The 241654-nt window shown below is 40.6% G+C and overlaps 1 protein-coding gene and 1 long non-coding RNA gene across 6 annotated transcripts; one reads left to right on the top strand and one right to left on the bottom strand.

The window, feature by feature from the left end:
• Positions 1–55218: 55218 nt before the first annotated feature.
• LOC115894001 lies at positions 55219–57906 on the bottom strand. 2 transcript variants are annotated; one of them, XR_004054048.1, is made up of 3 exons: positions 57771–57906; positions 56319–56375; positions 55219–55649 (listed from the first exon to the last, which is right to left on the bottom strand). It is a non-coding gene; the product is annotated as an uncharacterized LOC115894001 (long non-coding RNA). The 2 variants fall into 2 exon arrangements; XR_004054047.1 differs by lacking the exon at positions 56319–56375 and having other exon boundaries at positions 55243–55649; positions 57651–57906.
• On the top strand, positions 56385–236879 carry PGM5 (phosphoglucomutase 5). Of its 4 annotated transcripts, none has more exons than XM_030920218.1 (12): positions 56385–56399; positions 57128–57442; positions 78603–78765; positions 84800–84946; positions 87848–87973; positions 91948–92138; positions 92735–92889; positions 165012–165127; positions 182975–183110; positions 187123–187306; positions 204031–204165; positions 236679–236879. In XM_030920218.1, exons 2-12 carry the CDS (start codon positions 57182–57184, stop codon positions 236766–236768), a joined length of 1704 nt encoding a protein of 567 aa, XP_030776078.1. In that variant the 5' UTR covers positions 56385–56399; positions 57128–57181; the 3' UTR covers positions 236769–236879. The 4 variants fall into 4 exon arrangements, with proteins under 4 accessions (XP_030776078.1, XP_030776077.1, XP_030776079.1 ...); XM_030920217.1 differs by lacking the exon at positions 56385–56399 and adding an exon at positions 56536–56649; XM_030920219.1 differs by lacking the exon at positions 56385–56399 and adding an exon at positions 56584–56598.
• Positions 236880–241654: the final 4775 nt, after the last annotated feature.

Here is a 241654-nt window from a genome sequence, read left to right as displayed (position 1 = left end):
GTAACGTCATCCTCTCCACCCTGGATATTAGAAACGATATCACAGGGGAGGTGTACACCCCCTGCTATATTGGGAGTAATATCATCCTCTCTCTTTCTGGAAATTAGGAACAATATTACAAGGGAGTGTACACCCCTTGTGATATTGGGCACAATAACATCCTCTCCCCCTGTGGATATTAGAAACATTATCACGGGGGTGTGTACACCTCCTGTGATATTGAGAATAATATCGTCGTCTCCTCCCCTGGATATCAGGAACAATATCACAAGGTGTGTACAGCCCCTGCGCTATTGGTCGTAATATCATTCTCTCTTCCTCTGGATATTAGAAATAATATCACAGGCGGAGTGTACACCCAACCCCCTGCGATATTGGGGGTAATATCATCTTCTTTTAACCGGGATATTAGGAACAATATCACAGGGGGCATGTACACTTCTTTTGATACTGGGAGTAATACCATCCTCTCCACAAGTAAATTGTAGGAAAAATATCAAAGAAGGTGCATACACCACTTGTGATATTAGGAGTAATATCATCCTACCTCACCTGGATATTAGAAAAAATTTCGGGGGGCGTTTACACCACCTGCGATATTGGGAGTATTATAATTTTCTACCCCAGTGGATATTTAGAACAATATCGCAGGGGCGGTGTACACCCTCTGCGATATTGAGAGTAGTATCATCCTCACCCTACCCTAGATATTAGGAACAATATAACAGGCGGATTATACACCTGCTGCAACATTGAAAGTAATATCATCCTTTTCCCCCTGGATATTAGGAATGATATCTTATGGGAGTTTACAGCCCATTCCATTTTGGGAGTAATATCAACTTCTTCATTGCTGGAAATAAGAAACAATATAACAGTGCTGGTGTACACATCCTGTGATACGACCAGTAATATCATAAACTCTCCCCCGGGATATTAGGAACAATATCAAAAAGGGGTGTATACCCACAGCGATTTTGGGATTAATATCATACTCTCCCCCATGGATATTAGGAGCAATATCAAAGAAGGAGTCTTTGATATTGTTTGTAATTTCTAGAGGGAGAGATGTCCACCCCTTGCAATGCTGACAGTAATGTCATCCTCTCCCTCCCTGGATATTAAGAGCAATACCACAGAGTTACTGTATAGCCACTATGATATTGGGAGTAATGTCATCCTCTACCCACTGGATATTAAAAACAATATCACAGAGGGAGTGTACAACCCCTGCGATATGGCTGGTAATATCATCATCTCCTCCACTGGATATTAGGAACAATATCACAGGGGTGTGTACACCTCCTGCACTATTGGGAGTAATGTCATTCTCTCTTCCTCTGAATATTAGGAATAATATCACAGTGCCGTGTACAACTCCTGCGATATTGGCAGTAATATTATCCTCTCCCAACCTGCATATTAGGAACAAAATAATGGGGAGTGTACACCCCCTGCGATACTGGGAGTAATATCATTCTCTCCCCTACTTAATATTAGAAACAGTATCCCAGGAAGAGTGTACACCCTCTGAGATATTGACAGTAATATCATCCTCTCCCCACTTAAATATTAAAAACAATGTCATGGGAGGGGTGTGCACCCCTACAGTATTGGGAGTAATATCATCCTCTCCCTCCCTAGAAATTAGAAACAATATCAAAGGGGTCGTGTACACCCCCTGTGATAATGAGAGTAATATCATTCTAATCCCCCCTGGATATTAGGAAAAATACTATAGAGGAGCTGTACACCCCTTGTCATATTGTGAGTCATATCATTTCTCTTCCCTTGGATATTAGGAACAACATCACAGGGGGTGTCTCCAATGTTATCTTGAAATTATTGTCATCCTCTCCCAAGCTGAATATTAAAAACATTATCACGGGGGTGATGTGAACCCTGCAATATGGACAGTAATATCGTTGTCTCCCTCCCTAAATATTAAGAACAGTATTACAAGAGGGGTGTATACCCCTGAGATATTGGGAGTAATATCATCCTCTCTATATTTGGATATTAAAAACAATATTACAGGAGAGGGTGTATATTAGGAAAAATATCCCAGGGCGGGAGTACAACCTCTTTGATATTGGGAGTAATAACATTATTTTCCCTTCCTGGACTTTAAGAACAATATCACTGGGTGGGTGTACACCCCCTGCGATGCTGGGTATAATATCATCCTCTCTACCCTAGGATATTAGGAACAATATCACAGAAGGGGTGTACAGCCCCTGTGATATTGGGAGTAATATTATCCTCTCCTCTTGGCGGTATAAGGAACAATATCCCATGGTGGGTGTACATCCCCTGCGATATTGGGCGTAATATCATTGTCTTTCAACGTGGATATTGGGAATAATGTCACGGGGGGGTGTGCACCCATAATAATGTCACAGTAGGGATGTACACCTTTTTCGATATCATCCTCTCCCCACGGGATTGTAGGCAAAATATCAAAGGGGTTTTATAACTCGTGCAATATTGGGAGTAATATCATCCTCTCCCTCTGGATATCAGGAACAACAACATCAGTTATTAATACTAATAAATATAATAATAATTAATAGTGTCATCGATATTAATACTTATAATAACGATAGTGAAAATTAATATTATTCATAAATATTAAAGATTACTATTAATAATTAATAGTAGTATCGTTATTGTTAATAAAAATAATATCAGTAGGTAATGTTACTTAATTAAATCAATAGTAAATAAATAATGATGATATTAAAATAATATTAAGATTAATAATTAATGTTATTGACAAATAACATCAATATTAATAATTTTAATCGCACATAATCATATAATTAAAATCATTAGCTATTAATAATTAATAATATATTTTAATTAATATTAAGATGGATAATAACTATTAACATTAATAATTAACAATATTATTACTCCCAATACCCCCAGGGGTGTACACCTACCTGTGATATTGTTCCTAATATCCAGTGATGGAGAGTATATTAGTTTTAATATCGCAGTAGGTGTACACTCACCCTGTGACATTGATCCTAATATCCAGGGGGTAGAGTATGACATGAGTCCCAATATGGCAGTGAATGGACACCCACCCGGTGATATTGCTCCTAATATTCAAGGAAGAAGAGTATGATATTACTCCCAATATTGGAGGGAGTGTACACCTCGTCTATGATATTGTCCTTGGTATCCAGAGGGGGAGAGGATGATAATAATTCCAGTATCACAGGCTGAGTTCACCCACCCTGATATTGCTGTTAATATCCATGGAAGGGAGAGGATGATACTACTCCCCATATAGCAGGAGGTGTACACCCACCCTGGGATATTGTTCCTGATATTTATGGAGGGGAGAGGCTGATGTTATTCCCAATATCTCAGGGGGTGTACATCCACCCTGTGATATGGTTCTTAATATTCAAAGGCCGAGAGGTTGATATTACTCCCAATATCGCAGAAAGTGTACACCCCCGTGTGATACTGTTCCTGATATCCAACAGGGAAGAAGATGGTATTGCTCCCCATATCGCAGGAGGAGTACTCCCACTCTGTGATATCTTTCCTAATATGAGGGGGGCAGAGGATAATATTATTCCCAATATTGCAGAAGGTGTACACCCCCCCGTGATATTGTCCTTAATATTCCAAGGTGGAGAGGACGATATTACTCCCAATATCGCAGAAAGTGTACACTCCCCAGTGTTATTGTTCCCATGATCCAGGAAGAAAGAGGATGACATTACTTTCAATATCGTAGGGGTGTACACGCCCCCAGTGATACTGTTCCTAATTTCAACGTGGGAGAGGATGATATTACTCCCAATATCGCAGGGGTTATAAACACTCCTTTGATATTGTTCCTAATATCCGGGGGACGGGAAGAGGATGATATTATTCCCTATATTGTAGAGGGTGTACATCCCGTCTTTGATATTGTTTGTAATTTCTAGAGGGGAAGATGATATTACTCACAATATCGTAAACACACTGTGTGTACACCGTGGATCGTAATATCCAGGGAGGGATATGACTCCCCATATTGCGGTGGGGGGGATGCCACCCCGCCTGTCATATTGTTTCTTATATCCAGGTGGGAGAGGATATTACTACCAATATTGAAGAAGTGTACACGCCGCCTGTGTTATTGTTCCTAATATCCACGTTGGGAGAGGATGATATTATTCTCAATATCACAGGGGTTGTACACCCTGCCTGTGATATTATTCCTATTATCCAGAATACAAGAGAATATTACTCCCAATAGAGCAGGGGCTGTACACCCCCATGTGCTATTGTTCTTAACAGCTAAAGGAAGAGAAGATGATATTATTCTTTATACCGCAGAGGGTGTACACCCACCTGTGATATTGTTCCTAATATCCAGGGAGGGAGAGCACGATATGATATTATCCCCAATATCGCCGTGTGTGTACACCCACTCTGTGATATTACTCCTAATATCCAGGGAGTAGAGTATGATGTTACTCTCAATGTAACAGTGGGTGTACATCCACCCAGGGATATTGCTCCTAATATTCAGAGAAGGAGAAAAATGATATTACTTCCAATATCACAGAGGGTGCACAACTCTTCTGTGATATTGTTCCTAATATCCAGAGGGGGAGAGAATGATATTACTTTCAATATGGCAGGTTATGCACACCCACCCTGTGATATTGTTTCCAAAATCCAGGAAGGGAGAGGATGACATTACTTTCCATGTAGTGGGAGGTGTACACACACGCTGGGATTCTGTTCCCAATATCAAGGCGGAGCGGGAGATTGTAATATTACTCCCAATATCGTAGGGGGTGTACATCCCTGCTGCAATATTGTTCTTGTCATTCAAAAAAAGACAGGATGACATTACTCCAGATATCGAAGAAAGTGTAAACCCCCGCGTGATATTGTTCCTAATATCCAGAAGGGGAGAAGAGGATATTAATCTTCATATCGCAAGGGTTGTACACTCACTCTGATATTCTTCTTAATATGCCGGGGTCGGGTGGGGGGAGAGAGGATAATAATATTCCCAATATCGCAGGGGTTGTACACCCCCATGTGAGATTGTCCTTAATATTCAGAGGCGGAAGGGATGATATGACTACCAATATCGCAGAAAGTGTACACCCCCCAGTGATACTGTTCCCACGATCCAGGCGAGAATAGGATGATATTACTTTAAATATCACAGAAGGTGTATATGCCGCCAGTGATATTGTTTCAAATTTCAGCGTGGGAGAGGAGAATATGACACCCAATATCGCAGGGAGTAGAAACACTCCTGTGATACTGTTCTTAATATTCAGGGAGGAAGAGCATGAGAGGACTCCCAATAAGACACAGGGTGTACACCTGTGTCTTATTTCCAGTGAAATAGTTCATAATTTCCAGAGTGGGAGATGATATTACTCAAAATATCGTAAACAGGTTGTGAGTCCAGCGTGGACCATAATAGCCAGAGGGGGAGAGGGGGGTGCCATTACTCCGTATACGGCGGGGGATGCCTCACCCCCCTGCGGTGTGGATCATAATGGTCATGGGGGGAGAGGTGGGTGCCATGACTCCCCATACCGCGGGGGATGCCTCACCCCCTTGCGGTGTGGATCGTGATGGCCAGGGGGGAAACAGGGGTGCCATTACTCACCCTGTACACTCACCCTGTGACCTTGATCCTAATATCCAGGGGCTAGAGTACGACATGACTCCCAACTGAGCAATGAATGTACAGCCACCCAGTGATATTGTTCCTAATATTCACGGAAGAAGCCTATATCGCAGGAAGTGTACACCTCTTCTGTGACATTGTTCCTAGTATCCGGAGGGGGAGAGGATGATAACAATTCCAGTATCGCAGGCTGTGTTCACCCACCCTGTGATATTGTTATTAATATCCTGGAAGGGAGAGGATGATATTAGTCCCCATAGAGCAGGAGGTGCACACCCACCCTGGGATATTGTTCCTAATATCCATGGAGGGGAGAGGCTGATATTACTCCCAATACGCCAGGGGGTGTACACCCACCCTGTGATATTGATCTTAATATTCAAAGGCCGAGAGGTTGATATTACTCGAAATATCGCAGAAAGTGTACACCCCTGTGTGATACTGTTCCTGATATCCAGAAGGGGAGAAGATGATATTACTGTTCTTAATATTCAGGGAGGAAGAGGATGATATCACTGCCAATACACACGGGTGTACACATTCTGTACACTGAGGGTGTACACCCGTCTGTGAAATAGTTCATAATTTAAAGAGGGAGAGATGTTATTACTCACAACATCGTAAACAGGCTGTGAGTCCACCGTAGATCGTAAGAGCCAGTGGGGGAGAGGGGGTGGCTCTTACTCCCCACCTCGTGGGGGGTGCCTCACCCCCCGCGAGGTGGATCGTAACAGCCAGAGAGGGGAGAGGGGGGTGCCATTACTCCCCATACCGCGGGTGGTGCCTCACATGTTGATTAATGGCAATCTCTTTCCTCCTGGATCCTAGATACAATTTTGCAGGGTGTGTGCACGCAGACTGCGAGATTGAAACTAATATCGTCGTACCCACTTCTGTATATTAGGAACAATATTACGAAATGGTGTACAGTCTTTGTGAGATTTCGGGTTATATCATACTGCTTTTCCCTGAATATTAGGAGAAACATCACAGGGCAGGGGCACCCGAACTACTATATTGGATGTTACTCCCCTGTCCACCCCCCTGCTATACGGGGAGTAATATCACCCTCTCCTCTCCTAGATATTAGGAACAATTTTTCAGTGTGGGTGTACACAGCCTTCGATATTGAAAGTAATATCCTTTTCTCTCCTTTTGGATGTTAAGAACAATATCACACAAGGGGTGTACACTCCCTGCATTATTAGGAGTAATATCATCCCGTGTTTCCCTGAATATTTGTAGAATTATCACAGGTTGGGTCTACACCCACTGCTATATTGGGGGTAATATCATACTCTACCCGCTGGAAGTTGGGAGCAAAATCACAGGGAAGGAGTACAGCCACTGTGATATTGGAAGTAATATCATGCTCTCCTCCACTAATTATTAGGAACGATATCACAGGCGGGTGTACACCTTTTTTGGTATTGGGAGTAATATCATCATGTCTTTCTTTAGATATTAGAAAAAATATCACGGAGGGGTGTACACCCCTGCACTTTTTGAAGTAATATCATTCTTTCTTCTTCTAGAGTTTGCGAATAATATCACAGGCGGGGTGTACACCCCATGTTATATTGGAAGTAATATCATCTTCTTTCAACCTGGATATTAAGAACAATATCATGTCGGGGGCGTAACTTCCTTCAATATTGGTAGTAATACCATCTTCTCCACCTCCCCTCTGGCTGTAAGAAACAATATCACTGGTGGGGTGTACACCCTTTGCAATACCGGGAGTAATATCACCTTTCTCCTTGTGGCTACTAGGGACAATATCACAGGGTGGGTGTACACTTCCTCTGCTATTGGGAGTAATATCATCCACTCTCCCCTTGTATATCCAGAACTATATCACAGAAGGGATGTACACCCCTGCGATATTGTCAGTAATATCATCCTCTTCCCCTGTGATATTAGGAACAATATCACAGGGTGGGTGTACACCCTCTGCTATGTTGGGAGTAATATCAGCCTCTACTTCACTGCATATTAGGCATATGCGTTACATACTATATCACAGGGGGGCTATACACCCCTTGCGATACTGGGATTGTTATTATCCTCTCTCCCACTCAATATTAGAAACAGTATCACAGAAGGGTGTATACTTCCTGCGATATGGCCAGTAATATCATCGTCTCCTTCCCTGGATATTAGGAACAATATCACAAGGTGTGTACACCCCCTGTGCTATTGAGAGTAATATTCTCTCTTTCCCTGGATACTAGAAATAATAACACAGGCGGAGTGTACACCCCATACCCTGCGATATTGTGTGTAATATAATCCTCTTTTAATCTGGATATTAGGAACAATACCACAGGGGACGTGTACACTCCCTTCGATACTGAGAGTAATATCATCCACTCCTCCTGTAAGTAGTAGTAAAAATATCAAAGAAAGGGTGTACACCACTTGCGATATTCTGAGTAATATCATCCTTCCCCCACCTAGATATTAGAAAAAATATCACGGGGGGTGCAGTGTACACCACCTGCGACATTGGGAGTAATATAATTTTCTACCCTCGTGGATATTGAGAACAATATCACAGGGGCGGTGTGCACCCCCTGCGATATTGGGAGTAATATCCTAACCCCTCCTAGATATTAGGAACAATATAACAGGCGGTTTATACACCCGCTACAACATTGGGAGTAACATTTCACCCCTGGTTTTTAAAAACAATATCTCATGGGAGGTGTACGGCCCATTCCATTTTGGGAGTAATATCATTTTCTTCATTGCTGGACATAAGAAACAATATTACAGGGGTGTTGTACACACCCTCTGATATTGACAGTAATATCATGGACTCCCCCTCTTGGGGATATTGGGAACAATATCAAAGGGGGGTGTACACTTCCAGTGATATTGGGATTAATATCATGCTCTCCCCCGTGGATATGAGGAACAATATCAAAGAAGGGGTGTCCACCCTTTGCGACATTGACAGTAATATCATCCTCTCCCTCCCTGGATATTAAGAACAATATCACAGGGTTGTCGTACACCCACTGCGATATTGGGAGTAATATCATCCTCTACCCCCTGGATATTAAAAACAATATCACAGAGGGGGTGTACACCCCCTTCGATATGACCAGTAATATCGTCTCTCCCACTGGATATTAGGAACAATATCACAGGGTTGTGTACACCTCCTGCGCTATTGGGAGTAATATATTCTCTCCTTGCATATTAGGAATAATATCACAGGTGGGGTGTACACCTCCTGCGATATTAGCAGTGATATCATTCTCTCCCAACCTGGATATTAGAAACAGTATCACACGGGGGACGTACACCCCCTTTGATACTAGTAGTAACCTCATCCTCTCCTTCCCTACAGATAGGAAACAATATCACAGGCGTGGTGTACACCACTTGCAATATTGGGAGTAGTATCATTCTCTTCCTCTCTGGATATAGGGAACAATATCACAGGGTGGGTGTACACAGACTGCGATATTGGGAGCAATATCATCCTCTTTCCCTTGAATATTAGGAGCAATATCAAAGGGGGTGTATACATTCACTGCTATATTGGTAGTAATATCATACTCTACCCCCTGAAAATTAGAAGCAATATCACAGGGGGGCTGTACACCCACTGTGATATTGGGAGTAACATCATGCTCTTCCCCCACTCTCCGGATATTAGAAACAATATCACAGGGATGTACACTTCCTGCAGTATTGGGAGTAATATGCCCTCTCTTCCCCTGGATATTAGGAACAATATCATGGGGGGGGGGGTGTACCACCACCTGTGATATTGGGAGTAATATCATCATCTCACCCCCTGGATATTAAAAACAATATCACAAGGAGGGTGTTTGCCCCATCTGATACTGAAAGTAATGTCATCCTCTCCCAACCTGGACATTAGAAACAATATCACAGGGGGAGAGTACACCCCTTTCGATATTGGTGGTAATATTATTCTCTTTCCTTATGGATATAAGAAACTATATTACAGGCAGGGTGTACACCCCATGCAATATTGGAAGTAATATCATCCTCTTCCTTCCTGGATATTAGCAACAATGTCACAGGGGATGATGTCTGCTTCCTATGATTATGTATATTAATCCACTCCCCCACTGGATATTAGGAACAATGTCATGTGGAGTTGTACACCCCCTGCAATATTGGGAGTAATATCCTACTCTCACCCCCTAACTATTAGGAACAATATCACAGAGGGGTGTACACCGCCTGTGATAATGGTAGTAATATCATACTCTTCCCCCCTGGCCATTAAGAACAATATTGTGGAGGGGTATTGGGAGTAATATTACTCCCTCTCCCCATGGATAGTAGGAACAATATCACAAAGTGGGTGTACATATCCTGCGCTATTAGGAGTAATATTATCCTCTCTTCAGCAGGAACTTAGGAACAATATCACAGGCGGGGTGTAAAACCCCTGCGATTTTGTGAGTGATATCATTCTCTTTCAACCTGGATATTAGGAACAATATAACAAGAAGGGTATACACCACCTGGGATATTGGGAGTAATATCATGCTCTCCCCCAAGGATATTGAGAACAATACCACAGGGGCAGTTACTCCCCTGATAATACTGGGAGTAATATCATCCTCTTCCCCCCTAAATTTAAAAAACAATACCACAGGGGGTTTGTATACCTGCTACAACTTTGGCAGTAATATCATCCTTCCTCCTGTGGATATTATGAAGAATATTGCGGGCGGATCACGAGGTCAGGAGATTGAGACTATCCTGGCTAACACAGTGAAACCCTGTCTCTACTAAAAAAAAAAAAAAAAAAAAAAAAAACTAGCCGGGCATGGTGACGGGTGCCTGTAGTCCCAGCTACTCGGGAGGCTGAGGCAGGAGAATGGCATAAACCTGGGCGGCAGAGCTTGCCGTGAGCTGAGATCCGGCCACTGCACTCCAGCCTGGGCGACAGAGCGAGACTCTGTCTCAAAGAAAAAAAAAAAAGGAGTATTGCATTGCATGGAAAGTGTATATCCCCTGCCATATTGAGAGTAGTATTATTTTCTCCTTTGCTGGACATTAGGACCAATGTCATAGGGAGGTGCACACCATCTGTGATACTGCCAGTAATGTAGTCTCACCCCTGAGATATTAGGAATAATATCGCAAGTGGGTGTACACACCCTGCAATATTTGAAGCAATATCATCCTCTCCCTCTCTGGATATTAGGAACAATGTCACAGAAGCTGTGTACACTCCCTGCGATATTGACAGTAATATCATCCTCTCCCCACCTGGATGTTAGGAACAATACCACAGGGGAGTGTACACTCACTGCGATATTATGAGTACTATAATCCTCTAACCCTAGATATTAGAAACAATATCACAAGGGTAGGTAGTGTACCCCTCTGCGATATTGGGAGTAATATCATCCTCTCTGCCCCTGGATACAAGGAATAATAATAGTGGTGGTGTACACCCCCTGCACTATTGGGAATAATATCACCCTCTTCCCCCATGAATATTAGGAACATTATCACAGTGGGTGTGTACACACCCTGCGCTGTTGGGAGTAATGTCATCCTCTCTTTCCCTGGATATTAGGAACAATATCACAGGAGGGGTCTACACTCCCTGCGATTTTGGGAGTATTATCTCCTCTCCCAACCTAGATATTAAAAACAAAATAACAGGGGGGTGTACACTCCCTGCGATTTTGGGAGTAATATCATTTTCTCCCCCACGTGATGTTAGGAACAATCTCCCAAAAAGGGTGCACACCCTGCGTGATATTGGGAGTAATATCATCCTCTCCCTCACTTGATATTAGGAATAATATCCCAGAAAGGGTGTACACCCTCTGCAATATTGGGAGTAATATCATTCTCTCCTTACCTAAATATTAGGAACAATATCACAAGGGAATGTACACCCCTTATGATATTGGGAGTAATATCATCATCTCCCTCCCTGAATATCAGGAACAGTATCACAGAGGGCATGTACACTCCCTGTAATATTGGGAGTAATATTATACTCTTCCTCCCTGGATATTAGGAACAATATCATGGAGGGGGTGAGCACCCCCTGCCATATTGTGAGTCATATCATTCTCTCTACCCTTGGATATTAGGAACAATATCACAGGGGGTGTACTGAATATTAAAAACCATATCACAGTGTTGTTGTTCACCCCTGCGATATAGACAGTAATATCATTGTCTTCCCCCCTAAATATTAAGAACAGTATCACAAGGGAGGTGTACACTCCCTGTGATATTGGGCATAATGCTATACACTCCCCCGCTGGGTATTAGGAACAATATCACAAGGGGTGTGTACAAACTCTTCGATATCGGGAGTAACATCCTTTTCCTTCTTGGACATTAAGAACACTATCACTGGGTGGGTATACACCCCTTGCGATATTGGGAGTAATATCAGCCTCTCCCCCCTAAGATATTAGGAACAATATCCCAGGGTGGGTGTACATCCCATGCGATATTGGGCATAATATCATCGTCTCCCGACCTGGATATTGGGAACAATGTCACAGGGCGTGTGTGCACCTCCTTCAATATTGAGAGTAATATCCTCTCCCTTTCAGATTGTGGAAAAAATATCGATGGGGTTTTACAACTCATGCAATATTGGGAGTAACATCATGTTTTCCACACCTAGATATTAGGAACTATATCATAGGGGCTGTACACTTCTTGTGATATTGTCATCCATAGGAGGTGTGTACACCCCCTGCGATATTGGAATAATATCATCCTTTTTCTCCTGAATATTAGAAACAATATTACAGGGGGATGAGATATTGGGAGTAATATCATTTTCTCCCCCTCTGGATATTCAGAACAATATCACAGGCTGGTGTACACCTCCTGCGATATTGCCATTAATATCGTCATCTCTCCTGGGATATTAGGAACAATATCACAAAACAGTGTATACCGGCTGGAATTTTGGAAGCAGTTTCTTCCTCTCCTTTGCTGGGTATTAAAAACAATGTTACAGAAGGGGTGTACACTCCCTGCTATATTGGGAGTAATATCATCCTCTCTGTCCCTAGATATTAGAAACAATGTCACTGGGAAGTGTACATCTCCTGCAGTATTGAGAATAATATTATCCTCTCACCCCCTGAATATTAGGAACAATACCACAGGAGTGGTGTACATCGCCTGCGAAATTGGGAAAAATATCATCCTTTCCACCTTTGGATATAAGGGAAAACATCATAGGGCAGGTCTACACCCCTTGCAATATTGGGAGTAATATCATCCTCTCCCCCCCGGATATTAGGAACAAGATCACAAAACGAATGTACACCCACTGCGATATTTGGAGTAATGTCATTCTCTACCCCCTGGCTATTAGGAACAACATCACAGGGGGATGTACACCTTCTGAGATATTGGGAGTAAAATCATCCTCTCCCCCCTGGATATCAGGAATAATATTAATACTTGTTAATATTAATAATTAAAAATTAGTAGTACTTATTAATGCTAATATTTATAATATAATGATTAATATAACTATTAACATTGATAATTATACTGATGATAATAATATAATTGTTAATATTAATGAACAGAATATTACTACTAATAAAATTATAATAATTTTAAACAAAAATATTAATATTAACTAAAATAATATTAATAATTTTGAATGATATTAATATGTGTGATTAATATAAATGTTAAAATAAATGCTTAATAATTAATAACACTATTACTCCTAATACCGCAGTGGGTTTACACCCATCTGTGATATTGTTCCTAATATCCAGGGAGGGAAAGCATGATGTTACTTTCAATATCACAGTAGGTGTACACCAATGCTGTGACATTGATCCTAATATCCAGGGTGCAGAATATGACATTACTTCCAATATAGCAGTGAGTGTACATCCACCCGGTGATATTGCTCCTAATATTCATGGAAGAAGAGAATGATATTACTCCCAATATTGAAGGGAGTGTACACTCCTTCTGTGATACTCTTCCTAATATTCGGAGAAGAAGAAGATGATATTTCTCCCAATATGGCAGGCTGTGTACACCCACCCTGTGATATTATTCCTAATATCCAGGAAGGGAGAGGATGATATTACTCTCCACGTAGCAGTTGTACACCCACTCTGGGATATTGTTCCTAATATCCGTGGAGGGGAGAAGCTGATATTCCTCCCAATATCGTAGGGAGTGTACATTCACCCTATGATACTGTTCTTAATATTCAAAGATGGAGAGGTTGATATTACTCCCAATATCGCAGAAAGTGTACAACCCCGAGTGATATTGTTGCTAATATCCAGAAGGGGAGAAGATGATATTATTCCCCATATCGCAGGAAATGTACACCCACTCTGTGATTTTTTTAAATATGCAGGGGGCGAGAGAATTATATTATTCTTAATACCGCAGGGGATGTACACTCCCCCTGTAATATTATCCTTAATATTCCAAGGAGGAGAGGATAATATTACTCCCAATATCACAGAAACTGTACACCTCATCGTCTCCCCATTTTGATATTAGAAACAATATCACAAGGGAGGTGTACACCCCCTGCGATATTGGCAGTAATATCACCCTCTTCCTTCTAAATATTAGGAACAATATCCCAAAGAGGGTGTACACCCCCTGCGATATTGCGAGTAATATCATTTTCTCCCCTCATGGATATTAGGAGCAATATCACATGGAGGTGTGCACCCCACCCTGTGATATTGTTTGTAATATCCAGGAAAGGAGAGGCTAATATTACTCCCCATATCACAGGGAGTGTACACCTTTTTGTGATATTGTTTATAATATCCGGTGGGAAGAGGTGGATATAACTCCTCATATTGAAGTGGGTGTACACCCAGCTGTGATACTGTTTGTAATATCCAGAAGGGGAGAGGATATTACTTTCCATATCACAGGGGGCATACACCCCTCTGTGATGTAGTTCCTAATATCTACGGGAGAGATGACAATATTACTTCCAATATTGCAGAGGGTGTACATTCCCCTGTGATATTGTTCATAATATCCAGGAAGGGAGAGGATATTACTCCCATAATCACAGGGGGTGTATACCCAACTATGATATTGTTTGTAATGTCCAGCGGGGAGAGGATGGTATTACTTCTAATATTGCAGAGGGTGTACACTCCCATGTGTTATTGTTCATAATACCCGGGGGGGGAGAGGATGATATTACTGTCAATATCACAGGGGGTGAATGCCCCACTGTGATATCATTGTATTATCCAGGGGGAGAGGGAGAGGATGATATTACTTTCAATATCGTGGATGGTGTACAAATTTTTGTCATATTGTTCATAATATACAGGAAGGGAAGGATGACATTATTATCAATACCACAAAGAGTGTTCACCCTTCTGTGATATTGTTTGTAATGTCCAAGAGGGGAAAGAATGATATTACTCCCAATATCGCAGGAGGTGTACACCTTCTGTGATATTGTTTGTAATGTCCAAGAGGGGAGAGGATAATATACAAACAGTATCACAGAAAGTGTACACCCCGCTGTGATATTCTTCGTAATATCCCGGAGGTAACAGGATAATATTACTCCCAATATTGCAGGGGATGCACCCCTTTCTGTGATATTGTTTGTAATATGCAGGGTGGGAGAGAGTGATATTACTCTTAATATCCCAGGCAGTGTACACTTTTTTTGTGATATTATTCCTAATATCGAGAAGGGGAGAGGATGAAATTACTCCCAATATCATAGTGTGAGTACACTCTCCCGTGACATTTTCCTAATATCCAGAAAGAAGAGGATAATATTACCCCCAATATCACAGGTTGTGTACATCCTTCCCCTGTGATATTGCTCCTAATTTAAAAAGAGGGAGAGGACGATATTACTTTCAATATCACAGGGGGTGTATACCCACAGAGTGATTTGCTCCTAATATCCGGTGAAAAGAGGATATTACTCTCAATATCGCAGAGGGGGTACACCCCCCTTTGTGATATTGTACCTGATATCCAGAAAGGGATGATATTACTCCCATAGTCGTAACCGGTCTACACCCCCTCTGTGATATTGTTTCTGATACCCAGAGTGAAGAAAGATGACATTACTCCCCATATTGCAGAAGATGTTTACCCTCGCTGAGATACTGTTCCTAATATCCAGTTGGAAAGAGGATAATATCGCTCCCAATATCGCAGGGGGTGTACACCCCTTCGGTGAGATTGTTCCTAATATTGAGGGAGATAAGAGATAATATCATTCCCAATATGGAAGGGTGTGTACGCCCCCCCGTGATATTGTTCCTAATATCCAGGCGGGGTAGAGGATAATATTACTCCCAACAGAGCAGGAAGAGTACACTTCCCCTGTGATACTGTTCCTAATATCCAGGAGTGGAAAGGATATTACCCCCAATATCACCCCACCCTCCACCTTGATATTGTTCCTAATATTCCGGGGTGGAGAGGATGATATTACTCCCAATATCGGAGGGGATGTACACCCTCCCTGTTACATTGTTCTTAATATCCAAAGGGGGAGAGAATGATATTACTACCAAGATCACAGTGGATGTACACCCCCATGAGATATTGTTCCCAATAACCAGGAGGGGGGAAAATTATATTACTCCGAAAAGTGGAGGAAATTTCCACCCCTGCTATGATATTGTTCCTAACATCTAGGGAGGAAGAGGATGATATTACTCCAAATATTGCAGCAGGTGTACACCACCCCTGTGATATTTTCCCTAATATATCGTGAAGAGAGGATGATATTACTCTCAATATCCCAGGGGATGAACAACTTTTTTTGTGATATTTTTCATAATATCCAGGGGTGAAGACGGTGATATTTCTACCAATATCGGAGGGGGTGTGCACCCCTTTTGTGATATTGTTCCTGATATCTAGGGTGGGAAAGGATGATATTACTTCCAATATTGTAGGAATTGTAGGCCCCCTTGTGATACTGTTCCTAATATCCAAATGGGGAGAGGATAATGTTAATCCCACTATCGCAGGGGGTGTACACCCCTCCCCGTGATATTGGTTCAAACCTCCAGCAGGGAGAGGATTTTATTACTCTCAATATCGCAAGAGGTGTACATCACCCCTCTAATATGGTTTGTAATTTCCAGGGGAAAGAGGATATTACTCCCAATATTGCAAGGGGTGTACACCCCCCTGTGATATTGTTCATAATATCCAGGGGTGAAGAAGATGATATAAATGCCAGTATCACAGGCAGTGGTCACCTTCCTGTGATATTGTGCAAAATATCCAAGGTGGGAGAGGATGAAATTATTCCCAGTATTGCAGGAGGTGTACACCCCCCTGTGATACTGTTCGCGATATCCAGGGTGGTAGTGGATGATATTATTCCCAATATTGCTGCAAGTGTACCCTCCTTCTGTGATATTCTTCGTAGTATCCAGGGAGAAACAGGATACTATTACTCCCAGTATCCCAGGAGTGTACACCCTTCTGTGATATTGTTCGTAATATCCAGGAGAGAAGAGGATGATATTACTGCAAATATCGCATGGGGTGTACATCCCCTGTGTTATAGTTTGTAATATCCAGAAGGGGAGAGGATATTTCTCCCAATATTGCAGAGGGTGTACACCCGCCTGTGATATTGTTCGAAATATCCTGGGGAAGACAATGATAGTACTCCGAATATCCAAGGGGGTGTACATGCCCCTGTGATATTGTTCACAATATCCAGAGAAGGGGAGAGGATGATATCAATCCCAGTATTGTAAACACCCTGTGTGTACGTCTCCCTTTGATATTGTCCATAATATCCAAGGGAAGAGAAAATGATATTACTTCCAATATCGCAGGGAATGTACACTCCCCTGTGATACTGTTCGTAATATCGAGCGGGGGAAAAGATGATACTACTCCAATACCGCAGGTTGTGTACACTCCCCTATGGTATTATTCGTAATATCCAGAAGGGGAGAGAATGATATTACTCCCAATATCCTAGGGGTTGTACATCCCCCTGTGATATTGTTTATGGTATCCGGGGTGGGGGAGAAGATGACATTGCTCCCCGTATTGCATGGGGGTAAACCCTCCTGTAATATTGTTTGTAATACCCAGGGGAAGAGAGGATGATATTACTCCCAACAGCGCAGGATAAGTACACACCCCTTGTGATATTGTTCCTAATAACCGGGGAGGCGAAGAGATAGATATTAATCTCAGTATCGCGGGGGGGTACACCCCCACTGTGATATTTTTCTTAATATCGATGGGGGCAGGGGATATTATGCCCAATATCGCAAGGGATGTACACCTCCCTGTGATATTGTTCCTAATATCCGAAAGGGAAGAGGATAATATTACTTTCAATATCACATGAGTGTTACACTTCCCTGTGATATTATTTCTAATATCTAGGAGGGGAGAATATGATATCACTCTCAATATTGCAGCGGGTGTACACGCCTTTTGTGATATTGTTCCTAACATATAGAAAGGGAGAGGATGATATTATTCCCAATATCGCACAGGGTGAACACCTTTTTTGTGATATTGTTCCTAATATCCAGCGGAGGGGAGGGGAGACGATGATATTACTCCCAATATTGTAGGAAGTGTACACCCTTTTTTTGATATTGTTCCTGATATCTAGTGTTGGAGAGAATGATATTGCTTCCAATATTGCAGGAAGTGTACACCCCGCTGTGCTATTGTTCCTAATATCCAATGGGGGAGAAGACAATAGTACGCTCAATGTCACAGGGGGTGTACACCCCTCCCCCCATGTGATATTTTTCCTAATATCCACAAGTGAGAGAATGATATTACTCCCAATATCACAAGGGCTGTACAACACTCCTGTAATATGGTTTGTAATTTCCAAAAAGGAAGAGAATAATATTACTCCCAATATTGCAGAAGGTGTACACTCCACTGTGATATAGTTCACAATATCCAGGGTTGAAGAGGATTATATGAATGCCAATATCGCCCTTATGCCCTCCTTTGCTAAAGGTAGATTCTCAACTGCAACTGGCCCCAGTCCCAGGGGAAGAAATCCAAACCCTTACACAAAATTGAAGTCTTGACTATTACTTAGAACTGATATTTTAATTTTACTAAATTGAGACTATATTGTATGACATGAAATAGCTAAATAACTTTATGTACGTGTGTGGTAAAAAGCACCTAAGATAAAATTTACCATCTTAATAGTTTTTCAGCATACAGTTCAATAGTGTTAAGCACATTCATGTTGTTTCGCAATAGAGCTCCGAACATTTTCGTTTTGTAAAATTGAAACTCTACACCCATTAAAAAAAAAAAAAAATTCCGAACAATGAGAACACATGGACACAGGGTGGGGAACATCACACACCAGGGCCTGTCGGAGGGTGGGGGGCTAGGGGAGGGATAGCATTACGAGAAATACCTAATGTAGATGACAGGTTGACAGGGGCGGTAAACCACTATGGCAAGTGTATAGTGTATAACAAACCTGCATGTTCTGCACATGTATCCCAGAACTTAAAGTATAATAAGCAAAACAAGAAAACAAACAAACTAACAAAACCCCCAACCCCTTTCTACTCTCCACCCTTCCCGCCAACCCCCTAGTCCCTAGTAATCACCATTCTACAGGCAAAGAACTTTTTATATTTCCTGACAGTGACCAGAAAGGCATGGGTGGGGACAGAGTGGGTGGGTGGGTGTCTCCTGCGTGAGTTTTGGGGGATTATGGAGTAAGATCCCCAGAGAGCAGATCTAAGGACACAGTGAGAGACAATAGAGTTTCCTGTTTCCCCTAATGATTAAACTTAGTTACAGATCTGTGCCTGCCACTGGGCAGGGTTTTGTCTTAGTTGTCCTATCCTCAGTGCCTAGCATGGAGGCTGCCACGTAGTAGATATTCAATAGAGATCTGTGAATGAATGGATGCATTTTATGTAAGTGTCATTGTTTTGCAAAATGTATACTTGTCATAAATTTTCATAAAATGTTCTAGAAGATAGAATACTTGGAGTAGTATAACTTGAAGTCAATAGACCCTGAAAGGTGGAACTTGGGAGTGAAAAAGATGAGAGAAAGCGGGATAGGGTGATGTGTTCTTGTTGCTTGTTGCTTTCTTCTTTCTCTCCTTCACTAAGGAGGGGAGCCATCCTTCCTTGCTGCTCTAACCCCAGTGCTCCTGCTTACACACTTTTGTGCCTCCCAGTTGCTAACTAAGCCTGCTGTGAATGCCCCTGCCAGTGTCCCTTCCCCAATCCAGAAAAACTACATTTCTGTGTGTGGCGAACCGTTGGCCCTGTGGCTGCTGGCACCTTGCACAGCCTTCCTGGCCGTGTAGCCAGTTCTCCACTGCACAGCCACTGGGGGAGCCCTTCCTTTCTGATCCTTCTCAGCTCCATCCTTCTAGCATGGACATGCCCTGCTTTTGCCCTCTCTGTTCATCCAGTCCCCTGAACCTGTTGGGCCCCAGCACCTAAAGGGGAAACTTCTTTCATTTTCCATTTCCTCAGATTCAAATAACAAAAACCAAAAAAAACCCAGCCTGACTCATTGTAGGCATTCAATATGTGTTCGTTTCTACTTTCACCTCCTCAGACCACAGCCTCCAAGCTGCTGGCCTCCGAGCAGTCCATGCACTGAATTTATCCTCTCCAAGCATCCTTTTCACAATGGGGCCCGGAAATGTGAGGGGCAACAATGCTTTTCATAGCACAGCCTTTGAAATTCTGCCTCCAGCCTTGTTCTCTGGCCCAGTCAATCTCCTCACTGTCCTAGCCCAAGACTTACCGGCTCTGGCCTCCCTGAGTTGTTTCATCAGCCTCCAGTACCCACCCTACTCCATCTCTGACCAGATCCTAAGCTCCCTTCCCAGCCCTGTTCACATCCCACTGGCCTTAAGACAGCTTTCCTGGTCCTTGCCATCTCACTGATCACCCTTTCCTACACATTTCTGTAAATCCAGAACTCACCCATATGTCGCTCATTTCATATTATTGTTTCATTTTGTATTATTTCCTATTATTTTACAATTGCTAGCCTTTTCTCCCTGTGATGGCTTTGTATTATCTCACCTTAGTGAAGCCAGAACTAGGTTTCCCAGAATCTCTTTCCCTGTATGGCTCTGGATTAAGGTTGGCCAATGATGGAGAAAGTTGCTCAAGAATTGGAAGGCAGAAGCAAAGCAGCAACTGTGATGTTCCGAAGGTCAATGAAGAGCACCTGGCACAGGTCGCTGCAGAGCTGCGTGCCATCTTGCAGATATGAGTCCACAGCCAGAACCCTTGCTCCTATAGCTCTACCTGATCCCATCTTTCAGCTCCCAGAGTCCCAGACAGGCACGTGTGGAGCTCTGTGGCAGAGGGTGCCATCTTCTTATTCTGATTGTTACCAGCAAAGAAATTGGAGGTAGTGACAGACAGACATAGATTTTAATTTGTCTTTGTGGGTTCTAGTTCGTTCTCATGGGTTACAGTTTGTCCTTGCTTTCTCCCATGTTATATGCAGCTTTTCTTCCTGACTGATGGCCCTGTTGACCTGCAGTGACTTCTGGCCACCACCAGACACAAAGATATCAGCCTTCCAAAGACGTCTTCATCAGCTCCCACAATTGCATGAAGTCTAATTGGTATAATAAGTTCCTTATTGCATATCATGCTTAGTAGTTCTGCTTCTCTGATTGAATCCTAACAGACACATTCCCTCTTAGGTTATAGACACCTTGAAAAAAGGGGCCAGTGGCTCATGCCTATAATCCCAGCACCTTGGGAGGCCAAGGCTGGAGGATCGCTTGAGCCCAGGAGTTTGAGACTGGCCTGGGCAAATAGTGAGACCTGTTTCTACAAACAAAGCAAAAAAGTTAACTGGGCGTGGTGGCATGTACCTGTAGTCCTAGCTACTTGGAAGACTGAGGCAGGAGGATCACTTGAGTCCAAGAGTTTGAGGCTGCAGTATACTACCATCACACCACTGCATTCCAGCCTGGGCAACAGAGTGAGACCATCTCTCTTAAAAATAAAATAAAATAAAATAAACAAAGAAAAGGGCCAACTGATATCCCTTTTCCCCCTGGAATCTATACCTGTGGTCAGCAAAATCTTATTTTAGACTTTATGGGCCACATGAAGTTTCTGTTGCTTCTCTCCCCCTTCCTGCCCTTCCCCTCCCCACCTCCTTCTTCTAGTACTACTATTTGTTCTACTTCTCTTCTTCCACTTTTCCTCCCCCTCTTCCTGCTTTATTTTCTTCTCCTCCTTTTCTTCTTCCCCTTCTTCCTCCTCCTTTACAACTTTTTAAATTTATTTTATTTATTTATTTTTTTTTGAGACAGAGTCTCGCTCTGTCCTCCAGGCTGGAGTGCAGTGGCGCAATCTCTGCTTACTGCAAGCTCCGCCTTCTGGGTTCACGCCATTCTCCTGCCTCAGCCTCCCGAGTAGCTGGGACTACAGGCGCCCCCACCACGCCCGGCTAGTTTTTTAGTATTTTTAGTAGAGATGGGGTTTCACTGTGGTCTCGATCTCCTGACCTTGTGATCTGCCTGCCTTGGCCTCCCAAAGTACTGGGATCACAGGTGTGAGCCACTGCGCCCGGCATCTTTACAACTTTTAAAAAATGTAAAACTATTTTTGGCTTACAGACCATACAAAAACAGGCCATAGTTTTTGGATCCTTGATCTATTCTAGACCAATCGTTCTCAAAGAAATGGCCTTGCACTCTAGAGAGTATTTTTTGGGGAAAGGGCAGGCACAGTGACTGGGGGGTATTACTACATCTATTAGGCAAGGTCTAGGGATGATGAACATCCTGGACTATACCAGGCAGTCCCACCCAAGAAAGAAAAGCACATGTAGTATTCAAATTCGAGTCACCAAAATAACACCTCCTGCAGTGGTCTGCATCTGTAGCTATCAATTCCATAGTGACTTGTGTGTTTAAATGAAAACATCTGACTACTTCTTCATCTTGTAGGTTAGTTTTGCCTGGGCATTTGAACCAATTTTCAACCTTTATTTATTTAAGTATTTTTTTCTGTCCATCCTCCTCCTAGAAATTCCAAATTCACTTGTATCAGGTGGCTTAAAGGTGTCCCACAGCTTGATGATGCTCTACTATTTTTTTTTCTTTTTAGTATTTTTTTCTCCCTGTATTTTATTTTGGATAATTTCTATTGCTATGTTTTAAAATTCACTTGTATTTTATTCTGCAATGTCTAATCTACTGTTAATTCCATCCAATGTATTTTTCATCTCACACATTGTAATGTTCATTTCTAGAAATTCAATTTGGGTTTTTCTCTGTATCTTCCATAGTTTAAAGGCCCAATCTTTACTCTAGCTTATAGAACATATGAAATACAGTTACATTAACGCTTCAAATGTCCTTTATCTGCTAATTTTATTCTCCTATCTACTAATTCTATCATTGATTTTTATCCTCATTATGTGTCATATTTTTTGCCTCTTCACATCCCTGATGATTTTTGATTAGATGACAGAACTCACCAATTTTACCTTATTGGTTGCTTGCATGTTTTTATATTTCTATAAATATTCCTGAGCTTTGTTCTGTCACACAGTTAAGCTACTTGGAAGTTGAGCCTTCCAGATCTTGCCTGTAAACTTTGATAGGTGATAAGAATAGTATTTGGTCTAGGGTTGTTTTGCTCACTACTGAGGCAGAACCCTTCTAAGTACTCTATCTTAATGAATTATGAGATTTTTCTATTCTGACTGATGTTAACAGGGACTGTTTCTGGCCCCCTGTGAGCATTGGGAATCCTCTAATCTCTTTAATCTTTGTGGATGATTCTTTTTCTATTCTCAGGCAGTTTTCTTTTTTCTTTTACTTTTTCTTTTCTTTTCTTTTTTTTTTTTCTGAGACCGAGTCTTGCTCTGTTGCCCAGGCTTTGCATGATCTTGGCTCACTGCAACCTCCACCTCCCGGGTTCAAGCGATTCTCCTGCCTCAGCCTCCTGAGTAGTTGGGACTACAGGTGCGTGTCACCACACCCGGCTAATTTTTGTATTTTTAGTAGAGATGGGATTTCACCATGTTGGCCAGGATGGTTTTGATTTCCTGACCTTGTGATCCACCCACCTCAGACTCCCAAAGTGCTGGGATTACAGGTGTGAGCCACTGCGCCTGGCCTTTTAGGCAGTTTTCTTACCTGCATACTCTGATCACTACTCTGTTAAACAGTCAAGGAGGGTAAGTATTCTCTTCAGATTTCCAGAGCTCTCTCTCTGTACAGCCTTCTCCTCCTCAATATTCTGCCCTTCTGAATTGTAGCCGTGTTGGCCTTCCCAGATTCACAGTTCTGTCTTCTCAACTCAGGAAGACCTCTGAGCTCCATCTGCATTCTTCCTTCCTGTGCTGTGGCCTGGAAACTTTTATATGGTGACGGGGAGGTCAGTTGTGGGGCTGGCCTCCTTTGTTTCTCATCTCTTGAGGATCACTGCCCTTTGACCCTTGAGTCCAGTGATTGATTCCCTTTGTTGCTTGAGGGCCATAGTTTTGTATATTTTGTCCAGTATTTTTGTTGTTTTAGGTCAGAAAGTAATTTTGGTTTCTGTTACTCCACCTTGGCCAGAAGTGTAAGTCACTTACCTAAGCATTTATACATCAAAATACTGCATATATAATTTTAGTTTAAGCTACTTTTAAAAAATCTCCTTCATTTTCCATTTGGCATTCTATTTAGGGTATTACATTGATTTTTTGGAAATTCTGTTATTGGCAGTTTCTATTGCCTATCACTTCCATTTAAAGATAGTGCATAGGATATTCTAAAATAGCTGTTCAACAAAGAAAAATTGGGCCTGATAGGGTGAGAATCACAGCTCGAATACCTCAAGTGACCTTATGATGTATTGTCTAAAGGAGACACTTTTGACAGTGAAAGAGGGTGTTGTTAGTAAATATATCAGGACTATGGCCTAAACCAGGACTATCCCAGGCATCCTGGGACATATTTGTACCCCATTTCTATTTTATGCCTTTATACAATTCTCTGCTTAATTCTACAAGCCTTTATTGAGCCTGCTTTCTTTGTCCAGCTGAGTGCCATGTGCTGACATCACTAAGATCAATATGGCAAACTCTGAAAGATGGACAGAGAGACAGGAGATGGTCCTTTATAATGCAGTGTGATCTGTGCTCCAATAGAGGTGAGCACAAGGGCCTTAGGAAGGCTCAATGAAGAGCATGCCTGATGGCAGAGGAGGGTACTTAGGTTAGAAAAGATGAGTCAAAGTATGTTCATAAGGAGCGTGGGATGAGAGGTGGTGGGAAAGGTGTTCCAGACAGTGTGTGTCAAGGCCAAGAGCCAGGGGAACATAGGTAGGACTGTTTTTTCTTTTCTTCCAAGAAGGAAGAGTGTTCTGATTGACTGGAAAACAACGCACATGGAAAGCTGTACGGAAATCAGAGGGGAAAGGTAATACTTATAGCAACAGCAGTTAATATTTAGTGCCCAGTTACCACATGCTGGACACAGTTCCGGGTACTCTGAACATATTTGCCCATTTAATCATTACAACAACCCTATGAGGTAGGTACTATTATTATCCTCATTTTCAGGTGAGGAATCTGAGGTGCAGAGAGAGTAAGTACATTGCCCAGGGCCACACAAGTATGTGGTAGGTCCTGGAGTTGAAAGCAGAGCCCCTTCACTCTAAGCTCCTGAAAGCCAGATGCTACAAGGCCTTGTAGTGGAGGAATTCCAAGTGGAGGAATGCTAAGGACATCCTCCTGTAGGCAACCAGGAACCCCTGAAGCATTGGAAACAGGAGAGCGGCTTAAAACAAGGTGGTATAAGAAAGTGCTCCCAGAGCAGCATAAAAGTCGGCTGTAGTGGAGGTCTCCACTAGTCACAAGAAGTGGTGAGAGGTTGAGCTAAAGCAGCTGCAGCAGGGATGCAGAGGATACATTCCCCAAACCCTTATGGGCAGAGTCCTTTGGCCTCAGTGACCACGGCGAAAGGTGCAGAGGAGAAGCCCAAGAAGATGCCAGGTGTCTGGCTTATGCCCCTGTGTGAATGTGAAGCCTCTCATAGACACGCAGCTTACGGAGGAAAAGCAGGTTTATTTGGGAAGGAGGCTTCTAGACTATGACTTCCATATTAGCCATGTAGGTTTTGAGGTGCTTGTACAAGTTCTAGGTGGAAACGTCCAGGAGGCAGTGGGGAGCTCAAAGTAGATCTCAGGAGAGAGGCTTGGGCCACAGGCTTGTGGAGTCATCAGCATGGGGGTGGGAGGAGAGCCGGTATTTGGACGAGATTGCAGTGGAGCACAAACAGAGTGGGAAGAGGTGGTGACGAACCCAGGAGCTCCACCGTGCAGTAGATGGCTGTGAGATTAGGAAGCAATGAAGGAGGCCGAGAAGGATGTGGGGGAGAAGCATCAATAAGGAATAAATGAGTCGCATGTGCTCCAGAGGGGCCAAATAAAGACTGGATTTGGCTCTCACAGGTCATACATGAAAGAATCTTTGGAACCAAAAGGAAAATCATAGTGGTTTAAGGGGTATATTCAGTTTCTAAGTCTGCTGTCACAAAACACCAGAAACTAGGTGTCTTGTTAAAACAACAGAAATTTATTCTCTCACAGTTTTGGAGGCTAAACATTCAAAACAAGGTGTTGGCAGCACCAAGCTCTCTCTGAAGATGCTAGGAAGGATCTATTCCATGCCTTTCCATTCGCTTCTGGAGTTTCCTGCAAGCCCTGACATTCCTTGGCTCGTAGATGCATCAGCCCAGTTTCCGCCCCCATCATCACATGGCCTCCTCTGTGTGTGCGCGTCTGCATTCCCTCTCCTCTAGTCTTCTTCTGAGGACACTAGTCATAGTAGATTAAGGGACCTCCTAACTAATTACATCAGCAACAACCCTGTTTCCAAATAAAGTCACATTCTAAGATTCCTAGGAAGAACATGAATTTTGGGGGGGGGGTGGATACTGTTCAACCTGGGACATGGGGTAAATAAATGGTGAGGAAGATTACAGATTACTTTAAGCTAGAGAGGGAGATAGGGTTAAATGTAGGATATCTTTTTTTTTCCAGGACAGGAGAGGTTTAAACATGTTACTACATTGAATAAATGAAATAGCCATGGACATGGAGAGGCTAAAGATTCTGAACTAAGTACAAGTACTTGATAGAGAAAGCTCCCACAGGGCTGGGGCCTGGAGCGCAGATGGATGGATCAACTGTGGGCAGAACTGGAGCATGGGAGGGGTGTGCAAATGCAGATGTGTTTGAGGGTGGGGGGCCAGAAGCTGAGTGGGGTGCAGCGTGACAGTGCAGCTCTGAGCATGCTGGAGGTGTTCACCAAGCAAATCAAGAGCAGATGGCAGAGTGAGCAGCTGAAATAACAGCTTGTGAAATCAACCCTACTTTGTGGGGAGAGGATTAGTTAAGGATTCTAGCCATGGGAACCAAGAAGAGGAGGATAATCTGTTCATGCCTATTATGGGGCTTTGGGGGAGCAGTTTCAGCCTCAAACTGGAGAATGTTTTAGAAGGTCAGAGAGAGGAACCCTGAAAATCATGTGAGCTGGCCCCTCACTTTGAGATGAAGTGTCCACACAGCAGTAACGCCGCCCTCTATGTGGTGGTTCTAGAGTGTGGCAATCTGGAGGGGTCATTATGGAAAAGGGCTGAAGCATAAGAATGTAGGCCCAATACTGAGATAGAAAGAGGATTCTCTGAGATGACGTAGGCAGGGTGATGGTGCTGGAGGTGGGTGTAAGAAGCCCTCTGCTGCCTCAGTCCCAGCATGGAATTCAATTCATCAAGAGCAGAGCCAATCACCATTTAGGCCCCCATGTTAGCCTTAATTTATTCCTTAGGTGTGGAGAATACTCCTCAAGATGCATTCAGAGTGTAAGTTACCTCTTCCTCAGCAGAGGACTGCCCAGCAGGTTTGCAATTCTGTCATTTGGAAACTCCCAGATGTCTCCCTTGGCTCTTCCCATTCTTTTGCTTCAACACATTTTAAGACCAGGCCCCTTAACTGTAGGATCAGCATGAAAAACAAGTAGGTTTCAGGAAAAATTATCCCAAATGGAATCTCTACTGCACTCTGTTTGTCAGATGGAAGGCTTAAAACAGTGTAACAGTTTTTACAGAGTGTATTTATATCACACCAGTTTTGGGTCCATAGACAGGGGCTTTTTCTAGATCAAACCGCGCAATTGTCCTGTTGATCCTGGCCTAAAATCCGAGTGGATAAAAAATATTTTAGGAGAGATGGTATTCTAACGCTCAATGGCAAAAATCAGGGCTGAGCCCTAAGCCCATGTTTTCACACATATTATACAATTCAATATGTTGCGCTACAGCTAGAACACTAGTTCTCAACTGGGGCGATTTTGCTTTCCAGGAGATGTTGGCAATGTCTAGAGACATTTTTTTTTCCATTTTAAAAAATTGTGGCAAAGCACATAACATAAAATTAGCCATTTGAACCATTTTCATGTGTATAGTTCAGTGGCACTAAGCACCTTCACATGGGTGTGCAACCATCACCACCATCCATCTGTAGAACTCTTTTCATTTTGCAAAACTGAAACTCTGTACCAATTAAACACTAACTCCCCATTTCCCTCCTCTCCTAGCCCCTGACAACCATCATTTGACTTTCTGTCTCCATGATTTTCACTACTCTAGGTCACTCAAATAAGTGAAATCACACTGTGGAGACATTTTTGATGGTCACAACTTGGGGTGGGGTGCTGCTGGTGTCTAGTGGGTAGAGGCTTGGGAGGCCACTCAACATCCTGCAATGCACAGGACAGTCCCCACAGGAAAGCATTAACTAACCCCAAACCTCAATCCTACCAAAATTGAGAAACTCTGAGCTAGAAAAATCCCATTAGCAATCTCATGCCACGGGTTTCACACAACAACTTACTTTTTTGCTCTAACATGGAGCATCCTTAATCAGCAATCCAGGCTGGTGGGAGTTCTATCCTGACCTGGGCTTCAATGATGACTGAAGCAGGAAAAGGATCAGTGATAAATTGTGTCCTGGCTTTTGAAGCTCCCATTGGAAGTGTCCAGGTCATTTTCGGTCACACTTTCTTGGCCATATCAAATCAGAGGTCCACATCTCACTTCAAAGGGGGTAAGGAAGTGCATTTTTACTCCGAAGAAGTACAACCACCACACCTAGCAATTAAAAATAAACCTCATAGTGTTACCACCTGCTTGAAGTGCTGAGCTCAGAGCAAGCCTACCAGTAGGAGCGGTGCAGGCTGCAGGTTTTTTGTTTTGTTTTGTTTTTTGAGACTGCACTCCAGCCTTACTCTGTCACACATGCTGGAGTACAGTGGTGTGATCACAACTTATTGCAGCCTTGACCTCTCCACACAAGCAATCCTCCCACCTCAGCTTCCTGAGTGGTTGAGACTACAGGCTCATGCCACCACACTCAGCTAATTTTTTGTATTTTTTTGTAGAGATGGGGTTTCACTATGTTGTCTTGGCTGGTCTTGATCTCCTGGGTGCAAGTGGTCCACTTGCGTTGGCCTCCCAAAGTGCTGGGATTACAGGTATGAGCCACCATACCTGACCCAGGCTGCATTTAATGTGGCGTGTGTGTGCTGCCCACAAGAGTTATTCTGTGGCTACCTCGTTCTGCATTTTCATGTCTTGCGGTCAAACCAGCCCTACTTCCAAATTTTCTCTCTGCTTCTGCCTTATCTCCTTTTTGAAACTTTAGATTACCTGCTTCTTCAGCTGCAGACCTGCCTCTTCTTTTGGGCTTGATGTTACCTCCTTTTGGCTCAGATAACCTGAGGCAACTCTGCTTAGGCAGATGACTTTGTGTCAGAACCTCATGACTTTGGCCTACAGGCTCTTGCATTAGACCGTGGTCCACTTCTCAGAAAGTGATACAACAGCAACTATGCTGAAACTTAGGTGATTGTGTTTGGAAGAGATTTCAAATATTTAAATGAGTAAAATCCTTATACTCCATCCAATAGGTCATTTTTTAAAAAGAGGTTGGTGGCTTTTCACACTGGTTGTACACTAGGGTCACTGGAGAGCTCTTAAAAATATTCCCCATTTCCAGCAATTCTGAATTAATTGTTTGGGTTTTTTCTATGAAGCCTGAGAATCACAGGTTGACCCCTTCAGTTGGAGCACTTTGCATACTATTCATCCTGGCTGGTCCTGTGAAGAACTCATCTCCTTAGGAATTGGAGACTCTGTTTTGAGAAGGTGGTTGATTGGTAACTCCTGCTCTTAAAACCATTTTGTTTTTGTTTTTGTTTCTGTTTTTCCTATTCTCCATTGTAGAACCCAGAACTGTGGGGCCTCAATTAAATAAAAAACTTACTCAAACATGTCAGATGATTTTAAGGTTTTTTTTTTTTTTTTTTTTTTTTTTGAGACGGAGTCTCGCTCTGTCGCCCAGGCTGGAGTGCAGTGGCCGGATCTCAGCTCACTGCAAGCTCCGCCTCCCTGGTTCATGCCATTCTCCTGCCTCAGCCTCCCGAGTAGCTGGGACTACAGGTGCCCGCCACTGCGCCCGGCTAATTTTTTGTATTTTTAGTAGAGACGGGGTTTCACTGTGTTAGCCATGATGGTCTCGATCTCCTGACCTTGTGATCTGCCCGCCTCGACCTCCCAAAGTGCTGGGATTACAGGCATGAGCCACCGCGCCCGGCCGATTTAAAGGTATTTTTAAAGGAAAATTCTTACCCTACCTTGAGAGTTCTTGTAGAATACTCACTTCCATCTGGAAGTGAAATGGGCCTTCGCCTAAGTGAGAAAAAAAATAATATTCATCACTTCCTGAGGGGCTCCTGTGTGATTAGCATTGCACTGAAAAATTTTTACATATATTATTTAAAATCCTAGATACAACCTTGCAAGGTCGGTATTATTATTGCCTCTATTTTGCAACTGAGGAAATCAAGGTCCAGAATGATTAAGCAAGATCACACAGGTAAATTGGTACATTTGGGTTTCACACTCATATCCATAAATCCAAAGCTCTGGGTCTTTTTATTACGTCGTGCAACATAAACTCAGGGCAATTCAGGACAAGTTGGAGTCAAGACTTTTGCCCCCTATAAATATAAGTTCTGACTTCTAGATATTTGGAGCAAAATGTGCACGGCTTCCTGTGTACTCAGAAGTGCCCTCAGGGACCATTTCAGACTCTCTAACTGGCATCCACGCACTCAGCAGAAAAACTACATCGAATGGATGTATTAACTTTCTGGGCCTCTAGCTTTCCTAAACTCTATGTCTATTAAAGCAAATCCTCGCAGACATGTCTCTGACCGCACTGTCTTCAATATAACTCCAGAAAAGCCTCCATAAAAATAAATATTACTGGTATACCCTCCGCTTCTATTGAGAGCCAGACCCCTGGCCCAGGTGAAATGATTGCTCAGAGAATGCATGGGGATGACTTTTAAAGGGGGCCATGATGCTAACTTGAGGAGGAATATTAAGAACCAGCGGCTGAGACCCCAGTGGTTACTCCAGAGTTTGTATGGGAGAGTTTGTACTGTATTCAGAATTAACTGAAGTAGAGGGTGGGAGGGCTGGAGAGTTATCTTGAGCAGTGTTTGCATACCCAGCACACCATTTTCACCTCCATCGTGTATTTATTTGGGTGACTTTGGTAGTGGGCCACTGGAGCTTAAAGGGATTTAAAGTACTCCAGTTACCCCAGGGCACCGCCATTGTGAGATATGGAGTCAGAAAGAGATTGTAGTCAGTGACGGTGACATCAAGATGTTTGGGTTGAAAGGGAAATTATTTTGATGACAAGTATCTGAACAAGGTTTCTGCAACTTTTAAGAACAGACATTTGGAGACATTTTCCATGGTGTTTGTAAGTCTCCTGTTATAGGGTCCATGTAATAAAGTTCTCTTTTTTTTTTTTTGAGACGGAGTCTCCCTCGCCGCCCAGGCTGGAGTGTGCAGTGGCGCGATCTCGGCTCACTGCAAGCTCCGCCTCCCGGGTTAACACCATTCTCCTGCCTCAGCCTCCCGAGTAGCTGGGACTACAGGTGCCCGCCACCACGCCCGGCTAATTTTTTGTATTTTTAGTAGAGATGGGGTTTCACGGTGTTAGCCAAGATGGTCTCGATCTCCTGACCTCATGATCCGCCCACCTTGGCCTCCCAAAGTGCTGGGATTATAGGCGTGAGCCACCGCGCCCGGCCGTAAAGTTCTCTTTTAGCTCATATTCTCTGGCTAACTAGGACAGTCACAGCTCATTCACTTTCAGCTTCTAAAATGTTGTTGATTTTCTCCTCTGTTTGTACTTCTCCAATTTTCTTTGACCTTATGGGATTATGTCATTTAAAAAACTCCTCTTTATGGTTTTGGGAGAAAGTTGAGACAATGCCACATTTCTCCATAGGGGTTTGGGCATCCTTTGTGGTCTTCTTCTATGTCTGGATATTTGTGTATTTTTCTTCCTCAGCAGAAATGCACATCTCATGGGCCTGCTGGTGGGGAGTGTTCCTGACTTTAGGGTGGATTTTGCCGGATTTGTTACCTGGAGTGGCTGGAAGAGAACATGTTCTGAGGGGTGAGTGCACATTGTACGAAAATGAGCATTCAAATCCCATCAGGCCTGGGAAGCAAGAAAGCTTAGACAGGAGACACAGAAAGGCGTCAGGGACAGGTCAGGAACAAATGCCGGAGGAGGGGTGAAGCTGAAGGACTCAAGAGCCAGAAGACCATAACCAAATCAGGGACCTCAAAAACTCACTCTTCTTTTGTTTTTTCATTTTTCGTTTTTTTCTGAAACGGAGTCTCACTCTGTTGCCCAGGCTAGAGTGCAGTGGTGTGATCTTGGCTCACTGTGACCTCTGTCTCCCGGGTTCAAGCGATTCCTGTGCCTCAGCCTCCCTCAGTAGCTAGCTAGGATTACAGGCATGTGCTACCATGCCTGGCTAATTTTTGTATTTTTTGTAGAGATGGGCTTGGCCCGGCTGGTCCTGACCTCAACTCCTGACCTGGAGTGATCTGCCAGCCTCGGCCTCCCAAAGTGCTGGTATTACAGGCGTGAGCCACCATGCCTGCCCTAGAAGCTCATTCTTATTGGCCAGAAGATAGAGAGTGATCTAAAGTCTCCAAGCCAGGTCAGACTGTTTTTAAGCCTTAGGGCTAGTGTATTAATGAACGAGGTTCAAGCTTCTATGGTATGGGAACTGAGGGGCACCACAACACTCAGCTTACTCAAGGGACCAATTCTAGCAGCCTTCGAAAGAGCCTGAAAAAGGTAGTCTTGAATTAGTTTCCGGGTGAAAAATATTTGTCCCAGTTGAAGCAAGTGTTACTAGTGACTGCCTCTGCTATGGAAGCAGGGGTTACCTGCTTACCTGTGAGCAGTAGGATTTCTTGGGGTTAATTTTGCAGGAACATGTACCTCCATGTGGCCAAACAAGCAGGCTTGCTTAGATTTGCATCATAGGATATTAAAGTGGAAAGGAATCTTAAACATCTAATTGAGGGATGGCAAATTGGGTTCATTGTAAGGGTCACCTCTGACCCTTTGGTTGTGGCTGTGAAGAGCATTGGGTGGGAAGAATTCCATAGTTTTTTCTAGAGAGAGACAGCTACTCATTAGAGAGTCTAGTGGGCATGGAAGGGCGTGAGTGGTTGTGCATGTAACAGGATTTTGCCATCCCTAGTTCTAACCCAACACTTTGAGAGCTGAGGCTCAGAGACATGAGTGATTTATAGAGGTCCTTCCTTTATTGCTTTTATGTCATCACATCTAGAATTAGGTCTTCTGCTTCCAAGAAAGTCTGCCGCCTCATTACCATGTAACATAGTTAGGTTCTCCATTTCATCTAGAAAATAAATATTTATTGAGGGTTGGCTGGGTGCGGCTGCTCATGCCTGTAATCCCAGCACTTTGGGAGGTCAAGGCGGACAGATCATTTGAGGTCAGGAGTTTGAGACCAGCCTGGCCAATATGGTGAAATCCTGTCTTTACTAAAAATGCAAAAATTAGCCAGAAATCGCCTGAACTCGGGAGATGGAGGTTGCAGCGAGCCAAGATTGCACCATTGCACTCCAGCCTGGGCGGCAGAGAGAGATTCCATTTCAAAAAAATTAAATAAATAAATAAATAAATTCAAAAAATCTTTATTGAGGGCCTACTTGGTTTTTAGTACTGAAATAGGAGTTGAACATAGAGCAGCGAATGAATAGGCCAAGTCCCTGTTCTCCTTGCTGTTACATTTTAGGGGAGGAGACAGATTAGTAATTATTAGGAGAAAGCAGGAAATTTCTGCTTTCAGGGGTGGGATACTAGAAGGTAAATCATGATGAAAGGAAATTTTGGGACAAATTGCTATAGCATAGATGTATTTTAGGATGATTGGGGCTGTGTGCTGTGAGCACAGGATCTCCGGATCAGTCCAAGGGCACTAGGAACCTCATTTCTTAAGACTTGCATGCACTGTAGGTGGCCCTTTGTGTCCCTTACTCTGGCCAAGCTCCGTTCTTCATCATGGCCTTTGCACTTGCTGTTCTCTGCCTGGGGAAGAATGCTCTTTCCCTAGAGATCCAAATGGCTCACTTCTTCAGTGTCTTCAAATCTCTGTCAAATATCACCTTAACAGAGAGGCTTTCCCTGGCCTCTAGAGGACAAAGTAGCACATTTTCTCACCCACTTACCCTTCTTCATAGCACCCCTCACCACCTGCTGTATTATTTGTTTATCGTTCAGCTTTCTCTCTAGAATGGAAGATCTATGAGAACAAGAATCTGTCTGCTCACTGAGGTGTTACCAGACTCTAGAAAAATGTCTGGCCCATAGCAGGTGCTTAATCAACAAGTTTTGAATGAAAAGTGGAGGAAAAAAAGATAGGAGAAAGCACACTCATGAACAAGAGTGCTGGGTAGGGTAGGAGAAGAAGAGGGCAATGGATCCAGGCCCTACAGGGATTCACTGTCCAAGCAGGAAGTCCAGGGAAATCAATCAGATGAACTGGAGCTGCTAACATCCCCTGCAACCTGGGAGCCAGCGCATGCAATGCTCCAGTTGGGTCTAAGGACAGAAGGAGGCTAATGAACAGCCACCTTCGGAGCCACAGGGTCACTTCAGTCCTCCCTGTTTATTTCCAAACTGCTGAGAGTCTTATGTACATTTTCTCTTCTCACTTGCCTCTTCACATCCCTAGCTGCCACAGGAATTTATGGCTTAAAGTGGGAAGCAGGGTTTATATATGTTTATATAAAGTTATATTTTCCCCCACCTCTTTGTTGGAAGAAAACTCAAATGTTAAAATTCTTAGGAGCCCAGGAGTTCGAGACTAGCCGGGGAAACATTGCAACCCCATCTCTACAAAGAATGAAAACATTAGCCAGGAGTGGTGGTCCCAGCTACTTGGGAGGCTGAGGCAGGAGGATCATTTGAGCCCAGGAGGTTGAGGCTGCAGTGAGCTGTGATGGTGCCACGGCACTCCAGCCTGGGTGACAGAGTGAGACCTTGTTTAAAAAGAAAGAAAGAAGCACCTAGAAAGGACACTAGAGATAAATCTAGTTCATGCTTCTTGTTTTCTATGGGAGGACACTGAGGTCCAGGGTCACACAACTCATAAATGGCCAGCCTACGGAAACCCTGTAAGAGGCGGAGTGTGAGGAAAAGGCAGGCACTTGTGATAACCCCACTGGTGGGCAGGAGCTAAGCCTCCACAGGTGGGGAAGGGAATTAACCCGAGGACACCGGCTCCAGTCTGGTGGCTCGAGATGCTCAGGGGACTCCAGTTAGAACTAAGGGAGGAGGCCAAGGCAGACGCTGTACTCCTCTGCCTGGATGTATGAGGGCAGCAGAGGAAGAAGAGTTGGCAAAGCAGCCCAGAAAGACATGAAGAGTAGGAGTGAATGAAAGCAGAGCTTGCCAGAGATGGCAGATCAAGGCAGGGAGTTAATTTAAAGGAGGTGGAGGCAGCAGCCAAGGGTGCACAGTGATTCAAACTTGGAATTGGTTATGGGCTAAGGAAACAGCTTTCTGTTTCACTGCTGTGAGAGGCAACCAGGTTGCAAGGAATGGAGGAGAGGAGGGACGCGGGAACACGGAGGAGTGAACATAGACAGAACCTTCCAGATGTTGGCTGAAGATGGAAAGGAGAGGGAGGAGGGGTTCTGGAGGGAGAAAGAAGTTAAAGAGTATTTCTTTATATGGGGAGATATGGGAGTTTTGGGTTTTATTTTTGGCTTGTGAGAACGAGCTAATCTTGTATAAAGGGATAAAGAATTTTTAAAAAAATTTATCTCTGAGCCTTAGGTCTTTCACCTTTAAAACAAGGATAAAAAATCTATGTTGTTGGCTTATGGGGATTAAAACGTGAAAACACATGAGTAATGCTTAGTCCAGTGCCTGGCACATTATAAACACAAAATACATGGTAGCTATTTTAAATATTTTATTATTATAAACTTATGTAATGCTCATCTGGAGGCCTAGGAAACTTATTGAAATTATTTTAAATCTTAGTGTCTTATATTTATCATTTATGGAGTATAGTAGATTAAGAAATTCTTCATGTATTTTGAAAGACTGGGCTGGAAACATGCCCGAAGAAGCATTATTTTTATCTCTCATGTACATGTGGCCATTATACATTTTAATTAAGTGTTATTATATGAGCCAAATTCCCTCTTCATGGGTGTTAGTGGGAGTTGACCTCGCAGGAGAGAGGATTTGGTTGTGGATTTATGACTCACATCTGCAAAGGGAGTAAGGGTGAATTAGAACAGGAAACTCTGATACGCAGTTTTACTATGTTTTCATTTTGATGTGAAACTCTGTAATCCAAGATTGGGGTAACTTTTCATATTTTTAAAAAATACTTCTTTATAGGCTGGAGTGATCTTGTGTAAGCAAGGATAAATCATAGATGTTAGAGAGGCGTTTGCCTCTGTGCTGTTTGGTGCAAATTTCATGAAAAAGAGCCAAGGGGGTGGGTGGTGGTTGTCAGGAAACCAAGGGATGAGATATTTTTCTTTTTCAAAGACGACACCTGTGATGCCAGCTAGTGAGCATGGGCGAACAGAGCGGAAAGGAATTCGTTACAGTCCTAAAGAGGGATAAACGCCATCTGCTGTCAGATTAACTCCAGCAAACAGCCTCCCTCAGTCCTAAACACTGACTCAAAAGCATGTTGATTTCAGTGTGAGAAACAGATGTGTAAAGGTAACTTCTCATGAGGTAAAATATAAAGCAACATGCCTAGGTCTTACAATCATGATGCTGAGTGCAACTATAAGAAAAAATGGGCTTAATGATATGTCATTATGTAATTTAAAGCCACATTTGCATATAAAACAACCTTGCCTATTTCTACACAGACACATATATATATATATTTGTGTGTGTGTGTGTGTGTAACAGGGTCTCACTCTGTTGCCCAGCCTGGAGTGCAGTGGCACCATCTCAGCTTACTGCAGTCTTGACCTCCCAGGCCCAAGTGATCCTCCCACCTCAGCCTCCCGAGTAGCTAGGATTACAGGCACAGGCCACCATACCTGACTAAATTTTTTTGCTTTTTAGTTTTAGTAAAGATGAGATCTTACTATGTTGCCCAGGCTGGTCTCAAACTCCTGGGCTCAAGTGATCCGCCCATCTCTGTCTCCCAAAGTGCTGAGATTACAGGCATGAGCCACTGTGCCCTGGCCAAGATATAATGTTTAAGGACACATATTAAACATACTAGAGAGGTTGCTGATGGGATAGGGAGGATAAGTGTGAGCATCACAGACAAGAGGGAAAAAGCAAAATGAGAGAGCGGCTTTGCCCAGATGGACAATGAAAATGTGCTATGAGTTAAAGAGTATGATTTTTAAAAAGAGAAAAATCTTTTAGTCATTGGTCTTCTCTTTGTTCTGGCTTAATGAATCTGCTACAAAGGCAAATCACTTTCAGGCAAACTTGCAGTCCTAGTGGTAACATCGGCTTCAAGGACTCCTCAAGCAGTTTCGGGTGGCTTCCTGAGAGTGACAGAGAGGAACTGTGTTTTTAGCCAAGTATCAGAACCAGGGCCACTGCCTGCCACCGAACCCCAGCGGGCACCCCCACTTTGTGTTTATCCATGGTGGCTATGCTTGCCCACCTGGGTGGGAACCCCTAGAATGACTCCAAACTTTTCCAGGGACTGCATCCCAGGACATTTTTACAATTTATGTGTAGACTTTGTTCTGGTGGAAAAGTTATTTTATGAATATGAAACAAGCAATTGGGGTACCTACCTTATGGCATTTTTTACATTGAGAGTGTTAAAAAATACCATGCCCCCCCACCCCAGCCAAAACCCTGACAAACAGCCAGGGAAGCTCATGCAAAAAAGTATTCTTGGGCTTGTATGCCTGCTAACAAAAAATTATCACAGAAGTCTGCAAAAAACACAATCTTGCACAAAGCCCATAGCAACTTTACACACAACAATGCTTCTGAAGGATATTTGCCCAACAACTGCCTCTCCAACCTGGGCTGGCATCACCTTTGTTATTGATCTTTGTAGCCAAGGATGATCATTTCAAAATGATCATATAATCTTCCTCATTTTTTCTTTTGTCTTCCTTTACCTCCTATGCATATAGTTTACTATGCATATAGTTTACTCTGGCTTGCCTATTTCCATTGCAAGGCTCTGTTTCCAAATGAATATGTTTTTCTTGTGGAGAGCCTCTCTCTGTTTGTTATTTAGGTTGATAAGAGAAATGTGAACATTTGAGAGCTCAGGTAAAAAGCCTTAGTTTATATTTAAATTTTTTTTCACCTTTAGTTGCTTACTTCCACTACAACTTGCAGGTGGGCTTTGAAAAGTTCTTGGAATAAGTTTGAGCTTTGATCTTGTAAGGTTCATTTAGCAGAGATTCTCAAAATGTGGTCCCTGGACCTGCAGCATCAGCATCACCTGGAGGTTGTTAGAAATGCAAATCATCGGGCCTCATTCCAGACCCTGAGCTGGAAACTCCAGGGGCAGGGCCAGACCCTCTGTAGCTGAACAAGCCATCCAGGTGGTTTTGATGCAGCTAAAGTTCTGGAATCACTAATGTAGCCCCATTTTGAAAACTTGGCTGTACAGGCCTCCCTAGCTGGTAAGATGCCAGCATTTTTTGTTTGTTTTGATACAGGGTCTTGCTCTGTTGACCAGACCGTGACCTCCTGGGTTCAAGCGATTCCCCACCTCAGCCTCCTGAGTAGCCGGGACTACAGGTATGTGCCACCACCAAGCCCAACTACTTTTTGTACTTTCTTTTTTTTTTTGTAGAGATGGAGTTTTACCCCAGGCTAGTCTCAAACTCCTGGACTCAAGCAATCTGCCCGCCTCAGCCTCACAAAGTGCTGGGATTATAAGCATGAGCCACTGTGCCCGGCCCTGCCAGCTTTGTATAAGCTAAGGAGTTTTTAGAAATACCTAGACTCAGGGCAAACCTCAGACACTTAAATCAGATTCTCTGGGAGGTGAAGCCCAGGCACTGATATTTTTAAACTCTCTACAGATGGTTCTCATGTGCTGTCAAGTTAAAGAACTGCTGATCTAGATCAGGGCTTTTCAAACTTTAATGTGCACGTGAATTACGTGAATTACTATGAATTAGTCTGCATAGGCCTGGGGCTGGGCCTGAGCTTCTGCATCTTTCTCAAGTCTCTAGGAGATGCTGCTGCATCTGGGCTGCTAACCACACTTGGAGATACGAGGTTTTGGAGAGCAGAGGAAAGACCACGAACCATTAACCTAGGGGTTGGTAGTCCTGACTTCCAAGCCAAGGTCTGCCTTTACATGGCTGGCACCCTGCTTGGACTCCTACCTCAATTCTTTGGGCCCAAGGTTTGTCCTGCCTCAGAAGAATGTCAAGAAAATTGAGTGAGTAATGCAGAATTGTTTCTTAAAGTGTGTGCAAATGCTCCGTGAATTTAGAGAGTATGTGGATGCACATTACTAAACTTTAATAGTTGTGAACATGTTGTTATGAGTACTTAGAACAAGTAATAATGGCTTTTGATGTATAGTAGTAATAAAACTTCCTTTTAAAAGGCATGTATTTAAGTTTCAAAAGTGGGGCTGTTTAAAAATTATGAAATAAATAATAGCAGAGGTAATTGACAGAGCAAAATTATGAAGGCAGGATGAGAATGACTCAAGTTTGGGAAATGCTGAGAAAGTAGATGCCCAAGGGCTATAAAAACTTAAAAAAATAGGCAGCACTTGATTTTAATTGGCTGAATGAGATGATGTGTTTGATCATTTATGGGGCTGGCATTTGGCAACATGCACTGGGTGGCTAGGATCACTGTTTATTCAAAAATATTTGAGTGTCTACTTTGCACTAGATACCCTTTTAGTCTCTTGGGAAAGGGATTGGGAGGGGCAGGCAGGACAAAAACAAATCATGTATGCCCACAAGAAAATTGCAGGAAGATAAAAGCCATGAAATAAACTCTGTGCTTCTAATTTAATATTTTTTCTATAGATTATGAGAAAAAAGTTTTGCTCACGGTCAGCTAGGAAAGCTGTCTTAGCACAACCATTCATTCTTGCACAAATCAAAATCAAGAGGAGTCGGAAGACTCCATTCTGACAGCTTCTAATGGAGAAGCTAAATTTACTGGACACAGGGAAAATTGCTGGGCTCTAGGGCCTGTGCTCATTTATTGAACTAGATAAATGGTCTTGGTGTAGTCCATAAGGACAAAACTCAGTGAGCCTGAAAAGGAAGTCAGTGACTCCGGCTCAACATAAGAATGTTCTGTGATTCCGAAAGAAGGATGTAGGAGTGTGGCACAATTCAACCATAGTCTGTGGCCCTGTGCCTCAGGCTTGACATGAGTGGGATTTCCCAGGTGGTCATTTTCTCCTTATCTATCTAAGACATTGGGAACAAATTACTTGACCTCCTCTGGGCTTCAGTACTCCCACTCAACAAATTACAGGACTGGGCAGTCGCTAGACTCTCTTTAGGCATCATATTTTAGTTTCTGTGATTTTAAATTTGAGAAGGGGTGTCTAAGGGAGAATACGTAGGGGAGGGGGAAAGGCTTATTAAAAGTGTAGTTAGACACTGAATTTTTAAGAATTGCATTTTGTAATAACACCTGTACTTAATCAGGACTGATAATCTTACCTGATGATAGCACCTGGAGGAATGGCTGCATTAAAAAATGAAAATGAAAATGAAATAAAACAAGACCTTATTTGAACTTAGCAATAATGCTGATTCCTCTTTTTGATTTGAGGAGGTTATAGCTGTTGTAAATGCTTGAATTGGGTCTGCCCAGGCAAGATAGTCAAGAGTCCATGTCTGATGAATTTAAACAATGTAGACAATAAAAAGGGTTGCTTAAACTGCCCGTCTTTTACCAAAACACATTTGCAAATGAAAGAATAACACTTCCATTTAAAAAAAAAAAATTTGAGATGAAGTCTTGCTTTGTCACACAGAGCGGAATGCAGTGATAAGATCTTGGCTCACTGCAACCTTTGCCTCCCAGGTTCAAGTGATTCTCCTGCCTCATCCTCCGGAGTAGCTGGGACTACAGGCGCTCATCACCATTCCCACTTAATTTTTGTATTTTTAGTAGAGACAGGCTTTCACCATGTTGGCCAGGCTGGTCTCGAACTCCTGACCCCAGGTGATCCACTGACCTCGGCCTCCGAAAGTGCTGGGATTAGAGGCGTGAGCCAACAGGCCTGGCCAAAAAATTTCTATTTTTAATTGCAGGGTCTGGGGAATTAAAATGCATCCATAATTTCTTGTGTCTCTCTGCTCGGGCTTGCATGAATGCAGAGGGATGGGGAAGACTTCTTAGGCAAGCATCCCCCTCTTGTCACCTGCCATCTGGAGAGAGAGGGCTGTGATTTATCTCACTCTAATCAGGAAGGACCCAATGGGAGGATGGAGAGGTCTGATGGCTTTGTTGCTCCATGTGGGAAAGAAACGGACAGAGTGAATTTGTGTATGATCCCTAAGGAGAAAGTGTCTTTGTGCTGTATCTCTTTTTGACCTGGAGACCCTGAAAGCAAGCTAGTTACAAGTTGAAATAGGCCGTTTCTAAAGTGTGATTTTGTTTGTGTTTGGGTCTTGATTACAAAGGAAAAACAAAACAAAACACTTAATTTATATACACCAGATGTAGTGCAGGATCCCCTGGGCTATCTTTTCAGGTATCAGGGACCTTTGATGAAAGTCACCTTCTCATCTCGGAGTCATTTCCTATTGTTTAGCAGAGCCTGATATTAACATTTCCTTCCAACTGTTTGCTGGAATCTGTGTGTTCCCTTCAAGTGATGCATACGAGGTGCACAGGTTTCCTGCCACTGTCATCCTAATCTTTCCGTGGAGACAGAGGAGGAGAAGGGAGACCGCTGAGCCAGGCCCCAGCTCGCTTTTCTTTCCTGACTCAGTTCGGCTCCTCTGCACTTCTCAGCTCTTGCTGTAGGTGGTGATGTTTGACCATTTTCTTCATGTAACCTCCACACGGTAATATAAATGCATTCAGAGGATGACCTGGTATCAAAAAAAAATTCCTTTTGATTAGTAGAATCAACTTATTTCTCCACATGATACTCTTCCCACTGAGACACATGGAGACAATTCTGACTCCTTTAGGTTTGCAACCTTGAGATTTCTCTCAGATGCAATAAAAAAAAATCAAAGAATTTTGAGGGGGCACAGTGGTGCCTAGTGCACGATCATGTTTGTCTGCTAAAACGTAAAAGGGAAACTGGTGGGTTTAAGGATGCCCAGCAGCATGACGGCTGCCAGTGTAAATGAGCAGTGTAGAGAGAGGGGAGGAGGGAGGGGACTACAAACTTCAGAATATGAGCTGATCGTTTATACACTAAAAAAAAAAAAAAAAAAAAAAAAAAAAAGTCGAAAAGGGAGCCCAGGATGGTACAGGAAAAAGGAGAAGGGAAGATTTGCCTTACAGTTAATCAGGAGAGTCCATAAGGGTTGATTACATGTGTGATAGCCTTCAGTTCTTTTTTAAACAAATGTGAAAGTTTGCATGTATGTATGTATGTATGTATGTATAGCTCCGTGTATTACCATTATTGCACTCAGCAAATGGATTTACTTCCTTTATCTCATGGGCCCCTTCCCACTCACTCCTGGCAGCCCTTTTTCCTTTCTCCTTCATCCCAGAACACCAAAGAAGAGATGTGCTTCCTAACCCTGGCTCCAGGGGACTTTATGCAATGTAAACAGTGCCTCTCTAAAGTGGCTCACTGCTTAGAGAACATGCGTCCCATTTTAAAACTGTGACTCCTTTATATTTTGCAATGCTTATTTTAATAAGAGACATTGGACTTGTGACTTATTTTTCATGGAGGAGTGAGCTTAATGGCTGAAAGTAATCGATAAACTTGTTTTTCCTCCGATGCCATCAGTCAAGGTCCTATGGCAATAGTAAGAGGATGACACTGGGCTGGCACCCCCTCCATAACATATTTGGACCATTCCCCCCCCCCCAGAATGCACATGCAATAGCTTTGGTCTGGAGCGTTCTGGCAAGAGAGAGATGGTGTACTTGGTTTCCTTCTGTCACACTTTTGGTGAAATGAATTAGACTTTTAAATCAGGAAACTCAGCGAGATGAGTTAGATTTTTACACAAGAGCAGTGGAGGACTTCCAGCTGGTTGGGGGAATGATACGGAAATATCTTGCTAAATCAGGGTCTGGTGGAATGTTGCTCCCTTGGCAGGCTCCTCTTCACAGGGAGCAATCTGTGGGTTGCTTATAGAACAGAGCGAGCAGGAGGCATAGCATGGTCTTGCTCATGGGAAGACCCGGTGGTTCAGATGTTTGTCATTAGGAACTGGGTGTGGGCTTTTTCAAGTTAAACTGAAGCAGCAGTTTTATTAGGAAGAGCCTCCCAGATCAGCATCTTCTGTTTCTGGATACTCTCCCTTTGAAAAGCCAGATTTCAGCAAAAAGCATTGCTAATGGTGAAATTGCACAATTGAAACCCAGTGGGAGCAATGGGAAAGATGGAGACAGAGGTGGTTATATCATGTACTTGAACAGTTTATTTAGAGGCTGTTGACATTAGAATAACAAGCCAAGACAAACAAAAATACTCATTTTGGATGAAAATATTGTCTTTTCATGTTATCATAGATAGCTGAGTCCTAAGACTTATACGGAAACACATTTTCCTAATGAGTGGCTGATTTTTTCTGGTTGTGCAAGTAATATCCAAATTATTATACAAATTTTTGACTCAGGAGCAAACATTGTATTGCACATTGAGCTAATCACTTACCCTTTCTAAGGTAAGCCCTCACCTCTGCTTTCCCTTCATCTTGTCATTTCTGTTTGTTGGGTATAGGTTTCCTGTTGGTTCTTTCTATTGGCTCCGATGTAATATGAATGAAGCTCTTAACATCCTTTCAGACATAAACACAACTTAGCTCATTGTTTCTGAGTTCATATGGAGGTTTTCTTGCCCCTGAGACTTTCACATCAGACAGCTGGATGTTGCTGTGTTCAAGGCTCTATATGTTGATTTTGTATCCTACAACTTTACTGATTTCACCTATTAGTTCAGTTCTAACAGTTTTCAAATTTTGTTTTTGTTTTTTAAATATTGTGTGTTTCATTTTAGAGTCGGGGGTAGATGTACAGGTTTCTTACACAGGTATATTGCATGGTGCTGAGGTTTGGGCTTCTAATGATCTCACCGCCCAAGCAGTGAGCACAGTACTCGATATGTAGTTTTTCAACCCTTGCTCCCACCATCCTTCCCTCCTGCCTTTGGAGTCCCCAGTGTCTATTGTTCCCATCTTTGTGTTGAGTTCTAACCTTTTTTTTAGTGAAGTTAGTAGAGTTTTCTGTATATAACAAGATCATGCTGTCAGCAGAGACAATTTCACTTCTTCCTCTCCTATTAAGATGCCTTTCATTTCTTTCTTTCGCCTAATTACCCTGAGAAGGGGTGTCTGTGGGCATCCTTGTCTTATTCCTGATGTTAGAGGAAAGGTTTCAACTTTTCACCATTGATTATGGTGTTAGCTATGGGTTTGTCATTTATGGGCTTTATTTTGTTGGGATACAGTCCCTCAATACGTGATCTGTTGGGTGTTTTGTTGTTGTTGTTTGTTTGTTTGTTTGTTTCACCATGAAAGGGTTTTAAATTTTGTCAAAAGCTTTTTCTATATCTGTTGAGATGTCCATATAGTTTCTATCCTTTATTTTTCTAACATGGTGTATTATATGTATTGATTTGCTTATGTTGAACCATGATTTGATCATGGTGAATGATTCTTTCAATGTGCTGTTGAATTTGGTTTGCTAGGATTTTGTTGAGGAGTTTTGGATCTATGTTGATCAAGGATCCTGGTCTGTAATTTTCCTTTCTTGTAGTATTCTTGTCTGGCTTTGGAATCAGGGTAATGCTGGCCTTGTAAGATGAGTTTGGAAGTGTTCCCTCCACCTCAACTTTTTGGAAGAGTTTGAGAAGGACTGGTATTTGTTCTTCTTAAAATGTTTGGCAGAATTAATCTGGGAAGCCATCTGGTTCTGGGTTTTTCATTGATAGGAGACATTTTCTTACTGATTCAACCTCCTTGCTTGCTATTTGTCTGTTCAGATTTTTAAATTTCTTCATGAGTCAGTCTTGGTAGGTTTTATGTGTCTAGGAATTTATCCATTTCTTCTAGATGATCCAATTGGTTAGTGTTTCTTAGGATCCTTTGTATTTCTGTGATACTGGCTATGATGTTTCATCTTTCATTTCTGATTTTATGCTATATTGAAAACGTGAGGCATAGCAGAGAGGGGGCACTGCTCAGGACTTGGGATATAAACTGGCAGATGTTAAGGTGGGTGATTCTGGTTAACTCAGAAACTCCAAAGTCCCGTGTGGAAGAATTAACTGCCTGTACTCTCCTAGTAATGTATATCCTTGGTCAAAAAAAGACTCAGTTGAGAATGTTGGATGAAGGAATCAAATCAATATTCATCATTATATTGAAAACAAGTCAGATTGACTGTGGTCTTTTGACAGCAGGCCAGTGGCTGAATCTATTAGAACAAAGTTAGGGCAGGTTCAAGGGAGAGTCCTGAGATCGGTATTCTTTGTTTCATCCAACTTTGCCTTTCAGTTTCTTCTCCCCATGCCTACAGGATGTCCCTGCACAGCCTGTAGGGTCCCTTCCTTCAGTACCTTGCCTTACTAAGGGGAGAAAATTAGTTTCCCAATGGTAGCATATATTTAGCCTTCTAAGATTTCTATTTCTATTTTAGGGGAGCTCTAGGAAAAGAGCAGATTACTCTAAATCCCCAGGTAAAAATCTGAAATAGTGGAATTTCATATGACCAGGAGACATATTTTGGGGCAAGGGAGCTTTTCACAATCACCTGGACATTCAGGCACCTGCTTCTTCAATGCCTAAAATATGCCTTCAATTTAGTAGGTTAATTCCTCTTCCTCTTTTTCAAATTTCAAGACAATACATGTAGTGACTGAACAATTTGAATCCAAGTTTCACTATTTAACTGCCAGTGTGACCTTGGGCTAGTCACTTAATCTTTTCAAGGCTCAATGTCATCATATAAAGTGGAAGTACAAACAATCCCTGACTTACAATATTTTGACTTATGATTTTTCAACTTTAAGAGAGTTTAAAAGCAATACACATATAGCAGAAGCTGTACTTTGGGTACCCATACAACCATTCTGTTTTCCACTTTCAGTACAGTATTTAGTATATTACATGAGATATTCAAAGCCCACTTTATTATAAAATGGGCTGTTAGATGATTTTGCCTAACTGTAGGTTAATGTGAGTGTTCTGAGTGTGTTTAAGGTAGACCGAGCTAAGCTATGATGTTTAGTAGGTTAAGTGTATTAAATGCATTTTCAGCTTACAATATTTTCATAAGTTTACTGGAATATAGCCCCATTGTAAATTGAGGGGTATTTGTAGTAATGATATCTCTTCAAGGGGACTTTGTGAGCCTCTCATGGGAAAATGCATACACAGATGCATATAAATATGTAATCTTTCTTTTCCATACCTAGGTTATTCTTTAAGGATATTCAAAAATCTGGAAACGGTTGCCTCCAGGGAGATAAATGGTGGTGGGTTGGGAAACTTTTAACTGTATACCCTTTTGTACCTTTTGAATTTTGAATCAGATGAATGTATAATCTACATAAAATATTAAGATTAAAACATCACCAAATAACTTATCAGGAGGTTGGTAAACATAAAGGAAGGCCACCATATGGTGACTGTATTTTATTCAGTGTGGGTCACTGTTGGGCACTTCATAGAGCTTATTTCATTTCATCCTCACAAGGGCTGTAGGAGGAAGGGGCCCCAGAGGGATTCATGGTTAAAACAGCAGAGTAGGAGCATTTGGCAGCTATATTCCGTGTAGGTGATAACTTTAAAGATATTTTTGTTATAAAATGTTTCAAAAATACAAAAAATATAGAGAAGCAGTTTTCTATAGTTATTAAATGTTTTTAATGGGTAGTCATAGAAATTATCATCCAAAGTGGGATATTCTTGAGAGAAAAAGGAGGTTCTATTGATAATTATGGTGGGATAACAAACTTAAGATGAACATCTCTAGACAAACTGGGTTGTATGGTTCCTGGAAAACAAGGAGTACTGTAAATGTGAGTCCTGCCTTGTGCTTCTTCCTGGCCCACATTCTCTCTCTCCCACCGAGAAAATATGATCTTGATAGAGATATTCATTATGGCAAGGCAACCATGGCAAACATGATCTAGATACACCGTTCAAGTTTTTTTTTTTTTTATACTTTACGTTCTAGGGTACATGTGCACAACATGCAAGTTTGTTACATATGTATACATGTGCCATGTTGGTGTGCTGCACCCATTAACTCGTCATTTACATTAGGTATGTCTCCTAATGCTCTCCATCCCCCCTTCCTCCTCCCCACAATAGGACCGGGTGTGTGATGCTCGCCTTCCTGTGTCCAGGTGATCTCATTGTTCAATTCTCACCTATGAGTGAGAACATGCGGTATTTGGTTTTCTGTTCTTGTGATAGTTTGCTGAGAATGATGGTTTCCAGCTGCATCCATGTCCCTACAAAGGACACGAACTCATCCTTTTTTATGGCTGCATAGTATTCCATGGTGTATATGTGCCATGTTTTCTTAATCCAGTCTGTCACTGATGAACATTTGGGTTGATTCCAAGTCTTTGCTATTGTGAATAGTGCCGCAATAAACATACGTGTGCATGTGTCTTTATAGCAGCATGACTTATAATCCTTTGGGTATATCCCCAGTAATGGGATGGCTGTGTCAAATGTTATTTCTAGTTCTAGATCCTTGAGGAATCACCACACTGTTTTCCACAATGGTTGAACTAGTTTACAGTCCCACCAGCAGTGTAAAAGTGTTCCTATTTCTCCACATCCTCTCCAGACCGTTCAAGTTTTATGCTGGTCCTACCTATGTGTGTCTCAGGAACTTTCCAGAGATTCCTTTGAGTGCTTCTAAATTTTGCATAAATGGGATGTTGTCACTTGTCCCTTTTTTAAACCAGTAAGCCATTTTCCCTTCTTTTCCTGGAAAATTAAAGGAACAAGAACTAGGAAATAATGTATTAGTTAAGGTTCTGTTGATTGAAAGCAACAGAACCTAATTCTGGCTAGCTTAAACCATGGTAGGATTTAAGGAAGAATGCTGCAGAATCTTAGGTATCTTATGGCTGGGAAAGAGGAGGTTCAGGCAGTTCCTGGGATATTAGCAACAGGTAGCTGTCAATTAACTGCCCCTGCACCACCCGCTGCTGCCGTCATCAATATGGCACACCACAATGGCTCCCAGCCTCTGTATGTCTGGGTTCCAGTGTTCAAATTCTAGAGACAGCAAGAGAAATCGCATTTAGTCAGGCATCCTTCCCTAGGTCACTCTCCCTGTATATGGTCAGAAATGCAGGATTATGTAGTAAAGACACAGCTACTGAGGGCCCACTTCACTGTATTGGGACCATTTGCAGAGGAGGGAAAATTGTGAGCTATGCACTTAAAGACGTGATAACCATAAGTTTGCAGAACAAAAAATTGGAGAAGAGAAGGATAACACTATGCTACAATTTCTTCTGAAAATGGACTAAGGGAATAGCATTTCCATTTGGAAATTCTCTCCTGGCATTTCAATATTTATGGATTCCTGAATTCTGAATTCTGAGAAAAATCAGTTGAGAAATTAGGAAAATGGCGAGAAACATTCTAATTTTCCTGTGAGAATTACAGCTTAATAGTCAATATAGAGAACTTACTGGCTTGAAGAAATGCACTGACTTTAAGATGAGGAAGCGCTGACATGTGGAGATGAAAGTTAAGCTGAACTGTATAGGAGCAGTAAAGGAGCCTCAGTCAGACTTTCTTGTATCTGTTGCTGTGTTATAAGTGTATGTTCATGGCCTTATCCACTGCTACCAGTGAACCATTTCTGCAAATAAACTTTCATGTGTTCATAGGCATAGTATATATTTTACAAATCCTATGAGAGGTGTTCTAAGAAATGCCAAGTTTTAGAAACAAAATATGCCCTTAAATCGGCAATTTTGTCAGTTGCTTCATTCTAGTGCTGTTCATCTTGCCAGGAGATCAGAATATTATGTTATTTAAATAGTATTGGAGGGGATAATTGATGCCTTGTTAGTATAACAATGTCATGTAAACAATGATTAAAGCATTAAGTATTTGTGATGTTACTATCAATCTTTAAAGGACTTTTCTTTAGCATTTATTTGGTGATAACATCCATTTCTTTTTAATGTTTTCTCTATTATCTTAATGTTGTTGGATTTTATAATCTTGTCATAACATGTTGGCTCATAATAATCATCATTTGTTACATCTTTTTAAAACAGAAGACTACTAAAACTTTTCATATAATCCTGTTACAGAAAAAACAATTATTGGCTTGTTATTATAGTCACATATTATTTTTCAAAAACTTATAAGTGAAGTGTTATGAAAATCATATGAATTTGGGAATTCCCAAGCATTTGCAGAAATTCTATTTCCTTGTTCCCAAATCCCAATGATTAATATCTGCCAGGAGTCGGAAAACGGTGAAAGGAAGTAACATCCTATGTTGGATACCTGGTAGGGTTAGTGAAGAAATGTTATTGCTGGGCTCTGTGTTACTCTCACGAATGATGCCATTGAGGAAGTCACGTTTGTTGAGAGGAAGGCGGATACACAGAGTTTTGCTGCTGTGTATTGGATAAGAACCTCCTGGTTGATATCAGCTCCTACTGCAAGTCAGAAAAATCAATCCAATGATAAATGAAAAGTGACCAATGTGCTGGGAAATAACTTATGTTTTGGCTTCAGAGGAAATTTTAGAAACAGTGCAAAGTGAAACATAAAAACAAACTATGAAGAGGTTCATGAATTTCCCTCTGAAGCTGATAGCCATATTTTAGCAGATGGAGCTCCTACCATTGGCACAACTCGGGTTGAAACAGTGTGTCCAGGAAACCCTATGTTAAAATGCAATGTGTTGGGAATATTGTTCCTCTATTTGCTTGAGTTAATTTTTCAAATTAGTGTACTCTAGCTCAGCTGTGCTCTGAGGGAATGAAAAAAGATTGGTAGAATCTGATGGAGAACACTGGTCAGGCAGGCCACATAGAATCCCTGGGGATGGTGGTTCCTGATAAATGGGGGAGGAGGACCCGAGCCAGGTTTGGGCTGGGCTGGAGGAACATAAAGATGGGATCTACTCACAATTCCCAAAACTGAGGGGTCCTGATAACACATTATTTCACTCGCAGCCATGCAAATTCATTATTTTTATGGATGAAATAGCTTTAAAAAACTAATTTACATGGGAATGTTAAAATATTTATATAGAGATTATTGGGAATCCCCTCCTAAAGCCCAAACATAAAAACTACCAAAAAAAAAAAAAAATTCTGTGTAGGCTAAGATTGCAAATGACTGATGGAATATAATTTAAATTAAACATGGAAAATATATTTCCTCTTTAATAAAGATCTAAATTATACCCTTTTTAGGAGGCTTCAGAAATGAAATTCAACTATTAAAAAAGTATAGAGATGCCTTTAGAAAATAAACTTTTCTTTTGCTGTATTATATAACAAAGAACTTTGATGAGAATATGTCCAAAGTTTTTAATAATCAAGTACACTGATGTTTCTAGGTATTATGGAGAACACCTAGAAATTAAATCTTCATCTTTGGCAGACCAGAGGGCTATTATTTTTAGGTAAAACAATTAAAATCTGCTTTTAATAAATCACAAATTTTGCAAGTTAGCCATTAACAGTAAGTGCTTTTCAAAGATGGGCCCAATACATAAGAAGCCAGGAAAACATACCTGCATTAGTTTTGCCCGTCAACTTCTTATGCTGGCCTCAGGAGATGTATTAACAGCATTCAATATTTTAAGTAGGCTGGATGTGGTGGTTCATGCCGGTAATTCCAACACTTTAGGAGGCTGAGGTGGGAGGATGGCTTGAGGCCAGGAGTTCGAGACCAGCCTGGTCAACATAGTGAGCCCCTCGGTCTCTCTGAAAAGAAAAAAAAAATTTGGGTATCCTGTGGCTACCTCCAAAAACAAACTCCAGAGGAACTGGATTTCTTTTTGTTTGTTTCATGTGTCGGGATAATGGCTTCTTTTGCAGTTACTTACAAAGCATTTAAGGGTCAGTAAAAATATTTTTTCATCCTTAATAACATGAATTCTCTAATTTGTATGTGATATAATGCTAGATATTGTGCCAAAACGGTTACATAGACATAATCCATGCCCATTTTCAAATATAATACTAATATAGAGAATAAGAATCATTATTATTGTAGTAATTATTATTTTAGTAATAGTAGTAATAATCGTAACAATTACATCAAACACTTATTAAACACTTATTATGTGCCAGGTACTGTGCAGACAATTTCCACATATTAGCTCTTTAAATGTGATCATGAGCCCCATGAGTTAGGTAGCATTACGTCCATTTTATAGATGCAGAAACTGAGCTTTGAAGAGGGAAAGCAGCTTGTGCAAGGCCATGCAGGCAGTCATTGATAAGGGTGGGAAGCAAGAAGTTGAAGTCTGAGATGTAAGTTCACAGACACAAGTACACATACATTTATAAGATACTCGTATGACATGTGGGGTTGCTTGAAATAGATAATTGATTTTCCCCAGCACCAGAAAGTGTTTGGACAGATTTCAAAGGGATCTAGCACTTCTTTAGAGGACTGCCCTGTGACATTTTTCCGTGTGATTTTTCTGCCTCTTGTCTTATACTTTTGGCATTTCTTCTGCTTTTAGAGGCTATGAGTCAACAGCATATTTTTAGTACCTCCTGTGTGCCTAGAAGTGGCCCCTGACTCAATGGGAGTGTATAACTACCATGGGCCAAATCGATGTGCTTTCCTGTCAGCCAGGGGAGTATGGAAGAACACGCTCCCCTGATTCCAACAGAACTTGCTGCCACTCTGATGTCTTCATTGTAAGGTCTCTAAATGAATGTTCAAGAAATTCATGTTAGAGGCACGTGTCATATGTGTAACTTGTAAACATTTGTGTACTTGTCTCTGTGTCCTTACACCTCAGGTTTCAACTCTTTGTTTCTCACCTTTACCAGTGACTACCTGTGTGCTGTGTGGCGTTGGACCAATTGCTCTCCCCCTCTAAAGCTCAGTTTCTGTATCTGTAAAACAGATATAATGCCATATATACATAGATATAGATATACATACACACATATATATACACACATATATGTGTATGTACATATACATACATATACAAACTGAAATACATAGTTATATAAATATTTCAGTTTAAGTCTCAAAAATCACTGAAGAGTATTTTTATAATGCCCTTTGGCAATTTTACCTGCTGCCTTTGCACATTCTGGTGAATTTCTAAATGGAAGTCTGACAGAGATTAATCTTTTAATGCATCATAAATAAAAAAGAAAATCACAGAATGATGTAACTGGAGAGGACTCTGGGTATCTAAAGTGTTTCATGAAAGATTAATGTCCTTAATCTGTTTGTGTTTTGGAAAAATCCTCCATGGTCAAATAAAACTTGGCAATGTTGGATTGAAGTCAAATAGGTTTTTTTTTTTTCCTGCAGAACTTCACAGTCTTTAATATGCTAATGTGTTTTGTGAATCTACAAGACAAGGAATGAAGTGTTTCAACACTTACTTTACCCAGATTCTCATTTTGGGACAGGCTGATCAAGCTGAGTCAGCTAGTCTGTTCTCCTGATGGAGATGATGGCTGATGCCTTTTTGAGAGCAAGAGAGTCCCCAGGGGAAGCAAGGATATATCAATTGCTCCTATTTCATGCCAAGGATCCTCAGTCTCTAGAGACTCAGAGAAGGCTGAAAGGCTACCCTAGGCCATCAGGGCTACCATTCATTGTGACCCAATGCTACAGAGAAACTCTGAGCTCAGTGCAAAGGAATGACCAGCCCTTGAGAATCAGGAAAATTTATTTGTTCCTGACCCAGTCCACTGAGGACATACAAGGAGTGGGGCGGGGGAGTGTCACCAGCTGTGGTTACAAGCCAGTGTGATTCTCTTTCACTAAGAAAACTGGTCCCTGTGAGTTTAGGTTGGGAAGCACCAGGTTAAAAAATGTTTAGGCCAGGAGTGGCCATTTACTGCAGCCTGGGTGACAGAGTGAGATTCTGTCTCCAAAAACAAACAAACAAACAACGATGTCTTCTACTGAGAACCTCTCAGAACTCTTAATACGAAAGTGTGCATTGTGAAGAATGGGAGTAGAGTGTACAGGAGTTTTAAAAGCTACTTGGTCATGAAACTCTCGCTTTGTGCAGGATTTGAGGGGCACTAATATTCTGAGGAAAATACTTTGGGAAACACTGATCTAATCCAAACTTCTCATTTTACCAGCAAACAACTGTGGGGCCCTCTCAGTTTCCTTTCTCCATCATTGTGACAAATTCATTGGAATTAATTCAATTAAAACTGGGATCAGTTTTGAAGAGATTTATTTATCAGGTAAACCTCTTTCATACATTTCGAGGGAATTTTGAGTTTCCATAGTCAAAAACCACAGATCAGTTTAACCAACCTTTATGGAATATCACCTATGCCCAAAGACCCTTTAGCTACAGTGATGGTCTACAAAAATATAAACTGTAATTCTTGCAATACAGGAGATTAGTAATAATGGTAAATACAACGATGATGACACTGTGAATAGCTAACATTTATTGAATGCCTTTCTATTAGGCACTTTACTAAGTATTTTAATCCTCCCAACAATGTATGAGGTAGGGATTATAATAATTCCCATTTTATAGTGAGGACCCTGAGGTTAGGAAATTATCCTAACTTAAACGTTAGGTATAAGCATGAATAGAAAGGTGTTATCAGCCTATAAGATATTCCTTTATGAGTGATACAAGTGCTATATAAATTCAGAGAAAAGAAAAATAGTTTTAGAAAGCCTTGATCAGTGAGTGTGAAGTACATGGTGGCCCAGTTACTGTGTGGTTGCCCATCTCTCCTCCCTCTGGGGATCAGCACCCCCTTACTTGGGAAGAATTGTTTTCCTTTTCACTGTGAGGTTCTTTCTGGCTATGCGGTGGGGCATACTGCCTCAATCTAACCCTGTTCCTGTCTTTGAGAACCTTGAAATTGGAACCAAGGGAAGAGGATTGCCTCTTGAATGGTAATTCTCTAAAATCTAGTCTGAGATGCTGATGCCTAGTCCCTGGGTCTGTGGAAGGAGCTGGGCTGTGAGAGCGGAGAATGCTGTTGATGTCAACAGAGAGGCAGGTGCTAGGAGCAGAGAGATGGAGGCCTGGAGGGTTTCTGGGCATCTCTGAGGCTTGGGGGTTGGATCATTGTCTTCATTGCTGGAACAAAGGACTTACCATACCTACTCTTCTGGGAATGAAACTGTCCTGCTTTGCAAAATAAAATGTCATTAGAAAGAGATCTTAAAAACCCCACACCATAGAGATGTGCACAGATCCCTAGAAGTATTCAAGTTCTGTCTGTTGGGTGCTAAACCAAGACTCTCAAGTATGTTCTGAAGAGAAACTGGTGTGTGTAGGCTGTGCACTCCCAGGGAGATAAAAAATTAGGAACTTTATGGGTTGGGCTTGGTGGCTCACACCTGTAATCCCAGCACTGTGGGAGGCCAAAGAGGGTAGATTGCTTGAGCTGAGGAGTTTGAGACCAGCCTAGGCAACATGGTGAAACCCCATGTCTACAAAAACTACAAAAATTAGCTGGGCGTGGTGGGATATACCTGTAGGCAGGAAGATCGCTTGAGTCCAATAGGGAGAAGGTGCAGTGAGCCATGATTGTGCCACTGCACTCCAGCTGGGTGACAGGAACTTTATGGGGAATGGGATGTTGGAGACTGAGTAGAGACTAGAGGAAAAAAACCCCAAAACAACCTCCCCCAACTTGCCATACCATTCTTTAAAAAAAAAGTTAATTGACAAATTAAAATTGTATGTATTTATGGGGGTGTAATGTGATGTTATGATATATGTATACATTGTAGAATAAGTAAATCCAGAGAATTAATATAGTCACCTCAAAACCTATTTTTCTGTGGTGACAACATTTGAAATTTACTGTCTTAGCAATTTTGAAATATATAATGCTTCACTGTTAACTACAGTAACCATGCTGTGCTGTAGATCTTAACAAAATGTTCTTCCTGTCTCAACTAAAACATTGTACTCTTTGACAACATTTCTCCATTCCTCTCACCCCCTCCAAAAACACCCATTCTTTATGTTGAAGAGAATGGCTAAAAAGTCCCAGCCAGTTTCAACTGACAGCTTCAGTGTTTTCCCCATCACATTTCAATGTTATTAATAAAAAGGGGAGGGGCGATATATAATTCGGACAGGCTGAAAGTACCATTGTAACCACTTTCTTGACTTCACAGAAAAAGTCCTCTTGTTTTCATCTGTAAAATGGGAACTGCATGAATACCATTCTTCTTTTCTTCAGCCTGCAAAGAAAAAACAGATGCAAAGCCTTTTATCAATTGCAAAACGGTATACAATGTGTGTTATTATTCACAGTTGTCTTACTGTGACCAAACACTTTATAACCCTGTGGCGAGTCATCCTCACTCTCAGAAAGTGAACAATCTTTGGGGGAAGGAGAAGCTGCAGGATATTTCAGGATGGTAGCCTTGGTGGGTCCAAAAATTCTTTGAGAGAAATGGGAGATAGAACTTTCTTCCTGCTTTGGGTTTTATCCTGTTAGTCTTGTCTCTCTTCACTCCTATTTTCTATGGAGAATTTCCTGGTTTTGGAGTTTTGGTGAGTTTTATGGAGAGGAGGCAGAAAATCTTTAGCTCCAGCAGAATGAAAGGATACACGCAAAGGAACCTAGCACAGTACCTGGTACCCAGTTCTCTTTTAACTTGGTTTTATTCGTTCACTCCTGGTAGGACATTAATAAGGGTTTTGGCCCCTCCTATTGAAAATGATTAATTCAGTTAAGAGTCCAGACAGTGTGGACAAATACAGGGTAGGACAGCAGGAGCTGGGTAGGGAGGGTGAGAAGGGCGGGAAGAATAGGGAAATACGTGTCGTCTGTGTTGCTGCTGCTGTTGCAACCACCACAACAAACAAACAAGTGAGGAAAAAAAAAAGAAAAGAATTGTCCATACCGGAAAGTGTGCTGTTTTGGAAGACGCTGGGGAAAGTGTGGATGGCTCCAGTGGGTCCTGTTGGATTGAAGTCTGACAGTGGTGATTCCCTTCAACAAATGGTCGTGGTGGGAGGGTACACACACACGCGCGCGCACACACACACACACACACACACACACACACACACACACACACACGCAGCGCCCAGCCTCCGATTTCAGCACTGGCAGGAGATAACCATTCTCAGCTCGCCTTTCCAGGGTTATTTTTGGCTGGGGCTGTTCGCTGATGGCAAAAGGTTTCAGCCCCCTCCCAACTCCCTCCCTGTCCTGGTTCTGAAGAGAAACTGGTGCGTATAGGCTGCGCACTCCCAGGGAGACCTGGAGAGGGGCCGGGCGCGCGAGCGGAACCCGGACTCTGCCCAAAGTCTCGCCTTCCCGCCGGCTGTTTTCTGGCGGAGGGTGTGCCCCGGAGGGCGGCGATAGCGGGGGAAGGCTGGGGCCAGGCGCGGGTGGAGGCGTCACCGGGGTCGGGCTAGCAGGCCCTGGAATCGGGCTTTTGGGACACCCGAAAGTGAGTCCAACTTGGGAAGAAACTGAGGGCACCTCGGGCGGTCTGGCAGCAGAGAAGGTGGGCGGGAGAAAACTTTATAGGAAGGCAGAAGCAAACTCTGCCAAGGGAGTCAGTGAGCGGCCTTGGGGAGAGGAGGGGCAGGAGGTCCCCCGGCGGGCGGGTGCAGGGCGCAGGGCGCCGACCTGCTGGGGAGGGGGCCTGGGTGCGAGGCGGAGTCCCGGCGCGCAGCCAGGCTGGTGGGGGCCCCCCGGCAGGCTGCAGATTCCCTCGGGCTCAGGGAGCCGCAGGAAGACCGGCCAGGAGGCGCCATGGAGGGGAGTCCCATCCCGGTGCTGACGGTGCCCACCGCGCCCTACGAGGACCAGCGGCCGGCCGGCGGCGGGGGTCTGCGGCGACCCACCGGCCTCTTCGAGGGCCAGCGCAACTACCTGCCCAACTTCATCCAGAGCGTGCTGTCGTCCATCGACCTGCGCGACCGCCAGGGCTGCACCATGGTGGTGGGCAGCGACGGCAGGTACTTTAGCAGGACGGCCATCGAGATCGTGGTGCAGATGGCCGCGGCCAACGGGGTGAGTGACCGGATGCCCCTCGCTTCCCGCCGCGCGGCCGCCGTGCGCTCTCCTAGCCCATGTCCCCCGACTGCCTCCGGGCCCAGTTGGGAGGCCCCCGCCCGGCTCCGCTACCTCACTCCGGCTTCCTCAACCTCCAGCGCCCCACCCCCGCGGCACTCGCAGCCTCCCTGGTGCATCCCAGGCACCGGGTTCTATTAGTACTCACCGCCCCCAAAAACCTTGAGGGGTCTTCGTCATTCCTGGAGCCACTTCGGGCGCCCCGAACTCTTCTCCGACTCTGGCCACATCCTGCACCTGCTCATTTTTCTTTCGGACATTGTCTTGCCCGGCCCTGTCGTTTCCAAGGCAATTCCGGGTTTTCCATATTGTTCCCAACACGTTCACTGCCCACCGTCCCCACACAATCTTCTTTCGCAGGCTCCCAACAAAGTCCCCCTGGCCCATGCCCTTTTTGCAATAATCTCCCAATCCCCTAAGTCTTAGCTCTGCTTATTTAACAGTAGTGGTGTCTCAGAACACACACACACACACACACACACACACACACACACACACACACACACGATCCCTGACATATTTGGCAAGAGTGAGCCCTGAAGGTTTTTAATATTTTGCTTATTTAACCCGGTGGAATTATTGAATGATTTATTTAATTAGGGTAGGGATGGAGTGGATCAATTTGTTTGATGTTAAACAGCCTGAGTTCGCAGTTCCCAGGAGGCATATCTCTAAATGGTCTGAAATGAGATTTGCAGTGGTTTTCTTAATGCAATTCCCAACTTCTCTCCAAATGCCTTTTGGCATTTGACAACATTTCATGCCTCTTCCTCTTTCGGTTTGCATCCTTGTTTCCTCTCCCTTCTCCCACGACCTCAGTAGTCTTCTTTTGCAATCCAGATTCTCAGACTTCGGATTTTTCTCCCACTGCCCCTTTCCTCACTGTCCTGTAACTAGAAGCACCTTTTGGTATAGCCCCATATCCCAGTTTCCTCTTTCCCAAGTCCGGCAGCATCTCAAGGACCTCTACAAGAGGGATACCTAATTTCAGGGGTCTCTGAATTATCTGTGGAAAACATTGTCTAAAAAAGTAATTTCATCCTTATTCATGCAACCAGACCCACACTCATAGAATTTTTCTTTAATGGAAAGTCTCTTGCAGATGTATAAATGACTGTTAACATATTTAAAAGCAAAACTGAACAATTCCCTGGCATTTGAATTTTCTCCTTCCTTCCAACCCTCTCCTTTTCATTTTCTCATTTATTATTAAAAACATTTTTAAAGGATCTTCATGCTTCATATTTATCTACTATAATTCCTCCTCCTCAGTGTCACAGGGATGGGGAAAGATTTTTTAAAAAACATAATAAAAAACAATTGGGAGAAAGAGGGCCAGTGGTGTTGGGGTGGGTGGTGGATTTGACTCCAGCAGACAATGATGCTGGAGATACGGGGTTTGTATTTCTCTCTGGCTGCTCACTTGGGATTGATGAAGGTTGGCTAGAATCAGGGAGTTGAAGAGAGGTTGACAAATGGTTTTTCACTCTTTTCTGACAAGGCTCTTCCCATGGAGTGATGGAGAATAATGAGCCTTGGGAGAGCTATGGGAGCTCTCATACTCCTTCCCCAGCCAATTTTTTTAGGGAGTGAGAGAAACATGGCCTGTCCAATACTTGTGTGTCAGGATATTTTTGAAGCTACAGTTGTTGATCTGCATGGGAAAATTTATGTCTTATTTCTTGGCCCACTTTACCATAAGGACTCCTCAGTTTCTTACTTCAATGGGTCTTCTATGACAAACACACTTTATTAACTCTAAGAGTGAAATTTATTTTAGCAGATAATTAGCATAGATCAATTATGCTTAAAATAGAGTCACATTTAACCTACTAGCTGTTATAAAGGACAGATGACAAATTAAAATCCACATAGAAGCATCAAGTCTTAAATAATCTGAAAGTACTACTTCTAAGAGGGGTGGGCATGGGTGAAGGGAATGGTGGACATATTTCAGAATTTCAAACAGCCAATTTTAACCAATCTTTTCCTCATTTTCTTCTCCTTCTTGGGGTCTTATGCTAAAGTGAAATGATAGCCATAAGGCTGGCTTCAGGAGAAAGACGGTCTAAAATAACTGGATAATTGTAAACAAAATTGGTCTTGAATGATTGAAAATTGATAAGAATGTGCTTGTCTCCTGATTTGGCACATTGAGTTAGACTCAGGAGTACTGAACTTGTATTCCAAATGCTTTGATCTTTTTAATATCCTATTGGATAGTCATAAATAGGCTAGAAAAATAGAAAACTAGAATTTATTTTCTTTGAACTGACAAATCTGACCAGTGGGCTGCATTCTTTGTGTCTGAAAAATCTTGGTTTTGATTGAAAAAGTTAATTTTACAAAGCAATTTTTTAAATTAAATTTCATTTTGTTTTTTTGAGACAGGGTCTCGTTTTGTTGCCCAGGTTGGAGTGCAATGGCACAGTTGGCTCACTGTAGCCTTGACCTCCCCAGGTTCAGGTGATCTTCCCACCTCAGCCTCCTGAGTAGCTGGGGCTATAGGTGCACGCTACCACGCACAGCTGATTTTTGTGTTTTTACTAGTGATAGGGTTTCTCTATGTTGCCCAGTCTAGTCTCAAACTCCTGATCTCAAGAGATCTGCCTGCCTTGTCCTCCTAAAGTGTCATGAACCACTGTGCCCAGCCTACAAAGCAGTGTTCTATGAAAAACTATAGTTACTCTTTGATTATGTAATTGCTGGAGGAGAAGAAAAACATGGAATTTCTAAAATAATGAACTATATTACTTACATTTTAATATCTCATAAAGTTTGAAATAGACATTTCAAACAAACATGTATAAAAATTTTTACAAATTAAAATATACAATTAAAAACATTATAAAATTTTATTATAAAATTGTAGAGTCAAAAAACATAAATATAAACAATTTTTTAAAAAATTTATTTTGGGATTTCCCAAGGAGTGATGGAGAATAATGAGCCTTGGGAGAGCTATGGCAGCTCTCATACTCCTTCCTGGGCCAACTTTTTTAGAAAGTGGGAGGAATAGACCCTGTTCAATGTTTATTGTGGCTTAGGATATTTTTGAAGCTATAGTTGTTGATTTGCTTCAAACTTTAAAAATTTTATTATAAAATTATGGGATGTAAAAAAATGTATAAAACTGAGATTTTCAAACTTTCAGAAAAGCAGAGATGAGATTAATGGCACTCATAGACAAACATAGAACACAGATTGTAAACATTTTGCTATATTTGTGTCATGATTATTTTTTGCTTGTCTTTGAAAATATATGAAAGAAAATGACATTTTGCCCCTAAATCTTTAGTACAGATTTCTAAAAACTAAGAAGATTTTCCTGTATAGTTACAATATCATCTTTTCAAACAAAATAAAAAATCTTTTTTTATATCATTTGTTACCCAGCCCACATTCAGATTTCCTCAGTTATTATGAATTGTCCTTTTAGTTTTTGAGACAAAGTCTTGCTCTTTCACACTGTCTGAAGTGCAGTGACACAATCATAGCTCATTGCAGCCTCAGACTCCTGGGTTCAAGCGATCCTCCTGCCTCAGCCTCCTGACTAGCTAGGACTATAGGTGCACACCACCACGCCCGGCTAATTTATTGTTCTTGTAGAGATGGAGGTCTCACTACGTTGCCCAGGCTGGTCTCGAACTTCTGGCCTCAAGTGATCCTTCCAGCTTGGTCTCCCTGAAATATCTTTTGTGGCTGGTTTGTTCAAATTAGTTTCTTCTAATCAAGGGACACACATTGCATTTGATTATTTAGCTCAATACTTTTTTAACTTAGAAAGTACCCTCACTCTTTGTTTATATATTTATTTAATGAAATTGACTTGTTGAAAAACTAGTCAGTTGTCCTGTAGAATATTTCCCCTTCTGGAATTTTCTGGTTGCTTTTTATGGTGTCATTTAACTTTTCACTCTGTTTTCTGTTTTTCTGGTTAACTGGAAGTTAGTTCTAAAGGCTTTTAGGCCTGCTATAACAAAATACCAAAAACTGGATGACTTATAAACAACAGAAATTTATTTCTCACAGTTCTAGAGACTAGCAAGTTCAAGATCAAGGCATCTGCAGTTTTGATATCTGGATAGGACCAACTTTCTGGTTCATAGATTAGCCTTCCTGCTCGGCTCTCACATAGTGGGAGAGACTAACTAGCTTTCTGGGGCCTCTTTTATAAGGGCACTAATTCCAATCATGAGGGCTCTGTCCTTACGACCTAATGACCCCGTAAAGGCCCCACCTTCTAATACCAGCACCTTTGGGGTTAGGATTTCAACATATTAATTTTGGGAAGACATACATATTCAACCCATTGCAAGGTTTAGTTAGATTCAGGTTCAACTTCTTTTTTTAAAGAATATTTCATAGGCAATAATGTGTATTCATATCCCATCATTAGTGATGCTGAGATGATCGCAAGGTTAGGGTGGTCACTGCCTATCTCCTCCATTATATTCCCCCTTGGGTCAAGTCAGTAGTCTGTGACATGAACTTTGTACTATGTATATTCAGTTATATTCTGTATCACTATCTACTTGATTGTTTTAGCATTTATTAATGATCCTTGCTTGAGATGAGTAATTCATTAGGGGTTTCAAAATGGTGAATTTCTAATTCTCTAATTCTATCTACATGTTTTAGCTGGCATTTTTCTATAAGCAGATCATTTTCTTCACAACTGGGTTATTTGGCTACCCTGAAACATAGTTCCTTCTGGAAAGGCAGAACATATGTTTATTTCTGTCTTTTCAAAATTACTGGTGTTTGGAGTGAATATTTGGTGAGTTACCCACCTTCACAAGTGACAAATGAATTTTGTTTTGTCTCACTTTTGCTTTTTAAAATAGCACTGTGGATGCTTGGATTTTTATATTTAATTTCAATGGATTAGGGAATAAATGAGAAGATAGTTTTTATCTGTTTCTACAGTTTTTATGTGGCTATGTGAACTTACATTTAAAAATTTCCAGAAATATTTTAATTCCCCTTTAAAAATATAAACTATGTCATACTATAGAGCAAAAGAAAAACTGATCATGTAAAGAGTAAATAGTATAGTTTAAATGAATTGTGGTTAAGCTTAGTTGGTAACTAATTAGTTTTTTATTTTCTTTCTATTTTTATCTGCTTCAGAGCCTCTTCCGCGGTTTAGATCTTCTATGTATCAAATTATTCTAATCTCTTAAAAAGTTTAAGAGCTAAAATACAACACAATGACTACAGGAATGCCTTTGTCCTTTTCTGGGTGGGTACACCTAAGGCAACTTCTTTTCCTCTTCTTTGTTCTCTTCTTTCTTATTCTTAAATCACCTTCAATATTGGACAGATGACAGCACTGTGCCTGCCTCAAGATGCTTCTGACATTTTCTTTTCTTTCTTTCTTTTTTTTGAGATGGAGTCTTGCTCTGTCACCCAGGCTGGAGTGCAGTGGCACGATCTTGGCTCACTGCAACCTCCACCTCCCGGGTTCCAGCGATTCTCTCACCTCAGCCTCCTGAGTAGCTGGGGTTACAGGCGTGCGCCATCACACCCAGCTAATTTTTTGTATTTTTCCTAGAGATGGGGTTTCACCACGTTGGCCAGGCTGGTCTTGAACTCCTGACCTCAAGGGATCTACCTGCCTCGGCCTCCCAAAATTCTGGGATTACAGTTGTGAGCCACTGAGCCCAGTTGTTTCTGACCTTGTCTACAAGTCTTCTTTCTCTGGAGATGACATTTTGTAATACCACTGTTCAATAGATGTTTCTCTGATGATGAAACTGTTCTATAATCTGCATTGTCCCGGCCACTAGCCATATGTGACTACTGAACACTTGAAATGTGGCTAGAGCAACTGAAGAACTGAATTTTGCATTTTACTTAATTAATTAAAATAGAAATGCAAATAACCATAAGCGGTTAGTAGCTACCATACTAGACAGCAATGATCAAGAATTTAGCATTTAAAATAGATTCTGTTTTGTTTTCAAAAATGGAGGCTGACTGTTACAACCCAAAAGAACAATAGGTTAAATTAACATAAATCACCAACACTACATACACATTTGGGAAATCCAAACCAGATTTTTTTCTTGTGATAACCACACCGTCTTTTGACTTTAGCCTTGGAGGTAATGGAGTATGGCAGAAGAAACCCTGTATCAGCAGATGGAAGACTCACCTTCTTTTCCTAGCTCTGCCATATATTGACCAAAAGAGTCAAAGTCCATTCAGATGGTTGAAGGGCCTTGGAATTTTGTTTTTGGTTTACACATACTAGTTGGAGGGCAGATGCGTTAGCCTCTTGAAATACCCAGAAACCACTTAGGTATGACAGCATCATTTAATTATCCTGGGAATCAGATGAAGCACTGCATATGAAAGCATTTTGTAACATTGATAGCACTGGGAAATGTAAAGAACTTTTACTGAAATATAAAGGCATATGGTCAACTGAATATACCTGAGATAATTATGATTTGACTGTATGTATTGAATATAACCTGTAGCGGGCCCCTTGGTAAACAACTTACAGTTTTGTTGCAAGTTTTAGCCAAGAGAAAATTTGTTGACTAGTCATGCCCTATATTGGCCACATGATGAGCAGCAATGTATTAACATGCAGTGCACCTTGCAGAATTCAAGAATGTCTCAGTGTCTTGTGAATAGGAAGTTGAAATACAGTGGTATGCAGAAGGCTGGCTCAGTTGGAGCCTTGGATTGTCCTCCGGATAGATGTTTGTGCAGGTTGTATTTGATTCCAGTTGGCCATGAGAAGCTGGTTGCTCTAAAGAATGAGAATATACTTGGTTTGGCATTTACTAGAACTATCTGGGGAACAAATCTTGGCGTGGCCCCCAAACCAAGCAACAAAGATTTGGAAGTGGAGCAAAGTGGGATGTGGTGGTGGCTCGGGGAGGGAGAGAAGGAGGAAGGGTAGAAGTAAAGGAAGGAGGAGAACCTGTGCTTCAATACCTAGGGCTTCTTTCCTGGAATAGATCTGAGAGTCTGGGATCGAGTGGCTAATATCTCATCTCTAGAAGGGAGAAAGAACTGGGTGGTGATTGCTTTGTATTTTCTACTGGACTTCACTATAGAATAGGTGAGTGGAATGGGCTACTATAGTCCAGACATTAGGGAGGACAGGTTTGTGATACATTAGAAAACTTGAATGAGCCCTTCCATGATTCTCTCTTCCCTCTTTCTGCTTCCCTTTCTGAATCCCCATCCCCAAATTGTGGAATTAGCAAATCTATTATGTGAACAACAGCAAACTTACCAGAGCCCTTGGCTCCATCTATCTCCCTGTTTGTGTCAGTTCATTCTGGATGCTTTTAGTCTGTGGTCTTCATTCACTCTTTTTATGGGGAAGTAGAAGGAGTGGGAGAGGTTGTGAGAACAGCTGGGTCCTCCCAGTTGCTGGAGTGGTTATTTTAAGCTTTGTTTAATGTGTCCAGAGACCCAGATGGCATTTTTAACTAAGCTGCTTTATTAAATCTTGTGATAAAGCATAGTGATGTTTATTGAAAAGGCAGACACACATCAGCAACATTATGCGTGAAACTTGCTCTAAGAATTTTCTATAAAACATCTGTTCTCTTTGAGCCTTTTGCGAACTCTGGAAGTTTGCTAGTTTCTATACAGACTTGAGGATAAGAAGTTGGAACTCACTTTTGGAGAAGTCCAAGCATAGGTACTGGAGTCATTAATCCTAACTCTCTCAGTTTTAAGGCCCCGGATACCCTTCTGTTAGACAACAGTAACATGAACAAGCACTGTAATAGCATTTAAACAAGATTATTTGGAAATAATGGACAGGAAAAATTAGTATAAATTGTTCAGGGATTTTAAAATTAAAGATAAAAAGCTAGGGCTTCAATGGCCTGTGTCAGCCTATAGCCTTAAGAGTTAATTCACAAACATTCAAGGTTTGGCCAGTACGCCTCCACTACTTCTACTTACCCCAGTCAAAGGGACATTTTTAGATTCTTTCATCTGATTTGACTCTCTTAGTTACAAATAAGAGGATATCTAGAATATATATGTGACTCATTAAAATGAAAATCCACCTTCTCTGAGTCTTCAAATTTCTTTCACATCTTACATTTTTAGTGACATCAACTTTTGGAGTCATGTCTGTAGTTGTATGAAAAGAAAAGTTTCAGGAACATTCAACCTCAAAAGTTCTTTTTCTTAGTCTGAAGTCATGGAAGCATTTGACTTTTACTTTCTCTTTTTAAGTTTGGACTAGTAGGTATTTTGTATAAATATATTTAATTGTTGCCTTTGTATTGTTTTTCTCTAGTAAACATCCTGGGTTTTAGCTACCAATATCCAGTTTTACATTTAGGGATTTCTAATGGAAAGAGAAAGGAATCTGAAATCAGAGGACAAGAATTTATTCTACTTGACAAAACACATACAAAATACTGGAAGGAGAGTTTTACAACAAATATTTAATATCTATGACATGTAAAAAGGTTTTCCAAATCAAGAAAATTCAAACAATTCAATACAAATATCATCAATAATAACACATGAACAGGTGGCCAACCTTATTAATAACCAGATAAATATAAATTAAAACAATCCATCAACTTGTAAAAAAGGATGAAATTACCCAGAGTTGGTGTAGGTGTTGGAAAATTGTCATGTTTGTATACTGTTCATAGAAGTTAAATTGATACAACTTTTTGGCCAGGCAATTGGGAAGTATATATCTAAATTAATAGAGTAGTTGTCTTAATAACCCAGGAATCTTTTAATCTAAGAATCTATATTGTAGATTTTTCTAGAACAAATGTACAAACTTCTATGTACAAGGGTACTCACTGCAGCATTTTGCTAAGGAAAAACTCAGAAAAAAATCTATATGTTCAACAGAGAACAGGTACATAATTTATGACACAACCATACAATATACACCACTAAAATAAAGGATATAAATTTATATGTAGTATGAAAAAGATGGAAATGATAGCTGGTTAGTGAAAAACAGCAATGACTGGAATATTGTGTGTAATGTAATCCCGCTTTTCTCTATATTATGTAGGCATAGAAAATAGGATTAGAAAAACATACTCCAGTCAACAGTGGGTATCGCTTGGGTGGAGAGAGTGTAGGATGGGGAAGGAGAGTCCCTTTTCCTGTCTATTCCATATACATCTCTGGATTTAAAAGATCATATATGCATTTGCATTACCTTCAAAATTAAAACAATAATGAAGACAAAAGGAGAAGCTTTGGATTTGAATCATGATACTATTGTTTGCAACTTACATGACCGTGGAGAAGTCACCTCCTGGGGTTTATTTCCTCATCTATAAAAATGGGGAAAGTAATAATACTTGTCTACATATCTTCTAGGGTTGTTGGGAGGACTGAATGTGATGATGGGTTACAGCATTATGAATTATTTTATTTATTCATATAATACAATTATTATAAAAATATTTTGCTCTGATTAAAATAAAAGAAGGATGACTTCATGTGTGTGATTTAGTCCTAGTAGCTTTACTAACCAGAAGGCGCCTGCTGATGTGGTGATCACAGTTGCTTTGGTGCAGCTTCCTCTTGACTTTTGGCATTTCTCCATGCTGCTAGCTCAGGCTGAGGTGGTGACTGCTGAACGTGTGATCTCCTCCCCATCCCAGCACACATTTTTGTGCGTACTCACACTCATGCACCCACAAACACACACATGCGCACTCTATCACAGTACATGAGGTGGCAGCAGCTGCTTCAGCGTAGACTTTCACACAACATAAAGGACTTTTTTGGTGTGGTCTGTGCATTATTTCCTGTTAAGCATGAGCTGAGTCAGTGCCATGCTTTTCCATCTGAAACCTTTCTGAGGCTCAGGCTGTGTTAAGAGCAAACCCTCTCCCCTCCATGCCCAACCCATGGCCCCCTACTGAAGCCAGATCTTAATCTGCTCATTTCATGAGGATTTTCAAACCAAATGGACTGGGCCATGTGAGAGATTACTGAAAGGAACAGACCAAGCAGAGGCTAAGAGACTCCATGCTAAACTGCTGAGTCGTCTGAAAATGCACAGCTGCAGGAGCTCACGGTGCTTTAAAGTACTTTGGCAGGATGTTTGTCAGGGAGCCTGTTCCTGCAGCCCTGCTGAATGTTTGGTTAGGAGGCATAATCTTTTTTTGGACAGGATCTCCCAAATGTAAAGTGATAGATGCTAATGTGGAATATAATACAGAAGATCCAGCTTGGCTGTCATAAATAACAGTAAATTGTTTAATCTTGCTGAGTTGTAAATCTATGATTGCCAGAGGTCTTGAGTTCACTGGAACATAGTATGGGGGCAGGGGCACTTAACAAATAGGCAGTTATTATTTTCCAACCAGACAGAAACTGGTCTGATGGAATTCATCTAAAGATGCATACAAATGTATTTTAATTAATTGTGACAATAACTCAGAGAAAACACATGGCCCTAAAGAGGCTGAGGGGTTTTTTTGTTCTACCTATAAAGGTATATGTATATTCACCTATATTCTACCTTATATATAAATAAGAGAATGAGTTTCTGTTTTGGGGATATGTATTTATGTGTATCTATATAGGTAAATAGACACATACATAATTTCTGTCTACCTATTAAGGTGCGGTGCCAGATGGAAAGTATTTTTAAGCATTTAGATAGTTTGTTCTATAGCATATGTGTGCACATAGCCTCCCCATAAAGCTTTGTCTCTTTTCTGGATATATTTAACAAGAGGCTAGAACAGAGTCCAAAATGTCAGAAATGTTTGAACATTCCACAGAAATGAAGGAGGTGTTTCCAAATGACCTATGTTTCTATGGCAATAAATATAACTTGTGCTGAGCTGGATGGATCAGGAGTAAGGAATTTAAGTGGTATAAGTATGACTATTCCAGGCAGAAATCTACCTTTTAAGAACAGCTTTGTGCAGTGAGCTCAACAACATTGATCAGGTAGCAGGCCAGTTCGGCAGTGCCAGTTAGAGACACAGATGGGGACAATCAAAGAAGATGCAGGTCAGGACAAGGATGCAGATATATACCTGTCACTACCATGGACTTCAGCAGTTTCTTAGTGAGCAGGTTTATGATTAAAGAATAAATACATCATTTATATGTAAGCATATTACAATTAATTTGCTGTTTAGTTATTGGCAAACTACATCTAGATTTTAGTTTTTAGGTTTTTTTTTTTTTTTTTTTTTTTTTTGAAACAGGCTCTTGTTCTGTCATCCAGGCTGGAGTGCAGTGGTTATCCTAGCTCACTGCAGCCTTAAATTCCTGGGCTCAATGGATCCTCCCACCTCAGCCTCCCAACAAGCTGGGACTAGAGGTGCACACCACCATGGCTGGCTAATTTTTCTTATTTTTTGTAGAGATGAGGTCTTGCCATGTTGCCCAGGCTGCTCTTGAGCTCCTGGCTTCAAGCCATCCTCCTATCTTGTTGGGACTATAGGTGTGACTCACCATGCCTGGCCTACATCCAGTTTAATTTATACCACAGTGTGGGTTTAGTCCTCAAACATGTTTTTGTTTTACATGTAACAATTTGAGGTAAAAGAACATTTTTATATTGGTCAGTAATGGTACATTTAAATAATGGAAGACTATATCCATTAAAATCATGTTGTGGAAGAATATTCAGTGACATGGAAAGATTGACTCAAGGGCAAGCGAAACGTGTCAGGAGTCTGTTAGGTACTAGACACTGTAAACTGGGTCTTGGCTGTGTTACTTCCTTGCATCCTCCATCACGTGATCTTTTAGATAACAAAACCGAGATACATACGGATTTGAGATCTTGCTCAGAGTCACTCAGGCAGTAGGTGGCAAAGTCAATTCTTAAGTTCTTTCCCATTGAACACCAAAATCTCAGCTTACTTCAGAGCACTCAACTCTGCTTTCTTGACTCAGACCCAGGTAGACCCAATGGACACTTGTAGTTCTTATCCTGGGATTCAGCTGGGATGGTCATCTCATAAAATGGCAACAAGTGGGGCCCTTTCTTGTTCTAGTGAGTCAGACTCTATACCTTAAAGATTTCAGAGCACTTCCTATGTACTGAAATTGCCTAATTACCAGGAAGGACATACTTCCAATTTTCACCACCTCCATTTTGCATCCAAGGAAGATTAGATTTCTTGATCTTCTCAATGAAATCTTGAGAAATGGGTGAGCTGATTGAAGAACAGAACTTGGGTTGCACTTCCAGATGCCTGTGACTTTTCTGTATTTGTTCAGATATTAGGAATTGATTGTGAAATCCATGTTGTTTTGATGCTAATGAACTCTCATCTCTCTCTCCAGCATGTGTGTAAAGACTTCCATAGGTACAGGAAGTTGAGGATGAGCTCTCTTACTTCCATCTGGTCTCCATGTAACAAATCATATAACTGCACAATTATCCAAATGCAAATGAAGAAGTCCCTTGATGTTCGGATAACCACATTCATGCCTTGAGTTTGTTATTTCTTGAAATTGCCCTTATCTGTCTCCTGTTTACCCAGGGACAACACTACTTAAGGGCTGGCACTCCGCAACCCATGGCAGCTTGGCTTTGGGGTTTCTTCCAGTGTTTTGTTTCTGTTTTTAACCGAGAAGACAGGGAACAGGCATCTTTCTGTGTATGGCTTGCCACAGGACTTATAGATGGACATGGTGGAGGCTGTGTGGTCCTGGAGAACACTTCCTCTGTGAAGCATCAAGGAAGTTTCTGTTCATTGTGTCTTCACTCTCTCCAATTCACTTGGGGAGTGATAGGGATTATAACACAGTGAGCAGAGGTACTGGAGAATGTCATGCTTAATTTTCTTTTCTTTATTTTTTCTTAAATGACATTTAAAGCTAAAAGAGAATCAGAAAAGGTAAGTCTGATTTAAGAGAGTTCACACATGAAAGCAATCCTGCTTTCACGATTGTTATGTCACAGGAAAAACTCACTGAGAGTCAAAATTATGCACCTACTCTGAGATTTTAGGTTGAGTGTTTAAATATTGCCTCGCTGCTCTCTAGGACTTTAATTTGAGCTAATTAGAAACTGACCTCATACTAAAACTAATTTAGGAAAGAAGTTATTGATGTTCTGAAGAAAAACAGCTGTCAGAAATAAGATCATTAAAAAACCATAGTTGTATATGGCACAAAATGTAAAGGAATAGAATAACATTTTATCTTTCTTGGGACACTGGTCTAAGGCATGTGAAAGGGCATATTGATTCCCTTGGCACCTGCTATGCCCATTCTCAGGTGAAAAAGCCCAATGACATAATTTAGGTGAGGTTTAAGGCTTGATGGGAGGCATTGGTGCCATTAGAAGGACAGACATAAAGAGTTCCTAAGCAATGGTATCATGGGAAATAATTGCACATTCCTTTCTACTATGTCTTCATTTCCTCAAGCATTTTAGAAGTCATGGCTGGGTAGGAACAAATTCATCCTGAGTCTGTCTGTGTGTTTGGGAATGCATATGCCTCGCAGATGTGTCTGCAGGGTCTGTGTGATAATGTCCATATATGTGATAGATGTGGATCCTGGGATGTGTATCTGTGTGCCTCCTATGTGCATGTGTGTGAGTGACAGTGGACTAGGGTCCACTTTGCCCCCTTTTCCATGTGGAGTTGAAGGAAATGCCCCTTAGTGGCAGTAACATCTACCTGGGTGTGTGTACCTTCTGGAGAACTGGGTGAAGTTGCCCTTCTTCCAGCCAAAGCCAGACCCTATGGTGTGGGACATTCAGTGGGGAGCAGCAGAATGCCATGGGTTGGTCCTCCCTGGGCTGTGGTCTGGATTTCACTGGGGAATGAAAGTCAGATATTGCTTGCTTCAATGCTGTAAACAAAACTAAGTCTAATTATGTAAGTAAACCATTTTTTCCTTGAAAGGTAGCGGTCTGCTGCATTGACAGAGGATAGTATTTCTAGAACTTTTTCAGAGAGTCAAATGGTAGTTTAAGGGATAATCTGCTACCTAAAGATGATTTTTTTTTTTTTTTTTTTGAGGCGGAATCTCGCTCTGTCGCCCAGGCTGGAGTACTGTGGCCGGATCTCAGCTCACTGCAAGCTCCGCCTCCCGGGTTCGCGCCATTCTCCTGCTTCAGCCTCCCGAGTAGCTGGAACTACAGGCGCCCACCACCTCGCCCGGCTAGCTTTTTTTTTTGTATTTTTTTAGTAGAGACGGGGTTTCACCATGTTAGCCAGGATGGTCTCGATCTCCTGACCTCGTGATCCGCCCGTCTCGGCCTCCCAAAGTGCTGGGATTACAGGCTTGAGCCACCGCGCCCGGCCAAGATGAATTTTAAATGTTGGAGGGAGTTGTGGGATTTGGGGAAGACAATAGAATAATTTCTGTCATAGTTAATTTAACAAAGAATTTTTGTTTGTAGAATCTGATCTTCGGTGGATTTTAACAATCCTCTTCTTTCTTGGCTTTTCAGGTAAAGACATAGAGCCTCAGAGAAGTTAAATGATCCTATGAGAGCCTCAGAGAAGTTAAATGATCCTATGTCAGGGGTAGAGTCAAGACGCATACCTATGCCTTTTAACTTCAAGTTGAGTGCTTTTTCTTTATACGAAAGGGCTTCCAAAAGTTATCTTTCTTTTTATCAATGATTAGATCTTGAAAGCCATACCTTTTCTGATGACATTTATCCTGGGATAATTGGCAGAGAGAGGTGAACAGAAGAGAAGACATAGACACACAGAGAAGAAGGTGACATGAAAACAGAGGCAGAGATTGGAGTAATGTGAACACAAGCTCAGAAATATGTGGAGCCATCAGAAACTGGAAGAGGCAAGGAAGGATCCTCCCCTAGAGCCTTTTGATGAGGCAGGCCCCTGCTGACACCTTGATTTTGAATTCTGGCCTCCAGAAATATAAGGGAATAAATTTTAATTGCCTTTAGCCACTAAGTTTATGGCAATTCGTTATAGTAGCCTTGTGAAGCTAATACAAACTTTGTATTAGGTTGCAAATTTTGCATTCATTTCCTAGGACTTCCATAACAAATTACCACATATTTGGTGGTTTAAAACCACAGAAATTTATTCTCTCACAGTTCTGGAGGCCAGAAGTCAAAATTAAGCTATTGGCATAGCCACACTCTGTAGATGCTCTAGGGGGAATCTGTTCCCTGCCTCTTCCAGCTTCTGGCGGCAGAATACATTCCTTGGCTTCCTGGGTTTGTGGCTGCATCACTCCAATCTTTGCATCGGTCTTCATATCTCCTCTTCTTTGTGTCTATTCTACTAAGTACAAAGTGCTGCACCTTCCGTGATGGAAGTGGCCCAAATTAACCAATCTGCTACGAGGTAGCTGGCTGATCACTTGGGGAATGGTACCATAAGAAGACTCAGTGTTGGTCCCTGCTGCTGGTAGAGTAGGCACTCTGCAGTGGCCATAGCCAGGTCAGCCTTGGTGAGTGAAAGTCCATGTTGTTGAGCCCGTGCATAGCCTTCATGCCTGCCATGACGGCCATGGTATTAGACCATTCTTGCATTGCTATAAAGAAATACCTGAGGCTGGGTAATTTATAAATAAAAGAAGTTTAATTAGTTCATGGTTCTGAAGGCTGTACAAGCCTGGTGCCAGCATCTGCTTGACTTCTAATGAGGCCTAAGGAGCTTTTATTCAAGGTGGATGACAAAGTAGGAGCAGGCATATCACACAGCAGGAGTGGGAGCAAGAGAACAAAAGAGAAGGTCCACATACTTTTAAACAAGCAGATCTCATGTGAACTCAGAGTGAGAATACACTTATCACCAAGGGCATGGTGATAAACCATTCATGAGGGATTTGCCCCCATGATCCAAACACCACCCACTGGGCCCTACCTCCAACACTGGGGATTACATTTCAATATGAGATTTGGAGGAGACAAACATCTAAACCATATCAGCCACTTTGCTCATGAGCCCATTGGACAATGACAGGAATGGCTGGGGGAAAGACACTCATTGACATCCACAGAACTGGTCATCCTATTATTAAAATCCTCCTCTGCCTAGGTCACCATTTGGTGAGTGTCCATATGGGATACAAATATCTTCACAATTTTCCATGTCTTACCTTAGAAGCCCCATGACCCACTCTCTCACATCTCCTCCAGTACTTAGCCCTCAGATGATAGGACAACATCCAGCAATACCTCTTCTCTCTGGTATTGATGGGTTAATGAGTAGATCTCACATAGGTAAAATTTCCATATATCTAGAATTTAATCTTCTGTTAATTCTCCAATTATAACTAAAATATTTCAGGTTGAAACTTGATTCAAGTGTAGTTACTCACTTTAACCTTCTTAAACAGAATGCATATTGCCTTTTCAAAAATAACTGAAAGTTAATAAAATAAAAATTTATAATCTCTCCTACTTAATAAACTTTACGTGTTTAGTTCTGCATTTTTCTAAGTTCTTGCCCCAAAATGGACATAATTTTATACTGTAATAGCATAAAATAATTTTGCATTTGACATTTTTGATTTAGCATTAAACTATTGCTTGTGTTTCTTTCGCTACTGCTTAAGAAAATGTGGGTAGTTGTAATAAATAAACCTGAAACGTAGGCAATTTTTATTGCCTTAAAAACAATAGAATGTTATTTCTCACTCACACAATAGTCCAATGAGGATGTCCCTGGTGGGCAAAGACTCTTGTCTACCAAATGGGAACCCAGGTTCCTTCCTTCTTGTGACTCTGGCATTGCCTAGAGCCACATGATTACCTGTACTGAATCTGTAGGAAGAGAAATAAGCAGTGTAGAGATGATATATCTGTTTTCTAATATCCTCAGCCTAGAAGAAACACACATTACTTCCGTTCTCATTCTCATACTAGTTTATCACCCATTGTCCAAACGCACCATGTGGCCACACCTAGATGCAAGGGTGGGTTAGAAAATGTAGCCCTTGGCTGGGCAGCTGTTCCTCAGCATTGACTCTGCGCTATGGAAGCGCATCCTAAGTTTTTGTGGACTGCTATCCCAGTCTGTCACCACTATACAATCTTCATAATTTTCCCTTTAAATGGCTGAGAGAAAATTTTGAACCAAAGTTACAATATTTTTCAGATTCTTGATTCTCCAGACTTATTACTTGAGGGCAGTGGCTAAATTATATTCAGTTCTATATCAAAAGGTTCTTCCATATTACCTGTTTCCTGGTAGATACTCAATAAAATGAGTTGAATGACTACATAAATTTTAGCAAGACCATATGGAAAATAATTTATCATGACTTTGGATAATAATGTGGGTGTAATTATTGTCCTTTCTCTTTCCTGACTTGATTAATAGCACCACTATCCATTAAGTTATTAAAGGTAGAAAGCTGAGATTATTCTTGACTCCTTTTCTCACTGCTCCTATATTAGTTAGTTATTGCAGTGTAAGAAATTACCATGAAACTTAGTGGCTTAGTTGGGGCTTGATGGAGTCTGGAGGATCCACTGCAAGATGGCTCAGTCACTTGGCTGGCAAGGTGGTGCTGGCTGTTAGCCTCCCATCTGATCTTCCTCCTTCCGCTCCTGCCTCTTCAAGGTATTTTTCCCAGAGCAAACATTAATCATTCATTTTTTCCCATTGATTCAACAGATATTTATTGTATACTTACCATATGCCAGGTTTGTTCTAGGTTCTTGGGATATAGCAGTGGAAAAAAAAAAAATCCTTGGGTCTTATATACAGTGGGGAAATAAACATATAATGTAGAAAATTAGATGGTAATATGTGTGTGCACATATATTTATTATCTCTCATCATTTCTATGAGACAGGAGATGGGTATTCTGGCTTGGAGACTCACATGAAGCGACAGTTACATGTTGGTATGGGTTTGGTGGTATGAAGGCTTGGCGGGGGCTGGAGGATCCACTGTGAGATGGCTCAGTCCCTTGGCTGCAAGGTGGTGCTGGCTGTTGTTGGCCAGCCTTGCTTCATCTTCACAGGGCTTCTTGAGCGTCTTCATGACATGGCGGCTGGCCTTTCCCAAAAAGAGCAGTCCAAGAGAGCAGGGCAGAAGTGTCCATGCCATTTATGGCCTCACCACGGAAGTCACACACAATTACTTCTGCAATATATACTGATTACCCAGATCTGCACCATTCAGTGTGGGAGGAGACCACACAAAGGCACAAATGCCAAAAGGCAAGGACCACTGGGGCCATTTTGGAGGCTGTTTACCACAGCCCCTCTCTTTCATATTTCAGTCCACCTCATATTCTGTTCATCCTCCTTCCAAAAATATATCTCAAACCAAATGACTAATTTTCATTTCTGTGGGCTCTAGCCTAGTCCAAGACTCTGTCAACACTCGACTTGAAGAGTCTCCCATCTGATCTTCCTCTTTCTGCTCTTGCCCCTCTTCAAGGCATTTCTCCCAGCGAAGCCATTCATCATTCATTCATTATTCTCCATTCATTAATTCAACAAATATTTATTGTACACTTACCACATGCCAGATTTGTTTTATGTTCTTGGGATATAGCAGTGAAAAAAAAAGTCCTTGGGCCTTACATACAGTGAGAAAATAAATAATATGGAAAATATTAGATGGCAATATGTGTGATCCAGAAAATTTATAGCAGGGTGAAGGAACTAGGAAACAATAGAAAAGTTAGGGACTTTATAATACTATAAAGCTATAGTATTATATAGGGCTGTCAAGGGTGTTGTCTCTGATTAGCTTACATTGAAACAGAAACTCAAAGGATGTGAGAGGGCAGATATGTTAATATCTGGGCAAGTATTCTTAGCAGAGGAAAAAGAAAATGCAAGGGCCCTGAGGCGGGATCATGTTTGGTGTGTTTGAGGAGTAGCTCTTCTGTTCCATTGTGGCTGGAACAGAAGAGTGAGGGTGGGAGGGCAGTGGAGAATGGTAGGTGATGGAGGTCAGATTATGTAGGGCCTTGTAGACTATAATGAAGACTTTGGCTTTGTTTTGAGTTGGTGGGGGACAAGGAAAGCTATTGGAATGTTTTAGTGACTTGATGTGACTTACTTTTTAATAGGACCATTTGGGCTGCTCAGCCCATGATGTTTAAAAATGCAGTCAGGTCACTTCCACTGTTTAAAACCTTTCAATGAATTCCAGTTGTACTTAGAATAAAATCTAAGCTCCCTTAGCTATTATTATTATGTTATTATTAAAATTGACATCCTTTATTCTCTATTACAGCAGTCTAATTTCTTTCTAATATGTGCCCCACTAGTAACTATTACTATTATTGCCTATTTGTTTATAATCTGTCTCCTCTACTTGAAAATATGTAGCCTGGGGATCTTGTGGATTTCCATACTAAATCATCCCAAGGCCGCTTTTTTGGGGGGGGGGGGGGAATGTGTGTGTGTGAGTGTGTGTGTATGTGTTAATCTCTTCTGTATCTTTTTTTCCCCTGATCTCGCTGATTGTTATATTTGGTCGGCGACTGACCTCTAGCAATGATGGTGCCAGGGCAACTTTGCTGTTGGACTGTGTGTTGAAGTTTGTTTTGGCTTGTGGGTTATATCAGTACTTATCAAATGAATTATCTGGAAAGAGAGGAGAGGATCTTATTAAAATACAGGTTCTTATTCAGTAGGCCTCGGGTGGGCCTTGAGGTTTGGCATTCTCTCTCTCTCTCTCTCTGTTTCTTTCTCTTTCTTTCTCTCTCTTTCTCCTCTTTTTCTTTCTCTTTCTTTTTCTCTTTTTCTTTCTCTTTCTTTCTCCTTCCTTCCTTCCTTCCTTCCTCTTTCTTTTCCTTCCTTCCTTCCTCTCTCTCTTTCCCTCCCTCCCTCCCTCCCTCCCTCCCTCCCTCCCTCCCTCCCTCCCTTCCTTCCTTCCTTCCTTCCTTCCTTCCTTCCTTCCTTCCTTCCTTCCTTCCTTCCTTCCTTCCTTCCTTCCTTCCTTCCTTCTTCTCGCTCTGTAGCCCAGGCTGGAGTGCAGCAGTGCCATCTTGGCTCACTGCAACCTCTGCCTCCCAGGTTCAAGCGATTCTCTCGCCCCAGCCTCCAGAGTAGCTGGGACTACAGGCGTGCACCACCATGCTCAGCTAATTTTTGTGTTTTTAGTAGAGAGAGGGTTTCACCATGTTGGCCAGGCTGGTCTCAAACTCTGGACCTCAGGTGATCTGCCCACCTCAGCCTCCCAAAGTGCTGGGATTTCAGGTGTGAGTCACCACACCCAGCTGAGGTTCTGCATTTCTATCAAGCTCACAGGTGATGCCCATGCTGCCAGCCCTTTGAGTAACAAGGGGGCTTGATTACCAAGCTTGGCTGAACATTGGAATCACCTGTGGAGCTTTAACACTACTAATGCTGGGCTCTTGACGCCAGAGATCACAATATAATCAGTCTGGAATGTAGTCTGAGTACTGGGATTATAAAAAGCTTCATAAGGGATTCTATTTTGTAGAAATATTGAGAACTACTAGATTGGATGATATTGAATCCAATTTTAAAACAAAGTGTAGCAATAAATGTTCTTCAGGGCTGTGTTGCTGACTTTTTAAAAAGTCAGTTTTCTAGCTCTAGAAAGAATCTGGTTGCATCCACAGATGACCTCCAGATCTCTGCTTAGCATGACTGGGTAATTTCTCCAATGCCTCCAGCACATGCTGTCACTTAACAGCAGAAAAAGAATTCCTACTTTCAGGAGAACAGTCATTCCTGAAGTACAGATGATGAGGTTGTAGTAAATCAGTCCCCTTGCTTTCTGAGCTTGTTCTAAGTTAGAGGAAGCAGAAGAAGTAGAGAAGCACTCCATTCTTTTTTCTTGTAATCTCTGGCATGTGTACAGGCACAGTTTCTGAGTCAGTACCAAACTAAGAACTTCTTGTGTGATTCAAGCTAATCCCTCGGTTATCAAAAGCAGATGTTTCAAACTACTGAAGATCAATGAAGCATATCCTATTTACAGGTTAATAATTGACTACTAGATGTGGGTGCCCCAAATGTTCTTAGAGACATGAGAAAGGAGAGACAATGTCAGAGTTCCCCCTACTCTGCCTCCCCTAATCTAAAGCCCACTCTATTCCTTTTGTCAAGAGATTGGCTGTATGTTAACAGAGCCTGGGGCACTTTCCTGTTGAAATGCCTTTAATCTCAAGCAACTGGATTGATTTTATTTTATTTTATTTTTGGATGGTTTAGATTGGACGACTGATTATTGGACAGAATGGAATCTTGTCGACACCTGCCGTCTCCTGCATTATCAGGAAGATCAAGGCAGCTGGTGGAATCATTCTAACAGCCAGCCACTGCCCTGGAGGACCAGGGGGCGAGTTTGGAGTGAAGTTTAATGTTGCCAATGGAGGTATGTGGTTCAGAATATGCTTAATAATCACGATTTCTTTCCTCTTATATTATTATAGTCTTACAGTGACCCTTTGATGATAGACAAACAAGGAGAAGAGGACCAGGCTCAGAAAAATTTAGTGAGGTGCCCGAAGTAATCCAACAAGGAAGTGGCATAACGGGCTCATGAACCCATTTGGGGAGTCTGTTGGTCCCCTGTACTCCTCAACACAAACAACTGAATAGTTGATGCTTATCTGATATGGAAGGACTCTGAATATTAAAATTAAAACATACCCTGAAGGTCGTTGTCTGAATGACAATGACCCTCATTTTACACATGAACAAATCAAAGGCCTGAGAGGCTGAGTTACTGCTGAAGGCCACAGGGTTGATCAGGGTAAGATTAATGACTTTTAGCCCAAATCCTGGGCTCTCATTTTCCTACAGTGTTGACGTTCTCTCAAAATCATAGAATTATTTCACTTTTACTTAAAGCAATTTATAGTTTGAGGGTCCTTAGTGAAGGGGGTGGAATATATATATGAGGGTAAATTTCTTTTAAAAATTGAACACACACAAAAATAGGGAGAATAAGAAATAGATAACATGTACCCATTATCTTGTTTTTCTATTTTGCTTATCTTTTTTTCTGAAGAATTTTAAGGCAAATTATAGCATAAGAACATTTCACACCCAAATATTTTTGTATGCCTCTCTTAAAAAGAAAGACATATTGCTGCATGACCATGTTAACATACCTAACAATAATAATGCTAATTCTCCGATATCACCTGAAAACTAATCTATAATCAAAATCTCCAATAATCCCCAAAATAACATTATTATTATTTATAGCTGTTTTATTCAAATCAGGATACATCTAAGGACCATGCATTTGCTTGGCAAGTCTCTTAAATCTGTTTTAATCTAGAACACTGAGTTTGCATGAATGTGGGTAGGAGCCAAATTTTAACCAGCAACAGTTACCATTATAAATTATTCCTGATCCCAGGCAAAACAGTGCATTCTGAAGGGAAAACTTGCTATCTATCCCTCCTTGCAGACGTTTTACACATCATCCAAACAAAGTGTATTCATGTTGAATATTTAAAAAAAGCAACAACATTGTAACCACAAAGCAGAAAACTAAACCACCAAACCACAAAGGTAGACAACAATTGAGGAAGAAGGGAACAAATTATCTACAAAATAACCAGAAAACAATTAGCAAAATGGCAGGAGTAAGTCTTTATCAATAATAACCTTGCTTGTACATGGGTTAAACTCTCCAATCGAAAGATATAGAATGGCTGAGTGAATCAAAAACGAGATCCAACTAGATGCTGCCTACAAGAGACCCATTTTTAAACTTTAAGAATAGGTATATACTGAAAGTAAAGGGATAGAAGGAGATATTCCATGAAAAGAGTTACCAAAAGAGAGCAGGGATGCCTATACTTATCTCAGATAAAACAGGCTTCCAGTAAAAGCTGTTCCAAGAGACAAAGAAGGTCATGATTTAATGATAAAGAGGTCAACTTATGAAGAGGACATAACAATTGTAAATGTATATGTATCCAACATTGAAGCACTTAAATATGTAAAGCAAATATTAATGGACATGAAGGAAGAAATATACAGCAATATAACACTAATAGGGGACTTCAGTATCCCACTTGCAACAATGGAGAGATCAACCAGACAAAAAACAAGACAACACTAAATTTGAACTATACGTTAGACCAAATGGACCTACCAGACCTATATAGAACTTTTCATCCAACAACAGCAGAATATACATTCTTCTCTAGCATACATAGAACATTCTCTATGATAGACTATATGTTAGGCCACAAAATAAATCTTGACAAATTCAAAAAGATTGAAATCATGTCTAGTATTGTTTCCAACCACAATGGTATGAAGCTAAACATCAGTAACAAGAGGAATCTTGGAAAATTTACAAATATGTGGAAATTAAACAATATGTTTATGATGAGCTGATGGGTCAAAGAAGAAATCGAGGGAAATTAAAAAATATTTTGAAATTAATGACAATGGAAACACAATGTATCAAAACCTACAGTATGTGGCAAAGTCAGTTCTAAGAGAGTTTATAGCAATAAATGCCTACATTAAAAAAGGAAAAAGATCTAAATAAATAGACTAACATTATGCCCCAAGGAGCTAAAGAAAGAACAAACTAAACCCAAAGTGAGCAAAAGGAAGGAAATAATGAAGATAAGAACAGAAGTTAATAAAATGTAGTACAGAAAAACTAGAAAATATAAATAAAATCAAAAGTTGGTTCTTTGAAAAAATAAAATCTACAAACCTCTAGCCAGACTCACTAAAAAAAGCCGACTCAAATAAATAGAAATGAAAGTGGAGACATTGCAATAGATACCTCAGAAATGAAAATGGTCATAAGGGATTATTATGAACAATTTTATGCCAACAAATTGGAGAACCTAGGAGAAATGGATAAATTTCTAGAAAAAATAACCCATCAAGATTGAATTGGGAAGAAACAAAGTTTGAACACTCCAACAACAAATAAAAAAATTGAAGAAGTGATTAAAAACTTTCCAAAATAGAGAAGCCTAGGACCAGATGGCTTCATGGCTGAATTTTATCAAACATTCAAAGAATAATTATTACCAATACTTCTTAGACTCTTCCAAAAAATAGAGTTACAGGGAATACTTCCAAACACATTTTATGAGGCCAGCATCACCTTGAAACCTAAGCCAGATAAACATATTGTAAGGAAAGAAAACCATAGGCCAGTATCTCTGATAAATATTGATGAAAACCAAATTCAACAACACATCAAAGAAATTATGGATCAAGACCAAGTGGGATTTATCCTTGACATGCAAGACTGGCTAAATAGAATGAAAGAAAAAACCACATGATCATCTCAATTGGTACAGGAAAGACATTTGGCAAAGTTCAGCATTCTTTCTTGACAAAAACTCTTAACACTTTAGGTATAGAAGGAAAGTTTCTCAACATAACAAAGGCCATTTTGAAGAAACCCACCACTAACATCATAATCAACTGAGGACAACTGAAAACTTTTCCACTATTTAGTACATGGCAGGGATGCCCACTCTTGCTATTTCTATTCAACATGGTATTGGAAGTACTAGCAAGAGCAATCAGACAAGAAAAATAAGTAAAACTCATCCAAATCAGAAAGGAGAAAGTAAAATAATGTCTATTTATAGGCAATATAATCCTAAATACAGAAAATTCCAAAGATCTCGCACACACACACACACACACACACACACACACACAAATTTTTAGAACTAATAAATGAATTCAGTAAGTTGCAGGATACAAAATCAACATACAAACACCAGTAGCATTTCTATACATAAATAATGACCCAGCTGAAAATAATCAAAACAATTCCATTTATGATAGCATCAAAAAAATACTTAGGAATAAATTTAACCAAGGAGGTGAAAGACTTGTATACTGAAAACTATAAAACATTGATGAAAGAGATTGAACAAGACACAAATAAATAGAAAGATATCCTGTGGTCATTGATCATGGATCAAAAAACATTACTATTATTAAAACATTCATACTACCCAAAACAATATACAGATTTAACACAACCCCTATCAAAATTTCAATAACATTCTTCATGGAAATAGAAAAGCAATACTAAAATTTGTATGGAGCCACAAAAAACCAAAGCATTGCTGAGGAAAAAAAGTTGGAGGTACCACAATTGCTGATTTAAAATTGTATTATTACAAAGCTAAAGTAAAAACAAAACAGTATGATACTGGCATAAAAACAGAAACATAGACCAATGGAACAGAATAGAGAGCCCAGAAATAAATCAAAATGTATATAGTCAACTAATTTTGGACCAGGACACCAAGAGAATATAATGGAGAAAGAAAAACCCTCTTCAATAAATGGTGCCTGGGAAAACAAAAATGTGAAAGAATGAAATTGGACCCTTATTTTATACTATACACAGAAATAAACTCCAAATGAATAAAAGACCTAAATGTAAGATCTGAAACCATAAAAATCCTAGAAGAGAACATAGGGAAAAAGTTACTGGACATTGGCCTTGGCAATGATTTCTTGGATATCACATCAAAAGCTAAGGCTACAAAAGCAAAAACAAATAAATGGGACTACCTCAAATTAAAAAGCTTTTTCAATTTTTCATTTATTTTATGCACTTTAAAATCTCTGTTTAGGTATTCTTTTTTAACATTTTAAAATGTATTTTTATATGAGTCCCTGTAGATTTGCTGTATCCTTTAAAACACAATTATTTTAATATATGTTATAATTGTACATATTTTGGGTGTGCATATGATGAAAGTCGTTGGAGTGGAAGATATACATCAAAGAAATTGGAAATTGACAAGGAATTCAGAAGTTGTTGATGAACTCTGAAATTATCAACATGAATGGTTAAACGGCATCATAGACAGCTATCTAGAGAGACAGTACTTGCTTTCCTTTTGGAAACCAGTGTGCTTTGGCATTAAAACTCAGGGACTGGAAAATGATGGACACAGCCAAAAACATAGTGTGGTGCCTGGGGTGTAGGGAGTGGAGGGAGATATTCATGCATTCTGTAATCTGGCAACCATAAAATAATACAAAAACTAAACAAGACTACCTATTCTTTAAGTTTCGTGAAGGGTAAAAAATGGTAAGGAGTGAAGCAAAGGGCTATGTTTATTTCTTTGAGGTCTTCACTTTTCCCACACAACAAGAAAATTGTTGGTAAAATCTTCTGGGCTGTCTTCTCTCCCACTTATTAAACTAGGACTATTGCTGTTCTTTTTTATGAGCTTTTATTGGGATACGGTGATGGTGCTACACTCTAAGGCAGCGCTGTCCAAGAGAAAAATATTATGAGTCACATACACACTTTAAATTTTTAGTAGCCACATTAAAAAAGGGAAAAGAAACAAGTGAAATTCACATTGTATTTTATTTAAACTACTATATCTAAAATATTATTATACCATGTCATCAATATAAAAATTATTAATGCAATCTATTGCATTTTCTACTAACTCTTCAAAATTTGGTGTGTATTTACAATTACAGCACACTTCGACTAGCCACATTTTAAGTGCTCAACAGCTAAATGTGACTAGTAGCTTTTATTGTGTTGTATTGGACAATGCAGTTCTAATGACTGAGATATTTTAAAAATCAAGAAACAATTTTTGTTCAGTAGAAAGTTACAGTATAGTTGACAAGTAAGATTCATACAGAAAGCTATACATCTGTCAATTATTTATACTTTAGATCTTTCAATCTACTTATTTGTTTTTCAACCTTGTTACAAAACAACAAAAATCTAAAATGGCTTGCATTAAGATATACAAGGTTAAAAAAAAAAAAAAAAAAAAAGCAAAATCCCAAAAGGTGAAAAGTATTGATTTCATGTTCAATTTATTTAAAGTCTAATACTACTTGTCAATTTGGCCTTTCGCGGAAATGCATCATTTATTTTTAGTTGAACTTCATTTTAGAAACTGGGAAGTGACTAGAGATTATGAGTTGGGGAAAATAATTAACTTACCCTGCTAAGCTCACACATCAATTATGCAGCAGGAGAAAGCATAGTTTCCTCTTCTAGGTGCACTGGGGAAGCTGCAGTGTAAATCTGGAATCCCTCACTTCTGTCAAATGCATATCCTGTTTGTGTCTCATATCCTGAATAAAGCTGATTACGTAACCAGGTTTCCCTGGCAGGTGTGAAGCTATTTTTAGGAAAGATGTGTCACTACTTAGAAGTGGATTAAAACAAACAAACAAACATATGGGTTGTTAGTCTACATAGAACAGGTGAGGCTGACCAAATTTCCACCATAGTGGATGAGTACAGTATAAGAAACGTCAAGGCTAATTGAACTGTGAACCATTGATCATTGTTTAGAGAACAAATGAATCTTTCTCTGCCTGGTGGAGGAGGATGGTGACATTTCTCTGTTTGAAATTCATGAGACTTTTAAAAACGTGTATTTTTGGTGTTCAAATGTTAGGTCCTGCACCTGATGTTGTCTCAGACAAAATCTACCAAATCAGCAAAACGATTGAGGAATATGCTATATGTCCTGATCTGCGAATCGACCTATCTCGACTAGGAAGACAAGAATTTGACCTAGAGAACAAATTCAAACCATTCAGAGGTAACAGGTTTTATTTTGAAGAAGTCAGAGTAACCATGTGGATGGGGCTGACTGGTTTCTGTAGGGAAGTACATTCATGAAAATTATTCCATTGTCACTCTCAGGGGTGACTCTTGATAAATACGTGTAAACTTAATGTGGTGTAGAGAGAAGACATGAGAGCAGCCAAGATATTCAGAACTGGAAACTCTCAAAAACCACTTCCCAAACTCGGTATCATTTTCAACATAGGAAAAATTTTATGGTTGACTTCATTATAACATTCCAAGAATAGGCTGTGAATTGCCAAAACTTGTCTAAGCAATTAAGGTGAAGATGCTGGAATGCCTTAGTTAAGAAGGAACCTAACAAGTCAGTGGGGTTATTAAATTTCTCATGAAAGGTAGGAGTTTCTTTTCCAAGCCATAACCAAGCTTGGAATAATTATACATCAGCTTACTGAATGCATAATTATTGATCACCTACCCTATGCCAAGCACTGTGTTAGGAGATTTTACAAAGGAATTCAGTAACTACCAAATATATTTAGGCAAGTGATTCAAAAATTAAAGAACCAAAATGAGATTGTCAAAACTATTATCTTATATTGTAAAACAAATATAACTTCTACAGTACTCAGACGATAGTTTTTTTATTTTATAGATTAATTTTAAACCATATGACAACATTAATAACATGTGTCTGTATATCATTTCCCCCCTTATATTTTATCCTATTGCTTTTTCCTAGAAGGCATAAAATAGCAACAGATCTAACACGTTTTATTTTTTTAGTGCTACTATAAATTTGAATACAGTTTGTATTAAGATGGTATCCTTATTTTAGAAGTAATTTAGCTTAGCCTAAAAGATGAAATACCTGGTTTGTGTCCATGTGATATTTTAGGGACAGAGAAAAGCTTTAAATGGATTGTGTGGGGGTCACAGTATTGGCCCAATGTTACCAAGTCTTTCTTGAGAAGTTTTGAGTCAGTTGTTTGCTTAGGTAATGAGCACAAATTTGCAGAGAGCCATGATATTCACTGGAAGCAACAGTGCCTGCTTTTGCTAATCTAGCTGGGAGAATGCACAGGCATATGCGTGCACACGCATGGGATGGCTGGACAATTGAAGGCAAGGGGTACATTATATTAAGCAAAATGATTTCAATATGCTGATTACATAAGGTTAGAAGGACTGGGCTTATTTTTGGCATCTTCACAACTTTTATAGTTGTCCAAGAGACTCAAATCTTCGTGAGCTCTCATTCAGGCTCATTGCTGCAGCCACATTGCTAGTGCATGAATTTTCTAAAATGTTACTGATACCAGGAGGTGGGTAGAGGGATTCCCTGGCTTCCGAGAATTTGGAGATAATCGTTTGGGATAATTTATGTGCTGTATTCTTGCTGGTTCAAGTGTTGAGCAAAGCTTGTGTTAAGTAGAAATAATTCCTTTGCATTTTACTTTGAAGTGTCAAGAGCATGAACTAATTGATGTGAACTTTCAATTTTTCCTGACGTCTTGCTCCCTCGTTTTTCACATTTGTTTGGTACTGTGTGTTGCCTATTATAAATACCAAATGTATTTAGGCAAGTGGTTTAAGAATTGAAGAGCCAGAAAGAAACTGTCAAAAATATTATCCTATAATGTAGAGTGAGTAAAACTTACAAAGTACTCAGGGCATAACCTTTTGTCTTACAGATTAATTTTTTTATGGTGGTAAAATATACATAACAAAATTTACCATGTTAACCATTGTTAGGTGTAACTTTATACAGATTAATTTTTAATTACTTTATAGATTATTATGCTCCTCATGTAAAAAGATAATTAAAAATTACCCATGTTACAAATATAATTATATTTGAATGGACACATAGATTACATTGACTGAAGTGCAAGAAAAAATATTTTTAGATATGTATTTGATCAGATGAAGGGATAATATTATATGGCACATTAAGATCTCATCCATTAAATATCACACCTGGATTTACTAAAAATTATTGAAAGTGCATTGGTAGTATCTTCAGTGCAAGTTTAAAAGTATTTCAGGGTTTCAAAGTAGTATGTATTTGAAAAATCTGAAAACAATATACCTAAGTTTCAAAATTTGGCTATGAATTTAAAAAAGCAGGGCTCCTAGACAAATTTTGGCACCTAAAGAATTGATTTACTACTTCTTGGACAAGTACTTTCTGAACATTAGTTATATACTGATTGACAAGTATGAAAAATGTATTCTGAGCTTTTTGGTATGTCAAATATATGAATAAAACTTTCTGGATTCCTGGTTACTGGGTGGTGCTAGAAGCTGGAGAGCATTTGTGTTTAATGAGAATTTCTAGATATTTGCCATTCACTTGGAAATTGGGTGGAGATTGGGCATGAATGAGATTTCATGCAAACTCAGGACCAATTCTGCACTCGAATCTGGTAGGCACAATGGCATTTGGAAAATAGGGGTCACTACTGAGGTCACTTGCTGATTTGTTTCATACCAGCTGAGTCAGTCTTTGGCCAGCCCCCACAGGAAAGGCAACTGGATATGCCAAAATGCCTCTAAACATTGAGATGTGTGCTGTGTGCATTTTTTGGGGGCAGGGAACTGGGGGCAGGAGTAACAGGGCACATTTTTATCTTAATTTATTCTTGTGGTTGATTTTTTCCTTGCAAAGAAGAATTTATAACTTGGTATCATTTATACCCACTGAGCACTTGAAAAGTTTGTAGTATCTTGATTGTGCCTTGATTTGTGATTTTTGTCAACAAATGGGCACTTTACTTCCCACATCATGTGTAGGGATATGATGGGCTTGTGATCAGAATTTCACGCTGTTAAGGTAGTGATTCTTTTTATGCTTCCAAGTATCTTTCATGAGTACAGTCAATGACATTTTCCTTTATTTTTCTATCTTTAGTGGAGATAGTGGACCCAGTGGATATCTATCTCAACCTCCTTCGGACCATCTTTGACTTTCATGCCATCAAGAGTTTGCTGACTGGGCCCAGCCAACTAAAGATTCGCGTTGATGCAATGCATGGAGGTAAGCTCATAGTTTTCTCCAAATCAGTGGGCAGGAAATATTGAGACCTCTACACCCGTTGGGTTTCAGAGGTTACGAGGAAAGTTGGATTCATAGATATTAACACAACATGTGTATGTTCAGATGTTTGGAATGTTCTGGAAAACTTCAGGACCCTTATTTCTGTCTTTGGATGTAAACAAAAACAAAAGTTGAACAGATGAGTTTGAGGTTATGCATGTTTGAGTGTGCAGTATAGTAAAACTGTTATTTATTTGATCATATGCATGGCATAAACAGTCAAATCGTTCAAGATTTATTATGAAAAAATCTGTACCCAACTCCTGTCTTCCCCCAGTTACCTTCCAGAGTTAAACTTTTTCAATTTTTTTCAGCTGTTTCTTTTTTGTATTTATCTCCCTATCATTAAATATTATGAATATACAGGCTCTTGTTGATTTTTCAGTTTTGAGCATTACTGATTTCATACTATGGAAACTGGAGCTGCAGCTCTTTTTCCCCCTCTCCACCCAGCATCCACCTCTCCACCCACCCTCTCCACCTACCAGTTAGGGAATCCAAGCATGCTTCCCTAATTATATCATCAGTTTGGTAAGATCAGTATCTAGTGTTTACATTACCACAACACAGCTGAGCCATGCAATATGCTATAATTATATTTCCTTCACAGTACAAGTTTTTGGTTTCCTTGGAAATAGCAATTGTCTTGTTTTCTCATTGCTTGGTTTTAATCAAGTGTATTTACCACTCTTAATCCTCAAGCTCTCCCCCAGTGTCTAAATCTCCCTTCACTTCATTTTCCTGGAGACTTTGATCTGCCCCACTCTGCACTGGTTGCTCTCTGAGCATGCTGCCATCATGGAATCTCCCTTTATCGTCATGGTAGTAATTCTTTTTACACATCTCTTATGTTGAATGTCCTTTTCCCTGGTTTCTTTGTCTGACACCTTGATTTACTCCTACATTTTGGAGGAACATGTTCTCCAGGAACTCTGTGAGAGAAAGCTCATGGTAGGTAAATATTTTGAGTATTGTATACCTGAAAAGTATCATGTATCTAAAATATATACAATAAAATATTGTATATATTTTATTCTATACTTGCTCTTGATTAATATTTGACTGATACGGAAATCTAAGTTGGATATTATTTTCCTTCAGAAGTTTGATGGCATTGCTCCACTGTATTATAGCTATTATATTAAACTTGAGAAATCCAATGGTGTTCTGATTTTTAATCCATTGTATTCCTTTTTCTTCTCTGGAAGCTTTTAGGACCTTTGACTTGTCTTCAGTGTTCCTCTGTTTTACAATAATGGATCTTAGTGTGGGACTCTATCTTTATTATGTTGGACACCTGATGGACCCTTTCAGTCTGAACACTTGTGCCCTTTAACTCTGGAAAAGTTTTTGAATTGCTATTTAGTAACCATTTTGGTTATTGTTCCTACTGAACTGATCCTTTAATTATTCTATTTCCCCTTCTCCTCCCCAATTTTTCATCTCTTTATTTTGTTCTACTTTCTGGGAAATTTCCTTGACTTTATCTTCCAGTCCTTCAGATCTACCATTATATTTTTAATTTCCCAAAACTTTTGTTTGTATTTTCCAAAGATTCTGTCTTTTAAAAATAGCATCCTAGTTATGTTTCATGGATACTATATCTTTTTAAACTTAAGTTTACTGAGGTATAATTTATATACAGTAAATTTACTCCTGGTAGGTATACAGTTTGATAAGGTTTAATCAACATATACAGTCATGTAACCAGTATCACAATCAAGATAGAACATTTCCATTACCCCAAAGAGTTTTTTGCAGCCCTTTGTAGTCAAACCTCTCCCCTTATCCCCAGCCCCTGGCAACCACTCATCTGCTTTCCGCCCCCATGGTTTTGCGTTTTCAGGAAAGTTATATAAATAGAAGCATACAATATGTTGCCTTTTGCTTCAAGCTTCTTTCACTCAGCATAATAATTTTGATAAACATTCTTGGTGTTGCAGGTATCAGTAGTTGTTCCTTGTTACTGCTGAGTACAATTTCATTGTGTTGTTGATATACCACAATTTGCTTATCCATTCACTGATTGATTAAAATTAGGTTTCTTTTTTTTCTAGTTGTTGGCTATTACAAAGAAAGATACTGTGAACCTTAGTGGACAAGTCTGTATGTTTTCATTTGTCTTGGGTAAACAGCTAGGAATGGGATTGCTGAGTCATATGATATGTGTATGTTTACCTTTATAAGAAATGACCAAACCGTTTTCCAAAATACCTGTACCATTTGCACCACTGGCAATGTATGAGGGCTCCAGTTTATCTGTATCTTCACTAATACTTGGTACTGTCAGTCTTTTCCATTTTAGCCATTCTACTCTATTTTGTTAATCTCTATTAGGGTATTACTGATATATTTTTAAAAGTTTTATTCTCCCTGTATAATTTTTGTTTCCTCCAGGTTTCTCTTTACTTTTTGTTTATTTTCACCTCATCTCAAATACGTTCCTCAAAATTTTGGTGATCCTTGGCTTCCTGGCATATTTAAGAATGAGGCACTAAAAATCGGCTGGGAGCTCTGAGCCTGCTGTGGGTCTTCCCCATGGGCTTTACTCTAAAGGCTTCTGGCTAGGCTGTTCTGTTCTTTCTAGTTGGGCTGATCATATTCCTCAGGAAAAGAACTTCCAGGTTCTTGCCTTAGCATGATCTGGCCTACAGGGAAGACAGCTTTGCTGCTTTTTCCAAACAGTATGAGCAATGTTTCTGGGTTTCAGCCTCATTGCCTGGTTTATACTGTATGTCCATCTTTGAATCAATTACTCTGGCTAGGAGATGGAGGACACTGATTGGGCAGACCTAGGTCACCTCCTTAGTCTTAGGGAGGTGGGATTTAGCCATACCCAGACCCCATGAGCTGAGATATGGGGAAGGGAGTTTTTCTCCAATAGAAATCACAAATGCTGTATCCAGAGGAAGAGGAAATGTGTACTGGGCAGGCACAATCAAGAGATGTTCACTATTGGAGGATTTTGTGTTGTATTGGTGGAAAATAAGTGGAAAGCAGTATCTTTCAGATATTTCAGTTAGGAGGATTATATGCTGTTCCCCAAATGTGCCCTATGTTCTACCTCAGGCTCTGTTCGCTTGCTCATAGTGTTCCTTCTGTTTAGATGGGCTTCCCACTCCAAACCCAAATCCTTGTCAACTTTATATTATTCCTTCAAGTTCCACCAGAAGTGCTGCTTCTTCCTTGAAGCCTTATGTGTGGTTATCACTTCTCTTAAGCCATTGGATATAATTATTTCATCAATGTGCATTGTTTAGTCTTACCACTGCAGTCATTCATCTGCAGCTTTTACTCATCCCACTACTAGATTACAAGCCCAGGAATGTAGAAACTATGTGCTTTGCACCCCTTCAATATGATCCTTTCATTTCCTAGCAGAGCAGCTCTATGTTAGGCACTCCATAATGTTCATTGAACTGGAAAATACTATTCCTTGGCATGTATTTTGGTAAAATGTGCTTGTTTTTATATGCTTCAGTGGTTTATAGTGTTTAATTATATACTTGGCAGAGTCCAAATGATTGCAGAGACAAAGAACATTGCTAGAGCCCTTTAATACTTTTGCGTATGTTCAGCTAAAGCTTTTAATACATGAAAAGCAACAGACAATGAATCATTATTACGTAGCTGATTTCTTTCTGGCAACATTTTAGAAAAGTTTTGGGAGAAAAAATTTATGTAACTAGATGATTGAATACATCTTCTGTATTCCTACCACAGTAACTAGCACATAGTAGATGCTCAATAAATAGTAGTTCAAGCAAATATCATTCTCTATTGTGTCTTTAAAAAGATTGTAAATTTTATTTTTCTTCTGAGTTATTAAATTGTGTTTCCTATACTATTCAGAACAAAATACTCTGGGGAGAAGTTTCTGCAAATATTTAATATTGCTGTGTATCTATTTTCAGTTATGGGACCTTATGTGAGAAAAGTTCTGTGTGATGAGCTGGGGGCCCCAGCCAATTCTGCAATAAACTGTGTTCCCCTGGAAGACTTTGGAGGGCAGCACCCTGACCCAAACCTGACATATGCAACAACTCTTCTGGAAGCAATGAAAGGAGGAGAATATGGATTTGGAGCTGCATTTGATGCTGATGGGGTAAGTAGGAAAGTTCTCTGTCTGCTGACACTTTGACCATATAATGAGCCATGAATTGGAAAGCAGAGAATTAATGAACACATCTGGAGCTAACATGTATGGGACATGTATGCCGTAACTGGCTCTGCATTTGCCCTTCTCTTTAGTGACTAAGTATTGCAATTAAATAACGATTACTTTTCTGAGGTCCAGATTTACATTATGGCATACAAAGGTTGTTTATTTAAATATATATATATTATTCAATAAATCTTTATTTATGGCTGGTGTTGTTGAAAGCACCAAGTTAAGAAATCAGCTATTTCTGCAAGAACCAGTGTTCTCTATTATGTTTGGGAGAAAGAAAGAATTAAGTGTTTGGGGGCTTCTAAAGCTTGAGCCACATTTCAACAGGTGGAACATATTCCTGGTGTGTCAAGATTCTGGGCCCTTGATACTCAGAGATTTAGAAGAATGTTTCCCATGCTCTCTTTGGCCTTGTTCAAGTTGTTAGGTTGTTAAATATAAGATGGCAATAAAGTGGATTGTGATGATTATAGGAATGGGCGGCTAGCAGATGCTTCTGTCCGATCATTTTTACGCATTCCTTCCTACAGGACCGTTATATGATCCTAGGCCAAAATGGCTTCTTTGTGAGCCCTTCTGACTCCCTGGCCATCATTGCTGCCAACCTCTCTTGCATTCCATATTTCCGTCAGATGGGGGTCCGCGGGTTTGGGAGGAGTATGCCAACCAGCATGGCCCTGGACAGGTAAGCAAGGATGTCACCGTGAAAAACTTTATGGTAGATCTTTGACGTCAATGTCTCTTTTGTTGGTTGCTGGCACTCACTCTCCCCTGCTCCATTTGGGAATGTGTTGAAAGCATGGGAACATGGTATAGTGTACTGTGTAGAAGCTGGAGAATCAGGTGGCCTGAGCTTAATTCTTGGTTCTGCCACCTACTAGCTGTGGGAATTTAGCAGACTTATTTAGTCTCTGTGCCTCAGTTTTCTTCTCTGTAAAATATGGATAGTAATAGTAATATCTTTATATGGACTGTTATGAAGTACAAATGAGGTGATTCATGTAGAACATTTAACATGGTGCCTCGTACATAGTAAATACTACATAAATGTTTAGCAACAAAACGTATTAACCTGAAAGTATGTATGTATAAGTAAGGGGGAAAAAGCATGGGTTTTGAGGTCAGATTATATTATGTTCAAATGCTAGCTTACAGCCTTATTAGCTCTGTACAAACAGAAAAATGATACTTCATAGGTTTATTGTAAGAATGAAATGAGACAGTGCATGGAAAATACCCAACAAGAGATTCACTCAGTAGGGTTCTAACTAACCCTATTAGGTTTCATTCTTCTTGCTGTATCCATCCCTCCCATCTATCACCCTGTATTATAAAACATTGAATTTCAGAATCTGACATTTTCAAACAGCATGTATTATTATAGAAACACTATATGTGCCTGGTGGAAAGTTAGAAAACACAAATAAGAAAATGTAAATATCATACCCCTTCCTTGGGTTACCTATGTTAATAGAAAAATTTATATTACTTACTGTATCTTTTTCTATACATATACATTATACACATATAATTAAAATTCATAATTAATATACATTATATATGCATATGTAATTTATTTGCCTTTTGTAATACTAAAGACATCAAAAGGTACATGGCTTGTCACCTGCTTTTTCTTTTCCATCAACAATCGCCAACTACCAATTAATAAATTTTGACCAGGCGTGGCGACTCACACCTATAATCCTAGAGCTTTGAGTGGCTGAGGTGGGAGGATCACTTGAGGCCAGGAATTCAAGACCAGCCTCGGCAACACAGCAAGACCCTGTCTCTACAAAAAAATTTTCTTTAATCAACCAGGTGTGGTGGCATATTCCTGTAGTCCCACACCAAATGTTGATGAGGATAGGAAGCAACCAGAACTCTCATACTTTGCAAACAAAAGTGTTAAAATGAAAGACAGTTTGGCAGTTTCTTCTAAAATGGAGCTTACATCTGACCAGCATTCCATTCCTAAATATTTACCCAAAAATAATGAAGATGTGTCCACAAAAAACCTGTATAATAAGATACATAGCTGCATGATTCATAATAGCTAATAACTGGAAACAACACAAATGTCCATCAACAGGAAATTGCAAAAATAAATGGTGATATATTTATACATTTGTATACTATGCAATAACAAGAAGGAATGAAATACTGACACATGCTGTGGGTGTGGATGAATAAAAATATATAAAATGATAAAAAGCCAGTAACAAACAAGTACATAATATATAATTCCATTTCTGTGAAGTTTCAGAACAGGTAAACATATATATGGCAATAGAAATTATGACAATCTTACCCTATGAGGGATAGGAAGAAGGCACAGGGAAACATTCTGAGGTGATGGGAATGTTCTGTCTTAATCTGGGTGGTGGTTACATGGATGTATGCATTTTTCAAAACTCATTGAATTGTACCTGTAAGATGCTGCATTTCACGGTATATAAATCTTACCTTATAAATAAATCAACACCATGAGAAAATAACCACAAAATCCAGAAAATGAGATTCTGTGGGACAAATTAGCAAGGCATGATGTCGCATGCCTGTAATCCCAGCTACTTGGGAGGCTGAGGCAGGAGAATCACTTGAACCTTGGAGGAGGAGGTTGCAGTGAGCCGAGACCACGGCATTGCACGCCAACCTGGGCAACAAGAGAACACTGAGGGAAAATTTGAGTATGATCTTGGTTTCAGATGACAAAAAAATTATTTATTTATTTTAGAGAAAGGGTCTCACTCTGTTGCCCAGTCTGGAGTGCAGTGGTATGATCATAGTTCACTGTAACCTTTAACTGCTGGACTCAAGCAATCCACCCACCTCAGCCTCCTGAGTAGCTATGACTACACGTGTGCCATCATACCCAGTTAATTTTAAAAGCATTTTTTTGTAGAAATGAGATCTCGTTTCTACAAAAACGAGTTTGAGACCTAGGCTGGTCTCAAACTCCTGGCCTCAAGTGGTCTCCTTGCTTCAGCCTCCCCAAGTGCTAGGATTATGGAAATGAGCCTCTGAAACTGGCTACTTTTAATCTTCTTCTTAGTATCTTTTGATGAGCAGAAGTTTTAAATTTTGATGAAGTCCAGTTTATTTTTTCTTATTATTAATGGATTATATAGTTATTATATATGTCTTTTTCCACTACAAGAAATTTTTGCTTACCCCAAGGTCAGAAAGGTATTTTCTCTATATTTTCTTCTGGAGTCATTGCAGTTTTAACTTTTCTTATGTCTATGATGATTTTGATTTAATTTTTGAGCATAGTATAAGGTAGGGGTCAAGGTTCACTTATTTCCCTTATCCAGTTGTTCCAATCCTATTTTTAAAAAAGAATTTTCTTTCCCCTGAATAGCCTTGGTACCATTATTAAAAATCTGTTGACCATATATATGTAGATCTATTTCAGGATTCTCTCTTCTATACCACTATCTATTCGTTGATTTGTATGTAAATATTACACTGAAATCAGGTGAACTCTCCAACATGTTTTTCTTCTTTGTCAAATTAAAGGGAAATTATATGTTCTAGGTCCTCTGCATTTTATTTCATTTTAGAACCAACATCTCAGTTTCTACCAGAGCCTACTGGGATTTTGATTGGAATTATATTGAATCTGTAGAGCCATTTGGGGAGAATAGTATTTTAATAATATTGAATCTTCCAATCCATGAATATGGTATATCTCTCTATTTAGGTTTTCTTTAATTTCTCTTACCTGTATTTCGTAATTTTTAATGTAGTGATCTTACAAAATTTTTGTTAAATTTATTTCTGAGGAGTTTCTTTATTTTGATGCTATTATAAATGTTTTATAAATTTAATTTTCCAGTTATTTGCTGCTAGTAATTTTTTGTAAATTGACCTTGTATTCTTCACTAGAGGGGAGAAGAATCACCTACCTTTTGGATTCCTCCCACTCTACTTGTCTCCCTGGGGTGATATGGACATTAAGTCCATGATGGCGAACTAAACTCACTTTAAAATTCTTGCCTAACAGTACCAAAGAGTGGTATGTGATTCCATGTTTTCTCCCATTTACCTTTGTCTACACCCTTCCTTAAAAAAAAAAAAAAAAAGACTCCGTAGAATTGTAGGGAACAAAGCAAAAATGGGACCATTTCTAGAAATTGAGAACTCAGAGTAATGTAGGATCCTGAGTGCTATGTAGGGTATTTAATAATATGGGAGTGGCCGGGCGCGGTGGCTCAAGCCTGTAATCCCAGCACTTTGGGAAGCCGAAATGGGCGGATCACAAGGTCAGGAGATCGAGACCATCCTGGCTAACCCAGTGAAACCCCGTCTCTACTAAAAAATACAAAAAACTAGCCGGGCGAGGTGGCGGGCGCCTGTAGTCCCAGCTACTCGGGAGGCTGAGGCAGGAGAATGGCGTGAACCCGGGAGGCGGAGCTTGCAGTGAGCTGAGATCCGGCCACTGCACTCCAGCCCGGGCAACAGAGCGAGACTCCATCTCAAAAAAAAAAAAATAATAATAATAGTATGGGAGTATATTTAACCGTTCCACTTAAACAGAATCTTACAATTTAGAAAGAATTTGTAACATATCATCTCACTTGATCTTTGCAATAATTTTGTGAGGTAATTGAGATAGGCATTACTCTCCTCACATTAAAGATGTTAAACCAATGATCAGAGAGCTTAAGTGACTTGTACAAGGTCACACAGTGAATTAAAAATTGACTCAGGATTTGAAACTAGATCTTCTGATAATACGGTATGACTGTATCTGCCCAGTAACTATAATTGGATCAAAAGGGTCCCTGATAAACCAGTTGAGAATATTGTTCCCTGTGGGTTAGCAAATAACTTTCCAAAACATGGCTGGGGGAAGCTGGTTTCATTCTGACAACAAAAACCATTTGTCCTTGTTTCTTGTGGAAATTTCCCAGTAGTTCTTTATTTCACTTTACGCCCCCCACTTCTCAATAAATATCTGTTTCAGTCAGAAACCAGAGGCCTTGCTTAGAAATTTCACAAAGGACCTGTTCTGACATGTAAGTGACCGTTTAAAAGGATTATTCATGCTTGCTGGTTGGGATTCAGAATTCTGTGGGGCTCTGACGTGGCGATTTGTTCTGGGTATTTGATCTGTTGTGTAGGTCCCAGGTGGATTCTCATGATGGACACTTTATAAGCTTCTTTCTTCCTAGGTAAAATCAATGCAGCTTCAAAATTTTAACCTTGACAATGGCTTCCCATATAGCTTATTTTTTAAAAATTAGTAAAATTATAGGAATGTGCCCCTAAATGCCGGGCCCTGGAAGAATAACAACGGAGGACACAGTTGAAACCCATTAAACGACACACTTGCCTAAACTCCTGGGATTCCAGAATAAGGGGAGGCCTGTACCCTTGAGACTGATGAATTATTCAGACAAACTTTCATTGTTCACAGATAATTGTGGTTCCCCAAGGGAAGATTTTCAGTGTCTTTAATTTCTACTCTTACAGTGTCACTAAAACAAGGATTCCATTTAGCCCAGAATAATACAGTTTCAGTCTTGAAAATGGCATTCTTTTGGGGCTTTGTCATTCTGAATGTGTCTGATTTGTGGTTGCAGATGAATCTGTGTTGCTGAAACATTTTGGTTCAAATGATTTCAGAAGTAAAACACATTGAAAGTATGTTTGCGGCCTGAGGTCCATCTCCACCCCATGTGGAGGTATTAAATAATCCTTTGTGTCATCATCCTTCAATAATATTTATGAAGCACCCATCTGTGCTTGGGGCTGTGCCGAATTCTGTGCAAAACAAGGCAAATGCACACAGACTCAAGCCCTACTCACTAGACATATTTACAGTCTCAAACAAGGCTAGCATCCTTGAATACATCCCAAGAAGCCAGATCTAAAAAGTATGTTTTGACTATGAAAAAGGCCATCCAAGGTCCACCACCCATAAACATGGTGGTGAATGGATTAGAGCTCATCTACCCTCTATTTGCTCTTATGCCACCCCTATGGTTCACCATTTATTCACTCAAGAAATGTTTATTAAGGATCTCCTATGTCCTAGACATGGTTCCCATGGTGGTGCTTCCAGTCTAATGCGGAAGACAAAGAATAATACGTAAGGAAAACATACAGAAACACAAATTGTAACATAGGCTAGTGGAAATGAACTTGGTGCAGTACTCATTGGTGGGTATGGAGCATCTTGCTTAGATGGGAGACCCAGGGAAAGGACTCTTGGAGGAGATCAGGCATAGGACCAAAGATCAGAAACAGGCATCTGGACCTGACTGTGATGCTGGGATTAGAAATGACACCCACACATGTGAAAACACTTACTCCTCAGAATGTAGTCTACAGCTCTTTGTTGCCAATCCCCAATCTAAAATATGTGCTATAGCTTTATCTTGAACATACTCAGCTGATCGTTGGAATCCAGACAGTGTTAATCCTGCAAGTATGCAAGTATCTACTGATCTCTGGTGACCTCGATTCTTACCGCGTCCTTTAGATCTGTGCTGTTTCATCTCCCAGAACAGTCATGATGGATGACAGTGGTAGAAGAGATAGTGATGTGAGCTAATATCTAATTACTCAGTCTCCCATACATTGCTTCTGCTACAGAATGATGGGAATTATTTTGTATATTCAAATGTAACCTATATTAAAATAAAAGAAAAAAAAAGAAAGCCCTTTATCATGTAAGTTATTGCCCTGAAACTGTATAGCTGATTCAGTTAGGATCAAGGCAGGAAAGAGGTGGCACTCTCAAAAAGGGCTTACTAAAGAGGATTTAGTAATTGTAACTTAATAAGCTGGTCTAAGATATGCGTAAGGTTAAGGAAACCAAAAAACCCAAAAAGGAATGGGGAGGCACCTTAGCATCAGCAATAGCAGGAAGCTGTTAACACCCCTAGGACTAAGAAGGGTCCAGGGGAGAAGTCAGGGTGACCATAGTCTAGTGACGTCTGGAGTTGTGAAAATAGGGCTATCAGACAAGAGCTGAACTTGGCAGTGGGGAGAAATACCCCAACTTGTTTCTATTCTCACCCTCCAACCTCCTCCTGGTGCCTCCTAAAACCAAACCGTACTGGAAGCCAGAGGGCAGCATATGGAGTTCTGCCTCCTGGGGAAGAGAACAGGGCATTTGATGAAGTGGGGACTTTGAGGTAGAAGGAGACAAAGAGTCACCAGCATAACCAGCACAATCGTCCATCTTTTTGCTAATTTCTGTTTGCTTATCTCCTAGTCTCATCCTCTTTCCTCTTTTTTGGACCTCAGGCATAGAGAGTCGAGTTAATCATACTCTTCATTGAACAATCCTTTAATAATTGGTCTGATGGAAGGCTCATTTCTTATTACTTCAAAAAGATAATGCATTTCTTTTTTAAAATCTCCATTCTTTTTAAACTTTTATTTATTTTTTATTATTTTTATTTTTGTATTATACTTTCAGTTCTAGGGTACATGTGCACAACGTGCAGGTTTGTTACATATGTATATATGTGCCATGTTGGTGTGCTGGACCCATTATCTCTTCATTTACATTATGTATATCACCTAATGCTATCCTTCACCCCCGCCCCCACCCCACAACAGGCCCCGGTGTGTGGTGTTCCCCACCCTGTGTCCAAGTGTTCTCATTGTTCAATTCCCACCTAGGAGTGAGAAAATGCGGTGTTTGGTTTTCTGTCCTTGCGATAGTTTGCTCAGAATGATGGTTTCCAGCTTCATCCATGTCCCTACAAAGGACGTGAACTCATCAAACAGAGAGCTAAATCATAAGTGAGCTCCCATTCACAATTGCTTCAAAGAGAATAAAATGCCTAGGAATTCAACTTACAAGGGATGTGAAGGACCTCTTCAAGGAGAACTGCAAATAACTGCTCAACGAAGTAAAAGAGGACACAAACAAATGGAAGGACATTCCATGCTCATGGATAGGAAGAATCAATATCATGAAAATGGCCATCCTGCCCAAGGTAATTTATAGATTCAATGCCATCCCCATCAAGCTACTAATGACTTTCTTCACAGAATTGGAAAAAACTACTTTAAAGTTCATATGGAACCAAAAAAGAGCCTGCATTGCCAAGACAATCCTAAGCCAAAAGAACAAAGCTGGAGGCATCATGCTACCTGACTTCAAGATAATGCATTTCTTTTCTCTCTGTTTGACTGCCCCGCCATAGACAACCACAAAAAAATGTGTTTATTGGGTTTTGTTTGTGTATATATTTTTTGCATATGTTTTTACTTAATGTGACTAGTACTATATAAGAGATATTTGATTTCTTACTTTTTTTCCACAAAAGACCACATTTTAAGATCCTTTCAATGGCTGTACATCCATCTAGGATGTTGCTTCTAACTGCTGCTTATTTGTCCATGAGCGCATCCATGATATTTTGACTCTTGATTCACTCAGCAATGAACGCTGAGACTGCTTCTCACTTCCTATTGCAGTGAATACTGCTGCACAGGCACCCTGTGGATATGTGTGAGAATCTCTTTAACACGTGTATTCAGAAGCAGAATTGTTAGGCCAGAGGGGGTGTCTATATTTACTTTAGTCAATTTTGACCAAATACTGTCAGATTGGACTCCAGAATGCCCATCTCTTGCCTGCTTCTCCAACCAGTCTCTAAGTTCCTGCATCTTCAAATCAAGGCCAACACTTTATGTTGTCTAACTTTCTAATTTTTATCCAGTAGACTAGATAGAGAGTAACATACCATTGCAATTTTAATTTTTCATGTCTCACATTACTAATGAGCTTGAGCATCTCTTCATATCCATGAGAAATTTGGGAGTTTCTTTTTCTATTAATTGCCTATTCCTGTCCTTTGACCTTTTTTTATTTCTATTTAGGGTTCTTCTTTTTAGTCTGATGAATTTGCGGAAGTTCCTTGGATGATCTAGATACTAGACCCATTGTCAGTTTTAGGCAATTCTAATTTTCATCTTTTATCTTTAGACAAAATTTTACCCTTGAGTTTGATAGTCAAATTGATATCAGTAGACAGATCGGTTATAGACAACTCAAATTTAACTTGTATAAATAGCAACTTTTCTAATTTTTCCTGAAAATTGTTTTTCCTGTGTTTAGTCTCTGGGTGAGTCACCTATTATAATAAACTTTGGAATAATCCCTCATTCCAGATGTACCACTAATCACTTGGTTTTGTTAGAGGGATCCCTTAAATATTTTTAAACCATTATTTCTTCTCCATTCCTACTTTTCCTTTTCTACTTTAGGTTCTCATGATCATTTGTTTGGAATATTGTAATAGTCAATAAACTGTTTCCACTCCCTCTAGACTTCCTCTTCTTCATTTCGTCTTCTGTATTGTCCCAAGGGCAGTTGTTCTAAAGCAGAAAGTTGGGCGTTTTCTTCCCTTGTTTAAAATGGGTTGGAGGGTTTTGAATGCCTGCAGGAGATTCCATCTTCTGGTTACACAACATGCATAATGTCCTGCAGACATTCTTATCCTGCACTCTAAACATGCCATGCTGCTTACAGTTCCTCAAATTTGATGCCTTCACATTTCTGTGCCTTTGTGTGCACTTCTGTCCCTGAAATATATTTCCTTTGCCCCACTTCATCCCACTTTGCTGTTCTTTGTCTTTTATGGCTTGAGTCAAGCATCCCTTCTCAGTAAGTCCTTTGATAAAATGTTCCCTCCACCCCAACAGATACTTCAAAAAGTTAGCTACTGTGAGCTATCAACATGCTTCTTTTGACTTTTGTACAAAGAGAAATTTGGTGATGCTATCTGTTGGTTGCAAAGAAAAATATACCCAAATAATAAGAAAATGAATGATGTATAATGACCCAATCTCCTTTGGGTATAATAAAACTATGCCTGATTTATGGTTTTCATTTACATTTAGGTGAGTTTGTAATTAGTTGAATTTTTAGTAATGATATGTGGGTACTGACTCTCTTAGCAAATACAGCTTAATCAATGTGAGATGAAAGGAAGCAACTGAGTTGTAGTTATTTCCTAGTCGATAATGAAAAACCCCCCTCAGCCTGAACTTCAGCTCAAGGTTGTTTATTCCTTGCCCTGGCAAATCAAATGAGGACTGGATTCATTACCAAGACATTTACAAGATGCATAACGTGGCCTTCCTTTGTGGTTTGTGTGTTGACCTACTAGAAAGGATGCTGAAACTGGTTCAAGTCTGTTATTGTGTGTTTCTAAGAGTTGGTATCTAATGGGAACTACATGCCTGTAGTTAGTAAAGAGCATTTATGTATTAACCTGGCTAGAGTGAGAGGAATAAATTGTTAACACTTAAGACTATAAACTGTAGGAGATTTGGAAATGCTGGATACATCATCTTCTGTTTGATTTTTCTGAGCCATCTTGGGTTTCTGCTATCTGAGTTAGTCAGAAAAACACTTAGATGAGTGTTAAGTAACCCAAGTGCTGAAGTATATAGTCGTCATCACCCTCCCATGAGAACTGAAAGATGAGCCTTTTTTGGAAGTCAGCTCTCTTGTATCTGCTGTATTTGTGAGGACTCTTTGATACTCATATTCTGTCTCGGGAAGGGCATTGTCATTGTTTAGGGTGTCCAGCAGCCTATTTTTAGCCCTCCCACTGATGTGGCCCTTCTTGGTCTAAACAAGTCACTTTGACCAGAGGGGATGGACCCAATACTGAAAGAAGCTCCTTAATATCACCCTGTCTGATTAGGGATTCAAGGCTACTTTCAACTGGGGTTTCAATGCCATCCAGTGTCAGTGCCACCCAGTCTCGAACATGTGGCATGCTGTTGTTCTCCAACAGGAACATTAACTTCATGGTCTGCCTTTCTAATCTCAATTTTGGTCTTCGGAGGCTCCATTTGGTTAAATAACCTCTCTTTTATTTCTTGTGACTTAAAATATTTATTCAATTTAAAAATCAATCCCATTGGTTACTGCAAAGAGGCATGAGGTATGTTTTGAGCTGATAAAAGTGTTCCATATCTTGATTATGATGGTAGTTACACAGCCATATATATATACACACATACATATATATATGTATATATATTTGTCAAGGCTTATGAAACTGTACACTTAGAAGTGATGAATTTTGACTGGGTGGGGTGGCTCACACCTGTAATCCCAGCACTTTGGGAGGCTGAGGTGGGTGGATCACTTGAGGTCAGGGGTTCAAGACCAGCCTGGCTAACATGGTGAAACCCTGTCTCTACTAAAAATGTAAAAATTAGCTGGGCATGGTGGTGCAGGCTTATAATCCCAGCTACTCGGGAGGCTGAGGCAGGAGAATCGCTTAAACCTGAGAGGTAGAGCTTGCAGTGAGCCGAGATCCTGCCACTGCACTCCAGCCTGGGCGACATAGTGTGACTCCTCAAAAAAAAAAAAGCAATGAATTTTATTTTATATAAACTACACCTTGATAAAGGTGATAAAAATAATCAAACTCTATTTAAAAATAAAGCATCTCTTTTGGAACTTCTTTTCTGACTAGGGGAAGGAATCATTGTTCTCTTTGAATGACTCTAGTTCCCAGCATAGAGGTTTGTATTTACTAGACCATCAATAAACATTGTTAGGTTCAGGTGAGTTGAATTGTCTCTGGTATACTGTCTACTGCTTTCCTTTTTGTTTGAACCAGGACACAAATATATGGCCTGCAATCTTGTCTTTGGAAAATACATAACTTACAGAGTTGGAGGTTCTCAGATATCAGAGTCATTAGTCAAATTTACTGGTGACATAAAAGATATAAGGAAGGTAGTTTAGCCTAACTCTGAACCATATGCTTTGTCAAGCCACCAGAGAATTTTGGTGCTTGACAATGTTTTAAAATGAAGGAGGATAATGGTAAGTCATCTTAGGCCTGAAGGTACTTCTGGAGTGAAAGAGTATTGCAGTTCTTGTGTGTGCTTTATATTTCAAAATGTATTTTGTAGCTCTCCCCACCAAAAAAGTTTTAGAATGGATTTTAGCTTCAACTTTCTAGGGCAGTGTTGAGCTGGGTCTGTTGAAACACTGCTTAAATGCTTGCTAAATATCACTGATATCACTTTACCTGTCATGCTGAGGGAAAGGTAGTATCTAAGATAGATGTACAGGGTGAATCAAGATGCTGCCTGAAAGTTTTGTGTGCTCAGGTGGGCGTTTTTATTTACAAGTGAACTCTATTACAGCAGAGGTCCCCAAGCCCGGGCCACATAGCAGGAGGTGAGTGAGCATTACCACATGAGCGCCACCTCCTGTCAGATCGGTGGCAGCATTAGATTCTCATAGGAGAGCAAATCCTTCTGTGAACTGTGCATGTGAGGAGTCTAGGTTGCATGCTCCTTATGAGAATCTAATGCCGGATGATCTGTCACTGTCTCCCATCATCTCCAGATGGGGGCCATCTAGTTTCAGGAAGACAAGCTCAGGGCTCCCACTGATTCTACATTATGGTGAGTTATATAATTATTTCATTATATATTACAACGTAATAATAGAAATAAAGTGCACAACAAATGGAATGCTCTTGAATCATCCCCCTCCCCAAGTCTGTGGAAAAATTGTCTTCCACAAACCTGGTCCCTGGTGCCAAAAAGGTTGGGGACCGCTGTGTTATATAGTATGTTGTTTGATTGTCATGCAAACCTTCAGAAGTATTTGAGGCAGGCACTATTATTGACATTGTATTTACAGAAAAATATGATGATGAGAAGTTAAGTAATTGCCCAAGGTCACACAGAATAAGTTAGTCAATATTGGTACCAGATTATCAGGCTGAAGCCTCGTAATCTCTTCACTATTCCTTATTTGGGAGGGCAGGAAAAGTTCTGATTATACTCCGAGTGAAAGTCGTTCGTGTGGGTTGGTGTGGGGGTAGGGGTGGGGGTGGGGAGAGAGACCTATATTACCCCCAAGGTGGTAGATGACATCAGATAAGCAGAATTAATTTCAACCCAAGACTTCTATAATTTTGATGTTGAACATCACTACTGTTTAGTAAAACTCTGAAAGAAGCAGTCCTGGCTTTAACTTAAGACTTGCAGGAAAATGTTGACTGTAGTTCAAGGTAAGGTTGGAATTTTACTTCCTTGCCTCAGGATCTGCTTGAAGATCAGCAGCAGCAGCTGCACTAAAAAGTATTTATCAGGCTTCAGCAGCTTTTCTCCCTTATATTCTGGGTAAAGTGGGTTAAGCAGGTATGATTCCTCCTAGAGGTTGTTTTGTTTTGATTTTGAGATGAAGTCTTGCTCTGTGGCCCAGACTGCAGTGCAGTGGTGCAATCTCAGCTCACTGCAACCTCTGCCTCCTGGGTTCAAGCAATTGTCATGCCTCAGCCTCCCGAGTAGCTGGGATTACAGGTTTGTGACACAATGCCTGTCTATTTTTTTTTTTTTTTTTTTTTTTTGTATTTTTACTAGATAGAGGGTTTTGCCACGTTGGCCAGGCTGGTTTGGAACTCCTGGCCTCAAGTGATCTCCCTGCCTTAGCCTCCCAATGTGCTGGGATTAGAGGTGTGAGCTACTGCACCCAGCCTAAGTTTTAAATCTGAGACAGACAGCACCGATGACCAGAAACGTAAAAGATATTGATTAAGTACAATGAGATCCTCTAGTAAACAATGTGTTAGCAGTTGGATATGAGACGCCCGAGCCTAGGAAAAAAATGAAAACAAATCTTGTCAGCCCTATCTATATGCCCTACACAGATGAGGGTGGAATCCAGACCTGGGAATCCAGTCATCTCATCTCTGATCAAGTTTCTGCCTGAGGATTAAATTTGTCGTTTGGAGTTCCAAGATCTTTTAGAGTCCCTGATGGCATTGGTGGTTTATATTCTGGCACGAGGGACAACTCCTTGTGAGTTGATGCCTGTATTTAAGAATGCAAGATCCACCAGGACTCACAGATCATATCACTTGGGATCTTTGTGCAGCGAATGAGAGAAAACTAGCTGAAATGGGGCTTAAACAGTAAAAGGAATGTGTTGGCCCACATAACTGAAGTACATTGGCCTTAGGTGAACCGTGATCCAGCAGCTCACATGATACTAACATTTGACCTGCTATTCTCTCTTGTCTGCTCTGCCTTAGATGGTATCACTCTCATCCTTAGGCTCTGAGCCTCTGACTGTCTGGTCCAGGCAGCAAGTGTCTGCAGAATTTCTAGACCCCATGCTCTTACACCAGCTTGTCTATGAAGATGGAAGACAAAGCTTTTCTTTCCAAGAAGAAACTGAAAACATCACCTCAATCTTGACTTTGGTTGGGTTTTCTCTGACTCATTGATTCTCTGGGGCTATAGAGGATGGGATAGACTGACAGTCTTAAGCCTCCTTCCCCTCGTTAGGTAGAGCTAGAACGAGGGTCATTCCTTCCCAAACTAAATGACTGAGAATGGATGCATTTGTTCTCCAAAGCAAGAGCTTTCTTTTTTTCTTCCAGAAAGAGTAACCGCAGTATTTAGGACCCAATTGACGGCAAAGGGGTATGAGCTAGGTGAGTCCATTGTGGTGTAGTTCTGGAGGGGGAATTCAGGACCTTCTTCTTATCTCCTCCTACCCCTGCAAATCCTCTGAGACTCACTAATAACTGACAGTGATATCCAAATTGGAACAGTGGTTCTTGCCTCTTGCCTTTGCATGTGCTCAAGTAGTCATCTGTGCTTCTTTCTCATCCTCTCCTCCTTATTCCTTTCTTCCTTCTTCCCACTCTTTCCCTCCATCTCTATTCCTCTCTCCCTCCCTCCCTCCCTCCATCTCTATTCCTTCCTCCCTCCCTCCCTTTCTTATATTCCCTTCCTTCTTTTCTTATCTTCGCTTCCTCCCCACCTTGCCTACCTCTCACATTTCCATTTTCCAAAAGACGTTTTTTAGCCCCTTTTGTGTGCCAAGCACACTGCGTGGTACTGGATATTCCTGATGGAGCTCATCTTCCCTTCCACGTTCCCTTTTCCTTTAGCAAACTTCACTGCCAACAAAATACGTTAATATTCTCTGTGTAAGGTGTTCTGCTAGATTCAAGGAGGTTCGTGGCTTCAATATGAATCTCAAGGATAGAGCTGGGGAGTGTTTTTAAATCATGATGACATTGTTTATACAGATTGTCTCGCACAGATTCTACTACCTATATTTTGGGTGGGAGGGAGAAAGAGGGAATGTAGTTTAAGAAAAGCAAGCATTTATGTCTGCCAGCGTACTCAAATGAGCTCAAGTACGAGGTGGGACATGGAACTCACTGACCTTTATCGGCCTCTGCATTCAGACCGCCTGGGGTTGAATTCTAACTCCTCTGCCTTCCGACTTTATGACCTTGGGCTGTTTACCTAACTTCTCAGGGTGTCTTAGTCTATTTTTAGTTTCTTATAACAGAATACCTGAAACTGGGTAATTTGTGAAGAAAAGGAATTCATTTCTTACAGTTGTGGAGGCTGAGAAGTCCAAGGTCCAGGGGCATGTCAGGTGAGAGCCTTCTTGCTGGCAAGGACTCTGCAGAGTCCCAAGGTGGCACAGGGGGCGAGGGAGCCAAGGATGCTAGCTCAGGTCTCTCTTCCTCCTCTGATAAAGCCACCAGACCCACTCCCATGGTAACTCATTAATCTACTAATCCATGAATGAGTTATAATCCATTCGTGAGGGCAGAGTCCTCATGACCCAATCCCCTCTTAAAGCCCCCACCTTTCGATACTGCCACACTGGGGATGAAGTTTCAACAGAAGTTTTGAAGGGGATAAACATTCAAACTATAGCACAGGGTCTTGTACTAAGGATTAAATTAGGTAATATATGTATAGTGCTTAGAGCAGTGCCAGTCCACAGTATGCGTTCAATGAAGTTAGCTATTATTGTCACGGCGATGGGGCTTTATAGGTAAAGACTGAAGCATGGCAGTGAATTCTCATGAGTAGTCTCCTGTGCTTCCACATTAAGGACTAAATCTTGGCCAGTGGCTACGCTCAGGCCCTGTCTTCCACATGTGGATGCTAGTGAGGCAGGGGTGCCCCTTGCTGTGTATATTCACATTTCAGAGTACATCAGAGCTTCCAGAGGACTCTGTCATGTGAACCTCACATATCTCTATTTTATAGTTTTTCAGATTACTTTGTAAATAATTATTGTTAATTTTCTTTAGCTTTTTAAAAATATGTATTAATATCTTGAGCCTTTCAGTTAGTGACCTAGGAATAGACCCATGTTTTTTGGGGGTGGGGAAGGGGTCTGTCTGTTGCCTAGGCTGGAGGGCAGTGGCACAATCACAGCTCACTACAATGAACTTCTAGGCTCAAGTGATCCTCCTACCTCAGCCTCCCAAGTAGCTGGGAACACAGACCTGCACCACCCCACCTGGCTAATTTTTTATTTTTATTTTTTGTAGAGACAAGGTCTCACTACGCTGCCTAGGCTGGTCTCAAACTCCTGGACTCAAGCAATCCTCCTGCCTCGGCCTCTCAAAGTGCTGGGATCATAGGCATGAGCCACCATGCCCAGCTCCTATTGTCTTTTGATCCATACCTTTTGATTAATATCCTCTAAAACAAATGAAAATTCATTGTTCCCTCTGTTAGGTGCTTCCATAGAACACATATAGGACCCTAGAAATCCCATCTCTTTAGAAAAATTATCTTTCTGGGAAAATACAGAGTTTCTTTTATAACACATTTGTGTCTCTGTATGCCAGCCAAAAGCCTCAAACCCCCAAACAGACCTGAAATTTTATCCCTACCACTACTTCTGATAATAGGGGTTTGACTTCGTATTGCCCACACATCCCATTAACACATATAATGTGATTTGTGTACATATTGTGAACATTTGTTCATTTTATAACCTGTTTAGTAGTTCAGACAAAAGCTACAAAAGTGAAATAAGAGAAACATCCTGAGCAAAAGAATTGCTCTTTGATATATCTGTGCACCGGCATGAGAGGACGGAGGAGAGATTTGTGAAAGTGGACTTCTTTGTTACTAATATAACACTGGCTATTTTCTTTAACAATTAGCATCTCAACCCCAGTTTATCATTATAATGGCTGTTTTTTTGCTTTTATGATGATTTCAGAAAAATTCATAACATCATCTGGAGTCCCGTTATCTGCAAAGCCATTAGTCAATTTCTCTGATACTCTAGGGAGAGACTGGGAAGTGAAAGGTAGACATTTCCCCCAGTTGGGGTTTCTTTACATGACTCTTATCAAATCAGGTGGGTGTTAGAAGCATGAGAAATGTGAGAGTGAAGAAATGTGAGATTTGGATAAGGTCGTTTGGATTTAAAGAGGAAATTTCTGTCAAGGGCCAACTCCTAGAGCAGGTCACAGAGCGGAGGCTGGGCTGCTGCTGCGGATAGGCATGCTATTGAGCCAAGGTGGGCTGACTCGAGGAAGAACTCAAGCAGATGCTGTAGAACAAAGCAAAAAGATGTGAGTGTGGTGGTACATCTGACTTTGCCACTGATTCTCATCACTTCTCAGGGCCTCGCTTTCCCCATCTAGAAGGGCTGGGATAGTGGCTGTTCTGCAAAGAGCCCCCGGGGCAACATTGCCTCTAGCTCATAGCTCTGCCTCCCTAGTGGGATGCAGCCCTTGTCCTCAGGGTTCCAGGCAGTGGAGCTCCGGCCACCATGCCCGTATTTTAGGCAGCAACTAGAGAGAGGATGAAGAAGAAGGGCAAAGGACTACACTATCTTTTAAGGAGATTCATGGAAGTGGGCAGTTGACACTTTTGCATATATCCTATTGGCCAGGACTTAGTGATGTGGCCACACATAGCTCCAAGGGAAGTTGAGAAATGAAGTCTTCATTCTGAATGGCTATGAGCATGGCTAAAAGCCAGGGGTTGTCTTATTAAGATAGAGGGGAATGAGAGTTACTAGCTGTCTGTATTATGGGTTTAGATGATGTCCTAAACATTCAGTATAGAATATTGCAGTCTTTGAAGATATAAAATGTCTTTAATATTTGATTGCTATTTTTTTCTTTAGGCTAAAGAATTTAGGATGCTGACATAAACTATGATGATGATATATTTGATGATGGTGATGAAGATGATGATGATGAGGAGTAGGAGGAGAGGAGGAATATCTACCAGAGAAAATACTCCAGGGTGTAGGATATAATAATTTACAACCCAATGAGGAAAGTATTTTTCCCCATTTTACAAATAAGTAAATGGATGCTCAGAGTAGGCAAATCTCTGAGGCCAAACCACATCTTATCTATGGAGTCATGATATAGCCACAAAGATTGGGAACAAAGTTTTTGGGAAGCAACATGGCTCTCTGTTGCAAGTAACAAAAACTGAATTCCAAATGGCATAAACAATCAGGAAAAAGTTACATCTTGTATTAAAATGTCTAGAAAGGGCAGCAGCAGAGGTGGGTAATTCATTACCTCAACAATGTCTTCAAGGAACCAGGTTCTATCATTCTCAGGAGGTCTTTGACCTTGATGAGATTTCCTCACAGAAAAGCCCCAGCAGTGTGAGCTATTACCCTCACATATGATGTGGTCTTATGGCAGAAAAGAGACTGCCTACTCTTTATGTGTCTTTTTAAAGTCAAGGAAACTTTTCCAGAAGCCCTCCTGTGCAGTATTTGTCCCATTTTGTGTAAATTCACCTTTGCTGAGGACTAGGTACCTGAATAAAGTCATGATTCTCTTAATATGAAAAGCAGTTGGAATGATTTTGGGTGGGAAACTGTCAACACCTCTAATTCATTCATAGGTTATTTGCCCATTAGCCGGGTGTGCCTGTAGTCCCAACTGCCCCAGAGGCTGAGGCTGGAGGATTGCTTGAGCCCAGGAGTTCAAGACCAGCCTGGGCAACATAAAGACATACAGAGACCCTATCTCTTTAAAAAGTGTGTGTGTGTGTGTGTATATATACACACACATACATATATATGTATATATACACACATGTAGTATGTATACATATATAAATATATATACACACATACATACGTAGTATGTATATGTATATAAATATATAATGTTTGTGTGTGTGTATATATATATGATTTTCCCAATATTTAAGGACAATCTAGAATTCTAGAATTATGGATATTTCCCTAAAAATATCATTACTTTTGGATGTCATTTGCTTATTACAACTTACTCACTTGCTTATCGATAAACATTTATTGAAAACCTTCTCTGGGTCAGATAGTGTATGAATAATGAAATTCATGCTTACTGTAAAAAAAAAATTTATGATTTAGTGACAGAGTCAGAAATCCTCAGCAACATTTACAATACAATGCATGGAATGCCACAATGGAGGCAATGAGGATGCTTAGAGGAAACCACTTATGTTGGCCTGGGGAATTGGAACTTATGGCTGTAATAAAGCTTTCTTCTCTTAGATTATGAATGTTGCTCATGGGAAGCACTTAAATGAGCTCCCTGAGAACAGGGACCACAACTTCTTTGTTTTTATTTTTTAGTCTGGGTGTAGTACTTTGACTATAGTAGTTGATCAATGTGGTGAGCAGATAGGGTAGCTTCCCTACGTTACAGCTAGTAATGGTGTTTGCTGGACTTCAGCAGATCTTTGTAAATTCAAAGCCCAGGCTCTGTAACACCATACATAGCACTTTGTTACTTACAATGAATGGTTTGCTACAGAATGCTTTCTCTTTTCTAATTTGCTTCTTGTCTGATTGTCATGCAACTTGAATGGGATAATAAATGTAAAGTAATTAGCATAGAAGAAGCACTCAGTGACTATTACCTGCTATTACTACTTTATAATGTAGTCTGCATTATTTTTCCTCCTTATTTAAATCTTCAACTTGATTGAATTGCTGATTGAAGAAAATGCTGTCTCTAAACATAACATTACCGGTGGCTGGAAGTGAAACTTACACATTATGTGTCATGGTGTCTGAGAGTCACAAATTTACAAAGACATTTCTGATCTGATTCTGATAAATATCACATGCTAGTGTCTCCTACATTCCCATTTACTCAGTGTTCCCTACTTCCTAGAGGAGGAAAAAGTACTGTTGAACAGTTGTCAAATTTTCTCCACAAGCAGCTTGGTTTTCCTTAATGGATGAAATCACCCTTAGTTGATGGATCCATTTGCGCAGGAATTTCTAGATCACCTCAAGGCTCACACTCTGGGTCCTACCTCCTGCTCTGCTACAAACAGTTAGGGATCTTTATACCTCAGTATACAGCTGGCCATAGCGGCCCTATGTCAGAAATTATATTTCCTCTAATTGGCTAAAGGGACCATTTTCTTAATAGTTTCTTTCTTTTATAGGGCCATGTGCTATATTCCATTTATGAGAACACAGTATCTCAGAGCATGTTAACTGTTTAGAGATAATGGACCTAACAAATAGAATGGTGTGGCTAGGGATAAATTCAGTTGCATGGAGGTCCCTGGTCTTTTGTGTGGCTTGAAGAGGTTGAGGATGCTGATGTGTTCTTTGGGAACAGATTCACAGTTGACAGGAAACATCTGCTTTAATTTGCTCCAACATCAACAAGATCGATGTGGTAGGAAACCTGTTGTTACTGTGTGAGTTCCATTTATCAAGCCAAGGCTTGGCCTGAAATCAGGGCTATTTGGACAGGTACCACAATGAGTCAAAATATGGACACAACAAAGCAGCATTACTTGAGAATATCGTGTGGCTGTTTCTCTGTTTAAAGGGAGTCATGTTCCTTCTATACTTGTCTGGCTATCTTCATTTCTTTCTGTGTCTTTCTCTTTATGCTTTTGTCTCTCAGCACATTTCCATTCAGGGCCTCAATTATGAGTGTAACAGTTCTCAACCTAAATTCTGCCTCCATATCCTCTCTCATAGGTAAGAAAGGCTCCCTGTGGTGGTGACTGTCAATGGAGGGGGATTCTCCCCAAGGGTTTCCCAAATATTTTGAGAAACAACCATGCAAACACACAGACTCACATACACTAGTACTCACAAAACCTTGGAGATTGTCCACTACACCTAAGGTATACCTGCCTCTTCTGGTTAACCTTCAGAATCACTTCCCTAGAATTAAAGATGCTCTTACCTTCAGGAAAACTGCCTTGGTTTTCATTATTTGGAAAAGTAAAGCTTGTATCTTACACTTAAAATATGCCTCTGGAGAACTCAGAGAATTCAAAGCATTCTTATATTAGTGCATCTGTGATACTAATATTTTAGAAAATTATTACACTGCTAATAAAATGTGAAGAGTGGATTCATGCCACTGAGCTCAGGTTATTACCTCCACTATTTTTGAAATACTAGTGCCCATAATGTCCTGATGCAGGAGCTCATCTCCTGACAAAACAACATAGCCATATACAGAAAAAATAAGGTCTTTTTCACCCATTCTGGTGTAGGATAGATCAGTCAATTAAAGGAAATTGCATAAGGCTATATGCTATGGTTTGGATGTTTGTCCTCTCCAAACCTCATGTTGAAATATGATTCCCAGTATTGAAGATGGGGCCTAATGGGAGGTGTTTTGATCATGAGGACAGATCCCTCATGAATAAATTGATTCCCTCTCTTGGAGGTGAGTTCTTACTCAGTTCCCACAAGAGCTGGTTGTCACAAAGAGCCTGGTACCTCCCCACTTTCTTGCTTCCTCTCTCTCCATGTGATCTCTGCACATGCCAGCTCCCCTTCACCTGCTACAATGAGTGAACACAGCCTGAGGGCCTCACCAGAAGCTGAGCAGATGCTGGCACCAGGCTTCCCGTATAGCCTGCAGAACCATGAGCTAAATAGACCTCTTTTCTTAATAAATTACCCAGCCTCAGGTATTCCTTTATAACCACACAAAATGGACTAAGACACCCTATCGCTGGAGTCCACTCAGACTACCAGGTGAGAAAAATCCAGGAGCTTCCAGGTTCTTTGTTCTTGATTCTGGCAATGGGTCCGAATAAAAGACAATGAAAGGATATGCTATTGGCTACTTTGTCATTTCATCTTCCTGCTTCCTACCTAATGACCTGAATGCACATGTGCTCCAGATGATGTCAGTCTCCCCACTGTGAACAAAAAACTTCTTTCTCTTTACCAACCTCCTCTGCCCTGGTCAGGCTGGTGACAACACTGCTCTGGGCCAGACACTGTGCCCAGTACAGAGAGAAGGTGTACAAGGAAATGATAAGACACATCTCTGCTTTGGAGAATCTCATTGCCCAAGAAGACATATAGACAAGTAAACCATTACAGAAATAATGGTTAAGGTACACTGGTGGTATGAAGAAGGGAGGAATCAGCTTTGCCTAAGATTGGAGGTTGCTGGGTAGAAAAGGCTTCAGAGAGGAGAAGGTATTTGGAGAGTACATTGAAGGTTGAATAGAAGGTTTAGAGAATCAGAATTTGCCTAGTGGACAGAAAGAAATATTGAAAGGACATACCAGGCAGTGGACAGCCATCAGTAGAAGGGTGTGAGGCACAAGTTATTGAGATACATGACGAGACTGACAGTCGTGATCATTATGAACCATTTGTTGAAGGGTCACAGCGGTACACGTAAGCATACCAATGGTAATGCAGCTGGAAGAGTAGCCAGGGGACTGGAGAAAAGAAGGCACCATGTTATGCCCTGGGACCTCATTAATTCTTCTTGTCATAAGGAGCCAATTCTTCTCTGGACCTTTCGACATTCCATGCAAAGTCTCTCTGGCTTCCTATCCATTTACTTGCTGGTCATTCAAGGCCTACCACTGTCCGGTGTCCAGTTGCTCTTTGCATGCAGATGGAAAACCTGGGCCAGGTCAAAGTCTGAAGACCTAGAGAACTGGGCAGAGCTCTGGGCAGTGTGGGATCTGCCTACACCTCTCAGAGAGAGGAACTGAGGTGGTGGTTCTGAGAGGCAGTGAGCAGGGAGACCCCGAAGCCAAAGGCTGGCAGAATCCAGCAGGGCAGAGGCCAGCAGGGGAACTCAGGGCTGACAATGGGGACACCTGACCACAGTCAAGGGGATTCAAAGCATGGCTTGGAACCTGGAGGAATCCCCTGGAACATGGACACAGGAATGTGGACAGCTGAAGCCGTGACCTTGACCACAGGTAGGGAGTTGCAGTTAGGGACAGAAGCCAACTTTACTTAGACATAACTCAAATTCATTTCATTTCTGAAGGAGATGAAATTTCCTTCATTTTCACCTGGTTGGAATTTATTGCCCTCTCCTTAATGGTGCATAGCACTTTGTTTATTTATGCTTTGAGTAATTTTAATATGCTTTGTTTTATAGTATTTTTATACATTTCTACTTCAACTCTTGATTATAAATTTGTTAAGGTGGGGAAATATCTATCATCTACACACACTAATGGTATTTTAGCTATAGCATACATAAATACATTTTGTTGAATTGAAATTAATTGAATTAATCCCATCCTCTTTCAGAATAGAAATTATGTTTTCTGGGAGCTAGAAACTGTTGTGAGAGATGTCAGTATCATTGAAATTTAAAAGGGGCTGTCCAGTTCAGTTGTGGCCTGGTGTGTATTGAATGACATCCAAATTCTGAGTGAGTGGAATTGCTATCAGATCTGAAATAAATTAGCCATGCTTATGAGAAGACATAGAATGTGAGGAATTCCTCCCATAAATGCTCTGCTTATGTGATTATTGGTTAGCCAGTGATTTCCTGTCATCCACAAAAAAAATATGAAATAGTAAAAGAAAAGTAAATATTAGGTGAAGTGCTTTGAGCCAAAGGGAGTCCATATAGGAAGGGATGGATGGCTCTGTTGGGATTCCGGCAGTAGTGCATGATGATGTGGTGTATAAATACGTCAGCTCTGTTAACCCTTGGGGACCGTGAGGCATGTGTTTCTCATGGGCCCCTAGCGTGCTCATATGGGATTAAGTTTCAGTTGCCTACTGTGGCAATTGGCTTGAGAAGCCTATCTTTATTAGTTTTCTTCTCTTCCTTGTCTTATTTCTCTTCTCCCCTACCTGTGTTCTCTTCACTCCCTTCCTCCCCACAAAACTATGTGAGTTTGAATTCTTATTTCAGGACTCAAATTTGCTCCTGGGGAACCAAATTAAGACCAAAGAATATGTATTCTCTTTCTTCTCATTTGGTGTTGAGACATTTTAAAGCCTCAACAATTTTCCCTATATAAGCAGTTCCAATTATTTGTGCCTGACCTATAAAAAGTAGGTAATGAGAAAATTAAGGCTTGCAGACAAGTCTTACACAATTGCAGCAGAATATCTCAGAAACGTGCCCAATTCTCGGGCTTTTTGTTTGGTCTCTTTAAGCAGGCAACCTCAAAGGGGTGTTTCTAACTTTCATGATTATGTGTGATTTTGTTATTTTACAGCCTACTGCTGTGGAACTCTATTGAGAAAAGACACTTGATAAAGCTAGTAAAATATACATCTGCTACAAAGAAAATTTTATCTCAAAAATGCTGTTTCCTCTTCAGCTCTGAATGTTGACAGATTTTTTTTCCTAACGGGGTTCAGTAGGTTGGCTGGAAAGCCAAGATCAAATACCAATGGGAGGTGCGAAGACTGGCCAGCCCATGTTCAATGAGTTCACCACCCAGCTGCTAAGTTCTCCATGCTGCTAAGACAAACACTCTGAAACAGATACAGGCCTACTGGTATCTTTAGGACCATCTGCAGCACAGTTAGATAAAGTAGGCACAATTTTTAAGTTAGGTTTTGCAGAAGGTCCCAAGAAACAGGGTTTCCTTGTCAAAATACAGTGAGACATGACAGAGCCATATTTGGAGGTCCCTTCATTGACAATGGGTTATGCTTTCAGCTTTCAGGCTGATCCTGCTGAGAAGCTCATGTGATTAGCCCCAAGAAGCTCTTTACTGACCCCTAGATCCCTGTCAAATCCAGGAGATATTGGGGAAGAAACATTGTGAGTCAGAGAACAAGAGGCTATACTTCCCCTGAGCCCGGGGAACGTGTGAAATGCTTGTGTTATATCTTCATTAGTGGAAAATTTTGATCAATTACCCTGGATGATCCATGTCATGGAACATTGAGATGCGTATCCTTTCATTTCCATAATTCAGGGTGATATTCAAAATATAGGATAGGCATTTTTAACCACAGAGTATATTGAGAAGTAAAATTAATGTTGGAGATTAGTACATTACACACCTCATCAAGCAGGAAGAGACAAGAAAGCATATAAATGCAACACAATTCTGGGGGAACTCCTGTCTTCAAAACTTATTTGCTTCAGCTATAGCCACTGAGGCCTTACTCCTTTTCCTGCCTGTCTTGAAAGACTGTTCTATGTGGCCACCCAGATTTCTTGGGATTTGATGCTAGACCTTGGAGGAAGTCAGGAAAAGCTTTCTAGCTCTGCCTCAGTTGGACCATGTCTCTTGCCTGCCTCTGGTTTCTTGGGCTACTTTGATTTAACTTTCTGTGTTATGGAAACCTCTGGCAGTAACTGTTCCCTGTGTGCCTTATGCCTCACTTGAGACGCACAATTACCAAAGCCCTCTCTGATACCACCAGGGAGCGGCGTACTTAATTCTTCTGTCTTTGATCTCTCTCTTTTTTTTGCTGTTTCTCCCCTGAAAAGAGGCAGAGCTGTTTTGGGGACCACCAAGAGCCGTTCTCTCCACTTTGTCCTTCACTATATCACATCCCTGTATGTCTTCCTATAGTCACCTGCTGGCGTGATTCCATTTTGTTTGCTGAATTTGACTAAAGGTGTCTTGAGATCAGGGATCATATCTGCCTGCCCACAAAAGTGTCCCATTTCACTGGGCAAATCAACTAGAATGCTGTTGTATTTACTCTGTGGACTCAGGAAGGGATCCTCTGGGTGTTAGGCCCATGGGGTTTCTTTCACCTCCCATTCTACTTTGGCTTAGACAAGGTATCTGAGTTCAGAAACTGACTCTGTTCCTGTGCTCAGCTTTACAGACAACAAGTGGTATTATTTTTAGCCTGCAGACCTTTTAGTTAACATCCTGCTGCATTGAGGGTGTGAGAGAGAAGTGCTTTGGAAATCAGACTCTGTTACTGATAGCTTGTCCTAAACTGAAAAGGTGATAGGAGAAAGGATGCTTTGTGTTCAAGTAGAAGAAATCTCTGATGCTGCAGTTGCTGGGGCAGCCTTCCCCTGTGTTTCTTACCTTGCCGCGGCCTGCTGTTTGGCAGGATGACTTGCTGCTGCACTTAACTGGCTGCGCTGTGGTTTCTGTGCCTGTGATGGCTCCTTCTGAATGCCCTGTGAGCCCTGGGGGTCTTATCAGCTGGCTGTGGCCGGAGTGGGAGATAAACAGCTCACTTGTCAAGTCCCCCTTCTCCTTCTCCTGGGAACCCTTGCCAGGTCACCCGCCTAAACCCCCTCTAGTATCCTGTGGCCTCTTGCTTGGGGTGTCAGAGTCAGAGAGAGTAAGGAGGTGTTGGGAGATGAAGTTCAGAGGGTAAAATAATACCATGGGAGGAACCAGGCTTATGTGAGCTTTATAGTCGGCTGAAAAAGAGAATGTGGTAAGGATCAGGTGGCAAGTTTCAAAACGGCTGGAACTTTTACTTAGTACTTTACAAAGTGCACGCCTGCCCCAATGTATAGGTAGAAATAAACTTCTGCTTTAAAATTTCAACAGAAAAATCAGATCAAATAAATCTGGTGAAATACCTTTGATTAAATGTAACACACAATTGATCTCAATTCCATATCTGATTATTAATTTTTAATTAGGAGTGAGATACAGGCACCATGATGGGTAGATTTGGTTGTCTGAGAAAGAAGATGAATAGAAAATAATATGTTTTAACTTTTTTTTCCACCAATTTTTTTTTTTTTTTTTTTTTTTTGACACGGAGTCTCGCTCTGTCACCCAGGCTGGAGTGTAGTGGCCGGATCCTGGCTCACTGCAAGCTCCGCCTCCCAGGTTCACACCATTCTCCTGCCTCAGCCTCCCGAGTAGCTGGGACTACAGGCGCCCGCCACCTCGCCTGGCTAGTTTTTGTATTTTTTAGTAGAGACGGGGTTTCATCATGTTAGCCAGGATGGTCTCGATCTCCTGACCTTGTGATCCGCCCATTTCTCGGCCTCCCAAAGTGCTAGGATTACAGGCTTGAGCCACCGTGCCCAGCCCCTACCAAGTTTTGAAGTTCTAAGATTGCTGGCAATTTTCAACGAATAATATCGGGTCTCCATCACTGGCCATTTTATGGGCAAAACAGCAAAACACAAATAGGTTTAATGCTGAGCTCCCAGCTCTTATCTTTACTTCTCCTCCTCCATTTCCACCAGTCAGGTGTCTAGAAAAGAAGGACATCCTGGTTGGGAGGAATTTGTTGTGGGGAGGATTTGGCCATGATCAGAGAAGGTATTGCTTCAGACCGAGCTGGGGCATTTTAAAGCTGAGGTAGAAGAAATCATACTTTAGAGGTCCAGGGGAAGAAAGTAGGACTAGGATGGCTCCACAATTCCTCTGCTGATCCTCTCAGAGACTTAGCTTTGCTTAGAAGCATCCCTGGTAACCAGTATCTATTGCTGTCTTTACTTAGCATTTAAATGCCCCCAGTCTGGCAATGTCAGTTATCTGAGAGCCAAGACAGAACAATTTTGTGGTAGAAATCAAAGAATTTTCAGTGTAACATCTAGGGCAGGATTTGTGCCTCTTTTGCAGTGGATGTCCTTTTCTTGTCTTGAGAGCATTCTGTTAGAGCCTCACATTGTTGAGATATCCACCTCATCTCCATTCTGCAGAGTGTTAATGCTGCTGGAAGACCGTCTGTTAAAATCAGATTCCCATCAGGCTTTGAATGCTCCCTACCAAATGGTGTAGCTGCCTTTGATCTGTAGTCTCACTTAAGGAAGCTTTTCAAGTGCATGGAAAATGCCTTGACCCCAGTGTTTAGACCTGTCACTGCTTGCACACCAAATCAAGGTATCATCAAGCACTTTCTGAAAATGTACACCTAGAGGAATTACCGCTACTTAATGGGCTCAGCCGTTCCTGCTGTATCAATGGCAGTCTCAGCTCAGCCCTCCCTCTAAGGGCTCTGAAGATGCTAGAGTTATGTTCCTCCCAGTAGCAAACCTCTGAGACTTGGTGTGGCTCAAAGACAGAGTCAGAGCTGCTTTGTCGTCTGTGATTTTGTGGGTTGGAGGAGTAGTCAGAAATAGGTCACATCTGAAGAAAAATTCTTTGCTTGTGATCTTGAGTACAACAGAAGGAAACTGACCCCTTTGAATTCATGAAGTAGGATGCAAGGTTCATATTATCTATGAGGACTATAAAAATGGCTCAACTGACCTTGAGCTTATTCACTCACAATACATGCTAGTTAGATAGGGGTATTTATCATGCTGTATTTTAGGAATAGTACATCAAATGGGGAAATACGGAGGCACATGGTAAGCTGTCATGTACTATACAAATGATCATTGTGATGACATTTTCTTAAAATGGGTTATGTGAAGTATAAAGAATTGAGAGGCTGACTATTGCCAGTAATTAGTTCAGTATAGCCTTGTTTGTTAGTCTACAGCCAGATGTGGTACCTTAGAGCCTATAGATCTTACTGTATACACCCATGACCTTCAGGTGTTCATCAGGAGACACAACATAGAGCCTGGACTTGGTGCTTGAGGAATCTGGGATGTCATACCTGACTCTTTGATGCATTATTTGGATACCTTTATCTCTCCAAATTTCCTTGTTTATAAAATGAAGATGTGAATGCCCCAGTTGCCTCATGTGGTGGTTATGAAAGCTAAAATAAAAATGCACAGATGGTTTTGAATGTGCTTTGGGACTGTGAAGTGTTATAGAAGTGTAAGGTGTTATGATGATCATAGATGTAACTTGGGATGTATGCTTTGTCCATGGATGGTTTCTTATCTGAAAGGAAAAGCTGATGAAAGTTAGGTCAATGAATAATGTGTGTTGAGTATATGTGCGTATGCACACGTGGACATGCAGGTGCACATGTCCATGTCAGGGTACATAGTGTTACAAAGAGGAGACGAAGTGTGTACTGATCATTTTCACATTTGTACCCTGACCCATTCACTGATCTTCCCCTAATCTGCCCTGTATCTCCAGGAGTTCCACTGCATAGGCCTCTGCTGATGGCCTGCTTCTTCTCTCACCCCTGGTGGATGGCTAGGTCCTGTTGGGTAGCTCCAGCCTCAAAGGCTACAACAGTTTCCTGATGTTGTTTATCTCTAGGTGGTCTCACTTTCTTCTGTTTGGTGTCTTAGCTTTTCCATCTTCTGGGCAACCGATTCTCCATGTTAAATTCCTTCTGTTTGAAATACTTAGAGACGGCCAGGCATGGTGGCTCACGCCAGTAATCCCAGCATTTTGGGAGGCCAAGGGAGGCAGATCACCTGAGGTCAGAGTTCAAGATCAGCCTGGCCAACATGGATGAACCTGTCTTTACTAAAAATACAAAAATTAGTCAGGCATGGTGGTGTGTGCCTGTAATCCCAGCTACTCAGGAGGCAGAGGCAAGAGAATCGCTTGAACCTGGGAGGCAGAGGTTGCAGTGAGCGGAGATCATACCACTATACTCCAGCGTGGGTGACAGAGTGAGACTGTCTCAAAAACAAAACAGAAATACTTAGAGCTGATTCTGCTTTCCTGACTGGTCCCTGACTCATTCCAGATGCTTACTTTGTAGATGGATACTAGATTAAGACATGCATAGAACCATTTGTGAGAAAAAAGATGATACAGAATTTAACTTTATACTGTTTATAAAATATATGTCTAAAAATGTGATTCAAAATGGTTTAAAATTAAAAATTAGGCAAATATATAAAAAATGAAGAGAAAAGCAAAGATCAAGGTAATAAAATGTTAAAGCAATGAAGATCACTTTTATTTATTTTAAATAACTATCATGAATATTTATGTATTGAATGACAGCCTCAAAATATATAAATAAATAATTTTTAAATGTAAAAACATTTTAGAAGCTATATAGTAAGAGACCTTTCTGTAATTTTCCTTACTTTTGATAGACCAAGTAGCCAAGTAGGAGGAAAAATCTCAACAATAGAATAATAATTTATTGACCTGAAAAAACATTTAGTAGCATTGATTGGCTCAAAACTATCTATATTGGGGGTTTACCTGGGAACTCCATTTGCATAGCAAACACTCAGTTTTTATTCATGCTGAGTTATATTATTGAGGAACTGAAGGAGATTACTGTTGGGGCTAATGTCCCCATCCTCTACCTCTTGGTAACAAAACTGACCCTCAAGAGTCACTCCTTGTGTGGTGGTTTCACTATGTTGCTCAGGATGATCTCAAACGATCCTCCTGCCTCAGTTTCCCGAAATTCTGGAATCATCAGTGTGAGCCACCTAGCCAAGCCTGGTGTGCTTTCTTCCCCACTCATTTAGAAAAGTAAGAAGGCATATTGTTGATAAGGTAATTAAAAGAAATTAGCACAACAATAAGAAAATAAGTAATATGATAAAAGCAGTCTGAATTTTAAAAACATTTTTTTCCATGGGTTATTGGGAAATAGGTGGTGTTTGGTTACATGAGTAAGTTCTTTAGTGGTGATTTGTGAGATTTTGGTGCACTCATCACCCTGACTTGTAGTCTTTTATCTCTCATCCCCTTCCCACGCTTTCCCCCTGTGTCCCCAAAGTCCATTGTGTCATTCTTATGCCTTTGCATCCTCATAGCTTGGCTCCCACTTATGAATGAGAACATACCACGTCTGGTTTTCCATTCCTGAGTTACTTCACTTAGAATAATAGTCTCCAGTCTCATCCAGGTCACTGCAAATGCCATTAATTCATTCCTTTTTGTGGCTGAGTAGTATTCCATTGTATATATATACACCACAGTTTCCTTATCCACTCATTGATTGATGGGCATTTGGGTTGGTTCCATGTTTTTCCAATTGTGAATTGTGCTGCTATAAACATGCATGCGCAAGTATCTTTTTTGTACAATGACTTCTTTTCCTCTGGGTGGATACCCGGTAGTGGGATTGCTGGATCAAATGGTAGTTCTACTTTTAGTTCTTTAAGGAATCTCCACACTGTTTTCCATAGTGGTTGTACTAGTTTACATCCCCACCAGCAGTGTAGAAGTGTTCCCTGTTCACTGCATCCACACCAACATCTACTATACTTTTTGATTTTGGGATTATGGCCATTCTGCAAGGGCAAAAATTTAAAAGAACACACAAGAACCTGAATTTGAAAGAATAAATGGTGGTGAGGCGCCTTTGAAGGGAGAGTGCTTTGAGGAGCAGGACTGAAGAGCTCGGTGTTGAGAATGGCATGCAGAGCTGACATTAGGTTCAATCAGGTTGTTTCTCTTCCCCTGAATGGCAGCCTTTGGAAAATAACCCCAAGAGCACAAAGTCAGTCTCTCTCTCTCTCTCTCTCTCTCTCTCTCTCTCTCTCTCTCTCTCTCTCTCTCTCTCTCTCTCTCTCTCTCTCTCTCTCTCTCGTTCTCTCTCTCTCTTTCTCTCTCTGCCTCCCTCTTTCTCTTTCTTTTGGGGGCTGAGGGCCTTGAAGACCCTTTGCGATTCCATAAATAATCAGCGACATCCCTCAAATACTACAGCGTGTTCCTCTGTGTGGGAAAAGTGTGGTCGCGCATACATGCAACTCCATTCCCTTCCTTTCTTTCCTCCTTGCCATGGAAGGAGCAGGAGGTGGACAAGCAAACAGGACAGTATTGGAGAAACAGAATGTACCTAAATGGGGAAGACTGGGTTGAATTTGAGGAGGCTGAGTTTTACTTCCAAACTCACCCTGATTCACTACTGCTGTATCTCTTGGCAAAATAAGTAAACATAGTCTGTGGCCGAATTTCTTCTAACTTCATTTCAGAACTCTTCTCTCCTCTCTATGCATATCTGCCCTCCAGAAGCCTCAGATCTCATGATGAACAAGGAAGGTAAAGCATCTGGAAATGTTTCCTATGAAGAGCTGATGAAAAAGCCTGAGATGTTGTTTAATGTAGAAAAGACTCAACTTTGCATTTCCCACAGTGTTTCATGGAACACCCCTTGTCTTAGTCTGCTCCAGCTGCTGTCACAAAATACTGCAGACAGTGTGGCTTATGAACAACCGAAATTTATTTCTCACAGTACTGAAGGCTGAGAAGTCCAAAATCAAGGAGCTGGTGTACTGGGTGTCTGGTGAGGGCCTGCTTCCTGGTTTATACATGGTTTCTTCTTGCTGTGTCCTCACATGGTGGAAGGGGCAAGGCAACTCCAAGGGGCTTCTTTTATAAGGGCTCTAGTCTCATTCACGAGGGATCTGCCGTTGGGATCTAATAACCCCGAAAAGGTCCCACCTCCTAAAATCATACTGGTGACTAGGTTTCAACATGCGAATTTTGGGTCAACCAAAGTTATAGCACTACTCACAAGAAATGTTAATGGGCGTTCTTAAGGCAGAAGGGTTCCATGGACAAAATAAATTTGGAAAAGGATGAAGTAAACATAGAACAAGTTTCTTCTTCACTTTTCATAGCCTTTGACAGGTTGTTGTGATTCTCCAGTAAGGACTACAGAATGCAGCATTTCCCAAACATATTTGAGCAATGAGCTACTATCCCAGGTGCACCTATTAATGTCTCTTAAGGGACTAGTGGGAGGTTGCACTGTTTGATTTTAAAGAACACTTGCAAAACCTGACACTGTGACTTCAAGTTGCCCTTATTAGTTAGAGCTGTCTTCTGAGGTCCAAAATTGACCTTCTTCCTTTCTCTGAAATTCTTATAATTATATGATTAAACAAATTTCTACTAAGACAAATTTGGTATAATCCTCTAGCTCTTCATTTGCTGTTCATTGTTTTAAAAGTTTCTTATTTGAAATAAACAATTAATTAGATAATTATGATGGGAGATCATCTTTTTTTGAGGGTTTTTCTGTATGCTCTTTCTAGTGTAAGTCACCTCTTTCTCTTTTACTGTTCCTTGGCAAGCAAAAAGACAAGTTTAGGAACAAGACAGAGTTATCAAAAGTTCTACAGGAGTGAGGAGAAAAGAGAGTGAGAGGAACATAGGAGAGGCAACTCCCTTGATGATGTGGTAGAAGCATCCAAGCTGCTGAATTGTTTTCAAAAAATGGCAGGCAGGGCCCACAGTGAAAGCAGCCCATCTGGTTGTCCAATCCACCATGAAAGGGGTTGAGAGTGGTAAGGATTAGAGTAGAGGAGATTCCCAGGAGCTATTGCTGGTAATGGAGGGATGTGGAGACTTTCCATTGTTTATGTACACTGGAGAAGGTTGACTTGAAATTTCACAAATACATATCTTATATTCCTTGATGTACATAATGGAGAGAAAAAAAAAAAAAACCCAAGAGAGTACTCCAAGAGGAGTTGGGTTTGGATCAAATCCTATCCTGAGCATTGTCCTATTGTGGAGTTGAGATACCTAAATTTTAGAAATATTTTTAATCCAGAATAGGTCACATGCTAAATATTCTGGGTACATGGTGTTTATTTGTTCATTGTTTTTTTTCCTTGGCATGTGGGAGAGAAACCATCTTGAATCAGTTGTGTTCACTGGCCAAACAAACAGTATGATAACAGTTTGTAAAATTTTACTGATTAATGATGCAAAGTCTTGACTTTCACTGTAAGTAAACCCAGGACACAAAAAGCACCAAGGCATGCCCAAGGTGGTTTTCTATAATTTAAATCAAAATAAGTTTGTATTGAAAGTACACTAGATTTCACATTTCATGTTTTTTAGTTTTAGATTGAAAAAAGAGAGAGGTACTTTCTGACCTCTCAGCTAAGATTTTTATTGTGGTAGTGGTTGTTGATATTTGGTGTGTAAAACCTCTTTATACTGCTTTAGCTATATATTTTTAAAACTGACTTTATTATTAAAAACACTTGAAATTTAAAAAGTATATTCATGATTAACAACTTGCAGAAGTTGCCCAGCAACTATTTTCATTCCCCAGAGACAGAGAGTATAATGGAAAGGAGGAATTTGAGGTGAGATGTCTTTCTTGTGTTTAAATTTTCTACTCTGAACTTGGACAAGTCACTTATCTTCCTGAATCCCAATTCCTCATGTATTAAAAAAAAAAAAAAAAAAGAGTATGTCACAATCATACTGCCTATTTTCCAGGGTTATTGTGAGTATCCAGTGAGGAAAATATATAAAAACCTCTTATAACCTTCAGGTTTCTTACATCTATATATAATTTATTTTTAGCGCCTTTCTGATCTTTGTTCATATGTATATATGATTTCAATCACAGGACCCTATACATATTTATGTTCCACTTTTCATATCTAATGTTATAGTTGTGCCATAATTTACTAGCCCTTTTCCTATTGATGGGCATTTAAATGTTTTACAGTTGTTCACTATTTTAATAGTACAGTAATAAACATCGTTGTACATTTAGGCTTTTGTCTTTCTCCTTTTTTTTTTTTTTTTTTTTTTTTAGCCAATTTCTCTGGGACTAGTTCCAGAAGGGAGATTATGGAGTCAAAGTGAATGACCTTTTTTTTTTTTTTTTTAACCTGTCTTTCGAGCTTTTCACTTCATCCAAATATCTTTCCCTTGGTAATTTTCCTAGAATGTCACAGAGCACTCAAATGCCTTCTCGAAGGCTGCCAGAAAGATTCAGAATATACATTTGGTGGCCATATTTCCATTTTCAGGCTCTTTCAGAACCATTTGCCTGTGAGGCCTCCCTTAGACTGCAAGGTCCTTCAGGGCAAGATTGTGCCTTAATCATCTTTGCATCCTAGCATGGCCTGGCTTGTCAGAAGAACTCAGTGAGTGAGTGTTCAGTGGAAATAGACCAAGCAGATGGCTAATACATGATAGGCTCCTTATGGTCACCTGACTTGCTGAAGCATTCATTCATCAAAGAGTTATTAACAATGTTAGGCACTGCTGCTAGAAACTGGAGACAGAGAGGCAAATGTGACACAGGTGGCCTCGTCAGCCTAGCAAGCAGAGCTCCCCCCAACCCGGCAATGGAAGAGCTTAGTCCTGAATCTGAGAATTCCTTGAGAAGGGGTCCAAGGGTGGAGTTGACCTTGGCTCATGTAATGTGATTGCAGGGAAGACCCTTGCTCTACCCAAATATTTTAATCATCTACCCCTTAATATCAGTCATTCTGTAACACAGATCTTGTTACAGAGATGGAGGTGACAGAAGGGGCCTCTGCAATGTTATTGACAACCATATCCTGTGTCAAAGAACCTCAAGCTCTGTTGTCTGAGCCAAGATGTGAGAACAGAGTTCCTTGACACAGCAGGGTTAGGGAGGGTTTCCAAATCCCCTCTGGAGCAGAAAATCCCTGTTTGATCCTATCAAGCATCATAAAGCCACCTGCTGTGGGCATGAATGCTGGGGAGGGTGGGGTCTCTGGCCAACTCGGGAAAGATCCGAGTTCTGGGCTTTTCACTTGTGTATAAATAAATGTGTCTAAACATTACATGCTTCCCATTTGCCTAGTGCTGGAAAATTTGATAAAGGGTGCAGAAATTGAGCAAATAGTTCTGCAAGGGGGTGTAGAAAGTTTTCCTTGGCCTCAGATTCTGGGCTGTCTTGCAACTAGTTCCTTGGAAGTCTGTATAATTTACTGAAGGCTGGATGAAAACCAATTCTAGGTTTTCCATGATGCCTCTGGTAGTGTTGGCTTAGCTTGAGCTCTGTGGGCAGAGATTGTCAAAGAGGCAGCTCTGCTCTAAACTTCTTGTTATTGTTCTCTGTGGAAACTCGCAGAGAACTCTGACAAGTTTCTGAGACCCCAGGTTGTTTTATGTTGAACACTGCGCTATTGAGTCAAGACTTGGAGTTCTCTTTATGAGTTAGAACATTGTGGCTTTCCTTTTACAATTCTCTGTAAAGAGCTCTCCAGATTTGGCTAAAAATGTGTACACTTTATGACTATACATTGTGGTACAACCATATATTCAGTTTAGAACAAATAAACACACTTGAACTTATAAACAGATGAAACTCGGTTTGGTAATATTTATAATTTGTTTTAATTTGACCAGAAAAGTAGTGTATGCCCAAGCCTGTCACTTAGTCAATGTTCATCTCTGGGACTGAGCACTGTTTCTATGTTTTGGATAGAAACATTAATGATTTGTGAGTTTTAAACGTCTCCTGGGAGATGGCTCTAGCACTGTTGTGTTGCATGGGATATTGGAGGCAATTTCATATGTGCACATATAGTTAGAGGTTTGTGAGGTGTTTGATTTATTTTTTGGCTACGTGTAGATGGTTTCATTATCCCAAATGTGTATTGATGAGAAAATTCAAACTTTTTCATCTCAGCTCCTATTTCAAAAGCGCCTGTGTCTATTTTTTTCTTTGCCTCTGTTAACTGGCTCTGAGGCAGGCATCCTAATGCCTGTTTCCCCTGAGCCAAGATCACATCTTGTGTTTTAGCTGCAAGCTAATAGCCTGTCAGGAGTATGGAAATATATATCTGGGGTTTGTGATTCTGCATAGAATTGGGATTTCCAGGAGTGCCTGTTGGAGAACACTGTGCTCTGTGCTTCTCATGTCTTAATGTTGGTTCTTAATGTTAATTCAAAGCAGCTGTGGAAGACCCAGTTGTTCCTAGAAGTTGCTGTCTCTATCTTTCACATTCTGCAATTTTATATGCACATACATTCTATGAAACTTAATGAAATTTCTGTGAGTATTTGTGTTTTGGAGAATGCTCCTCATAACTCTGATTTCATGCAAAAAGTTACTGCCACATAACTGGGGAGGTGGTATCAATTGTGCAGTACTGGATTCAAACATCAACTCTGTTACTATTTGGGTGAGCTTGGAAAAATCTCTTAACCTTTATGTCCTTTGCTTTCTTGATCTGCAAAACGGAGAGGAAAATGATCTTGGTTTGGAGTCTTCCAGTAGTCTACAGTATAAGGATGAAATACTTTCAGGGTCTGCTCCAGTTACAGTACCAGGTTATAAGGATTGTACCATCTTGTTTTAAAAATGATATGAAGTTAAACTCTGAAGCACTTAGAACAGGTCAAGCACATAATAAGCTTTTAGTATGCATTAGTTACTACTATTACCACAAAAATATTAATTCTCAACTCAAGAAAATATTAATTCTCTGCTTCTGGTAGTGGACAGAACTCTAATTAAATCTGATGTATGCCTACTGTGGGAAGCTCACTTTTTTTCTGCTTTGCTAGAGCAATAAATACATCAAATGTTAAAACAATCATCAACCAACCAAGCAATCAACAAAAAAACCAATCCAGATTCTAAAGCAGGAGAATGACAATCGTATTTACCACTAACACAAATTTCACAAAACACAATCTTAAAGAGTCAATTCAAACTTCCAATTTAATACTCTCCCTTCAGGAAGGGAGAGTATTACTCTCTTATAGCCTTCAAAAGACAGAAACTCCCTACCTGACCATGGTCTTTGTCAATGTTTTTGGAAGCTAAATGAAATATGTATGTTTTAGAATGAAATATGGGGTGACAAATTTCCCCCTCTGCAGTTTTTCCATTGGTTCCTACAAATTGCAGCATCTTGGATTAAGAAGCATTCCTTCTATTTGTCCTGACATCTGGAGAACAGGCCGCAGATTTTCTCAGGCCTCCATCCTGGAATTTAACAGCTATCACTATATGGAAATCCTTCTTAGAGATAATCTCCACTGTTGCGATTTAAGACCATTTCTTCTTAGCCACTCTTCCCTGCTCATCCTTTGAACAACAGCCATGTATGGACTTGAACCTCACAGTCCTCTGTCGCACAGGGAAGAATGCCAGTGATCTTGAATAAGACTCAGTTTTTGTGTTGCTGGAAGGAAGAACAATATCTGGGTATCTGAGGTTGGTTTTGTTTCCTTTATTTTCTCAACATCTTTGAGCTTTGTTTGAAATGCAAAACCTAATTTTAAAAATTCTGCTGTTGGATATATCATTTGAAATGTAGAAACACTGAAAAAATAAACATAATGGAAATAACTTTCAACAATTAATAATTTTAAAAATACATGGTTTCCTTTGTCTCCTCTGTGGTTTTGAAATTTAACAATGGGATATTTGTCATCATTGTGCAGGTTGTTTTTCAGTACAGTGTAGAGTGACTGTTTTTCTTTTATTTCTAAATTTTTGTGCCTACAGTGGATGTGCGTGAGCTATGGTCTTGGGGCCTAAACAGCTCTGGGTCTCATGGATAGCCAAAGGAGTGCATTTCATGCTTTCCCTTTCCACAATGTTTATTCTGTTAAAATAAATTCAACTTATGATGTATCATTGGTTGTAATTATACCATTCACATAAAAGGTAAATAATTTCAAGTAAAATTATAATGGCATTTTAGTAAATCCTTGTACTTTCCTCATTGACTTTCAAATTTTCCTCTTTCCTAATTTCGTCCTAATTTTCTCCAGGCCCAAGGACATTAAACACATCCATCAACTTTTCTGGAATTGGGTTTCTCTGGATACCATTTCTAATTTGGGGGCTTGCAGTTATTTTTTTCCAAGTGTAAAAATGGCTTCAACTTTCCGTAGTAAGGGAAATCTCAGATTTCCTCTTCCATACCCCTAAGTATATGCATTTTAATTTTCTATGTCTTGTCACTGTTATGATAAAAAAGAACAATAGAGTTTGAAAATTTTCAGTGATTGCAATTTTCTAATTAGAAGTTTATTTTCTTACATGGTTCTTTCTTTGAATATCAGCTGTCTTTTGTAATTAGAGTATCCATCACAATATGCATCAACTATTTATATTTTCTAAATAAATAGTCCTTGACAACCAATTTTGTACCTTGGTCTCTTTAAAGACAGTCATATAGGTATCATACCCACCTTTTTCTCTAGAATATATTATAACCTGAATAATTCCTGGACCTTATGAGACCAAGTCTCAGGACAGTGTGACATTCAAAGAAACAACCAAAAGCAAATGAAACTTTAAGTTTGCTTGCAGTCCTCAGAACACATTAAAAGAGGTTCAGTTTACAGATCCTAGCCACATCGTCTAAGGTTCTCCTGTCTCCACTTCCTCACTGCTGCAGCCCATCCAGAGCCCTTGATCTCCCCTGCCTCCTTCCCACTACTCGCCAACACTGTCCACTTTTCTTTGCCTCTTGTATTCTGTTTTTCTAGTCGTGCCTCTTTCTTCCCATTCTCCTGTTTCTGTATCACAGGAATCCAGGAGTCAAGTTGGGGTAGACAAAGAAGAGAAGCTGATCAGGCAAAGACAAAATTATCTTTACTGGGAAGCGGAGGCCTTGAGGGTTCAGAGTGAGGCTGCAAATACTCAAGTAGTAATAAACTCTGTCTCTGTCACCAAAGCATTTTTACAAAGAACACCAGGATTTAATGCAGCTATTAAAGTTCTTGTTTTACTTTGTTGAATTTTCCAAAAGAGGCAACCTGTCCACAGTTCTGAAGGCTGTGGCAGTGGAGTGTTCCCTCAGAGAAACCTCAGGAGATAAAATCACAGCCGTCTTCTAGAACGATTTTATAACAGCTAGAGGGGCAAAATACATTTTTAAGAGTTGGAGTCTATTCCATCTTATAAGGATGGGGGATTTGCCAGGACTTCGTGCCAGGATTTTCCAGAATTTCTTTCTAGGAGTAGCTAAAGGAGGGAGCCGGCTGGGAGGGGATAGCTGGGGAGAATGAAGCTTGGGTTTGAACAGCACTTTATGTAAGATGGCGAGAACATCTTTTCTCACAGCAAAGTATTAGGAGTGGGGATGGGGGTGGGTGATCAAGATCAATGGTGTCAAAACCTCAGCCCTCCAATCTACTCCTGGAAGCTCCCACTGCTCATGTGTGAGATGTCTGCAGACCAGGAGACCTTCTTGCATTTAGTATGCCCCAGGAAATGGGTCGTTTTATAATTCTTGTGGGGTTCTTTTTGTAGTGTTGTTTTTTTGTTTTTTAAAAAAATTCCTTCTTCCTATTCAGAATCACTATTAACAGTGGCGTGTGACTTTTCAGACATTGTGGTGCATACATCCACACACACAGTTTTATGTTGTTTTTTATTTTTTTTAATTAATTTTTTCTTTGAGACAAAGTCTTGCTCTGTTGCCCAGGCTGGAGTGCAGTGGTGCTGTCTCAGGTCACTGCAACCTCTGCCTCCTGGGTTCAAGCAATTCTCCTTTCTCAACATCCCTAGTAGCTGGATTACAGGCATGCACCACCACACCCAGCTAATTTTTGAATTTTTTGTAGAGACAGGGTTTTGCCATGTTGGCCATGTTGATCTTGAACTCCTGGCCTTAAGTGATTGGGCCACCTCGGCTCGGGAAGTGGTGGGATTACAGGCATGAGTCACTGTGACTGACCATGTTTTTAAACAAAAAACAAAAAAAAAATTTGAGTTTATATTTACACTTTGATCTGAAATTTGCTTTTTTCAATTTACAATTTGTCATGAATATCCATGTCAGAATATTTAAATGTCCTTTTTTTTTTTGAGACAGTGTCTCACTCTATCACCCAGGCTGGAGTGCAGTGGTGCAATCTTGGCTCACTGCAACCTCCGCCTCCCAGATTCAAGCCATTCTCCTGTCTCATCTTCCCGAGTAGCTGGGATTACAGGTGCCTGCCACCACACCTGGCTAATTTTTGGTATTTTTAGTAGAAATGGGGTTTCTCCATGTTGGCCAGGCTGGTATCGAACTTCTGACCTCAGGTGATCCACCTGCCTTGACCTCCCAGAGTGCTGGGATTAAAGATGTGAGCCACTGCACCCGGCCTAAATGTACCATATTTTTTTTTAAAACAGTCATTTAATTCCGTTATACAATGATGGAATCTTGTACACAATAATTCCCCTATTGTTGAATATATAGGTTGCTTCCAATTTTGCACTGTGTATACAATACTGCAGTGAATACTCTGGTATGTATATTTTTGACACATTTGCCTTAGTGTTTCTATACTGTTGATTTCTCTTCTTGTAGTTTCTAGGTCAAAGAGTGTGCTTTCAAATTTTTAATTGCTGATGCTACAACCCACCCCCTCCAACCTACCTCCCCAAAGTTAAAAACCCTTTGTCCCAAAAGGCAGGGGCCCTAATCTGGATTCTGTTGCTATTTAGTTGTACATATTGGGCAAGCTGCTTCTTCACATCTCTGTGAAATGAGGAAAGTGGAACAGAAGTTGACCTCTGTGTTCCAATGTCCCATGGAGTCTTTACCTTTACAAACTGATGTTGCCAAATTTCAGATAATTATTTAGGGCTATTTCAAACTCATGTGAAAATTTGCTCTTTAACAGATTATTGAGAGCAGAGCTAATTTTTTTTTCTGACTAAGCTTTGATTAATAAACAAATCCATTAACCTCCTATAAGATTCTTTTGACGTATTCAAGCTGTGACTTTTTCTTTCAGTTTTTTGAAAACTGAGAGCCACCACTGAGCAAACTTCCAGTTAGGCCAGATTTTGTTTTATTTTGTCCAGTTCAAATCAGTTTTATAGCTGTGTATTTATGCGTGATCTTAAATGTTCCCCAGTCCTGGGACAGGGCACATTTGACCTGTTGGCTGATGAGCAGATTTGGTTTTAATCAAGTTCCAAGTCAGATAACAGCACTCATGTGATAGTGATCTTTCACTTAAAGGCCATGTTTTGTTCACTGAACCTTGTAAAAATCAAATACATAAATAAAATGAAGAGGTCAGGAAAGATGGTTTGTTTCCTTGCAACCTACTGCTTATTGAAGGCTCAGGGCCAAAAGAAAAGGAAAGTAGAATGATAGGGATTTTGTTATTTGCTGTACTTAACTGAATAAGTCTGCAGATGTCTGGAACGATCCTGTATAAAACATCCTATTCACCAGTTCTTAAGAGACCCTCAAGGAAACAATTTGAGTTTAATGCAGAAAATATCAAAGTGGGCCAGGCGCGGTGGCTCACGCTTATAATCCCAGCACTTTGGGAGGCAGAGGCGGATGGATCACTTGAGGTCAGGAGTTTGAGACCAGCCTGGCCAACATGGTGAAACCCTGTCTCTACTAAAAATACAAAAATTAGCCGTGCATGTTGGTGGGCACCTGTAACCCCAGCTACTCGGGAGGCTGAGGCAGGAAAATGGCTTGAACCCAAGAGGCAGAGGTTACAGTGAGCCAGGATTGTGCCACTGTCCTCCAGCCTGGGCAACAGAGTGAGACTCTCAAAAAAAATATCAAAATGAAGATTTGAAATCTGTTCACAGCAATACAGATACGGTTGAGAATTTTGCATTGATAGGGTATTTTGAGGTCCACTCTGCAAAATATTATTTGTAAATAATTTTGTTTGCTAGTTAGTCAAAGGTGTGAAACCTTTGTTTAAATTGTGATGTAAACCGGTGTTAAAATTGTGATCTTGGCTGGGTATGGTGGCTCACACCTATAATCACAACACTTCGGGAGGCCGAGGCAAGTGGATCACCTGAGGTCAGGTCAGGAGTTTGAGACCAGCCTGGTCAACACGGTGAAACCCCATCTCTACTAAAAATACAAAAATGAGCTGGATATGCTGGCACACACCTGTAATCCCAGCTACTCAGGAGGCTGAGGCAGGAGAATCGCTTGAACCTGGGAGGCAGAGATCACACCCTGCACTCCAGACTGAGAGACAGTAAGACTCCATCTCAAAAAAAAAAAAAAAATGGTGAACTTTCTGTGATGCAGGGTCCTGACTAGGGTGACTACTGCATATCACAAATAAATTGTTCCTACTTACAGTTAAGGTGCCAAAGAGTGGTATTAATTTGATTTTTTTGATTTTTAAATAAATTGGAATTAATTAAAAATTATCTTGACGTCATTCGGAATCACTTGCATCCTAAGTGGGAGAGAAAGGGATGGCCATTGTCCTGCTAAGTCCTGCCTGCCTCCAGGCCTTTGCACAAGCTGTTTCCTCTACTGGGAGTGCTGTTCTCACAGCTGGTTCCCATTCTTCCTTAAGTTATCAGGTTCTGTGTCACCTGCTTAGAGAGGCCTTCCTTGAGCACACTACCTAAGGAGAAACCCCTCCCTTTTATTCTTTGTCTCAGTCCCTTGTTTCCGTTATTGCCGATGCACATTTATTTTTATTAATTTTCTGCATGTGTTTTAATTTTTAGAATTTAACAGCTTTATTGAGATATAATTCACATGCCCTACAGTTTACACATTTAAAGTATACAATTTAATAGTTTTTAGCATATTCACAGATACATGCAACCATCATCATAATGGTAGGCAATTTTCGTCGGGTCAAAAAGAAATGCTATACCCTTTAGCTATCAACCCATCATACCCCCATCACCTCTCCAGCCCTGGGCAACCACAGATCTACTATCTGTCTCTGTGGATTTCCCTATTCCAGTCTTTCATATGAATAAAATCATATACTATGAGGTTTTTGTATCTGGCTTCTTTAACTTAGCCTCATGTTTCTAATGTTCATCAGTGTTGTAGCATGTATCAGAACTTTATCCCTTTTTATGGCTTAATATTTCACCATATGGTTATAGTGTCTTTGTTTATCCATTTGTCCACTGATGGACATTTGGGTTGTTTATACTTTTTGTCTATTATGAATAATACTGCTGTAAGAATTTGAGTACAAGTTTTTATGTGAACATGTGTTTTCTTTTCTCTGTATCCTATATCTAAAAGTGGGCTTGCTGGGTTGCTTATATATATTTTTGGATGTCTCTTTTACCAGAGTAGTAACTCTGTAAGAGCAGGGACCACATCTGCCTTGTCATTCTTACTGCTACAGAACCTAGCATTCTGCCTTACAGAATAGGTGATTCGCTAGTGACTTGATGAACTTTTGGGTAAACTGATATGCATTGCAACTACCAGACATCTGGCATGGTGCTGGATTGCCTATATTAGATATGGCCTGAAGTAGGTACTATGCCAGAAATGTCAGCCCCAGCACCAACATCCTCGCACTTACTAACGAAACTAGCCCTGCCACCCCCTGCCTATTTCACACCGCACAACTTAACTCCAGCAGCAAAACTTCACCCTTAAGCCATAACAGATTAGCCCAAAGGTGGGCAACCAGCACAAATATAGCCTATTACAAACCGCTCAGTATCCTTTGAGGTAGAGCAAAATGCTCTACCCAAACAGGGAATTACCAAGCCTATCATATCTTGTTTTTAATAATCCAAAACCTAGTAATTTAAATATATAAGAGGTAGGTAAGACTTAGCGGGAGTAGTTTACAGGTCATCAGGTGGAGGGAAGCTGGTAGGTCATGATCGTGGAAGTTATACACAACCGGAATGATGAGAAAGCAGGACCCAGAAGATAAAAAAAATGTACTTACAGAATGAAGATGAGCAGCAAGGGAGAAGGAGGATCTGGGTCAAGGTGATGACAAGCCAATGACAAAATGTATACACTCCTTAGATTCTGAACAACATGAGGCTTTTTCTTTTTCTGAGGCCTTGTTGTTTAGCATTTCCTGTATGTCTTTGAAGGCTTGGCCTCATGATCGAAACTTCTGTGTCCTCGTTGCCAAGTGTATTTGTACCAACCACTTCATCTCACAAAATCCTGCCCTATTATTCGAGGTTACTTGAGTTGAGGCTTTGTTCCTTGCAACCAGAAAAGCTGATTTTAAAACTTTCAATATTAACCACATTTTACAGAAGATGAAACCAGAGCTCATGTTTTAGGAAAGTGAAGGTTATGGAATTCAGATCCAGATGTATCTGACTCCAAGGTTCAAGCTTTTTACCCTCTACCATGCACCCAGATGTATTTCCTGACTCATTCAGGAGTTTAACTTCAGTTGTGATAGCAACGTGCTCCCATCAGCTAAGTGAACCAGCTTGGAAATAAGTGTATTAACGAATTTCTTCACTAAAATTTAAAAATGCCTTTGTATTAATGCATAGCTAACTCCTGAGTTTCCATTATTGACAATAACTTAGAACGGGTTTGTATATGAAAATGTGTTTGTAGCATACATTTGCCTTCATTATCTCCATCAGTTCACATCACTTTGAAATTAAAATCAAATGAGATCATGACATACCTGTCAGTGACATGCGAATTAAAAATTTTTGGCAACATAGATTAATGATTATTTTTGAGATTTTTATCTCTTTTACTAACTTTCTCCTCTTGTTTTATTACATCTGGGTTCTTGTTGAAGGAAGAGACTCTGATAGAGGATATTGTTAGTGGAGAAAAGGAAGCTTGGCAACTTCCGTGAAATGATGTGCCTTAAAGAGGAAGGAATTTAGAGGAATGCCTCAGGGAGCCCAGTGCTTAGGCAACAGTCTGCAAATTGGTGAATATCTCTTTCAGATTGGTGTTGTGTTTTACATGATACTGCACTACAAAGGTGCTAAACAACAAGTGATTTTTCTACAGATAGGGGATCTCTAGGCATCTCAAGGATTGGAATCAAATTTTTCAAAGGGACACACACACACACACACACACACACACACACATTTTACCCACACATTCCCATACTGTATATACACACCCACAGTCCTTTGTAGACATGCTGCCAGTATCTCTCTAGACTAAAAGTAGCAAATGTTCTCTGCAGTTTTATTTCTGAATTATGTTGCTAAACCTTTAGAAATGGGGATATTTCATATAAAAAACCAAGTTGTGGCATTATTGAAAAATTGCAGTTCTGGCAGTACTGGGCCTACATTTCCCTATAGCAAGATTTGTCTGAAGCTGAGTGGAGGCTGTTCCTAACAGCCGCACAGGCTCTCTAGTTCATCATTGTCCCCATAATTCACTGTTGTCATATATCCAGCTGGCTGCTTTACCACACGTCGCGTGCTTGGCCCATGGAGACATTTAATCTCTGATTAAGAACCCAGAGTTCCTGGGCAGGCGAGGTGGCTCATGCCTGTAATCCCAGCACTGTGGGAGGCCGAGGTGGGTGGATCACCTGAGCTCGGGAGTTCAAAACCAGCCTGGGCAACGTGGCAAACCCTGTCTCTACTAAAAACACAAAGAATTAGCCAGATGTGGTGGCACACACCTGTAGTCCCAGCTACTTGGAAGGCTGAGGCAGGAGAATCGCTCGAACCTGGGAGGCAGAGGTTACAGTGAGCCGAGATCGTACCATTGCACTCTAGCCTGGGCGATAGAGAGACTCTGTCAAAAATATATATATATGGAATCGGAGCAGTTGAAGGTAATCTGTAGCTGTTTGACCATATTCTGAGACATGGCTGTCAACCTCAGATGTGTATCAACATTTCCTGTGGAGCCTTCCAAAAATCTACCTTTTATCACATATTTCCCAGCTCCCCTTTCAGATTCAGTATGTCTACAGTGGAGTCAGGGAATCTGAATGTTGAAAAAGCTTCCCATTTAGTTCTGATTTTGAGTAAGATGGAGTAAGCACACTTCATCCACAGTCTTCCCCATTGTATGCGTCTATAAAGTCTAGAACAAGATGTATGAAATAAGCTATTTGAGGACTCTGAAAAAGTAAATAATAGTAGATAGATTGGAGATGAAGACTAGGATTTAAGACAACAGGGAACTGATGATGAGTTTCTCTTTTGTCTGTGTCCAGTATTCTTCCACTTGAACCCAACATAGCCTGTAACCTGGCAGCAGGCATGAGTGTAGACAGGGAGAACTCCAGGAAAGTCCTCTAGTTCTGTTTCAAGGAACTTAACAGTCAGAGAGTGTCTCTCTGATACTCTGAACTAAATTAAAGATGATATTTTGAATTACATTAAAATGAAAATACATCAAAATTTGTAGGATGCAGATAAAACATTGCAAAGTATGTTCCCTGACCATAATAGAATTAGACTAAAAAGTAATAACTGTGTATGTTTGGGAGAGGAGGGAGAGATTCCTCATTTTTCATTTTGTTTGGTTTTTTTTTTTTTTCCCTTTCTTTTCTTTACTCTCCGTGCCATAGCTCCCAAACAATCCAAGGTAGCCAAAAAGAGCCTAAAACTTGGAGGGAGGAAAGCCTTCATTGCCACTTGGAGAAGTAGTGGTCCCAAGAGACTAGGGGGAAACATTGTTGTCTCTTTTTCTTCTATGTTTTCCTACTGATTAACCCCACTTCTTTCAAAACATGGGCAGGCTGAGCATGGTGGCTCATGCCTGAAGTCCCAACACTTTGGGAGGCTGACATGGGCAGATTACTTGATCCCAGGAGTTCAAGACCAGCCTAGGCAACAAAGTGAGACCCTGTCTCTGAAAAAAAAAAAAAAAAAAAAAAAAAAACTAAAGAATTAGCCAGGCATGGTGGCACACACCTGTGATCCCAGCTACCTGGGAGGCTGAGTTGGGAGGATTTCTTGAACACAGGAGGGTTGAGGCTGCAATGAGCTGTGTTCATGCCACTGCATTCCAGCCTGGGCAACAGGGCAAGATGCTATTTCAATATATAAATATATATAATATAAATATAAATATAATGTATATTATATATAAATATACATTTTACATATATTTCCATGTCTGCCTATATATATATTTACTCTGTTCTGCCATATGCTCTCCATGTCTGCCATATATATGAGTGTGTGTGTGTGTATATATATATGTATATATAGGAGGGCTCTTTCTCAGAAGATGGTCAAACAGCTACAGATTACGTACAACTGTTCAGAGTCTACCCTAGCTCATTCTAATATATATATATATATATAAATTAGACAAGAATATAGATATGCATATATATACACATATGTGTGTATATGTAATACGCACACACACACATATATATATACACACACACACATATATATATATAATATTAGACATGGAAAGTGTATGGCAGAACAGAGTAAATAAAGCCCCAACTTTCTGATCAGAATACCAAAAAGAGTCCCAGGGAAGCTGCAAATTATCAGGGATATCAAGAAAGAGGGTGAAGTTAGGGAAAATGACTTTTAAAGTTTTGTAGAAACTCCTGGGCTCACCTCTGATCTGGGCATGCATGGATCTGACCCTAAACAGTATACATAAAACTTGAGAACTAAACTGTACTGCAAAGTCTTTGAAAATTGAAATCATGTTGCATCAGTTTACCAAAAAGATCCAATGATCCTAAATGTGTATGCTCCTATTAGGATAACTTTAAAGTACATAAGCAAAAATGTACAGAATGGAAAAGAGAAATAGACAAATCCGTAATTGTAGTTACAGACATCAACAGTCTTGTGTGAGAAACTGACAGAACAGGCAGAAACAGATAGATCTGATGGAAAATCAGTAAGATACAGAAGTACTGGACACCATCTATCAACTAGATTTAATTTACATTTATAGAACACTCCAACCAACAACAGAATATATAGTCTTTTCAAGTGCATGAAGCATTCACACAGGTAGACCACATCCTGGGTCATTAAAACAAACTGACTAACTAACTAAATGTAAAAGAACTGAAACCATGCAAAGTATGTTCCCTGACCATAATAGAATTAGACTAAAAAGTAATAACTGAAAGATAACGAGGATATCTCTAAATGCTTGGAAAGTAAACAATACGCTTCTAAGTAATCCGTTAAAGAAAAAGTTTCAAGGGTTATTGTAGATGTTCTTTATTTGGTTGAAGAAGTTACCTTTTATTCCTACTTTGAAGGGATATTGAAATTTTGTCAAATGATACTTTGAGCTAAATTAAACATATGTTGAATTAAATTAAAATGAAAATACATCAAAATTTGTAGGACGCAGATAAAACATTGCTTAGCAGGGAAATTCTTTAAGCATTAAGAGCTTATATTTATAAGAGAAAGGTTTCACATCAATAAACCTTGCTTCTACTTTAATAGCATAGCGAAAAGAGAATAAATAAACCCAAGAAAGGAACTGATAAAGATAAAAGTAGAAATCAGTGATAATGAAAACAGGAAAACAATTTAAAACACCAATAGAAACAAAAGCTGGTTCTTTGGAAAAGTAAATAAAATTGATAAACCTTTAGCAAGACCAACAAAGAGGAAAAGAGAGAAGACATACCAGGAGTAAGAATACCACTATAGACCCTTTAGACTTTAAAAGAATACTAAGAGGACGCTACAAACAACTCTTCATGAATGAATTCAACAACTTAGATGAAATGGGCCAATTTCTTGAAAAATGCAAATTATCAACATTCACCCAACATGAAATAATTTGAATATTTCCATGACGATTAAAGAAATTGACTTCACAGTTTAAAACCTTCCAAAAAAATCCAAGTGCAAATAAATATATTGGCGAATTATTCCAATCATTTAAAAAATTCTAAACAATATCTTCCAGGAAAAGGAAGAAGATGGAAAACTCCCAACACATTTCGTGAGGGTAGCATTACCTGACACTAAAACTAGACGAAGATAGAATTTTTTAAAAAGGAAAATATAGACCGATATTCCATAAATATAGATGTAAAAATCATTAACAAAATATTAACACAGTACATCTAATGATATATGAAAAGAAAAATCAGTGGGATTTACTGGGAAAGTGAGGCTGATTTAATGTTTAAAAATCAATTAATACAATCTATTAGCAGTTTAAGGAGAAAGACCACATGATTATATCACCTGAGGCACAAGATCATTTGACAAAGTTTCAACATCCATTCAAACTAGGGATAAAAGGTAACTTCTTCAAACAAATAAAGAGCATCTACAATAACCCTACAGCTAAAATCATATTTAATACAAAAAGACTGAACACCTTTCCCCTAAGATCAGGAACAAGACAAGGATATCCACTTTCACCAATATTATTCAATGTTGTACTGGCAGACCCAGCCAATGCAATAAGGCAAGACTAAGAATTAAAAGGCATACAGGGTGAAAAGGAAAAAATAAAATGGTTTCTATTCACAAATAATGTAATTGTCTACATAGAAAGTCCAAAGTAATACACACAAAAACTCCTAGAACTAATAAAGAAAGGTCAGAGGATACAAAGTCAGTACTCAGAAGTCAATTTTATTTTTATGTACTATCAATGTTCAATTGGAAACTGAATTGGAAAAAACAATACTATTTAGATTGCTGAAAAATTAAATACTTAGCTGTAAATTTATTAAAACGCATAGATGACCTATATGCTGAAAACTACAAACCATTAATGAAAAAAAGTCAAAGAATACCTAGAAGGAGAGACATACAATGTTCATAGTCAACATAGTAAAGGTGTCATTTATTTATAAATTGATTTATAGTTTTAATGCAATTCCAATAAAAATTTCTGCAGGATTTTGGTAGATATAAACAAACTGATTCTAAATTTATATTGAAAGGCAAAGGAACTAGAAGAGGCAAAACATTTTTCAAAAAGAAGAAAGCTATAGAAATCACCCCCCTTTTTTTTTTTTGAGACAGAGTTTTGCTCTTGTTGCCAGGGCTGGAGTGCAATGGCATGGTCTCAGATCACTGCAACCTCCACCTCCCAGGTTCAAGCGATCCTCCTGCCTCAGCAAGAGCCACCACCATGCGCAGCTGATTTTTGTATTTTTAATAGAGACCGGGTTTCACCATGTTGGCCAGGCTGGTCTTGAACTCCTGACCTCAGGTGATCTGCCCACCTTGGCCTCTCAAAGTGCTCAGAGGAATCACACTTTCTAATTAACTGAAAGCAATGTGTTATCAGCAACGGCAGAGACAATGAAGCAGAATAGAGAGTCCAGAAATACACCTAAATAAATGTGACTGTTTTTTGACAATGGTGCTAAAGCAGTTCATAGGAGAAGGCATAATCTTTTCAACATATTTAAAGAGTTAAAGCAGTTAACCCAATTAAAATTATATAAAATATTTGAACAGATACTTCACCAAAGAGGATATATGAAAATGAACATGAAAATGTGTTCAGCACCATTAACCGTTAGAAGATGCAAATAAAACTGTGATGAGATACTGCTACACAACAATTAGAATTGCTTAAATAAAAATTACTGCTAATACCTTAGTGTTGATGAGTATGCACATCATCTAGAGCTGTCATATAGTACTGATGGAAATGCTAAAAGGGGCAATCTGGAAAGCAGTTTGTCAGTTGCTTATAAAACTAAACAGATGCTTACCGTATGACCCTGTACTCCCACTCTTATTCTACAGCTACAGAATTAAAACTGTACACAAATATTTATAGCAGCTATATTCATAATAGCCCCTAAAATGGAAACAACCCAAAGTCCTTCAACAGGTGAATAATAAACTGTGATATATCTATACAGTGGAATACTACTCAGCAATTACACAGAAGTTCTGATACACGCAACTTGGATACATCTCATGATTTTGCTGAATTGAAGGATCCCAACTCAAAATGTCACATACTGTATGATCCCATTTATATTATGCTCAAAAAGACAAAATTATGGAGACAAAAACAAAGCAGTAGCTGCCAGGGACTAGGGGTGGAGGGAGGTGTGTGACTGCATTAGGGAGTTTCTGTGGGTGATGGAAATATTATATTTCCTGATTGTGGTGCTAGTTCCATAAATCTACAGATGTCAAAATTTATAAAACAGAACACAGCAAAAAGTCAATTTCATTGTAGGTTAATTTAAAACCTTAAAATACATTTTAAATCTTTCCTCTTAATCCTAATGTGCTGCGCAGCTTGCGTACCACTTCTCTGGGGCAACTACCAATGCTAGACCTCTTTATCAACTCTCCTCCAAAAAGTTAGAACTTATTTTGGAGAATCACAGTAAATGGCAAGTAACTTGCAGCAGAAGATAGGCGGTCTTTTCAAAGCAAGAGCAGTAGAGAGTCTAAGAGTTTTTTGTTCTGCCAAGTCAAACAGAAAACATAAATATTTGTATAGCTTTGTAACAAAAGAGCAATATGGGTTTTGGCAGAAAGGCCTCTTAATGGCATTTATGGCTTTAAAGTAACTCCTATTATGTGGAAATTGCATGCAGATGTAGTGTAGGTCAGGGATCAGGGTGCCGTCCCAGGGAGACAACATTAAGGGTAAAACCCAGACTGACAAGGAAGACAATCTGTCTGCTTGTGCAGATATGGTGGAGCCCGTTTGCTTTTTGGCACTGGATCATGAGGAGATTGCATGCACTACGTAGAAGAGTCTCTCTCTCTCTCTCTTTTTTTTTTTTTTTTTTTTTTTGGATCACCTTGCAGTTGTGGGCAGACTTTCTATTTTCAGTTGCACAGATAGCCTTTTAGTTCAGGGACAGGGTGTTTTGGGATGAAAGACAGAAATATTGAGCTATTTGGAATAAGTAGAGTGGTGGGCATTGAGGGAGACTGGGGTTTCCAGTACTGCCTCATCCCCACCCGTCCAACTGCAAGTCTCACATCCTTTCTGCTTCCAAAAGGGAGATATTTAACCCTAACTTCTCTTTCCATAGGATTCAGTCAAATGCTAGTGCTTATGGTTATGATATAAGGAAATGGGTCAAGTAGAATTATTGGGGTGCCGGTAGCAAGACCAATTTTAGATTACTTAAAAGGAATGCAATGGAAGGATAAGGAGTAACCCAGAATCAATGAAAAAGCTGGTCTCAAAAATAATAGGAACCTAGGTGGTAGGAATTATGTATGGGCAATCTCTTCAGAGAATTGCCTTCCAGATCAAGGAAGAAAGGACATACATTTCCCCCATTTTCACTTCACTCAAGATTCAGCATTTTCTTAGTATGAGTTGAGTCGCATGCCCACTCTTTGGCCAGGCAAGAGGAAATCACCTTGAGTGACATACACTGGGGAGGGGAAAAGTTCTACAAAAGTAAACAGTGATCTCTTGTCTTTAGCAGGGGTTGGGTATTTGAAAGGCAGAAACAACAGCTTTCAGATGACCATGGTGGGTTATTCTACATTTTAAACTAAACACCCCTGGAGGGTGTGCAGATAGGCATAGAAGGGATACAGGAAGGAGTGGAGAGTGTGGTGAGTGTTATGGCAGAAAGACAAATAGTTTTGGAACTAGACCTGGACAAGAACTGCCACAGGGATTGGCCTTCCGCTGGCATTAAGACCCCGGGGCAAGTCAGTTACTCTGCCTGGACCTTTGCTTTCTTCATCTAAAGATTGAAGAGGCTGAACTAGATGTCCCCTAATATCCCTTTTTGTTACAAATCTTAAGAAATATGTACTTTGGGTCTAGGGCCATAACTTAATTTCTTTGCTAAGTATAAAACTGTGTTAAACTCAATAGGATTTTTTTTTAGTGCTTATAGCAGTCGTCTTCAAATGTTAGAGTGCGTAAGAATTTTATCAGGATTAGGTTAGTGGGAAAAAAAAATCCCTAGTAAAATGCAGATTCCAGGGCCCCATCCCCAGAGATTCTGATCCATTCTTCCTGAATAGAACACAAGAATCTGCATTTTAAACAAGATTGTCAGGTAATTCCAATGCAGGTGATCAAAGCTAAAGACCTGCACACCACCTGTTTGACTCCCAGTACCTAGAAGGAACCCCCATCAGTTGGAGCTGCAAGCACTTAGAAAATGTTTAAAGTTGAACAACTGGACATACCCTTTGAAAACTCCCTCCTAGGCTCCCTAGGTAGTGTGAGGATGCTTGGAATACAGTGGACACCAGGGTAGCCAGGGGCTCCACTGCCTGCATATTGGGACACAACGTGGAGATCTTGCATTCTCTCCTTACACTTGCTCATTCACTCTGACTCAAGTGTAGCCATTCAATAAACCCAAAGGATAGAGAGTCTGCCATGAGTACCTTGCAATTTTTCCTTATTGTTCTGATCGCATGAAGATCTTAAATAGAACCTTTTCAAGTTCTACATATTGGGGCTCAGCAGTGCCTGCTTTAGTAAATTTCTGCTTTTAAGAAGTTTAACCTCCAGGCTAAACATTTACACTAACACCTCTCATATGGGGGAGTTACACTGAAGGGAGTGTTGTCCATTGTTTTCTTAAGTGTAGTTATTTGTGCTCTACCATGTATCTGGGGATCTCCAAGTGCCTTTTAAAAGTAATCAGTTTCACATCAAGGTGTTCCTTACATACACGTGGTGAAGGAATATTTTTTATGTGTATAAAATGCCTGAGTCTTTCTCTGTCTACTACCTTGTATGATGCTCCATTAAAATGTAGCATGGATGCCAAGCATTCCTTGGCTTTTTGAGGTAGGATAGAAGAGTTCATTTGGCCCAGTATGTCCTTCCAAATAAATCCAGAGTACTGACCAAATGAAAGTGAATTATAATGAGGGTGAAAGTAATTTAAATAATGTCATAACTTATATTCGGTTACATCCAAGAAAACCAGTTGTGTATTAAACAAAACCAATAAATAGTAATTTAAAAAGTAATAATTCTGGGAGGACATTACCACAATGTTTGAAATAACTATGGATATTATATGGTTTACAATGTGCAACGCACTCTCCTGTACATTCTCATTTCATACACCCTCTTGTCTTCATTGGGTCCAGCCTCAGGATAGACAGTGAATGGGGAAACTTGGTCTATAGCCTCTAACAACATGGCCAAGGCCCATTAGGGAGAAGAACTCATTGTAGAGGACTTATCCCCTATCTTCTTTCTGTGTTCTGTTTAAAATGAAATTGTTGTCTCTGTTCGGACACCTGATTGGTTGTGTATGTGCCATGCATGTCTCTGTGTGTATATGTGTTTAATGTGGAAACAAAGGCTAGGAAAGGAGGGAGATAAATTTATGAAGGATGAAGTCTATAGGTTTTTATTCTTGCTTTATTTTTCACTTTCTCTAATACTGGGGTGGAGGAGCTCTGCATATACTTTGGCTTCATGAAATGTTGACATTCGAGAGAGGAATAAGAGTGTTTATTCTCTAGAGTTAAAAAGAAACTCAACTCATCGAGTGTGTGTTCTGTTCCACCTGGTCTTATAAGTCATTTGCCAGCAAGATGAGCTTTATATCGTCTCTCTGGTAAAACATCCTCCCATCTCCTGATCAGCATTCCTCCACTCCTTTGCTTCATAAATTAGAAGGGAGGATGCCATTGTAATACTTGACCATATAAGGGGGAAGAGCGGCCCGGCCGTTCTTTCACTCTGCCCTCCTGTCAGAACTGTGTATACACTGGAGGCCTTTTAAGGGAACGTGGTGCGTGCAGGGAAAACATCCCAAGGCAGCCCATCCATTTTCTTTGCTACTGCAGAGTTGGTGCCTGCAAACTCTGTGTGTCTCTGAAGCATAAATCACAAGGGGTTGCTGGTGCCAAGCTGGAGGGAGGAAAATGTCTGAGGATCATGCTCACTGCCAAATGCAGCCGACCTCTAAGTTTTCACTAAAATCCCATCTCACCACTGGCCTTCTGACTTTTAGTGAAAATTTCACAACTTGCACATCCTGATATTACTTGGACATGCCTCCCTGTTGTGAATTATAATGATGGCTGCAGAGAAGCAATCACTGCCTCTTTAAGGTTTCTGTTTGTCCTGCCTGCACTGTACCATTCATTTCTGTACAATGAGGCTCGAGTTTGGAGAGAGAGAGAGAGCTGGCTTTGAACCACAGGGCTTTTTTTGTACTAGCTCTGAGGCCTTGGACAAGTCATATAACCTCTCTGAGTCTCAATATCCTCTATTAAGAATGGGGAGGATAAAGGTGATAACATCCTTTTACAGTGTTTAGCACAGTGCCTAACACATAGTAAATGCTGAAAAGTTAGCTGTTATTATTATTACTATTGCTACTAGAAGAAGGCTATAGATTTGGTCTTTGCGACAAGTGTTTCCTACAGTTCCACTATTTCAATCTAGCACACTTTTTATAAACAATTTTTTATAGGCAAAACCTAGCCAGAAATACCCATAGAGGTCCCTAAAAACATCTTGGCATGATTCAGTGTACAGAGAATGGGTTCTGGAATTGGGCAGGACAGGGCCTGACTCCCTGCCCAGCCACTTACAGTTCGTAGCTTTGGACAAACTACTTAATCTCTCGGTAATTTAGTTTTCCAGTTAGTAGTCTGAGGACATTGGTTGTTTAAATACAGGCATTTGGGTTGCCAGGGGCAGAAACAAATTAAATTGGAGCAAAGAAAAAGAAAGCATTTATTGCAAACCTATAATGATTTCACTGAACTAAACTATGGTTTATTTTACAAGATGGGGAAGAGGGAAGAGGAAAAGGGGCTTTGAGGGGAGGAGGTGCTTCTACTTGTAGGCAAATAGGTTGTCTTCTCCAGTAGTTTCTAATCCTAGACTCACTTCCTTCTTTGAAATTCACCTTCTTTGAAATCCACCTTTTTGAGGTATATTTCCCAGTAAACAAAAATCTGCAGGAGAGGCTAAAATTACAGAAATGTGACAGTATGTGTCCTCCAAAGGTCTGAACCCTCTGTTCTGGGACAGGTCTGGCAGTAGCAATGCTGTTCCCAGGGCACCCAGGTAGCCGAGTCACCCAGGCCACAGGTTGTTTGGGGATACACTTAGGGAAGGCTGTGTGCGGCCTCTCTTGAGACCCCTGCACATTCATGGGCAGTCCTATTCCCAGTCAGAGGCTTCCACCAGCACCCAAGAGTCATGCTAATTTCATTAACAAACCTGCACTAACCAGGACCTCCCTTCTCTTCTCAGTTAGCTCAGGGGTTCTCAAACTCTTTTTCTGTGTGCAGCCAAAGTCCACTTGCAGCAGGAGCACCACTTGCTACCTGCAGTGATTTGCAAACCAGCTGGGGCTCTGTATATTAGAATCTCTTCAGCCCTGAGTTTTTGATAATCCTTCTTACGCCCATTGGAATGTAGTCCAGAGATCATTGTTCAATCAATAGACACCCCTCAAGCCCCGTTCATTGCCACACCCTGAACTGAGTTGCTATTCAGAGAAAGACACAGCCCTTGTCCTCCTGAAGCTGCTGGAGATGCATGTGGGGGACAGCATAGTGTGAAAGGTGTTATGGCAGAAATGCTCTAGGTGCTATGGGACAGCAGATGGTGGGCTGATTATGTCTGGGGAACCCCAGGAGGGACCACTCATTCTAGACTTCTTCGTCCACTTGGGCTACTATAGCAAAGTATCATAGACTGAGTGGTTTATAAACAACAGAAATGCATTTCTCACAGTTCTGGAGGCTGGGAAGTCGAAGATCAAGGACACAGCAGATTCAGTGTATTGCAAGGGCCTGCTTCCTGGTTCATAGATGGCTGTCTTTTTGCTGTATCCTCATGTGGCAGAAGGGTTGAGGGAGCTCTCTGGAGTCTCTAATGTAAGGGCACTAATCCCATTTATGAGGGCTTCACCCTCATGAACTAATCACCTCCCAAAGGTCCCACCTCCTAATAATATCACATTGGGGGTTAAGATTTAACATATGAATTTGGAGTGGACACAGACTTTTAGTCTGTAGCTCTGGGGCTCTAGTGGTGCTTCCCAGAAGCTGAGACTGAAAGGACAGTTAAGACTCAGCTAGCCGAAGTGAGGGAAGCAGCATCACCAAGTCCTGGAGGGCAAAAAGCATGGCTTGTCTGGGAATTGCAAGCCTTTGGAGTCCCTGGAAAGTGAAACTGAGGAGTATTTCTTCAAGAGAGGAGAGATTCTTTTCCTCAAGGTCAAATTCAGCTATGGGTGCTCTCTGATGGGGACCCCATGGTCAGAGTGCTTTCAACTCACACAAGCACTTTCCCCTACCCAAGGTAAGAATTTCTGCCTGTTAAGTGATAGCTGCATTTATGGAGTGTTTATCGTGTGTCACAACTACCCTCATCTCTGCCTATGAGGACATGAAGGCTTGTAGAAAAGCAGTGACTTACCCAAGTCCCCAAAGCTAGTGAAAGGTGGGTGTCAGGATTTGAACCCAGGTTTGTCTACCCAAGGAGCCAGACCTTGTTTCATTCTACTGCACAGCCTCTTTAATCTTAGATGCAGGAACTGAGGATAAGAGAGGATAAATGATTGGCTTGCAAGTGTCACTGAATTAATAGTGTAAGAGCGGAACTTCAAACCCCGGTGTGTCAGATTTTAAATCCAGTGAGATGCTTACAGCTATGGGGATAGGGTGGGGAGTTGCTTTGCTTACATTTAAGAGAGATGTCAAGGGGAGGCAAGAGTTGGACCTCAGCCTGCTGGGGTTTGACTAGCATAGTCAGCATGCTCACATGGTAGACTCTTACCAGCACAAATGTTCAATGTCAGTTCAAGTCTGAACCCCCAATCAGATAATATCCTTTGAGGACCTCTTAAACACTACAATACGTGCATCAAAATTCAGCTATTAAAACTGTGAATAGATATATACAATTGTGTGTGTTAATTGATCACTGTCATTTGCGTACAGTTTGTCTTCACTATTTTAAACTTGCCTAAATACAAAAATCTCTAGAAAAAAAACAAAAACAAAACAATAAAAAAACACTACTTCTAAGTACTGACACCTGGGCTCTAACCAAGACCTGTAACCCAGAATATTCTAGCAAAGAAGTCTAGGAATTTGCATTTTTAATTAGCACCCCAGGTGGTTCTTATTATCAAGAAAGTGTGAAAAACTTTAACCTCTCCTGAGAAGGTGAATAATTAAGTACCACTGGCTCCCCCATCTCAGAATGTTTTACAGCTTGCCAGAAAGAGGGGGAAATGCTGTCCAAGCTTATTTGATAGGTTAGGCCTTTAAGGCCACTATCTGGGAATTCCATATGTGTAATCATACTGCAAGTTTAATAAAAGTTTACATCATATGAAGTCAATTTGCTACTTTTATTTGGATTGGATATGCACATTTGGTTTCATGAGGGGAAAAAATCCACTGTCATATTTCATCCAGCTAGAAAATATGTAAGTGAAGGATCATTTCTTTTTTCTGACTCTTGGAACATTGTTTCAAGATTTGCAGAGAAACTCAGTCAATAGCTTAGTGTTGGGTTAGTGTGCTGGGATTGCATATGTCTGTATCTCATATTCCAAATCTGCATAATTAACTGCATTGGAAATTGACAGAGAAAAAGTGAGCTGGCTGAGAGAATTTCTGGGATGGAAAGTTCAGAAATAAATTTGTAGAACCTTATGAAAGTAAAAACAAGATATGCAGAATGTTGTAGGAAAGGTGGAGGATTCTTCCTGGAACCTTATTGTGCAAGAAATAACCTAAGGTACTGATGAGTTAAACTATCCTTCTGTGTCCCCCAAATATACAGCCACCTACCAACTCGAACATCCATACACAAACACACATACACACATGCATTTTATCCTTCATTGGCACTTTCAGCCCCTTGCCTAGGACTGTTGATATTCATGAACCTACTTAAAGACCTGAAAATAATTATAAGCTCCAAAATGAAGACATCTGCAGCACCAACATGATTAACTGCTTAATTGAATATGTATAAAATACCACATGTTGTCACTTTATTCTTAAATTTAATATTCAAGAAATCACCATAATACTTTAGAATAATTTGTAGGATATATTATCTTCTTTTGAAAGGTTTCCAAAGTGTGCATGAGCAATACCCTTGCCAGTAGTTAATTAAATGAGTGATTTGTAGCCTCATCATTTCAAAAGCAAAATTATACAAATTCTTTCAAGTTCTTTTGGGGCAAAAGGTAGATTTTTATGTGAGATGTGGATGTATTTTAATATTTTTGGTGTGACATGGGATGGGGCCTCACATACACATGTTCACAGAGTTTACCAACACCAAATGCTTTTGCACAGGGCACACAATTGGAAAAAATAAAATATGCCATTCAAAATTGTGTCTTCAACAGTTCAAAGATGGTGAAAGGCTTTCAGGGCCACTCTTCATCGTGTGACCATATCTGAAGGGTGTAGTCCACTTCCTGCTACACCATAAATGTCCTTAGAGGATTTGAGGACAGTAGGTTCTACTCTGCCTGAATTCAGGTGAGGCCAATGGTGAGCTGCTGCATCCAGTTGCACAGGATGTGCACTGTGTAAGGGCACCACATACCAAGGGGGCATTATTCCCATTGCAAACACCCTACATTTGAGTATTTATTATGGCAGCGCTTTCGCAGATGGCATTAAAGTGTTCTGAGAAACTCAGTGTGCTACAATACTTTTTAATAGCCATAAATTATTGGGTCTTGGAGAAGGGATATCTTTAGCACAAAAGGCACAACTTGGGCTTCAGCCCTGGTCTGACAGAGAGAGAGGTATTCCTCCTGCTCCATTGTCTTTACCTCCCTCCTGTGTTGGCTGTGGGATTTTGACCTAAAGGGACTGCTCACCAGCCCCCTCCCCCACCACAAGACTCTGCCCCTGAAGCAGTTCCAAGCTCACAAGCCCTAGCCCTTTGCCCTTCTACCACCAGTAGGCTTGCTTGTTGTCTGGCAGTTAGTCCTTGAAGTAAAAGCTCCCTGCCCTTCTCTTAGTAGAAAGTTTCTCCTAAGCACGGAATGGAACCACACAGACCAACATGGTCCTTGCCTTAGTCTCCAGAGAAGGGGGAGGGTCAGTTAAGTGGCCTTCTCATCTCCCTGGGGAGTCTCTGCTTCTCCAGTTGATCTCAGGAACTGCCTGTTCTCACCAATCTATTTTGGTCTCTGTCTCCCAGAGACGACTAGGCCCTCAGAGAGAGGATCGGTCTCAGTGCAGGTAGCACTGGGCCTGATCCTGAATGCAAACAGCTGCTGTTCCCATCTCCTTCCTCTTCCCCTACCACCTTCCCTGGGTCTGAACCCCAGAACCAGACTGCTCAGGGGAACAGAGCGCACGTCACTCAGATACCAAACAGACTTGCTGTCAGCCACATTCACTAACCATGCCTCCAGCTGTCCCCACTAGGCTAGTCCCAGAGTGGACGCTAAGGCAGGGCTGCCCCTCCCTGCTGAGTTCAGAGCTTAGTGTAAGTTAGGATCTGGAGGAGGAGTATCTCTGCTTCCAAGGCATCCCCTTCCAACGTCTCCTTTCTCAAGGCTCTTTGGACAAGGCATCTTGCTGGGAACCCTTGATGTGAGTTAAGAGCATTTGAAATACTCCTTCTCCCTTGCTCTTCCAAAGTGTTCGGTGGGAGTAAATTCCCTAGAACTCCACCATTATCAGAGTCATATAAAGAAAATATTGATTGGTAAATCTTAGCCAGCGTTTTCCCATGTGTGCTGAATGAAACCATCAACCCCACAAGGTGCTCTATGTAAATGTGAGAAATGTATACTCTACTCTCTTTGTGAAGTTTTACAACGAAATGAGCATTTGGTTTTGAAACATCCCGCCAAAGTAGAGAGGCCACTTTTACCATAGTCTCTTAGCTTTTCATAATAAATTTACAGCACTGGACTTGGTGAATTAACATATAAGGTTATTAACCTTTTCAGCCAACCCTTTGTATGTAAATCCATTTGGAAATTCATCCACCATCATTTAATTTATCTTAAGCTTTCTGGTTTTGTTTTGTTTTTTGAGACAAGGTCTTGCTGCTGCCCAGGCTGGAGTACAGTGGCATGATTATAGCCAACTGCAGCCTTGAACTCCTGGGCTCAAGTGATCCTCCCATCTTAGCCTCCCAAGTAGATGAGACTACGTGTGCACACCACCACACCTGGCTAATTTTTGTATTTTTCCTTTTTTGAGCCAGGAGTTTTGCCCAGGGTGGTCTCAAACTCCTGGACTCAAGCTATCCCCCATCTTTGGCCTCCCAAAGTGTTGGGATTATAGGTGTGAACATGCTGTAATCTCCCTGCTTATCTCAAACTTTCAATCATCCCATGTATTTGCTTCCACTGATATTTTAAGACCAAGTTCTGGAATCTAAATCATCTTTATACTAATGTAGGAGGAGTCCGTGTTCTGATGGGCCCCATGACGTTTGCATGAAATGAGCAAGTGTCTTTAAGCACTTACCTTCAAGAAGCTCACGGATTAGAGAGGGAGTTAGGTGTCCCAGCATCTAACACAATATCCTGTGCTGAGTGTCTAACTCCTGGGGTTTGCAGTGGCAGTACAAAGAGAGGACTGGCTAGATAAACCTGGAAAGTAAGGAAGTGGTCTGAGTCCAGGAGGGGATGGTACTGGTGTCTTTCATTTGCCTTCAAGACCTCCACTCCATCTCTTTCTCTCTGCTCCCCGTCCTGCAGACTGACCTACAGGGACTATCAAGAGACCCCCTCTTCCCTCCAGATTTTAGTTGGGCTTTGGCAATTGGGAGCACTGCAGTTACTAGACAGAAGGAGGAGAATGCGGGCAGGGATTTCTTTCTCTCCCTGTGGGATTTCCGTAGGCTGGCAACGTGACTTTTCTGAAGGTCAAGGTTCCTGCCAGGCAGCCCCCTCCACAGAGATCTGTCCCTGTATTTCAGTAATGAATCTAGGGGTAGGATGCTGGTAGCCCTGATGTTACTTGCCCTCTCCACTAGCCACACCTATTAAACTCTCACATTACTCAGTTTTGAGTGTGCCATCAATTCTGTTGGGCCCTCACTGATACAAGGAGTATCCCTACCTAAGTGGATGATGTGTGCAAAGAACTGAAGCAGCATCATATTGAAAAGGGAAATTTTCAATATTCCCTTTCCTCATAACTATGTGTCATTAAACTGAAGTGTTTCTTTAAAAGACAACATTAGAGCAGAATTAATATGGCATGACCTTTCCTTATGCTTCCTGATAAAATTAAACCCAAACATGAGTGACCAAAGAAAACCCTGGGAAGATAAGTGCAGTCTTGAAGAGGTTCCTTTCAGGTGGGGTGGCTGCCTCTGCATCCCTTGATATATGCTTGTCTTCTCGGAACCAGACAGAGAGAGCTGCCTGTGACCTGATTTGGCTTCATAGGAAATGGCAACGTGCGTCATCCATTGGGTCACAGATCAGAGTTACATGATGAAATGAAACAGGTGGAATGTGGTGTTCAATCCATGGTATTCTGAACCCATCATGGACAGCTGACACTCACATTCCCAAAGGGAACCCAAAGGTTTGCGTGTCACCCTGCTCAGGGTATCTCCACCTGGAATCTGTCGAGTTTTGGCCCTGAGAGATACTAATCTATTGTCCAAAAAACAGGAACTCCCTAAAGAGAGCCAAAGATAAGAACCACACACAGGACTGATGAATTCTTTTCTGTGATATTGGTGGACAGGTTAGCAGGAGAAAAGGAAGGGGAAATGTTCATAGCACACAAAATGTAAACACCATCTCTTAGTTTAAAAAAAAAAAAAAAAACAGGAAAGGTTTTGAGTTCTATTCGTGTAAATAAAAGGCACTAAGAATCTTGGGAAATGCCCAGGCTAATTAATTATATTTGGCTGCAGCTAGCACGCACAGACTTGCCTTCTGCCATCAGAGGCATAGTTATGGGGGATCTTCCAAGTTCCTCCACAGCTCTAGTGGCATTGGTGGGTTCTGGCTGCTTCTCTGAGTCAGGTGGTGTTGTCTCTTCATTTAATCCCATTTATTCTTCAACGTTGCAAATATCTGAAACCTGTTATTAAAGAGTTTGAGCGATATCCCACTAGGTTTTCAATATGAACTATTGATGAAGAAACAGTAATTGGAATAGCAGGAGTCTGAGATAATATTGCAAGACAAAAGTACATACAATTTCTTTTTTGTGGCTCTTTTGCATTCTATAATTTGGTGGCCTTGGACTATAGCTGTTTGTCACTGTAGAAATAAACTGCAGCTTGTCTAGTGCCTTTCTGATGGATAATAGGTTGCTTCTGATTTAGTTCTATTTCTCTTTCACATGTAGTGTGGTAATAAACATCCTTGAGCCTCATCTTCTTGTGCATGTGGGTTCAAGTTTCTCTAGGAAAGATACCAGAGTGGGGCTTGCTGGATTATGATCAAGTCTACTAGGAATTCTCAAACAACTCTGAGTGTAAAGTGAGTGTACCAACTTATAATCTTGTTGTGTTTTGTTTTTTCTTTTCGTTTTTCTCATGACACTTCACCAATATTTGGTATTATTAGATTTTTTTTTTTTTTTGAGACGGAGTCTCACTCTGTCACCCAGGCTGGAGTGCAATGGCACAATCTCGGCTCACTGCAATTTCTGCCTCCCAGGTTCATGCTGTTCTCCTGCCTCAGCCTCCCAAGTACCTGGGACTACAGGTGCCCACCACCACGCCTGGCTAATTTTTTTTTTTTTTTTTTTTTTTTTTTTTTGTATTTTTAGTAGAGACAGGGTTTCACCCTGTCAGCCAGGATGGTCTCGATATCCTGACCTTGTGAGCCACCTGCTTGGGCATCCCAAAGTGCTGGGGTTACATACAAGAGCCACTGTGCCCTGGCCTCTTTTTTTTTTTTTTTTCTTGAGACAGAGTCTGGCTTTGTTACCCAGGCTGGAGTACAATGGTACAATCTCGACTCACTGCAGCCTCCGCCTCCTGGGTTCAAGTGATTCTCCTGCCTCAACCTCCCAAGTATCTGGGATTACAGGTGCCCACCACCACGCCTGGCTAATTTTTTGTATTTTTAGTAGAAACAGGGTTTTGCCATCTTGGTCAGGCTGGTTTTGAACTCCTGAACTCAGGTGATCTACCCTCCTCGGCCTCCCGAAGTGCTGTGATTACAGGCGTAAGCCACTGTGCCCAGCCTCTTTTTTTCTTATTTGGCTAATGTGATGCATGTGACATGATACCTGGCTGTTATTTTAATTTTCATTTCCCTGATTTACTATATATTTTCATATTGGCCAATTAGTCTTCCTCCTCTGTGACTTGCTTAGGTCATCTGAGTTTTTCTTATCAGTTTGTAGGACTTCTTAATTTAGATTAGCCATTAATCCTTTGATTTTATGCATTGCAACTATCTTCTCTCAATCTATGGCTTACTTTGTTTTTTGAGTGTCTTTGACAAATAGTAATTTTATAATTTTTAATGTGATTACATTTATCAATCTTTTTCTTATATTTAGACCCAACTTTTAGAATATTCTGGCCATTCTTTATTCCCCCCTCATGGAACATGGGACAGACAGTGAAGTCCCTGTGGCCTTGCTGAAACAGAATCCAGTATGAAACACCATAGCAAGGAACAGGTGTTTGCTTTGGGAACACTGATAATGCCATTGTATTTCAATGGATACCCATGCCTCATAGAATTACCGTTACTCATAGAGTAGTGAAGCAGCATTATACAAATACTAGTCTTCTCTGTTCTTTCTTCTTCTTTTAGAGCGAGTATCCATTTACAGTTGCTATATATTCATTTAATGTACAGTGCCTCGATGTGTCCTTTCCCTTGTGTCTTATGACATAGATTCAATAAGATTTCATAATACTAAGAAAACATGCCAATTGGACGTAGAAAAGAGAACAAACAAAAATAGTTTAAGAAACATAAAAAGCTTTGTTTTACAGAAATGCTTTATCTCCTGGGTTGGAGCTGTCATGTCAGTGATTACCACTTTTAGTTTATAGGAGTGAATAAACTGATTTTACATCTTCCAAGAGTATTATATAGGTCTTTTCTTTTTTTAAAGGCTTCAATAAGAGGTCTGTATAACCTGGAAAATACAAAGCAAAACAAAACAAAAAGATAAGAAGATGATTCATGTCTTGCTAGTCTGGGAACAACTCATGGAAGCCTGAAGGGTAGCTGACAATTGTCTCTTAACTATCTCTCAACTTAGCTGGAGCACTTGAGACTTAAAATTCCCCAGCCCTAGACCCTTGGCAATTTATTTTCTTTGAAAATAACCAGAGCCAGGAACAGCTTACATTAAAGTGCTCAAGCATCAAGGCTGTAAACACAGACACTTGTTAATTTCCCAGATGTAGGGTTCCAGATTATTTAACAGTTGAAGAGAGTGTGGTAGTTTCAATTTTACTATTTTTCTCTTGGATCTTTGGTCCATTTCCTAAAGCCAAGTTTTTTTTGTTTTGTTTTTTTTCTTTCAAGTAAAGCCAGGATTTTCAGAAATCTGCCTGCCTCTGTTGCCTAACAAAATTTAAGATCTAACTGGAAAGAGTCCTTTTCCCTATGACACTTACCTAAAATGAAAGTGGAGAAGCTTCTAGGTAAAGCGGCAAAAAGGCCCATGGGGTTGGGGTCCACCTTTATTTGTTTTATAATTGGTCAAACTCTAGAAGTTTAGAGATACTATGAAACATGCAGTTATCTTTTGCTTTTTCTTTTAAATATTCCTTAAATGATATATTTCGTTCCCTTTGGGTTAAGTGAAAGGTCCAGTACTAAGAGCAGTGACAATATTGCAACTCTGTAGGCCATTTTGCAAAATTATATACTATTCCATTTGAACCTTACAACCTCTCTGATAAGACAGGCAAGGAAGGAGTTATTTAATATGTGGATTTTGAGGTTTAGACCAGGCTGAAATAATGGAGGTCCCAGGATTGAATAGCACTTAGCTAAAATTTATATATATGGTTGAAAAACTTTTGTAGTTCCCTTATTATGATAGCCTCATGTTTTATGTTTATTTTATTAATACCTGAAAGTGTGAGTTGTTCCATCCAAAAAATGGGTTTAAGAGTAGATTTTAAGATTGCTATTGGAAAACCAGGTTTAGCTGAACTCTGCCTCATTCATGTGAGAACCAGGTAGGCTTTCTTAAACAGACTTTTAAAGCACAAACTCATATAAGCCTTTTATCATAGAGCAGCCCCAGCCAGCAGTGCTAGACATCAAAGAAGGGATCTGGGAGTGAACTCATCAATGTGAAAATATTGAAGAGCTAACTTGAGGGCTGTTGTGTTAAATGTCTGTTAGACATTAACCAGCATATCCAGGATGCTATTAAACTCCATCTTCAGTAGTTTGTTTCTTGGGATTATGTAAACGTGGCTAATTCAAACATGCACTTAGTCATAACCACTGCAGAGAGCTTTTTGTTTTAAATAAACTTTTAATTGAAGTATAATGGACATACAGAAAAGGCACAACTCATAAATGTTTACTTCAAGGAATTTTTCACCAAATGAACATACCTTGTAACTACCATCTGGATCAAGAAACAGAATAGCACCTGAAGCTTCCTTGTTCCCCATTCTGATCACTTATTCTCTCTCCCCATGAGAGGTAACCACTATTCTGACTTTTCCCATCAATGATGAATTTTGTCTATTTTTTTAATGATACATAAATGAAATCATACAGTTTATATTCCTCTGGGTCTGGCTTATTTTACTCAATGTCATGAGCATGACATTCATTCTTATTGTTTCATCTAATGGCAGGCAGTTCATTTTTGTTGTCCTAAGGTACTCCTTTGTGTGAATATACCACATTGAATAAATACACCACAGTTGGTAATAATTTTCATCCCTTCAACAGTACATTAGGGCTCCACATCTTTACCAGCACTTAGCAATACCACTCTTTCCAGCTACTCTTGTGGATACATAGTAATATTTCACTGTGATTTTAATTTGCATTTCTCTGATCTCTAGTGATGTTGAGCATCTTTTCATATGCTAATTGTTATTTGAATATGTTTTTTTGTAAAGTGCCTGTTCAAAACTTTTGCCTATTTTTTAAGGTGATCTGCCTTAAAAAAAAAAAAAAAAAAAAAAAAAAAAAAAACTTGTTTATACGAGTTTTTTAAATATAAACTGCATATAAGTCCTTTGTTAGATATATATGACGCAAATATCTTTTTCTAATCTGTGTATTTGAGGGTCTTAAAAGGGGTCTGAGAGTTCAAGGTGTAGAAAATAGTACCATGGGCTCTTCTTGGCTCTCAAGAAAGTGGACATTTGAAGACAGAGGAAAGGAAGAGAGACCTGGATCTTGTGCTCTTTAAATCTATCACAGCTTTCTTGAAGGAGGATTCCAAGAGCAGCTGGATATGCCTCATGCACTTGATATGATCAGCCTGTGTTTATTTGGCTACTCTCTTGCAAGGTAAACAAAGAGTCATCAATATATGATATTCCGGTAGACTCTTATCATACATAATGATATAGTGCTTTGGGTTAATAAATATTTGAATACCTACTATGGGCAAGCACTGGTGGATTATAAGGCGCAAAGGTGGATATGTCAGCACCCCTATGCTTAGTGAGCTTTCAGGGCACTTTTAAGGTACTTTTGTATTTACTATCCTGTTTGATCACATAAGGATAGTGTGACCATCAGAATGATAAGATAAAAATAATGTGTCCTTTTGCTCCTCAAACCTTTGATGATCATTTAGTCACTGCCCCTCTTTCTGTAAGATCTGTCTTTCTAAGATATGCCTTTGCCACATCCTAATAGCCCCACTAATTAATACCTGGAGAAATTATCTTTTCTCAAAATGACTAATTTAGATAAAACATGCAGAAATGACTTAATTATATTTTAAAGAAAACTTCAAGGAGAAAAGGCCATAAAATAGATTTACTTAGTCCCCTGCTATTTAAAAACCCTTTTAACAACTCCTTAAATAATATTTATTAGTCAACTGAAATCATATAGCATTTATTGAGGACAAGTCTGGAGAGACACTGTTTTATTCTAGACATTGAAGGAGCCATGAAGACATATAAGATGCAGTTCCTGCCCTCATAGAAGTTCTAGCACACTGGTGGTGGTGATAGTGTTTGTGTGTGGAGGGAAAGTGTTCAGTCAGCACACAGCATGTGCAAGGACAATGTGAACATAAAGACCTAGACCACGGAAGCTCTGCAGTGGGAAGGGTCACGTTGGATTGATTTCAGTGATGAGGAAAGGACTAGATTCATTAAGATAGTGTAGCTGCTACTATAAAACTATCCCCAAGATGTATAACCACTCAAACACATAAAAAGGTGTTTTCAATCCCCTAAAGTTAAAAACAGGTGTTCTGATTCATAGCTGACTGTACCAGATGGTGATTCAGAGATCCAGGTCCTCCCCTCTCATGGGTCGGCTATCTTCAACATAAGGCTTTTAAGGTTGCTGGGCTTGTCCACATCAAGCTGGCAGAAGGAGAAGGAATGTGGAAAACAAAAAGATCTTATAGCCAGATCTGAAAGAGGGGTTCTCTTGGCTAGAACTTGAGTTTCATTGGCTAGAACTCAGTCACATGGCCACAGCTAATTTCAAGGGAGTTTGAGAACTATATTCCACCCGTGTGTCCGAAAAGATGAGATGGATTTTTGACCACCTAGGAGTCTTTGCCACAGGCTTTGTTATGGTTTGGAAGTTTTTGTAGCTTGCAATATTCATGCTGGGACTTCATTCCTTCCAAAAGTCAGGTGTGGCCAATGTGATAGTACTCGAAGAGAGGGCCTTTAAGAGATGATCAGGCCAGGAGGGCTCCTTCCTCATTAATGGCATTAAGACCCTTATAAAAAAGCCTTTACACAGAATTAGGCTAGCTTTTCCTGCTGCCTTTGCCATGTGCAGCAAGAAGGCCTCACCACATCAGATGCTGTTTCCTTGATCTTGGACTTCCCAACCTCTAGAACTGTGGGAAATAAATTTCTATTTTTTATAAACTATCTAGTATGAGCTATCCCATTACAAGAGCACAAAATGAAATAACAGGCTTTATGCTGGAAAAGCATTTAAGGTAGGTCTTCAGGCAACTTGAAGTGTTCTGACAGAGGTGAGAAAGAAGGATTAATCCAGGAGAAATGAATAGCATAAGAAAGGACTGGGCAATATACAGCAACAAAACTTAAGGGCATATTTGGAAAATAGGAAATCATTCATCTTGTTGGCAGCATAGAACACATAAGGAATAGTGTGGGAGAAACTGTTGGAAAGCTAAGTTGAGACAATTTCCAACCTAAGTCACATTTTAGGAGATTTTAAAATTCAGACTAAAGAGTTATATCCAGCATAGTTTTCAGGCTCATTCTCACTTGCAGGAAAAATGTGGCCCAGGTTACTTTTCTTTTTTTCCCTTCACACTCTGGCCTTTCCTAGGAAGTGAGTTCTCATGTTTATCTCCCCCACACAATGGCAAGCAGTTGGGGAGAAGGGTTCAGCCCCTCAGCATGGGCAACTTCGTTTTCAGCTTTTGTACTAGAGGATTTCAGAGATTCCAGGGGCCTCCTGCCGAAAACCCGTCTAACACATGGTATCTGCTGAATGCTGTGTTTGGAATGAATCCCAAGTTCAGGAGAGGGAGGAGAGTGGGAAATTCCTTTTTGACCCTAGGACACAATTAACTCATACCCAGAATCCTGGAATTTGATTACCCATATTGTTATTTTGGCTTGAATACCTGCAACTGTGGCTCATAGTTATAAAAGTATCCGGTCCTTTAAAATCCAGTCACAGCCTTCAGCTTGATGACCTCCTGACAGTGATTAATTTGAAAGGGTGGGAGCTGGGGAAATCCTTTTCCCTCCCTTCAGACCTGCCAACTTGGCTTTGAACCTACAAGAATGTTTTGGTCAGAGAACATACATCCCCACACCCCATACCCTCACTCTCACCCTCACCTCTGCCCCATGTTGCGCATTTTATTTGTCATCCATATGCATTCATCTTTGTTGAATTAACTTTGACCCAGGCTTGACTATGTGCTGTCCCAGAAGGCTTCTGTGTGACTTATTCTCTCTTCCTTGAGCTTCTGACAATGAAATTAATGTTATTCTGACCTTCCATAGTCTTCTGACCATGAAGATAATGTTATTATAAAGATAAAAGAAAATTTACCTTTGCTGTACAGTTTGTGGATGGTTTCTTTCATTGTTTCTACCAGGATGTAAGCATGATTCTATATCTTTCTTAAACCATTGAAAAAGAGAGAAGACAGAATATTTGAAATAACAGCTGACCACCTGAAAAGTGATTTTCAATACAAACTGGAAGAGGCAGCACACAATTTTTCAGTCCTGAGCACATTCATTGTATTTGGGGTTTGTGAAAAGCGAGGTGTTCACCTTCCCATGGCAAGAGTTTCTAGATGTTTTTTTCCTTTAGCTGGCCACAAAGCCAACCTAAAGGAATCATTACTATGTGGCGTATTTTATCCTGTGTTTGTCTTTCTTCCTCTTCTTTCTCAAGATCCTCATTGATCCCACTCTTTGGTCATCCCCTGCACTCACAGCCTTTAAATGACTAAATCTTGCTGTTGGTAGGCATTTGGTGTTTTTCTCTTTCGTTTGCTAGCATATGGGGAAGATAAAACTCTTCAGGCCAATGTCTGTGGTATCAGCTCATTCCCTAGCCTGCTTTGAGATCTACATCCCTCATGAGGCACTAAGACATTTGAAGAGACAGGATGGTGTAATGGAATGGAACATGAGGAGAACTAAGCAGATCTGGGTCCCATTTCTAGCACTGCCCCTTACCTCTGTGAGACTTTGAACAAAAACTTGACTTCTCTGAGCCTGAAACTTGACAGCATTGATAAGTTTTGGCTGTTTTTGAATTTTATCTAAGTGGAACAATACAGTGTATACACCTTTGTTACTGACTTCTTTTACTTAATACAGATGCTCTTTAACTTAAGATGGTATTGCATCCTGATAAACCCATCTTAAGTCAAAAATATCGTTAAGTCAAAAATGCATTTAATGCTGTCAACACAGCACACAGTCTCTGATGTATGATGGTTCAACTTAAGAGTTCTTGACTCAAGCCTGTAATCCCAGCACTTTGGGAGGCCGAGACGGGCGGATCACGAGGTCAGGAGATCGAGACCATCCTGGCCAACACGGTGAAACCCCGTCTCTACTAAATATACAAAAAATTAGCCGGGCGATGTGGCGGGCGTCTGTAGTCCCAGCTACTCGGGAGGCTGAGGCAGGAGAATGGCATAAACCCGGGAGGCGGAGCTTGCAGTGAGCCGAGATCGCGCCACTGCACTCCAGCCTCTGCACTCCAGCCTGGGCAACAGAGCAAAGACTCCGTCTCAATTAAAAAAAAAAAAAAAAAAAAGAGTTTTTGACTTTATGATGGTGCAAAAGCGATAGTCATTCAGTAGAAACCACAACCCCACCATAAGTCATAGGAGCACCTCAACTTACGATGGGGTAGTATCTGGATAAACCAATCATAAAGGGGAAAAATTGTAAGTCAAACCATCATAAGCCAGATCCTGTCTGGGTTATATTTATGAGCGTCATTCAAATTGTTGCATGCGGCAATAGTTTGTACAATAGGATTTATAGTATTACATTGTATATCACAAATTATTTGTCCATTCTACTTTGATGGACATTAGGATTGTTTCAGTTATTACAAATTGTGATTCTATGATCATTCTTGTAAAATCTTATATATACACCCTGTTGAGCAACATTGTACACTGTGTTCCCCAGGAAGCAACACTGAGAGATACTTGCTTTCAGGAAGTTTATTCCTTTCTGCCTTCACGATCAAAGTTGCATTCAAGATCAAAACTTATGGGGGAGTGAGAAAGGAGGATTGAACACAGAGAAGCTGGATTGAAATGCAATCACAACAAAGGCCTCAGGCATGAACCTGTGGGAGCTCTGGAGCTGAAATGGCCCTCTAGAGTTGTGCAAAATTGGGGCAAGGAGGCCAGGTCTTTATACAACCCTTTATACCAGTCACTGAATGTGGATTAACCCAGGAATGGGAACATGATTTGGGGTGAGACATGTCTCTTTGGCAAAGAATAGGGGCCACATCTGCGAGCTGTCAGCAATCAGCATTCCTAGTAGCTGGTAGAATGCATATTTTCATCCTAAAATGTCTAAAGTGTGTGTGTGTGTGCACGCATGTGTCCACTGGGGAGCAGGTGGGTGGGTGTGGTTGGGGTAAATCTGAGCAGCACATCACAGTGTCTGCTACACGTCATTAGTAATTTCTAGGAGTTGAATTTCTGGTTCATAGAATATGGGTAAGTTCATCTTTAGTAGCTACTGTTAAACAATATTGCAAAGTGTTTGTGCCCAAATACCCTCTTAATTTAGATTCTGATATCCCCACGTGGACTCTTTCCAAAAAGATAAAGAAAAATGTATAGAAGTGAAACAAATGTAAAAAATATTCTGTATATTAACTTAATATTTTCTATATGGTGGAGAAAGCAAAATTGAGAACCATTGAAATGGGTTATTTATTATTTTCTAACTTACGACTTGATATCCTGAAATCTGTCAACACTACCCAAGTTGTTCTGAAATCTAGCTATGGAATTAGTAGATCCTAAAGACTTCCCCTGCTGAGAAAAAACTGAAAATGAGGTACATGAATCAACTCTTCTCAAATTTCGTTTTTCAGAGTGGCCAAATCAATGAAGGTCCCTGTATATGAGACCCCAGCTGGATGGAGATTCTTCTCAAATCTGATGGACTCAGGACGGTGCAATCTGTGTGGGGAAGAGAGCTTTGGCACTGGTAGGCTTTGTTGGGTTGATGATACTGGGGAAGGTGGCTGCAGCCTTTTGTGATCTCAGTTTGGAGACCTGTGAACTTTCTGTGAATTACAGAGGAACAGTTAAGTAGAGGCAAAAAAGTCAGAAAAACCTAGTAGAGTATGTGTTGTGATATGCTTACCTCTTTTGTCCATTTTGTTTCTTCTTTTTAGAAATTTCTCTTTCTTTAAAAATTTATATTATGGAAATCTGTAAAGTGTATAAGAGTAGAGAAAATATTGTATTGAATCCCCATGTTCCTGTCACTTCCATTTCAACTGTCATAAACTTGTGGTCAATCTTCCTTTATCTCTAACCTTATCCACAGGGGAATGTTCCTCCCTGATTATTGTGAAGCAATCCTCTGTAGCTTATTGTTTTATCCATAAGTATTTCAAGATGAATCTTTAAATATAAGGGCTCTTGTTCAGAAAAAACACATAACCACAGTACCGTTATCACACCTAAAATATTAAAAACATTTTCTTTTTTTACATACTTTAAATATGTCATCCAGTTGTTCTCTGGCTTGTATCATTTCCAAGAAGTTGGATTTAATTTTTATATTTATTCCTCTGTATGTAAAGTACCCCAAAATCTCCTGCCTTTGGCTGACTTCAATTTTTTTTAATCTTTGATTTTCAAAAGTCTTATTATTATATTAATGATATGTCTAGGGGTGTATACATGTATGTGTTTAACTCTATGTGGGATTCTCTTGAATTCTTGGCTCTGTCGTTTTTTGTTGTTCATTAATTTTAGGAAATGCTCAGCTATAATTTTTTCAAATATTTCTCCTTCCCCATTCTTCATCTCTTGTCCTTCTGAGGCTCCAATTACACATGTGTTAGATAATTTGTGATGCTAAATGAGCTCTTACCGTCATTGTTCTGATTTATTTCTCCCCTTTTTTCTTCTTGTGTTTCAGTTTAGATCATCTCTATTGGAACATCTTTTAGTTCACTGATTCTTTCCTTAGCTGTGTCCAATCTGCTGATGAGCCTGTTGAAGGAAATCTTCATCTCTGATGCTGGTTTTTTTTTTTTTTTTTTTTTTTTAGCATTTATCTTTGACTCTTTTAAAATATTTTTCAGCTCTCTGAAATTCCCCATCTGTTTATGTAATTGTTTATCTTTTTCATTAGCTCATTTAACACATAGATATGGTTATTTTAAACACCCTGTCTGATAGTTCCAATCTCTGGTTCTTCTCTGACTTTGGTTCAGTTGATTGCTTTATCTCTTGACAAGGGTTAGGGTTTTCCTGCTTTTTGTAGATCTCATAAGTTTTTACTGAATGCTGAACAGTATGTGGATAAGAACAGTAGATATTCAGGTCAATTGTATTTATGCCTAGAAATGGGTACAACTCTTTTTTGGGGCAATTAGTATGGAAGGTTAAGTTAACCTAGTCAAGCGGTGAACTGGATTTGGGTTTTACTGTTTCTGTTTTAACCTTCAGTGAACCACAGGTTTCAAATTCCCCCAGCAGTGGCATGTTTTTACTGGGTACTGGAACTGGGGAAGGGTACTGGAGAGGTTTTTAAGTGGTCCTGTTTCACCCTTAGTTTTCAGTAGCGACTGCAAGTCTGTGACACAAAATAGAGTTCTATCTCCAGGCTCTTAAACCTTCCCTGGTAGCACTGACCTCTGACTAGTGTTGGTGCAGGATTCTGAGCACAAGATTTCATACCCTCTCCCCAGAGGTAGAAGGGTTTTTACTTTTGCCCGTCTCTCAGAGACAATAGATCTTTTTCTGGACCTGGGGATGAGAAGGTTTTCAGCGTGTACACCTAGGAGCGTAAAGTGTTTGTTTCATTTGAGAGAAGGGTTTTGAAGAGCGGAAGGGCTTCATTCTTGTCTTCCAGCGGCAGCTGATCATTGCTTGCATACCTGTACCACCAAGTTTCCCTCTTTGTTCCTAATTTTTTGTGAGGACCCAGTGGAGATCTATTTAAAAGAACTTGAAAATGTGCCCCTTGTACCTGGGACCCCAAGTGATTTTAAAGTAACGTAAGAGCCTATACTAGGCCTTTAAGAATTTTTTAAACTCTTACATGATTTCTTATTACCTGTTTTTTATGGCAGCCTCCTCTTTCTCTTGTGCTTTGCCAAAGCTGAGAGAGTTTTCAGGATCTGTCTCTCCTTGGAGTGGCTTCTCTTTGGAATTCACTTGACTGTCTTGTTATCTCAGATCTCTGAGTACAAGAAAACTTACCATGTTTGAGATTTCCTGGTCTTTTACCGTTGCTAGGACGGGAATAGCTTTCTCTTACTGATTTCCATATCCTAAATAGAAGTACACAAGTGGAACTCCGAAAGTAATTTCTTAATAATTTCCTCTATCCTCATTTTCCCCCTTTCCATTAACAGTTTGTTCTAATTGGATCTAAAAGATCTTACATTGTAATTGGCTGATATATCTCTTAAGTCTCTTTTAATCTATATTTCTCTTCTTTACATTTTGCCCTTATTATTTATTCATTGAAGAAACTGGGTCATATTTCCTGTAGAGCTTTAAAATTGCTTTGATTTTGATGCTGCTGTCCTAATTTTCTTTTCTAATTTGCTTAATATTTGTATGAAGAGAAGCTATTGATTAATATGCTTTTTCTCTGGTTTGCAACTTCCTTAGTTGCAATTATAGTAATTATTAATATAAATATCATATTAATTATAGTGGATTTTTTCCAAAAATTCTATATTCTCTTGGGATTTTAAAATATACAGTCATATAATCTATGAATAAAATATTTTTCTTGTTTTTCCCCTAGTATCTACAACCCTTCCCCTCTCCCTCTCCCTCTCTCTCTTTCTTTCCTCAGGTGTACATGTGAATGTTTGTTACATAGGCAAATGTCACAGGTGTTTGTTGTACAGATTATTTCATCACCTGGGAATTAAGCCCAGTACCCAATAGTTGTCTTTCCTACTCCTCTCGCTCCTCCCACCCTCCTCCTCAAGTAGATCCCAGTGTCTATTGTTTCCTTCTTTGTGTTCATCAGTTCTCATCATTTAGCTCCCACTTATAAGTGAGAACATACATACACCCTTTATTTCATATTCTTATCTTATTTCAGTAGCTATCATCTTCAAAATAATAAGTAATAAAAAGTTAATTTTAGTGGCAATGGATTTAGTATTAATACTTTACCATCTGTTTTGATGATTGCTTTTTAATATTGGTAAAATCTTTATCATGTTTATATAGACTGTTGTTCCCATTCCTATTTACTTAGAGTCTTATTAGAAATGACTGCTGGATTTATCAGGTACCTTGTCAGAATCTAGTGATATATTAATATGTTTTTTCTTTTTTGTTATATGAATATAATGAAATATCATAATTGATTTCCTGGTATTAACTCATACTTGAATTTCTGAGAATAAGTTCTATGGGTCCTACTTAAACAGATTACAACAAATTCACTCTAAATGATCATGAGTATTTCAAGTCATGTTGGGCTTCATGAAGGAATTTTTCCTGGGATGTTTTCTCTTCTTACACGAATCAGTTGGACCCTACCAACACTACAATTAATAGTACATGAGAGATGTCACACATCTTTGTTTCCTGGGACAAAAAGAGACCATATCAAGCTTTCTCAAGTACTACTGTCTAAATTCAGGATATGCAGATGGTAGCTCTGCTCTGGACAGCCAAAACTAGTATACCCTTTTTCTGCTGGGGCCCTAACAAATAGAGTGATTTCCTTCCTCTTTGGTGTGCTTAGACCAGTGACTGTAACTCAAAAAATTAGAAATTATATATCATATACAATAATTCTGCCACTAGTTAGTAAAATAAATCTAGAAACTGGAATGAAAAATGGTAAGTACAAGTTATCCCTTTTCTCTGTCTTTATAAGCATTTATTAAGTGTTTATAATATATTATAGACTTTTAGTTTCCAATTAAAGAGATAAACATTCCATGTGTAAGCCATGTTATGCTTTTAGTAATAAATATTTGCCTATTTCAATTCAATAAACATTTATTCAGTGCTGACACAGTACCAGGCATTGTGTTGGACGGTGTGTAGAATACAAAATGCTCAGCACCACACCTGTCCGAATTTCTGAGCACTTTAGGGCATATAAGAAAGATGCACTTGGAAAGCCAAGGAAGGGAGGATCACTTGAACCCAGGAGTTTAGGACCAGCCTGGGCAATGAAATAAGACCCCATCTCTACAGAAAATAAAAAAATTAGCCAGGTGGTGGCATGTACATGTAGTCCTAGCTACTTGGGAAGCTGAGGCAGAAGATTCTCTTGAACCCAGGAGTTCCAGGCTGCAGTGAGCTATGATGAGCCATGCCACTCCAGTCTGGGTGACACAGCAAGACACTGTCTAAAAAGAAAGAAAGAGAGAGAGAGAGAGAGAGATGCATAGATGGTTGCTCTACAAAGCAGAAACTTTGAAGCACCGCAATTGAGGAGTAGAAAGTGTGCTATGGGAGATGACAAAAGGAGAAAGTGCTTTTGGGCTGGAGATTTGAAGCACACTTTATGAGAGATGGAAGTTAAATGAGTGCTTACAGAAGGATTGGGGCAGTGGATGTACACATAGAGAGGAAAGAGCAAGGTCTTGCCAGGGAGTGATGTCCAGGGAGGAATAGAGGTGGGAGAGCAGGGAATATGGGGACGTGTTCATTTCATGCAGTAAAGATCCTGTTTTTGAAATGTTCGTGTGTGCATGTAAATATGCGTACATGCAAGTATGGGTATAGCAGATTGCATGGAAAAATGTATGTATTGTAGGTCTTAGTCAAAAAAGTCTAAAAAAGACTGGTTCTATAGCAGAGGTCAGCAAACTTTTCTCATAAAGGGCCAGATAGTAAATATTTTAGGCTTTGGGGGCCAAGAGGCCCACAGATTGTGAGACAAAGGTCTCCATCACAATTACTCAAATCTGTCATTGTAGGACAAAAGTAATTATAGGCAATACATAAGCAAATGAGCAAGGTTGTGTTTGAATAAAATGTTAATTACAAAAAATTAGGTCCAGATTTGGCCCATGGGCTGTAGTTTGCTGACCTTTGATGTATAGGGTAGGGTAGAGGAGGGAGTTGCAAAAAGTAGTATTGGAAATACAGGTGAGGGGGCAATTCTTAAAGCCCTTTGCCTATGCATCTTGGATACTGGGACTTGAGTCAACCAGAAATAGGATGGCACATTCTGCATGGTGGGATGTCTGCTTACAGACACTGCAGCAAGCTTTGTTTTTAGACAGCTATGCCGATTGCAACACTTAGGCTGGGCTTGAAGGTAGTTTTAAAAGTCTCTCAATTTATAGTTATCTATCATTTTCCTTTAAAGGAGCACAAGAGAGTTTTCAGTGTATAAGGCTTTAAAATACTGCCTTCTCTGCCATTCTGCAGGTTAAAGTACTTTAGGCTGCTTTGACAGACAAGATAAAGCCCCCAAGCCTAGGACATGGTTAAGTGACTCACTCAGTGCCCATGGAGCTTGGAAAAGTTCTCTGCTTGAATTAAATTACAGTGGAACAGGCCGGGTGTGGTGGTTCATGCCTGTAATCCCAACACTTTGGGAGGCAGAGGTGGGCAGATTACTTGTGGTCAGGAGTTTGAGACAGCCTGGCCAACATGATGAAACCCCGTCTCTACTAAAAATACAAAAATTAGCCGGGTATGGTGGCAGACGCCTGTAATCCCAGCTACTTGGGAATCTGAGGCAGGAGAATCACTTGAACCTGGGAGGCAGAGGTTGCAGTGAGCTGAGATCGCACCACTGCACTCCAGCCTGGGAGACAGAGTGAGACTATGGCAAAAAAAAAAAAAAAAAAAAAAAAAAAAAAGAAAAAATTAAAGACAAGTCCCCTGCCCTAAAGTGTATGCCACTTTCCACTGTGCTAATTAGTCTCTCCTATGAAAACAATGACTAGTTCTCTCTCTCTACCACACTCAGTAGTAAATGCCCCATCCAAAGTCTGAAGGAGTTAGGCCACCCAGCCTTGGAAAGAGAAAGTGGCTTTATTCTGCTCTTGCACTGAGCTTCCTTACTGCACTGAACTGGCTGTGACAGGATCACAAGGGAAGGTTATTAAAAATGCAGATTTTCCACCTCACCCCCACTTTGAATCCCTGGCAATGTGGAGCCTGAGAACCTGCATTTTAAATACGGATCCTCAAGTAATTCCCATGTGCAGTCAGGAATAGAAAACATTGCTTAAGGGAAAACCAGTAGTTTTGCTTTTCATGAGAATGAGTAGCAAGAATGTGCTGAGATGCCACACCAGGTTTGGATGTGGCAGTACAAAGGCACAGGAATGTCAGGCTGATGACCCATATTTGAGACCCTTGCCTACTATTTATAGACAAGCCATGTGGCCTCTCTGACCCTTATTCACAACCTGTGAAAGTCAGCTGATCATAGGCGCTCTCCATCTTGGGATATGGTTTTCAGAATTAAATGAGCTAACTACAGGAGGAGAGATGGAAGATTCTAGCCTCAGTACAGGGGGGAAACTTCTAAAATTGATCCAAGCTTTCTCAACTGAAGGCTTTTTTCCAGCATCCCTGGGTCATGTAACTGAGTACCAACCAGAAATGTGTAGTTTCATGCCAAGAAAGCTTCAAAATACAGATCTGCCTCAGGCTGAGAATGCTAAGCTTTTACCCAAGGATAGATTCAAAAGAAGAAAGATATATCTTGAGTGAAAATTTCTCTTGCCAGCATCTTGAGCCCTCAGAACTTGCCAAGGTCATAAGCTGGTGACAGGTGTCAGTGCTGGGACTTCTCTCCCTTGGAAAGCTCCAGGTCGTGGAAAATAGGAAGCCTGCATTTCTTGCTCTATTGAAGAACCAAGGTCACTTAAGAAGCCAAGTCATATTTTGTGCTGGGACCAGGTATGTACCCACTTCCTGGGAAGGGTCTCAGAAAACTGCTTTACAAGGGAAAAGGAGAACGTTTTGTCAATCCTCAGACTTAAATAGAAGAAGATTGTTCATCTAAATGGCATTCTGGCTACTCCTCTAAAGTTCCAAATTTGAAGAAATCTGGGCTTGTTCCCATACACAAAAACATACTGTGTTAAAACAGTAACATTAAGATCTGATAAAACAAAAACTTTGAAGTTTTGGGGGAAATTTGTTGAAAATGTTCTATTGGTTTCCATCATTATCATTAGTTTTCTAAGAAGTCATACCATTTTGGGAATATATAAATTGTCACAGCCCAGAGCTGTGTTAATACTCACAGGTAATACTGAAGAATCGTTCTCTTTGTGAATGGAAGATCTCCAAGCCTTCAGTATGATTATTATTATTACTTTGGAGATAGAGTCTTGCTCTGTTGCCCAGGCTGGAAGGCAGTGGCACTATCTCGGCTCACTGCAACCTCTGCCTCCTGGGTTCAGGTGATTCTCATGCCTCAGCCTCCCAAGTAGCAGGACCACAGGCGTGTACCATCACCCCTTGGCTAATTTTTGTATTTTTATTAGAGACAGGATTTTGCCATGTTGGCCAGGCTGGTCTAAAACTGCTGGCCTCAAGTGATCGACCCACCTTGGCCTCCCAAAGTGCTGGGATTGCAGGCATTAACCACCATGCCGGCCACTATTACTTTTGACTATGTATTCTTTAAAAACTAATGTCAATAGTCATACAAATTTGCCAACAAAAATCAAGTGATGTAACAATGTTTATTTTTTCCAAGTAAGTATTTTGTTGAGTCTTTCACAAAAATAATAGTGTTTTTTTAATAAGCACTTAGTATGTACCTTTTGTATGTATTCATCTCTTTCTAGAAATTTGGAATTGAATCCAGAGCTCCTGGCATTAGCATGAGTTGTCCATACTTGTCACACCAAATTTTTCCACTGTGAACTCTGAGTACAGCCTGGTGCTCTTGAGGTTGACTGTTTTCACATGTGCGCAATTTCTTGCACAAGATGAGGCCCCGAGTATGTGTGTATTCTGTGTCACAAGGACTCCTGAGTATCTTTCCAGTCTTCTGAGGTTTGCTGGATGCTTCCATGCATGGATTCCTTGCCAATATTGTAAATGCCCTGAAGACAGGGCCCATGTCTATCTTGTTCAGCTCTATTTGTTTGATAAATGTTCGGCCCTAAGTAAATGGTTGTAGGATGGGTGGAAAGATAGAAGGATGAACGGTAGAAGGGGAGGAAGGCTGGAAAGATGAATGGAAGGTAGGTGGGTAGAAGGAAGAAACAAAGAATTTTCATTTTGTCATTTCTTCCTTGCATTACTAGTAGTTATCTTTTTGTCATCCTTAAATGGATGTGTTTCTGAAGATCTGGGTGTTTGGGTATCCCAAGATTTGGGAAGGTTTATAAAACAAAATCGCACAAATATAGATTATTTGGAAAGGGATGGGGAGAAATGTTATGAGTGATAAAATTAGAATTATATAAAATATAATTTTTAAATATTCTCAATCATTATAATCATCAGCACAAACTAATAGCTAACAACATGCTTCTAGGAAGATCTCCCTTCCTGAAACTAGTGTTACTAAACAGATTTTAAAGTATTTATAATTTGTTGTATTAACTTGTTTATTTCTTATGCCTGTGGTTGTTGACAATAACAGAAATAGCCATGTTCAACAGTGGGCTAGGTTCCAGCTTTAGTGATCTTTTGTATGCACCAAATTCTTACTGACTTTAGCATAGTCACTTTGTGCTTTATTGTCTTATGGTTTATGTTATTATTCTCCAGTTACTTTATGAATGAACATTTTATTTCCCCTGAGAGTTGTAGAGTTTGTAACATGTTTAGGGCCACGCCTCTTTCTTCATTTATATTTCACATATGAATGATGTATATCCTAACTGAAGATTGGGTTCACAGTAGTGCTGTTGCACAAACACTGAATAAGTTTAACTGTCTCTTATTTATACAATTATTACATTTACTATTTTATGTCTTCAAAAGGTAAAATATGGGAAAACTTTAGTCCATTGCCTATCTGGATGGTTATTCCCTCTACATTTGTCTGTTTTTGCATCTGCCGACTCTAGTCTCTAGGAGAGAGAAAGAGGCCTTATAGCCATGCATTTCAGATTACTGAGGTCCTACTGCACTTCTTTTTCTTGTTTGTTGCCAGTTTGTATAAATTTGGCTGGGTTGCAGATGTGGGGTTAGGAGGCCATGATGACAGCATTATCAGTGCTAGATGAGCAGTTTCTCTGTGGGGCTATTTGAAACAGTCTGAGTGCATGTATGCAGTTCAATCTAGGCTGGGCCAGAGCACAGAGGTGCTGTGATTGACATCCCTGTGAGCCTTCTTATAAAGCCAGAAAATTGAAACTCCCTTCTGGATCTTCTGTGAATGATCAACACCTGTGCCGGGAAACAGAACTCTCACTTAGCATTGGAAGAATGTCTCCATTACCTGAGATCCCTTTCTTGGAGTCTCAATGGTCCCAGTTCCATTGATCCTTCTATTAATCCTCCAAGCTGATGAAAAGTGGTAAGAGGGAGTGTTGTGTGACACCTAACTGTGGAGCAGAAACAAAGGAGTGGGGCTTCCGAGACCACATCTGTACTGACCAGAGTATCCTAGTACTGACGGGGACATCATGGCCCTTGGTCAGAGACTGAAGACTTGCAAACCGACTAAGGGGTTCTTTTCCCAGTGTCTAGTAAGGGACTTTTAACAAGGAGAACTGTCCCTTGGGATTTAGATACAATCCCTAAAGTTGTGCTTTGAGGCTTCCCAATCTGCATTCTAGGAGACTACTAGTTACTAGGTGGCCCCACTGAGAACACAGTATAGTGACTGTAGAAGTGACAGGTCTTCAACCTTAAAAGCCACTGGCGAGATTTTTGGTTCAGTGTATGACCTGTCAAGGAACGATTCTTAAATGGGGTATGGTGGTTTGTGCCTATGTGGGAGGCTGAGGCAGGAGGACTGCCTGAGGCCAGGAGTTCAAGGCCAGCTTGGGCAACATAGCAAGACCCTGTCTCTTTAAAAAAAAAAAAAAAGAGAGAGAGAGAGAGAGACTGGGTGTGGTGGCTCACACCTGTAATCCCAGCACTTTGGGAGGCCAAGGAGGGTGAACTCCTGAGGTCAGGAGTTCAAGACCAGCCTGGCCAACATGGTAAAACCTCATCTCTATTAATAATACAAAAATTAGCCGGGCGTGGTGGCAGGTGCCTACAGGCTCCCAGCTACTCAGGAGGCTGAGGCAGGAGAATTGCTTGAACTCAGGAGGTGGAGGTTGTGATGAGCCAAGATCGTGCCATTGCACTCCAGCCTGGGTGACAGAGTGAGACTCCATCTAAAAGAAAAAGACAACTCTTAAAGAGTCCTGTTGTTCCTATCTGCCTTGGTGACAAAAAAAAAAAAAAAAAAATGAGTTGGGATATATGAGTTAGGAACATGCTGGTATGCTCTGTGAGGGAAGTGTGCCAGCTGGCTGGCCATGATATGGTTAATGTGCTCCCTGTTCTGAGATGGATGGCTTGATGCCTCCTAAATGATAGACACAATTCCTAGCACTGCTTGTACTTTATTTTAGAGTCTTCTTCACAATGATGGGGTAGGAACCCTAATGACCCCATTTTATTGATGAAGTCATTGAGGTTTAGGGAGGAATGTCAAGCCGCTGGCCAAGGTCGCACTGGCCGAGCCACAATTCAAACCCTACCTTGCTGGTTTCACAGTATCTGCTGCTGCTATTTTCAGGTCATGCTAATGAGTCATTTCCCACCCTCGCCAGTCCCCTCCTGGTTATTCTTTTGGATGAAGGTGGAAGGAATGCCAGGTGACTTGGGAGAATGGTGTCATGTAAACAGCACGGCATGAGAGGTTAAGGGACCCAGCTTCCATCTTGACTCCCCCTCTCTTGGACAAACAGCTTAGCTTCTCTGGGATTCAGTTTCCTCACTGCGAGACAACTTCGTCTGAGGGGATGATCTGTAGGTTTCTTCCATCATGATATTTCAGGTTGCTTCTAACTAGCTACCCTTAGTGAGGAGCAAATCTGATGAATTAAATGTACTACATACTAGAGAGGCATTCATTTATTCATTCAATGAACATTTACTGCACACCTTCTATGAGCCAGCCCAGGGTAGAGTGAGGAGTAATTTCAGACACAGGCCCTTCCCTCAGGGAGTTTATAGGGTGTTGCTGTGGTCAGGATATCAGCCTTGTGTGAAACATTATTTATTATTATTTTACTTATTAAATGTGTTGTGACATAGAATTATTCATTGGGAGCCACATTGCCCACAGCACAGGATGTGTCCTTTGCTGCTGTCTGACTCTTCTGCACTCACACCTGGCTCTGACAGACTTACATGCAGGAGAGCTTTGTTCTCTAGTTGATGAACATTGGTACATTTAAGAACATTTTTTTAAGCACAGAAGGTGACTTTTTTTTCAGTGAGCCTTGCTTTTTTGCCTGATGTTAAAGATCTGAACATAAGTGTTTTGAGAAATGAAAATCAATCTATCAGTCTACCAATCGATCTATCTCCATCACAATTCTGTAGCATGTTCTCAAATCTCAGATCCACCCAAAAAGAGTGACCCCACTTCAACCTCATAACTCCACTATTTTTCAAAGACAAAGTTTTGTCTTGAGTAGCTGAAAAAGGATGAGAAGAATTTCACTGCAAATTAATGAAAACCATTTCTAAATGAAAAAAGGTAAACTGGAGAAATACAGGGAAAATTTGCAGCTTGTCCTTTAGAAAGCCTGCCCCAGCTCTCATCACATAGGATGCTTTACCTGCTTTCTTGCAACTCCTGAGGGTCACAGCATTGCTGGGATAATCCAGTGGCAGTTGTCCATAGGCTTTGGAGCCAAATTGCCCAACTTGGAACCCTCTTTTTACCACTTAGTAGCTGTGTGACCTCATACAGATGACCTAAGCTCAATCTCTTATTTGTAAAAGGGGGCTATCAAATTATGGAAATTAAATAATAGATGCATAAAATCCCCAAGCACAGTGCCTGGTGCCTTGCTGCTTTCTTCTTAGAGTGGAATTTATCCTCCTTGTAATTGTGCTTCAAAAATAATCAGGAACCTCTTTGAGTGAGTGGCCTTTCTTATTGTATGACCAACAATCCTGGTTTGTCCAGGCCTAAGAAGTTCGGTGGGATGTGGGACTTTATGTGCTAAAAGTGGGAAAATCCCATGCAAACTAGGATGAGCTGGTCATTCCAAAGCTGGCAAGGTCCTCAGTTTTCCAGATGAAAATGGCAAGGAGAGACCTTGATACTGAAGCTGACTCCAGTGAGAACCCTCATGTTAGCAAGGTCAGAGCCGTGCATTAAATGGGAGACCAATGGCTGCTTTCCCTTAGCACCACATTCAAGTAAAAAGAGGAAGAGGCCTAACTCACTACCCCCAGGCAATCTGCCCCAAACATGAGAATGCATAGGGTTGGTGCCTTTCTGCTGAAGCAAGTGGCTCTCAAGCCTGGCTGCCTGTGAAAATCACCCAAGGAGTTTTTTAAAAAGCAATACCAATGCCTGGGCCTCATCATTAAAAGTTTTTATTTTATTGGTTCAAGGTGAGACCTGAGAGCTGGTATTTTTTAAAAGTTCCTTAGGTGATTCTAATGTGCAGTGCAGACTTGAAAATTGTTAACCTATGTTACAACTTGGAGCTGGCAACAGGTGCAAATTGACTTATATTTTTCCTAATTGACAAATTTAGAATTTCCTTATCTGAGTTTCAGCTGTAGTGGCTTGATCTGTTAGTAATGCATGTGATGCTTTATTGAGCTGTGTCCACACTGATGTTTCCATGTGAAGAAAACACCTTTAAGATGATTGAGCATTCTCTTTATTTTTCCTTTTCTTTTGTGAGGGCAATACACTTACTAGTGTACTGCCTAGCTCACGTAGCATGGTTTTGAAGATTGAGAAAATTCAAAGTTTAATTTGGGTGGAGGGAGAACAGTGATATTTCTCTAGAAAAAAAAAAAAAAAAGGCCTTCTTTTTTTGTACCAGTTTTTGTTGGAGTTATGGCAGAGAAGAGCTTAGCACCCTCTTTCTGGTGTGTGGGTGGAACTGGCTGCTTCTCAGGGCTGCTCAGAGTAAGGTTGCATGGGCTTTGGGTTGGGCTAGGTTGGATGAGAAAGACAAGGTGAGTGGTACTTACAGCTTTGGAAATATGGGTACATTCTCCCTGCAATGTCCTTAGCCAGGCAGCAAGCTTCAAAAATTGTGCTGGTGTTATTCAGTGCTAAAAAGTCATGCACTCTCAAGCCATAAAAAGACATGAAGGAACCGTAAATGCATATTGTTAAGCAAAAGAAGACAATCAGAAAAAAAATACATACTAGATGAGCCCAACTATATGACTCTAGAAAAGGCATGTTTTAAATGTGAATTTCTATGCACCATTGACAATTTTCTTTATTTTTTTTTTTTTATTTTTTGAGATGGAGTTTCACTCTTGTTGCCCAGGCTGAAGTGCAGTGGTGTGATCTCAGCTCATTGCAACCTCTACCTTCTGGGTTCAAATGATTCTCTTGCCTCAGCCTCCCAAGTAGCTGGCATTACATGTGTGTGCCGCCATGCCCGGCTAATTTTTTTTTTTTTTTTTTTTTTGTATTTTTAGTAGAGACAAGGTTTCACCATGTTGGCCAGGCTGGTCTCGAACTCCTGATCTCAGGTGATTCACCCACCTCAGCCTCCCAAAGTACTGTGATTATAGGTGTGAGCCACCGTGCCCGGCTAACAACTTTAAAAATTTATTTTTTTCTAATGAAATAATACATTGTTGTGAAAATATTTAAGAGGAAAGAAAGGAAAAACATCTGCATTTCTACCACTTCAGAGATAATAACCATGTTAACAGTTTGGTGAATATTCTTCTGTTTACCTGTGCACATACATATACACATATTTTTTATAAAAATATACTGAATATTCTTTTTTAGTAAACTGATTTTTCATTTATTAAAATGGAATGAACAATTACCTATTGGATACAATGTTTTCTATTTAAGTGATAAATACACTAAAAGCCACTAGGCAGTATATCCATGAACTTGTACCTCCTGAAACTATAAAAATAAAATAAAATAAAAAGAATTGAATAAACATGGTTTTCTGTGTTACCAAAGATTCTTATTTGATTTATTTTGTCTACACACAAGGTTTTGAATAAATTTTGTACAATGATCCTATTGTTCAACAATTAAGCCTGGGCAGCATAGTGAGACCCCACCTCTAAAAAAGTAAATAAATAAATTAGCCAGGCATGGTGGTGTGCACCTAGAGTCCCAGCTACTAGAGACACTGAGGTGGGAGGATCACTTGAGCCTGGGAGGTCGAGGCTGCAGTGAACCATGATCGAACCCCTGCACTCCAGCCCAGGTGACAGCAAGACCCTGTCTCAGAAAAATAAAACAATATTTTTCCAATTTTTCTTTATCCTTTTATCTACTTCATTGAATGTCCTATGACTTAAGGTTAAGAAATAAAATAGCTGGGTCGAAAGCTGAATGATATTTTTAAAGACTATTGATCATTATTGCCAAGTTAACTCTTCCCCCGTCCAACATTTGCTAACCTGACAGGCCCCAGATGGTATCCCATTTTACATACTTTTCTTCGACCACAATGAGGGTGAACTTTTGTTCCAATGTTGACTGTCAGTATTTTCCTCTGAAAATTGCATGCTTGTGCCCTTTCATGCCATTGTCCGTTGAGGTTTCTCTTTTTCTTATTGACTTATGAAAACATTAAAAAATATCCAGCCTATTATCCCTGTTATATATATAGCGTGAACATTTCTACTCCCATTTTTACTCTGTTTATAGTGGGATTTTAGAAAACCGTTTGATGCCTTTGTGCTTTCTGGCATTTCTTGTTTAATCTGCCTGTCGCTGATATAGCATTAGCGTTCACTTGCCTGAAAGGCTTTTTAAAAGGAGAGTTATAGCCCCCAAACCCACTCCAAAATACACTATAATCATCCAGTGAAAACATCTGTGTAATTGAAGCATCATTAATGTCTCTGTCCCAAACTCAAAGAACTCTAAAGGGCATTGTTAATTTTACTTCATCAGCAGCCCCTTATTAACCTTGGCAAATGTTTAACTTGGAGGCAAGGATTTTCAAGCCAACTCACAATTTACTATGCAATTGGCTACAAATGTTGAGGTGGGTTTTTTTTTGTTTATCCAACTAAAAGAACTTTATGTCCCTCTAGCACTAAATTATGACATCTTATCTCACAGATTTAACAGCATCTAATGGTTCTATCTCTAGGTAATGTAATCCAGCTGGAGTTCGAAGGTACACAAAGCCCACGTTTTAGAACAAAAGGGTATTTTTCTCTAGCCAGTAAATAAAAGTGATTTTTTTTTTCAGCTATAAAAGGACAAAAGGTTTTGAAATGATCCCACTGGGCAGGGTTTCCTAGACTTGTTTTTTGGCAGTTGGCCATGGAGCTAACTCAGTCTTCCAAACTTCTTCCATTTTTGTAGCAGTGTGAAGAATTCACTGGATGAGATTAAAGACACTTCATGGTGTGATGATTAATGCCCAGGGTCCTGTTAACCCAGAGTCAACCACAGCTGGACATCCAGCAGTGCCATTAGCAGACCCTTGATCAGTGTATAGGAAGAACTAAAAACCTGACCCTTTCTCTTATTGATTTTAGTACCTTCATGGCCACCCTCAGGTTTGCATGTTTTCCTTATTGAGAAAAAATATTTAACATTTAACACTATAAATGTCACAAGCACGATAAATGGTCTGTAGCTTTAGTTAGAAGTTGTCAAAGATGTTTGACTTAAGTATTGTTTGATCCCATTTTCAGGGGTTAAACAGCTCTGTGGCACTGGGTCTCCCTTGTCGGTTTTCATATTTTCTATGTACGTTTCATAGTCCCGAAACCCAAGAGCACTGTTGTCCATTCTCATTGCCCTGCTGCAAGAAGGTCCACCCCATGGACCCAGTCCTGTTTCTTAAGATGTTACTATTGCTAGAGTTAGAGGATAAAATTACATGAATAACCAAGAACAATTTCTGAAAGCGTGTATTGAGGAATCAGCACCTTGCGGTAATGCACACAGCTTTATTAAAATCACCAACAAGATCAACAGCAAAAATGTGTGATATCCCAGTCACCGTTCTAAACATCTAGGCATATTTACTTGCTTAATCCTGACAGTAACCCCATGGGGTCGGGGATGTTATTGTCCATAGGTTATAGATCAGTACTGCAAACAAAGCTAAATGACTGAGCCAGGATTAGAACATGAGAAATCTAACTCTAGAGCTTGTCCTCTTAACTTGATTAAGTTGATACAACAGTGCCGCAAAATGGGTGATGGGGTCCCCATTTTACAAATGAGAAGCTGAGGCTCAGGGGAATTAATGACTTTGTAATAACTTTCCACACATCTGTGAGGTAGCAATTTGGTTTAAGCCCTAATTCTAAAGCTTTCGCCAGAATATCACATGTCTCACAATACGACACATTTCTTTCCATTCAGGGCTTTATTCACTTCAGAGAGAGCTTATAATTGGCTAACAGATACCTAAATGGGCCTGTGACACACTCTTCTGGGTTCTCATTGCACAGGAAGCTGGTCATTTAGACTGCAGTCTTCATTTGTGTGCATGATGCAGTAAGAACTGCTTCTAACACTTTCTATATGAATAGCTGTGGGATTTAGCTTCTCTATTCATTCCTACCTCAGGGACTTTGCTTTTTCTGTGCCCTAGCTTGGAATATGTCATCCCCAGATCTTGGCGTGGCTAACTCCTTCTCAGGTGTCAGCTCAGATGCCATTACCTCAGTGGGGGCAAACCCTAACTATCTGTATTAATCTCCTAGGGCTGTCATAACAAATCACCACCAACTGGGTGGCTTAAAGCAGTACAAATGTATTCTCTTATAGTTCTGGAGGCCAGAAGTCTAAAATCAAGGTGTTGGCAGGACCATGCTTCCTTGGAAGGCTGTAGAGGAGGATTCCCCTTGCCTCTTTCAGTTTCTGGTGGCTCCACACGTTCTATGACTTGTGGCGGCATAACTGTAATCTCTGCCTCCATCTGCATGTAGCTTGCCCGTCTGTATTTCTCCTCTTCTGTGTCTTCTCCTCTTCTTACAAGAACGTTTATCGTTGTATTTAGGTGCTACCTGAATAATCCAGATGAGATTGAGATAATCTCACCTCAAGATTCCTAACTTAATTATATCTGCAAAGAGTATTTCCCAAAACAAGGTCACATTCACAGGTTCCAGGGGGACATATCTGTTGGGTGGGGGGACCGCCAGCCCACCTTAGGTAAAGCAGCTTTTGGTGCTGTTATGCTCTGTGACATCATCACCTCTTTATTTTCTTCAAAGCACTTGTCCTTATTTGATGCATCTTGTTCTCTTATCTACTTTTCTTCGCCTTTCTCTACCTAACTCCATCTACTTGGATTCGAACTTTATGAGTAAAGAAGTATCTTATTCACTACTTTACCCCAAGATGTAGAACAATGCTTGATATATTGTAGGGGTCACCAAATATTTACTGAATAAATGAATAATCTCATTGGGCTAATGAGATGTCAACTTGGCTCTCTGATTCCTTCAGAATCCAAGTTTTACTTTTTGTTATTATTTTATTTGAATTTCAGTTGCATATTTTTCAGAAATGCAAATGTATTAGGAGACACATATTTAACATAATGGATAAATAGATCCAATCATTTAAATAAGGACATTAAATCATCAAATAAGGACAAGTGCTTTGAAGAATATAAAGAGGTGATGATGTCTACATAACACTCAATTGCTAACTGATCTTCTTAGTTCATTTAGCTTTTGCTTTGCTCCCAGAAATGAATCCTCAGTAGAATTTTTCTTTCACCCTTAGGCTCTGACCACCTCCGAGAGAAGGATGGCCTGTGGGCTGTCTTGGTCTGGCTCTCCATTATTGCTGCCCGGAAGCAGAGTGTGGAGGAAATTGTCCGAGATCACTGGGCCAAATTTGGCCGCCACTACTATTGCAGGTAAGGAGAAGGGGAAGGGTCTCTGTATAGACCCTGAAGAACTACTCCTAGAACAGGTTTCTAAAACTAATGGGCTAGAACCTTAAAAAGGAGGCATCTTCCCAGAAGATCTGAGGAACACAGAGGCTGGAGCTGAATCACCCCTTATAGATGGTTGGGGATGGTGTCAAAGGCTACCAAGCTGGAAGGCACCAATTTCCTTTCTCCTCGTGACATCACTCTGTAATCTTTTCATCAATGCTTATAAGGTAGATATCCATCTCAAGACGAACTCTGAACTGCAGAGCTTTGAAAAGTTACTTGGTTACTATCATGGCTGTGAGAGTCATGCAGTCAAACCAGAGGCATTTCCTGTTGGTTTTCCATCCATATTTATCAAGTAAAAAAGGCAGACACAGAAGCTGTGACAGGTTGGGGTGCTTTCATAATCCTCTCTCTACCTCTGTCTTACCTCCTCACCAATAATCAGGTTCAATGTCCAAGATGCCTGAGCTGGCACCCTTTGAAGGAACCTCATGGTTCAAGAGCCCCAGATATTGCTAAAGTTTTATCCTCATGAAAAGAGGTACAGGCCGGGTATGGTGGCTCATGCCTGTAATCCCAGCACTTTGGGAGGCCGAGGCAGGTGGATCACCTGAGGTCAGGAGTTTGAGACCAGCCTGACCAACATGGTGAAACTCTTCTCTACTAAAAATACAAAAGTAGCTGGGTTTGGTGGTGCCCACCTGTAGCTACTCGGGAGTCTGAGGCAGGAGAATCGCTTGAACCTGGGAGGCGGAGGGTGTAGTGAGTGGAGATTGTACCACTCACTGCACTACAGCCTGGGCAACAGAGTGAGACTCCATCTCAAAAACAACAACAAACAAAACAAATAAACAAAAAAACGGGGGAAAAGAAGTACAGAAAAGGAAACCATTATTTTGGAAGGAAGGAAAGGAAAGATCAGTGGGTAGGAACTTAGGGTTGGGGGTCTATGTCACTTTCCTGTTGTTTAAGTAAATGAAAGTAAGAGTATTCTGGAAGTGTGGTTATTTGCTAGGAGTGTGAACCTAGGTATGCTAGATATGTGCACATAACAAGAACCAAGCCATGGGTTAGGAGGAGGGAGTAGGAAACGATGTTAACTGTAAAGAACTTGGAGGTGGGGCAAGGGAATCCTTGGATAGTCTCAGAGACTCTGTATTAAAAACAAAGATTGTGACTCATTTTGCTTTGTTTATGAACAGTTAACTACTTTGAATGTTTGGTTGTGTTTCAAGAGCTCAAGGGACAGAAAGAGAGCTTTAGGCTTCCCTTATAAGGTGATTATTTCTTCTGTTAAGAAGCCTTTTACTTAGATGTGTATCAGAGAATAAAGAAGCCCATGATTGTACTCGTTAAATCAAAGAGATTGCAACCTTCTGGGAGATGTAGACAACAATGACATCATATTCTTAGTTCCCATTTAGTCAAGAAAGCTGGGGATGTGATAGCTTGCAAAGCACCTCAAATTATTCAATGTATCATAAAAAATGAATTCTCAGGACAGGTAGAAACTTGGTTTACTCATCATTATTTCTAACAAGTACCAAAACCCCCTGATTCGTGTGTGGTTTTTTTTTCTTGGCATACCAAGAGTTAATTGGCAGATGACATTCTTCAGTTGCATGAAGCTGTTCCAAAAAGTCCAACATGACAAAATATATTATAATTGACAACCTCTGACCTAGTGAGATCGCTTTAAATCAGAGACGTGTTCCTCATAATTTGTGGAATGATTATCTAGGTTTCAGCTGGTGTCTTGAATAATCGGTGTTATGATAACTGTATTTATAATGTAGTTTATTTTTTGTGGCCAAGGGCTTACACGATAATTACTTCTTCATAACAAATACCATATTAGAGAATAATATGTGATAGATTTAATTTCTTCTAGGACATTGAGTTATGTTTCAGATTTCTGTCCAGAAAGATCACAGAAATAAAGAAAAAGGGAGGAGAAAATACATAGAATGAAAGGTAAACATTTTCTTCAACCCCCAGCAAATGGCAAATTAAAAGGTGCTTGGGAAATGTAATTATTCCTCGCTTGACAATTTTCTTGGCAGGCTGAAAATAATAATTTCACTTTAACTAATACTGAGCCTGAATATCTGAGAAAATCTTCCAGATTATTTTCCTTGTATGAGTAGACCCCAGAAGGAATCCTCCATTTCAGAGTTTCTTCCTTGAAAGTGTGTTGTTATTGGTAGTTGTCAGTTGGGGATTTGGGGGTGGAAGGCAGTGCTAGATCCTGCTTGTATATGAAGGTGAACGTTTGGGCAAACGAATCTGATGATTCTCAACCCTAGACTGAATGTGATCTATCATACTAGTGGATTTTTTTCAACTCCTGAATCTCTTTCAATGCCTCTCTATCTCCTGCTAGACTCTCTTCTCCTGTCTTCCTGCCCCTTTCTCCTTGGTTAGGTTTAGGTTTCTATCTTCCCCAAATGTCTACCTTTAAAGTCACTGCAGTCTCAGAATATATGCACTGCTGAAAAAGAATGTTCTGAGGGAGTTCCTTTTTTATGCGTCTGAGGCTGAAAAAAAAACACCTTGTGTAGGAGGAAGAGAATAAAAGAAAGGGATATAGATGCAGGGGACCCATTGCTAGACATGGTATTATTCCATATTTTGCATCTTGGCTAATATGCTGATGTTTACTGGATGTCTTAAAAGATTTTAAGTGGAAAAAAGTAGTAACAACTATTTAGAGCTTCCTTCTTCCAGTTCACTCTGAGAACTCACATCCTTTTTTCTATGCTACAGGAAGCCCAAATGTAAGATCCTCCACAGTGACTTGGGTGCAGCTGCCCCTCCTATGGCTTCCTTCTTAAACAGACACTTCTAGGTGTGCCATTAGGTCTCAGCCAAGACCACCTGACATTGTAAAATATTGTTTCTTTATGGTAGTGATGGCAAATAAAAGTAGTTAGCTTTTTTCAGCACCAGTGCCTGGCACTGTGCCAACTCTTGGTATACATCATCATATTTTAAACCCCACAATGACAAATGCAATTGGTATTATTTTTAGTCTTTTTTTTCTAATTGACTTCCAGTCCCATTGTTACATTTGATACTCTTGGCTAGGAGGTCTTTTTTGAATGGAACAATTGTGACATGTCTTCCAAGTTTCCAAGAGTTCTATAGCATGCTCAGTTCCCCTTCTCCCTTTCTTTTTACCTTGTTTTTTCTCTCTTTCCTTCCTTCCTTCCATTTCTCCCATTTTTCATTCCATTCTACTTACATAGAACTTACTATGTACCAGAAGTAGCAGAGAACAAGACAGCTAAGGTATCTGTCCTCCTGGAGCTCACATTCTGGTGGCCAAAGACAGATAATTAATAGATAAACAAATATAAAAACAAAATACATACAGTTTGGGGTAACTACCAAAAGAAAATATAAAGGGTGATGAGAGAAGAAGACAGAGTGGGGAAGCTGCCTTAGATGGTCAGAGAAGGTCACATTCTAATGGTGACAATGGGTTTGAAAATGGAAGGAGAGAATGAGCCTGGTATTTGAAGAGCTGGCAGAAGAATGTACAAGGTAGAGGGAACACACAGCAAGCGTAAGGGCCCAGAGGCAGGAATGGGTGCAATGTCAATGTGCACTGGAGAAGAGGCCAGTGTGGCTAGAGTCAGTGAACAAGGGTAAAAAGACAGAACAAAGTCGAGTCAAAGAGGTGGGCAAGGGCAGATCCCACAGTGCCTGATAGACTGAGGTTAAGGTGTTGAGTTTTGTTCTCAATGTGATGGGAATTTATAGAGGGATTCAATAGAAAGTGGCATGATCTGATTTTTACAAGATTACTCTGGCCGCTGTATGGGGAATGGATTGTAAGGGTCAGATGGAGGAGGGGAGATCAGTTGAAGGTGCATTTCTGTGCTGTCCTTCCCTGAAAACAGAACCAATGATTAGATGACTGTAAGCGGGCCACCCAGTTGCTGGTTCTCTGATTAGGTTTCTGTTCCTCCTGTGTCCTCACCAGGTTTGACTATGAGGGGTTGGATCCCAAGACGACATATTATATCATGAGGGACCTGGAGGCCCTGGTCACAGACAAATCCTTCATTGGCCAGCAGTTTGCTGTGGGGAGCCATGTCTACAGTGTGGCGAAGACGGATAGCTTTGAATACGTGGACCCTGTGGATGGCACTGTGACCAAGAAACAGGTACTTGCTAGGAAATCACTAAGACAGGTTATCAGGCAGAACCAGAGGCCAATATGTCCTAGAACTGGAGAGGTCCTTAGGGATGATCTAAGATGACCTCACTTTATAGATGAAAACTCTGCACCCAGGAAAGAAGAAAGCCCTTGATGAAGGACACCTAACAAGTTAGTGCACAGGGTAGATTAGAACACGGGCCTTCTCTGGCCAGGCACAGTGACTCATGCTTGTTATCCCAGCATTTTGGGAGGCCAAGGTGGGAGGATCACTTTTGATCTCAGGAGTTCGAGACCAGCTTGGGCAACAAAGTGAGACCCCATCTCTACCAAAAAAATAAAAAATAAAAATAGCTGGGCATGGTAGCACACACTTGTAGTCCTAGCCACTTGGGAGGCTGAGGTGGGAAGATCGCTTGAGCCCAGGTGGTTGAGTCTGCAGTGAGTCGTGATCACACCACTGTACTCCAGCGTGGGAGACAGAGTGAGACCATGTCTCAAACACACACATACATACACATACACACACAAAAAACAAACAAACAACAGCAACAAAAGTAACATGAGTACTCTATGTCCAGTATTCTTTCCACTTGGTAATGGATAGACCAATATGTCAAATAAATACAGACCCAATATTTCCTTCTGAAATGTTTGTAGCTGCAGGTGCTTGTATGTGGTGGCCATTATTGGTGACGGATTCAGAAAAGTTACCAAGAACTAAAGATCCCTGTCCTTGGGGCCCCCAGGTACAGGGATATTTTACTTTCTATTACCTTATGTCACTAAAAAAAATCACAGGAGCTTAGCTGGGTGGGTTTGGTACCCAGAAAACCCAAAAGGAAGACATGCAGTTCAGACTAAGCATCATAGATAAGTAGGTAAATCAACTGCAGCTTCTATTAAGGTCTTGTCTTTATGAATTATGTAAGCAAAGTTGGTAGCTACTATGATTATTTCTCTTCTCAGTTTGGTTTATTTGCTGGCCATAGCAAATATTGACCCTTCTGGAAGCACATGTTAACGTTTACAGTCTAAATAACATAACTTGAGCAATGTTAAGAGAAGTTCCATTCTAAAATTTCCAAATTCTTATCTTTTTATATATTCTTCATAAGTACAGAGTGTTAAGTCAAAGCTGCAGATATTTTGGGACTACATACAATGGCAGTTACTGCTATTTTAATTTGACTAGTATTTCCTATGTCCTCCTTGTCCTACAGTCCCTTGACTTGCAGATACTCCAAAGTCTAATGCCTCTTGTTACTATCTCAGTATTCTCTTTCTGATTAGCTTAGTTCTCTCTCTGGTTAGCTTAGATGATCTTTCATCTCTATCAAAACACCAGTCCTTCATTATAGAAGCCCTTCCCTGACCCAACAAATTGATTATAACCCCGCTTTGAAAATACACAGGGCAGTAGAGAAAATAGTGGGTAAGAATTTAGAAAACTCAGAATAAAATTCTACCCCTACTGCTTAGTAGTGTGTGGCTTTGGGAAAGTTGCTTGATTTGAGCCATAGTTTCTTCCTCATCTGTAAAATACCTATTTCACAGAATTGCTTTAGAAATGAAATGAAATAAAATAAAATACCCAAAAGCTCCTAGCTATCTTTTATGTATGGGGTGCACAATATATCTTTTGTTGTGTTTTGTTTCATTCAAGGAAGCTTGCTTGTAGACTGGACTGAATTCACTCTGAAATAACACCAATGAATCAGTCCTTGGAGATGTGAAGTCAGGAGCTCAGCTGGCATCTTTGAGCCCCTGTGCCCTGGATAGGTCTTTTCCAGTTTTGGACCACATTCCCACTTCCATTTTACAAACTTTTCTTAGATCCAAGTCTCATTTTGATGTAGAATTCAAGAGATATAAAATAATGTGTTTTTAAAAGTATCCTTGGGATATTTTTGCTCACTGACAAGGAAGGCTTAGAAACCATTCCTTTAAGAAAGTGGTCTAATCTGCACTCAGTGATGGATTTTTATCTACTTGCAAGAAGCTTGTCTGTTGAGATTATTTGTTTTGCTGTTAATCCACTATTCCTCTACCTTATCTCTTCCTCAATGTACTCAGTGTTTGGATCCCTTTTCCTTGGATTTTCTTTAACTGTTCACATCAGGCCAATTCCTCAACTGGATCTCCAGTTCATCTATTTATTTCATTTCCCCTCCCCCTCAATAACTCTGACTGTTGGTTTTCATTTTTACACTGGAATGTATCTGATAGGGTTTGGCTGTGTCCCCACCCAAATCTCATCTTGAGTTGTAGCTCCCATAATCCCCATGTGTCATGGGAGGGACCGGGTAGGAGGTAATTGAATCATGGGGACGGGTTTTTCCTGTGCAGTCTTGTGGTAGTGAATAAGTCTCATGAGATCTGATGTTTTTATAAAGGGCACTTCCCCTGCACATGCTTTCTTGCCTGCTGCCATGTAAGACGTGTCTTTGCTCCTCCTTCACCTTCCACCATCATTGTGAGTCCATTAAACCTCTTTCTGCTAGAAATTACCCAGTCTTGGGTATTTCTTCATAGCAGTATGAAAATGGACTGATACAATATTGATTTCCCCCAGTCTCTTCTTTGCTCTTCTGAGCTCAAATGTAGCTATAAATAGATACATGCCACCAGGATCTGCTCTGGGAATTTTTCTGGTAAAGAAAGGAGATTTTTGTTCCTTTCCCCAGATTCCAGGACCCAGGTGATATCTTCATTGGCTGGTGGTCCTGAGACACACCAGAGCTTCTCTGCATGTCTGGGTTTGGCTCAATGGGGGTGATGAGAGACCAGTTAGTTAATACTTAGCAGCATCCCCATTGTTGGCAAGTTGCAGATGATTCCTTTGCTACAGTTGGTCCTGCTGGGTAGAGGTGGAATCCCTGCATAGCAGTGCTGTGGAGACCCTCTCAGGATGTCAGCATTCATCAGCATTCAGTCCCAGGGATAGTTGAGTCTGGGGCACACTTTAGGTAACATAGTGCAAAATAAGCATACTTTTCACACTGCAGACATGTAAAAGACATATTTGAATTTAAATAAGCTAGTGTTCTAAAATAGCCATTAAGTACCTCAGTGCATTCATTCAGTGGATATTTATTGACAGCCTACCAAATGCATAATTTGTTTTTTTCATGGTACAGTTTTAAAATATAAATATATAGTATCTTTATTGAGGTACAATTCATATACCATACAGTTCACTCATTTAAAGGGCATACTTCCACAGTTTCTAGTATATTTACAGAGTTGTGCAGTTATCACCACAAACAATTCAGAACACTTTCATTGCCCCAGAAAAGACATGTTGTGCTCTTCAGCTGTCATCTTCCCTCCAACATCCCTCCAACCCCCAGCCCCTGGCAACCCCTGATCTTTCTGTCTGTATGGATTTGCCTATTTGGGACATTTTATGTAAATGGAATAATATAATACATTGTCCTTTATGACTAGCTTCTTTCACTTAGTGTCATGTTTTCAGGGTTCATCCATGTTGTACCGTATATCAGTACTTTATTCCTTTTATTACCAAGTAATATTCTATCACATGGATGTACCACAGTTTGTTTATCCATCCATTTGTTGTTGGACATGTGAGGTATTTCCACTTTTTCACTATAATGCTGCTATGGGCATCCATCTACAAGTTTTTGTGCAGAGATAGGTTTTCAGTTCTCCTGGGTACACACTTAGGAGTGGAATTGCTGGGTCAAATGGTAACTTATGTTTAACCCTTAAAGGCACTGCCCTACGGTCTTCAGAAGTAATTGCACCACTTGACATTCCTGCCAACTGTATATGAGGGTTCCAGTTTCTCCACACCTTTGATGCTAACCCTTGTTATTATGTCTTTGTGATTTTAAAATACTGTTATTTTAAAACAACCTACTATATTATGGATTATTTTTAAATTAAGATAGGAGGAGATTTTATTTCTATACAGAGAAACAGAACTATATCTCTCTGTTAGCAAAGCTCAGAGGAGACATAATACTGCCAAATATCTGCTTGCTACAGGAAGCAGATTGTTGTGGTTCTCTTCAGTATTCTCTTGTGTTGGAGTCAGATAGACACAGGATTGAAGGCTGGCTTTGTCACTGCCTAGATTTGTGATTTTAGGCATGTTATTTAACTTCTTTGAACTTCAACTTGAGGGGAGGAGCTAGTGATAGTTATCACACATGCATCATGGGGAAAGTTCGAAGAGAAAGTCATGCGAAGCCTCAGGTACAGTGGCAAGTACCTAACTGATGCTCAAGAAATATCAGTGCCCTCCCCCTGACCAGAATCCTTAATTTGATTGAATATCAGTTCAAGAAAAGGATACAACTATTCTCTCTGTCTCTCTCTTTCAGACACACACATACACACACACACACACCCAGGTGTATATTTTTAAAAGTAATAATCAGTGTGCCCTTGGGTTAGAAAACACTCACCCAACTCTTCTATTTATTATATTTTAACAGTACTTTACAGTAAAATTTGAGGCTCAGATTGATGATCCTAAGGTAGTGGGAGATTCCCAGTTATCTCTTGTTTGGGTTAAATTCTACTTACTTTAAAAAAAAAAAAAAGTAGATAACAAATAATTTTCAACAGTGAATTGTTAAACAAAATTTGTGCTCTTTCTGTTTTATCCAGAAATTCTCTTCAAGCGCAGCTTTCTGCTCCAGAGCACCCAAGGCACCTTGGTGCCACTGCAAATCGTGTGAGCAGTGTTTGCGTGTGCCGGCTTAAAGTCAGAAAGTTTTGGGTTTGGCCGGGCGCGGTGGCTCAAGCCTGTAATCCCAGCACTTTGGGAGGCCGAGACAGGCGAATCACGAGGTCAGGAGATCCAGACCATCCTGGCTAACACGGTGAAACCCCGTCTCTACTAAAAAATACAAAAAACTAGCCGGGCGAAGTGGCGGTCGCCTGTAGTCCCAGCTACTCAGGAGGCTGAGGCAGGAGAATGGCATGAACCCGGGAGGCGGAGCTTGCAGTGAGCCGAGATCCGGCCACTGCACTCCAGCCCGGGCGACAGAGCGAGACTCTGTCTCAAAAAAAAAAAAGAAAGTTTTGGGTTTGAGCCTCAACTCTGTCACCTCCTTGCTGGGTATCTTAGGCAAGCTATTCAACCCCCCTATTACCTGCTTTTTTAAAATCTGTGAAATAGGAATAATAATTGTGGCTATCTCATATAAGCCTTTGGGAGAATTAAGCAAGATAACACTTTTAAAATCCTGGCACATAACAAATGATAGCAATTGGTTAAATAAAATTATTTATATTTAAAAAGCATCCTTGGAAAAGCATTTAATGAACCACAGGTGATAAGAAAAGTAGAGAAAAAACACACAATTTTGCAGTGTCACGTAAAGATTTGAGAAGGCCCCTTCAGTTTCTAAGTCATTTGGGAACTGATTCAAACTCACATTTCTCCCCCTCTCTCATCCCCCAACACACACACTCTGCTTCAGAAAGCAAAAGGTTTTTTAAGGCAGTTTGGTCTCCTTTATGTCCTTGACCTGAGGTCAGAGTCAGGAAATAAACCATGGAAAAAATGCTGTTTCACATACATCTCTAGAGATAAAGTAGAAATGCTTCTCCATCCAAAATGAAATTAAAATCCTGTTCTGGTGATAACCACTCTACTCCTGCGAACCCTGCTGCTGTGGAAATGTTCCGTGAAGTCTATCCTGCCTGGCTCTGTGGGACCATTCAAGGAGCAAAAAGGAAACCCTAAAGTTCTCAACCCCTGACATGATCTCCCAGGGACCTTCCTGGCCTCAATGTGGTGTGTTTGGTTTCATGGGATTTACTATGGCTGCCTCCAAGTGTCTGATGTATGTGTGGCCTTGGATGCCAAGAGAAAAATTGATGTGTGCTTTCCATTATACAGGGCCCAAGAGAAACTCGGTTTGATTTAGAAAGCATTTTCATGAGGCATGGTTCAACAACTGCAGTTCTTCCTTCTATCTTCATGAGGAATGTCACCATTTTCAAGCAAAATCTAGTCACATAAATGACTGACTGATGCTATTTTCTTCAAGTATGAGTGGAAAAAAATAAGCCAATAGCTCCAATGAGAATAGGGGAGCACTTTGATCAAATTGCTAAGTAGTTAAAGAAGTTCCTAGTTTATGCCTTCTAAAGAGATAGGACAGACAGGAGTTGTGTGATTCATATGGGTTGCAGGGTGAGCCACTCTTTCTTCAGGGGCAACTTCATTGTGCAAACATTGAGGGTTTCCATCCATCATGCTGGGTGAGCTCTTTCTTCCCTTCACCGTCCGTATCCCAAAGAATATTATCAAGATTGTCTCTTACTATGATCTCTTCTCCATCTCTAACATGTGGCCTAAGTCCTGGAATCCCCACTCAGTGCCGCAGTTTTGAGGCTCCCCCTGCTCTGATAGAAGGAATACTCCAATCCTGGTATTGTGAGTGAAGGACAGTGTGACAGAAGTGGCTCCACACTGAGAAACAGCATATTGCCACTATGGTGGGTATCAATCCAGAACCATGACCTATATTTTGAAAATTGACTTTGAAATGAGAAACCTTGACACTTTAGGAGCAAAATTTAAGCAACTGAGTCTCTTTTTATGACTCATCCAAATCCTATATTGTTGTTTTTTCTTTTTTCTTTTTCTTTCTTTCTTTCTTTTTTTTTTTTTTTTTTTTTTTTTTTAGACAGAGTCTGGCTCTGTCATCCAGGCTGGAGTGCAGTGGTGTGATTTTGGCTCACTGCGACCTCTGCCTCCTGGGTTCAAGTGATTCTTGTGCCTCAGCCTCCTGAGTAGCTGGGATTACAGGTGTGCACCACCATGCCCAGCTAATTTTTTTTTTATCTTTAGTAGAGACGGGGTTTCATCGTGTTGGCCAGTTTGATACTCCTGACCTCAAGTGATGCGCCCACTTCAGCCTCCCAAACCAACTCCTATATTTCTATCTAACAAGCTCAAAAATCATGAAACTCTTCCAGTGCTGAAGTCATCTGCAAGTAACAGTTCAGCTGATGGTTAAAAAGCTGATGTAAATAAATGCATACCAGTTAGCTGATGTGGAAAACCAAGTCCAATTTGATTATGTCAGGCTAACTCTGAGCTGATTAATACCTTTTCAAGTTAAGCAGGTTATGTGGAAACATTTTGATGTTGTCCTTAACCCAGAAAAAAAGAACCATTTGAATTCAGTTCAGAGAAAAAGTACACTTTGAAGACTGATTTTGAAGTCAGTTTTCTTTTAGAGTTGTTATTTTAACTTGCAAGAAGGTGTCTGCTCTTTTTAATTTCAGTATTTAGAAACAGTAAATTGGCAATCTCAAAATCATTTTATTTCCAGCATGTGGTGTTTTAATATGTACCTTGATGCTACCAACCCCTGGTCAACAAATATGAAGAAGCTCACTAAGGTGTTGTCCCTAGCACTGTATAAAAGCAACTGAAGAACCTGAAGCTTTAAGATTGAGTTCTTCTCTCTTCAGAGTTAGCTAGTCAACTTTCAACTTCAACTTTTTGTTTTTGTTGTTGTTGTTTTGTTTTTTGAGATAGCGTCTTGCTCTGTCACCCAGGCTAGAGTGCAATGGTGTGATCTTGGCTCGCTGCAACACTGCAACCTCTGCCTCCTGGGTTCAAGCGATTCTCCTGCCTCAGCCTCCCGAGTAGCTGGGATTACAGGTGTGTGCCACCACACCCGGCTAATTTTTGTATTTTTAGTAAAGACAGGGATTCACCATGTTAGTCAGGCTGGTCTCAAACTCCTGACCTCAGGTGATCTGCCTGCCTCGTTCTCCCAAAGTGCTGAGATTACAGGCATGAGCCACTGCACCCGGCCTCAGCTTCAACTTTGATAACATCCTAATCAATGAACTAATTGAGAGACTGTAATCGTAACAATTTATCATTGTCCCTTTTGCTGGAGTGCCGTTTGCTGGAGTGTGGTTTGTGCATCTGGAAGTAGAGCCTCAGAAATCATTTTAGTCAAACTGATTAACCCACCTATAGAATTTGGTTAAATCTGAAAGTTAGCATACCCACAAATAGCCCTTCTACATTGAGTCACAGAAATGTTTAAGTGAATGGACTATTATCACATTTAGTATATTGTGATTGGATGTGGGTTAAAAAAAAAATCCCTTTTTCTTTGAAAATTGTGATGTTGAAAAGAATCTCTGCCATAAACATATATTCCTTTCCTAACTTAGTCCAATATGGTGAAGGTTGTTAAAGGTAGATTCATTTACATCTTCATCTATTCAGTGAATATTTACCAAATACCTACTAGATGCCAGTCAGCTCATTGGCACTGAGGATACAACAGTATTCAGGACAGTTGAGATTCCTGTCTGCTGCTTAAAATGCAGTAGGGAAGATACATTGATATTAAGCTCTAATTACCGTAGAGTTTGTTGAAAAATATTACAGAGGAAGAACTTATTTGGTGTGCATGGCAGGGGGAACCAGACTAGGGCTCTAGAAAGCTCTCCATGGGGAGGTGATATCTAAGCCATACCCTGAAAAATGGGTAGAAGGCAGCCCAGGTGAAACCGTTTTATCAGACTGTGTACTTTTCTTCAGTACAATGTGGTGGTTATAGGGTTGTTTAGTTCTCCAGATAAAGAGCTAAGGTTTCCTATAGGCATTCTCAATGGGATGCTACAATAACTGTGTTTAGGATTCTCAACTTCAGTGCTCATTCTACAACACTGTGGTTGGAGAAAATAAAGACAGTCAGGCCCTGTATTGTACTAACTATGCCTTGTGCTAGGACATTTTGAAAACCATGAATTAAAAAAAAAAATTTCTATTAGCCACTTTTCCTGTGATTTTCCTATTTGTCCTCTGAAGGCCAAACACATATTCAGTGCTTTATGATAACCTGTCAGCTGATTTGAAAATAAAATGGGAAGCTGGGTGTGATGTCTCATGCCTGTAGTCCCAGCTACTTGGGAGGCTGAGACAGGAGGATTGCTTGAGTCCAGGAGTTCAAGACCAGCCTGGGCAACACTGCGAGACCTCATCTCAAATTTTTAAAAAAGCAAGAAAGATAATAGAATGAGGGAGACACTGTTTCTGGTTAGTCAGGAAGTTCTTATCCCTCTGTTTCTGGTTAACTGGAGTTTTGTTATAAAGAATGACCTTATCCTGACATAAGTTGATTCCTTTAGAACTATTGTCTAAAGTGTCAGTAGTAAAATTGTCCTAAAATGTGTAGCAAACATGTAAGCATTCTAGAATGGCAACACAGTTACTTTCTATTGGAATATTAATGTCTCTGTGTTGTCGGGTGGGTGAGCTTCACCAGGAAATAAAAATATAAAAGGGAAAAGCTGCAAACGATCACAGGAACTAAGGGAGGAAGCTATGCTGTTGTCTGGGTAAAGTGTGTCTGAATCCAAAATATCCCAGAACTGGGGTGGATAGTGTGTGAACAGGGATCAGCAGTCATTGGCCAAAGAAATGCGGAAATAGAACGTGCATGATTTTGTTCCGTTGTTCCAGTTTTGAGTGTTGGAATTTGGATAAGGAATAGCTTTCAAATCTTCACCCTTCAGCAGCCCTCTCATCACGTAGGGTGGCTTTTCCAGGTGGGTGCTTTAAAAGAGCATGTAAGGAGTCATTTGACCTTGATTTCCCCAGATAGTTCTTTGCAATTGTTAGCCCCCAAGAGGGCTGGTTGGTTTAAAAAAAAAAAAAGGCTGGGTGAGAACTGCTCCCAAGAGCAGGGCAGCTGAGTATGGCTGGGCAGTCAGCACACTGCACAAAGGCACCCAGCCTAATGGGGAAGGAGAAGCTGAAGTCCAAGCCAGCCAAAGGAAGGATGGTTTTCTGCAATTTATCTATGCTGGGGGGACAGGGGACACCTGTTTTTAACTCACACAAAAGCACCCTATGGACTGACTGCTGCCTGCTCAACCACTTTTGAACTCATGCTCACAGGTAACTCTACAAATTAAAGAAAAATGAGTAATTCTAGGTGGGTTTTTTTTTTGGGTGCGTGTGGAAAGATATGTCTGTTCAATCCAAATCTCCTGCTTTCTAGGCTGCATGCCCGCTTCTACAAAATATAGTTCAGATGTTACAAAGCAGTATCTTCACCTTGATGCTTTCCAGATAAATCGTTGTGATTTCCTGTGGGAGTTAAGATCTGAGTTAGGCTTGCAGAGTCCCTCTCTTCCGAGGCCGTCCTGTCTCCAGGTTCACATGCCTGGTGTGGCCAACTGACTATATATGCGACACTGCACCAGATTGCAGGGCCATATGCTGTTTTCCCCTGGAATTCATCCTAAGTCAGTATTTGACTAGGTCCGATGCTGCCAAATAACTGTTGGTAATGTACAGTTCACCCTTCCCTGCCTGGCTGCAACATGTCCTACAGTCTCCAAACTAACATCTGGCAGCTCTGTGTGCATTTAGCAACTTACAGATTTCCCTGTATTGATTTACACAAGGGTTTATTTTAAAAATTAAAAAAAAAACAGTAAAAACTCTAATGTTTATTTATTAAACATTTATCAGATACCTACTCTACATAAGGCTCTGTGTCAGCTTTGGGAAAAATACAAAACACAAGATATTTTTCAGATATTTCGCATGAAAAGCAATGTATGAATATCAGTAGTTGCATATGGTTCAACCTCAAATTGTAAGCCTAGAGTGAGAAGACCTACATGGAAGTAAATTAAGCTCCTCCATTTACTAAATATGTTACCCTGACAAGTGTTTTAACTTCTTTCTTTTCAATAAAAAGAGAAATTGGCAAGAACGACTCTAAGATCCTTCTTTCAGGATGTTAAGGGTCTCAACTGACCAATTATGAAGAGTAAGCCAGTTCAATAAGAGGTAAAGATAATATAAATTGCAAGAGATCCATGAGTTTAGTAGTGATTTCAGAGGGCAGAGCAAAGTTAAAATTAATCTTAATTCTGCCTAATTTAAAAATAAATAAGTATGCACCATCGCATCACAAGCCAACAACTTTCAATGAAAATGGTGCTACGCCCTAGGTTTTCCAACCTTTCATATTTTGCAAATGATTACTAAATAAAGCCTTCGTGCATAGCACCATTTTGATTAAAAGTTTAGCATAAGAATAATATTTATACAGTGATATTGATAATTTTCAAAGCATTTCTCACATACATTTTCTGATCTGACACTCACAACAACCCAATAAGCTAGGCTGTATTATTTTTCATCTGCTTTTTAGGAAACGAAGGCTTAGAGAGCTTAAGTGACTCAAGACCACCAGCTAAAAAGTGATCAAGCCAGCATTCTAGCCTGAGTTTATCCAGTTGCTATTCTTGTACCATTTCCAAACTGACTCTTCATAAACAGTAAATCAAAAAGGGGGCAAATCCAGGGAGAAAAAGAGATGCTACAGTGATAACTGGAAGCACACTGGAGGATTTTTGTGTGGAGATAGCTGCATATGGACAAGGGATATGAAATCCTTTAACAACCATTCTTCACTGGGACAAAGCTAAGGTGAGCAGAACTCCACTGTCATCATTAAAGCTCACAACCACAGGCACTCAAAAGGAAGGAAAACACTAAGCTGGAACTGAAGTGTTCTTTTGATACCCACCCGCCTCCCCACCATATAATTAACATTGTCTTCTAATAAAGGAGAGCATATTTTTCCCTTTTTTGAGTGTGTGGCTGTGTGTCATCCTGGATATTCCGGCTACTCTAGCTGCTGTGGCTAGGGAGATATCATGAATTCTTTCACAGTTGCCCCAGGAATTCCTTTGAAGATTGTGCTAAAAAATAATAATAATAATGTCAGATGGTTCAAGAGGTGGTTCTGCTGCTGACAAGGCCCCAGGAGGAAGCTTTCAGGACTCAGTGGCATGAAGCTGATTTATTAGCCTCACTGTGTTAACAGCCCTCCTAAGATCCCAGCCCAGTGATAGCCTATCTATGAAACCTTAAATCCTAAAGGGACCTTCCTTATAACAGACATGTAGCACAGTCCAGTCACTTGATAGATGAGGCAAGTGGCCCAGAAAAAAGTTGTTGCAATTAGTTACTGCACATTAGAATCACCCAGAGAACTTTTAAAATCCTAATGCCCAAGTGACACCCCAAAGAATTAAATCACAATGTTGGGGGTGAGAGCCAGGCACCATTTTTTAAAGACCTCCCACTGATTCCAATAGGTAGCAGTTTGCAATTAATGAGCTAATGGTTTGTCTAAGACCATACTTCTGAGGACAAGAACCCACCATGGTTCAACTCCATTGTTTTTAGCCAAAACTGGCCCTTGTCTCAGGACATCTTGAGAAATGGCAGAGGAGTGAACAGTCAAGCCCTGCCATGATGATGCTATGCCAGGCACTTTATTTATTAGTTTATCTTTTGCAACCACCCTTCAAGGTAGATACATCAGCTCTAGTTCACCATGAAGAATGTGCACGTGTTTTCATGTAGCCTGTGGATCCTTGCTAAATGTGAGGGGAGGCTCTCTGAGACTGCCTCAGGGGGACTGCAATGGTGCTCACTTTAGTTGTCGAACATGCAGTGACATTCATTCAACAAGTGTTTATAAAGGGTCTACTGTGTGCCAGGCATTGTCCTAAGCTATGTGGATAAAATGGCGATGAACGAGGTATATAGGCTCTGTCCTCCCAGAGCTTGTTAGCTAATGAAGAGCCCAAAGTCATAACTCAGCAAGTCCAAAATTTTAGGGTTAACACTGCAGTGGAAACTTGTTTTATTCATTTTCACTGAGCCTTGTTTTGTCAAGACTTGTGGTGGCAAAAACACACATAATGAAGTTGTTAGAATATAAATAAGAAACATAAATCAAGACTAGGGAGTATATAAGTAAGAGTAGAGTCAAGAACAGAAGAAGAAAAATGTATAGTCATGCAAGTCATAAGGATCCACTTGGGCTGAACCTCAAATTTGGCATTAAGTATCCTGGCAGCCATATCGAAGAGGGAAATGTGGTTAGTTACAGAGTTCTTATTGTCAGAAAGAAAAAGAATACAAGTTCCTTAGGGAAGGAAAGGCTTTCCTAATACTTGGCTCTTGAAGAAATGTCTCAGGCAGAGCTTCATACAGCCTCTAACAATATTTCTGCTAGTGACTACAAAAGTGGATTTTATAAGACATAGCTTGTAGCATCCTGCAATGAAAGTGAGAACATTAAAGTGCAATTTAATAAATTCATTTATGTTAGGAGTAGGTGGTGAGAGGTAAGTTGATTTGAGCCAAATACAGGTTCAGATGAACCTATGACTAGAAGCTGGAACACCAGGGAATGGAGGGATTTTATATCCTTATAACAATCTTCATAAACATAATTTCTCTCTACTGAGATTTTGATAATTCAAATGGTTATATTTTCTATTTTCTGGTGCAGGGATAAAGGGCAAGTATTCTATGTTATGAATAATGTAATGCCTTATACCAAGGGTCAGCAAACATTTTCTGTAAAGGGCTAGGTAGTAAATATTTTATACCTTGGAGGGTAGATGATCTCTGCCACAACTATTCATCTCTGCCGCTGTAGCACAAAAGCAGCCGTAGACAAGATATAAATGAATGGACATGACTGTGCCCCAATACAACTTGATTCGTAAAAGCAGGTGGCATGTCAACTTCTTACCTACAGTCTACATAGTGCCAACCCCTGGTATAACCTAAAAAATAAATGTGATTTTGGTATTCTTTCATTGGAATTCAGGAACAATTGGAAACTTTGCAAGTCTTGGTCAGTGGTAACTTTGTCTTCACAGTTTAAATGCTATTGTGCGATGACACATGATAGAAAGAACATGGCTCGTGTTTGGGTTGCAAATTCATTAAGTTCATTGAAAGAACATGCAGATCCCAAAGCAATCCAATACAGCTATTCACACATAAAAGGGGCCCTCAGCCGACACGGTGCTGGGATTGTTGCAGCACAGAACTAGGCTGGCTCTAAAGAAACCCTTCCATTCCCTGTGGAGAAGAAGAATTATGATGTTCCTCACCTGGAATGGTCTTGAAAAGCAACAAGGATTCTCAGTTAACATCTCATGGTTGGTTTCCTAGGAAAGAGGGAAGATGCTGGACCATTTCCAGTGGCTGATGCATGCTATTCACATCTTCATCACCTTTCCAAGTGAGAAATCTATTCCAGGCTACCAGACAGAAGTTCTAATAATCTTCTAGGTGTGTAGCGTGTAGTACAGTCAAAGACATTATAATTAACCACAGGGGAAAACAACATTATTTCATTTTTGAAAGGCTTAGTTATGAGCAGACAACACATGTTTATAGTCTGTTATGACCTGAATTCTTAAATTTCCCCCTCACTGGTCAAAAATGAATCTGAGAGGTTAATTGTTTAATGGGAGGTATTTTAAAGGATTGAGTCCAGGGGCTCATCAGAAGAAGTAGCCCCAAGTGACTTGGAATCTGCAACAGGTGGGTTAGGACCTCATCCTTAGATATTACTTTAACCAATTTATGGGTAAGCCATAGTTCTGAGCAGAGTCATGTACTCACATGCCCCATGTGTAGTGACAATGGGAATGTAGGCTTAAACATAAGTAACAGCTTCAAAAGAGTTTGTAAAAACAAGGCTATGAATATTAATGTAATTGTGAGATCTTTGGGGCTTTCTTGTCAGTTTGAACATAATTTGAAATACAGGGATTTGTAAACAGTCAGTAATTGCTTCACTTGCTCCATTTGGAATTTTGTAACTATTCACCTCTCCAGCAGCATAAGGTGGTTAAGAAGACAGTTTCTGTTCATTGTAATAAACTACTGCAGGCTTAAGGAGGGCAATTACTGTGTCTTTATATTCATATACCCAGGATTTAGTGCAGTACCTAATCCATAAGGGCCGCTCTAAAATGTTTGCCCAATGAATAAATCCTGGTTAATAATATCCTGTTTGCAAAGCCAGTATTACAGAGTGATTGGTTGCCAGTAGGGGAGATAGCTCCCTTTGGTCACACAAATTGTGGCAGACATTGAACCACTCCAAAAGAAACTAAAGCTTTTTATTTGGGAATTTAAAATATTTATTTGGGAAACTTAAAAGCAGAAAGCCACTCAGATGAAACCATAGTGTCCCCCAGCAGATACCACCAGATGGGGGTGGGGGTAAACAATTGCAGTCACATATGCAGCAGATATATATATATTTTTTACTAATGGCTTATTCTTAAACACGACTTGAGGCCGGAGAAATTTCAAGGATAAATTGCTTTGGGAGAATGCATGATATCAATGTCTCCTGAGACATCTAAGTTTTCCAAAATAACAAGTCACCAGATACATTATTTTGTTCCCTCCTCTTCCTTCCCCTGGCCCCTGCCAATATGCTTATTTACAAGAGTTACCTTATCAGTTGTCTTAGGAGAACACATTTCCTTCAACAGAAGTCACAGTATGATCTTATGGTCATAATTTTGCAATATCCCTGCCTCTACTGAGAAGAGATATATAGCGAATGGAGCTGTGCTGAACCAATGAGGAATTAATCCTAGGCAGCACTAGTAGTTGTGGCCACAGCTCTGACCCCACCCCACTCTGGTGGTCAGGCCAAAGAAAAAGTCAGGTAGGAAGTGTGAAAGGAAATTCAATCTTGCAACCCCCAAACTCATTAAGCCAAAGGGAAAATTCAAGCTGGGAACTGGGTCACGCAAACCTGCCTCCCCCTTTTGGTTCCTAAATAAGATGGCTACAAGATGAAAAGCTACGTGCCTCCCCCATATTTTGCCCACAAGGGAATTCCTGGTGAGCTACTAGATCTTTACTCTAAAGGTGATTCTATTAAAATTTCACCGTGGCAATGCAAATTGAGACTTTATAGGTGCAGCCACCCCTGGCCTGCCAGACATAAATGCACATGTGATTGTTCCCCTGGCCCAGTTTTGTCTGTTATCTTATGTAAAATGCAGATTCCCTGCAATTTTCTTCTGCCTCCTTTGTCCGTGTCATCTTATGTTAAAAAAAAAAAAAAATGCAGCTTCAATGAGCCAGACAAAGGCATGAATATTTTTCCCTACCCACCTCTTACATGAAAATTGTGTACTTCTCAATATCCTGCCCTTTCCCCTTTAAATTTGGAGCCCTCAAAATCATCTTCGGAGAAAGGCATAGACCTGTCTCCCAGGTGTGCATCCTTAACTTTGGCAAATAAACCTCCTAAAATAATTGAGACTTGTCATTTTTCTTGATTGACGGAAGAAAGGACAGAGACAAAAGGACGGCAGTGTACTTGGCAACCTTCAGAGCCTAGCTGAGGCTCCAGCCCTGGGCACTTCACTGGAGGGTTCCCTTGCCAGCGGAGGAACCTGCAGCCTAACCTCATGCCGGGGTAACTTTAATATGGGCAATCCATCTTACTGTAATAGACAAATTGGCTCCTTTCATGCATCCACAGATTTACAAGGGACAAACTTTGGCCCTGAGAATATTTATTGAATATCATTTCATCCTTGTGACTTCCACTTCTTTCTGATTCCCATATCACCAGCCCAAGAGAACTCAAGTATATCTGTTCACAGCTTTGCTCCTCTTTCCCCACATGAACCACAAAGCAATGGAAGTAGAATAAAGAGACAAATGGGTAACTCTAAGTAGGTTCATCACATGCCCTGTGTCCAGAGCCAATACATAAATAGTCTTGATTCTGATTGTGTTGAGGTATAAAAACATTCTGATTTCTATGACAGGTATTAATGATTATTATTTAGGTATTCATTTGCTCACTGCTCCATTCTGGATGTTCTCCGTCTCAGGGCCTGAGGATTATTTTCTCGGATGCATCACGGCTCATCTTCCGGCTCAGTTCCTCCAGTGGTGTGCGGGCCACCCTCAGACTGTACGCAGAGAGCTACGAGAGGGACCCTAGCGGCCATGACCAGGAGCCACAGGTACAGAAACAGTTGTGCTCCCAGCACTGTGTCTCGCAGCTCATGGCAAATTTAGCTCCATGGGGCTTTAATGGGGCTATTTTACCTTCTGGAAAGGTACGTGATAATTTCAGCTGGAGGACAAGCTCGGTGCAACTCCAAGCAAGTTTAATTCATTCATTATAGTGTTTGAAACAGAAAAATTGCTCTCTCTCATCGATTTGTAATCCGTTTAGACCAGCATGTCCCAAACAACTGTCCTCTCTTGACTGTTCAGTGGTTTGTTAATTGGGGTAAAGAAAAGGCACCTTTTATAGACAAGGAAATTTAGCGTTAGAGTCAAACTGGTGAAACTCTCAGAGCCTTGACTATGCTCATGTAAATTCTGAATCTCCAGATATTTGGACCATGACCTTGAGGTGCCAATACAGATGGGATTTGTCTCTGAGAGTGCTATATTGTCCACTCTGAGAGGAGAGGATATAGGTGGCTTTTTAAGTTAAGGAAAGACATTAACAAGGCTCAGCTAGATTGTGTTTGGCAAAATCTCCTCATGTTTTCAACAATAAGGCGAATTAAGAACTGGGAAAAATCATAAATAACACAACCATAAGCCTCTCCACTCCCATATGCATTAACGCTCCAGGCAACATTAGTTAATACCAGAAACAACCCACTCTAATGTTGGGTACTTCAAGCTATACAGCTGGCTGCTCCTGCCTTCTTGGTCTTCAATCTAGGTTTCGAAGCAAGGTCCTTGATGAGATGATTTTTTGAGATGAAAACATTTGTTCTACCTGCCATACTTCCTTTATGGAAAAGTACAGAAACAGAGAAATACTCACTGCTACTAATTTTAAAGGTGCTCAGAATTTCTAGCTATAATTTGCCCTGATGGAGTAAGATACCTGGGAGGGTTTTCTTTCTTTGTCAGTAGTTTAGTGTTTTGTTTTTGTTTTGTTTTTTGTTTGTTGTTTATTGTTGTGGTTTTTCTTCATGGTCAGTTTCTTTGGAGGGTCTCAAAGAACTTGGTAACAATGGGTGCTAAGATTCTTACACCTGACCCTGCAGCCAGGAGCTCTGCCTGGAGTAAAATCATCCTAGATGGGACAGGAGAGGCTGGAGGGGGCTGAGAACTGTTCTCAGGGTTAACCAGGAGCATGAGTGGGTAAAGCACGTGGCCAGCATGAAGCCCTTGGCTCTTCCTCTCAGGATCATAGCCTTTCCATGCAGGGGATGGGCCAAACTCTGCCAAAATAATTTGTTAGTGAGTACATTTTGCCCAAGATAGTACCAAATCATGCAAGAATTTGAAGCTTACCCTGTCTTTCCGAATAAAACACTATTCTACATCTCATGCTGGGGAAGGAGATTAAAGCAGGGGCCTAAAAGTCCAGAGCTACGTACAGGGTGAGGAATGATATTCCTGGCCTCACCAACTCTGACTCACTCTGACTCCGGGCTATTTTTTCCTCAACATTCTTTTCCCTATTTGCACAGGGTAAGTGGTTGTGATATTTGCTTATTTTTATTTACCTTCCACGCTGGACTGAGACCAGGCCATTAGACAAGTGTCACAACAATCCTATACACACATGAGTCTCTCCCTGAGGCAGTCCACAAAAGCAGTGCTTTTGATCCTCCAACCCACCCCGCCCCCGCCCCGCCCCCAGGCTTCCTTTGAAGCTGAAAACCTCCATCAGCCTACTCTTAGAAGGTCGTGTGAGTAAAGGAAACATAAGTCATGCTGGTTTTGGTCCCCATGACTGCACATTTCTCATCCTGTTGGTGAAAAGAATTTGCCACTTTGAGGGGTTGGTGAATCCCTTCACTGACGTTCCTGTTGCAATTGCTGATTTGCCCTCCCTTCTCAGAAACAAGAGTTATCCTAGACCTGGCTAGATGGGCCCCCGAGGATGTAGCACATGATCTAGCTAAAAGTTTTACATTAAAATAGAACTCCTTGTTAAAATACCATACATCATTCACTCACCAACTTAAGCCCTATTGCATAATACATTTGAGTCAGGATATATCATAAAGACTTTAAAAGAAATGTAACCACCTAAGGGAAAGCAAGAAGATTCTCTCAGCAGGCCAACCTGTCTTAATTACTGCTGAACTCTACCTAAGCCTTTAAGTTGGAGCATTTTGGAGGCTCCTTATAAGGTTGCTTTCCAGGACCACCTGCTTCTGCCTTCCAAAAAGCCTTTGATTAACTGTGAACAGAGATCAAAGTAAGATGTACTCCTGAAGCTGCTAGTGTTATTCCTGATCAGGGCCTGACTGGAAAGACCTGCTTGTGTTGCTTTCTCAGCTACGGAAAGAACCCCTTCCACCTTCTCTAATCTGTAAAGATTCCATTGTGAATCTTGTTCCAATTCAACAGGGAGTTTTTAATGTTTTACCCACGCTAACTCAATAGCCATCTACACTCAAATTATTTTGCAAGAGAACAGAGAGTTCCCTTCAACTGGCTTATTAGCATCTGGCTATTTTACTTTGCCCATGGATAGTTTCTTTTCCAGACATTTTGAACACATGTGAACAGAGCATATTTTAAACATTTACACTGATTGCCTTGCAGACATACTCGTAACAATCCTAGTGATGCAATTAGGAAAACTTGTGATATAATCTATATGCATTTAGACCATACCCTCACATGTAGATTTTTCATTTGCATCCTTTTGTAGAACAGTGATTATGCTATTTGTTTTAAGTTAATGTCAAATAATTTCTTATCTACATCAAAAATATTGTTTTAAAATTCTATCCATGTGTGCCTACGAATTGGTGGTAAGGAGAGGACGGGCCGGGGAGGGCCCTGATGAAATGAGCAGGTGCTTGCCCTGATCCCACTCTGTGTCCCTGGTAAATCAGGAAGGAAAGCTTCCAAAGGCTTGTTGCTGGAAGACTACCTAGTTTTTAAAATACAAGTTTATTTTAATTTTACCAGAAATCAGTAGGCCTTCAGTGAACCCTCAAACCAGCTGGTAATCTTTTGGAAAAAGGAATGAGCCAAAAGCGTTTAAAATCACAGGTAACCAGAAACAGTACAATTGTTTCCATTTTATTTCCCATCCAATTTATTAGCAGGGCTGGTAAATTAGCTTCTCATTGACCTTCTTCCCTTGTCCCTTTCAGCCTGTGGGTGGAGTAGTTAAGGAACAATAGAAGATCCAAAAGGAAAAGGAAGGAGAAGTTTTGTTAAGGGCTAGGAAAATCACAGACTGATAATCAGCCTGTGGCTAATCAACCCTTGGCTTTAGTATTTTCACTGCAGAATATAGTCACATCCCATCTCACCCCAGTCCTCGGGAGGGGCCTGATTTTCCCCCCAGTCATCCTGAAAATGGAGGAATTTAAATATTTCTTTGTTTTTGTTTTATTGAGACAGAGTCTCACTCTGGCACCCAGGTTGGAGTGCAGTGGCAAGATCTCAGCTCACTGTAACCTCCACCTCTTGGATTCAAGGGATTCTCCTGCCTCAGCCTCCTGAGTAGCCGGGACTACAGATGCCTGCCACCATCCCCGGCTTGTTTTGAATTTTTAGTAGGGATGGGGTTTCCCATGTTGGCCAGGCTGGTCTCAAACTCTTGACCTCAAGTGATCCACCCGCCTCGGCCTCCCAAAGTGCTGGGATTACAGGTGTGAACCACCACACCCGGCTTTAAGTATGTATTTTTGATAAGTTGTACCTAGAAGGCTTTAACGACTAATACCTAAGCACCAGGTCCCTCATGTTTATTCACCTGTCAAATCGAAGGTCATCTGTCATTTTGTTCTACCTGTTCTTAATAAGACTTCGTAATCCAGAAATAAAGTACACAGCCATTTTGTTTTACATAGGGAGAATATATGATTTGTAATCTAAACCAGAATACAGATGCTCCTAGATTTACAACAGAGTTACACCTCAATAAACCCATCATAAGTTGAAAACGCATTGAATACACCTCGCCTCCGGAACATCAGAGCTTAGCTCAGCCTACCTTGAACAAAAACTCAGAACACTTACATTAACCTATGGTTGGGGAAAATCATCTAACACAAACCCCATTTTATAATAAAGTGCTGAATATCTCATGAAATGGATTGAATCCTATACTGAAAGTGAAAAAATTGTCATATAGGGACTCACAGTACGGTTTCTACTGAATGTGTATTGCTTTCACACCATCATAAGATTGAAAAATCATTAAGTAGAACCAGCAAAAGTTGGGGATCTGTACTTTTGTGAGTGAAAGATAATTACTTTAGATTGTCCCCAATAAACCAGGAGACATGATTACTCTAGCTACCAGCCTGCATCCTCTCTTAGAACCGCATATCTCTGTGGAGATGGCTTTCTAAGAACACTAGCAATGAAACTTGAAAGAGGGAACATACAGAAATGAGAAGAGTCAGCTAGCTCAGTGGTTCTCAGCCCAGGCTGCGCATCAGAACCACTCGGGCAGCTTGGTGAAAGTACCTATGCTTTGGCCCCAGTCCTAGAGATTCTACTTTGTTTTGAGGTGGGACCTGTAGATTTTTTAAAGTTTCCCGGATGATATTAATTAGACAAGTGCATCTCAAACTTTAATTACCGGTCAGTCACCTTGGGAATGTGTTAAAATGTAGAGTCTGACTCAGGTATGAGGGGGGCCAGAGATTTTGCATTTCTAACAAGCTCCCAGGCAATACACTGCTGCTGGTCCAGGAGCCACTCGTTGAATAGCAAAGAGCTAAGTCAACTGTGAAGTGCTAGCAGCAGGACCTTGAATTCTTTAAAACTGTAGAATGAACGGCACCTGTTTTTAATACCGTTCCACACATTGATCTCTGTCTCCTCGACTTCTGTTTATGTTGCTTATTGGATTCCACTTGAATGTCTTATAGACATCACCAACTTGACATGTGCAACAGTGAATTCCCACCAGCCTCCTGTGCACGCCTCCAAAACAAACTCCAGCTTCCTGCTTATTTCATTCTTCTCCATCTCAGTAAATGGCAGTTCCATTCTTCCAAATGGTTAGGCCAAAAAACCCTAGGATTCAGCCTTGACTTCTTCTTTCCTCTCTTTCATGCCTCAGTCCTTCTCATTCAAGAGTAAATCCTATCAATGTGACCTTCAAAACACACCCAGAATCTGACCCCATCTTACCACCTCCACCATTTCCACCCAGGGCCAAGCGCTGTTCTCTCTAGCATGGTACATAGTCTCCTAACTGGTCTCCTTCCCTCCACACTTGCCCATTCTCTACCCACCCTGTTCTCAGCATAGCAATCAGAGTGATTCTCCTGAAACATGTTAGAACACCTCATAGCTCTGCTAAAATCCTCCCCTCCACCTCATTCAGAGAAGAGCCCAAACCCTTACCATGATCTTGAACGACATACTGGAAATGACCCCCTTCTCCCTCTGACCTCATTTGCTATCTCTTTTTCCCGCTTCTCTCTCCACTCCACCTGCTGTTTGGTGAACATGATGAGAACGCTCTGCCTTGTGTTATTTATGATGGCTGTTCCCTCTGCCTGAAATGCTTTTCCTTCCGACATCTGCATGGCTTGTCTCCTTACTTCTCGGTAAGGGTGTCCCTGGCCACCTGATATAAAATAGCCCTCACATGAAGGTACTTCTTACCTCCCTACCCTGCTTTGCTTTCTCTATGGCATTTATCCTCATCATATATATATATATATATTCTATTTTATTGTCTGTTTCCACCCAGTTGAATGGAAGCACCAGGAGGCTGGGACTTTGTCAGATTAGTTCCCTGTATCCCCAGTGCACCTGGTACATGGTAAATGCCCAATGTAGTTTTGCCAAATTATTGCAATATTGACCATTAATTACTTCGGAATATCTCAGCCCAATTATATCACACAAGAAGCTGAAATATTCTGTATTCAGGATGAATGTTGGTGCTATCATCGGGTTTCCTCCTATGACTGAGGTTTTGAATAAAATAAATGCCATTTTTAAGGTCCCTACAATATGCAGGCTCCATTCTAGATACATCCTTTATCTTATTCATCGTTCCAGTGGCCCCATGGCAGAATTATCCTGCTTTTGCAGGAAAGGAAACTGAGTCAGGGAGCAATTCAGATTCATGGAGTGGGTAGTTTCTGGATTGGAGGTTCAAACTAAGTCTTTCTTATAACAAAATCCATGTTGCCCATGTTAATGTTGAAGGGCCAGAAGAGAATTTCTTTTTACTTGTGCTTGAGTCCAAGGCTACCGCTGGAGCCTCAGTTCAGTGTTATTGAGAGGCTTTTTCCTCATATCAATCAATTCTATGATTCTCTGACACCAACTGGGTGCAACAATTCTATTCAAGTCAGTTCTGATATTATCTGGATTTAGCCCAGACCCCACAGGGTTAAGGGCTCACTTTCACAAGATTGCTTCTAGTAGGAATGCCAGCTGCAAATAGGGTGCACAGGCTACCCACATTTTTGCCTTGCCAACTACAAATTTAGGGTTTTCTACAACCCCCCCTTCAGATTTAACAATTCACTAGAATGACCCACTGACCTCAGGAAAGTGCTTCGCTTGGCATTACTGGTTCAGTATAAAGGCTAGAACCCAGGACAGCCAAATGGAAAAAATGCATAGGACCAGGTGTGGAGAAGGAGTGTGGAGCTTCCATGCCCTCTCTGAGTAAGACACCCTCCAGCACCTTGATGTGTTCACCAGCCTGGAAGCTCTTCAAACCCTGTTGAAGGGTTCTTATGGAGGTTTCACTAGGTAATTACGGTTGATTAAATCATTGACCCTTGGTGGTTGAATTTGGTCTCCAGCCCTGCTCCCCTCCCTGTAGGGGTGGGGCTGAACGTTACAGCCCTCTAGCCACCTGTTTGGTTCCTCTGGCAGCCAGCCCTCCACTTGAAACTATGTTGGGGCCCACCAAGAGTCCCTCATTAGCATAAAGTCTGCTGTGGCTGAAATAACAAAGGACACTCCTATCATTCAGGAAGTTCCAAAGGTTTTAGGAGCTCTGTGCCAGAAATTGAGGACAAACACCAAATGTATTTGTTATTCCACACTGTTAAGAGAAATTCAGCCTAAAGCTGACTCCTTACATAATTTAAGTTCGGCCTAAAGGTTTTTCCATACATAGTGAACTATGACCTAACTGGATGTGTAAACAGACTGAACAGATTGTAACCTACTCTTGTGACAAGTAGCTGAGTCCCAGCCAATCACAGCGGCTGAGTTTCAGCCAATTACAGGCAGCCACTTTTTCAAAATGTGTTCAAATAAGGCAAAAACTGAGCTGTAACCAATCCAGCTGTTTCTGGACCTCACTTCTGCTTTCTGTACTTCACTTTTCTCTTTCTGTTCATAAATGTTATCTGACCTCGTGGCAGCTCCAAGTTGCTCTGAACCTATCTGGTTCTGAAGGCTGCCTGATTCAAGAATCGTTCTTTGCTCAGTTAAACTCTTAAATTTAATTTGTTTAAGGTTTTTCCTTTAACAACAGTTATAAAAGTGAATAGTGCCTTAAAAACAACCAGTTTTCTGTACTAATTTTGAATTAGCCATGAATAGGATTTAGAAACATTGTGAAAATAATATTCTAAATAAATATTGGATATCTTTTCTATTTCATAAGGGATCTAGAGTGAGTAGTCAAAAACTTGGAGAATAAAGTAGAAATAAATATAATACACATGATGTGAAAGAGAAACAGAATGGAGTTCAGAAGTGACACAAATCCTCATTCACTTAGCCATGTACTTTCATGACAAGATAAAGACTTTTGTATATGTATATGTGTGTACGTGTATGTGTGTATGAGAGTGTGATTTTGGGATCATACCAGGTATATGTGATTTAAAGAGCTAAAAGTTGTGCCTCGGTCCTGGTTTTGGGTCAACTTTGGATTACAGTTTATAGCCCCCCAAACCCTGAAAAAAAAATTACATTTCCTCTTCTTACTTTCCCATATGTAGTTAAAAATGAAAACAAATTCAGCTTTAAGAATAAATAAAAACATTGTTATTTAAAAAGAAAACCTGAGCAAGGATATATTAATAGCCATATGTATGAGAGAAAACATGAGGAAATACCTCATTTTATTTTTCTCCTCAGAATTTGGTTGGTATTGCTGCACTTTGGAACTATGGGGGAGGGCAAAGTGTTGGCGAGAGAGTTTAGAGAGAAACACTTGGTGGAGAGTTGGGCTCTAACCTCTAGGACCAAGTTAAGGAGCTGGCTCTTTCCGCTTAGACGAGAGGCGTGACTTGGAGGTTTTCAGGAATCTAAGGAATAATGTGAGGTGGGGAAAGAGGACCAGCTGTTCTCCATAACTAATGAATATGTAATTTGAGGAAATAAACTCAAGCTGAACTGGAAGATATTCAGGTTGACTGTTAGAACAGTTTCTCAACTGTCAACCCTCCTGCCCAACTAGGATGGCTGGTTTGTGCTTTTCTAAGTCTCTTTGCCTGCATATATTCAAATAATTTTAAAACAGGGGAAAGGGTAGAAAGTATTGAGCAGGATAATGTCTCAAAGTAAGTGTCAGTCTTAAAATTTTAGTTCTGTAATTATAATTTTTTTTTTTTTTTTAAAGAAAGAAGAAACAAGTTCTGGTCAGGTGGGTTAGATTTCCCTCTAGCGGTGTAGAAAGGAATTTAATATGGCTGTGTTTTCATAACTGGAGGGGAATTAAACTTGGAAAGATGCAAAGATGTATAGGTTTTTTTCTATTTCTGCTTAGATGAGTACTTTCTGAAGAGGCAAACGAAACACCGGGGCAAACAGTCCTTTTCCTTCCTTAGATATTGAAATCTGGATTCATACTCTGCCGTTACTACATACTGTTTTCCTGGAGCTGAGAACACCCCTGGGAGGGTTGGTCATCTGATGGCATGTAAAAAACTCCCTTGGTTAGGAATCTGGGAGATTTCGCCAGGGCCTAGTGTCTATTGTAGACCAGGGTTTTTTAGAGTTTTTATGACTGTAAGCCTTTTTCTTGGCCAAACATTATGATCAGATCTCCTTTCAAGGTACTGAGTATGCAAAGCCCTGTGTATCCACACTACACACAGTCTGGGACTTGTGGGAAACTACGGACTGCCACCATGAACCACTCATGTTAATCCCACAGACACAGCCCATCTCACATGTCCCTTCATGGCAATATATACAAAAGAGGCCCTTAATTCCAAATCTTGCAAGAATATCGGCATCGCCAGCTTATCCCAAGAACCAGTGGTCTTAAGAACAGAACACTAAAGAGCCAGAAGGCATGCCTTGATCCTGGCTTTGGGTCAAGTTTGGATTACAGTTGAGAAAGACTGAACTCTTAAAAAAAAATTATATCTCCTCCCTACTTTCTTGTATGTCGTTTAAAATAAAAAAAAACAAAATAAGCTTTAAAAATAAATATAAGGAAACCTAAAAACACTTTGATTTTTTCCTTATAATGCTATTCTAATTTCTAAAATATTAAATATCAGCTTCTTACCAAAATATCTTTTGTTTTGGTGCCGGTTTTACCGTGTCTAAAGCACATGCTTAACCAGCTATTGGTTAACCCAGTGATGTTTATATCCACAAATCACTGAGTCTTGATGGATCTTGTTTACTCAGCCTGAAAAAGGAGCATGAATGAATTTGCAGCAGTCACACAAGTCCAGAGGTCACTGGTCATCACTTCTCTTGCCAGATGAATGGGTTTGACAAGCTGTGTCCAGCACAATCTGCCTTTCCCAGCAGCCTTTATGTTCCAGCCCAGATGCACAGCACAATCACGTTTCCGTGCCTTTCAGGAGAAAGCTACCCAGGTCTCATGAACTGGTGGTGATTCCGGTTTACTTTGAAGTGGTGTCCTTCCTTGGTGTACAGTAAATCATTTGCTTTGCTTATATAATAAATAAGAGTGTATCTTAACAAATGGGGACTGACAGCGAACCTGGAGGTTGGCTGTGGCCTTCAGAAGGAAGCTCTGGAGTAGTGTGTGCAATTAGCCAGCGCCTGGAGGCAGCTTTGCCTGGGCTTCCCACCATGGTCATGCTTCATTCACATGGAGAATACAGGATCTGAGCTGTCAAGGGGAGAATGTGGCTGTTTTTGCTCTCCTGTCTACTCTTGGCTGATTTTAAGTTCGATGCCCTAATCCCAGAATGAGAATTCCTGTTCAAGATGCAGGTGAGGGAGTTTCCCATCCCTTGTTTTTGACTCCCAGGAATGCTGGCAGGCCTGACAAACTCCAGGGAGGAGCATCTCAATGCCAGAATGCTTAAGCCTTGGGCAGGAGGGAAAGCAGTTAGAGGTTTATACAATTTTGGTATCGTGTTTGTGTTTTTGGTTTTATTTTTGAGCATTTTTGTTGGTACAAATCATCACATGAGGCATACTTTGGCAGGCTGGGCCTGTGTACTCTACCGTCATGATACGAGATGGAAGGTAGATGAGGCTGAGAGAGTGGCTTAAAATGTAGACTTCATTATTATTCAGGTATGGGGAGGCCAACAGATGTTGAGATGACTGATAGTTTGTTATTCACAGTTCCCAAGAGGAGGGGGCACAACACGCCACACAGGGCCACACAGGGCCACACAGGGAAGCGCCAACGTCAGACAGGAGGCAGAATGAGCAAAGGAAGAATGTGGGTGAAGCCTTTTTGGGGATTCTGTGGGAAAGGCAAGGTAAAGCATGGTGAGCAGGTTTAGGATTAGCTTGTTTGAATAATTTCAGCAGGCTCTGGGGCATAGGGACTGTCCCTAATTGCCTGGTACCTACCCTTGGGGTGGTTAGGGCAGAGAAATAGTGGCCCAAGTTTGAGAGCCCTGTGTGGGGCTGAGAAAGGAAGTGTGTGGTTTGCATCTGAAAGGTAAGCTCCAGGGTGTGGTGTTTGCTATCTCTAGGAATTAGCTAACCCTGGGAAGAACAAAACCTTCCAGCGTCAGCCAGGCCCTAAGCTGTCAAAGCATTAGAACTAAAAAACACCAGCTTAACAGCCAGAGGAAAAGACAAAACCACTGTCACTTTCTCAGGTGGCTAAAATTGTTAGGCAGCACTCCAAGAAGATTTTGTTTTTTTCGCATACCATCAAGGCTGGATGGCCTCTGATACAAACATTGGGCTTTGAAATCAGCTATTTTGGTTTTGAGTCCTAGTTCTGCCGTTTTCCAGTTTTGTGATCTTGGGCAACTTAATTTCTCCATCAGTCAAATTGAGATAGATATACTTCTTATTTTATATTGTTGTAATGATTAAATCAGGTAATTCGTATACATAAAGAGTTTTGCACAATGCCCGTGTAAATCAAAGAAAACAACCAAGATGAGCCTTAATCATTTTAGAGTTTTATTTTGCCAGGGTTAAAGGTCATGGCCTGTGACACAGCCTCAGGAAGTCCTGAGAACATGTGCCCAAGGTGGTTGGCTTATACTTCGTTTCACACATTTTAGGGAGATAGAAGTTACAGGCAAAGACACAAGCAACACATGTAAAGTATACATTGGCTTGGCCCAGAAAAGCAGGACATGTCAAAGAAGGAGAGGCTTTCAGGTCATAGGTGGATTCAAAGATTTTCTGATTGGCAATTGGTTGAAAAAGTTAAGCTTTGTCAGAAGAGGTAAAGTCAGTATAAACAAATGTTTGAGTTAAGATAAAGAAAGTTGTGGAAGCTGAGGTTCTTGTTATGTAGATGAAGCCTCTAAGTAGCAGGCTTCAGAGAGAATAGATGGTAAATATCTCTTATTAGACCTCAAAGGGTGTCAGACTCTCCAGAAAAGATCTAGCAAGGGACAGGGATTCTCTACAGAAGGCAGATTTCCCCCACAAAAGATGGCTTTGTAGAGCCATTCCAAATTATGTCCAAGAATATATTTTGGGGTAAAATGCTTTGATTTCCTTCAGTGCCTGTTATTTGTCATCTGATGCTGTGTCAGGGTCAGGTTGGAATTTAGTATCTTATTGCTGCAAAGAGTCTGTTCTGTCAGTCCTAGAATCTCTAACTGTCAACACCTAAGCTCCAGAGAGGAGGATATATCGAGGCGTATGCTATCCCCTTTTCCTGTCATGGCCTGAACTAGTTTTCAGGATCCTTTTGGCCAATAATGGAGGGCAGGGAGATGTCAATTCAGTCAGTTTGGGGCTTAGAATTATATTTTTGATTTATACCTGACATGTAAATAAATGTTCAATAAATGTTTATTGTCATTAATGTTATTGTTCTGCCTTTTTTTTTTTTTTTTTTTTTTTAGATGGAGTCTCACTCTCTCACCAGGCTGGAGTGCAGTGGTGCAGTCTCAGCTCACTGCAACCTCCACCTCCCAGGTTCAAGCAATTCTCCTGCCTCAGCCTCCCGAGTAGCTAGGACTACAGACAGGCACGTGTCACCATGCCTGGCTAATTTTTGTATTTTTAGTAGAGAAGGGGTTTCACCACCATGATTTTTATTAATAATTGTTGACTGGTTTTCTTGTCACATGACGATAAAAGATTCCCAGATTACTTAGCAATTTGTTTTATACTGCAATTGACTTGTCCTTTTCCCTCCAAATTACCATCTCAGAGAGCAAACTGGATCCATGAGAAATGTCCCAAGAGAACTGACAGCTTCTAAAAACCTAGGTCTTCTCTGAGAACTCCCAGGGCTCTCATGACATGGCATTTTAGATGTACCATGCTTTGTCAGAAGATTCAAGGATGAAGTGGAGTTTCTCTACTTGTCTCTCCATTCATGGAACAAATTCACTACGTTCCTGGCTTGGAGTAAGAGGTAGTAAGTAGGAGTTGTTCAATGATTTCATTTCATCCAAATAATGTGCAATCCATTTGTTGTTCCAAGTTCTTTTACCAGAGAGAAAGGGCTTGAACACTGGAGTGGGGGTGTGTGATGAAAGGCAGGTTCATTGAAGAAAGGACCCCTGAAGTTTCTTGACTAGCCAGGAGGCATGTGCTCACTGGCTTCAAGGGGTTAAACAGAAAAATTGGTTCCTTGGAGAAGGAGTCAAGTTTTTTTCTGAATAAGCCCAGAGAGTAAATAGTTTAGGCTTTGCTAGCTGTATTAGTTTGCTAGGGCTGATGTAACAAAGTACCACAAACTGGGTGGCTTACAAAACAAGAACTTGTTTCTCATTCTGGAGGTTAGAAATCTGAGGTGAATGTGTTGACAGAGCTGGTTCCCTCTGAGGGCTGTGAGGGAAGGATCTGTTGATCTGTTCCAGGCCTCTCTTTTTGGCTTATAGAGGGCTGTCTTTTCCCTGTATCTCTTCATATCATCTTCCTTCTTGTGTGTCTCTGGGTCCAAATTTCCCCTTTTAATAAGAACGCCTGTTATGTTGGATTACAGCCCACCCTAATGATCTCATTTTAACATGAGTACCTCTGTAAAGGCCCCATCTTAAAATAATGTCACATTCTGAGCTATTAGCAATTAGAACCTCAACATATGCACTTATGGAAGACAAATTCAACCTGTAACATTAATCGTATGGTCTGTGTTACAACTTCTCAACTGCCACTGTTGCACAAAAGCAGCCACAGGTAATACATAAATGCATTAGTGAAGCTATATTCCAATAAAACTATAGGCACTGTAATTGACTTAAGATAATTTTAACATGTCACAAAATCTTATTTTTTTTCCCCAACCATTAAACATAAAAACCATTTTTATGGCTGCACCAAAACCAGGTGGTGGCCTGGGTTTGGCCTAAGGACTATAATTTGTTGACCCTTGCCTTACAGGTTTCTGAATATGACACATTATTCACAATTTCTGATTACATTCAGTACAGCATGCATCAACATGAGTTTCGCTAAACCATCCACACTGTAAAATTTAAAATTATGTTTGCATTTGTGTATATTTGTATATATAGATGAATTGTAATGTTTTAGGAGAAAAAATATCAAATCTCTCTGGAAATCTCCAGCATTAGGCTTCTGAGATTGAACTCCGTAGCTTTTGATTGCAGCCAAACATGAAAGGGAAATGATTGTATTTGTGAAATCAAATTCCTTTTTCAGGTCTTTTGTTTCTTGTCAGAAGGGTTCTTCGTTTTTCTTTTTAAAGCAATTGCTTACACATGATTTTCAGAAGAGCAGCACTATGTCAGAAGAAAAGGGGAAAACGTTAATGGATAAATGGGATGAAGAAAGAAAGTATGAATATGAGCCCTGGTGAATTCTTACAAAGAATGGGAAGCAAACACGTGACATGTCAGTAGTCACCCCAAGCCAGGGAGTGCTGTGACATTGCATGCCCATGTGAATGGGGCTTCTGGGAGCTGGTAACAATGTACTAGTGCATTTCAGTCACATTAACAATGATCTTCAAACCCAGTCTCCAAGGAATCTCACCCCATTTCCCTAGGAAGTAGCAATTCTATTGGTTTTGTTCTTTTTCTTTGCTTTTAATTATATTCTTGGGAATTACAGTTAGGACAGTCGGTGTGGTGTTTAACAAAAGCTAAGAGACTTTGATGATATACTAAGATTTCCCAGTTTTACATTTTACACTGTCTTTGACCATGTAAGTGTTTCTACATTGTTGAATCAAGCCACTGGCTCTGACTCATATCAACCCATGTTTTTCAGAATTTGCAGTCATTATGAATTTGCTTTCCTTTTAATGGATAAGAGTCGATAAAAAGTTTAAAAGAAAATACATTTACACTGTTTTTAACAGTGCTTTATACTTTTGCTACACTAAGGGTAGTTCTTGGACCAGCAGCATCAACATCACCTGGTTGCTGCTTAGAAATGCAGAATCTCAGGCCCCAGCCCAGATCTACTTACTCAGATTCTGCATTTTAACAAGCTCTTCAGGTGGTTCATGTGCACATTAAAGTTTGAGAAGTCCTAATGCTGGGCATGGTGGCATTAGCCTGTAGAGTGCCATCTACTCAGGATGCTGAGATGGGGAGGATCCCTTGTGCTTAGGAGTTGAAGACCAGCATGGGCAACTTAAGGAGGCCCTGTCTCTAAAAAAAGAAAACTGATGCTGGCTGCGGTGGCTTACACCTCCAATCCCAGCACTTTGGGAGGCTGAGGTGGGTGAATCACCTGAGGTCAAGAGTTCGAGACCAGCCTGGCCAACATGGTGAAACCTCTTCTCTACTAAAAATATACAAATTAGCCAGGCATGTTGGCAGGTGCCTATAATCCCAGCTACCTAGAAGGCTGAGGCAGGAGAATCGCTTGAACCTGGGAGGCAGTGGAGGTTATGGTGAACCAAAATTGCACCACTCCACTCCAACCTGGGTGACAGAGTGAGACACCGTCTCAAAAAAAAAAAAAAAAAAAAAAAAACGAAAAATAAAAGTGTGAGAAGTCCTGTGATGGATGACCTTTGGGATCCTTATTTCCACCTCTGCTTCGCAGGATTGACGTTGTCTCCAGACCAGATAAACCCTCTAAGGCCAAACCAAATAGGATGCATTTATAGAGGTGCCTGGCCTCTATTTCTTCCTCATTTAGGAAAATCATAAAGCATGCAGAAAATAACCCAGACAAATGTGCCAAGATCCTTGAAGACTTGTTCCTGCTTCTCAGGTCAATTAACAAAAAAAGAAACAAGAGAATCAGTTTCAGTTTGCATCTCCATAGAAACCCTTCCTCAACATCAACTCAGCAGTGTTAGACTGTTTTCTTCACACAATTATACTAGCTGAGCTGAGAGATTCAAAATAAACATGGATGAAGTAAAGAAAGTTCTAATCTGATTTTGTCAAGGCACAAAGCCTTGCTAAAATTGTAGGTAGACAGTCTAGCACAACTTCAATTACTAGGAAAAGGTCAATTATTTAAAACACTTTAAATATGTTAGGTTAAATGGCAGCTGAGTCTAAAGGCAAAGGCCATAAAAGAACATGTTCCTTTGTCAAAATTGCGTTCATAAAGTGTGCATTAACCACCCATTAATTTCAATTTCACTAATAGTCTTTCTATTGTGGGGAAGAGTCTCTCCTCGTTTACAGGGCTCATTTCCATGTTTTTAGTGCCTGGTGTTAATGACTGTCCCACTACTGCCTCCTCCATAAGACTCAGGTGGCCCTCGTGGCAGAAGTTCTCTTCTAGTTTGCTTCTGCTCCTCAACTCAACTCTGCCACTCTGCTTTGCTCAATATGGAAGTCTTTGCTAACTTCTTTAGAATCTGATACACCCTTAAGGAATGTGTTCCAAAAGCTGTGATGTCTGTCCCTTCTCTTGTCAACATTGTCTTATGCAACTGCAATCTGATTGTATTCTCTCTGGCTCGATATATAGGGCATGGTGCACACAAAAATGCAGGCAAGCTTTCCTCCATTGGGTGTGTCACTGACCCTCTCGCTGACACAGAGAGTTGTTGCCTCTGAGTTGAGTGGCTTTCTCACTCCAAGAGCTGGGAACACCTCAACATTCTTAATCTCTTTTTGTCTTTTATCAAAAAGATAACATGAACTTTATTTTATGGGCAAATAAACTTAAGCTAGGATTGTTGACTATCTACCAAAGGTCAGCTTATTGGGACCGGTATGCAGGTCCACTCACTTGTAGCCTACTTTTTTATTAATAGCAAGCCAGGCTTATGGCTTTGATGATGATAATGGTAATAATAATAGTGTTCATCAGGACATATCAGTGCTCGCCCTGTATGGGGACTAGGCAGAATGCTATGTGTTTTGTGTGTGTTATATCTCATTCTCACCACAATCCAATGCTATAGGCAGTCATGCTATCCATCTATGTTTTACAAATAAGAAAACTTTGGCCCTGAGAATTTGAACAATCTACTGTTTCTAAACAGTGTCACTGGTATTTGAACCTACATTTGGGCCTCAGAGTCCAAGACCTTAACTAAGGTCCTTATTATGTGCCTTCAAAAAAATATGGGGTGCTCACCCACCTATGAAAAGTAAATTGGAGTAGACCAGCGTTCCCATCTTCAATCTGGCATAGTTAATGCACCTTAATCCATCCTCTAAGAATGTTATCAGAGGCGGTCCTCAAGCCCCACAGTTCCAGACTAGTAGGAAGAGTGGTCTCTCCTCTTTCAGTCCTCCTGTTCCCTTTTATGTCCTCAAATCCTTTCCCAAGGGCTAGTCCTTTCTTATAAGGCTGTACCCTCTGGAAGCTGGAGAATGCCACTGTGCTACTTTGTAACTGGTTACCTCAAGTAGGCTGTGGGGTGGCAGTTATGGGAAGTATAGAGAGTGTGAACTCCTCTCCCAGAGAAGCAGCATCACCACCCTGGGGTGAACCTCACCATGGGTAGGTCTGAAAGGAGGTAGTGGGGTGAGCCTCCACCATCTGGCCACTGAAGGACCCTGCCTGGGCCTTGGCAGTCCCTCAACATGGGAGGGGAAAGAGCGCACACTCTCAGGGCTCCACTCAGCCAGGAGTTCTCCTTGCCAAAGTGGGCCTGGAGTCTCAGCCTCTTTGCTTTGTGATGTCCCCGCACAGCTGCTTTGCCAGCTCTGGTGTGCTCCTAGGAGGGCTGGGTTGAGTGGAGACAGTTCCTGGATTTTGTGTTTATATAGTTCTGTGAGTGTGTGTGTGTGTGTTGTGTTGTGTTGTGTTGTATTTTTAAGACGGAGTTTCGCTCTTGTTGCCCAGGCTGGAGTGCAGCGGTGCAATCTTGGCTCACTGCAACCTCCGCCTCCCAGATTCAAACGATTCTCCTACCTCAGCTTCCCGAGTAGCTGGGACTATAGGCATGCACCATCACGCCAGGTTAATTTTTTTTTTTTTTTTTTTTTTTTTTTTTTTTTTTTTTTTGGTGAAGACGGAGTTTCTCCATGTTGGTCAGGCTGGCCTCAAATTCCCGACTTCAGGTGATCCACCCCGCTAGGCCTCCCAAAGTGCTGGGATAACAGGCATGAGCCACCATGCCTGGCCTAGTTCTCTGTTGTAGTCATGAGCAGTTCAGTCCATGCTGAGAGTTTGCATCTCAGGGCATAGGCATAATAGGGGACAGGGAGGGCTGCAGTACCTTTACTCCCCAAATGGTTGCTGGGCTCCTTATGCAAATCTACCAGCCCTCCACAGTAGTCTTCAAGGCCCTCATAATACAAAAATCTCTACTTCAGAAAAAGAGAAAATTTAAATTAGAATGCCCCAGATTCCTGGATATGTAACTATCCCGGTAAAATTTATACTTACTAATGTTAAAATTATTTCACTGCCTCTAGTCCACTATTGCTTGTTCAGTGGTAGCAAATTCAGTCACCCACCAACACAGGCAGTAAGTCCTAGATTGCGGCCAGTTTAAGACCAATAGAGCATGGTGGGCACTCTGGTGATGCTCAGCTGTCTTTAATTATTGCGTTGCTAATATGTGAGCTCAAGGTTGCCAGGTTTTCTGATTTTAAAAGAAGCAAGATATCTGGATTTTCAAATGAAATTTGATTTTTAAATATTGGCAGAAAAATGATTACAAAACAACACAATTTCCACGTGAAGGACTTCTAACTTTTAGTAGTGGTGGATTAGGTGATTCAAACTAACCTTCCCTCTGAAAAGAGCTGAAAGAAATATATTAAAGCATCTTATTAAAAGCATGGTTGACCAATGACCTAATAAAACAGTAACAAGAACAGGAAAAGCGTTGGCATTCAGGGAAATGAGCCAAAGCTCTTTCTGTCCTAGGGAATTTGTCTATCTAGGAGAGGTACTAAAGAAGAGGTGCTTTTGATGACTGGCACAGCGTAAAGGTGACAGGTATCAGGTCCAGGTAGAGGAGGACTGGTCTATTACAGTCTGCCTCTGCTACCCAGGAGACTAACCAAAGAGGCAGCAAAAAGGCAGACCCATGTGGCATTTTCATGTGGCCAAAAGAAACATGGTTAGTTAAGTACACACCAAAGGCAGAGATCCTGGCATAACAACCCCTGCTCTCAGTTGTAAACTTAAAGAAGACCATTCCAAAGGTGGTATACAGACTGTACTCCAGAGGATTATAAATCCATGGCTCTGATCTTCTGGCTCCCTCGGGAGTCTCATGAAATGAAATTAAGGAAACTAACAATATTCTAGGTCTCCAGTTATTTCTATAAGCAATTTTTCAAACAAAATGGGCACCGAACAGTAAAAGATTATAAAGCACTTGGATACACAAAGCAACATGTACCAGAATCAACAGAAACAACATACCACAGAAAAAGACCTATAGATACTGGAATTTATTCAATACACACTGTAAAATAGTTATTTTCACTATGTTCATGGAAATAAAGCACTGAACATAAAAACATTAACAAATAACTGAAAACTATAAAAAGATATCAAGATGTTGAAATTAAAGAGCTGAGAAAGATAACCAAAGTTAAGAACATAAATGGATTTAACAGCAGCTGAAGAATATAAGTGAACTTAAAATATTTCAGAAGAAACTATGCATCTGATTTTTCAGTTTAGTCCTTATGATTTGCAGAACAAATATAAGATTGCTGCCTTTAGATGATGAAAGATCATATTCAGAAAAATACAGAATAGAGGGTAAGGATACACAGGATACAGTGAGAAGTGCTAACATAATTTAGTTGGAGTCTCCAAAGAGGAGAGAGAGACTTGGGTACAGGCAACACTGGAAAAAATGATAGGTGAAGATTTCCCAGAACCAATGAAGGAGGTCAGTCCACCGGTTCTAGAAAGCCAAGCAGGATATATAAAAATAAATTCACATCTAGACACATCAGGCTAAAACTGCAGAAAATCAAAGGCAAAGAAGCAATAGTTTGACAACTAATTTTTCCACATCAACACTAAAAATAAGACTGACAGCTTAGAATTCTTAATCTAGCAAAACTTTCCTTCTAAAATGAAAGCAAAATAAAGACATCTTCAGATAAAAGCTGAGAGAATATCTACACAAAAAGAAATTCTCAAGGATATTCTTCAGGAAGAAGGAAAATTATCCCAGATGGATATTTGGAATAAAATGCAGCAGGGAATAAAAGAAATGTTAAAAATAGGAGTTGGTATAAATGAACATGGTCTGTATAAAACATTAATAATAATGTCTTGTGCTGAAACATGTATATTCATTTGATGGAGAATTAAATTATACAACCACAATAACTAAACACCATGAGAATAATTGCAGTTAAGGTAAGATCCTTGAATATACTGGAAGAAAATAAAGGAATAGATTAAATATTAGACTTTGATAGGTCAAGGATTCATGTTGAGTTTCTAGGTAACCATTAAAAAAAATAGAAGAAAATTACATAACTTCTTAAGAGAGGAAAACATGGGAACTTCAAAAAATCAAGACAGAAAAACAGCTAGGTCAAGTAAAAAGCACATAAGGTGGTGAATTTAAACTTGAATTTATTGGTTATTACTTTCAATATAAGTGAACTAACTGCTGTAGGAAACAGACAATGTCATGGTGGCTCATACCTGTAATCTCAGCACTTTCAGAGCCCAAGGTGGTAGGATTGCTTAAGCCCAGGAGTTTGAGACCAGCCTGGGGAACATAAGGAGACCTTGTCTTTACAAAAAAATAAATAAATAAAATTAGCCAAATGTGATGGTGTGCACTTGTAGTCCTAGCTAATTAGGAGGCTGAGGTGAGAGGATTGCTCAAGCCTGGGAAACTGACGATGCAGTGAACCATGATCATACCAATGCACTCCAGCTTGAGTGACAGAGTGAGACCCTTTCTCAAAAAAAAAAAAAAAAAAAAAAGACAACTATAGACTCGTTATAAAAGATGTATCTTTTATACATAAAAATACAGAAAATTTGAAAGTTAAAAGATGGAAAAAGATATATACAAATAATAACCTAAAAACTAGCTCTTTTATTTCAGATAAACTAGACTTTAAGGTCAAAAGCATTGCTAAAGATAAAGAGAGACTCTTCAAACTGATAAGAGTTAAATTTCCTAGGAAGACACAGCAATTTTAAATTTATAAAGGAAAAAGAGGGAGAGAGAGATGAAAATGCACGAAGAAAATAAATCCACAATTGCCCTTGAGTATTTTAACACCCCTCTCAGTAATTATTAGAATAAGTAGACAGCAATTAGTAAGAACATAGAATATTTAAACAACTTAGTTAACTGATGTAATAGACATATCTAGATACTACACCATGCAACATCAACTCAATGTGTAAATTATTTTCATGCCACAGGGGACACGTATAAAAATTACCTATATGCCGAGGAATGAAAGAATACAGAGTATTATAAGGGCAACTGAATTCAAAAGTGAAAACAAAATTGACACAAAAAAAGCATTTGATAAAATGTATCATCTCTTCATGATAAAAATTCTGTGAATGGGAATCAAAGGGAAGCCCTTTAATATCACAAAAGGTGTTGCTAAAGAAAAAGACTGGACTAGGCGGTATGTGCTGACAGTATGCTAACAAGGGAGAACGACTTGATGGGTTCATTTAGAACTCAAATAGGCTTTATCTTCAGAAGGACAAGCATCCGTTTTACATATAATTAGAGTACGTTAAATTTTTTGCATTTCCCTGTGATTGTTATAGTTCACAATCCTTAAAAAGGTAATTGTCAAATAGTGTGCCTGGAAACAGGGAAACTTTTGGCATTAAGACAAATATATTTTTAAACTTTCAGAAAATGAAAACATTTCCCTCAGTATAAGGGCAATCTAGGGTAGTGAGATACAGCCTAGCTTTGAGGTTAAAATCACAGTACTGAGTGGGTTCAGAGCTCAGCTTTGCCACTTGTTTGCCATGTGACTGCACAAGTTATGTAATGCCTCCAAGCCTCAGTTTCCTCATCTGTAAAATGAGAATAATACCACCTACCTCATAGACTATTTAGAGATTAATTCAATGCATGACTTTGGAATAGTGCTTGGCACATTTTGGGTACTCAGTGCCAGCTATTACAAAATTACTAAAGAATCAAAACTTAGAATCCAAGGCACAAACTACATAAAATGGCAATGAGGACTGAGAACACTGACCAAAGGGAGGCAAACGGAGAGTGGAGAGAATCCTTTGAGTAACAAACTGGAGAGGCAATGGCCCTTTGGTTTTTTTAACCTCTAGTTTCAATCTTGAAGTTTTATTTCTGCTAACCATTTGGTAAAGGCAGAGGAGATCCTAGTTTCCCTTTAAACTAGCAAGTGTATTCCATGTGAAAGAAAGCTGGAAGCTTAGTGTGGATATACCCAATGAAGAGAAATGTGAAGACATGAGAGGGAGGGATGGGGATCTGAACCAATTAGTAATTCCCCACCTTTTCAATGTTTTGGTGGCAGAAGGTGAGGGGAGAGGTGGATAGAAAGAAAGAAGAGAGGAACAGGGAAACCGTGGCCAGGGAAACAGTCCTAACAATTTAAACTGTCAACTCTTGCAGGTGGGTTTGTAGTATTCAGCAGCACAGTGAAAGGGCTCAGAGATTGTGCCTAAAGCCTCTCAGCTGCTCCCACAGATAGCAGCCAGTGCTCTTGCTGTCTCCTTTCTCCATCCGCACAGGGCATGGAACCAATTAGAGTTCACATTTGAATAAAAATATCAGGCCTGGCACAGTGACTCACACCTGTAATCCCAGCACTTTGGGAGGCCGAGACAGGTGGATCACCTGAGGTCTGGAGATCGAGGCTGGCCTGGCCCACATGGAGAAATCCTGTCTTTACTGAAAATACAAAAATTAGCTGGGTGTGGTGGTGTGCACCTATAATCCCAGCTACTCAGGAGGCTGAGGCAGTAGAGTTGCTGGAACCCAGGAGGCAGAGGTTGCAGTGAGCCAAGATCACGCCACTGCACTGCAGCCTGGGTGAAAGAGTGAGACTGTCTCAAAAAAAAAAAAAAAAAAAAAAAAAATCAGCTTCATTACTCTTCTATCTTATTTTGGATTCGCAATCTAAATACCTTCACCTCCTAAAGTCCCAAATCAATTGCAAACGTGGGGAGGGTGGTGGAGAAGGAGGCCAAGCCTCCCTGGTCAATCAGGTTTCTGTCAGGCAGGTAACTGCATTCCCAAAATGCTAGCTTAGTTTCTCTTTGATGAGCCTCTTTGGGAGTATTTCATCTATTTCTGTCTTGGAATAGCTTTTTTCCTCCTCGGAAGAGAACTTTTGAGATGGGCTATTTTCCTGAAATTCACAAGATAGATTGATTCTCTCAGGGTTGGGCTCTAAATCAAGATTTATCTATAGTCATTTTTCATATTGTCTAATTTGGCTAATTTTAGGTCCATTTGGGATCAAGAGAGACAAGTAGGTTTATGACATGAAAAGGGGATTAAAGTTAGGATGGGGGTTGTATGTATTATAAGGATCAACATGTCTGCAATGTTTAGTATTTTCATTTAATTTTATAGCAAAAATGTCTTTGACTTCATTTTCAGTGATAATTTCTATTCTGTAGGCTTCCAAAATGGATTTAAAATAGCTAGTCATCATTGTTACCTAGAACCTGGGCTACTGTAAACACACAGCATTAAGCCTTTAGGGTAAAATGGCATTTAGGGTACTTCTGTGCAGATTAGGAAAAGGTGCCCCCCATAGGTGAGCACAGGACAAGGGACTGGGGGACAGCCTCCCAGAAGAGGCCGACCTTTGCCAGGACTCCTGCTGGGCTAGAGGAGCTTGGGATGAATTCCCGCTCCCCCTCCCTGGCATCTTGGTGAGCAGGGGTTCTTATAATGTAGCCTCGTACTTGGCTCTTTCTGTTACATTGCATGGATGTTGAGGATTTGAAGGGCAATGTAATCAGAACCTGTCTCCAACGCTGAGTTGTATTGGAAATGAAGCCAGAGGGTGACTCCAGGTTTATCATCATAACAGGTAGGAATTGTTCCATGACTTGGGATGTGAGGGATGTCACATTTCTGTATTGTACAAATCAAACAATTTCTAGCTCACCACTCCCTATTTGAATAGACAGGAGGCTCAGTAGTGATCATTTGGGGCTCCCTCCCCTTTCCAGATCGTCGAAGACAGTCCAGAGGGATGGAAGGCACAGGAGGCCTCATGCTGCCCTGGGGAAGAGAGTGGGTCTCTATGGTTGCCATTGCAATGGGGTTCCTAGCTACTCAGCCATGCCACCTCTGATTGTTGACCCCCCGCCCACCTGTCTGCTGTGCTGCTTTGGGCATGGGCATAGAGTTTTTTTCCTGGTGGTCCTTGCCACTACCCACAGGCAATCCTCCTCCTAGTGCCTCCTTTCCTTTTTGGTGGCACTGCATCCAAGGAAACTCAGGTTCACACCATTTCCAGAATGCACAATCCTTTTCCCTTCACCGCATTGGGCAGCTTTCTTTTTCTTTCACCTCTGGAATTATTAACCCACCACCCCAGCCCCTTCTTCACATTAGCATTCAGTGACTCAGCTGGAACCATCCGAGTGCCTGTGAAGCCTTCCCAGGCAGGTAATGAGCACAAAGGCCTGGACCCTCAGTCAGATTGATGGGGAGGCACATGGGGGATGGGTGGCTAGCTTCATCTCTTCCTCATAAATCGGGATGAATCTTCTGGATAAAGGGAGTACAAAGAGCAAGGTGGTTTCTCAGTAGATCACCCCAGTGCCTTCAACACCTAATAGCTCACTTTTGACAGAATATTCCAAACCCACCAATTATTATTTTGAGCATCTCCTCGGGCAAGATACATATTGTGAAGGAAACAAAGACTTTTAAGAAAACTTTACCTCCCAGTAGCTTAGACTTCAGTTGAAGTGTGGTAAAGGAAGAGAAAACTCCCCAACAAATTCCCATAATTCAAGAAAAAAAAAAACAAACACAGGAATTAGTAGAGAGGGGTCCAGGGAATGGAGAGGTCCTACTTGGGTCAGGGAGGGGTGTTCAGAGAGATTTCATGCAAGAGGCCTTGAGGGAGGGTGAGATTTTAAAATCATTCTAAACTCGAACAATGCATAAAAATGTACAAGAGAGAAAGTGGGAGGAGGGGCTGCTTCAGACTGGGAGATCACAGCTTAATGGGGGTGGGCAGATGGGAGAAGGAGCAGGAAGGGGATTGGGGAGGAGGAGCGGAGATGAAGGGTGTACTCATTTCCTGTGGCTGCTGTAACAGATTACACAGACTGGGTGGTTGAAAACAACAGAAAGGTGTTCTCTCATGCTCAGGAGGCCAGGAGTGCGAAACCAAGGATTGGGTAGGGCTACACTCCCTTTGGAGGCCCTAGGAGAGAATGGCTCCCTTACCTATTGCAGCTTCTGGGGGCTGCAGGCAGTGGGCAGTTTGTGGCCACATCACTGCTGCCTCTGCCTGCGCCTTCACGTGGTCTTCTCCTCTCTCTGGGTGCGTATGATCTCCCTCTGACTCTCTAAGAATAATTTCAATTGCATGTAGGGCTCACCAGAATAGTCCAGGATAATGTTCTCATTGCAAGTTCCTTAACCACATCTGCAAAACCCCTGTTTTTCCCCAAATAAGGTAATATTTATAGAGTTGGGAAAGTAGGACCTGATATCTTTAGGGGACCATTATTCTGCCTACCACAGAGGGTGAAATCTAAATGTCAAGAGCCTGACAGCCAGGCTGAGAGGGGCTGACCACAGCCTTGGTGAAGCCATCTGAGCCTTTTACATCAGGGGCTCACATGAACAAGTCTCCTGTGAAAGGAGGCTGTCTCTGATGAGACTGAGGACAGAGAGCAGACTCATGCAAGCTGGAGATGGTGGGGCACTGTGTTAAGGAAACAGTGGGGATGAGAATGAGGAAGTAGATGGGGAGAAATAGAATCAGAGGGTTTGGCAACTGCTTGGATGTACAGGAAAGGGAGAAGGACCCACGGAGGAATACTTCCAGCTGAGCAGATGGAGAGCTCAGAGGGATGTGCTCCTAGCAGGAAAGAGAAGGTGGCACCATGGAATGGCACAGTGAGGAAGTTAATTTTGGTTTGCAAGATGTTACGTTTCATAAGAAAAAAAGCTTTTTGGTTAGTTGGTGGTAGAAAACTGGACCATGATGATACCTCAATACAATCTAAGAGAAATACACTTTGGGTGTTTATCTTATTAATTGTGGTTTTATTTTAATTTGCTTAAAATTTTTGATTTTAATATGCAAAAAGACCTAAGTTAGCTCAAGAAAGCCAAGAGTGGGGTCTGTCACATGGCCAAATCTCAGAGACTAGACCTGGAGTAGTTACCACTTCAGGCCTTCCTAGTGGGAGGTAATGGGTCTTTAGAGATCACTGGGAATCATGCCATTGTTTTCTCTCTACCATCTCCTTTATTATTTCCTTCTGCTCTTTTTAATTCTTCTCCTGGTTTCACCCTGCTTTCTTATAATTTTTTGTCATCTTTCTCAGAGTCTCTGCTTTCTCATAATCCAGGGTTACCATGGAATCTTATGCCTTCGTGGTTAATTAATTATAACCTCGTGATTTAGTTCCCACTACTAACTGTCCATTGTTTCGTTACTTACAGTTCAAATCCCTGAGGCAAATAATCTGCTAGGCTAGGTGGACTTTTGCCCCAGGCTGTATCATAGGTTGCTAGCCAGCCTCTGGATTGGCTGCCTGTAGATCAGACGGCCACTTCTGGTCCAATCAGCTGCAGCCAAAGGTTGGGATCATGTGATGCAAACAATGCAGCCTGGGATTTGGCTGGAGCAAAGCATTTGACAGGCACAATAATTAGCATACCTTAGAGCAGTGGTCCTCAGAATGTGGCTCCTGGACCAACAGCATCCTGGGAAGCTGTTGGAAATGTCAGTCCTTGGGCCCCAACCCAGACCCCTTGAATCAGACACTCAGGACGAGGGGTGCTGCAGTTTGCACTTTAACAGACCCACCAGGGGATACTGGTGCATGTTCAAGTTTAAGAACCACTGCCTTAGACTATGCAAACAGCATATTGACTGAAAATGAATGTTTGCATAAAATCCAGAAAGAAAGCCTGGCATTCAGGTTTAGCAGATTTTAAACAAAGTGAGAGTGTTGTTAGTTGATCCTAGGGATCAGGAGAAAGTGGCATTTGTTATAAATCTCCATTTTATGGATGCCAGAATGTCAGTGTTTTCTGTTGTTGGATGACCTGCATTCTCTGGTTTGTACTGACTGCCCCAAAAGATGAACTATGGTAATTATCGTCATCCACACCTATTCACTCTCCACCCGTGACTCCATTCCTTCCCTGACTGTACAAATGCGCATTCCTCATAGAGACCAGCCCAGCACTAGGTTCCCTCCAAAAATTCTGACAAATCTTGCTTGATAAGTGATTATGATTCTGGCTAGGGTATTGTTTTCCTCCAAAACATTAGTTAAGTATTTACTTTGAGTCTTTTGACATTCAGATCATTTACATCCCTCCTGTCTATTGCTTGTCCCAGGCTAAGAAGTTCAGTTTGTTAGGTTTTTTTTTTTTTTAAATGAATCTAATTTTACATGAAAGTGGATTATAACAATGACATAAAGCAAAACAGAAGATGGGAGAGAAAGTAAAAAGAGAAACTCTCTGTGCCTTTCCAGGGAGTATGAACAAGTTAAAACCTAATCTAGGATTTATGTGGGCTAGGATTAATGTGAGGTTAACTGGGTGCAAAATGTAAGTGGATGTGGATGCCAAAATACTTAGTAATCAAGATAAATATTGTAGTGCAATTAAAATCAAAATCAGTGTCCAAAAAATTCATGATAAACATAGTGTCAAAACTTTAAATAGAGAGAGGATCCAATTCCCCCTGTAGCCTGTCCATGTTAGTGGACAGCAAACATCCAGAAAACCTTGCAAGGTGGCAGAAGATGCCATCTTGAAAGGATGCATGACCTGCTTGGTTTGGAGCAAGATAAGCAGTCACTGCTTCCTACTCTTGACTGTAGAAAAATATGTTAGGCACTCTAAAAAACACTGGAATTAGAAAAACAATGCTATACTCTAACATAGTTTATTAAAGTCTCTATTAATTTATTTCCTTTATTCACAAAGGGTCATTTTGGAGTTTCTAGGACATTCACATAACCCACATAACTGAGAACACCTCTTCTCCCACTGTCTGCCTGGTTTTGGTCAGGGAGGAAGACTGGTCAGTCCTACCCAACTCCTCATCTGATGTGGGACTCATCTGGTTCAACAGGGTGGCGATCCCACGATTTCCCTGCTCCTCCCCATTCAGTGCATATTGTCTTTCTCTCTTTATCCTTGTCACTCTCAGGTCTTATATGCAGAACTGTATGATGGAAAGTGCAGTAGAGAAGGCCACTCTATGTTTTTATCCCAGCTCAGCCACCAAACAGATGTGTGACCGTGGGTCAATCCTGTGTCGCACTGGGCTTTAGCATCCTCATCTGTGCCATGAAGAAATCAAACATCACCAGTCCACATTCCTCTCTGCTTTTGAAATTCTGTGCTTCCAGCTCCATGTTAGAAAACCCACATCCACAGTTCATAACCCCTCTTTTTGCTCCTCATTCCAATGGCCTGTCCAATTGCCTCAGGAAAATTAACTCCCGCCCCCTATGAAGCATGGTTGATGATATGAGAGAAGTGTCTGGAGCTTACATGTATCAGAGGTGTGATTTCTAAAGAAAAACATGAGTAAAATCCCAGTACTGCTGACCCTCCCACATGTACACAATGTCCTCCAGGAATGCCCACAGGAGTCTCTATTTGCCTCATCATCTTTTCATCAAATATATCATTCATTTACTCCACAAAGATGTATTGAGTATCTTGTAAGTAGTAGATACTTTTCTTAGCAATGAATAAGAGAAAGTTTCTGCCCTCCCTCATGATGTGGCCACTCATTCTAGCACATATATACCATCATACATGGTGTAGTGATGTCTCTGTCAACAACAGACCACATATACTATGGTGGCCCCAGAGTATTGAAATGGAGCGTGTATAGAAACCTGATACATGGCACTTGATATTGACATTGTGAATCAAGTAGGGGAAATAATTGATATTTAGCGATGGTGCTGGGACATTTAGTTTCCCATATGAAAAACAATATATAAATAAAAATATACATATCATCTAGGTTTGTGTAAGTACACTCTATAATGTTTGCATAAGGATGAAATTGCCTAACGATGCATTTCTCAGAACGTGTTCCCATCATTAAGTGACACATGACTATTTAATTTATACACTCAGGGAAGAAAAAATAAATTAGTTCATTAGTCTTAAAAATGAGAGCTTAACTTGAAGTTTCCTTTCCACAAAGCTGGCAAAAAATTCAATCTTGGGTATTTTTAGGGACTTCTTCCCAGGCCTTCCTAGGATCATACAAAATCTAAAGAAGTTGTGTGGTTCCTGGAAAATGGCTGAAAAGACTGAACATCAGCGAGGTAGTTATCATTGAAGTGCTTCTTCCCAAACACTCATATTTCCCTGAAGGCAGGTGACTCCACAGCATCTGTGCCAGATTTGCCCAGGGCTCTTGGCTCAGGATGGGAATCCTCATGTTCAGGGGTTTCCTCGTGTGGCATCTTCTTCCCTTCAGCTTGCATAAGTACCACAGAAGCCCTCTTCTCTGACATGAACAGAAGGGACAAGTGCTTGGCTGATGAATCCAGAAAGAGAGTTAAGTACGTCCACTATACACACAGATATCCTATTACATTTTTATCATGAAACATATAAGTGTACATGCATTTGCCAATGTTTTGATTTTGGTCCAAGACCTTTTCTTTAATATGAGCACACTGTTTGCCATTGTAATCCTCTTTCTTCAAAAGATTCCCACTCATAATTCATCATCTATAATATCTGTCTTTGATTCCTTTTGTTACAATAGGAACTTAGTGAAAATTGTGAAGCAACCTGAAAAAATAATTCTTCTATAATTTAAAAATTTCTCCCCAATATTTTGTAGTGTCTCACCCACATCTAATTTGACAGGATTAGCTAATCACCGTTATCTGTTCTTTGCAAAACACTCAACTTAATTTTCATAGAAAACAAAAGTCATCTTATTTGCATTCATATTTCATTGGTTCACATATAATTAAATTACATAGTCTCATTAATTAGTACAATAGGCATTAACATATTGGGAACAAACTTAACTGACTCCTGATAAACACAGAACTCAACTGCTGAAGGTAGAAGTAGGTGAGCATATTAGAGAGTGACCTATTGGTCACGGACATCTAGTGAGCTATGGATGTGAGTCAGGATGTTTTACTGAAGTGGAAAGCATGTGTTAGTTTGTAGAGTTAAGTGGAGATCAGTAAAGAGAACTTCTCTGGTGTTTACCATATTTGTTAAAACTTGCTTCCCCACCCTTTTGCCAAAAGGTACCACCACTTAAAGATGTGGAGTCAAAAAATCTTGAAATTTACAGTGATGTAAAACCGAATATGTTTCAATCCTTTAGTTCTGTAAGTTTCAAATTCATTTCCATTGCTTTTTCTTAAAATAATAGCATAGTATATGTTTATCTTTATTTGCCCTCTAAAACCTCAGCTAAAGTGATTAAGTTTGACTTTGCTCTCTTTCTGTCTGAGTTTAACTTCTTTGATAGGTGTTAATGAAGAATTACATAACCAAAAAGGGGGAGCAGGAAAGAGGGAAGAGAAGACAAGAAGAGGAGCAAAGCTAAAAATTGAATTTCTGTACAAAATGGGCACTTTGCTCCTAAAGAATAGAGATCCCTCTATCTTGGCATCACATGGGATATGTCCTGGCAAAATGTGTCAGTATAAAATGTTTCTGGGCACCAACTGGGTTATTAAGAGGAGAAGAATCCCTTCTGTTTTTATGAATCAAGATGATCAACATGGAACCAGAGGAAAGTGCCACTTTCCTGTGTTCCAGATTTTCATTTTTCTTCCAGCTTCCAGGAGTCTATGTGAGCTTGTCCATCTAGCCATCTTCATAGAGTAAGATAATTTAATACTTATAACCATAAACTGCTGCCAGATCAATATTTCCAAAGCACAGCTCTGATGTCACCTTCCAACCCAAAACACTTCAATGCCTCCCCTTGCCTAATGAATTAAATCCTTACACCTCACCCTAGCATTTAGGTCCCTCCCAACAAGGCTGGCTCACATCTCTCAGGATTCTTCTGTATCTATATGCCACTCAGGACACAACGGACTGCTTGTGCTGTCTTGTACCTTGTGCATTTTCTTGTGTTCTTGTTGTGTGGATTGGAATGCGTGTACTCCCTTCATGCATGGGAATAGGTTAGGGCCCACAAGGAACTGAATTCCTTTCCCCCTCCCAAAATGCAAGCTTTATTTTCCTGAATTACAGAGTTTTTGTTTCTTTCCTTATCCTAGTGTTACCCAAACTTCTTTTCTATCAGTATCTCTATATTAGTATGTGTCTTTATTTTTTATTTTATTTTTATTTTTTCTTTTTAGAGACAGGCATGGTCTCACTTTGTCACCCAGGTTGGAATGCAGTTATGCAATCATAGTTCATTGTAATCTTGAACTTCTGGGCTCAATCCATCCTCTCATCTCAGCCTATCGAGTAGCTAGGACTACAGGCACACACCACCGCACTCAGGTGATTTTTGTTTTTTGTAAAGATGGGGTCTATGTTGCTTAGGTTGGTATTAAACTCCTGGCTCAAGTGATCCTCCACCTCAGCCTTCCCAAGTATTGGGATTACAGGCATGAGCCACCACGCATGGCCAATATTTGTCTTTAAATTGACGTGCTTTGTTTTCACCTCAATCTACTTATTTATTATAAAAAGTACTCTACATGGAAAAAACAATCCCACTTGATAAATATAAGCACATCATGAACATGAATTCAATAAAAACATGCAGTGACTTTACCTTCTAGCTGGGTAACTCTTGCCTGAGGCATGCACTATCTTGGTTAAAGTGTTAAAGGTTGGCAGCAAACGGAGTTTCTCCTTGATGAAATCAGAAGGATTGAAGAGGAATGGAAAATAGACTGATTTTCTCACTGTTTTATTAGCAATACCATATCCATGTGCCACTGAAAATCGTGAGTGTTGCACGCTCCACACCTCGGAAAACAATGCCTCAATCCCATGAAACAATAAGAAATGAGTCTTCCTCCTCCTCATGTCCTTCACCTTCCCAAGAACCTATTCCTCAGGCTTCTAAAGCATGCCCACCTCCTCCAGGGAACCCACTGAGGTGCCTCATAAGCCCAGTGTTATGTGATGGGAAGGCGTGATCAGTTATTTCTGCAACATTGGCCAATGAATTGGTCTGTCATTTCAGAAACATCAGGATTGTAGGTTCTTTAAATCCATGGCCCTAGGATGAAGAATGAGCTTTTATTCTCGTGTGTGTGTGTGTGTGTGTGTGTGTGTGTGTGTGTGTGTGTGTAGTGAGGATGAGGGTGTAGCAGCAGAAGACTGGGAGTTTTCTGAACTCCCTTAATTCACAATGCTGTCTTCATACAGTGCTCTCATGTCTGGTAGTTGGGCTGTACATTTTCCTATTATAAATAAATTTCTTTTGAAGCTGGTTAAGACTTTGGAGATCACCTTCTCCCCCTACTCTCCTGCCTCGCCCATTCCAACTTCCATTGGTGGAGGAGGAAGCAAAGGTCGAGAGAGGACAGATGTCCTGCCCATGCAGACTCTGCCTGTAAACAGTGAATTGGAATCTAAGTCCAGATGCTTATCATGGAAATCTACCAGATGCCCCAAAATGTAACTGACTTGAGTTGTTCACAGACTTTCCTTTTCCTTTTGCAGGCAGTGCTGAGCCCTCTCATAGCCATCGCACTGAAAATATCCCAGATTCATGAGAGAACTGGCCGGAGGGGACCCACTGTCATCACCTGAGCAGAGGAAAGATCACTCACCAGGGCCAAAGAGAGTGCTCAGCGGGAGATGCTTCACTGATGCCTTCTTGCTACCTGTTTGTGCCTCTTATGACTTTGGAAAAACAAAAGATATTTTGCTTTTGGGGGACAGAGGGTGGGTGGGAAAAGAAAAAAAATCCATTTGGTTTTGGTTTTGTCCCATTCCTCCAAATGCAACAGGGCCTTTAGCTGTCTGTTAAAGCTGCACAATCATTTGATATCTACATTTCATCACACAAAGGAACCTCCCCTTTTGACAATGACTGGGCTAGGCAGCTGTTAATCACAACATCTGTGCATCATTGGTGCCAAGCGAGAAAATGTTCTAAAATCACAAGAGAGAACAGTGCCAGAATTAAGCTGACCCTAAGTCCCAGGTGCCCCTGGGCAGGCAGAAGGAAACACTCCCAGTACGGAGAAGGGTTTAGCTTTTCATCCTATGTCAGGTCTACAATGGGGGAAGGTTTTATTATAGCACTCCCAACAGCCCACATCACTCCTACCACCCACCTGATGGCCCTGCCTCCCCCATCCCATCCCCAACATCCCTGTACCACCTTCTCTCACATCTTCTGAAGCTTTCTACAAATCACAATGGCACACTTCCAACAAAATATATCAATAGGTGTTTTCCTCTCTTATTTTGTAAATAATATTATTTTAGCTATTAAGCTGGATACCTTCTTTCAAATTCAGCCATTCAGTTGTAAAGGTGGGACGAAGTTTCTTGACAAGACTCTGCAATTAAATGCTTACAATTGGGGGGAACCCTTCCTTGATTATATCAAGTATGTTGGTACATGGGTTTATACAAGTTCCTCTTGAGAAGACAAAAAGACCACCATGTGTGAGAGCTCTTTGACTTTGCCAGTAGGGGCCTATCTTAATGCACTTGTTTGGACACGGTTCTGATCTTAATTGTAATGGCTGCAAAAGGAGAGGATGAAATGCTGTAAAAGTAGGAAATGAAGTGGATGCTGGAAGAAAATGTAATTGGTGGTACAGCTATGGGCTGGATGATGGAGGGAAGGGTGGGGACCCCTGCCGGCAAGCAGGGGGTCACAGCTGGCTTTTCTTGCTTGGGAAAAGGGTACTGCAGCTCCAGCAGCCTCCTCTGTACTCAGCCAGGACACCCGTGGGACCTGTTTGCATCTGTTTTGCTTCTTTGGGAACGGCACAGTCACTTATCCTGCCATTTGCGGAGATGACCTGGTGCACTTTGACTGTTGAGCAATGCATTATTGCTGTAGTCAAGGTTAGTGCAAGCAAGGAAACATTCCCAGTAAGGTATTTGTTTCCATTTTCTGTCTATGCTTCTGTCAGAAACTTGCTAGGACATTTAGTGGCCAATAAAAAAGAAATTCCTAATTTCAACCTTATCCAAGGATTGTGGGTTTTTACTTATTTGTTTGTTTCGCCATTTGATAAACTCCAGTACTGGTCACCTATCCTGATAAATCTGCCTTTCAGAAAAACTGCAAGGGCTGTTTTTCACTATTATGACTAGAGACATGTATTAAATGGAACAGAAAAGGTAAGTTACTCAAAACTGCCTTTGGGAGTCAGCAGAAGCTGAAATGGCATCTAGACCTCCACTGTAACTGTCTTCATTTCAAAATAATAGGAAGGTGACTTTAAGCTGAGATTCTAAAATAAAAAAAACCATTTCAAGATTGATCACCAATGGAATAAAATTCCATAGCCTTGGTTCTCAGGGTCTTGTCTCATGAGTGGACGTCCATGCTAGCCATCCATGTGTTCATTAATCACGGATGTGTTAGTCAGGACACTCAGATGTATTCTTAGGTGTATCAGCTCTAGGTAAGAAAATACTTATTTATTTTCTCAAGTTGCCGAACTTTTAATGATCTCTAACTTGTAAGTTCAAATGTCAATTAGTCCTTGCATAAAAATTATATTTCTTTGTTTTTATATGGAGTCATGTGTGGCCAGTAGCCCAAATATATATTTACCCAGCAGTCCATCCATTCATCCATCCATCTGTTCATTCATTCATTCATTCATTCATTCAGTGAACATTGAGCAACTCATCTAGGCAGGGTTCTGTTTTAGATGGGGCAGAGAAATGGATAAAACATTATTCCTGATCTTATGAGCTTATAATTTGGGAATAGGAGGCTATGACAAACATATACAAATAATCAGATAAAAATGTTACAAGAGGCACAAACAATGTGCTGTGGGACTACACAGAGAGAGGAAATAGACTCAGAGATGGTGGCATGAGAGTAGTTTCCCAAACAGTAGAGTTTCTTGGGATTTGTAAGCATTTATAGAATTTCATCAAGGGTGAGTGAAGTCAGAAGACAGACTAGGAATTGAGGGTTAGGATGGCTGGAGAGGAGACTTGCTTGGGGTCTCCTGAGGAGGTGGCTTGATGCATGGGGTTGAAGCGGGCACAGGGTTGTGAATGTCAGGCAGAGCAAAGCCTTGGGCCTAGCCACCAGAAGAAGCAGCTGCGTAGCTGCCTATTTTTACAGAGTTTTTTTCAGCTATGTTGTCAAGGGAAGGTCTTTTGGCGGATCTAGGACACAGTCACTCTCTGGAACCTGGCTCTAATTCACATCGCCAAGATATTATTTCTGCCTTACATGAAATCCAAATTTCTCTTGCCAAACTATATGTTTGTATGTCCTCTTGCCTAATTCTCAGGAGAGGAGAGAGGCAGGAAGTCACTGTTCCCCATATAATGTTCTTTATGTTCTTAAAGATGAAGCTGTAGGCTGGGCGTGGTGGCTTACACCTGTTATCCCAGCACTTTGGGAGGCCGAGGTGGGTGGATCACTTGAGGTCAGGAGTTTGAGACCAGCCTGGCCAAAATAGTGAAACACTGTCTCTACCAAAAATACAAAAATTAGCCAGATGTGGTGGTGCATGCTTGTAATCCCAGCTACCCAAGAGGCTGAGGCAGGCTAATAGCTTGAGCTCAGTAGGTGGAGGTTGCCATGAGCCAAGATGGAGCAGCGTGTACTCCAAGCTTGGGCAACAGAGCAAGACTCTATCTAAAAAAAAAAAAAAGGAGTTGTAGTCACTGATCTTTAAGAGTAAATGACTTGGCCAGGTACAGTGGCTCACACCTGTAATCCCATCATTTTGGGAGGCCGAGGCAGGCCGATCACAAGGTCAGGAGTTCGAGACCAGTCTGGCCAACATAGTGAAACCCCGTCTCTACTAAAAATACAAAAAAAAATAGCTGGGTATGGTGGTGTATGCCTGTAATCCCAGCTATTCGGGAGGCTGAGGCAGGAGAATCACACAAACCCGGGAGGCAGCAGTGAGCCAAGATGGTGCCATTGCACTTCAGCCCAGGTGACATTGTTTGAGACTCTGTCTCAAAACAAACAAACAAAAACAGTAAATGACTTTAAAGGTCCAAAATTTCATGGGAACTGCAAGAGTCAATCATACAGGAAACAATGGATAGAGTGTGACAACTGCCAGGGCAACTCTGGTGATCTGCTGTTACAGAGGGGTTCACTCATTATACCATGTGCCTGCAGAAAAATGGCAAGCAACACAATACATCACATGCTGGTTTTCAACCAGGGCGGGTGTTTGGAAATGTGTGTGTATTTGCCAGAGAGGCATTTAGTGGCAGTAGTAGGAAAGCAAACACGCTAAATATCCTTCTTGGCATCAGCCAGTCCCCCAGAACAAAAATTTGTTTTGCGTCACCCAGGAATCTTGAGTTTATTACATGTCCTTGAAAATAGATAGGCAGTCATTATTAAAATGAGGTCGTTTATCAACTTGTACTGATCTGAGTGCAGTATACATCCACAGTATTTGCAGGACAAATTGTGTTGCATGACATTAGAGGCGGAAGGGCTTGCATGTGACATGCAGGCTTTCTGCACAGGAAGTCTCAGCTTGATACACAGTCCCATGGATCAGTGTAAGGCATGGGATTTACTTTGACATTCATATGGGTGTGGGGAATTTGAAAAGCATCTGTAGGAGCCGGTAATGATATAACTGTGTGACTCCATTCTGTTGCTGGATCAAGCACTGGATACTCTCAAAATATGTGGACACTGAAATCCCAGACACCTGTCTTAAGGAGCTTCCCATACCTGAATATAGAAGGGTCTGAGAAACTGTGTGCCTTTGGAAATAATGTAACTGCCAGTAAATCAGTCTTTGGCCCTTTGACAGTTACAAACAGCAAGAGATTATCCGAAGCAGCAGAGCTTACAGAATGTCTGTTCCACTCCGACCAGCTGGAGTCCTTACTAGAAGAAATAGCCCATGCAGTTGACAGCCCTCTTGGTATGTGAGTCAGCCTAGGTTGTCACGGAACCTTACAGAATATGGAGAAGATATAGATTATAAGTCCATGTCTTTATCATCTTTCCATGCCTATTTGCACCTAATATGTGCCCTGCAATGCAGGGGAGCTAGAGCAATGCCTCACCAAAGACAGTATATTTAAATAGAATCTTAAATGATAGGAGTGTCAGTAAAAGCAATGGTAAGGTTTTGCATGGAGGGTCGAAAATGAACACAGTACATCTCAGATATGCAAAAGATACAGTATAACTTACTCTATAATTGATGATAACTGACCTTATCCTTACCTTCTGGAGTAGTGGTAAGGCCTACTCAAACTTTCTGCTCAAAGGGACATTATGAGATTACAATACTGGAGGGTCTTCAACTCTGAGAACTTCCCTTCCCCATTGACATGTGAACCTACCATCCACAATTGAGAGAAGAGAATGAGCAAAGACTCTTCGTAGTGGGGATTTTTCTCTTTTCACTTTCTCATGTTGCAAGTGCTCTCCCTGTCATTCATGGACCTGTGGTTTCCAATCCATGACCATTAATTTTATAAACCTGAGAAGG

This window comes from Rhinopithecus roxellana, chromosome 16 (genome assembly GCF_007565055.1).
Source record: "Rhinopithecus roxellana isolate Shanxi Qingling chromosome 16, ASM756505v1, whole genome shotgun sequence".
In the NCBI taxonomy this organism is placed as follows: domain Eukaryota; kingdom Metazoa; phylum Chordata; class Mammalia; order Primates; family Cercopithecidae; genus Rhinopithecus; species Rhinopithecus roxellana.
This window is presented reverse-complemented; position numbering and strand designations above follow the sequence as displayed.

Excerpts from the sequence above, each read along its gene's own strand:
- PGM5 (XM_030920218.1), top strand. The coding sequence starts at position 57,182 with ATGGAGGGGAGTCCCATCCCGGTGCTGACGGTGCCCACCGCGCCCTAC. Across the intron at positions 57,443-78,602 it reads AGATGGCCGCGGCCAACGGG|ATTGGACGACTGATTATTGG; the intron begins GTGAGTGACCGG and ends TGGATGGTTTAG. Across the intron at positions 183,111-187,122 it reads GGCCGCCACTACTATTGCAG|GTTTGACTATGAGGGGTTGG; the intron begins GTAAGGAGAAGG and ends TGTCCTCACCAG.